Source organism: Pleurodeles waltl, chromosome 9 (assembly GCF_031143425.1).
Source record: "Pleurodeles waltl isolate 20211129_DDA chromosome 9, aPleWal1.hap1.20221129, whole genome shotgun sequence".
NCBI classification, from domain to species: domain Eukaryota; kingdom Metazoa; phylum Chordata; class Amphibia; order Caudata; family Salamandridae; genus Pleurodeles; species Pleurodeles waltl.
Window position 1 is genome coordinate 33,269,756 of NC_090448.1, and position 204,797 is coordinate 33,474,552.

Genomic DNA, 204,797 nt, shown 5'->3' on the forward strand with positions numbered 1-204,797 from the left:
CAGAGTTGAAGTAGTCGTCTTTGCTACTATGTTGCAGTTTTGCAGGCTTCCAGCGCGGTCAGCAGTCGATTCCTTGGCAGAAGGTGAAGAGAGAGATGCAGAGGAACTCGGATGAGCTCTTGCATTCGTTATCTTAGGAATCCCAAGAGACAGAGACCCTAAATAGCCAGAAAAGAGGGTTTGGCTACCTAGGAGAGAGGATAGGCTAGCAACACCTGGAGGAGCCTATCAGAAGGAGTCTCTGACGTCACCTGATGGCACTGGCCACTCAGAGCAGTTCAGTGTGCCAGCAGCACCTCTGTTTCCAAGATGGCAGAGGTCTGGAGCACACTGGAGGAGCTCTGGGCACCTCCCAGGGGAGGTACAGGTCAGGGGAGTGGTCACTCCCCTTTCCTTTGTCCAGTTTCGCGCCAGAGCAGGGCTAAGGGGTCCCTGAACCGGTGTAGACTGGCTTATGCAGAAATGGGCACCATGTGTGCCCATGAAAGCATTTCCAGAGGCTGGGGGAGGCTACTCCTCCCCTGCCTTCACACCATTTTCCAAAGGGAGAGGGTGTAACACCCTCTGTCAGAGGAAGTCCTTTGTTCTGCCATCCTGGGCCAGGCCTGGCTGGACCCCAGGAGGGCAGAAGCCTGTCTGAGGGGTTGGCAGCAGCAGCAGCTGCAGTGAAACCCTGGGAAAGGCAGTTTGGCAGTACCAGGGTCTGTGCTACAGACCACTGGGATCATGGGATTGTGCCAACTATGCCAGGATGGCATAGAGGGGGCAATTCCATGATCATAGACATGTTACATGGCCATATTCGGAGTTACCATTGTGAAGCTACATATAGGTAGTGACCTATATGTAGTGCACACGTGTAATGGTGTCCCCGCACTCACAAAGTCCGGGGAATTGGCCCTGAACAATGTGGGGGCACCTTGGCTAGTGCCAGGGTGCCCTCACACTAAGTAACTTTGCACCTAACCTTTACCAGGTAAAGGTTAGACATATAGGTGACTTATAAGTTACTTAAGTGCAGTGTAAAATGGCTGTGAAATAACGTGGACGTTATTTCACTCAGGCTGCAGTGGCAGGCCTGTGTAAGAATTGTCAGAGCTCCCTATGGGTGGCAAAAGAAATGCTGCAGCCCATAGGGATCTCCTGGAACCCCAATACCCTGGGTACCTCAGTACCATATACTAGGGAATTATAAGGGTGTTCCAGTAAGCCAATGTAAATTGGTAAAAATGGTCACTAGCCTGTTAGTGACAATTTGAAAGAAATGAGAGAGCATAACCACTGAGGTTCTGGTTAGCAGAGCCTCAGTGAGACAGTTAGTCACTACACAGGTAACGCATTCAGGCACACTTATGAGCACTGGGGCCCTGGCTGACAGGGTCCCAGTGACACATACAACTAAAACAACATATATACAGTGAAAAATGGGGGTAACATGCCAGGCAAGATGGTACTTTCCTACACAAAGCCCCTCTTAATTCCACTTCCTGTGGTTGGGGTTCCATCTGAGAGGGTTGGGATATATAGTGTTGGCCCCTTAGACTCTCCAACAGCCTCTTGGAACAGGTTAATTCTGGTGGCAGTGGACCATGCCACCAGGTACCCAGAGGCCATGCTTCTTAGGACCACTACAGCTCCTGCAGTGGCAAAAGCCCCCCTGGGTATCTTTTCAAGGGTGGGTTTCCCAAAAGAGGTGGTATCAGACAGGGGTGCAAACTTCATGTATGCTTACCTAAAAGCCATGTTGAAGGAGTGTGGTGTTACTTACAAGTTTACCACTCCTTACCACCCCCAAACCAATGGCTTAGTTGAGAGGTTTAATAAAACTCTCAAGGGTGTGATAATGGGACTCTCTTAGAAACTCAGAAGGAGGTGGGATTTCCTGTTATCATGCCTCCTCTGTGCTTATAGGGAGGTCCCTCAGAAGGGTGTGGGCTACAGCCCATTTGAACTTCTGTTTGGGCACCCTGTTAGGGCTCCCCTTGCTCATGTTAAAGAAGGCTGGGAGCAACGTCTTAAGCCTCCCAAACAAGACACTGTGGATTATGGCTTGGCTTCAGATCAAGGATGGCTGAGTACATGAAGAGGACTACTAAACTGGCCAGCCAAGAGTTCAAGAAACAACGGCATGACCAGAAAGCTGTCCTAACTGTCTACCAGCCAAGACAGAAAGTGTGTGTCCTGGAGCCTGTGGCCCCCAGGGCACTCCAGGACAAGTGGAGTGGTCCCCACACCATTGTGGGGCAAAAAGGGGAGGTCACCTGCCTGGTAGACCTTGGCACTCCGAGAAGCCCCTCCAGGATGCTTTATGTGAACCGCCTTAAACCCTATTATGACAGGTCAGACGTGACTGCTCGTGGCCACTGATGAGGGAGAGGAAGAGGAAAGTGACCCTCTCCCTGACTTCTTCTCCCACAGTGTCACTGATGGCTCAGTTGATGGGGTAGTACTTGTTGACTGCCTCTCTGAATCCCAAAAGGAGGACTGTAGAAACCTCCTTGGGCAATTCTCAGAACTGTTCTCCCTAATACCTGGACAGACAATACCATTGACACAGGGAAAAGTTTGCCTGTTAAAAGCAAAGTTTACAGGCAACCTGACCATGTGAGGGAGTGCATCAAATCTGAAGTTCAGAAGATGCTAGACCTAGGAGTCATTGAGCTCTCAGATAGCCCTTGGGCTAGCCCTGTACTGCTTGTCCCAAAACCTCATTCCCAAGATGGCAAAAAAGAAATGAGGTTTTGTGTAGACTACAGCTGTCTTAACACTGTTACCAAAACAGATGCTCATCCTATCCCCAGGCAGGGCAGTTGAGCTTATAGATACACTGGCATCTGCCAAGTATCTAAGCACCTTTGACTTGACTGCTGGCTATTGGCAGATCAAGCTATCAGAGGATGCAAAACCTAAAACAGCATTTTCCACCCCTAGTGGGCATTATCACTTTACTGTGGTGCCCTTTGGGTTGAAAAACGCACCTGCCACATTCCATAGGCTGGTGAAGAAAGTCCTCCAGGGATTAGAAAGCTTCAGTGCAGCATATCTTGATGATATAGCTGTCTTTAGCTTCACCTAGGAGGAACATCTGATCCACCTAGCGAATGTTCTGGAGGCAGTGCAAACGGCAGGCCTCATTATCAAGGCCTTTAAGTGCCAGATAGGGCAGGGGAGGGTGGTATGTGTGGGCCACCTGGTAGGTGGAGGCCAGATTCAGCCACTACAGGGGAAAGTTCAGACTATTCTGGATGGACTGTCCCTATTACCCAGACCCAGGTGGGAGCCTTTTAAGGCCTCACTGAGTACTACAAGAGGTTCATTAAGAACTATGGCTCCATTGTAGCCCCTCTCAATGACCTCACTTCCAAAAGGATGCCTAAGAAAGGTTTGTGTACAACTAGCTGCCAGAAAGCCTTTGATGATCTCAAACAGGCCATATGCTCTGCACCTATCTTAAGAAGTACTGACTACTCCAAGCAATCCATAGTGCAGACAGATGCTTCTGAGGTAGGGATTGGGGCAGTACTATCACTGCTAAATACAGAGGGCCAAGGTCAACCTGTAGCTTTTATAAGCAGGAGGTTGACACTAGGCAAAAGCGTTGGTCAGCCATAGATAGGGAGGCCTATGCTGTGGACTGGGCTCTGAACCTGAGGCCATACTTGTTTGGCACTCACTTCCTTGTTCAGATAGACCACAAGCCCCTTCTATGGTTAAAACAAATGAAGGGTGAAAAACCCCAAACTGTTGAGGTGGTCCATCTTCCTACAGGGAATGGACAATACAGTGGAAAATAGACCTGGGAGTAACCACTCCAATGCAATATATTTCCACTTAGACAGTGAAGACTCATCCCGACAAGGTTAGCCTAATTGTCCTTTGTTTGGGGTGAGGTTATGTAGGAAAGTACCCTCTTTTTGGCATGGTTACCCCCACTTTTTGCCTGCTGTCAGTATGTTTTGACTGTGTTCACTAATCATCCTTTATTCGCACCCCCATAACCTACAAAGAGTTGATCATCCACACGGAAATATTTTGTACGATTGAGGCGAATGCCAATGCTCTTTTTGGATCCAGACGGTGGAGTCTTTCCTCTTCATGAGAATGATGTGGGGGCGCGTAAAAAGTAGGCAAGTGATGGATTGGCCTACATGAAAGGGCGTGGCCACTTTAGGGAGGAAAGAGGCCCTGGTATGAAGCACCACTCTGTCAGACAGAAAAGGTGGCTTCAAAGCAAGAGCTTGTGGCTCACTCATTCTGTGGGCAGAGGTGATGGCAATAAGGAAAGCAGTTTTCAATGTGAGGCGCTGCAAAGGAAAATTATGCACTGGCTCAAAAGGGGCACAAATAAGGTATGTAAGTACAGGTTCAAATCACACTGGGGCATTATGAACAGCGTAGGTGGAAACATGTGGGTGAGTCCCTAAAGAAACCTTCCAACAATGGGAGATTTGAACAAGCAGGGTTGATCTGGCTGTCTGAGAAAGGCAGAGATGGCAGACAGCTAACCTTTAAGGGTGCCCAAAGCAGAGCCATGCTGGGCAAGAGAAAGGATGTACAGTAGAACCTCAGACAGAGGTGCAGAAAGGGGATCAACAGACTTGTCTGTACAGCATGCCAAAAATGTATTCCAACCACAAGCGTATACTGTTTTGGTGGCGGTGCGCCTGGCTGCCAAGATAACTTTGCAGACTTTGGGCGGAAGGTTGAAAGTTGTCAACTGCTGCCACTCAATTTCCATGCAAGGAAGCGGAGACTGGAGAGGTTCGGGTGGAGAACCGTTCCCTGCTGCTGTGACAGAAGATCCTCCCGAAGGGGCAGTCTGATCGGACGATTGATGGCCATGCTCAGAGGCTTGGAATACCATACTGTTCTTGCCCAATCCGGAGCCACAAGGATTACTTGAATCTGGTTGTTCTGGATCTTCTTCAGAACTCTGGGCATAAGTGGTAGTGGCGGGAAGGCATTAAGGAGGCCTGAGTTCCACTCAAGACATAAAGTGTCACAAGTGAGTGTGGCCTTGCAAACTCTAACACACAAAGCAGCTGACATTGCGCGTGCTCTGCAGAGGTGAACAGATCTAACCAAGGCTTTCCTCACTGCTGAAAGAGACCTTGTGCAACCTCCACATGGAGATGCTATTTGTGATCGACCATGCATTGACGGCTGAGTTTGTCTGCTCTTGCCTTCAGAAAGCCTGCCAGATGTTGAACCACCAGGGATATGCCCCGACATGCCAGCCATGCCCAATGACGAAGAGCCTCTTGACAAAGGGTCCATGACCCCACTCCGCCCTGCTTGTTGCAGTACCACATGGTAGTGGTGTTGTTGGTGAACACCTGCACCACTTTCCCTTGGAGAGAGCAAAGAAATGCTTTCAATGCAAACCTGATCACCTGGAGCTCAAAAAAGTGATGTGGAGCCCGGACTCTGCCAAAGACCAGAAGCCTCTGATCTCCGCCTCCCCCATGTGGCCATCCCATCCCAGGAGTGACGCATCTGTCACTACTGTGAGATGTGATTGGGGATGGGAGAGGGATCTGCCTCTGACTCAATCGTGTTTCGAAAGCCACCACTGCAGATCTTGTGCAGTTCTATCCAAGACCTGGACAACGACAGAGAGATTCCCCTGATGCTGCACCCTCTGGAACTTCATGTCTCACTGCAGAGCCCAGGAGCGTCTGAGAGGGAGTCAGGTGTGGCCGGCACGTTTATAGTGTATCCCAGTGAGTGCAGAAGGTTCGCTGTAGTCTGAAGGTGGGAGACAACCGCCTGGGGCGAGCTCGCCTTCAAAAGCTAGTCGTCAAGGAAGGGGAAGACTGAACCCCCTTGCCTGCGCAGATGAGCTGTGACCACCGCCATCAATTTGGTGAACACCGAAAGGGTGCTGGTAAGGCCAAATGGGAGCACAGTAATCTGAAAGTGCTTGTGACCTACCATGAACCGCAAGTAACGTCTGTGGGCAGGCAGGACAGGAATGTGGAAGGAAGCGTCCTGCAAGTCCAATGCTACCATCAAGTTTCCAGGGTCCAGGGCAGATAGGAACTGAGCCAGAGTAAGCATGTTGCACTTCTCCTTTCTGGGGAAGAGATTGAGGGACCCGAGGTCTAGGATAGGGCGAAGGCCCTTGTCCTTTTTGGGCATCAGAATAACAACTGCTGCCTACATCTTGCCCTTGGCCAAAAGAGCTGTAACTTTCTCACAGAGAAGTGCCAAGTGATCCTCCGTCATCCGGTCGTAAGATGGTGGCATGGCCGGAGGGGTAGTCTCAAAGGGGAGAGAGTAGCCTCTTCAGACTATTTGCGAAACCCACCTGTCCATCCTGATGGATTCCCAGTGGGGCAGGAGATGGCAAATCCTGCCTCCAACTGGTCTGGGATGGAGCTAAGGACTAGGAAGGTTTGGAGGCTGCAGCCGGGGCGGTGGTGGACTGGGCGGACTGCTGGCTCCCTGATCCATAAGTGCATTGGATCCCGTGGCCAGGCAGAGGCTGGGGAGCATGCATGGCTCAGTGGCTGATAGAAAAGGACACAGTTGGGTGCCCCTTCCGTAGCCATGAAAGGGGCAAAAGGTGGACTGAAGGTGGTAAGTAGTGGCTGCAAGGCCAAGGGACCGAGCTGTTGCCTAGGACTCCTTAAAGTGCTTGAGCGCAGAGTCCACTTTGTCTCCGAAAAGATGGGTGCCATCGAAGGGCATGTTCATGAGTGATTGCTAGAGATCCCCCCAAAAGACAGGCATCCTAAACCAGGCGTGGCGCTTCCCAGTGAGTCTGTCGTGTCTAGCCCACAATGTATTGTGAACTTAGCTGCATCTCTCCCATCAGCAACAGCTTGGGAGAGAATGGCCCGGGCTTTCTTCGGGACCTGCGACAGCACCTGCATAAAAGTATCCCATAAGTTATGGGAATAGCGGCCCAAAAGGCATGCAGTGTTCACAGACTGCAATGCCACACTGGAGGAAGAGAACAATTTCTTCCCCATTTCATCCAGTCACTTTGAGTCCCTATTCCAGGGTGCAGATGGGAATGCGCCCGATGAAGAAGAAGTCTGGATAACAAGACTCTCAGATGTAGAGTGTTGGATCAGGAATTCATGGTCGTTAAACACAGGCCGATGGCGGCAGGCAATTGTCTTATTCACAGGAGCTCCTATGCTGGGTCTGGACCAGGTACCCAGATGGACATCAGTGAGGGCTTTGTTTAATGGTAAAAGGGTTCCAAGGTGGAAGCCCCGGGCTGAAGCACCTTAGTCAAGAGGTTAGTCCTGACTGCCACAGAAGGTAGCTCAAGGCAGGGGACCTCAGCAGCCCTTCTCACAACCATGGTCCCTCTGTAGCCACGGTAGGAGGAAGAAAGTATGCCAGCATCGGGAGAGATATCTAGACAACGAGCTTCGCCCAATTCCTGTGCCCAGTTCTCTGGGTCTTCCATTTGGAATACTAAAGGGTCCAGAGACCCCTCCACACTTTCCCCGAACCCATACCCATAAGAATAAGGGTCAGGATCCAACCTGGGGAATGTAGGTCCCATGGGAGATAGAACTGGCATCGAGTGGCATTAGACCGGCTCCAGGTCGGATTCGGGTAGAACTATGGGGTCAACGTCAATTGTGGGTCCGACTGACATCTGAAGCGTTGACGTCTTTGCTGGCGCCAGGGAAGATCGTGTTGCCACAACAGTCATTGGCTGGGATCTGATAATGGATCCTGAGGGGCCATCAGGAGCCGGGCACTGAAAAATCAGCGAGAACAACACCATTCAAGTTGATTTTGCTCACTCTCAAGTAGAAAATCTACTGGAGAAGCAGCCCTCGGACTGCAACTGTGCACGCTTGCGACACTCCGTGTTAGAAAATCTTGCTGGATGTCCTCCTAGCCTCTGAACCTACAGGGCCGGAAGGAGTCGCAGAGGGTTGGTCTGCCCAAAAATGAGGCACATGGCCTCATAAAACCCCTTGAGTTGGGCAGGGGTGGCTCCGGCTCCCAGAAACTCGGGGAGGTGCAAAACCGACGCAGAAGCAGGCTCCGAGGGCGGAGGCCTAGAGTGTCAGCCCTTTTCCCGCATCATATCGTCCGAGTAACAGGGTGAACATTTGTTCTTCTTTGACTTCTTCTTCTTGTGACCTGTAGGAAAGTATTCTCTTTCTTGGCATGGTTACCCCATTTGTCTGCCTGTTGTCAGTGTGTTTGACTGTGTTCACTGGGATCCTGCTAACCAGGACCCCAGTGATTATGTTCTCTCCCTTCTAACTTGGTAACTTGTACTATTTTCACACCACATTTGGCATACTGGTGCCCCCATGTAGGTCCCTAGTATATGGTACCCAGGGCATTGGGGTACCAGGGGATCCCCATGGGCTGCAGCATGTATTATGCCACCCGTGGGGAGCCAATGCATAGTGTTCTGCAGGCCTTCCATTGCAGTCTGCGTGAAAGGGTGCATGCACCCTTTTCACTATAGGTCACTGCACCAAGTCATTGTAAGTCACCCCTACGGCAGGCCCTCCTAGCCCTGAGGGCAGGGTGCAAGTAACTGTGTGTAAGGGCACCCTTGCACTAGCAGAGGTGCCCCAACAAACTCCAGTTCCATTTTCCTGGACTTCGTGAGTGCGGGTATGCTATTTTATGCGTGCACTAGAAATACGTCACTTCCTATATCCAGCTACATAATGGTAACTCCGAACCTAGGCATGTTTGCTATCAAACATGTCGGAATCACATCCCAATACTGTTGCCAGTACTGGAAGTATGGTTCCATGCACTCTGGGGGCTCCTTAAAGGACCCCAGCATTGCTCCTACCAGCCTTCTGGGTTTTTCTGGGCAGCCCAAGCTGCTGCCACCCCCTAGACAGGTTTCTGCCCTCCTGCTGCTTGAACAGCTCAAGCCCAAGAAGGCAGAACAAAGAATTTCCTTGGGGGGTAACACCTATTTCCAAAGGTAGAGGGTGTTACATGGCTTGGGAGGGGTAGCCTCCCCAAGCCACTGGTATGCTTTGAAAGGCACATTTGGTGCCCTTCATGCATAAACCAGTCTACACCGGTTCAGGAACCCCCAGTCCCTACTCTGGTGCGAAACTGTACAATGGAAAGCGGAGTAACCACTCCCCTGTCCATCACCACCCCAGAGGTGATGCCCAGAGCTCCTCCAGAGGGTCGCTTGGTTCTGCCATCTTGAATCCAAGGTTTGCAGGGACCTCTGGGAGCATTTGAGTGGCCAGGTCAGGCAGGTGATAGGTGGTCTCCTAGCTAGGTAACCAAACCCCCTTTCAGGACTATTTAGGGTCTCTCTCTTGGGTGGGTCCTCAGATTCGGCTTGCAAGATTCCAGCAGGACTCCTCTGCATCCTCTACTTCAACTTCTAGCCACCGGAACCGCGACTGGGCCCTTCAGGAACCGACAATCTGTATCCACGACGAGGACTCTACTTGCAACATTGTTTCCACAGCTCCTTCCAGCTTCTGCAACATTACCCCGGCTGTGCATCTTCTGAGGGCGGCAAGTCTTCAGTCTGCATGAGAAGGAAGAAGGAATCTCCCTTGGAGTGAAGGAGTCACTCCTCTGCATCCGCAGGCTCCAACTGCAACGACGACCAGCTGCGTGGATCTCCTCTCATCCTGAGCTACGTGGATCCTGCTTCATGGGTGGTGATCCAAATAGTTCTCTTAGTCCTCTCTGCCAGCTGTCCGACTTTGGTGGAGGTAAGCCCTTGCCTTCCCACACAGGAAAGTACCCCCGTGCACCACGTCTCTTGCAGCTACCAAGGCTTGTTTGCATCTCCTCCAAGGAATCTTCTTCTGTGGGGATTGGCTCTTCTACAGACTCTCTGCCTTGCTGAGTGTCCCCCTTAAACTCACCCCGTGGGTTGAGTCCTCCTGGACGTTGCTGGTCCCGGCAGCTCCACTTTTGCTTCACAGAGACTTCTGCCTTTGCCAAGGCTTGTTGGTGGCTTTTCCATGCCACTGACCAACTGCAATTTTCCATCCGGCGGGGGATGTCGACTGCATCCTCAAGGAACTCTTCACCTGCTACTGGGCTACATTCCTGTTCGACTATGTCTCACCGTCGACCAACTCCTACATCCACAGCTGGGTGGGTAGTAGCTCCTACTCCTCCTGGACTCTTCTGTGACTTCTGGACGTGGTCCCTTTCTTCCAAAGGTCTTCCTCTTCAGGAATCCACCACTGGTGTCTTGCAGTCTTGTCTGGGTGTTGCATTTTCTTCCTTTTGGGTGGTTTGTGAAAATCTAGTACTTTTCTCCTTTCCTTCTAGTCGCTAGGGGGCACTGTGGCACTTGCCTTTGGGGTTTCCTAGTACCCCACCTCCCCTCTACACATTCCGCTTTCCCTATGTGGGAGTCCTGTGTTCACATTCCAATTTTTAGTATTTGGTTTGGGCTCCCCAAGGGTCACTATTGTCTATTTGTATTTGCACTGTTTTCTATCATTTTCTATGCCTATTTCTGATAACTAGTGTACATACTTAGTGTGTTTACTTACCTCCTATTGGAGGGTTGCATATCTAGTGTTTGGTACTCAGTTACTGTAATAAGGACCCTTTATTTTCTTAACACTGAGTGTTTTCTTCCATGTGCGTAAGTGCTGTGTAACTACATTGGTATTGCATGAGCTTTGCATTTCTCCTAGATAAGCCTTGGCTTCTCATCCACAGCTACCCCTAGGAGAGCCTGGCTTCTAGACACTGCCTACACTTCAGTAAGAGGGGATGCCTGGACCTGGTATAAGGTGTAAGCACCATAGGTGCCCACCACACACCAGGCTTGGTGGTGCAGCTGTGGGATAAGCACTTGCAATTGTCTTACCACTCTGTCACACGGCTTGAAACCGGTCTTAAGTGACATCTTTGACACACCAAAAAAGTGTCAAAAACTCGACAAAACAGTTGAAGTCAGTCAAAATACGACTGAGGGTAGCTCTCGCCGGATCTTCGCGAAGGCTGGAGCAGAAAGAAAAGAACTCATGTCAGCACGCCAGGGTGATGCCTATATATGACTGCAACATCATCATGACAAACACAGTGGCCATGATGCAAACAGCGTTGACTGACGCCACCTGGCGGCGAACAACGGTACTGCTCAAAAAAAAATCTCCTGATCGGTCTGACACCTGGGTGAAACTTTAAGGTAAGGAATCTGCAACTAGAAGTCTCTATCAGGCAGTCAATCAGGAATGTGAAACACCCTTAGGCGAGATAGGGCTGCAGACACTGGCTCATTCCAGTAAAAGGATATGCAAGTCTGTCTACCCTACTCGACCCCCTTTGTGTACCTTGGATGGGCCTCTCAACCACCACCACCTCTTCTTGTACCACACGGCTGAATTAAGAGAAAGAACCGCCCTTCTCTCAACCTCACCTGCTTCTTATGCCAAATGGTGGTCCTTCCTACCCTATCTGTTTGCCTTGGAGGGACTTCCCACCACACCACCAGCTGAACTACGAGAAAGCCACCCTTCTCTCGATCTCACCTGCTTCTTATGCACAATCTTGCGTCCTTCCTACCCACTCTACTGTGCCTTGGCAGGCCCCCCACCTCTTGTTACTCCAAGTGGCTGAACTAAGAGAAAGCAGCACTTTTTTCAGCCTCACCTGCTTCTTATGGAAAATCCTGGCCCTTCAAAGGCACACTTGAGAGGGTAGGAAGGACCACCACCACAACCTCTTGTTAAACAACCGATTGAACTCGGAGAAAGACAACCTTCTCTCAACCGCATCTGTGTCTTATGTTATAGAAAACGTATAAAGCATGCGTACACCAAACAAGGTTTCATGGCACTTATGCACAATCTTGAGTCCTTCCTATCCCCTCTAGTGTGAGCATCATGACACCACTTCCTTGCAAGCTTCACAGAATACATACGGTCCAACACACATTCAAGCCAAGCAAGTTCAGCAGAGGCGACCCACATTACAGACATCAGATCACAGCCACTCTAAATCAACCCAGGAATCAAAAACACTTTTAAGATCTTTTATTATGATGAACAACCGTGTTTGTGTGAACATTCAAATGATAAATATAAAACCATAAATATGAATAAGTTACTCAGTGCAAATCAATGCAAACGTGTATGTAAACAAATAACATAAACATAAACGAGGCAATGACAATATGTGCATGCATTGTTTGCCCCAAAGGTTCCACCACAGGCACAGTGCTGGAGAACCCCCTAGAAGTCTCATTTCTACAGGATCTGATACACACGGGTTCGGAGGCAGAAAACAGTCAGATATGCCTTTTTCAGCCTTCATTTCACCATTCAGTAATAACAGGTCACATGCATTTAAAAGTGTTAGACACCGATTACAGGGCACAACTCAAGAGCGAGGCTACTGAACTGTTTGTGTGTTGTTCTGCTGGTAAGGTGGCTTTGGGAGTCAATAATGCCCTGACCCGGAGAGCACGGAAACCCATGGATCTATGTCACTGATATTTCTGGTGAGGGACTGCTTGCCACACACACCTTCTAATACGTGACACTGACCAGCCCTAAACTTTTCAATATGTATGCTAGCCCAAAAGGGATGTACATGGTCTCTCATGAGGTTGTTCATTAGCGGAAGGGCCCACGACAATGCACACTCCAGGCTGTGGCACCCAGCTGATACCACCTCCCTACCAAATCCAACCTGAACGGGGGGCCGGTTAAATGGGGCTATCAGGAGTGGAATGCCTGGCTTGACCTCCTTCATGGCGACAACGGGGTGCACCTCCGTAAAGCACCAATCACACTAGGCTTTTTCAGGTCCTACTTTTTGTTCATCTAGATTGAAGCCAGGCTGTAAATATAAGACTATCGAGGCCCATCGGAGTTGTAGGCAATTTAAATGCATGATGCTCAAGCAGCAGAAAAAGGATGGGTGTAACTGCAGACCAGCACACTAACAAGGTATCTACAGAGCTCTGGTACCACAGCTCTATCCTAGAATGTATGAGTGTTAGACATCTCTTGATTCTGTCTTATTACCTCTTCATTGCATACTTTGCCCTCAGTGAAAAAACATAGAGAGCCAAAGGATTTCACGTTTGTAAAATGGAAAGTTACATATCTGTAAACTCAATTCATAACAGGATCTTCACTGAATTAAAAACAAAGGATATCTCTGCTTCTTCAGGCCTTGAATTCCACATAGAGGTGAAGATAGTCTATGTTTATGAAGTCAGTGGAGATTCCAAGATTGGCAACTGACCTCCTATGTGATCCCACCAAATTGAATTTATAATCAGTGGTAGTTAAATCATCCATAGAAATCAAAGAAGAGAAAAGTCTGCAGGAAGGTCAGGAGAACATAGGGTCAGAGGATCCCAATTTATCTGACCAAAAGAAAGAAAACAATATTGCTTGCCATGTGACCGGACTTCTATGATTTTTCTTTGAAGGCCGTGTGACACACCTGCTCCCAAAGGAGGACATCATAGGCTGCATTACCAAACTCATTTTAAATATGCGTCTTTCTAATGGATATGTGAACAAAGTAGAGGGAAAAGCCCAAGTGTTGCTGTAGAGATTGGGCTTAAATGTGTATGTTGCACGTAGATCGCTACTGGACCATAATGCAGTCCTTGTACAGGGGACAAATAGGCAACTACATCTCCTTCAATAAAATAATGTTTTACACACACAGTGTATGTTACGTATATGCACTGTTATTGATAAATAAGCGATATGAATGAACTCCTAAAGTGGTAAACAAACAAGAGGTTTTATGCCTAAAATAAAAACCTATCTTTAAATTAGGCAACAGAATGTGGGATCTAAGGTTTTCTGTCACACAGGCGCTCTTTACTAAAATAAATACAGTACAAAAAAGTTTTAAAAAAAGCAGATTCATTAACTTTGGAATTATTACAGTACGGTCCAGTGGCGCTCTACTGATTATCCAACCATTTGACACAGATTGAGAATGTTTTTATTATGAATATGAAACTATTTATCCCGTATACATATTTTGTGATAATATAACTAACTGGACAGCTAATGAACATCCTCTCTGCCTGTGGTGGCCTGTAGGTGAGGGCGTGAGGTCCAGTCCACCTTTCCAGTGCATGAGTATCTGTATGACAAGGTTGGAAAGGACAGCCTCTCATTGACAAGGGTGGACAATGAGCGGAAGCAGTGGGATCTTCCAGCTGATGACTGGGGGGGGGGGGGGGGGGGAGGGGTGTCACTGATAGAGCCAGTCCTATAGTGCCCAGGGCTGATTGTCAATCAGTGAAGCCTCACAGCACCCTTTCTTAACTCGTCACAGAGTGCCGTGGGATCAGCAAGTCTCTCCAACCCATGACAAGGTTGGAAAGGACAATCATCATTGACAAGGGTGGACAATGAGAGGAAGCAGTGGGATCTTCCTGCTGATGACTGGGGGGGGTTGGGGGGGGGGGGGGTCACTGATAGAGTCAGTCCTATAGTGCCCAGGGCTGACTGTCAATCAGCGAAGCCTCACAGCACCCTTTCTTGGCTCGTCACAGAGTGCCGTGGGATCAGCAAGTCTCTCCAACCCATGACAAGGTTGGAAAGGACAATCATCATTGACAAGGGTGGACAATGAGAGGAAGCAGTGGGATCTTCCTGGTTCTGCTGCCTAAGGTTGCCTGAAGCCTCCAGCTCCCTGCTGGGCCATGGTGCACCTCCCACCACAGGCAGGTCCTGCATATTTCCACCCTGGCCCTCCGGGTAAGTACTGAATGTTTGGGTGCGTGTATACGTATGAATGTATGTGAATTTGTGCATGGGTGGGTGTAAGTGTGTCCATGTACGTTTCTGAATGGGTGGGTGTGAGCATGTGGGTGACCTGGAGAATGGATGGGTGTAGTATATGGCCCTGCGTGTGCTTTTGGATGGGTGGAAAAGAGTATGTGTGCCCGTGACACACCCTCCACAATAGAACAACCGCCACTGCTGTCTGGTGATCGAGCCCCATTAACTGAAGCGATAACATATTACATGTAGTTGGAACAAGTCATGTACACCACGTATTTCAAACTGCTTGATAAGAACAAGTCAATCAGGGAAAGCCTACATAGGTTTTCATAAGTCAAGTGATAAAATATTGCCTCCGAATTGTTAAAGATGTATTCATCACAAATCTACATTTCTTTGGTGTGTATACATCTACGGACTTAACATTTACAGACAGAACCCTAAGCACAAATGAACTTTACTGCAAGACAATGAGTATGCCTTTAAGTATCCGAGTACATAAACATGAATACTCTTTATAAAATCTTTAAACAACTCAACAGTGCACTACAGAAGCATCCTTTGGACTCCCAAGCAGTGAAACCAGGGTTGCTTCTCCCTGGAAACACCCTGATATGCTTTTGGTGATGTCTCCTTTCAAAAGCTATACAATAAATACATACAAGCTCTAGACACATATATGCAATGTCTATAATTTACAAAAACAAGTCAGATTTTCTTTGCAAATATATTTTTTCTAGTATTGCACAAAGGTGTCTGTCCAAACAGTAAACAGGAACCTTTCAGAAAAGTACTTCAGCCCTGAGAATAATTTACAGACTTGCATACATTTTTTTTTTTTTTTACACATATTTAGTTTCTTGTGGTTGTTTCCTATTACTCGGACCACGCTGCCTCATCTGCTATTGCCACATATTTGGATTTTACTTCCCTTTAAGATCATTATATAATTTATTTTTCATTTGTTTTCTTTGTATGAGGGTTTCTACTTTGAACACTCTCTTCCAAAATGACTACTTGTAGCAAAAACACGTCAAAACATTTTCAAAAGTTAAAAATGGTTTGGGGGATACTGCCTGCAACGGGATACAAATGAGAATGGGCAAAATTTAAATTTTGCTTGCAAAGGTTTGTGAAGGCTCCAAACTTCGCCTGTGGGCAAAAAGAGTTCGATTTTTTTTTTGTAAGATAATTCTCTAACTAAAAAGGTTTTTTGCTGAGATTTTATTTTGAAAATCTTGTTTTTAATGAATTTGTTTGCACCTTTTTCTTTAACTTTCAGAATCTTTGCAAAGTTTTGAAAACAATTTCATGCAGATCTAAAACTTTGCAGTTTCAAATACCCCGGAATAGAAATTCCAGGGAACTTACAAACTCCTCTTCGATTCAGTAGTAAGTCACACCATATTGTCTTATTGGACAGCTGAGGGCCTTGCAACTTCAACTGCATATTGGTTTTGTGTACTTTGCAGCGCAGGTTAATAATTATTTGCAATTTGTTGCCTTAGTCGAAGATCACAGATTCTGACTCCGACACCCAATAGCACACAGGAAGAGAGATGATCTTATTTCTTGTATGGCCCAAATAATTGTTGCTAAAATGTTGATTTTGTCCATTACACTTGCTAAGAATCTGTTCCTGATATGTGAAAACTGCTGTTTCCTGGGGAAATAAAGCCTGATATGTACTGACATTTATTGTCATTTAACAGTCCAACTAAATGAACATGAACATTTCTGACCACCGTTCTTCTCTAGCAAAGCTTCTCTGATGACTGAGTTGGAAGAGCAAACACAGGACCAGAATGTTGGGGAATTGAAATACACCTCGGAATCAGTCTGGAGACACCTAACTCAATTAACACAGAGCAACAACATAGTTGACATGAAACGTATTGCACAAATGTGTTTCAGTTTACATTTATATGGTACAAGCGCTAAGGTTTTGGTCAAGAGACTAACTTCGAGCCAAGCCCTAAGGTCTGGCTCTCCTAAGGATCCTCTCCTCTGCCTTCTGGACTCTGATGTTCTCCTGCACCTGGTGAGATTCCCCAACTGCTCCCTACAGGTGGGCTTGATTCCCCAGCCCTGGACTCATTCTACAGTCCTTCCTCTGGTGAAGAAACCCAACCTGGACTCTTCCAACTAGCCCAAATACAGGCCTATATTCTTGCTCCCTACTTTGTAAAAAAAATAAATAGAAAAACATGTTTGTAATCAACTCTCTGTTTTTGTTGCATCCCAATGTTTCTTTACATGACTCTCAGTCTGGATTCAGAGCTCGACACAGTACTGAATCCACCCTCCTCGGGGTCACAGAGCACCTCAGGCAGCTCCTGGATAAGGGCGAGACAGCAGCACTCATTTTATTTGATCTCCTTGCTGCCTTCGACACTGTGTTCCATGACACACTTCTGATGAGACTGGCACAACTGAGGCTCCAGGGAACAGCCCTCTCTTGGCTGTCTCTTTTTTTTTTTTTTTTTTTTTTTTTTTAAGGGCTGCATCTTCCAGGTCAATTCTGGCAGCGTTTCCTCAACGTGTCATACTTTGACCTTTGGGTTTCCTCAAGGCTCAGCGTTAAGTCTGGTACTTTCTAACATCTATGTTCGCCTTCTAGCCGACCTAGTTGAATGCTGTGGTCTTACTATATTCTTGTATGCAGATGACACTCAAACCATCTTCTCTCTGTCATCCGCCCAGGATCACAATTCAGCATCTTTGAACTCCCATCTGGTGCAAGTTGCCTCATAGATGAAAAACAACTCACTGAAGCTTAATGGAGACGAGAGAGAGGTGCTGGTGCTTGGTAAGAATCCTTCTCTGTGGGGACTTCAACACTGGCCAAAGGCCTTAGATGCTCTCCCTGCTCCAGGCCTTAAAGTGAAGAACCTGGGCTTCTTAGTGGACTCCAAGCTGTCCATGAAGTCTCAGGTGATAAAGGTCTCTGCTAACTGCCTCTCGACCCTAAAATGGCTACAGACGTTTATCTAGACTTCCTTTTCTGTCTAAAGAACTGTCATCCATGCACTTATCCTGTCCAGACTGGATTATTGGAATGTTTTGTACTTGGGGGTTGACAAAGCCTCCTTGAGACGTCTACAGGTGATGTAGAATACAGACCGCCAGGCTGATTTATAAATTGCCAAAACATGAATCAGCTACTCCTTTGCGTGAGCTTCACTGGCTAAAGGTGGAGAAACGCGTCCATTTCAAGTCTCTGTGTTACATCTTCAAAACAAGGGCAGGGGCTGCCCCCCATCAGATAACAGACTTGATAAAACCTCATTAACAGGCCTGCTCACTGTATCCCTGTGCTCTGTTCCTAGAATTAAACAGGCTCGCATGGGAGGCCGGTCCTTTGCGTATCTCGGCCACAAGCTCTGGAATGCCTTAACGAACACCTGAGATTCTGCCCTTCATTAATCACCTTTCAAAGACAAGTGAAGTCTTGGTTGTTCTGAATGAGGGTGCCTTGGCGGACCCCGATCTGGTACTAAAAGTGAAAGGACAACCTGTGTGGGTAGCTTTCACACTATATAAGCTCTTAACCTCAGATAATGTACCATAGGGTTCTACACATTTGTGAATTAAGGAGCTGATGCTGACCCAATATAATATGTGCAGCTTTCTTTGGTTTCTCCAATAAAGGAAGCAGAATGGCGTCCCAATGGCTAGGGCTCAGAGCAATGAGTGCTATTGTTAGGTTGGTTGTGGAACGATTTGTCTGGACAACACAAAGGAGCAGATTCTATTTTCAAGCTCTGGGAATTTGGCTTAAGTATTTTACAGATCACTCAAACCTATAAGTTTAAATATGACTGGCTGTGGTATCTAATATTTCTCTCTGCTTTTACAGTGAGTCAGGCAGCAGAGTTCTAAATGTTGGATACCATGTACATACGTTGTAATTGAGACCTTTGTATAAGAAGTTGTAGTACACTAGTTTTGCTTCTTTTATTGGTGAAATAAATCTTTCTGAGAAGTTCGGTCGACATGTTGCTGGGTGACGCCAACTATATATTATTATTCTACCATCAGTCACAGATGGAGGTGACAGTCAAGGGTACTCCTTCCTCGACGAATAGGAAAAGACTTACCGACGAGTCTCGTTACATTTTATATACCACTTATTTCCATTCTACGCTTGGATTAAACAGTTCTGAGCACTTTGTTTGCACTACACTCAACCAGCTGTTCTAATCTACTGCTTGCAAATGAAAAAATACTATTCAGCAGTTTCAGAGCTATGCCTAAGCCTCACTTAAAAATTAAACCACTGTGGCAGGAGTGTTGCTCATTGAGCAACAGCTTAGGTAGGAGGTGCTGGTACACCCTCCATATCTGGATGCAGCTGACACCATTAGGAAAGAGAATGTAAGTAGGCATATTTGTCAGCATAGTAATTTCTACTGCCAATGACTTGAAGCCATGATAAAAACATGCAGTGAAGCCTCTGTACATTGAACCAGTGTTGAAAGTCTTAAACGTTAAACTCTCGTACACCGGAAATCGCAGACTAGTATCAGGGCAGGCACATCCCTACTTTGAGAGCTTAACACCATATTGCACCAGGGGCCAACTAGGACCATCTCACTCTGTCTGGTTAAAAATCTGGCTTGTTAATTTCTGGCTAAACATTTGCTTGTGTGGGGGCTCACATCACTGGAGCATTGAGGCTGCATCCAGTTATAGGCTTCCAAGAGTTCTTCTCAAAAGTACAAAATATCAACTCCAGGAATCTAGACTGAATGTAAGGGGTTAAACCTCATCTCTGTGTGCTGAACTTTAATAAAGTCAACCTGATGTATTATAAGCCTTATGCGCCTGTACACATTTCTGAACAGCTATAATCATGGAAGGATGTGGAACTGGAAGGGTTCTGTCCAGATAATGTGGAAATGGCAGCTTCAGATAAACAAACAACCACACTTTGCTCTGCATAGGTCTCTAGAAATGAGAAGTACAAACTTGCACTGATGCACTTTGTGCGTGAACCAATGGGGATGTGTAAACATTTAGTATCTGCAGAGCACTACAGTGATCTGGCTGTGGAGTCGTAAACAGTGTCTCATGTACCAGGACTAATGGAATGAACTTCTTTGAGTACCACCCATTGCAGGTCAGTTTGCACAAATCCAAAAGAAGGAGATCTTGTTACATGCGTTCCTCTGGACTAATGCCCTTTTTATTTGCTAGTCTCTATCCCTTCTTAACCTCTGTGTTGCTGCTGCATGAAAGTAGTCTTTGGGTCAGGATTATATTTCCCCGCTGACGGCGTAATCGCACAATGACGCAGTCACTTCTGTGATGACATAAGGAGCGTACGAGTGTCAAACTGTGCTTAGCAATCTGTGAGCATGTAAAGTCAACAGCTGATTGAACGCAGCGAACAATCCCCAAAACACCGTGAGAAGCTTAAGAGAACGTGTGTAGCACAAATACTGATGTTTTTGAGAGAGGTGCTCAGCAGGGTAGAGACACTTTAAACAGTCTACGAGTACTCCTGTAACTCATTTACTTCACCTACCGTGAGCTCCTGTGCTGCAGAGCTACAAGACGTCTTACAATCATGGTCGGTGTATGGGGTACCAAGCAGGCAGTGACATAACGGGCATTGACCGATCACTATACTCAAAGTGCCACCTCAGAGGAGCGTCACGCTCTGAGGACTATAAATCCAAGTGCACGTCTTTGTAGGATTTGTCTAAGGTCCACTCTGACTGGGCGTCAGCATCCTCTTTGCCATAGAGCGCCATCTCTTGTTGGAAACGAATCTGGCGCACCTTGTTGGGGTCCACATTGATCCAGTTGTTCGCAATCCACTTTACGCCTTGTGTGACCAGGCACCCACCATGCAGGGAATATTCATCCAGTTCTCCAACCCAACCTGGAATATTAACACACAAATAAGTTACTCTGCTGCAAGTGTGAGAACATTTTACAAGAGTAAGCTCTTCCTTCATTTCTTCCAACTTAGAACCCAAGCTGGTGAAGTTGTGCAAGGCAATATTTCAGCAGTGTGGGTAACTGCAGGACTGATGTAATTAAATGTAAATGTAGCATGTTGGTTGTCAGCAGAGGGCGCGTCTGGACTCTGAGAATACCTGTGCACCCACTATACTTACTGCTTGTAGGCATAAGATCCTTCTGAAGCAGCCTTGTGAACCTTCTGTAGGCACTTCATTCAACCCCTTCAGGAGGTCCAGAGAGCCTTCCATCAAATAGGCCTTATTACATCCTGCCCATTCATTTAAGCACAAGTATCAAGGTTAGTGAGCGCAAGGAATCAAATCTTTTTCCACAACAAACACCCGAAGTCAGGAAAAGGCTTCCACTTCCCCTTCTTGAACTGGATTACACTGTAGCGTCTCCAAGTTCTGAAGATGTGGCTCTTCATTTAGCAAATACTCACCTAGAATTTACAAGTGCTACGTTTTGCCATTGTAATGTTGCAACCAAGTCCCCAACACCAAATAACTTCAAGCTTCTTATGTTCTAAAGTTCAAGGCACTGATGAATCGGTATCAAGTCTTTCCCTTGTGACATACAAGGAATGTCCCATTTAGGAGTCCTACACCTGCACCATAAGTGCTCCTTGTGTTTATATAGCGAATACTTCGCTACTGTCTTTCTGACCACAAACCCCCAAATTATGCAACAACCGCCCTAATGCGAGTATACTCTTCCCTATGTGGAACGGCATCCCATACACACCCAGCAACTGCCCAAGGTATGTGCAAGCTCAATAACTAAGGTACACATCATATGATAACATACCATGCCATACCAAAATATTGTGCTCAAATGTGAGCTACAATGATGGCCACATATACATATTATTCTCTCAAAGTGTTTTCAAAGTAAATAAATAACTTATTTGAAAAAACTAGCATGTTTTGTTATATTCTGGCTTAATGTTCAAGTTGATAAAATGTCAGTGACAAGGAAAAAAGTCTAGACCGTCTACATTGATGATATTGTCACACTAATGCCTTTGACTTCTCTACACATCAGACTTATTGTTAATATGACTGCGGCGTAAATAATGTGTTAACATATTTAAAGATTAATGTGAGATTTTAAAAAATTGTTAAGAATGAAGAAAGAAATCTTGGATCTGAATTCGCGGCCCAACTATGCTTGAAATCTATGCCACTACCTCATCAATGAGCAAATCATATTTCAAACAACCTTTCACCAACAGCATTTAAATAGTTTTACAACACAGCAATTATATTCAGAGAAAACAATCCTATGTCAAGACTAAGGAGGTCATTACTACACCGGCGGTCGGGGTTAATATGGTGGTAAGTACTGCCAACAGGCTGGCGGTACTTACCGCCATATTATGACATTGCCGCCAATGTACCACTCCGACCACTACGGCAGTAACAGCCGCCGGGCTGGAGGTATCCATCTCCAGCCCGGCGGCCGTCATTGTTCCACCTGCGGGATTATGACCCCGCCTACGGCCATGGTTTTCGTGGCTTCTTAACGCCACGAAAACCATGGCGGTAGGAACACTGATAGGGGTCTCCCTCCCCCCTCTCCAGTTAGCCCCCCCTACCTTTCCAAAGCCACCCCCACACCTCATACATTCACGCCCCCCTTCACACACACACACACCCATTCCCACATGCATCCACGCATGCATACATCCATTCACACACACATCCGCACACACTTTCAAACATACACGCAGACATGCATTCACATAACACAACATGCATGCACTCACACCTCCATACATGCACACATGCATTCAACACACAACACACACCCGCATCCACGCACACACAAACATTCACACCCCCCCCACAACATCCCCCACCCCCTACCCTGTCGGAGACCCGACTTACCTGTGTTCAGGGGGTCGTCCGGCAGGAGACGGGATGGGGTGCTGCTGCCACCAGCAGCGCCCGCCAGCAGAACACCGCCAGGCCGTATTATTGGTCATAATACGGCAGTCTACTGGCGTGGCGCTGCTGGTGGCAGCCCCGCCACCTTACCGCCATCCGCCAGCATGGCCACAGACGGATTTCCGCCATTCTTCTGGCGGAAATCCAGCTGTGGTCATCATACGGCGGGCGGCTGGTAGCCATAGCGATGGTCTTTTGCTAGTGGTCGCCACACCGGTAGGCGGTTTTTACCCCTATTGTCATAATGGGGGCCTAAATGCCCACCTCATTACAGATCTGTCATGTAAGACGCACAGGCAGATAGATAACTTTTGGAGACATCATTACAAATGACTGTTTTGCTCTCTTGTCTGATAGAAAAGTTAACTTTTCTTGGAAAATCCAACTTATGACCTATGTTTAGATTGTGTGTATTGAGATATTCTGCAACTACCGCTGGAAAAAAAAACTGACACATTTTGACAAAGGAAAAATCATATAAAAAGAGCCTGTTTAAGGAATGTGACTATTGTAGAAAAATCAGTGTGTTCTCAGATGACTCTTCTAATAAATGCATTTTTTGCCATATCTCTGGCCATACGCCAAGCACTACAGGATTTGCAGAACAGTATCAACCAGTCCTCTTCAGATCTTTCTCAGGTCCAGGAGTGTTCTGAAGTGGGTGCCTGAAGGTGCCACATTTATGCCTGCACATGCTAGTGGTTGGAAATGACTCCTAGGCACTGCCTAACCATGAGGCAGAGGTTCCTATGCCACCCCCATCCACTTTGGGCATTTTCAAGATGGCAAATAATCTAACACATTAATCTTAGGCTGTGGGGGCTGGGGGATGTGAGGAGTGTATTATGAGAAACCTAGTGTCTCCCACATCTAACACTAAAATACAGTTTGGGGTAGTCACCGTACCCCGAATAAAAACAGAGACAGACATCTGGTAGAACACAGAAGGTGTTTCCAGCAACCAGACAGTGGATACACAAGAACTGCTTTGGCATCCTGTTTCCTTTCCTTTCAAGTGTGCCCCCAGTGTTATATGTAAAAACCCAGCAGACCCATCAAGCAGGACTTGACATTTGTGCAGGATTTGATACTAATGTCAAAAAGGATGCTCACAGCTCTACCTTGCATATTCCGTCAGGTTCAAAGGAGTCGCCTCTGCCCAATCAGGTCAGCCTATTGTTTTCTCCTGGGAAGCACTTCACACCTTTTTTACACTTATTCAAATGCTAATTACTGGATGGCAGAAGTGGAAAAACAAATGTAAATTTAGCCTTTGGAATTTCAGGTAGGGACAAGGTAACTTTCTAAAAGTTACTTATCTTTAATATTTATTAAAAATCCAACTTTGCTACTGAATTGGATTTTTAAGAACTATTATCATAATTGTTTAATTATTTTACTAGCTAGTCAAAATCACAACATACTATCAGCATTTTCATCTGTACTCTAGTTTTCTACATAGGACAACAAGGCCTGCCACAGTGGAAAATAGCTTTTGGGTGCTAGTCACCATAAGGAGATGTTAACAGTATTATTTTTTTACGTAAGCTACTTTTAAATAGTATGCACCATGCCTTTTGAACTGCAATGCCTAAATAGGGGTGGTTTATTAATATTTAAAAGGGAGGGTTTTGACTTGTCAAAAAGGGTTTATTTTGACAGGTCAAACTTCAGATTTTACACTGCTTCAGTTGGGCTACAATGGTAGGCCCAAAGTAATGTTCTATACTAACACTGCAGTGGATGGCACAACAGGTGCTGCAGTCCACCAGTGCCATTTAAATTACAGTTCCCGAGTAGATTTGCATACTATGGACTTATAATTAGGAATATGCCAATTCGACCAGGTTCAAAGGGGGAGGACAGGCATTTTACCACTGGTAGCAGGGTTAAAGTGCACAGAGGTATAACACCAGTAAAAATGTGCAGTCACACTTGTTTGAATGAACAGCTACAGCTGTTTCCAGACAGATCGAAAAAGAAGCAAGGCTGGCTTTTGTGTATGGCAGTGCACAGTACAATTGTGACATAGGCTGTGCTATGGATGCGCATCCGAAGGCATTACCTTTTCCATTCGACAGGTAGTTGTACCAGAAGACAGCCGTTCCCTGCCGTGGTTTCACCCTTAGGTTCCCTTTATCACAATGCTTCCTTGTATCGCGCAGATCAACATCATTCTGGATCAAGGACTGAAACAACAAGAAAATTACACTGAAGCTTTAAGTAAACAAACTGAATCAATTGGCACACACATTATTATATCAACATAAAAACAACATTTTATAGATATCATTGCTAGACTCCTGGAAATGTGAAGGGTTATTGCTTAATCACCGGTTGTGCTCAGTCCATTCTTCTTGTACAACTAAAAAACAAGTTCCCTATCTTTGGTAACTCATTTCCTCATAAATACTAAACTTCTCAAAGGAAGCAGGATATACGTCTGATTTAAAGTGTGGCGGATGGGTAGTCCGTTGCAAACGTGACAGATATCCTGTCCACCTTATTACAAGTGCATTACAATATAATGCACTTGTAATATTATGTTCGATGGCATGTGTAGCTGCAGATATACATTCTGTGCACAGTCCGCCGTCTGGTGTTGGGCTCGGAGTGTTACAAGTTGTTTTTCTTCGAAGAAGTCTTTTCGAGTCACGAGACCGAGGGACTCCTCCCCTTTCGGTTCCATTGCGCATGGGCGTCGACTCCATCTTAGATTGTTTTTTTTCCGCCATCGGGTTCGGACGTGTTCCTTTTCGCTCCGTGTTTCGGGTCGGAAAGTTAGTTAGAATCTCGGAAAAAATCGTCGGTATTGTTTCGTTCGGTATCGGGTTAGTTAGCACACATCGACACCGAATGTTGAAGAGCTCCGGTGGCCCTTCGGGGTAATTTCGATCCCCCGTCGGGGCCTGGTCGGCCCGACCGCGTGCGACTTCAAGACTGATGGAACGGACCCCGTTCCGATTCTGTCCTAAATGCCATAATAAATATCCTTATACGGATCAACATTTGGTCTGTAACTTGTGCCTGTCCCCCGAGCACAAGGAGAATACGTGCGAGGCCTGTCGCGTGTTTCGGTCGAGGAAAACGCTCAGAGACCGAAGAGCCAGGAGATTGCAGATGGCGTCCACGCCGACAGGACAACGGTTCGAGGAGGAAGAAGAAGAAACTTTCTCCATCCAAGAGTCGGATTCCGAAGAACTCGACGCCGAAGAAACGTCAACCATGAGTAAGACGTCGAAACAAAAAGCTCACGAAAAGACTGACAAAGCCCAGGGGACACCACCGCCAACAGGCCATGGCTTAACCCAAAAAGTAGGTGACCGTCCATCGGCACCGAAAAAGGGCGGGCTGCTGCCGAAGTCATCGGACTCCGGTCGAGATACAGGCACGCAGCACTCTCGGGCCCGAGAGAGTGGCGCAGACAACATTCGGCACCGAGACAGCGGCACCGAGATTGGTCGGCACCGAGAGGGCACGACGCAGAAAAGAAAAAAGATTTTGTCGGAGCCGAAAAAATCAGTAGAAAAGGTTTCGGTGCCGAAACAACCGGCATCCGAACCGAGAAGCAGTTCCTACTCAGAGGAACAAGGACTGTCCTCTCAAATGAAAAAACACAGATTTGAAGAGGAATTACAAACAATAGAGCCAGATCACACGCAAAAGAGGCTCTTTATTCAAAAAGATACTGGGAGGATCAGCACTCTTCCCCCAATCAAACTCAAAAAGAAACTTGCCTTCCAACAAGGAGACAAGCAACCACAAGCAAAGGTGGTGTAAAAAGTAACTCCACCACCTTCTCCACCACCATCAACTCATGCGTCACCGGCGCAAACTCCACCATTAACACACTCGCCAGCTCATACCACAATGAGCCAGGATGATCCAGATGCATGGGACCTCTACGACGCCCCAGTGTCAGACAATAGCCCAGAGTCGTACCCAACTAAACCGTCACCACCTGAGGACAGTACCTCATATGCACAGGTGGTCGCTAGGGCAGCCGAATTCCATAATGTATCACTACATTCGGAGCCTATTGAGGATGACTTCCTCTTTAACACCCTGTCCTCCACCCATAGCCATTATCAAAGCCTTCCCATGCTCCCGGGAATGCTAAGGCACTCAAAACAAATATTTCAGGAGCCAGTTAAAGGCAGACCTATAACTCCAAGGGTGGAGAAAAAATATAAGGCGCCACCCACAGACCCTATAATTATTACGACACAACTGACACCGGACTCAGTAGTTGTGGGGGCAGCTCGTAAGAGAGCCAACTCGCATACATCAGGCGACGCACCACCTCCGGACAAGGAGAGCCGCAAATTTGATGCAGCGGGAAAAAGAGTTGCAGCACAAGCAGCAAATCAGTGGCGTATCGCCAACTCGCAAGCACTCTTGGCGAGATACGACAGGGCTCATTGGGATGAAATGCAACATCTCATCGAACACATACCCAAAGAGCTCCAAAAAAGAGCGCAACAGGTGGTGGAAGAGGGACAAAGTATCTCGAACAATCAGATACGGTCTTCCATGGACGCAGCGGATACAGCTGCACGGACAATAAACACTGCAGTCACAATTAGGAGACACGCACATCTGGGTTCAAACCTGAAATACAACAGGCTGTGCTCAATATGCCGTTTAATGAACAGCAATTGTTTGGGCCAGAGGTGGACACTGCCATTGAAAAACTAAAAAAGAACACCGATACAGCCAAAGCCATGGGCGCACTGGACTCCCCGCAGAGCAGAGGCACATTTCGGAAAACACCTTTTAGGGGAGGGTTTCGAGGTAAACCCACAGAAACCAACACCTCACAAACAAGACCACCTACCTACCAGGGACAATATCAAAGGGGAGGTTTTCGGGGACAATACAGAGGAGGCCAATTCCCAAGAAATCGGGGAAAATTTCAAGGTCCCAAAACCCCTCAAAATAAACAGTGACTCACAAGTCACACAACCCCTTCACACAACACCAGTGGGGGGAAGACTAAGCCAGTTCTACAAATCTTGGGAGGAAATAACAACAGACACTTGGGTCTTAGCAATTATCCAGCATGGTTATTGCATAGAATTTCTCCAATTCCCTCCAAACGTCCCACCGAAAACACACAATATGTCAAAACAGCATATAGATCTTCTAGGACTAGAAGTTCAAGCATTACTGCAAAAGGACGCAATAGAATTAGTACCAAGTCCACAGAAAAACACAGGAGTTTACTCACTGTACTTTCTAATACCAAAAAAGGACAAAAATCTGAGACCAATACTAGATCTCAGAACACTAAATACCTACATCAAATCAGACCACTTTCACATGGTCACATTACAAGACGTGATCCCACTGCTCAAACAACAAGACTACATGACAACATTAGACCTAAAAGATGCGTATTTCCATATACCGATACATCCTTCACACAGGAAATACCTAAGGTTCGTATTCAAAGGAATACATTACCAATTCAAAGTGTTGCCATTCGGAATAACAACCGCGCCAAGAGTCTTTACAAAATGCCTAGCAGTAGTAGCTGCACATATCAGAAGGCAGCAAATACACGTGTTCCCTTACTTAGACGACTGGTTAATCAAAACCAACACGCTAACAAAGTGTTCACATCACACAAAGTATGTCATACAGACCCTTCACAAGCTAGGTTTCTCCATCAACTATGCAAAGTCACACCTTTTGCCGTGCCAAACACAGCAATACTTAGGAGCGACAATCAACACAACAGAAGGGATAGCCACTCCAAGTCCACAAAGGGTTCAAACATTTCACAAGGTAATACAGGCCATGTATCCAACACAAAAGATACAAGCAAAAATGGTATTAAAACTCCTAGGCATGATGTCTTCATGCATAGCCATAGTCCCAAACGCAAGGTTACACATGCAGCCCTTACAACAGTGCCTAGCATCACAATGGTCACAGGCACAGGGTCAACTTCTAGATCTGGTGTTGATAGACCGCCAAACATACATCTCGCTTCTATGGTGGAACAGTACAAACTTAAACAAAGGGCGGCCTTTCCAAGACCCAGTGCCACAATACGTCATAACAACCGATGCTTCCATGACAGGGTAGGGAGCACACCTCAATCAACACAGCATCCAAGGACAATGGGACATACATCAAAGACAGTTTCACATAAATCACCTAGAACTGTTAGCAGTATTTCTAGCGCTGAAGGCATTTCAGCCCATGATAACCCACAAATACATTCTTGTCAAAACAGACAACATGACAACAATGTATTACTTAAACAAACAGGGGGGGACACACTCAACACAGTTGTGTCTCCTAACACAAAAAATATGGCATTGGGCGATTCACAACCACATTCGCCTAATAGCACAATTTATTCCAGGGATCCAAAACCAGCTAGCAGACAATCTCTCTCGAGATCACCAACAAATCCATGAATGGGAAATTCACCCCCAAATACTGAACACTTACTTTCAAATTTGGGGAACACCCCAAGTAGACCTATTTGCAACAGAAGAAAACTCAAAATGCCAAAACTTCGCATCCAGGTACCCACACCAGCGATCCCAAGGCAATGCTCTATGGATGAACTGGTCAGGGATATTTGCGTACGCTTTTCCCCCTCTCCCTCTCCTTCCATATCTAGTAAACAGATTGAGTCAAAACAAACTCAAACTCATACTAATAGCATCAACATGGGCAAGACAACCTTGGTACACAACACTACTAGACCTTTCAGTAGTACCTCATGTCAAGCTACCCAACAGACCAGATCTGTTAACACAACACAAACAACAGATCAGGCATCCAAACCCAGCATCGCTGAATCTAGCAACTTGTCTCCTGAAATCCTAGAATTCGGACACTTAGACCTCACAAAAGAGTGTATGGAGGTCATAAAACAAGCTAGAAAACCTTCCACTAGACACTGCTATGCAAATAAATGGAAAAGATTTGTTTGTTACTGCAATGATAATCAAATTCAACAATTGCACGCATCTCCAAAAAATGTAGTAGGATATTTACTACATTTGCAAAAATCAAATCTAGCTTTCTCTTCCATAAAGATACATCTCACCGCAATATCTGCTTACCTGCAGACTACTCATTCAACTTCCCTATTTAGAATACCTGTCATTAAAGCGTTTATGGAAGGCCTAAAGAGAATTATACCACCAAGGACACCACCTGTTCCTTCATGGAACCTCAACATTGTCTTAACAAGGCTCATGGGTCCACCTTTCGAACCCATGCATTCCTGTGAAATGCAATACTTAACGTGGAAAGTTGCATTTCTCATTGCCATCACATCTCTAAGAAGAGTGAGTGAGATTCAGGCATTTACCATACAAGAACCATTTATTCAAATACACAAGAATAAGGTAGTTCTAAGAACAAATCCAAAATTCTTACCAAAGGTTATCTCACCGTTCCACTTGAATCAAACAGTAGAATTACCAGTGTTCTTCCCACAGCCAGATTCGGTAGCTGAAAGAGCACTACATACATTAGACATCAAGAGAGCACTAATGTACTACATTGACAGAACAAAACAAATTAGGAAGACAAAACAACTATTTATTGCCTTTCAAAAACCTCATACAGGGAATCCAATTTCAAAACAAGGCATTGCTAGGTGGATAGTTAAGTGTATTCAAACCTGCTATCTTAAGGCAAAAAGAGAGCTGCCTATTACACCAAAGGCACACTCAACCAGAAAGAAAGGAGCTACCATGGCCTTTCTAGGGAATATTCCAATGAATGAAATATGTAAGGCAGCAACCTGGTCTACGCCTCATACATTTACCAAGCACTACTGTGTAGATGTGTTCACTGCACAACAAGCCACAGTAGGGCAGGCTGTACTGAGAACATTATTTCAAACTACTTCAACTCCTACAGGCTGAACCACCGCTTTTGGGGAGATAACTGCTTACTAGTCTATGCACAGCATGTGTATCTGCAGCTACACATGCCATAGAACGGAAAATGTCACTTACCCAGTGTACATCTGTTCGTGGCATGAGTCACTGCAGATTCACATGCGCCCACCCGCCTCCCCGGGAGCCTGTAGCCGTTTAGAAGTAGATCTTAAACAATTGTACATTTGTAAATATATTACTTTAAACCTTTATTATGTACATAAGTATTCATTCCATTGCATGGGCGCACTATTACTAATATACACAACTCCTACCTCACCCTCTGCGGGGAAAACAATCTAAGTTGGAGTCGACGCCCATGCGCAATGGAACCGAAAGGGGAGGAGTCCCTCGGTCTCGTGACTCGAAAAGACTTCTTCGAAGAAAAACAACTTGTAACACTCCGAGCCCAACACCAGACGGCGGACTGTGCACAGCATGTGAATCTGCAGCGACTCATGCCACGAACAGATGTACACTGGGTAAGTGACATTTTCTATATATATATGTATATAGATAGATAGATAGATAGATAGATAGATAGATAGATAGATAGATAGATAGATAGATAGATAGATAGATAGATAGATATGGGATCTGTAATGGATTACCTGTTCACAAAACTGTAAATCAAGCTCCAAGTCAGAATTTTGCTTCAACAATTCATCCTTTCAGTGCTTAGTGGTGCAGCTGCAGTGCCAGCCCTTCACCAGATAGACACCATCCATAGAAATTAGGTTTTGGGTTCTTAAAGGCACTGGCTATGCCGCTGGTGCCTATTCCAACTGATCATCCTGACATCACATAAGCTGTGCTACCAGTCTCCTTTATTTTCTTGTTTAATTCTCCTGTTTCTCTGATTTTCTTTCAAATCAGTTTAAAAGAAATCTGAATGGATCATTCCTACAATGATCAGAAAAGCATTACTAAAGAATTAACACCCCCTAAGAAGAGGGTGTGAGAAATCTGGCAATAAATTTGTATTTAACCGCTTATGTGCCTCGGACGTAACGGTTACGTCCTGCGGCACAGTGCTCGTGTGCCCAGGACATAACCATTACGTCCTGGGCGTCTTCCCTTCCACCCCCCAAAGGCAGGGATGGAAGGGGAAGCCCTTCCACCCAGACAACCCCCACGACCCCCTCAACCCCGTGACGTCAGCACGCAATCGCGCGCTGACCTCAAAGAGGCTGCCTCCCATCGCACTGGAAGCTCAGCTTCCAGCACAATCGGAAGAGAAATGCATCCATGTGATGGGGGCCCTGAGAGGCTTCAAAAGGAAGGAAAGGGATTTCCTTCCCTTTGAAATGCCCACTAGACACCAGGAATTATTTTGTAAAAGGAAACTGGCATGAGTGGAGCAACCTCTTGGGAAAGGGTCGCTACCCAGGGGGTCATTTTTTTTCAAGGCCTTTTCTGCACCCCCCGGGGGGGTGGGGGGGGTATTTATTTTAGCCCATAACTGCCCTCCACCGGGGGCAGATCGTCGGCCTATTGCTGTGAGGCCAATCTGCCCCGGGGGGGGGGGGGGGCAGAAACCTCTAGGCGCCAGGGTTAATTTTTTTGGGGGGGTTTGTTTTTTTAGAGATGGGGAGCAACCCGTTAGGCAGGGGTTGCTCCCCTGGGGGGAAGATTGTACCCCCTTGGGGCAGAAACCACTAGGCACAGGGGATTTTTATCTGCGCCAATTTCACGCAAGGGGAGCGACCCCTTAGGCAAGGGTTGCTCCCCGGGGGGGGGGCATTTTTTTTCAAGGCCTTTTCTGCCCCTAGGGGGTGCAGAAACCTCTAGGCGCCAGGGATCATTTATTTGTTTTTTTAGAGGTGGGGGGGAGGGGGGGGCAGAAACCTCTAGGCGCCAGGGTTCATTTTTTGGGGGGGGTTTGTTTTTTTAGAGATGGGGAGCAACCCGTTAGGCAGGGGTTGCTCCCCTGGGGGGAAGATTGTACCCCCTTGGGGCAGAAACCACTAGGCACAGGGGATTTTTATCTGCACCAATTTCACGCAAGGGGAGCGACCCCTTAGGCAAGGGTTGCTCCGGGGGGGGGGGGGCATTTTTTTTCAAGGCCTTTTCTGCCCCTAGGGGGTGCAGAAACCTCTAGGCGCCAGGGATCATTTATTTGTTTTTTTAGAGGTGGGGAGCGACCCCTTAGGCAAGGGTCGCTCCCCTAGGGGGAAAATTATATTTAGGCCATTTCTGCCCCCCCTTGGGGGCAGATTGGCCTATTTTTATGAGGCCAATCTGCCCCCAAGGGGGGCAGAAACCACTAGACAACAGAGAGTTTTTTTTTTTTACGAGAATTTCAGGCAAGGGTCACTCCGGGGGGGGGGGGGAATTTATTTTTGGCCATCTCTGCCTCCCCGGGGCAGATCGGCCTATTGTTGTTAGGCCGATCTGCAACCTCTAGGCGCCAGGGATAATTTTTCAGTTTTGTTTTTTTGTTTTTTTTAGAGATGGGGAGCTACCCCTTAGGCAAGGGTCGCTCCCCTGGGGGCAAATTGTATTTAGACCATTTTTGTTAGGTCAATCTGCCCCCAAGGGGGGCAGGTACCTCTAGGAGCCAGGGATAATTTTTTTTGTTTTTGTTTTTTTAGAGATGGGGAGCGACCCCTTAGGCAAGGGTCGCTCTCCTGAGGGGCAAACTGTATTTAGACCATTTCTGCCCCCCTTGGGAACAGATCAGCCAATTTTTTTGTTAGGCCAATCTGCCCCCAAGGGTGGCAGAAACCACTTAGGCACCAGGGATTGGTGTGTGTGTATGCATGTGTTTTCTTTAGGGGGGCAGCCCCTTGGGTAAGGGTCGCTCCCCATGGGGGACATTACTGTTGGCCAGATCTGCCCCCTTGGGGGCAGATGGGCCTATTTTTGGAAGGCCCATCTGCCCCAAAGGGGGGGCAGAAAGCCCACCAGAGACCAGGGAAGTTTTTTTTCCAAAATAAGAGGGTGGGGGTATGGCCATTCCCCCACCCCAAATAAATGGGGCCAAAGCTGTTCTCCCCACCAGTGGGCAGATGGGGCAATTACCCCTCATCCACACCCCAGGGGGGCAGAAAGTCTACTAGATGCCAGGGAATTTATAAAAACAAAAAATATTGGGGTGGTGGCTACCAATCAGAATGGACCTGGTTATGCCCCACCCCAACTGAAGGAAGTAACAGTCTTTAAGCTCTCCCCACACTCTAAAACATCTTATCCCACAGCAAGCAAGAAGACTTTTGATTATTTTGGGTTTTGGTTTTACATTTGGCCCACGAGAGCTTGGCTAACTCTCAAAATCGTCCCACTTGGAATGGTGAGGGCTACACTTTATGGACTATGGGACACTGCCATGTAGAAAAATCCACAAGACCTAGACACATCTGAAAACTAAACATCTGGGTGATTCCAGGGTTGTGTGTTTCACATGCACCCCGCACCATTTTCGTACCCACAATGCCCTGCAAACCTCCAACTTGGCTGGAAATCACACATTTTTCCCACGTTTTTGTGATGGAACCTTCCAAACTCTGCAGGAATCCACAAAATTCCTACCAACCAGCATTGTCTCATCTATACCGATAAAAATTCTGCTGCACTTGTCAGCCTAAAAATGTTTTTTTGCAAACTGCCCTTTTGGACCCCCTTTGGTTCCCCCTCAATATTGACATGTTTTTGGCTCTTCCCTTTCACAAGCACTTGGCCCACCTACACAAATGAGGTATTATTATTTTTACCGGGAGACTGAGGGGAACGTTGAGTGGTATGAAATTTGTCCCAGTGTGGTAATCCCACACTGAAATGTTGGAAAAATTAGATTTTTTAGCTAAATTTGAGGTTTGCTGAGGATTCTGGGTAAGAAAACATTGGGGGATTCACGCAAGTCACACCTCCCTGGACTCCCTCGGGTGTCTAGTTTTCAGAAATGTCTGGGTTTGGTAGGTTTCCCTAGATGGCTGCTGAGCCCAGGACCAAAAACGCAGGTGCCCCCCGCAAAAACAGGTGGTTTTGTTTTGATAATCCATAGGTAGGCACTTTGTTAAAAAAACACCTTTGTTTTCTTTGTGAAACTGTGATGTGTCCACGTTGTGTTTTGGGGCATTTCCTTTCGCAAGCGCTAGGCCTACCCACACAAGTAAGGTACCATTTTTATCGGGAGACTTAGGGCAACGCTGGGTGGAAGGAAATTTGTGGCTCCTCTCAGATTCCAGAACTTTTTGTCACCGAAATGAGAGGAAAATGTGTTTTTTTGGCCAAAATTTGAGGTTTACAAACGATTCTGGGTAACAGAACCTGGTCAGAGCCCCACAAGTCACCCCATCTTGGATTCCCCTAGGTGTCTAGTTTTCAAAACTGTGCAGGTTTGCTAGGTTTCCCTAGGTGCCGGCTGAGCTACACACCAAAATCCACAGCTAGGCACTTTGTAAAAAACAGCTCTGTTTTCTTTGTGAAAATGTGATGTGTCCACGTTGTGTTTTGGGGCATTTCCTTTCGCGGGCGCTAGGCCTACCCACGCAAGTGAGGTACCATTTTTACCGGAAGACATAGGGGAACACAGAATAGCAAAACAAGTGTTATTGCCCCTTGTCTTTTTCCACATTTTTTCCTTCCAAATGTAAGACAGTGTGTAAAAAAGACGTCTATTTGAGAAATGCCCTGTAATTCACATGCTAGTATGGGCACCCTAAAATCCAGAGATGTGCAAATAACCACTGCTTCTCAACACCTTATCTTGTGGCCATTTTGGAAATACAAAGGTTTCCTTGATACCTATTTTTCACTTTTTATATTTCAGCAAATGAATTGCTGTATACCTGGTATAGAATGAAAACCCATTGCAAGGTGCAGCTCATTTATTGGCTCTGGGTACCTAGGGTTCTTGATGAACCTACACGCCCTATATATCCCTGCAACCAGAAGAGTCCAGCAGACGTAACAGAATATGGCTTTCAAAAATCTGACATCACATGAAAAAGTTACAAAGTAAAATGTGGAGAAAAATAGCTGTTTTTTTCACCTCAATTTCAATGTTTTTATTTCAGCTGTTATTTTCTGTAGGAAACACTTGTAGGATCTACACAAATGACCCCTTGCTGAATTCAGAATTTTGTCTACTTTTCAGAAATGTTCTCTGGGATCCAGCATTGGTTTCTCACCCATTTCTGCCACTAACTGGAAGGAGGCTGAAAGCACAAACAAATAGTAAAAATGGGGTATGTCCCAGTAAAATGTCAAAATTGTGTTGCAAAATTGGGTTTTCTAATTCAAGTCTGCCTGTTCCTGAAAGCTGGGAAGATGGTGATCTTACCACCGCAAACCCTTTGTTGATGCCATTTTCAGGGAAAAAAACACGAGCCGCCTTCTGGAGCCCTTTTTTCCCATTTTTATTTTTAAAAACGAAATTTTCGCTGTATTTTGGCTAATTTATTGGTCTCCTTCAGGGGAACCCACAAAGCCTGGGTACCTCTAGAATCCCTTGGATGTTGGAAAAAAAGGACGCAAATTTGGCGTGGGTAGGTTACGTGAACAAAAAACTTATGAGGGCCTAAGCAAGAACTGCCCCAAATAGCCAAAAAAAGGATCGGCACAGGAGGGGAAAAGGCCTGGCAGCGAAAGGGGTTAAAAGAAAATACAGTCTAGAAGATTTAACACACTATCAGGAGAGAAGAGGCTGTAGAGTGATGAAGAAAGTGGGAAGATTTGTTTCGATTACTATGTTATCAAGGGTAAGCAACTTGTCACTCAGATGGATTCTCCTTTCTGAAGATTCCTTGTCTTGAAGAGCGCCATAGCGGTTTTATACAAGGAGGATCTGAGATATGCAGAGGTAATACCTCCGAACACACGGATTGTCCTCATCAATTCTGCCTACTGTTTGCTTTGGAATAAAAACTGCAGCGTTTAGTTAAGGTTGTTATGATGCCCAAATCGCATCTTGACAACTTCTGAAGGCTCTATTGATGCTAATTCACAGCACAATTTATTGCAGAGAATGGCCCAATGAGACATTGTTTCCAAGTGTGAGGATTCCGGTTTAGAGACGCGCAGTCAGGATTTGTGAGTGTACCCAGTGGGTCGCAGTGCGAGGGCTTCACAATTGTGTCAACTGACGTTCTCCTTCTTGCCTTCAGGCGGCATTGACGCACACGGCTCGCTGGGGCTTATTGGAGACACGGTCAATGTGTGTAGCGCTAAGATGATCGTTTACCCAAGGTGGGATCCACATTGCACAATAGAAAAAAGATGTGTTTTCTTTAAGTGGGTTTTTATTTAACTCCATGGTGGCAACTATCTTGGATTGGGGGACTTGGTGTTTTTCAAATATCTCTGCAAGTTGTTCTTCCTTGTACTCTTCTTTCTGCTGGGCATTCTGGCAACAGAATATATAAGACTGCTAGTTTCTTGTCTGGCAGCACTGCGAGTTGGCGGGTTTGTACTGCTGGTCACTTAGTGCACCCAGCCTTCTTTCATGGGCACATTTTTTGTGTTTTGCCTCGGTTTCCTCTTCCTACCCCCTTTTTCCAGGCCTGCTCTAATTCTGCATAGGGTGCGTTATACAGAATATCCTTTGTGTGCAATACTAGGAGCCTAGATATGGAAGTTGTATTACAACTTATATACTTTTCTACCTTTAGTACCCCTGAAGTATTTCCCTCATTGCAGGGATGGTGCCTCTTGTCCCGTGTGCCACTGGTGGAAGGCACAGTTAGTGCTGTATGGCCACAGCAACAGCTGTATGGCCACAGCAACAGCAGAATGTGAGCTAAACTCAAATGCTTCAAAAATAAACTGTAGCGAATCTGGGAGCACAAGCATCCTGCAGCAAACTATTCTAAGGACATTTTAAAGACCACCTTTAATATGAATGGGTGGCAAACAGGGTAACTGTTGAATGTCATTTTGCAAACATTTGCTTCAGAATGTCTTAATAGAGTTGCTCCTCCTGAATGCATGTCTTCATTCTTCTGAGAGTGTGTGTTCTCATAGTGTTCATTCCTGACAGATGACCTGCTAAAACTCCAACTCCAATTGATCATGGAAGCTCACAACCGTAGCTTGGGGTCTTTGCTGGATAAACTCCTTGAACAGACGTAAGCTTTTTGGTTCACATAATAATATGGTATGTCTTGAACTCACCAGTCATTATTAAATAAAAAAACACTTTTAATGCTAGGTGTACGACTCTTAGCTAAAAGGGGCTCTTTTTTTTAATGGCCTGAAAGATTACTTATAAATGTACACCCCCCCCCCCAGTTGTGCATGCCACAATATCAGAGAAACAACTGTTTCCTAGGGCTATTCTGGGAGGAACTGTTCTCAATGTAACATGTAGTTCAAGTTCCAAAACCTAAAGGTTTTGTGCAAATAACCAATGCTTGCACTGCACTGTGATGTGAGAGTCTACTGCAGCATCATAATTCGAAATCTAGCCCCAGGATTAGAATATGTAAGAAGCAATGAAACCTATTCTTCTGAGGAGAGGGAGAGCCTTTGGGTGGACTTCTGGTTGGAAAACCTGACATCAACTCTCTCTACTATGTGATTTACGTTCTCTTTCATTGGACAACTTTAAAACTGCTATGTCCCTACCTTCCGCTGTGAAACTGATTTTACTTTCTGAAACAACCAAGATTTCTTTAGATTGTGGAGGACTCTCAACTCAAGCAGCAGGAAGAACATACAGTAAAGATGTTCCTCATCTTCCTTAGGCCTGATTTAGATCTTGACGATCCCATTATATCCTCTGTTGATTGTAATACGGCGGACAGGACATCCGTCACATTTGTGACAGAGTATTCCATCTGGCAAGACCTAAACCAGGCCCTTTGCTGTGCCAAGCCTGTTGTCAAGTTATACATTTGCCTTCTGTGTAGGTGTACTGGGGTCGTTGCCATCACATTTGTAAACACTAGTGGGGTTTTACTGGCATAGGACTGTTACTGCTAGAAGATTTGAGGCTCAGCAACTGAACAACAGATGAGGTCCTCTAAAAACTATTAGAAACAATGTCAAACATACAAAAGATGTTTACTTAAATGCACCGTGATACAGATTTAAATGAAGAACAGATATAAAATAATGTAAAGTGGGCGACTCCAAATACCAAAATGCAATGGGGGTCTCACTGGGGACAAACATTTGAATACTATAAATGATGAAGCTGCTCTTTTTCAGCGTAACTTCACCTCTTCAAAGTTTCGTCACAAGGCTGACCACAGCCCAAAGACCAAGACTGCAAACTGAAAGGGTTGGTCCTCTACCACATATGAGAAGTAGCTTCTGTGACACTTCTGAAAAGGAATGTTAAAGTAAACATACTGACCATCTACAGATATCATCTAGCTTTAATTATGTAGGGCTTGTAGGATCTGGTTAAGCATGAGCATACTGAATTTACACAAAAATGAGTTCTGGAAACATAAGACCAATGTTGGATAAAAGTGATTTTCCTTCGTTGGATACTAGGAAGAATCATGAAGACAGTGGAATAACAAGGGCCGCTACGCAAGCAGAACACAACTATAATCAGGCGGGCAGTGGATGCTTCACACCCCCTTGGCCCTTTCATCTGAAAGTATCAAACTGCTCACTTGCAGGTACCCAGGAGCCAAACAAATAAGCTCAGTGATGGAAGGCTAGGGTGGAGTATCCTGATGAAATGGCCAGACTTGCAAGGAGTTGGAGGAAAGGCATATAGAAATGTCCTTGACTGAGCAAAGAAAAAGGCATTCCTGTGTACCAAGGCTCTTGGAAACACAATGTCAATCATTAAAGCCCATACTATTTCATCTCTGCATCAAGAGGGTTGACAGTAGACAGTCACCGTTTTGAGTATGCTTCTCAACTTCATCCACTTCCCTAGATTTTGGGGTATTTATATGGGCAACCTCTGGATTCAAAAATGGGGATTTCTAACACCCCGGACTGATCCATGGTCTACAGCCCTTTCTTCAATACTGGGTGGTTTGCTCTATCGCCAGTGTTTGGCAACGTCACATTTGGCCAGTATAGGCCGATGTGTATTAATGGCAGTTAGCTGTTAGTGTCCATGTCACTGGTTATATGCAGTAGCTCAAGGTTCGGGTCACTGGCAAAGGTCAGGCCCATCACCCCCCACTGATATGCTACAAATTCACTCCTAATATAGTTGAAGACAAGTATTAAAACTGGATAATTTTGAATGGGGTTGCAATTGCAACCTACCTTGGGCCCATCCTGGATTCCTGCTAATCCTCATCCTCGAATGAACCCATGTCTTCCTGCCATGCCTCTTGTAGACCGTTGGATGTATCCGAGATGTGAATCACTAGGGATTGTAAAAGTATGAGATCTTGCTTCTGACCAGGTCTTCCATTAATAATTTCCCCTCCAATAGAGTAAATTTGGGTGGATCTGTAAGCATCCAAACATGAAGAAGCAGTGTGCCACAGCTGCAAATATCTATACTAAATTGACTCTCTTGGATGTCGTAAATCTCCTGAAGATCTCCAAAGGAACATATCCGTGCCAACCATCACATCCCCCAGTTTAAACACACCTATCTCATCACATCCCTTGAAGCCCTGCAATGTGTGTGTCTGGCTGATATGTGAACTCACTTAGAGTGAAAGTTTCCATGTGAGTAGACACTGCCAGCCGATATCACATAGGATGTCTTGCCATATCTTCCACACAGTAGTTGTTACAGGAGGTAAACCCAAATTTAATGTCCCACCATATAAATAACGCAGTGGATGCGCCCCCTTCCAGCCCACCTCCCCCCCACCAACCCACCACGTGGCCAGCTCTCCCTGGCATACGCCTGATCAGGATCACACTGTTTAGCCATTTATTGATATAAAGAGCTGAGCTACCCAGTATCATGACCTCACATCTGTGGCCCCAAACCACCAACAAACTGAGATTTATAACCCCCATTCATGGCTATTCTGACGGTTTTGCCCTCCTAGAGATAACCTTGGACCATGGTCGTCAATCAGGAGCGGTATACATGTTTTATTTCGTATGGATAGTTCTCTATAGATAGGGAAGCATTTGCTTAAGTATCAACATCCTGACTTCCTATATCTTGACAAATGTTTTTTGTGCAGTTTTTAGAGCCAGAATTGGCAAAAACGCCTGTTATGGCCTATTCTAAATTACAAGAAACTAGTAGATGCATCTGTTCCTCTAGTAATTTGGAAAGACTCAACAACTCTTGCCTTAATCAAAATGTTCACCTCCTCCACCAGTTGAACCAGGAGAAAAAAATAGGTATCTGTGGTAAAATGGGTAATGGGGAATCTGAAAATTTGACCTGAGCATTTTGACTAAAATCTAGCATCCATCTGCCTTGTGATATCCTCTACCAAGCAGAAAATGAATGGAATACCCTCCCCTAACCCCAACAAACTGTGGACGACAGTGGGGATGGATAGCAGTCAATGTTTTGATGTAGGGTAAGCTTTTGCAGCAGCAGCTGAAGGCTGTTGGTTTCCTCTGCCACTAGATGCCTCTTGCCATTGTTGAGCCCACTGTATCTGACCTCTGCGATACCCACTGAAATGAACTCCAGGAAAGCCACTTCTCTTCTCCATGCCCAGGGTCATCAACATTTCAAGTTTCCATCTGCATCTTTTGTATCTCACTATCATTTCTGGACCCAAAGTTGTAAGAACCTGAGAAAGGTATATCCAGAATTTGTTGTGTGCAAGATCTGCCTTATTTAGAGTCCATTACAGTAATCAAATGTCAGTTCGTCAGCTTCGTTATTTGCTGCACTAATGAGGTTACCTTAGATGATCAATCCTTCCTTAACATGATCCTGGGAGTCTTCCATTTTGTCTGGCATACTGTCCTCCCCAATGTAGCCTTTCCTCTTCTTTCTCCAGTGAGGTCAAGGAACAGGCTCCTGGAGCATTGCTCCTCTTATTCTTCTGTGCAATGATGACGACCACCAGAAATCCCAGCGCCGGCTTTGTGGGGATATTAGCATCTGAATCTACATCCTCATGTTCTCTTCGTTCCCTTCTCTTGAATGGATGCACTGAGAATAGAGTAAAAGATGTGGGCTACAGTAGACCAGGGACCGATAAAACAACTGGCCTTGGTTTGCTGTTCGGTTTAAAGCTTCTAAAAAATTATGGATGTCTGTACTATTGAAGTGACAGTCTCACTGTTTATCAGTAATATCCATGATATGACAGACTTTCAGATTTGAGGTGAAAACACACCCCAACCTAAAGCCAGTCTGTATGTGGGGATGTACAATGCCTTGTAGGACCACTTCATTACAGGGAAAATCCTCTGGGCTACTATTCCAGATGGCGATATTCTTAGCTGGGTTTTCCCCCTCTGGGGTGCTTCTTTGCTGGTGTTGTACACCAAGGACCATTCTTCTTAGGGCAGTCATTTCATGGACAACCTACCCTTTGATGTCTGCTTTTGGTCCCGTAGTGCTGCTGCCTTGGGGAGTCACCTGTTCTGATCTGTGGATATGCTTCTTTGGGAAGGGTCTCCTGTCTCTTTGAGCTGTTGGGGAGCAGGCAGCTGAGGCTGAATTGTTGGCTCAGTAGCCAGAGTGGCCTGTATCCCAGACGGTGACAGTGCTACCTCTGGTGTGATGTCTTCGGGTGGCAGAGTGGCTACGATCTCATTCTCTGAAGCTGGTGTGGGGTAAGCTCCTCAGGTAAGGGCTGCGGTGACTAAAGAGCAGGTGATGAGTTACTGATCCTCTTCAGTAGATTTTGGCTCATCATCATCAGGAAGAGGCCCTCAATCTTGAGACTAAGGAGGGTGACACACTGAAAGGCAACAAGTTACTCAACACTGAGAAGGAACTCAGTGGTGAAGGCTGTCTTGAAGTCTAACCAGAATACTCAAACCCTCTTAAATGGCTGACTTGGACCTCTACAGGGCAGATGGGAACAAAATGAGCTTACCTGCCTCTTCTGACAAAAAGGACGCAACAAGTGCAATGGGGGCTAGGACTATGCGCTTTGAAAGCTCCCCTGGCGTGTCTGATGCAAACACCCTCTCTGTCTCTTGGCCTCCTAAATGACATCTCTTGTCAGTTTTCACAACACCATATAGTGTAAAACTCTGGAAGCAGGCCAATCACACCACGTGGTCTTTATTTTTTCATACTGTCGCACCACAGAAAGGGCATCTGGTAGAGGGAGTCGAATCGGTGGTTGAATGAATATATAAGGAGAGAATCACCTTGACAGAAAGCAATACAACTTCCCGACCTCGAAAGAAATGGCTTTTGAAGCTCATGGAAACAGCCACAACTGAAGTGCTCTGCACACTAACCCTGAGAGCCCATATTATTTAACGCTAACAACAGTTACCCTCTATCAAGTTTATCATCAATAAATTCATGCTTTACTTGTGCATAGATATAAGCAAAGGACATCCAAAATGGAACCCACAAGCCTTTATTACTCTGCCTCACCTATACGCACGTACGATATACTACAATAGTTACGTATACAAACATATACAACATACACTTGGACTGGATTAGGTGACAGAACAGGATGTAAATCTGATTGAGCATTGGTCAAACACCCTCAGCTAGTGCCAAATAATTCATTCTTAGTAAGTGAGTGAAAAACCTTCTATTTACAGAATAGTGAGAGAAGATCTTTAAGTAAGACCTTTTTTTCTGCACCAGCTGCCCTTGTGCAGCATACAGACCCAATACCAAGTTTGGGATGCTCCAGACCATGCTTAAAAGGGCTGTCCTAGGCTTGGAACACAACATGCTAGGGCTTTTAATGTTAAATTACGTTTACACTCAATCACGTTTAAGCTGTCTTCCACCTATATGGAGCACTATGCATAATGATGTCTCTTTGTACAGTTTACATTTTCAGTTTGCTTGCTAACTCAGAAAGCCTTCTCCCACTATACTCCTAATGCTTGCATGAACAATTGACCTTGACTTACTACCACTTGATTCCTCTCCTTTCTGTCTTCATAGCGACCCTCTGCTTACCTTCCAGATGAAATACCTTCCGCTTGACGGGGAAGTCTGTTAAATTAAAATTATGGATGCAGCAGTTTGGGGGGGCAGCGAAGCAGGCGGTGCCAATCCCACGACACCCAGGCGGACAATCAATCTCAGGCGCCTCCTGACACGTTGGACCCGGACCTACTCCTCCACCCCGCTCGACAGAGTAGGCTCCAGCTGACAAGGTGGCAAAGTATGTTGCAGGGCTGTTGCAGAAGCTGCTCGATAAGGTAGTCCGTAACTGCCTACGAGCGGATTGTCCTCAGCCCTCCTTCCCTGAGGAAGTAGCTATGACTCCAGATATGGACGAGCACACGGCAACCTTTTTTGGGAACATTCACGCGCGACCCCAATAAGGGTATCGACCAGTCCTTGCAGGCCTGCCAGGACAAACTCTTGGATGTCGCGGGGCCCCTCATTCACATTTTGGACATGGCGGATGACGCAAAAGCCTCCGGTTCACTCATCTACCCTGATGTCTTGTCTGGCTGGACCCAGAGAGCCCTGATATTCTTAGGCAACACCAATTGCGCTCTCCCAACTGAGACACACAATCATTGCTCATTAAAGTCGACCCCAAGCTAGGAGGTCTCGCTACCTCAGAGGTGGGTACTCTAGCCCAAGGGGGTCTCTTCAGTGATCCCTTCGTTCAGGAACTGAGACTGGTTGAGAAGTTTCTCAGGCCTAAGGTGTCCGCCTCATGGTATACCTCAACGACATCCTTCTGATGGGCCAGTGCCTTCGGCTTTTAGAGTTTCATCTGAGGCTGGCGATCTCGCTTCTAGAGTCGCTAGGATTCCTGATCAATGGGCAAAAGTATATTCTTACCCTGATGCAATCTCTGGTGTTCCTGGGGTTTACAGTGGACTCAGTACGGGCCACTCTGAGCCTTACCTCGAGGAAGATCACCAAGATCAGGCACTAGCAGCGCAGGATAGTGGCTAAACCATCCACTTTCCCTCAGGCAGATCGCCAAGATTGTTGGCCTGCTGGCCTCCTCCATTCAGGCCATTTTCCCCGGTCCACTAGACTACTGGGCGCTACAACGCCTCAAGGCAGTCCACCTCAGGCAGGGTCTCAAGTATTCTCAGAAGGTCCCTCTATCACAGGAGGCGATGATAGAGATCCAATGGTGGCTCGCCCACATAGAGGCCTGGAACGTCCAGACGATTTTCGGGTCCTCCCCAGATCTCATTATGGAGTCCAACGCCAGTGGCTTGGGTGGAGGGGGAGCGACCTGTTGGTCCTTTACCACCGGAGGACTATGATCGTCACAAGAAAGGACTATGCCTATCAGTTGCCTGGAACTCCTGGCAGGCTCCTTCTCAGTCAAATGTCACACCAAGGACTGGGCAAAATGTTGCAACCTCTTGAAAATGGACAACGTGGCGGTGGTCTGGTACATAAACCATTTGGGGGGGCACGCATTACAAAGCTCTATCCGACCGTGCATGATCCTTCTGGCAGTATTGTCTGGAGAAACAGATCTCCGTGACAGCGTAACATCTGCCCAAGCAATCCAATCAGGTGGCCGATTGGCACTCAATGCATCTGAGAGACATGAGCCTATGGCAATTAAATCCAGGTGTCTTCCCCACAATACTAAACCATTTGGGCCTCTTCTCGATGGACCCCTTCGTGTGCCAGCTGGATCATCAACTCCCCAGATATGTCAGCTGGAGACCGGATGCTTTTCTGCAGGACTGGCGACTGGAACAGGGGTATGTGTTTCCTCCATTTGCGATGATCATGCGCCTGTCGGCGCAGGTAAGGAGACTGCAGGTGGACCTAGCGCTAGTGATGCCTATTTGGAATTTGCAAGCTTGGTATCCAGTTCTTCTGTAACTTTCTTGGGATTTTCCAAACCCCTTACCCCTGCAGCCAGATCTCTTTTGGGATCCCCACTGGAATCTGCATCCTCTGGTGCTGACGAGGATGCTGTCTCTTGTGTCATGAAGGCTTACCGGAGATGGTGGAAAGTCCCGGGAATTTCAAACCAAGCTGCCTCCATCCTCTCGAAGGCCTAGCAGCCAGCACAGTTAAGAGGTCCCAGTCATCATGGTCCCGTCATAGCAGACACCTGGATCCGGTGGGGTCCGATGTGGTCCACATCTTGAATTTTTTGGCATCCTTGGCAGAGGAAGGCCTGGCCTACCGGTCCACAAATACATTTAGATCGGCAATATCGGCAGGCCATGTGCCTATAGGGGACCACCCGGTTGGGGAACACCCACTGGTACGGAAGATGATGCGAAGCATTCTTCTATCACCCCCACCAGATATTCAGCATTATGGGATGTCAACAAAGTTCTAAACCTATTTTTATCATGGCCAGCTAACAAATACCTGTCCAGGAAAGGATTAAATGCAAAGTTGGCAACATTGCTTTGCCTACTCTCCTGCAGACGGGTCTTGGATGTACGAGCCCTGGATATTACAGGTAGAATATTTACTCCCGATGGAGTTACCTTTCATATTTCTAGACGGACGAAATGCAATTCTTGCATGGTGTCTTACCCTTCTTTTCCAGATTCCCCGAGGTTATGTGTGGTACAATGTATGAAGGCATACGAAGCTATGACAGAAGAGTTCCATCCATATGGAGAACACCAATTATTAGCTGCCCTTCGGAAGCCATTTCGGGCAGTCTCCTCGCCCACCATTGCCAGATGGGTTCGTTGGGCCAAGCAGGCGTCTGGTATTGATACAAAGATTTTTGGCGCACACTCGGTCGGGGGGCAATGGCTTCCAGGGCGTTTTGTTTGGGGGCTCAATTGCAGGACATTCTGAAGGCAGCAGATTAGTCCTCAGACTCCACATTCAAAAGGTTTCATTTCAAACCAGTCCCCAGTATGGCGTCGCTAGTGGTGGGGAAGCTGTAAATCAGCGTAATCCTCGCCTCCGGTCCTGACGCAGAATGAAAAAATTCCTAGCTAACGTAACGGAAAATGTAAATTCTATTAAGGACAAGGAGGTGAGGATTAACCCACCTGTCATGGCATGCTCATGTCCCCTCCCTTAACTGTCTCAGCGTAAAGGTAAACATATTTTGTTTTAAAAAGTGGAGAGCTAATATATAATCATGCCACTAAGAATGTTGTGGTTGGAACGATTAATTGCATTGTGGGGAAGAATTTCAGGATGTACCGTCATTGGTGTGTTTGATTTATCGTAGGTTCTGGCAGTTCCAAACAGGATTGAGGATGGTCGCTGGTTGCCTCTGGTCGCAGGAAGAAAGAGGAGGGACAACAGAAACAGAGCTTTATTGAGGCGAAGGACTGTTATTGGCTGTTGGCATTATAAAATGTTACTGTTTTCTTTTCCAAGTGCTTGTGGGAAATTAATCTTATTGTTGTTTCTGGCTTGGCTGCTGTAATAATAAAGTGAAGAAAGAACATCGTAATCCTCGCCTCTGTGTCCTTAATAGATTTGAAAATTTCTGTTACATTAGCTAGGACATTTTTTATTCTGAAAACTGGTTGATACCTCATTTCATAGATCACAACCCTTTACCTGTAATCTAACCTTACCTAATCTCCACCAGCCTATCTATATCAACAACCATTCACCTGAAACCACATAACCCACACTAATGATCACACCTACCTGGTATTAATATATCACAAAGTAACTGGAGTAAACAGGGGCAATTCTTCTTGAGAGTAATAACCAACAATAATCACTAGATTAACCTTAGGTTCCGTAGTAGCCTGCTATTCGCCGTAAATCACTTCAGTGCCTTGTCAGGGGTAGGAAGCAATATATAAATCCAATTACAATAAACAATGAAGAGTCTCGCACATCAGTGGAACTCCTCAGTGTTCATGAATGTTATTAAAGAGCTCTGATAACGAACCGTGATTAGTGGCGCTTTTTGGCATGTTCTTGCACATGGAAGAAAATGAGTTACTTACATGTAATTGCAGCTCCCCAGTATTGGTATCTTTCATAGATTCACATGCTTGAATCATTCCCTGTCATCAAAGTGGGAGTCCAACAGTTATCATAACATAGCAGTATGTATCATTACCATAAGCCTCAATGGCAATGAACAGTCTCTTTAATAACATATTCATGCCTTTTTATAAAGGACCAAACTTGAACTATGACCAATCAGGTGACAGCACCCCGTAGAATACTCCCCAGAGAGACTGTTTCCCTCAGATGTTTGAGCACAAGTGTAATCATTTGTATATAAGTTATAAGGGAAGTGTCATAGGGGAAGAGGGAGGGTTGCATGTAAATCTATGTAAGATACCAATACTGGATAACTGCACTTACAGGTGAGTAATTCATTTTCTTTTACAGCATTGGATCTTTCATAGATTCACATGCTTGAAGCAGAATAGCAAGCAGTTTCTAGAAGTATGCTTTGAAGCCATATAAAGATAATTTGCGGATGGCAGGTAATAATTAGAAATGCAATATAATGACACTGTCAAGCCAAAACCTACCAGAAGAACGAGTTACTTACCTTCGGTAACGACTTTTCTGGTGGATACATTAGCTACCTGTGGATTCCTCACCTCATGAATACTCCCATGGCGCCAGCATTCTACGGAAATCTTCTTACTAGTCTCTGCACGTCGACGAGGACGTCACTGTCTCGCACGCGACGCCGTCTGACGTCATACAGGCAATAAGAGGTCCTCGACGACGTGCGGACGTCAGTACCAATCATTTTTTACGTGCATGAGAACAACCAGGCAATGCAATGAAAGAACAAAGCAACATCCATTATATTGTAAAAATACACCACATTGTATGAATAACTGTAAATCTTTTTATGTACATATATATATATATATATATATATATATATATATATATAAAACTCTCTCTTTTAAAATATATACACACACCAAGTATATACATAAAGATATATACACATATACCTATATATATATAAATATATTATATATATACATCTATTGCACCCTCAAAGACCAAGAGGAGCACACTCAAGGATTACTTGGCAAGACCATAAAGGCAACGGGGAGGCGGGTGGGACCGTGAGGAATCCACAGGTAGCTAATGTATCCACCAGAAAAGTCGTTACCGAAGGTAAGTAACTCGTTCTTCTGATGGATACAACTACCTGTGGATTCCTCACCTCATGAATAGAGTCCCAAAGCAGTACCACGCCCGGCGGTGGGTGCCTAAATGGTCAAACCAAGAAATCCTGCAGCACTGACCGTGCAAAATGGCCGTCCCTTCTAACCTCAGAATCTAAACAGTAATGTTTTGCAAAAGTGTGAAGGGACGACCAAGTTGCGGCCTTGCAGATGTCGACCACAGGAACACCTCTGGCTAAGGCCGAAGTGGCCGACTTAGCTCTGGTGGAATGAGCTCTAATGCCCTCAGGAGGATCCTTCTTTGCCAAAGAGTAACATATTTTAATGCAAAGAACAACCCACCTGGATAGTGTTCTCTTGTGGACTGCCTTTCCTCTCCTCTTGCCCACGTATCCAATAAACAGCTGATCCTCCAGCCTGAAATCCTTTGTTCTATCGATAAAGAAGCTCAACGCTCTCTTTGGGTCCAGACGGTGCAGTCTTTCTTCCTCTTTGGAAGGATGAGGCGGAGGATAGAACGTGGACAAAGTAATGGCCTGAGCCAAATGGAAGGGTGAAACAACCTTCGGGAGGAAAGCAGCCTTGGTCCTCAACACCACCTTATCCCCATAAAAAGTTGTATAAGGGGGTTTTACTGATAAGGCCTGCAACTCACTCACTCTCCTTGCTGATGTTATAGCTATCAGGAAGACTGTTTTTAAAACCAAATACCTCAAGGGGCAAGAATGCATAGGTTCAAAAGGGGACCCCATAAGGAAAGTCAGGACTAAGGACAAATCCCATTGCGGCATAACGAATGGCTTTGGAGGATATTGATTTAGAAGACCTTTCAAGAATCTGATAACAATAGGGGATTTAAATAAAGATGGTTGGTCTGGAAGACATATGAAGGCTGACAAGGCCGATAAATAACCTTTAATGGTAGCCACTGCACAACCTTTCTGCGCCAGAGATAGAGCAAAAGACAAAACGTCCGATAGATGAGCATGTAAAGGATCAATCTGCCTCTCTCCACACCACGCAACAAATTTAGACCACCTATTAGCGTAGATAGATTTAGTGGAGTGTCGCCTGGCCGCTAATATAACATCCACTACCTCAGGCGGGAGAGAGAAGGAACTCAGGTTGCCCCGTTCAATCTCCAGGCATGTAGGTGCAGACTCTGGAGGTTGGGGTGTAGAACCTGCCCCTGCGACTGTGAGAGGAGGTCTGCCCTGAAAGGGAGACGGAGCGGCGGGCACGTTGAGAGTTGGAAAAGGTCGGAGTACCACACCCTCCTTGGCCAATCCGGAGCTATTAAGATTACTAGAGCCCGGTCTTGGCGAATCTTCCTCAATACTCGAGGAATCAAGGGTATGGGAGGAAACGCGTAAAGCAACTGGCCGCACCAGGTCATTTGAAACGCGTCCCCCAACGCTTCCTGCATCGGATACTGAAGGCTGCAGAACAACGGACAATGCGCGTTCTCTCGAGTGGCGAACAGATCTACCCGAGGAAACCCCCACTTCTGGAAGATTAAACGGACTTGATCTGGATGGAGACGCCACTCGTGGTCTGCCGAGAAGTGGCGACTGAGACTGTCCGCACGCACGTTCAAGACTCCGGCCAGATGGTTTGCTATCAAGCAAATCCGATGGTCCTTTGCCCAGGACCATAGTCGAAGAGCTTCTCTGCAGAGAAGGTACGACCCCACTCCTCCCTGCTTGTTTATGTACCACATCGTGGTAGTATTGTCCGTTAGGACCTGTACCGACTGACCACGAAGGGAAGGGAGGAAGGCCTTGAGAGCCAGACGTACAGCCCGTAACTCTAACAGATTGATGTGAAAAATCTGTTCCTCTGGAGACCAAAGACCTTTGATCTCCAGATCCCCCAGATGAGCTCCCCACCCTAGAGTGGAAGCATCCGTTATGACTGTGGCCACTGGTGGCGACTGCTGGAACGGCTTTCCTTGTGAAAGATTGTTGCTTGCAATCCACCACTTCAAATCCACAGCAGCATCTCTGGAGATCTTGACAGTACCCTCTAGATCCCCTCTGTGTTGAGACCACTGCCTTCGGAGGCACCACTGAAGAGCCCTCATGTGCCAGCGAGCATGCGTGACCAACAGAATGCAGGAGGCAAAAAGACCGAGCAGACGAAGGACCTTGAGGACTGGAACTACCGCTCCATTTCGAAACATTGGAACCAAATCCTGAATATCTTGAATCCGCTGAGGCGGAGGAAAGGCCCGACCCAATGTTGTATCCAGTACTGCCCCTATGAACAGGAGGCGCTGAGAGGGCTCCAGGTGAGATTTGGGCTCGTTCACCGAAAAGCCCAGGTCGAACAACAACTGGGTTGTTGACTGCAGATGACGCAACACAAGCTCCGGGGACTTGGCTTTGATCAACCAATCGTCCAAGTAAGGGAATACTGCTATCCCCTTCCTTCTGAGCTCTGCCGCAACCACCGACATCACCTTCGTGAAGACTCGAGGTGCTGAAGTAAGACCAAACGGAAGGACCGCAAACTGGTAGTGTTGCGATCCCACCACAAACCGGAGATACTTCCTGTGTGACTTGAGTATCGGGATATGAAAGTAAGCATCCTGCAAGTCGACAGACACCATCCAGTCTTCCATGTTCAACGCCAAAAGCACCTGTGCAAGGGTCAGCATCTTGAACTTTTCCTGCTTGAGGAACCAATTCAAGATCCTCAGGTCCAGAATTGGTCTCAAACGACCATCCTTCTTGGGAATCAGGAAATACCTTGAGTAAACTCCTTGACCCCTTTCCTGCTCCGGGACCAACTCCACCGCGCCCTTTAAAAGGAGGACTTCTACCTCCTGTTCTAGCAACAGGAGGTGTTCTTGTGAACAATACGAAGGGCGGGGCGGGATGAGGGGCGGAAACTCCCGAAAGGGAAGGGTGTAGCCTTTTCCCACAACACTGAGAACCCAAGTGTCCGACGTAACAGTCTCCCATTTGGTGAGAAAATGCTGTAATCTTCCCCCTACAGGAGAGGAGTGAGTGGGAAATGGTGGAAGCCTAAGGCTGCTTCCCCTGCTGCACCCCGCCAGAGGATGAGGAAGAGGCAGAGTGCTGCTGAGAGGCTCCCCTGGTGCGGACCCTACCCCTCCCCCTAAAAGATCTATAGGGGTGGGAAGAGGCAGGTTGCTGATATCTTCCCCGAAAGGAAGAGGAGGAAGAGCCACGCCCAAATCCACGAAACCTCCTGAAGAATCTGGAAGAGGCCGTGGAAGAAGGAGCTTGGAGTCCCAACGACTTAGCCGTGGCCCTGCTCTCCTTAAAACGTTCCAAGGCCGAATCAGCCTTAGCCCCAAACAGTTTGTCCCCATCAAACGGGAGATCCAACAATGTGGACTGTACATCTGCCGAAAAGCCCGAGTTACGGAGCCAGGCCTGTCTCCTTTCCACCACAGTTGTGCCCATTGCTCTGGCTACCGAGTCGGTGGTATCCAGTCCCGTCTGGATAATTTGGGTCGCAGCAGCCTGGGCATCAGAGACAAGATCCAAAAGACCCTGGGGAAGCTCTGTAAACGAAGAGGAGATGTCATCCATCAGAGCATGAATATACCTCCCCAGGATACAGGTCGCATTAGTGGCCTTTAACGCCAGACTGCAGGACGAAAAAATCTTCTTCGACTGCGCCTCTAGCTTTTTTGAGTCTCTGTCCCCAGGCACCGTCGGGAAAGAACCAGGCGCTGACTTGGACGAACAGGAGGCCTGCACTACCAAGCTCTCCGGCGTAGGGTGCCTAGATAGGAAACCAGGATCAGTTGGAGCCGTCCGATACCTCCTGGCCACGGCTCTGTGAACTGCTGGGGAAGATGCCGGCCTCTTCCACACCTCTAAAACCGGATCCAGCAGAGCGTCATTAAAAGGTAACAGAGGCTCCGCCGCGGCTGAGGCCGAATGCAACACCTCCGTCAAAAGATTTTGTTTTGCCTCCACCACCGGCAAAGGCAGGTCCAAAAAACTAGCTGCCTTCCGTACCACTGTATGAAAGGAAGCAGCTTCCTCAGTATATTCCCCCGGGGACGAAAGGTCCCACTCAGGGGAAGTGTCCAGCCCACTGGCCGACTCCAGTCCACGCAGCCCATCACCCGAGTCCTCTAGCTCTCCTTCCTCTAGGGCTCGTTGGTACTCCTGCTCTTCTAGTACCCGGAGAGCACGCCTCCTTGAATGCAGTCGTTGCTCAATCCGCGGAGTCGACAATGCCTCCGCCGAAGTCGGAGATCGGCGCCGATCTTCCGAAGCCACCGACGCCGCATCCGGCGCCACGGGTAACTTCGGCGCCGACTGAAGAGCAGCTGAAACAGATGGACCCACCGGAGTCACAGGCCGAAATCTCGACGTCGACGGGATGGAAATCCCTGGGGCCAATCCCTCCGAAGCCACCGGAGCGGCCACCGGCGCCGACACTGGCGCCGAGCCCACGTTCCCAAACGGGAGAAAGGGCATAAAGGGTGCCGGCCGAAGAGGCGCAGGATCACCCAAAGAAAAGGCCAAAGGCCCAGCCGGAGCACCCCCTGGAGCCATCTGTTGGAAGATGGCATACATCGCATTCAAGAATGCGGAACTATCGGCTCCAGGGGTGGGAAAAGCCGGATACTGGGGTGCCTGTCTCGGAGGCGACCCCGACTCCGGCCTCGGCGTCTGCGCCGGAGAAAACACTTGAGGCTCCAATACCTCAATCACCGACGCCTGTCCAGGCGAAGTTGGTGACGCCGGAGAGGGCAACGGCGTCGAAGGATGCGGCGTCACCGTGGGGCTGACCTCCCATGTCTTTCGGCGCCGATCCGGAGACCTGGAACGAGCCTCCCTTGAATGACGCCGAGATTCTCTACGGCGCCGGGAGTCTCGATGACGCCGATGTTTTGGAGAAGACTTCTTGTGATGCTTCTCCTTTGACTTGGCCATAAACAGCTTCGCCTCACGTTCTTTAAGGGCCTTCGGATTCATGTGCTGACATGAATCACAAGTCGAGACGTCGTGGTCGGAGCTCAAACACCAAAGGCAATCGGAATGAGGATCCGTCACCGACATCTTGCCTCCACACTCACGACAAGGCTTAAATCCAGACTTTCTCTGCGACATTATTTCCACAGAGAAAGAGTACGCAGCAAGATATACACTGTAACCGCAAGAGTAACAGTTGCTCCCTCGAAGATAACCGTTTCGAATGCACGGAAAAAAGGGAACTGACGTCCGCACGTCGTCGAGGACCTCTTATTGCCTGTATGACGTCAGACGGCGTCGCGTGCGAGACAGTGACGTCCTCGTCGACGTGCAGAGACTAGTAAGAAGATTTCCGTAGAATGCTGGCGCCATGGGAGTATTCATGAGGTGAGGAATCCACAGGTAGTTGTATCCATCAGAAATACAATGACAGTCATACCAATAATAGTATGTAACAAATAAACAGAGCTAATTAGCAGTATACAAAAGTCCCTATAAATAGAGGCTCACCTTATTGGAACAAATGTTGCAGCACCGCCTGTCCTACAGCTGCATTTTCCCGGAGTGGCGATTGCAGGCAGTAATGCTGTATGAATGTGTGGGTATCCTTCCACGTTGCAGCCTGGCAAATCTTCTCCAAAGGTATATCTGCAAACAGAGCTGCTGAGGTGGATACTGCCCTTCTTGAGTGTGCTCTGGTTTTAGGTGGTTTACCCACCTTTGAATGACAAAACTCGATTGCAGTGAAAATCCATCTTGTGACTGTGGCTTTAATAACTGTAGATGCCTGATGTGCATGACTATATGATACGAAAAGTTGATCAGATTTGTATGCAAATAGAATTTAAGGCATCTTTTTATGTCTGGAGAGTGAAGCGATTGCTCCACTGAAGTGACTGGATTGGGGAAGAAAGTGCAAAGAATGATTGGTTCATTTGGATGGAACTGAGTTGGCACTTTGGGAATTAATCGAGGATTCGTTCTTAAGAGAATGTAGTCTTTGGTGAACTGCATGAATGGTTCCTGTGTAGTGAAAGCTTGTATCACGCTGCCTCTTCTAGCAGAGGTGAGCGCTAATAACAACGCTACTTTCCAAGTGAGACATTTTAAGTCTTCTTTGTGAATAGGTTCAAATGGTGGTTTCAACAGCTGTGAGAGTACTTTATTGAGTCACCATTCCAGAGGTGGAGCTCTGACCAGGGTGGAAAACTCTGAATAATCCTTTTGGGTGGAAAACTATGAATAATCCTTTTGTGAATTTTTTAATTATTCTTTCAGAGCAAAGGGAATGAGAATGAGGTGACCATCTATATCTTGATATTGATATTGCTGCAAGGTGGACCTTGACCGAAGCATGCATCAATCCAGATTTAGCTAGAGCTAGGACCTATGGCAGTATCTGCTCAGGTGATGCTTGAAAAGGATGCATTTTAGATTGGTGACACCACACACAGAATCTCTTCCATTTGAATCTATACATTTTGTTGGTGGATTCAGCTCTTGCCTTAGACAGAATAAGCATACAGGGGAATCCCTAGGGGCTTTATATTTCTTGTCTACCCGGGGTGGCATTTCTGCCATTCAAGCCGGGTTCTTCATAATTTCGATCCCCTCTTCCCAGGTGTAGTCGAGTATGGGGATGGCTCTCACAGATTTCCTTGCCTGCTCCTTAAAGTTATAAAGGAAACAGTCAGCCTATTTGACCAAAGTTTGAAGGTGAAATTTGGTGGCTGCTCTATCTATCAAGTTGTGAAACCCTCCCTATGTCTTCTGGTGGCGAATCTGATGTATGTGAAGGTGTGGGAATAAGATATTCAATCCACTCATTTTCTGGAGGAAGATTTTCCTCAATTTCTCCTTCTACTCTTTCCTCGTCAGACGAAGAGGGGTCCTCTCTTGGTGGTGCTGCTATCGTTGGACGTGACGTAATTCTTGGAGTTAGTGGGGGAGGAATAGGTGGAGGCGTAGATGGTGCAATAGGCTGAGGAGGTGGCACCTGATGTTGTGTCAGGAAATCTTCTCTTATAGTCTTGCAGCATAGCTTGTAAGTCTTGTACTAAGAAGATCAGTAATTGTATCTCTCCTTGCTTTTTTATAATGATATTGATGTTCACAATCTCTCCTTTGCGGAGGAGCGTAATATTGATGATAGTATTGGTCATCAACCTCGTAGATGTCATTTCCAACATCCTGACATTTACCCAGGAGCTCAGGTGGACTATGTGTAGTTCCAAATGGTCCTTCTTTAATAGACTCCTCAAAATCCGATAGATGTGAAGGAGGAGCAGGAAAGACCTTACCTGGATGAGTAATGGATGGTGTAATTGTCTTTATGGCCACTTTTATTATCATTGTTGATGGTTCCATCAATGATGTCGTCGACAATGTCGTTAACGTGATTTCAGGCAGCGTCAGGTATTCTGATGGTTTTGCTTTCGACAGTGCCTTTTTTGGTGCTGTCGTCATAGGTGGTGCAGTCAACGGAGTTGTTGACGAAGCTATTGTCGATAGTAGCGTTGACGGTGGTGAAATCCTTGTTGACGGTATGGGCATGTCGATGTAAGTCGCCATCGAAGTTCCTGCCAATAATGGCCTCGTCGATGAGACGGTTACAACGGTCATCGGTGTCATCGTCACCGAGAGTGCTGTTGACGGTGAAGTCGACAATGGTTTAACAGTTTTAGACATGGAAGTTTTTCCAATTTTTTGAGATGGAGTCGTAGGTTGAGAAGAGACCTCCTCTGAGGAGATACGGTGCTATTTCTCCTTTATCAGAGGGTCTTTATGATGGGATCTGAAGGCCTTCTTACCTTCCTCAGATGGTATTCTGGAGGACCTCGCCCTCTTCCTTGACCTCCCTGAATTGTTGCTATCTTCTTCAGAAGTGGTTGTCTTTTGACTCTTGGACTACTGTAGCCACAGACGTAGCATGCCTTCTTTGTCTTTTAGGGTCTTTGTAGAAAAGGTTATACATATTTTATAGTCCTTCACCTGGTGACTGGGGTAGAGACAGTAAAGGTATTCTTTATGTGGGTTTTCCACATGTAGACATTTTCTGCCTCAGGACTTGCAGGCTCTAAATAAACCTTTTTAGAGGTTTCAGACATTCAGATGAGATAGTAATCCAAAGGAGTGAACAATAACTGAGCAGAGCTCAGGGAGACTCCCTTCACACGACGTGCAGGGAAAAAGCATCTCTGAGGAGTGTTCTACAGGGTGCTGTCACCTGACTGGTCATACTTCAAGTTTGATCCTTTTTTTAAAAAGACATGGATATGTTATTAAAGAGACTGGTCATTGCTATTGAGGCCTATGGTAATGTTATATACTGCTATGTTACGATACCGTGGGACTCCCACTTCGACGACGGGAAATGATTCAAGCATGTGACTCTATGAAAGATCCAATACTGGACAAGAGCTGTTTTCAACCCCAGCTGAAAAAGAGCTACAGTTGTAACAATAGATGACTGGATGGCCAGGACTCAAGGTAGGGAATACTGTTGGAGGCGGTCACCTAGAGGAGAGTACACCCAGCAAGAACTAGGTTCACTGTATAGTAAAGTATTAATTAGAAAGAGTCTAAGCCTACAGCAAAGGGCAATGCACCAAGAAGTGCAGAGAAGAGACTGAAGGAGAAGCAAGCCAGTACACACTTAGTTTTCCTAAATACATAAGAAGGTGTTTTACCTCCTCTCTGTAGCAGGGCTGAATGTCACTTGAATTTAAAAAAGGGGAGCTGAGGATGCACAAGTAATATTTCACTTCTTAGATTAATACTGATACACAAATACAAAATGTTTGGTTATGTTCTCTCTTTATCAAAATCCAGGATTCAAATATTAATGATCATTGTAAAGAAATGGCTCCCTGTTGCAGTTACCCCCCACTTTTTGCCTGATACTGATGCTGACTTGACTGAGAAGTGTGCTGGGACCCTGCTAACCAGGCCCCAGCACCAGTGTTCTTTCACCTAAAATGTACCATTGTTTCCACAATTGTCACAACCCTGGCACCTAGGTAAGTCCCTTGTAACTGGTACCAAGGGCCCTGATGCCAGGGAAGGTCTCTAAGGGCTGCAGCATGTCTTATGCCACCCTAGGGACCCCTTTTAAAATAGCTATTTGTGAATAACTTGAAAAGTATACATGCAATTGAAATGATTCAAAGTTCCTAATGTACTTACCTGCAATACCTTTCAAACAAGATATTACATGTTACATTTGAACCTGTGGTTCTTAAAATAAACTAAGAAAATATATTTTTCTATACAAAACCTATTGGCTGGATTTGTCTCTGAGTGTGTGTACCTCATTTATTGTCTATGTGTATGTACAACAAATGCTTAACACTACTCCTTGGATAAGCCTACTGCTCGACCACACTACCACAAAATAGAGCATTAGTATTATCTATTTTTACCACTATTTTACCTCTAAGGGGAACCCTTGGACTCTGTGCATGCTATTCCTTACTTTGAAATAGCACATACAGAGCCAACTTCTTACAATCATCATGAATTGTGTATCAAGGCGAGTGCACTTGTTCTAACAGTACCTTTTTAGAGTCAGATCAGAATAGTGACAAATTACAGAGGCCCTATCTCAACAGTTCATAATCTTCATACAATGGTGGGAGTCTGTATGAGTGAGACAAGTAAAGCATAACGAACCATATGAACAACACTTTACATAAGAATGTTATGATAACATCATTTATAAAATAATGTCCTTTTATTCAGGGATTCTTATATGTCCAGTAATAAAGGAAACCCGAGCTGGGAATATGCACCTCATCTACTCATGTCTTCCCCATCAGCTCAGAACTAAAAGACCCCTTGGAAAGCAGGGTCCGGTGAAACCAAATGTCAGAGAAATCCAGTGATGAATGTCTTCTCTACATGTAACAAACGAGCACATTAAGAAACAGTGTAATCCATATAAGAAGTCTTCTTTTTACCATTTCTTCATAGGTTCTGTTATCGGCGATAGGGAAGGTGGTCTCGCCTCCTCCAGTGACGTTATTTAGGTAGAATAGTACAGTCACATATCTAAAAAAACACAGAAACACCACTTGGAGTTAAGGCTGCGGGTCTAAATGAGCCTAGAGCATTTCTCATTTTAAATTAGCTAAAGTATAGGATTTTCTGCATAATGAACCTCTCATAAGCACTGGTGGTCGCATGTTCCTGGCGCACTGCTGGAGATAGGTCCTTTCTATGATGTAATGCCTGCCAAGAAGGTTAGAATTATTCTCCCAAGACTTCTTCCAGTGACGTGGACAAACACTGTGACAGCAATTCCACCCTGCACTGGCAATGTGGAAAAGCTGACACACACAGGTGCTGGAAATGTACCCCGCTAAAACATGGGAACATTTCCAACAACCACAAAATATGTCTCAGCAATGCTGAGTTTTCTTCCAGCACGTATAGTACATCTGTGTACGTCTTCATGTGCCCCCAAAAAAGGGGTACAACAACATATAAACTATGAACTGATTATACGCATCATGTAATTGAGTTGTGATTACAAAAAGAGAAAATTGCCATGGTTTTCTACCAATATTTTGAAAAAAAGTAACTCTATATAGGTTATTTAACTGAGGTGATGCACCAGGCACTATTAAGAAAATAATGAACTATAGAGTAAAAGGTATTGCAGGAGGGGACATAATTCACTTTCTTTGACCTCAGTGAGCCATTTCTCACAAAAGAAGATGAAGGACCTACCGGCACGAGGTCTCGAAGGGAGCCGTCTCATTGGTGACCAGTTTTGTATGACTGCAAGAGGTCTCCGGGAACACTGGGCCGCTGTCCATGTGTGCATGATAGTGGCCTCCTTGGTCGTATCTTACAACCTGCATGGGCTCACTGTTCTCCACAATAGCAGGTGGCAGGCGAGTTAACTTGATGATCCTAGCGAGGAAAGAAAACCCAACAGCTATTACTTCTGTGACTAGTCCTCTTTCTCTTTTCAAACATGTGTCCGTCTGTACCCATTTACCACAATACTCTTGTTTGATTAAACATTAGCACTCTACAGAGATGGCCACTAAGAAGGAAAATAAAAACTCAGAAAGGAAAAATTATATGGAAAACAGAGTTGCAGATGGCTCTCAAAGTGGGTGGAGTAAGGCGGTAGTTGGGTACCTTAGATCTGGCAGGAAGAACTTCCTGTGCCCAAGTATTGCTTATCAAAAAAAGTGTCTATTTCCTTGTATGGCTGAGTGTATAATCTCCTACTGCCGGATGAACCAATCAGGACTGAAGATACCCATACCACTCAGCGCTCTCTGAACTATTCTTTTGGTCAGCAAGATGCACTTCTAATTAGTACAGATACTCAGTGGCGGCTCCTCCTTATGAGCAGAGGAGCGTCACCCCCCACCAGCAGCAACCGCTGCAAACCAGGTTTATTATCCTTTCCTTGTGAAAGCGGTGGGGCCTTGTGGGGTGACCTGGACGAGGGGAGTGCACAGTGCACTCCCCTCAGAGCGCATGTGTGTTTGTCCGGCCGTCTCGGGCTGGCCAAACACACATGCGCAATAGGCTGTCTGCCGGGCTGGAGAGAGCCTGCACAGGCTCCCAGTCTGCCTGGGAGCACCCTGATTGGGTGCTCCCAGCCAATCCTGATGCTGCATTGAGCAACGTCAAGATTGGTGCAGGGCAGGCTGGGAGCCTGTGCCTGGAGCCTGCAGGAGAAGATCAGTGTGATGGTGGCGGGGCGGCGCGGGAAGGTAAGTGTATTTTTTTAATTTTATTAATTCTCCCCGGGTCCCCCCCTGCACCGCCCCACCCCCTTTATAACCTGTGATTGCAGATACCTCTGTGTCCATAGATGGAAAAACCCAGTCCAAGTTACTGTGACTACTTAGGATATATGCTGAAACTGTACTCAATAAAGGCAGTAAATTGTGTACTGGGGCCAGTGGGCGCACACCATGAGTCAGAGGCAGCTCATACTTCCTGTGCCCCAATCTCAAATGGCTCTTAATAGCTATACCCTTCTGCTTAGTTTTGTCCTGGTTACGTTTTGGACAGTTTCTTTGCCTCTGAGCAGTTTCTCTGGCCACTCTCTGCTTACACCTACAGGACTCACAAGTTGATTGTCCAGCTCATTGATTAAAATGTAACATTGTGGATCAATCACGTGAATAAATGGTAACTCAGTTAGTCCTCTTCTCTCTGTAACTCTCTCTATCCGATGGGGACATTCTGTAGACTCTTGAACGAAAATCTAGTATTTTTACCTCTTTTACTAGGTTCTTAATTTTTTTCACTGGGCAGTCTTCTTCCAGGAAGTTGCTATGGCTGCTTAGTATTCGTTTGTTTTACTTGCTTGTAGGTTTATCAGGCTCTCGCATACTGTTGCAACAGGAAGCGAAGCTCTATATGTGTGATACCACACTGGAGAAGGTAAAAAGAGCTCACATTGAAGCAAGGTAGAGCTGACGTCACACTGGGAGCTGCTTTTTAATGAGTTACTGTAGGAAGTTGGCTCTGTATATACTATCTCAAAGTGAGAGATAGTGTGCACAGAGTCCAAGGGTTCCCCTTAGAGGTTGATAGTGGCAAAATTAGATAGTTAGATAATTCTAATGCTCTATTTTGTGGTAGTGTGGTCGAGCAGTAGGCTTATCAGAGGGTAGTGTTAAGCATTTCTTGTACACACACAGGCAATAAATGAGGAACAGACAATCAAAGACTGAACTCCAGGCCAATAGTTTTTATATAGAAAAATAATGTTTCTTAATTTATTTTAGAACCACAAGATTCAAGATTTGAAGTAAATACATAAAATGCAAGGTACTCCACACAGGTAAGTAAGGAACTTTGAATTAGAGCAGTAACATACACAGTACAGGTTTAAATGGCAATAAGCTATTTTAAAAGTGGACACTGTGCAAAAATCAACAGTTCCTGGGGGAGGTTAGTTTGGTTAGGTTTTACAGGTAAGTAAAGCACTTACAAGTTCAGTCTCCTGGGCATAGGCAGCCCACCGTTGGGGGTTCAAGGCAATCCCAAAGTCACCGCACCAGCAACACAGGGCCGGTTAGGTGCAGAGGTCAAAGGAGGGCCCAAAACACATAGGCGCCTATGGAGAACAGAGGTGCTCCGTTCCAGTCTGCTAGCAGGTAAGTACCTGCGTCCTTAGCGAGCAGACTAGGGGGGTTTTGTAGAGCACTGGGGGGGGACACAAACAGGCACACAAAACACACCCTCAGCGGCACAGGGGCGGCCGGGTGTAGTGTGCTTAGTTGGTGTCGGGTTTGCTATAGAATATAATGGAGGGACCCGGGGGTCACTCTAGCGATGCAGGCAAGGCACAGGTGGGCTGCTCAGGCCAGCCACCTACTGGGCAAGGAAGAGGGCTGCCTGCTGGTCACTTCTGTACTGGTGGTTGGTTCCTCTCGATCCCGGGGGCTGCAAGTGCAGTGCTGTTTCCGGGCGTCGGGTCCCTTGTTACTGGACAGTCGCGGTCAGGGGGAGCCTTCGGATCTTCTCTGCAGGGGTCGCTTTGGGGGTGTAGGGAGGTCGGCCAAGGGTACCCACATCGTCATAGTCGCCTGGGAGTCCTCTCTGCGGTGCTTGTTCTCTGGAGCTTGAGCCGGGGGCGTCGGGTGCAGAGTGTGAAGTCTCACGCTTCCGGCGGGAAGAGTGAGTTCTTTAAAAGTTGCTTCTTTGTTGCGAAGATGTTGCTGTTGTTGAACAGTGCCACTGTTCTCAGGAGTTTCTGGGTCCTTCAGTTTCAGGGCAGTCCTCTGAGTCCTCAGAGGTCGCTGGTCCCTGTCGGGTGCCACGCTGTGCAGGTTCTTTGAGTCTGGAGACAGGCCGGTAGGGCTGGGGCCAAGTCAGTTGTTGTCTCCGTCCTCTCTGAGGGGCTTTCAGGTCAGCAGTCCTTCTTCTTGGTGTAGGTTGCAGGAATCTGATTTCCTGGGTTCAGGGTCACCCCTAAATACTAAATGTAGGGGTGTCTTTAGGTCAGGAGGGCAGTAGCCAATGGCTACTGTCCTGGAGGGTGGCTACACCCTCTTTGTGCCTCCTCCCTGAGGGGGAGGGGGGGCACAACCCTAATCCTATTGGGGGAATTCTCCAATCTTCAAGATGGAGGATTTCTAAAGGCAGGGGTCACCTCAGCTCAGGGCACCTTAGGGGCAGTCCTGGCTGGTGGGTGACTCCTCCTTGTTTTCCTTATTATCTCCTCCAGCCTTGCCACCAAAAGTGGGGGTAGTGGCCGGAGGGGTGGGCATCTCCACTAGCTGGGATGCCCTGGGTTGTTGTAACAAAAGGCATGAGCCTTCGAGGCCCACTGCCAGGTATTACAGTTCCTGCAGGGGGAGGTGAGAAGCACGTCCACCCAGTACAGGCTTTGTTCCTGGCCACAGAGTGACAAAGGCACTCATCCCATGCGGCCAGAAACTCGTCTGGTTGTAGCAGGCTGGCAGAAACTTGTCAGCCTAGCACTAGGAGTCGGACTGGTATTCAGGGGGCATCTCTAAGATGCCCTCTGGGTGCATTTTATAATAAATTCCACACCGGCATCAGAATGCATTTATTGTGCTGAGAATTTTGATATCAAACTTCCCAGATTTCAGTGTAGCCTTTGTGGAACTGTGGAGTTCGTATTTGACAAACTCCCAGACCACATACTCCTTATGGCTACCCTGCACTTACAATGTCTAAGGTTTTGCTTAGACACTGTAGGGGCATAGTGCTCATGCACCTATGCCCTCACCTGTGGTATAGTGCACCCTGCCTTAGGGCTGTCAGGCCTGCTAGAGGGGTGACTTACCTATGCCACAGGCAGTGAGAGGTTGGCATGGCACCCTGAGGGGAGTGCCATGTCGACTTAGTCATTTTCTCCCCACCAGCACACACAAGCCGTGAGGCAGTGTGCATGTGCTGAGTGAGGGGTCCCCAGGGTGGCATAAGACATGCTGCAGCCCTTAGAGACCTTCCCTGGCAACAGGGCCCTTGGTACCAGGGGTACCATGTACAAGGGATTTATCAGTGTGCCAGGACTGTACCAATTGTGGGAACAAAGGTACAGTTTAGGGAAAGAACACTGGTGCTGGGGTCTGGTTAGCAGGGTCCCAGCACACTTTCAATCATAACTGGCATCAACAAAAGGCAAAAGGTCAGGGGGTAACCATGCCAAGGAGGCATTTCCTTACAGTTACCAATGACATATTAGTCATATTAGAAAATCATGAGAAATAATTGGATGTCACAGAGGTACACAACAAAAATATTGATGTAACCCTATCTGGAACCCACAAAATAAAATGATGGACAGAGTGTTGAAGCTTATCAAACACTCACCCCTAGTCACAGATCTGGGTTGAATCCATTGTTATTTTGCTCGCCACGTCACCCCAGTTTGGACCCAGCCATGTGCAAATCAGTCTTGCCCCTGCTTCTCATGGGAACAGTCCAGCCCGAACTGCCAAGCCAGGTCATTCCTGGACTGGAAACAAGCATCCTGGGACCAATTTCGGGGTATTAACCCTCATCAGCCAGACTAGCTTGAATCCAGTGGTGCAGTGAGCAAGGGACCCACGTCTGGGCATACCCTAGGCATTTAGGGTGCACATAACACCACCACAAAATAAAATGATGGACGGAATGTTGAAACTTTTCAGACACTCACCCCCAGTCATAAATCTGGGTTTAATCCATTGTTATTTTGCTCGCCACATCACCCCAGTTTGGACCCAGCAGTATGCAAATCTGTTTCAACTCCACTCCCCAATGGAACAGCCCGGCTTGAACTGCCAATCCAGGTACTCCCTGGACCGGAAATATTATTCCCGTCCACAAAATGTATCATACGTCATACAAGTTTTACCCATGTCTGAGCTTCTATCTATGCCATCATTCAAGAGAATCCTTGTCTGCCCAACTTTGCTGTTCCCCAAGAGTGAAGCTGTAAATAGCAGGTCTCAGCATCAGCGAGTCCACTTGTTTCAGTGGAAAAACCTAAACACAAGGACTGTCAATTGCTGGCGAGTTATATTGTCTCCCTGCCTCATGTACTCTTGTGGAGTGTTGTAAGCAGTACCATCAGACATTTGCAGATTCATACTGTAGAAGTAATTTGGTCAAATAGGAAGCAAGGTGATTCTTTTCCTATTTCTCAACATTTTTCAGAATATCATAATCCAAACGAAAGAATGTTAAAGTTTGCTGGTATTTCTATACAGAATGATCCCAAAGAGGAGGAAATCTGGAACTGAGACAATTACAATCCTGAACTATCATCCTGCTACCTCTTATGAAGCTAGACGGACTCAATACAGGTGAACGGTTCCTTTATTATTTAAAGTTATAATTGCGATTGTCATTGTATTACTGATCTATTGCTATAAAATATTTGTTTTTACTTCTATGATGAAACAGTAACAGCTTCTGGAGTGCAGGTCTTGCTATCTATTTTCCTACGTCAATGAATTTAATTATATTTTCTATTTGGTTTCTGAATGGAGCACAAAATTACACCATCTGGGATTTATGTATTGTTTAATGTTAAAGTGATATATACTTTGCACGGTGTCTGTAGCTTACCTATTTGTAACTTATATGCCTTCCATTTGGCATAGGTTAATGATATTCACGATATAAACTGTCACGCCACTTTGCCGTTGACGGTATCCACGATTAATAGATATAATCGTAGGATAATGTATCTTCAGCTGTTTGTACTTTATATGCTTCCCATTTACTATAGGTTGAAGAGTATTGTGATACACACTACTACACCATATTGGCATTGGTGGTACTGAAGAGGGTCGAACATCACTGTACATGGTGTACACCTCTGTGTGTTTCCCTGCACAATTACAGCACATGCAATGAGATCCACTGGTACTCATCAGCTCCCTTTTAATGCAGTTAATTGTAAAGGATGGCACCTGAGCCAAATGACCATGTTTAAAACCGAGGGTCTGCGTGTGTATGGATCACCTTGAGAAAGCCGCAGATGTAGGAGAGACTTGGCAGCCACCACTTTTTCGCACTTTGTGAATATATTGAGCACTTGGTTATTATTGGTGACCAATAAAGGCTACATCTGTACCTTATGAGCGTTGGAGTACTGCACTACAGATATGTTTGAACCTACATGCAACACCACCATGTAAGACAATAATAACTGTATTGGTGAAATACAGACTGGACTATGCTAATGGGATGTTTTTTTTCTGAAAAAAACCCTACAGCATCTGCATAATCCTGTGACCAAACCACTCGGCCTTATACCCTCAACAACACCACGTTTCACCGATGCTCTTGGGACTCTGCAGGCTTCCGGCGCGAAAGTATTCTTCATTCAAGGCACTACACCTCTGAAGTTCAAACCGTACCAGGCTTGTTGCACTCTGCGATCGGCCTCTATTAATTTGGTCAAAACTGTTGTTCCAAAGAAGCAGCATGGAAGGGTGTGTTTACTGGTCAAGGCGCTACACCTTGAATCTTGGACTTTCTACAGATCAGAAAGAATCGGACATTCTAGAAAACAAGCTGAAAACATAACTATTTAAGTGGTAACCTTTGCAGTTTTCTTTGTCTCTGGCTCTAATACTAGCACCCAATATGCTCTTTTCTGAGCCAAGGGGGCTAGATCTATCTGAAAGAAGTTATCAGGTCCTTTTGAAGAAATGATAGTGCCATCCAAGTGCTTTCCCTTACCCCTGTACATTCCCTAAGGCCTTAACCTCTACCTAAACAGAGTGCATCTGAGCTTTGAGCACCTTGGAACACTTCTTTCATAAGAACCTAGACCGCCCTCCCCCTCTCCTTGTGCAAAATGAGACAGAATGTCTCCTGGCTGAGTTAGATACTTGGTAAGATCAACAAATGAGGGCACCTGGGGTCCCCCAGAAAGAGAGAAGCTCTCCACCATCGAGAAAACACTATTCCATAAGAAATTAAGATTTCAGCATTGAGACAATCTTCCACATTAGAAGCAAATCCTTCTGTAGTACTTGGAGCCTGCGGCAGGGTTAGCATAGCAAGAGGACACCTCATTTCAGGGTGGTACCGCACACAGCATCCTTGTACGCGTCCCGGCAGGGGGAGAGCGATCTCACATACATTTGAGACGGGTACTGACGTAACTAGATCTTGGGAAAGTCACCTTACCCCTGTAGATCAGTTAAAGAAAATACCGGTCTCTAAACTTCACTTTAGCATGTACTGTTTCCAACTTGCTCCTCTCTGTTTCACAGCTTGTGTTACAAAGTTGTGGTACAATAGTTGTTTGTGGTTTCTGTCAGTGGCGGTTGGTGAAGTTTGAGAGTGGTGGGGCTGGGCTTGGCCCGGGGTGGGGGGAGGAAGAGGTTCACATTGTGGGGGGTGAGGAGCATGGCAATTTTTGGGATGCTAGTCACCATTTCAGTGTTTTCAATTTGGCACCAACCCATTTTTCTAAGTACAATCCATGTTATTTCCACATTATTGTGGGCTACTTAACACTGATCAGCGGATGGGGGCTAGTGAAGAATCAGCTTTCCTTTGCAATATTACGTGATTACTTTAGTACACCCACTACATGTTATCCTATAGAGTATTATGTGCACTACATTGGTTAGCATGGTTTTAAATCACATATATCATGTTAATTGTACTGTCTGTTTTTACACCAACACTAAGATGGTGTCTGGAAAGAATCTGTCTCCCTGGCCACACAACATGTTTGCACTAATGGATGAATCCATCACTGCCCCCTAAACATGTTAATGGGCAGTTTCAACATATACCGTGTTTGGCATGTTTTTTCGGCCATAACTGTGCGCACACTTGGCACCTTGCCGTGCAGGAGTTTTAATGGGTTTGCATGCCCTTTGGGGACTTCTGGCCCAGCGTTCACTATATCTGCTCTGTGGCTGGTTCAAGGGAGAAGCCAGAAAATTGAAACACCACACACTTCGAACAAAAGCTCTTACTATATGGCACCAAGCAAACAAAGCAAGTCATCACATCCCTTCCCAAAAGAGCGCTCCTGTTTTAATTGTATCCATTCCCCATTTCCTCCTTCCATTCGCCTGCTGATATCCACCATTTCATTCTGTCATTCATTCTTTCATCCATCATTCAGTCTTTCACCATTCTGTCCGAACACCCATACATTTCCTTCTATCCATTCATCTCAATATGTAGCCATCAAACCTATCCATCCATGCACCTATCATTCATCCATCCTTTCACACATCCATCTTTTCAGTCACTCACTCATTCATCCATCCATCCACCCTTTCATCAATCCATCGACCCTACCTTTCACTCATCCATCCGTTATTTCCCTCATCCATCTATCCACCCTTTAATCCATTTATCAATCCACCTTCCCTTTCACTCATCCATCCATACTTTCACTCAGCCATCCTTTCACTCATCCATCCATCATTTTATCTCTCATAATCTTTCCATCCATCCATCCATTATCCACCTATCCATCCACCTTTCACTCACCCAACAATTCACTCTTTAATCCATCTATCTACCCTCCCTTTCACTCAACTATCCATTTTTTCACTCATCCACCCATCCACCCTTTAATCTATGCATCAACCCACTTTCACTCATCAATTCCTTCTTCTACTCATCCATCCTTTCACTCATCTGTGCATTCCTTCGTTCATCCATCTATCCACACTTTCACTCCATCCATCCATACCATCACTCAACCATCCATACCTTCTCTCATCATCCATCCACCCTTTCACTCATCCACCCATCCATACATTTACCCTTTCACCCTCTCTTTCATTCATCCATCCATTTTTTCATGTATTCATCATCCACCATTTTATCCATCCATCCACCCTCTCTTTCACTCATCCATCCTTTCTTTACTCACCAATCCATTCTTTTACTCACCCATCCTACATCCATCCTTTCACTCATATACCCACCCACCCTTTTACTCACCCATCCATCCACCCTTTCATTCATACATCCATACATCCTCCCTTTCACTCACACATCCATACATCTGACTTTTCACCCAACCATCCATACTTTCACTCACTCAAGCATCCATAATTTCTCTCATCATCAATCCACACTTTCACTCATCCATCCTCCTACCCTTTCACCCTCTCTTTCATTCATCCATCCATCATCCATTCTTGAACTTAATCATCCATTCGCCCTTTTACCCATCCATCCATCCTCTCTTTCACTCATCCATCCATTCTTTTACTCATCCATCCTACATCCATCCTTTCACTTTTACCCTCCAACTGTTTACTCACCCATCTATCCACCCTTTCACTCATACATCCATCCACCCACCCTTTCACTCACACATCCATCCATCAGCCATCCATCCATTCACTCACACATACACCCTTTCACATAATTTATGACCCCCAGCTGACATTTTTGTTGCCTCACCTGGTGACATGGAGGGAAGCTTCAAGCCAGGCGAGTCGGGACTGACTAGTTAAAATAAACACACGCACATGCAATGTGCAACACCTTGCTCTTTGCTTCACTGTCCCCACGAGTCTGCTTGCTGGCAGTAAATCTAAGGCATACTGGAGCTCAAAAGGCATCCAGCATAAACTGCAGCGTGGGAAGCAGCACCTCGAGTCTGCGCAGTGTGTCTTCAAAAGTCCAGCTCAAACACTGCGCACACTCGATTTTGTGGCTTCCTGCTTGTAGTCCATACCCCACTCGTCACAGGGTCTGGTACCACCCCACCCTGTGACGAGTTGGAAAAGGGTGTGGTGACAATGGTCTCCTCTCACTGATTGACGTGGAGGCCGAGAGCTGCAGGGCTTGAATCTGAAACGCCCAGAGCTAACTCTACCTCCACGTCATCAGGGGGTGGAGACTGAACCTTGATGCAGTGTCTTTGCCGAGTTGTGACCTCACAGGCCTCAGGGATGTGAGATTGTCCGCCCAGCAAAATTCTCTAGACTTTGTGCCTGCCCAGGAAAGCGTCACTCCACTGTCATCGCTGAAAGGAGTACAGTTCGTAGTGTAGAGCAGCCTCAGAAATATAATTCAACATGTATATACACTGTGTTCACAAATTGTTTTAAGGAAGCAGTTTCAGCTTTGCTTCCATGCATTATTTTTCACCGAGAATGTAAAGGGGGCGGAGCCCCGACGCCCTTGAAGAGAAACCGCCACTGGTTTCTGTCAATCATTCTTTACCAGAACAAGTGTAAAGCAGTGGAGGAACAGAAGGTAGAAGAGTCAGAGCACTGACCAGTCGCGGCTATGGACAAAGGACCGCGACAGGAAGGTGGACATTACTGTTATGGTTGCGTTTGTGCTCGCTAAGCTGGTAAGTAGTTGTACCCTGGGCAGAGAACGCTTCGCAAGTGTGGGTGAGCTGATGGGAAAGTTGTAATAAGTCAACCACAGAGGCCTAAGAACATAGCTAACAAGTTTCCCAGGCTCATACGTGATGTGCTGCCCCAGTCCAGTTTCTTTCTTTGAATTCTGGGACTTGAAGTCTCATTTTGTAATTGGAATAAACAAGACTACAAACTCAAAGAAAAAACCTGGCCTTGGGCCCCACATCATGCATGGGCCTGAGAAACTTGACAGGGTGCAAGATGGGGCAGATGAGAAGGATGGGCCTGGTGCTGTGGGGTGAGAATGTGGGTAGAAGGGGCAGCTTAAATGAGTATTCAGGGGATTGGAGGGGGGGGGGGGCACAGACCTTGACCCCCTCTATGAGTTAGACGAAGACCCTTCTTCGTGGCCACACCTGATGCCTCCCCCCATGTCTGGGATAGAATAAGGCCCGAGGGGCGCTTTATTGGGCCAACAGTTTCCCCTTATGATTTCGCTCCCAGGATTCAGATGGGTCCTTCCTGGAGGGGTCGGGGGGCAGCGGGGTCACTTATCCAAGCGCTCGGACTCGTCTTTCACAGGACAGGGCCACAGGTCAGGGTCTTTCATCTGGGGAACGGGAGGTAACAACGCCCCCGCGGTTCGGGCGGTGTCGGGGAAGATCTAGGGGGCCCCCTCAGCACAGTACACTGTGCCAGGGCGGCAGGCCCCTGACTCGGTCCAGTTACTTTGCAGGGGAGCCCCTTTGAATTTCGGTACCCCACTGCTGGTGAACATTATGCGAGTGAAGTTTCAAAGTTGAACACCATTTGTTTGTAGGCCGTGGCCCTCCCAGCGATAGTTTTGTGTGCCCTCTCAAACCTGCTCTTATCTCGGTACCCAAGGGCCGCCTGCACATGTTTATAGACACACAGACTCCCTGTCTCCCCCCCCCCCCCCGCGTTACATCCGGGCCCACGTGTACCTGTTGTAAACACAATTACTTCTCATTAATTGAAAATAAACAGGGCGGATGGGGCTCTCCCCGCTTCCAATTCGGGTTTGTTTGCATATAATTACCGACAGTGTAATAGCCTACGAGGTGTCACCCCTGTGACCAGCCTTATCTGTCTACCAATTAGTCGCAAATGAGCCGAACAAATGAGGCTTGGGCGCCTTCTGCATGCTTGTGTCTGTAACGAGAGCAGCCTCCCACCCCTGACCAGCTTCAACATGGCTGCCAGCTCCTGAGAGTGAAGGGAGACGGGTGCAGGGGGGGCGTGGGAACCCCTGGACAACAGAAACATGCACGGGGGAAAGGCATCTCTGACTGAAGTTCAGACCTGCTCATGGTGCCTACCGGCTTCAATGACGAGGCCCCCAGCTTCCCAGTCACAGGCCTGGGTAACTCAACCAGGCCAGGTAGTCATGTTTATCCCATCAGCAAATCAGGATTACAAGTCCCAGAATGCAAAGAAAAACACTGCCCGGGTGATTTACTCACGCACGGACCTGGGGAGCTGGAGAATTCCACATACACTGAATATTAGCATGTCCTTAGCAACTGAAAAAAGCTTCATGCCACTTAACCAACATCTCCAAAATAATGTCTGAACTCTTAACACTTCTGTTTGAAGACATCTTTCAACTGCACATTAACAGCAAGAACAGCATGGTCAATGTAAGGAAATGCCTCCCTGGCATGGTTACCCCCTGACTTTTTGCCTTTGCTGATGCTATGTTTTGAATTGAAAGTGTGCTGAGGCCTGCTAACCAGGCCCCAGCACCAGTGTTCTTTACCTAACCTGTACTTTTGATTCCACAATTGGCACACCCTGGCATCCAGGTAAGTCCCTTGTAACTGGTACCCCTGGTACCAAGGGCCCTGATGCCAGGGAAGGTCTCTAAGGGCTGCAGCATATCTTATGCCACCCTGGGGAATTCTCACTCAGCACAGACACACTGCTTGCCAGCTTGTGTGTGCTGGTGAGAACAAAACGAGTAGGTCGACATGGCACTCCCCTCAGGGTGCCATGCCAACCTCACACTGCCTATGCAGTATAGATAAGTCACCCCTCTAGTAGGCCTTACAGCCCTAAGGCAGGGTGCACTATACCATAGGTGAGGGCACCAGTGCATGAGTACTGTGCCCCTACAGTGTCTAAGCCAAACCTTAGACCTTGTAAGTGCAGGGTAGCCATAAGAGTATATGGTCTGGGAGTCTGTCAAACACGGACTCCACAGCACCATAATGGCTACACTGAAAACTGGGAAGTTTGGTATCAAACTTCTCAGCACAATAAATGCACACTGATGCCAGTGTACATTTTATTGTGAAATAAACCCCAGAGGGCACCTTAGAGGTGCCCCCTGAAACCTTAACCGACTATCTGTGTAGGCTGACTGGTTCCAGCAGCCTGCCACAACCGAGACATTTTGCTGGCCCCATGGGGAGAGTGCCTTTGTCACTCTGAGGCCAGTAACAAAGCCTGCACTGGGTGGAGATGCTATCACCTCCCCCAGGCAGGAGCTGTAACACCTGGCGGTGAGCCTCAAAGGCTTACCCCCTTTGTTCCAGCACCGCAGGGCACTCCAGCTAGTGGAGTTGCCCGCCCCCTCCGGCCACGGCCCCACTTTTGGCGGCAAGGCCGGAGGAGATAATGAGAATAACAAGGAGGAGTCACTGGCCAGTCAGGACAGCCCCTAAGGTGTCCTGAGCTGAAGTGACTCTAACTTTTAGAAATCCTCCATCTTGCAGATGGAGGATTCCCCCAATAGGGATAGGAATGTGACCCCCTCCCCTTGGGAGGAGGCACAAAGAGGGTGTACCCACCCTCAGGGCTAGTAGCCATTGGCTACTAACCCCCCAAACCTAAACACGCCCTTAAATTTAGTATTTAAGGGCTTCCCTGAACCTAAGAATTTAGATTCCTGAAACTACAAGAAGAAGAGGACTGCTGAGCTGAAAAACCCCTGCAGAAGAAGAACAGAAGACACCAACTGCTTTGGCCCCAGTCCTACCGGCCTGTCTCCTGCTTTCCAAAGAAACCTGCTCCAGCGACGCTTTCCAAAGGACCAGCGACCTCTGAATCCTCAGAGGACTGCCCTGCTTCAAGAAAGACAAGAAACTCCCGAGGACAGCGGCCCTGCTCCAAAAAGACTACAACTTTGTTTCAAAGGAGCAGATTTAAAGACCCCTGCAACTCCCCGCAAGAAGCGTGAGACTTGCAACACTGCACCCAACGACCCCGACTCGACTGGTGGAGAACCAAAACCTCAGGGAGGACCCTCCGGCGACTCCAAGACCGTGAGTAACCAAAGTTGTCCCCCCTGAGCCCCCACAGCGACGCCTGCAGAGGGAATCCCGAGGCTCCCCCTGACCGCGACTGCCTGAACTCTAATTTCCCGACGGCTGGAAAAGACCCTGCACCCGCAGCCCCCAGCACCTGAAGGATCGGAACTCCAGGGCAGGAGTGACCCCCAGGAGGCCCTCTCCCTTGCCCAGGTGGTGGCTACCCCGAGGAGCCCCCCCCTTGCCTGCCTGCACCGCTGAAGAGACCCCTTGGTCTCTCATTGAAAACCATTGAAAACCCGACGCGTGTTTGCACACTGCACCCGGCCGCCCCCGCGCTGCTGAGGGTGTACTTTTTGTGCTGACTTGTGTCCCCCCCGGTGCCCTACAAAACCCCCCTGGTCTGCCCTCCGAAGACGCGGGTACTTACCTGCTGGCAGACCGGAACCAGGGCACCCCCTTCTCTCCATTGAAGCCTATGCGTTTTGGGCACCACTTTGAACTCTGCACCTGACCGGCCCTGAGCTGCTGGTGTGGTAACTTTGGGGTTGCTCTGAACCCCCAACGGTGGGCTACCTTGGACCCAAACCTGAAACTTGTAAGTGATTTACTTACCTGCTAAAACTAACAATAACTTACCTCCCCCAGGAACTGTGAAAATTGCACTGTGTACACTTTTAAAACAGCTATTTGTGTTTTATGTGAAAAGTATATATGCTACTGTAATTATTCAAAGTTCCTAAAGTACTTACCTGCAATACCTTTCAAATGAGATATTACATGTAGAATTTGAACCTGTGGTTCTTAAAATAAACTAAGAAAAGATATTTTTCTATAACAAAACCTATTGGCCTGGATTTGTCTCTGAGTGTGTGTTCCTCATTTATTGCCTGTGTGTATGTACAACAAATGCTTAACACTACTCCTTGGATAAGCCTACTGCACGACCACACTACCACAAAATAGAGCATTAGTATTATCTCTTTTTGCCACTATCTTACCTCTAAGGGGAACCCTTGGACTCTGTGCATGCTATTCCTTACTTTGAAATAGCACATACAGAGCCAACTTCCTACAGTCAAGAATCACAGTTTTTGGCCTGAAAGGCACACCTGAAGTATGGTGTTTATTCATTTCAGGACCTTAACAAAAACCTGCAGCAATACTTCTTGTATTCATCTCATTAAACACGCACCTTTGCAGAGACCTGTAGCAATCCTACTTGTATTCATCTCACTAAACGTGCACCATAGCAGAGACCTGTAGCAATCCTACTTGTATTCATCTCATTAAACATGCACCATCGCAGAGACCTGTAGCAATGTTACTTGTATTCATCTCATTAAACATGCACCATCGCAGAGACCTGTGGCAATACTACTTTGTGTCAGTCTCATTAAACATGACCCTTGGCAGTGATCTGTAGCATCACTGCTTGATCCTTGTCTCATTACAAATGTACCCATAACAATCACCGGTAGCACTGCTGTTTGGTTTTCACCTCACTAAGGATTTAGCTGTCACTAAAACCTGCTGTACTGCTGCTTGATCTCCATCGCATTAAAAATATACCAGTCACAATGACCAACAGCAATGCGGCTTTGTCTCCATCTCATTAAACATGCACTTGCCAAAAGTTCTGTAGCACCGCTGCTTCCTTTCTGCCTTATTAAACATGCTAATGTTCGGCAGCATTGCTGATTGATCGTCTCATTAAACATGATCAGTAGTAGTGCTGCTTGGTCTCCATCTCATTACACATGTACCTGTCCCAGGAATCTGTGGCAGTGCTGCTTGGTCTCTATCTCATTAAACAAGTACCCAATGCAAAGAACTATAGCACAACACCTTGGTCTCTATCTCATTAAGCATGTACTTATCACAGTCATCTGTAGCACTGCACATTGATATCTCATTAAACATGGACCTGTCGTAAAGATCTATAGCACAACAATTTGATTTCCATATCATTAAACATACCTAAATGTACATTGCAGAGATCTGTTTCACTGCCATTTGGTTTCCATTTTATTAAACGTCCTGTCGCAATGACCTGTGGCCTGGTTTCCATCTCATTACACATGTACCTGCAGCAGAGATTTCTAGCACTATGAACGTATAACGGAGACCTTCATCACTGCACTTTCACTTGGTTTCCATTTCAGTACACCTATGCCTATCACAGAGATCTGTATCACTGCCACGTTTGCTCATCTCATCACACATAAGCCTACTGCTGACATCTCTCCATCTCATTACAGATGTTTTTATTGCTCAGGACTGTAGTACTGACAGTTGGTTAACATCCTGTTACACATATGTATCCACTGCTGAGTTCTGTAGCACTGGGGCGTGCTCTCTAGCTCATCACGCATGCCTATTGCTGATAACTGCAGTACAGCTACTTGGACCGCACATTAGCCTATTTCAGAGACCTGTATCAATGCTGCCTTGAGCCAGTCCTCTAGTTTTACCAGCAGAACTGTGTTCTCGAGGGATCCATTTTGCCTGAAGCTTTATTCATGATGAAGATTATGGGGTAAAACCAACTTCTTTTCTGAAGTTATGAGACAAGAACTACCCCTCTCTTGTTCATTTGGTCCTGGATCCATTCCTGTATAGACCTTACTTCATCTGTAAGGTTCCTGGGTTATAGAGTCAGAATAATTCACAAATCTGGAGTGCCACTTGAGAACTCTGTCCGATATCCTTGATGGACCATTGGTTTTACCCAGTCAGCTATTTCTTTACAGAAGTTAACCCATCTGCTTAGGTGATCCACAATTCTGTCAAAATACATTTTGCAGTCAATTTGATTCTTCCTGAGAATGGCAATAATAACTGCATTTATTAAATGCTCTCCTAACCTTGCCCTGAAGCAGTGGCCAAAACAAACATTCTCCAGAAAAAAGCATGTTAAGAATTCACTCTTAAGGGTGATGTTCATTATCCACACAAACACTCACATGTTGTGCCATCCGGGAACCTAGGTCTGACTGTGATTGCTGCTGGTTTAATCAAATGAAAAGGGATGTCAATTCCACTAGTAGCTTCATGGCTGCAGGTAGGTCTGTGCATTTAGCTTAGTCAGCCATTGCTTTGCAAAGTGGCTTGAAATAATTAAGGACCTGAACAGAAGCTGCCTTTTAGACCAAACAGGAGCCAGAGCCACCAAGCATGAAACAACAAGAAGGGCTCACTGTGGTATTATTCAAAGTAAAATCAAACATAAGAGATTTTTGGTTCATCTCTAAGCAGAATCAACCTAAACATAACATTGAAAAGCCAATAGTTCTAGCCTATGAGAGCTACTGACCTTGATAAGGATTTGCAGCCACGCTGTACAGCCACGCGATTGCTTTGCACCATGGCAAAAAATAGTTTAAAAAAATAAGTGCTATGACACAGTCAATAGTAATGTGCTTTGTTTTTACAAGACAGCACATTTGTACTGTATCGTAGCTCTTTTTTTCTTATTCTTTTTAGCTTGGTGCTCCCCATTCCTTCTCACCTGTCCTCTGCCCCACCGAGTCCTTCCGCCCCACACTCCCTCTCTCTCTGTTACCTCGTCCCTAACCCATTCTCCTGTTTGTTTGGGGAGTGAGGTGGGGGATGAGGCATCACATAGGGAGGGAGGGCGTAAGAGAAGGATACAAGTGGGGTGAGAAGATGAGAGAGGGGATGGGGAGCACACTGACCATGGAGGATGAGTGGGACAGGAGGAGAACGCAGACAACAGAGGGTGGGAGGGAGGGGCTGAGGAAGCACACATGCAACAGATAGTAGGTGAGAGGGGCTATGGAGCGCACACGGACATGTGTGGTCGTTCCAGTTTAGCAGGTTGGTGTACCACTACTGCTGTGTGAACTCTGGAGTGATGACAATCAATCTCATAAGCTTCTTAAGTATTGCTGGGGTCTGTGGGACTGGAGGTAATACAGAGGCAAACTTCTTCAAACAACTGAGTCCCTTCAGCGTGCCTGGTTGATAATACATTTTCAAAAGATGACATGTAGCACATCGTTGTTTAATACCCATTAGCGATTCTTTCCAATCACTCTGCTGAGATAATCCACTTCTGCATTTTGGACATCAGGTAGATAGAGTGCTGTGATGTGCTGATTCTTCTAAATCAGCCACTATCAAAAAGTCTGTGTTTCCAGAGACTGAGCTATGGATGTTGTGCCACTCTATTTGGTGATATAATGCATCGTTGTTGCATTGTCTGTCTGAATAAGCAGGGATGTCATCTTGAAAGAGGAGAGGGCTACATGGACTGTTATCAATTACAACAGGCTTATTTTGTTTTTTCTTTCTTCAACCACATCCCCTGAACTTGAAGACCATCAACGTGGGGTCCCTAACCTGCAAGGGAAGCATCTGTCACTATGGTCGGGGACATGATGTCTGGATGGCAGGGAAGGAATAGTGTCTTACCTGTAACTCCAGTTCTCTCGTAGGGGAATCTCCATTGAAATCATACGCATTGGAATAGTTCCACACACGTGTGGGCACCTCGGAGCACTTCTTTATCAATCTTCTTAAGTGTAGACATTCGCCTTTCTTCAGGAAGGCCTGCGAGAGACTTAAGAAAAAACATAATATGCAGCCTAGGAAACTGGTTACAGTGGTGAAATTCTTCAGATTCTACTCAGAAAAGGGTCCAAACACCCATGTAAAAGAATAATTTGAGGTAAATGTTTTGCAAACAGCTCAAATCTCCTTCACAAAGCCTTTTCTGTAAAAGTCACAGATGAAGAATAAAAAGACAGTGTAGCCTTGTAGAATTTTATTATGGGAGTCTAAAACAGTGACTGTACCTCTAAGGCTGCAGAGACCATCAGTATCCCATCATGCTCAGAAGGTGACAGTTGCCTCAATTCTTTTTGACAATAGTTAGCAGTGATCGGTAAGTCCAATACTTTCCTCAGCTATGTGCACCTGGGAGGTGGGAGGGCTGCTTATGACTTTAATGGAGATTCCCCTACGATAGAACTGGAGTTACAGGTAAGAAACTATTCCTTCTCTTGTAGGGGATCGCTGTTGATAGTCATGAGCATTTGATAGATTAGGAAGCCCATCCCCCATAATTGCAGTGGAAAGAACAGAGGAGAGAAAATCAGACTAGGCAAATTCATTTCTGAGGAGGCTTGTCCAACTTGAGCATCTGCTCTAGCATCGGAGTCCAAACAGTAGTGTTTGGTGAATGTGTGAACAGATCTCCATGTAGCCGCTTTACAAATTTTGGCAATAGGGAAATTTTTCATCAAAGCAGTTGTAGCTGCTTTGTCCCATGTAGAATGGGCATTAGGGGGGTCATTCTGACCCCGGCGGTCTAAGACCGCCGGGGCCAGGGTCGGCGGGAGCACCGCCGACAGGCCGGCGGTGCCCCGCAGGGCATTCTGACCGCGGCGGTTCGGCCGCGGTCAGAAGAGGCAAACCGGCGGTCTCCCGCCGGTTTACCGCTGCCCTTAGAATCCCCCATGGCGGCGCAGCTTGCTGCGCCGCCATGGGGGATTCTGACACCCCCTACCGCCATCCTGTTCCTGGCGGTTCGCCCGCCAGGAACAGGATGGCGGTAGGGGGTGCCGCGGGGCCCCCGTAAGAGGGCCCCGAAAAGTATTTCAGTGTCTGCTAAGCAGACACTGAAATACGCGACGGGTGCAACTGCACCCGTCGCACCCCTGCAACTACGCCGGCTCAATTCTGAGCCGGCGTCCTCGTTGCAGGGGCATTTCCTCTGGGCCGGCGGGCGCTCTTTTGGAGAGCGCCCGCCGGCCCAGAGGAAATGTCTGAATGGCCGCCGCGGTCTTTTGACCGCGGTGCGGTCATTCAGCGGCGGTACCCTGGCGGACGGCCTCCGCCGTCCGCCAGGGTCAGAATGAGGCCCTAGGTCTTGCCAACAAAGGCTTCTTGGCCTTTTGGTAACACAAACGTATGCAGGATACTATCCAGCGGGAGATGGATTGTTTGGAAGTGGCCAAACCTGTCCCGGCGGTGCCATAATTGACAAAAAGTTGGTCGAATCTGAGCAGGTTGCACGTCATGTCCAGATAAAACTTGAAGACTCTCCTTACATCTAGGGAATGAAGAGTTCTCTCTGCTGGATAACAAGGATTCTGAAAGAAGTTTGGCAAAGAAATCTTCTGATTGACACGAAAATCCGAAATAACTTAAGGAAGAAATTTCGGGTGGGTTCTGAAAACTACCTTATTAGAGTGGAAAACTGTATAAGGTGCGTTAGCACATATAGCTTGGATTTTGATAATCCTACGAGCTGATGTGATAGCTACAAGGAAAGCTGCTTTCCAAGACAGATGTTGTAGGGATGCGTTATGAATATGTTCAAAAGGATCTTGCATTAAACCTGAAAGATCCATGTTAAGCTTCCAGGGTGGGGAAGGACCCCTGATGGGAGGGAAGACCTTTTTTATCCCCTTAAAGAAATCTTTAATTAATGGGATTTTGAAGAAAGAGGATTATGAAGGACATTTTTTGTAGGCAGTAAGAGCCGCCAAGTAAACCTTTATGGAAGAGAATTGTAAGCCAGATTTTGCCAAAAAGAGGAGGTAAGGAAGGATGGTTTCTTCCTGGCAAGATGTAGGGTTTAAGTTCTTGGAATAGAACACCAAACGCGAAATCTCTTCCACTTGAAGGCATAAGATGTACGGGTTGAAGGCCGTTTAGCCTCTTCAAGAATGTCCATGCAGTTTTGCGGCAAGTTCAGGTGTCCATACTGCACTGGCTCTGGAGCAATGCTGCCAAACTCAAAGAGCAAAGAATGGGGTGAACCATCTGGCCTCAAAAACTTCGTTAGTAGGTCTGGGCAGCATGGCAGCTTGAGATGTGGATGCTGTAACCAGTGAATGAGGTCCATGAACCACCACTGACATGGCCACTACGGGGCTATCAGGATGAGTCTGGCTCTCGAATGGGACAGCTTGAGGAGGACTGCTGGGATCAGAGGGATTGGATGAAAGGTGTAGAGAAATTCGCCTGACCGGTCGATCCGTAGGGCATTCCCGAGGGTCCCTGGTTGGAAGTACCTCAAGGCGAAGTCTTGGCATTTCTTGTTTTCTGCGGTTGCAAACACGTCGGTGTACGGGAAGCCTCACAGTCTAAAGATGTTTTGCACGTCGTCACTGTGAAGGACCCATACACGTTTTTTTTGCGGGACCCTACTGAGGCCCTCTGCCTGCAAATTGTGCACACCTGGGAGCTGAGTTACTGTGATCCTCAGGTTTCTGGCTATTAGCCATCTCCAAATTGCTTGCGCTTCGTGGGACAAAGATCTGGACCTTGTTCCCCCCTGCTTGGTTGTATTGTCCGTCTGAACAAGCAGAAATTAGGTCTTGAATGACGGGCAAAACGCTTTGAGCATTAGGTGGACTGCCCAGAGCTCGAGGAGGTTGATGTGATATGTCATTTCCCTTTGGAGACCATTGCCTTGAATCTGGAGATGATCCATGTGGGCTCTCACCTCAGTAACAATGCATCTGTTACTATGGTTTGAGAAGGAGCCTGTTGGCAGAAAGGCACCTCGTGAAGAAGTTTAGTCAGAGAGCACCACCATGTGACAGACTGCTTCACATTGGGGGTAGGATGCTCTTGTCTTCACAGTTGCCTGTAGGTTGATCCCACTGGTCCTCAAAACATTCCAGAAGGGGAGCCATGTGAAGGCATGCATTTGGAGTGAGTGAGATACATGAGGCCATGAAGCCGAGAAGGGAGGACACTGACATCACTATGGGAAAAGAGACTTTCATTGAAGAGTGACATATCTGATGGATCAATGAAAATCTCTCCTCCAAAGGAGACACTCTTGACTGCGTGGTGTCAATAGTGGCTCTTAAATACTGCAGAGTCTGAGACTGACTTGCTGTGGTTGATGTGAAGACCCAACAGCTGAAGGACTTTGCAAGTCCAGTTGTACTGCTGCTGGGCTTCTTGTGAAGTTGACGCTTTGATTGGCCAATCATCTAGTTAGGGATAGATGAAGATTTAGTGTCTCCTGAGATGCGCGGCCACCACTGCCATGCACTTGCAGAACGTTCTGGGAGCTGACTTGAGGCCAAAGGAAGGACCTGGTATTGATAATGGTCCTGCCCCCCGGCAAACCTGAAGAAGTTGCAGTGTTTCTTTGCAATGGGTTTATGAAAATACGCGTCTTGGAGGTCTATGGAACAGAGTCACCTCCCTGGCGTAATTGGGGATAGGTCTGATGCAATGCCCACATCTGAAACTTCTCTCTCTGAATCCATTTGTCTGTTGTTTTTAAGTCAAGAATGGGTCTGAACTCATTCTAGTCTTTTTTCTTCAACAGAAAGTATCTGGAGTATATGCCTGGTCCCTGTTGTTAGTGAGGGACGACCTCCACCACATGCTTCTGCAGCAAGATGTTGACTTCTTTCCAAAGCCTGTGCAAATGATAGCTGGATGGTTTTGGAGGTATGGTCGGGGGACTGCTAGTGAATCTGAGACAATACCCATTTTGAACAATAGTCAGCATTGAGGAGTCTTTTGTGTTTTTATGCCACTTTGGCCAACAGTGTGTGATGCTTCCCCTTACCGGAATGGGTAACCGAAGAGGGGGGGGGGGGAGGGAAGATTAATTGTTTGGCACCTGTTGTGGGTTTACCCCCTTGGACGGGTTGTTGGGAAGCTCGATCTTTAGATTGTCTTAGCTGTTGGTGTTGCTGGTAAGGTTGCTGTTGCTGTGGCTGCTGGCGATTCTGGTACCAACGAGGGGTTTGAGCCCTCTGAGGGTAAAACTGGCGTTGGTAAGGCCTGAAGAAATGCCTTTGTTCTTTCGGGGCAGACAGCCTTTATGGTTTCCATTTTCGACTTCACGCAAGCCATCTCGTCGTCCGAGTGGCTGCCAAAGAGGGTAAATCCAGAAAATGGAAAATGTTAAATCCTTTGCTGTGACTCTGATTTCAACGATGTGAGCCGTAGCCAATAATGCAGTCTGAAGCCTATGCCATGACACTACTCATGAGCCTTCAACAAGGAGGAATCTGCTGCTGCACTGATGATTTGGTTCGAAACCATGAGGCCTTCATTTACTATTTCCAGGAAGTACTCTCTCCTGTCCCTGGGACGATTGTCAGCAAACTGCTGGATAGAATTCCAGAGCGCACTATCATATCTACCCAGGAGGGCGATGGCACTGCTATGTTCATGGTGGTTGCAGCCATGTTACAAACCTTGCGACCCACAGAGTCAAATTTCTTGCTTTCCTTATCAGGGGGAACAGAGGAAGCAGGAGTGCTAGCGTGATACTTCTTGGCCGCCAGGGAGTGGATCCGCTCTAAGGAATAGAGGATTTTGTTATTGAGTCCCATATTTCTTCTGTAGCCTAGAAGGAGCTGTATTGGTAGTTGCTGGGGTGAGAAAAAGTTCCATTGTAGGCTCCAACAATCCTGGCACCAATGGAAGTAGGGACTGAGATGATGATCGGTGGTGAAGCATCTCAAATATAACAGATGTGGTAGGTGTAGTGACCGACATCTGTATGTTGTAAGCTTTGCAGCGCACCACAATAAAGCCTTATGGAGGGTGGGGGTGATGTCACCCACCGGCGAGATCCGAGGAGGTGGAGAATCTGTTAATGTTGGTGAGTAACGTCCTGTTGAAGATGATGATGAGAATGATTTGTGTATGGATCGAAGTCTAGATGTTGTCCATGTCCGAAAACTTGGGCTGCGATGGCGAGAGCGCCTAGTAGATGAAGAATGCCTGGAATGATGCCTGTAGTGGTGTGACTGATGGCGCGTTCTGGAGCGTGATCTAGGTTGTGGCGGTGGTGCTGTAGGTGCAGAAGTTGCAGGTGCAGGAGGTGCAGGCTGATGAGACAGTGGAGGAGGAGGTGGATGAGGAGGTGGAGGAGATGGGGGCAGCGAATCCGGCAGTACTATTGGTGATGAAAGGAAGTAGGCCCTTGAGTACTTTCAGTCAGAAGATGGACTTCGGCGTCGACCTCTGGTGATGACTCGAAGGCGTCTGCCGTCAATGACACCTCCATGTCGATCTAATCCTACAAGTCGATGTTAAACCACTCCTAGGTGTCGAAGGATCCAGCCGCCTTGATGTTGATCTCTCAGTGCGCGTCAACGGCGTATGGGATCTGTCTTTTCTCAATGTCAATCTGTGTCATTTCCTCGACATCGACCCAGCCTCAACGGTGAGCAAGTCGGTGCCGTACCTGGTCTCGACGTAGACCACCTCAACGTCGACCGGGAAAGATGGCACTCTCTTTGTGGACCTTCCACATCCCTCAGAGGCAGATGTAAGAGCCCTGATAGAGGGCTGACCCTCTCCTCACTCTGAGGTCTCACCTTGAGACTAGACTTGCTGTCTGCGCCGTTCTTCAGTGCCATGGAGGCACATTTTTTCTCTCTCTCTCTAACAGTACGGCATGAAAACTTCTTGCAGTGTTGGCACTGGTCTAGAAGATGTCTAGAGGGAAGGCAGAGAATACAGACATTGTGAGGGTCTGATTGAGCCTTCTTCCTCCCACAGGCAGGGCACTTGTCAAACAGAGAAGGCATAATAATGGAAAAAATGCCTCAATGTTCTGTCAGAAAAGCCTTAAAATGTGAGGGAATGATGAAAGACATTGAGTGAAGTAGTTTAAACCAAAAGTCACAAGTGAATTTTAAAGAAAAAAACCTAAACATTTGAGTGCTCCAAGATCCTGTCACCGGGTACCGAAAAAAAAACGGAGGCAACTGCCACCTGCTGAGCATGTTGGGATACTGGTGGTCTCTGCAGCCTTAAAGACTCAATCAATGTTTTAGACTCGCATAATAGCAGCCTATGGGGCTACACTGTCTTTTTATCCTTCATCTCTTACTTTTACAGAAAAGGGTTTGTGAGGGAGATTTAAGCTGTTTGTAAAACATTTACCTCAAATTATACTTTTATATGAGTGTTTGGACCCTTTTCAAAGTACAATCTGAAGAGTTTCACCACTGGAGCCTGTTTCCTAGGCTGCATATTATTTTTCTAAGTGTCTTTGCAGGCCTTCCTGAGAAAAGGCGAATGAATACACTTAAGAAGATATATAAAAACATGCTACGGGACTCCAGAATGTGGGCAGAACTATTTATATGTTTATGACTATCACTGGAGATCCCCTACTAGAGAAGGCCCCTTCGAAGGCTGGCTGACTGGCATGACCCAGGGAGAGTTAACTTCTTGCCAGCTGCCAGAGGGCTGGCACCACTGGTTTTCCAGGCAGTGTTCTAATGGTTCCAATGTGAACTGGCTTTTGGTGTAAGAAAGATGCAGGACACCATTAAGCCCAGACGTGATGAAATATGGCAGGCCACTGGGAATTTCATCTTTAGAAGGCTCCAGCACTTCAGGTGAATAGAATATATTCTCTCCTCTCAAGGACACACTGTTGCTGAGTCTTTGGTCATGACCTCCTCTAGGTAATGGATGGTTTGGACTGGATTTGCTGTACACTTGGTATGACTTTCTTTGAGACCCAATTAGCACAGAGTGTTATGTTGTAGTAATGCTGGACTTCCTGTGGTGTTGATGCCTTTATATACCAATCATCTAGGTAGAGAGAGATGCAAATTGTCATCTTTCTGAAATATGCTGCAAGGTTTGTGGTGCTCATTTGGGACCGAAAGGATAGACTCTGTATTGGTAGTGCACATTGCCCACCAACAATCTCAGAAATGTCTAGTATGTTGTATTTTGGGGATGTGAAACAGAAGCATCTAGGGCACAGATCCAAAGACCCTGAGGGAAGTGGGAGCTGGTGACGTAACTACATGCAGAGTCTCTCTCTCTCTTTATCTACTTGTTCTCTGTCCTGAGGTTCAGAATCAGATAATATTCTTGTTTTGGTCCCGGAAAATAACAGAAGTAAACTTCTTTTTGAGTTTGGGACTGCAGGGTATGTTCCACTGTGTTTTTGATCAGAAGGGCGCTGACCTCCAAACAATGCGACTCTCAATGGCATTAAGGTGTCCTCTTTGGAAGGACGATGGATGGTGATGACCAAAGCTTCAGAGAATAGCCATATACACAACATTCTTGACCCATCTAGCTGTTCTTATTTCCTTCCACTCATCCAGATGAAGCTTACCCCTACCAAGAGAAAGTGAAGATTCACTGTTTGGTTGTACCACAGTACTCTCTTAAAATGACTTCCAAGGGTACCCCTTTCCTTTTGTGAATGGGTTATCACCTCCTTGGAGGTGGCAGTAATTATCAATATTTGGAGATCGATACATTAGATACTGATCTGGTATATGGAAGGGATGTCTACAGCATGCCCCTTCCAGATACCAAACTGGTTTCAATCTGGAATCCCATTTTAGGAGTCTGAAAAACTCTTCAGACTCCTAAAATGAATACGTAAATAGGATAAAGCATTTTAAGAGTTGGAAATGCTGAATCCTTGTGTTTGGGACTGTTAAAATGCTTAGTAAATCTAGCCCTTAGTCCCTGAAAAGTCGTGGCTAGCAAGAGGGCGAAAAGGAAGTGTGACAGAAGATCACATTTGAACCTGAAAATCATGGGGGGGGGGGGGGGAAGGGTGGTCAGTAATATTTTATGCCTTTGGTCTTCATTCTAACTTTGTTTTCAGGTTGTTAAACATGTGCCCTTTCAGTAATAGTTTAATTATTGGCGAAAGATTTGTTTTCTTGTTTGATTTTGTATCTTGGAATGGGTCATGGATCAAAATAGCAACTTCTGGAAATAAAAAAAAAAACATTTATTTAAGTGTCTTTTGATGTAGGGTTTCTGTCTGGAGAACTCATTGTAAGATTATGATATTGCTATCAATAAAATGTATCTTCCTACTACTGATTCTGCAAAGCACCTGTACAGGGACCAGCTATAGCTATAGGAGGTCTGTAGAGAACCTCTGCTCTCTTACTGTGGGCTTTTGTATTCTGCATCTTCTACGCTCCATTAGCAGAAACCAGCAAATCCAGGAAAAACGTGCAGTGGTTTGTGTCATGAGAAGACCCTACTCTTTGACTTTCACTCCCTGTAGATAATATGCCCAGCAGATTTGTGGAATTACCTTTGCCGTATAGTCCGAAGAACCTGATGTGCCCCCTCGCCCTGGTAAAGCCAGGTGTGCTGGCTGTTTCGCACCAGCTCGCTCATCTTCACCTCTTGGCCCCCTATATACTTGTGGAAGTCCTTGATGTTCAACTGCTTAAACTCCTCCAAACTCAGCACCCCTTGAGGAGGAAAAGACAAACATACTTGGTACTGCTAGTTAGAGTTACATGTCAACATAAACAAAGCACCCACATCCAGTGCAATACATCAATGACTGCATGCAACATTCAGACAGGAATTATCAAATGTGTTCCTTATTGTTCTTCAAGCCATATTTCTTTCCTAAGGAGCTGATTTACAACTGTACCTCATATGTCAGAGAAAATACTAAATGGAAAAAACTAGCCTGATGGCACCAAGCTAGTGAAACTGCATTCTGGCAAATTTCAGAATGGGAAAACCACTAAATTCTGGAAAATTAGTGATGGGTGAAAAATTCTGCTCTAACGGCGGAGTTCGCAGAGTTTTGCCCACTCTGCGTCCCGCTCGAAGCAGGGAGCACAAAATCTACTTGAACATCAGAAAGAAGCAGCACCTCTGGTGAGCCATGTGGTGCAGTTCGCACTGATTTTACAGCGCGGAAGAAGTTTCCAATGCTACAAACCAGCGTGGGCAGTTCGATCTGCCCAAATTCCACCTGTTCGCGGATTCTCGCTCAGTTTTTATGTAATCCGTGGAATTCCGCAGAGTGAATCTCAGTGAGTTTCACCTAGCCCCAGGAAAAATGGGATGCAATATAACAACAGCACCATAAGGAGACAAGAAAACATCATAAAATACAGTTGAGAAAAAAGGGAAAAAGGAATAATGCGGTGGGTGCAAAAGAGATACAAGGGTATCCGTAGCAGAAGATGTTACAGTGTATATGCAACGATACAATGGTTATAAATATTAGGACTGAGGTGGAGGTAGAACGAATATGGGTAGGAGTGAATGTCTTAGAGTATAGCGAAGGACAGGGATGTTAGGATATAGATAGGGGAAGAAGAACTAAGAGTGGAAATACCATGGTTGAGACAATACTAGAGGTATGGGGGACAGGTAAAGTTCCTAAGGTGTAGGCAGGGCTAGAAGTACTAGTGTATAGGCAGAAGACTGGGGCATAGAAAAAAACAAGCTGTATTAAATAAAAGAAGGCTCTTGGGGTGTAGTATGAGGGATGAATCAAGAATGACACAAACAAGATGAGGGGGTGTTAGCCATTCTGGCATATAAACAAGCAAAAGAGAGGTTAAACGGGGAGAAGAAAGAAGGGGTCAGGAACTCCTTATCCCTATAAAAGGGAAACAAAGTATCTATGTCATCTGCAAAATAGGACTGTACGGAGCTTTTTTAAGATGAATTACATTCGCCAACATGCACTCAACATTCTGGCAATTACTTAATAATAACAAAGGAACACATTTGTTGAGAAAGTTGCTCCAGACCAGATTTTCCCAAAATCACATACAACCCTGATATACAAATATATTAATTATGAATGTACACAGGTTTAACTACTGCTTAATTTGATATTATTGACTCCTGGATGCAATTGCTCTACCCCTTTTGGCCATTAGGGTCGGACTGCCATTCTGGCACTCTGGAATGTTCCCAGTAGGATGCAGATTAGAGGGCTGCTTTCAGAGCAGGATGGGCTGCAATGACCCAACTATGCCACTTTTGTCCAGTTCTGCAGAGTGAGGATAATTTTAATATGTTTATGAGGGCTTGTAGGAAGTTGGCTCTGTATGCACTATTTCAAAGTAAGGAATAGTATGCACAGAGTCCAAGGGTTCCCCTTAGAGGTAAGATAGTGGCAAAAAGAGATAATACTAATGCTCTATTTTGTGGTAGTGTGGTCGAGCAGTAGGCTTATCAAAGGAGTAGTGTTAAGCATTTGTTGTACATACACAAGCAATAAATGAGGAACACACACTCAAAGACAATTCCAGGCCAATAGGTTTTTGTATAGAAAAATATATTTTCTTAGTTTATTTTAAGAACCACAGGTTCAAATTTCACATGTAATACTTCAAATGAAAAGTATTGCAGGTAGGTACTTTAGGAACTTTGAATAATCAAAATAGCATATACAGTCTTCACATAAATCACATATAGCTATTTTAAAACTAGACAGTGCAATTTTCATGGTTCCTGGGGGGAGTAAGAGTTAGTTAGTTTTTGCAGGTAAGTAAACCACCTACGGGGTTCAAGTTTGGGTCCAAGGTAGCCCACCGTTGGGGGTTCAGAGCAACCCCAAAGTTACCACACCAGCAGCTCAGGGCCGGTCAGGTGCAGAGTTCAAAGTGGTGCCCAAAACGCATAGGCTTCAATGGAGAAGGGGGTGCCCCGGTTCCAGTCTGCCAGCAGGTAAGTACCCGTGTCTTCGGAGGGCAGACCAGGGGGGTTTTGTAGGGCACCGGGGGGGACACAAGTTAGCACAGAAAGTACACCCTCAGCAGCACGGGGGCGGCCGGGTGCAGTGTGCAAACACGCGTCGGGTTTCCAATGTAAATCAATGGGAGACCAAGGGGTCTCTTCAGCGATGCAGGCAGGCAAGGGGGGGCTCCTCGGGGTAGCCACCACCTGGGCAAGGGAGAGGGCCTCCTGGGGGTCACTCCTGCACTGGAGTTCCGATCTTTCAGGTCCTGGGGGCTGCGGGTGCAGAGTCTTTACCAGGCGTCGGGATCTGGGAAGCAGGCAGTCTTGGTCAGGGGGAGCCTCGGGATTCCCTCTGCAGGCATCGCTGTGCGGGCTCAGGGGGGGGTCAACTCTGGCTACTCACAGTCTCGTAGTCGCCGGGGAGTCCTCCCTGAAGTGTTGTTTCTCCACAAGTCGAGCCGGGGGCGTCGGGTGCAGAGTAGCAAGTCTCACGCTTCCGGCGGGAAACGCAGTTGTCTTGAAGTTGCTCCTTTGAAACAAAGTTGCAGTCTTGGGTGAACAGAGCCGCTGTCCTCTGGAGTTTCTTGGTCCTTCTAGAGCAGGGCAGTCCTCTGAGGATTCAGAGGTCGCTGGTCCCTGGGGAAAGCGTCGCTGGAGCAGTGTCTTTAGAAGTGGGGAGACAGGCCGGTAGAGCTGGGGCCAAAGCAGTTGGTGTCTCCGTCTTCTCTGCAGGGTTTTTCAGCTTAGCAGTCCTCTTCTTCTTAGGTTGCAGCAATCTGAGTTCCTAGGTTCTGGGGAGCCCCTAAATACTGACTTTAGGGGTGTGTTTAGGTCTCGGGGTTAGTAGCCAATGGCTACTAGCCCTGAGGGTGGCTACACCCTCTTTGTGCCTCCTCCCTGAGGGGAGGGGGGCACATCTCTAATCCTATTGGGGGAATCCTCCATCTGCAAGATGGAGGATTTCTAAAAGTCAGAGTCACCTCAGCTCAGGACACCTTAGGGGCTGTCCTGACTGGCCAGTGACTCCTCCTTGTTTTTCTCATTCTCTCTCCTGGACTTGCCACCAAAAGTGGGGGCTGTGTCCAGGGGGCAGGCATCTCCACTAGCTGGAGTGCCCAGGGGCATTGTAATACGAAGCCTGAGCCTTTGAGGCTCGCTGCTAGGTGTTACAGTTCCTGCAAGGGGAGGTGTGAAGCACCTCCACCCAGAGCAGGCTTTTGTTTCTGTCCTCAGAGACCACAAAGGCCCTCACCACATGGGGTCAGAAACTCATCTCAGCAGCAGGCTGGCACAGACCAGTCAGTCCTGCACTGAACAATTGGGTAAAATACAGGGGGCATCTCTAAGATGCACTCTGTGTGCATTTTTTAATAAATCCAACACTGACATCAGTGTGGGTTTATTATTCTGAGAAGTTTGATACTAAACTTCCCAGTATTCAGTGTAGCCATTATGGAGCTGTGGAGTTCGTTTTTGACAGACTCCCAGGCCATATACTCTTATGGCTACCCTGCACTTACAATGTCAAAGGTTTTGCTTAGACACTGTAGGGGCATAGTGCTCATGCACCTATGCCCTCACCTGTGGTATAGTGCACCCTGCCTTATGGCTGTAAGGCCTACTAGAGGGGTGACTTACCTATGCCACAGGCAGTGGGAGGTTGGCATGGCACCCTGAGGGGAGTGCCATGTCGACTTAGTCATTTTCTCCCCACCAGCACACACAAGCTGGCAAGCAGTGTGTCTGTGCTGAGTGAGGGGTCCCTAGGGTGGCATAAGACATGCTGCAGCCCTTAGAGACCTTCCCTGGCATTAGGGCCCTTAGTACCAGGGGTACCAGTTAGAAGGGACTTACCTGGGTGCCAGGGTTGTGCCAATTGTGGAGACAATGGTACATTTTAGGTGAAAGAACACTGGTGCTGGGGCCTGGTTAGCAGGGTCCCAGCACACTTCTCAGTCAAGTCAGCATCAGTATCAGGCAAAAAGTGGGGCGTAACTGCAACAGGGAGCCATTTCTTTACACAAGCCCCCCCCCACCCCCCCCAGCCCACCGGCCAGGAGACTCAGCCAAAGCTGGGAGAGTCTTCCTAGTCTGTCAGGTGAGGAAGAGTAGAGGAAATAGGCTGGTTTGTTGCAGGGCCTACTCTGCCTTACATCCTCCTGTTCAGGTCATTCCCTCTGGGGAACTGACCCACTTCCACAGTGATAGGACCTAGTCTGAACTGCCTCTTGTCTGTGTCTTTAATGTCTCCACCCATTCCCTCTATTTTGGGGTTAGAGGTATCCACCTCTACTAATCTTATCTTAGCCAGGGTCACCCCTAGCTTACCCAAAGAGGTTACCCAGAGCTGGAGTAACCCCACCATGACCAACAGGGTCAGGGGGCCTAACTTGCTATTTGGCATGGGGTCAGACCACCATGCCAAGGATAGTGCAGCCATAAAGGCTAACACCCAGCAGAGGCCACTGACAGCTGTCAGTGCCCTGAACCACACCTTTAGCTCTTCACCTACAAGGGAAGGGGCTAAGTTACAGGCTTCCTTGGGTTCAGGGTGCCTGTCTGCTGTATTAGAGTGGGGGGTTACCACATCTTGTAGTAAACACCCTTCTTCCACTCTTTCTTCTGTTAGCTGAGGAGACACCCACTCAGGCTTAACAGTTGCCTGACTAGCCAGGACTTCTTGTGGGGCAGGTTGGATGTTACCAGTGCCACTTGTGGAGTTCTCCCCTACTGGAGCAGAATCTCCTTGGCTTGCTGGAACCTTGGCTAAAGGTTGTCCACCCTTCCTACACTGTTTTCTTTTCTTTTTCTTCTGGGGCCTACTTGCAGTTATTGCAGAGGAAGCACCTCCAGAATCCTTGGGAGAGGACTGGGACTGGACCAGTTCCTCTCTTGGGCTCTGACTAACCTCTGGGTAGTAATTTCCAAGGAGACAATCAAGGGGGAGGTCTGTACTGACTACCACCCTTCTCCAGCTAAACGTCCCACCCACTTCTATGGGCACGAAAGCCACAGGCCTATCAGTGACCCTGTCTGGGCTAACTCTTACTCTGGCAGTCTCACCTGGGATGTACTGGTTTGAGAACACCAGCCTGTCATGCACAATAGTGTGACTGGCACAAGTGTCTCTCAGGGCAGTGGCTGGGATTCCATTCACCAGTAGGTGGTGGAAGTGTCTACTTCCCTCTGGAATCTCCAACTCACCTGTTGGGCCCTTTTTCCAGTTGAAGGCTATGAAGACCTCCTCATCTGAGGAGTCATCCCCAATGGCTACACTGGTCACCCCTGGGATTTTGCTAGGGGGTTTGTTTTTGGGACAAGAAGTGTCCTTGGTGTGGTACCCTGTCTGTCTACAGTTTTGGCTCCATGCCTTAGTGGCATCCCAGTTCTTACCCTGGTACCCACCTTTGTTTTGAGTTGTGTCTTGGGGCCCACCCACCTGGTCTGGTTTTTGGGGGCCTACAGAGGACTCTTTTCTTTGTTTCTAGTGTCACCCACTTTCTCCTGGGGAGTCTTTGTAACCCCTTTCTTTTGGTCACCCCCAGTGGAAGTTTTGGTTACCCTAGTCTTGACCCAGTGGTCTGCCTTCTTTCCCAATTCTTGGGGAGAAATTTGACCTAGGTCTACCAGATACTGATGCAACTTTTCATTGAAGCAGTTACTTAAAATGTGTTCTTTCATAAACAAATTATAAAGCCCAACATAGTCATGCACTTCATTTCCAGTTACCCAACCATCCAGTGTTTTCACTGAGCAGTCTACAAAATCAACCCAGGTCTGGCTCGAGGATTTTTGAGCCCCCCTGAACCTAATTCTATACTCCTCAGTGGAGAATCCAAAGCCCTCAATCAGGGTAGCCTTCATGAGGTCATAGGATTCTGCATCTTTTCCAGAGAGTGTGAGGAGTCTATCCCTACACTTTCCAGTGAACATTTCCCAAAGGAGAGCACCCCAGTGAGATCTGTTTACTTTTCTGGTTGCACAAGCCCTCTCAAAAGCTGTGAACCATTTGGTGATGTCATCACCATCTTCATATTTAGTTACAATCCCTTTTGGGATTTTCAACATGTCAGGAGAATCTCTGACCCTATTTATGTTGCTGCCACCATTGATGGGACCAAAACCCATCTCTTGTATTTCCCTTTCTATGGCTAGGAGCTGTCTCTCTAAAGCCAATCTTTTGGCCATCCTGGCTAGCAGGAGGTCCTCTTCATTGAGGCTGTCCTCAATGTTTCCAGAGTTGCTGGACTCTCCTGTGAGAGAAGCAGCATCTCTGGCTATCACTTGTGGAGACAGGGTTTGAGGGACCCTGTTCTCCCTAACTAGGACTGGAGGGGGGAAATTCTCCTCCAAGTCACTAGCTTCATCCTCTGGGAGGTCATCCTTAAGGAGGGGTTGGCTTTGTCAAACTCTGCCAGCAGCTCCTGGAGCTGTGCTTTGGAAGGGCTTATGCCAACTTGTGTTTTCTTTATTTTGCAGAGAGACCTTAGCTCCCTCATTTTAAGATGGAGGTAAGGGGTGATGTCGAGTTCCATCACATTCTCTTCTGCATTAGACATTATGGGGGTCATTTAGACCTTGGCGGACGGCGGAGGCCGTCCGCCAAGGTACCGCCGACAAATGACCGCACCGCGGTCAAAAGACCGCGGCGGCCATTCAAACATTTCCGCTGGGCCGGCGGGCGCTCTCCAAAAGAGCGCCCGCCGCCCAGCGGAAATGCCCCTGCAACGAGGACGCCGGCTCAGAATTGAGCCGGCGTAGTTGCAGGGGTGCAGTTGCACCCGTCGCGTATTTCAGTGTCTGCAAAGCAGACACTGAAATACTTTGTGGGGCCCTCTTACGGGGGCCCCTGCAGTGCCCATGCCATTGGCATGGGCACTGCAGGGGCCCCCAGGGGCCCCGCGGCACCCCCTACCGCCATCCTGTTCATGGCGGGTTTCCCGCCATGAACAGGATAGCAGTAGGGGGTGTCTGAATCCCCATGGCGGCGGAGCGCGCTCCGCCGCCATGGAGGATTCAATGGGGCAGCGGTAAACCGGCGGGAGACCGACGGTTTACCCTTTCTGACCGCGGCTGAACCGCCGCGGTCAGAATGCCCTTGGGAGCACCGCCAGCCTGTTGGCGGTGCTCCTGTGGTCGGTGACCCTGGCGGTCACCGGCCGCCAGGGTCAGAATGACCCCCTATGTTTCTAAAAGTTGGAATACTTTTTAAGAATCTAAAACTATCTCTAGAACTTAATTCAAACTTTCACAAAACTTTTAAACTCTAAAAGAAATGCTAACAGGGACTAACACAAGGCCCTAGCAGGACTTTTCAAAATTTAGAAAAATAGCTCAAACTGCAAAAATCAGTTTCTAATTACAATTTTTGGAATTTAGTCGTGTGATCAGGTATTGGCTGAGTAGTCCAGCAAATGCAAAGTCTTGTACCCCACCGCTGATCCACCAATGTAGGAAGTTGGCTCTGTATGCACTATTTCAAAGTAAGGAATAGTATGCACAGAGTCCAATGGTTCCCCTTAGAGGTAAGATAGTGGCAAAAAGAGATAATACTAATGCTCTATTTTGTGGTAGTGTGGGTGCGCAGTAGGCTTATCAAAGGAGTAGTGTTAAGCATTTGTTGTACATACACAAGCAATAAATGAGGAACACACACTCAAAGACAATTCCAGGCCAATAGGTTTTTGTATAGAAAAATATATTTTCTTAGTTTATTTTAAGAACCACAGGTTCAAATTTCACATGTAATACTTCAAATGAAAGGTATTGCAGGTAGGTACTTTAGGAACTTTGAATAATCAAAATAGCATATACAGTCTTCACATAAATCACATATAGCTATTTTAAAACTAGACACTTAGTGCAATTTTCACGGTTCCTGGGGGGAGTAAGAGTTAGTTAGTTTTTGCAGGTAAGTAAACCACCTACGGGGTTCAAGTTTGGGTCCAAGGTAGCCCACCGTTGGGGGTTCAGAGCAACCCCAAAGTTACCACACCAGCAGCTCAGGGCCGGTCAGGTGCAGAGTTCAAAGTGGTGCCCAAAACGCATAGGCTTCAATGGAAAAGGGGGTGCCCCGGTTCCAGTCTGCCAGCAGGTAAGTACCCGTGTCTTTGGAGGGCAGACCAGGGGGGTTTTGTAGGGCACCAGGGGGGACACAAGTTAGCACAGAAAGTACACCCTCAGCAGCACGGGGGCGGCCGGGTGCAGTGTGCAAACACGCGTCGGGTTTCCAATGTAAATCAATGGGAGACCAAGGGGTCTCTTCAGCGATGCAGGCAGGCAAGGGGGGGCTCCTCGGGGTAGCCACCACCTGGGCAAGGGAGAGGGCCTCCTGGGGGTCACTCCTGCACTGGAGTTCCGATCTTTCAGGTCCTGGGGGCTGCGGGTGCAGAGTCTTTACCAGGCGTCGGGATCTGGGAAGCAGGCAGTCGCGGTCAGGGGGAGCCTCGAGATTCCCTCTGCAGGCGTCGCTGTGGGGGTTCAGGGGGGGGCAACTCTGGCTACTCACAGTCTCGTAGTCGCCGGGGAGTCCTCCCTGAAGTGTTGTTTCTCCACAAGTCGAGCCGGGGGCGTCGGGTGCAGAGTAGCAAGTCTCACGCTTCCGGCGGGAAACGCAGTTGTCTTGAAGTTGCACCTTTGAAACAAAGTTGCAGTCTTGGGTGAACAGAGCCGCTGTCCTCGGGAGTTTCTTGGTCCTTCTAGAGCAGGGCAGTCCTCTGAGGATTCAGAGGTCGCTGGTCCCTGGGGAAAGCGTCGCTGGAGCAGTGTCTTTAGAAGTGGGGAGACAGGCCGGTAGAGCTGGGGCCAAAGCAGTTGGTGTCTCCGTCTTCTCTGCAGGGTTTTTCAGCTTAGCAGTCCTCTTCTTAGGTTGCAGGAATCTGAGTTCCTAGATTCTGGGGAGCCCCTAAATACTGAATTTAGGGGTGTGTTTAGGTCTCGGGGGTTAGTAGCCAGGGGTACCAGTTAGAAGGGACTTACCTGGGTGCCAGGGTTGTGCCAATTGTGGAGACAATGGTACATTTTAGGTGAAAGAACACTGGTGCTGGGGCCTGGTTAGCAGGGTCCCAGCACACTTCTCCGTCAAGTCAGCATCAGTATCAGGCAAAAAGTGGGGGGTAACTGCAACAGGGAGCCATTTCTTTACAGGGCTCATTTTGCTTTCCAGTCTGGCTTGCACAATCATGTTGACCTCACCTCACAAATATAGCTATTCTGCTGACATCTGTCTCCAGTGTCCCATGAGAATACCATGATTAAGAACAACCTTTCAAGTTTTAATAAAATCATTATACACAGCTCCAATAGCTTTTTTATAAAAGTATTATTCACTGGTGAGCTTAGACCATCACCAGGGGTTATGAAAGGAGTGTGTGCTGATTGCCTTTGGAAAACCACCTAATAAGGATAAGGTTTTCGCCTCTATCCAGTTGTGCCAAAGGATCCTACAAGGTGTTAATAACTGGAGGCTCTCAACGGTTCTAAGGTCGACATTCAGACTGATGATCATTCAGCAGATCAAAGCCCTTAAGACGATCTTGTGTTTGTTTCAATGCTGATGTTACTGAGGATCCATAACTAGAAACAGTCAAAAGTCTAGCCAGCCTGAGTCCAAACAGGGCTTTTTTTAGGTGGAAGAGATAAGCATCTTCTTGGGCACACAATGTCTATGATGTTAGGACTGTTGTTGAATATTGTGGTAGCCCTGCTTTCGTTGAGGGCTTCCCAGTAGACTTCTAGTTAGTAGAACTAAGGCACCACAGGTTTTTTAATTATGACAGATTCTCCTCTGCTTAGCCACAGAAGTCGGAGTGGTGGGCAGGAAGGGATCATTGGACATCTTCATTTGTTGTAAGTGGGTTTGTTGTTTTTACCGTCTGTCATCTGTTATGTGTTTGCTTTGCGAAGAAGGTTGAATATGACTGGGGCGGACAAAAACCTTTGGCAATTTTTGTATTTACGATTCTCAACACAAGGAAACCAAACTCCTTATCAAAAGGACATGACTTACACAGTCTTGCTCAATCAGATAATACATTTTCAAATAAAGTATGCCCTACAAATGCACAACTCGAGGGAATGTCCCTACAGTTCACAGTTTTGCAACACTACTCTGCTTTTTCCTTGGATCTTCTTCATCCTTCAACTCTGCCTGCTAATATCCGACACACAAAAATCTAGAGAGAGAGCTAGGTGCCTGAAGCTGATAGCCACTCTTGCTGCCTCCTGGGTCTGGGCACTGATCACAGGTTCGGCCACTATTCAGTAATTTCAAAGGATGGTTGGAGGGTCTTTAACTCTGATATCTCAGGAAAATTAAAGTGATGGTAAGGATCAATACAATCTAGAAACTTCCACTTAATTCCCATAATTCAGTTGAGTGCACGGGTATGAATGCAGTACATATATGGTGCTGGCCTGCTGAGCTCTTGATGATGGACGGAATCCTGTACAATGCAAACATTCACCCCCAGTCACAAAGAACTGGGTTTAATCCATTGTTTTTCTGCCCACGACGCCACCCCGGTTTGGTCCCAGGATGCTTGTTTACAGTCCGGGAAGGACTTGGCCTGGCTGTTCAGGCTGGACTGTTCGCACAGGGAGCAGGGTCATGATTGATTTGCGCACGGCTGGGTCCAAACTGGATTGGCATGGGTAGCAAAACAATGATGGATTTAGGCCCAGATCTCTGTACTGGGGTGAATGTTTGACATTGTTCAGCATTATTTCCATCACTTGTTCTTTTAGCATTAATTATAATTCAGACACCATAAGCGAACAGTGCAAGGTGCAATCTTGAATGCAACTTGCTGGCACTATTGCAGCCTCCTCTAACAAGTGCTCCAAAGCCTCTTGCATCTAGAAGGTGCACACGACTTTCAGAAAGGGTTAACAGAAGCCGAAAACACCCCAGGCTGCCCTAGTCAGGAAAGAACAAAGGTATCCTTTACATTAGGATGCTACACAGGCAACCCTAATGTGCTCAAGCTCATTAAGTCTAACATCTATGTATCAGTCCACAGGGCTAGAAATGTCCTTATTCATCCTTATTTTACTGTTTCTTAAAACAGTTTTCTGGGACAGACTGTCATGGTCACCTGAGACCCTCCGCACTGACCTATGAAGAAATCCCAGAAACGATCAGATAATTATTAATCTGCTCTTTATGACCATTCAATGCAAACAATGTCAGGGGAAGACAATTACCACAGATGCCACCAAGAAAAATCCAAACGTAGATGTTTACAATTCAGTTCCTCCCTTTTGCCATTAACACGCTTTTAGAGTGTTCAGAAAGCACACTGCTGTATTCACTGATTGTCTCAAAAGACTGTGCATCTAAAGAAGATATAATATGGGGTGTTGTTAAACAAAGATTAAAGAAGGAAAGTTTACCAGCTTACAGACGAGGTTCGGCTTTGCACCCTATAAATAATGCATATCTACAGCTGGATCCAAAGGCTTGAGAAAAATCAGTCAGAAATAATAATATTGCTAAAGGAATATCCAAAGCGTCAGGTTTTGCTAAGAAATGTAAGATGATGTATCCATGAACCACCTGGAACACGTAAACATATGCATGGGGGCTTTTTTTGTAGACTCGGACACAGTGCTTAATTTGATCCGGTGGTTGCCAGTGGGAGACACCAGCACTTATTTTTGAGGACCGGCACTTATTTTTCCCATATCAAATATTTACTGAGTGCAAGATAAGGGGAATCATACAGATTGCAAAGGCGAAGGTAAAAAATACATAATAAACAGAAAGCAGGGACCTGCAAGAGTGAGTAAAAAGGGCAGGGAGCACCTGGTAGTGGATTAAAGACTATCAGCCTTGGTATTCCATGCACTGACGTTTAATTGCACTGGCCACCAGCTTCAGGGCAGAGCTTCGGGGACCGGCAATTTTTCTTTTACAAATCAAGCACTGCTCGGACACCAAGGTCTATGCCACGTTCAGTTCAACAGTTTGCTGTATATTACAATAGAAGGCCAGCCTTATTAATGAGCACTCATGATACTGTAGGTGTGACTCACAGGTTGAAAGTAAAGGAGGGGAGAAGAGAACCTGGACAGTGGACATACAAAACCATTGTCAGAGAATCATGTTGCAAATCATCCTTCCTATCTGTGAGCTCAGGATTGTGCATCTCTTGCCTTCACTGTCTTTGTTTAACTTCATGGTAAGCAAGCATTGGCAAAGCAAGTAGATCTTGCCTACGTGTGGTATTGGCTTTGTCAATGTTTATTTACACACACCGTACAGCAGAGCAGATGCTGTGCAAGATGGCTTAAAGTTTAAAAGAAAAAGCGCTAAGACATGGCCAGCAAAAAATGCTTATAACCTGGCCAGTGCTGATTCTGTCACATTATTATGGGCGAGCACAAAGTGCTCCGTCCATTCTGTAATCTCTGTTTGGGCTTCAAACCACGCCCATGCCACATCACGCTTGCCTTTTAAAATCTGCTTGCTTTCATTTGTGAAAGGGATGCATACGTCATGCCTTTTCCGGTGTTTAGCCCACCTAAACAGCACCGGTAAAGTACCAAAAACATACGAGGCTCGATGTTTTCAGCCTGGAGTCTGGACTACTTTATGCGAGACCCGTTGCATTGAAAATGCTTGTCTTTTTTATTGCTGGCGGGAAGCAAGCAGGGCAAGAGAAAAAATGGAGGTTGGGGAGAAAAAAAAAAGTGCTATAACGTGGGCAGCTGTGTCTGTGTCATAGCACATTTTTGTTACGGTAAGTAGGGAAGTTAACATGGACCACAGAGAGAAGGAAGGATCAGAGCAACACAGACCACGGAGGGTGGACTCAAGGCAACACAGACAATAGAAGGAGGGATGGCGAGTGACGACAGGGCAAGCCAACGCAGACAACGGAGGGCCGGAGGGTGGACTCAAGGCAACACAGACAATAGAAGAAGGGATGGCGAGTGACGACGGGGCAAGCCAACACAGACAACGGAGGGCCGGAGGGTGGACTCAGGGCAACACAGACAATAGAAGGAGGGATGGCGAGTGACGACAGGGCAAGCCAACACAGACAATGAATGAAAGAAGAGAGGGTGGAGGCAAGTCAACTCGAACAATGAACTGAGAGAGGAAAAGGGGGGCAAGCAAACAGACAACAAAAGGAGGGAGAGGAGCATATGGACAGGGAGGAATCTGAACAGGGAGTAGTACCAGAGGGATCCCCCTGAAAAGACACACTCTGGTAGAATGTTCAAATCCAAAGAGATAAGTAGAGCCTAAAAGAATGAGCAGTGGAAATAGAAAAAGAATGAGTGTGTTCCAGCCAAGGGACAAACACATGAAGAGGAGGGAAGTCTATGGCAGCAGACCAATAAGAAGCAAGTAAATGAGAGTGATAGTGAAGCCAATGAATGCTGATCAAAGGACGGTCTCTAAGGCCACACATAGAAAACAAAAGGTCTCGAAGAGACAGCAGGTGCGCAGTCTAGGTGGGACCTTAAAAATTAACTAAGACAAGCATCTGATGATGGAACCTTCCCATGCAAAAGCACTCCAGCAACAACACCACCGCACTTGGCATCCAATCAAATATTTACAAAAATGAAACTAAAAAAATGTATTTTGTTACCATATCCTACTCCTTGAACAGCAACCAATTTTCAATACATGATTTTGATGTTTCCTTGGAGAATCATTATTGCAGCTCGATGGGTCTGTGTAACCTCTCCTGCTCTCATGCTCATGAGGATGGCATGTGGATCCGGGGGAGGGAGAAGGCTGATGCTAAGTGAGTGAGATCCAGGAAAGTGATCTGATGAACTAATGTTAAACCAGAACCTTCTACTCTGCCAGCACTTCTACCCATCTCAGCCAACTCCCAGAGGACCACTCTAACCACCTGGCCACCACCTCCATGGCCATGTAGTCCATACGCTCTGGAGCAACCTCAGAACCTTGCTCTCGCCACGTCCAGATCAAAGGACTGGACATCATAAGCCCTACCCTCACCTTGATCCTTAACAACTCAGTCACTACAGCCTCCCACTCAGATGCTTGAAACATGCTACAGCATTCGCCATACTCAAGAAACACTCAGCAGACCGGAAGACGCTAGCCAACTACTGGTCTATCTCCCTGCTACTCTATCTGGCGATGTCATGGAAAAGATGAAAAACAAATACCTAGCCACTCGTCTCAATAACAACCACCTCCTCAACACCACTCAATCCAGATTCAGGCCCAACCACAGTACAGAGATCACCTCATCGCCGCACAGATGGCATCCGTATGATCATGGACAGAAGTGATACCTAGGCCCTCATCCTACCGCACATTTCTCCAGCCTTCGACACTGTCTCCCACCCATCCATATCTAACAACCACACCTCTTGAAGCAACCCCCCAAAGAATCTCGGAACAGTAATCAACAACTAACTCACCATGACCAGCCAAGTGAACGCAGTCTCCGTCTCCTGCTTCCATAAACAAAAGATCTTTAAATGGCTCCTCACCAGCACTAACAGAGCTGTGACTCAAACAGCAGCAAGCTGGACCATGGGAACACACTCTATGCCAGAATCAAGGTTCAAATGACCATAAGACTCTAAAAACCCAGTCCACAAATAAGCACTCTTTAAACTCCTCACTCGCACATACAAAGCCTTACACAATACTGGCCCCCAAAAAGCTCAACAACCATATACACTTCCACAAACCTACCAGACACCTCCGCTCAGCCAGACTCCTACTATCTCACACCACCTGCATACCCAAACCAGATGCAGTGCTTGTGCCTTTCATACCTTGCTCCTAAACCCTGGAACAACCAGCCCCTGCACATCACAGCCTCCTCCTCCTCAGTAATAAATTCTGCAAAAATCTTAAAACGTGTCTTTTCACCTAGCCCCGACCCTGGCTCAGCCTACACAGGTTCTGCTTCAGAATTGTGAGCTATACAAATTCACATGACATAGCTTAGCATGTTACCAGAATTAGACCTGCTCCAGAATGCATAAGAAAGCTGAACATCTGCAGTACTTTGTGGCGGCCAAAGGTGGTCAGAGAAATAATGTGCATCTTCGCTCATCACCAGTCAAAAAGGAAAATGTTACCTAGGAAGACTATTGTGCCAAGAGGGTCTTGATGCAAGCGATCTAACATGAAGAACATAGCCTGCAGGTTCCTATTCAGAAAGATTATGTAAAATCGAGGTGCCGTGCTCCAGTCTCACCTAGGGATATAATCTCACTTCAAGATATTCACGGCTTCCAAGAAGAGCACACAAAAGCAGGCAACTTGTCTGACTAGCATGGTGGTGCAGGCAATCATGTTGTTCATTTAAGGCTGAAACACATTCCCTAGTAAGAGGGTGAATATTTTTTTCACATGAATAAACTTAAAAAAGAAACAGTGTCTGGGCAATAAGTAGTTACTCATAAAGCACTGAATAGAATCCACTGTGGAACGGGACACTTGGAGGTGGAACTGCCTTTAGAGAGACCGGTGTTATTCAGTTATTCCTCCATTAGATGTCAGTGACTGGAGCTCTGGGGTTCATCATTTACGAAAGGCTAATGCAGCCCCATTTGTATACTCAGCAGCGTTGGCAAGAGGTACAGCAGTAGAATATATTTTTAAACAAGGGGCTTACACCGACCATTTGTCTGATGTACGATCCACCAAAATTGATTGTCTAATATATAAATCCCATGTTAGGAGTCAGTAAAGTTTTACTAACTCCTAAAATGGGACTGCAACTCAATACTGAGTCGTTACTTAGAAGGGGCATGTGTTGAGTATCCCTTGTACCTACTGAATTGGTATTCAGTGAATCAGTTGTTTTGCACCTGTAATTTTGGTCACAAACCATTGAAAACGTACTGACTCCCAAGTCTGGATGGATAGATTTTCAGAAGAGGGAAGGAGTACCCTTTGGATCATTTCTCTTTTGAGAATTTTTGACACAGTTTCAGAGGGAGAAGGTATTAGCCCACAGCTCCCAGTGACACTTTTCAAAATAAGGAAAACGTTTTTCTTCCTTGCAGGCCACACTTTCAGTGGTTATGTCCAACTGTAGTGTGTCATGATTTATGACCTGCTTCATGAATATTAATGAGGTAGGTCAGATTGGACCCACTCCAAGTCAAAAGTTTAGTAACTGACCTATTAGTACATAGGTCACTTGCAAAATCCCACTCTGGACACAAAAATACTGGTCACAAACTGCAACCGAATTATTCAACCACAGTAACAGTACATGTTGCCCTATGTCTTTTACCCTGTCACACACTTCAGCATGTGTACCTTGGGACCTGTGTCAGAGGGTGTATCACGTGCGAAACTCGCCTCCTCCTCCCAAACCACTACCCCAGGCATCCTTTCTAATTCTCAATGTGCACGGAGTATGTCTCTCCTTACCCAGAATTAGTCCCACCGCATGGATCACTTTCATCCATTCAGGCGTTTGTGGACAGGTAGTAAATACCAAGGAAATGACAGGCGGTGAAGGCTTGGCCTACTCACTGTGTAACCAAGATCAACCAAGTAGATCGATGAGCAATCAGCGCTGAGGACAGAAAAATGGTGATGGAAGCAAACAAGCCCTGTTTGGAGAGCAGCACACATGGCTAACACTACAGCATCCGGACACTGCTGCTCAAAGACAAAACTAATGCAGCGCCACACCTGAAAACAACCTCACACTGACAGCACACCAGCATCACACAGGTGGGAAAGCACTGTGGGCCTGATTCACAACACACTAGTGGAAATCTACTCTCTTAGGTGCACTCCTATGACTGGAGTAAATGCACGCATTTTTCAGAAACAACACCACTTCCCATGGCTGTTACTGAGACGCAGCGACTGGCTTGATTTCCGCACCCGTACTCCGGGGCTGCATTTTTAATTTCCGCATGAACAAATATGCCTGTTTTCTACTCCTGCACAATCTCTTCCACTGTAGACCACTTCCCTCCCAGCCCCATCACCCCAGATGTTGGAGGTGCACCCACACATCCCAACGTGGGTAGGACATAAGCCCAGCCCCAGTCGAGGCTGGAATGGGCTGTAAAAAGCTTCGACAATAGCCACCAGTGTGTGCATCTGTTATTTCCACAACAGAACATCAAGTCTCTCCCCTAGGAGGGGAGATTTACTCACACGTTAGGTGCTTGTCGGTAAATCTTTTCATAACCATACATCCACATTTTGTGAATTCCAAATGTCAACTTACACCCATAAAAATGACCATATGTTCACTTAAGTTCAGCCTAGGGTTGCAAAAATGCTTGGAGAATTGGTCCTTCTGATGACAACCTCGGTGTGGTGTTCAAGACGATAGGACTGAGGCACAGAAATGAACACAGAATGAGAGGCAGCGTAAAGTGCTGTGGGTTTAGAGCAGGTCCTGGTTCCACAGAGCTGGGATGCCCCATGTCATCGGCCCAGTGGCCTGTACCTCCACAATGAGAAGCGGAGCTTGGCATGAGGTAATGTTGACATGAAGCGCTACTGTGGAAGGCGTTGATGAACCATGAGTTTGGTCCACTTGTTTTCATTTTGAATCACATGATGATTTGGCATCACAGCTTGGAGTGGACAACCTCAGCGTCACGAAGAGGGCTCGGTGGACCGAGGTCACACTAGGGAAGCTTTTCTACACACCACAAATACCAATACAACAATGTGCCTAGGTCATCAGGCCTACATTTACGCATAAATCCCTTCGTTCCCACGCTACATCCAGGTCCTAACACTGCCCGCTGCACTGCCAGAGAACAATGGTGATGACGCAGAAGACCAGCAGCGAAGCTAGATGGGCAGCAAAGAGGGGGCAGCAGGGGTTCAACTGAAGCTTCTCATGCGCTGTTCCCTGTTTCCAGTCAACAGGATGAGAGAACGGGCACCATGTCACTCCTGGGTGTGCATTACACCCACAGTCTTGACTGAGTGCTCCATAATTGGATCAGCGGATGGTTGGTCGCTCAGTCATCAGAAGACAAGAGCCTTAACGTAAAGCCTCAGAGAGAACGATGCGGCCCTACAAACATACCTCGCGTGGACTAAGGGAATGCAGAAGGTTCACAACACGGATTGTACTGAATACTGTCCCCCCCCCTCTCCTTAAACCTATGGCACAACTTTGAGCAAAAAGAGGAGGAAGTGCTAACTAAATGTCAAATTTCCTTGCATAGGAGCAGTAGATACAGCTATGGGCTATAACATCAGCTCTGAACCTGCATTCCCTGGATCCTGTGGGGGGATCCCATGGAGCCATATGACCTCTAACCATTATTTTCTGTCAATAATCTTAAGTATTTAAGTTAAATTAAATAACTGAATAAAAGGAAGCTACCTACAAGGACAACAGTTTTATCAACTAATAATAATACATACGTGAAGTCTAGTGAAGACTAGCCTCTACAATGCACTCTATATCTTTATTAACAGAATCAATAAAGATATTTAAAAAATTGTAAGTATTTTTAAAATGTTTTTAGTCAGAAGCCGATTGCTAGCTCAGGAGAGAACACGTGTGAAGGCACACGCACTTTTTTCACATGAAAACACTCTCCGACCTGAACTAGCAATCAGCTTCTGACTGAAAACTATTTTGAATTCCTTGTGATTTTTCTGAAAATCATGCTGCACCGCACACACAGATGGTCACTGTCCGTAGCAGCGAGTCATCTATGAACGTATACCGAGATACACTGCCAAAACATCTGCAGCCTGCCTGGTCTCCCACCAACTGACTTACATGGGCAGGAGCTAAGACTCCAGACACCTGCGCTTCTTATATCAGAAAGGAGACAAGTGGGCACCTTTCAGAAGAGCTGAAATACTTTCACAGGCAGAGTACCACTTCCCGGTAGGCAGCAAGTACTCCAGCATAATGAGCACCTGATCTTCTAGCTTTTACACAGTCACAGTCTTTGTCAACGTTTGGTCCCAAGATCCTGCATGGCCTCCAGCTTTGTCCATACCAAGCTCAACTGCTTCCCTGTGGCTGCTTGAGGCCACATTCAGTCCATTTCCTACTTCTGACCCTGATTTCACATGATTATTCAATGATTTGTGAATATGACCTGGGACTTGTACCAGTGTGAAGTTACTCTCACCTTTCAACATGTAGTTGCAGAGGAAGGTAGAAGTACTGAGTTCATATAGTGTATTCTTGTTTGGGTGTTTGTTGTGTATTATTGTTGAAGTACAAACTGGACAAATGGCTTGAGGGTTCCAGCTGCGATTCAGTGGGATCAAAAGGTTAAGAACCTCTCGGCTATAAGAACCCCTTGTGTACTGTATGGTTTTTACTGTGCACCACTGTGTAGGTTCAGTGTGTGGAATGTGTACATTGAAAGTACACATTGGTGGATCACGATACTGCCACTGTCTCCTTAACACAAGTGAGATAAAGGAAGATCGCAGACCAAGGTTAATAATATTTACAAAGGAAACAATTATTTCTAAAGAGAAAGAGTCATTTGTTCATAAAGGCTCAACTGCTGGCGGGACAAAGTAGCATGAAAAGCCGCTATCACCAACATGCTGCTATGGATGTGAGCCTCAGCTTTTATGGAGAGACGCTCCACCTAGAAGTAGCAGTAATTAATCTCTACCAGTTAGCTATCAAACATAACAAAAAGGATGGGCCCGGTTGTTCCTGATCTTCTTCAGAACTTGGACGGGAAAGGTAACGGAAAGGGGGGATACAGTAGTCTTATGCTGTGCTCTAGGGGGGGATGCGTCTCTGAGAGAAAGCCTTCTTGGGGACTCCAATGAGCAAAAGTGTTGACAACATGCATTCTCAGCAGAAGCAAAGAGATCAAGCCAGGGCTCTCCCCACCTCCGGTTGTAGCTACCAATCATGATCTGCTAGACGTCGCTGGCTGAGTTTGTCTGGCCTGGCATTTAGTAGTCTTATCAGGTGGTGTACAATCAGGAATGTACTTTTGAAGATTCACTCATTGTCCAGAGGCGCAGGTCCTCCTGGCACAGAGCCCGACCCATCCTCCTTGTTGCAACACCACATGGTGGTGTTGTTGTCTGTGAGGACCTGAACCAGCCTCCCCTTGATGGACACCTGGAAGGCTTTCAGCACCAAGGGAATGACCCACAACTGTAGTAGATTTATGTGGAGGTGGGTATCTGTTGGAGATCAGAGTCATCTGACCTCTACCTCTCCCAGATAACCTCACCAACACAGCAGTGATGCATATGTCACCTTTGTCAACTCTGAGTGGAGCACGGAAGAGAGGTCTGCCACTGGTCCAATCGCGGTCAAGCAGCCACTACTACAGATCTTTTGCAGTCTCCTCAAAACATGAATGGAGTCGGACAGTTTCTCTTGGTGTTGGGCTCCTTGAGATCACATTCCACTGCAGAGCCCATATTTGCCATCTAGCATAGTCAAAAAGCAGGATGCAGGAGCCCAAGAAGCCCTAAAGCCATCCTCACTGAGACTCGGGAGTGAGCTGAAACATTGGAATAATACCCCTACTGTGCTGGACTCTTTATTCTGGAGGGAAGGTCCAAAAGTACACTGTATCTAGGAGGACTCCCATGAAAGCGAGCTTCCCCAAAGGAGTCAGGAGTTACTTTGGCATGTAGATTGTGAACTCCACCAATAGAGGTTTGCTATCATCTGAAGGCGGTCCATGACTGACTGTAGAGAATCCACCCTCAACAGCCAGTCATCAGGTTAGGGAAAGACTGGTATGTAACCTATGAAAGCATGCTGCGACCACTGGCATGACCATTGTGAACATCCAAGGGGCATTGGTGAGGGTGAAAGGGAGCATGGCAAACTGAAATTGCTTGTAGCTCACCTTGAATCGTAGGCAGGGCCAGTGGGCCAGCAGGATGGGTAAATGGAAATAGGTGCCGTGCTAGGGTCACACTCAGGGCCAAACAACTAGTGGAGCACCAGGTGCCCACTCCTAGGTAAAGGCACTGTCTTATCAGAGTCAGAGTGCATGTGGGGGCTATGGGTGTAAGGGCTGAGCTCGAGAGTGGCTTCGGCCGGGATCGAGACAGATTCGCTTCAGAGGTGGACAGAACTGTGGGACTGACATCCTCCTCCGACATGGTAGCGTCACTGCTGGATGTGATGTGGCAGGCATGAACTAGCATGAAGCGTGCTGATAGATGTGGAGTCGGCTCCAGAGTCAATGCTGAACCACAGCAGATTCAGGAGGCACGGAAGGAACAAGGTAGACCCACCACACATAACTGGACTGGAGGCCTCTGTGGATCCAAAGGCATGTCAAAGGGGCTTGATAGGGTGCTGAAGATGCAGAGCATGCCTCCTTAAATGCCTCAAACAGTTAAGGAGTCGCCAAAAGACCCAGAAATTGGGGACACAATGGAATAGTTGCGGAACCGGACCTGAAGGGAGATTGCAAGGAACTTTGACAGCCCCACAACTCCTCAAACAGAAAGTGGAAAGGCTGGGACGAGGCCCATTTGGACTTCTTGTGTTTCGTTTTGGATTTTGACTTATCCGAAGACTTGGACCGCTAAGATGACCTGTTGAGGGAACTGGTCTGTGTCTTTGACTTCAAACAGGAATAGCATTTAAGTGACTTCCTGGGGTGCTCAGTGACGTACAACTTGGTTTGAAGTTCCCAGATTGTCTTTGGGTGTTTCAGGGCACACTCTTCACATAACTTGGAGTTGTGACCCAACTACCTACACCAAACACACACATTTTGGGAATCTGTCACAGATATCTGTTTGCAACAGTTCCTGCAAGTCTTAAACCCTGTAGTTTTGGGATATGTCCTGACTCCTTGTACACTGGAAATAAATGTGAGAAAAAAACTTGTCAACTAATGAGAAAAAGTAGAAGCTAGCTCTGGATCTGTGAATGAAGTTGCAAAAAGAAAGGAACAGACATCAGGGTGCTTGGGTGGTGCCTATACGTGGCTTCAGTTGTCGCATCAAGGGCAGAACAGAGTCAATGTGGAGCCACACAAAGTCACTCACTGGTGCACTGCGGCTATGCTGAAAAATCTTCTGGATCTAGTCTGGCACCTGGGAATATTCTAAAGGTGAGGAGTGTGCATCAAGTAAGTATTCATCAGAAAAAGATCTTGTCACTAGTGTTTCTAAGACCATCCCTGCTGAATCCCCACACAGGAGCCCCTTTGTTAGTTGTTGCCCAGCACACATTTCCTGAGATTACCTGAATCATTCAGAACAAAACTACTCTAAACGGGAATCAAACTCCCCCTCACCACCCACTGCTTTAATAATATGCACAAGGGAGCACTTTAAACATTATTTTGACATCCAATCAGTGGTGCCCAAATAGGATCTCACTGCCTCATGTACAGGTATCCAGGTTCCAACAACAGCCCATTCATCAACAAATGAGGTCCTCTTGCTCATCTGTGGCTCCTAATCCAGCCCATGAAATAGCAGAGAAAGAATCAACACCAAACAGCGAATATAAATAAACCATTACTGTCCAGAGGGCACCGTACGCTCATGACTGCAGCACTTAAGACAGCATGCTAACCAAGCCTCATGGGCCAGGGAAGGACCAAGAAAGCGCAATTAATCTAAGTCACAATGAGACATACATTTTTTCCAAGACCCCTAACTTAATTCCCTAATTGTGTGGTTGTAGCCACAAGAAACATAAGATAAACTGTACTGTGAGGTAAGTGGCCCTCGAAGGACCCCGCCTATCATATTTTTACACCAGCTGAATCATTCTTTAGGCCCAGAATATAAAGATCTCAAACACCGAGAAGAGTTTCATGGGCCCAGATGATAAAATCAGGCTACTGATATAAAAAATGTTGTACAAGACAATAGGTCATACCTTTCTATGGATGCACCTGAGTGAAGCGATTCCCAATATCTGCAATAGAAGACGTCCGTTTGATACCTATAGGTCTATTCGTCTCTGAGGGACCATTAGCTCCTCATTTTGTGTCAAAAACAGTTTGTACCCTATCTCTGGAGTACAAAGGCAGCTGCTCTATTGTTCTAATGTGTAATAAATGTGATATTATTTTTGACAGATATTTCCTCTGAGTGCACAAGTCCTCTATTGACAGTGATGTCTCATTAATGCTGCTCAGGCGCTTGGTCTTGACTACAGGACCACAGCTGGCACTTGAGAGCCATGGATGCTACGGAGACCTGTCTGACCTCCTTGATTGCTGGACCGCAGCGGGCACTTGAGAGCCATGGATGCTACGGAGATCTGTCTGACCTTGACTGCTGGATCACAGCGGGCACTTGAAAGCCATGGATGCTACGGAGACCTGTCTGACCTCCTTGACTGCTGGACCGCAGCGGGCACTTGAGAGCCATGGCTGCTACGGAGACCTGTCTGACCTCCTTGACTGCTGGACCGCAGCGGGCACTTGAAAGCCATGGATGCTACGGAGACCTGTCTGACCTCCTTGACTGCTGGACCGCAGCGGGCACTTGAGAGCCATGGCTGCTACGGAGACCTGACTGACCTCCTTGACTGCTGGACCGCAGCTGGCACTCGCGAGCCATGCGTGCTACGGAGACCTGTCTGACCTCCTTGATTGCTGGACCGCAGCGGGCACTTGAGAGCCATGGATGCTACGGAGATCTGTCTGACCTTGACTGCTGGATCACAGCGGGCACTTGGAAGCCATGGATGCTACGGAGACCTGTCTGACCTCCTTGACTGCTGGACCGCAGCGGGCACTTGAGAGCCATGGCTGCTACAGAGACCTGTCTGACCTCCTTGACTGCTGGACCGCAGCGGGCACTTGAGAGCCATGGATGCTACGGAGACCTGTCTGACCTCCTTGACTGCTGGACCGCAGCGGGCACTTGAGAGCCATGGCTGCTACGGAGACCTGTCTGACCTCCTTGACTGCTGGACCGCAGCGGGCACTTGAGAGCCATGGCTGCTACGGAGACCTGTCTGACCTCCTTGACTGCTGGACCGCAGCTGGCACTTGAGAGCCATGGATGCTACGGAGACCTGTCTGACCTCCTTGACTGCTGGACCGCAGAGGGCACTTGAGTCATGGATGTTACGGAGACCTGTCTGACCTCCTTGACTGCTGGACCGCAGCTGGCACTAGAGAGCCATGGATGCTACGGAGACCTGTCTCACCTCCTTGATTGCTGGACCGCAGCGGGCACTCGCGAGCCATGGATGCTACTGTGACCTGTCTGACCTCCTTGACTGCTGGACTTCAGCTGGCACTAGAGAGCCATGGATGCTATGGAGACCTGTCTGACCTCCTTGATTGCTGGACCGCAGCGGGCACTCGCGAGCCATGGATGCTACGGTGACCTGTCTAACCTCCTTGACTGCTGGACCGCAGCTGGCACTCAAGAGCCATGGCTGCTACCGAGACCTGTCTGACCTCCTTGACTGTTGGACCGCAGCTGGCACTAGAGAGCCATGGATGATACAGAGACCTATCTGACCTCCTTGACTGTTGGACCGCAGCTGGCACTAGAGAGCCATGGATGCTACGGAGACCTGTCTGACCTCCTTGACTGTTGGACCGCAGCTGGCACTAGAGAGCCATGGATGCTACGGAGACCTGTCTGACCTCCTTGACTGTTGGACCGCAGCGGGCACTTGAGAGCCATGGATGCTACGGAGACCTGTCTGACCTCCTTGACTGCTGGACCGCAGCGGGCACTTGAGAGCCATGGATGCTACGGAGACCTGTCTGACCTCCTTGACTGCTGGACTGCAGCGGGCACTAGAGAGCCTTGGCTGCTATGGAGACCTGTCTGACCTCCTTGACTGCTGGATCGCAGCTGGCACATGAGAGTCATGGATGCTACGGAGACCTGTCTGACCTCCTTGACTGCAGGACCGCAGCAGGCACTTGAGAGCCAGGGATGCTACGGAGACCTGTCTGACCTCCTTGACTGCTGGACCGCAGCGGGCACTTGAGAGCCAGGGATGCTACGGAGACCTGTCTGACCTCCTTGACAGCTGGACCGCAGCGGGCACTTGAGAGCCAGGGATGCTACGGAGACCTGTCTGACCTCCTTGACTGCTGGATCGCAGCAGGCACTTGAGAGTCATGAATGCTACAGAGACCTTTCTGACCTCTACAGTCTTTCACTGTGTCTATGTTAATGGCACCCAACAGGATCCAGAAAACACGCCTGACACACCTGGTGAAAACCTTTCTGAATCAGTTTTCTTGGACTTTATCTTGTGTTCCGTCTCTATCAATGCAAGTTAGAATATGTGCCGTAACATGACATGTGCGGGAAACAAAAGGTTCTACTTCCCTTGGCATTCCCACCCCGCTACAACTGAAGAGGGACCTTATCTCCCCGGCCTGACCTGGGAGGTAGTGAAGTAAGACAAGGGACAGTGCCTCCTTGTCACAATGAGATGTTAGGTGACTCTTGGGATGCTCTACATGGGCCAGATCCTGCTTGCTAACAGGAATGTGCCTAACTGAAGTTTGGCTCCAAATCCTTGGTGCCCAGAAGAACCCCAGACACATCTCAATACTCCATGTACACTCTGCAAGAAAAAGCCTCTTTGTCAGGGCCGGCCTTGGGCATTGGGGAGCTGAATCCATGCCCAGGACGCCAATCTTCAGAGGGGAGCACCAAAGTGCCTGCATTAAGGTCACACTCTGAGTAGTCTCCCCTGGACCTGGCTGTAGTGACTCTGCTTAAAATGTTTTGATCGTTTTTCTTATGCATGTCAAAGGTGTCAGTGTTTCACACACCCTTAACCCTCTTCCTCCCATGTCCTTAAACTGCTGCCCTAGGCCATCGGTCAAGCAGCACCCTTCTCTGCATTCCACCAGCGTGAAGCAGCTGAGCTGTGGGGAGCAGAGATGTGTGTTCAGAGGCCAGTCTCTGTTCTGACATAATCAGAGAACAACTGGCCTCTGAACACAAAGGGGATCCTGGTACCGCGGTTTATGCACCTGCAGCAGCGAGAGCACCAACACAGCACCAAATGTGGTTCCCGGTGACGCTGCCAATGGCCGACACTGCTACAGTTAACACCTTTTCAGCAGCTGCTACACGTGGGTTAGTATGGACTTTTTCCCCATGGGAACTCACATAAATTCTCACAATTTCATCCTTGTACTCCCACCATGAGCTAAGCCTCATTGTACACAATGCTCCCCTTTCCATCAGAGACTCACCACCTCCCACAAAGATATCTAGAAGTGCCTCCTTGAAAGGCTTCACGTACACAGAACAGGAAAGACTTGAATGATGCCTACTCCCTGATCTGCCTCCCGATGTGGGGAGCCCATATATACTTCTTGACTCGTATTGCGCTGTGGATATGGCCATAAGCTAGTATACAGTCGCTCCACCATCACTGGCTGAAGGACAACAAGCCAAACGTTGGCATATACATTGGCCATGCTCTTTTCCACAGGATTCCTCCATTCACATCTGAAATTTACTCCTTAAATTTGAAGGCAACACTAGGGCAACCTGACCTTTCTCACAGTTTCTTTAAAACGTCCTAGCCTACTGTCGCGATGCATATCCCTCGATCACGGATACTGTACGTTACTGTCTCTCGGGGACGTTATCTTCCAGTGCTACCTATATGCTCACTGTAACTACATTTTGCTTTTCCAGGATCACTCTCAGACTACCACTTTCGGACAACGTCCATGCCTCTGGCCCTCGCATGATTTCTGTTCTAAAGTCAATAAATGTTTACACAATCACTTCAATCCATTCCTTTCTATACCATATTTCTACAGCCTTGAAGAAGTCCTTTTAGAAGAAACATGTGCCGGCTGCATTAAGTGTTCGTTTGGCTGAAACACCGCTAAAACTACCTGTGTTACATCATTATCCTAATCCTAATATGCAAACACAGAATAGGCATAAAAAGCTCTTGGGATTACCGCATCATGAGACTGTATTGTTTTAGTTCATGTGACTGAAGTTAATACCAAACATTGTACTTCTGCATGTAATCCATTTTTTGTGAATATCTAAGAGTGAGGACGCTGTACATTTCCACCGTTTGGTGTGCTCCAGACAAACCTTTTGATGCGCTCGTCTGGTAGCGGCGTGTGGTCTGACGGAGCACCCTATCCGACATTGCCGTCATATGCTGTTTATATGGCTGTAAATGTAGCCACTTTAATTTGTGATGTGTGGTTGGATCCTTCCACTGCTACAACTCTAACAGTTGAGTTCTCTGTCACATCACAGCTGTTTTTCTGCTGCTGGTCCCTGCCTCCTGCCTCTTTCATTGTTCATCTGGAGAACCTCCAGGCTGATAAAAACACACAGACATAGAGCTCTGGCTGAGGATGCCTAGCTAGCTTTTCAGAGTGGACACGTTAATAATCCTTCAGCAACAGTTCAGATAACTCTTGAACACCTTTGAAATTGTTTTTCCTGTATTTCTTGAATCAGCTGTTTTCACAGTGAAAAATACCAGTGTCCGCTGAGTTTTTCAGTTGTTGCCTGTCTTGGCCTCAAAATACCATCAATGTCACCAAATGTATCAGTGTAGATAAAATGATACCACTGCTCACAGACTGGGGGTCTCCTCTGAAAACATCTTTATGGACTTCGGCTCCATGAGCAGGACCCATCCTAAAGGGGACTCTGAATGAAAGAGACTTGATATTGAGCGCTTCTGGGGTGGGTTGATTTTCCCTGGGACTCTGCAGTGTAAAATGCCCCCCATGGAAAGTATGGGGAGGCACGCGAGTTCTTTATTGATGCACAAATCCTTAGCGCTTGCCCGGACTACGCAGACTTCCCTGGTGCTGAGGTAGGTTTACACTAACTCTTGATGAGATATAGACAGGTACAACCATCTGCACTGGCCAGTCTCATCAATGTAGTTCTTGTGCTTACCAAGCTGTGCAAATATCGATGCACAAGACTGTACCGGCCCACGTGCAATATATGTACTCCTGCCCCTGATGCCCTCACACCCCAGACTATCATCCTAACATATTCTGCAACCCATGTCTGGTGCACCAGCATCACATACTAGATCATAGAAAGAAGGGCGTTCCTCACCATCGCCATCAGGGTCAGCCTTAACCGCAGCGTACATCTCGCGGATATTTTCAGGGGTCATCCATCTGCCATTCCCCAAGCGGGTGTGGGTCAAAACCTGAAATGACAGATAAGGCCTTGAAAATGCTGTTACTGTTCTAAGCAATACAAGTCACCTATAATCTACTTGTAAGTAAGCAATAGTGGGGTCTTGTGTTCGAGTTAAACCTGAGTTCAAAAAGACCCAAGAGGCTTCGAAGCACTCGTTATTCATATTTAAGGCAGTTGGAGACAGGGTCTGCCAGGATCACACAGCATTTCAGTAATTTTATGAGGTCACACTGTCTAATCATGGAGGGGGGATAGAAACCATTCACTCTTTTTCATGGAGCTTTTGTTGTCTTCACCGTTGTGCAGTATACCATATAATTACTTTGAAATGAAAAATATTTTCACATAAAAAATGTAACCCATCCTCCCAAAGCGACGTACGCTGTTTGAATGCTGATGATTTTAACAAGCTAACGCCAATGTTTTGCAACAATCAATTTGTTTTCTACATCGGGGTATAATTGTTTTATATTAAAAATCAAATGATACCCAACAATACCTCCAGTGCTTACTGTCAGTGAGTTGGGCGATCTGAAGTTGATAGTTAGCGAGTCTTCGAAAACACCAGCTACTGCTAGGCTCGGTTTTATGGAATATTCACTTGAAATATTCCACTCTTTACTCTTAATTGTGGCTTAATTTCGAATGAAAACCTTCTTTCATCTCCCATAATTGCAGGTTTTAATTTTTTTCCTAGGGTGGCCTCCATTTCGCCACCTGAATGACGCTTTAACAAAAAGTGTTATTTGAGGGCGGAGGAAAGTAAAATATGTATGTCCGCTAAAGCAGCAAAAGTACATAGTTAAAGGCCTCTTTGCCTTTCACATTTTACCAACCGTTCAGACACCTGCAGGTCTGTCCCCAGCTGACACGGATAATCACACGGCTGGAGCGCCTGGAAGCCCTCCAATTCCTTTTAGCTCTGTTTTTTATGGGCGAGCACAAAGCGCTCCGTCCATTCTGTAATCTCTCTTTGGGCTTCCAACCACGCCCATGTCACGTCAGTCACTTTCATTGGTTCGTGGGCTTGCCTTTTAAAATCTGCTTGCTTTCATTTGTGAAAGGCATGCATGCGTCATGCCTTTTCCCGTGTTTAGCCCACCTACACAGTACCGGTAAACTACTAGAAAAATACGAGGCTCGATGTTTTCAGCCTGGGGTCCGGACTACTTTATCTGTTTATTCTCCACGCAGCGGAATCGCGCTGCATTTTACATAGTGCAATCGCGCTGCGTTTTTTTTTTCCTTTACAACGCTAATAGCTCTAACTCGAACAAATGCGAGACCCGTTGCATTGAAAATGCTTGTTTAAAGGTTGCAGGCACTTGAAGAGGGTCAGTTAATGCCCAGGTTCTGGGGCAGTATCATTAAACATATCTGTGACCTTGAACACAGACCAGAGTGCAGAAGGACATTTCTTTCAATTAGGCCCTCCTGTGGGGTCAGATTGCGAACTCAGAAGAAGTCCAGGAAATGTAGACGTCTGTAGTGAGAGGTAAATCCCTGAAGGCCCTGAAAGGTCTCTCTAACCCATTCAAGCACACTAGTGAAGTTTGGGATGAGCCAGGAGGGATAGGGGAGGGAGGAGTCTAGGAAGGGTTATTTTGGAGATTACAGAAATAAATTAAAATGTTACGACTAACTGGTCAGACCAGGCTGCAATGTGCAGCGCAGGCACATGAGACAGACCCACCCCCGCGCGCGTTCCGCAAGCTTGAATATTAGAGACTGATTGAATGAGGCCCCTGTTCGGTAAAATAACTTCTAGTCGCTACAAAGAATGCCATTCACAGCAAAAGTTCCCAGCCCGCGAACCCAGCACAGCCTGGGGGGTCCTATCTCTGATGTATGCAGTAAGTGGCAGGCAGTGCTCTCAATGGAAACACAGAAGTGTTGGTACTCCGTACCGGACAGCACCTGCCCATTTAAAGCACTGGTGGCAGGGTGGTTTACAGAGCCTCAGACTCGAGCAACGCAAAACTCGGTCAGTTCCAACACTGAGAGAGGTGGGGGTTACTCACACCACAGTCTGACCACAGAGGGCGAGTATAAACCCGCGGGTGAATGAGATCAGATGTGGTGTGAATGCCCCCACGCCCCCTCCCCGGGTGAAACACAGTTCCACCCGAAGGCAGTGATTGGGAGGTAACGTGATTTTCGGTGAAACAACAATCCAGGCCCCGGTTAATCAGCGTAATCCGTAAATCTGGGCCAGTGAGTGAATTAAAGATGTCGGCGGCCCCGCCCCCTGGGACACGGCAAGCATCCATGACATGAAATCTGAGCTTCATGTGCTGCGAAGCTGGCGCTTCAAGGGGTGCCAAGCAAGGCACGTACAGGGCACAGCACCCGTGCCCACGGCCCCAGTGCGAGAGGGCAAAGCGGGCCCAGTGCCACCCGACTAGGGAGGAAATGACAGCCTTGTGCCCCTGCACCTGCTGCACTAATCCCACCGCGCCCCTGACCTGGGTGTGTTGTGGGGGGCCAGGGAGGTGCCTGTGGCTGCAGAAGCGAGTTTTCGGGGACCACCCAGCTATCTCCAGTAGGTTTACGTAAAACCACACAACTGTCATCCAAGCATCTGGAGACAGGACTCTTAGATACTGGTTCGTTTCTAGTGCAACAAATAACTACAGGGGCATCATTACATAAACCACTACCTGCAAAGCGCGTCGACGCAAGATAGTAAGCGCTACACATATACAAATACAATACAACGCAATACCTTCCTTTGCGGATCTGGATGGCAGTAATGCACAGATGTGAGGGGAGGGGGTTACAGAAAGTAATCCCTTTTGCCTGGGTGGGTGGGTGGGGGAAAGGTGTTCCCGCCGGCCCTCTCATTGCCTCCCTTAATGGGGACGCTCGGGGCAGGGTGGGCTAGCGCAGTGTCGCCCCGCAGAGGGGGCTTTGAGGACCCCCTGTCCAAGGGTGGGCGGAGTCTTTGGAAGACCCGCCGTTAATGAGGGCCCAGTTCTTTAAATACCAGGATACGTGAGGTCCAGTCTGGATGGCTCAGCGAGTCAAGCGCCTGCTGCTGAGATTTATTTCTGACAAGGGCGGCTCAGCAGTTCGTCCTTCCGAAGTCGATACACGGCTTTCATTTATGAGTGGGAAATAATAGCACATACAATGCACTAGGTGAAGCACTTTAAATCAAAGTGTCCTATAAATAACAGTTTTTTATTAAATGCACCTGCCAAGTGGATAACCCCCCCCCCCAAGAGTTCCACACCTCCTTCAGCTGCAGCTGTCCGTCCTGGTTGTGGTCCAGCAGGTTGAAGATGTCCGCCTGGCTAATCTCGATTTTCTCCATGGCTTCCTCGTACTCGTCGGTGGGAAGAATTTGACTTTTCTGCAGTCCCTTCAGCTGGGCTAAGTGAATTAACAGCTTGCATTCCTCGTCGCTCAGGAAGTTCGGAATCTCTGCAGGAAAAAAAAAAAAAACGATAATTTTCCATTGATGTTCTCATCAAATGTTATCTGTTTTGCCACCTTTTGATTTCTCGTTACCCCTGCTTTTGGATTCTATGTGGATGACACTGATGTTCGACACTGGGTTCCATGCCACTCAGGCCTCTGAGAAATGGCTTCTTACTCGCTGCTTTCTAACATCTATTTATTTCTTAACAAGTCCCAGGGCCCCCCTCCCTTACCTACGCAGCGAAGATGGGAAAGGGAATGTGAGTGAACCCTTTCCACTAAATATGATGAGATATTTTACACAGAGCCCAAGCCTCTGCCCACAGTGCCTCTGGCAAAGAAATGCTCCTTAAAATCGCACACTATTGGCATTATACCCCGGCCAGAACCGTGCAATGGGAGAGGGGCAGCGACAATACTTGCTGCCCGCACTGTAGCCAAGTTGGCACTCTCAGACACCTCCGATGGCACCGCCCTAAGCTAAGTACCTTCTAGGCAGAAGTCTTAACAGCGGTAGATGGCACATACGACTCTGACATCTCTAGGTTTCCCCGGTAGATCTTGTTGGACCTTCCGAACCCCTCGACATACCCTCTGAACTCCGCAAAGGGACGCACCATCACTTCATTATTGGAAGCACCCAGACAACTTTTGCTTTCCCGGTGGGGCACAGACAAAATCCCAAAGAGACTCAATTGGCTTCATAAATTGCAGGAGCTACTGGGTATGGAGAAGTTGACAGCGGTTGTGACTGCGGCGTTACCACAGTCCAGGAAGGCATGGGGGCCTTGCATGCGCTGTCTGACTAATTCCAGGAACTAACCTGCCCAAAATACCTGCACATTCCCTTCCTGACACACCCTGGCCAAGCACCCATTGGACCCAGTATATGGCAAGACACTTCTCGTCCTTTTCACCTCTCCCCTCCTCACTTTGCAACTTGTACTAGTGTCCTCGACAGTCGACTTCCTGTACCCACCCTTTGACCCCCCAACTTTTAGGTTCCTCTTCTTCCCTTTCTCTTGGATGTCCCCCTTGTTACTTTGTTTATTCTTTTCCCACCAGCCAGTGGATGTAGGTGGGACAACTGTTGTACTCTTTGCTTAAACTTAATAAACAGATTTAAACCATAAATGACACTGATATCACTGGAATACTATATTTTGATAACATAACCTCTGCCTACATTATAAGGATTTTGCAAGAGACCGAGAAGTTCTGTGGCATTGAAGGCTGGGTGCTTTATAAGGTCATGGCGGACAGAGGCGACTTAAAATACCCTTCTAATGTAGGCCAAAGATATTTTATTCCATATAGTATATGGTCACACCATCACACTTCCCACAAACCATTTATATCCTTGGTGTCTTGCTATTGGATATGAAAGAGATAATACATTTGCAGACGTGAAGAATGAAAGTACAAATCTGTACTGTGAAACTAAATACACCAGTAAACTGCAGTTTGTTGGAAAATATTTTAGAATCACTTTAGTATAAGCCAGATTATAAAATGTTCAGGGGTGTGAAATTTAACAAAATATCTACTTGTCCATGGGACAGGCTGCATCTTAAATCTACTTGTCCTGTAAAAAAAATATCTACTTGTCCCTTTGGTGCCACGTAGTGCAGTGGCAATTTATGCAGCAATCTCATTATGTAAGCATTCTGATAATATCCTCTCTGATTATGCCAGGGCTAATACTATAGTAGGGCTTGAATACTATTAATTTCAAGCCCTACTACAGCAATTTCCTTATTCTGCTACCTTCCTGCAGATCTACATACTGGGGCTAGATGAAGCAGTAAGCAATAGTTCCCGGGCTGGAATGCTTTTGAGCCTGTTCAAACCTACTAACTTGCAAGTTTTAAGGATTTTTACCAGTTCTTCTCTAATCTCTTCCCATGCTGAGAAAGGTTGGATATGTATTCCTGACAAGGGCAGAAGAAGAAGTTCTTCCAGGGTTGGGAAGAAAGTGGTTGGAGGGAAAGTGAACATGTAAATGCTCAAAAGATTTTTGCATGTGAAAACCTACACACACATTTTTGCATGTGCTAAAATAAAGTACACACATATTTTCTAGTCTATTTTTGTACGATTTCCTGGTCTTTTTCTGTAAATTCTTTTGAAGTCATGAAAACCACTAATTGAAAGACATATACCATGGCTGCACTTTTGTGACTTTCTTTAAGAATTGGGCTACTAATTAGGTCTGGTGTTAACCAAGACATTTTCTATCTATCTATCTATCTATCTATCTATCTATCGGCTGGCTTTACTGTGAGTGATAGCATTCTGCTCTTCCACAAGGAGCATATTGGCACAGAAAGTAGTTTTGTTCTGTGCCAGGAACTGCTGTGGCAATGTGTGCTTTTTGAGACCAAAAGCTTTTTTTTTGCTTTTTTTCCGTTGTTTGTTAAAATGGTGATGGCGTGGAAGCTCCCACGCCAATAAAGTGTTACAAAAGCCATGTCAAAACAAGACATGCACTGACAAAACCAAAAGACTGACAACCAATTTCAGACTGGTTGGCTTTGCCAGTGGTCGTTTATTTTCATGTTTCCCATAATCTTGTTGAAAATAGTTACAGTGATTTTCCATTATGAATATATTTTGGAAATACTAGCGTGCAACAACACATTTTACTAAAAGATGCTTCAAAGAAATAGAACCTACAATTTCACAGTAATTTAGCAAAACTTTTTTTCCTACTTTCCTTCTGAACATTTTATTTAGAAAGCAAAGAATCATAAGTCTTGCTTAGAAGCTTCTGCAAACATCTGAATCTAATCCGGGAACATTCTGGGGGCATTATACGTAACTTCATAATAAAACTTTGAAACGTGTGTACACGTTTTTTACTGGAACCACTGTTAGTAGTGCAGTGTGACCTAACAATGTTCATTTAAAGCGCTCACCCTAATAATTAAGGCTTTGCATTAATGAACCATAAATATGAGTTCGAACAGCTTTAACATATGGACACAAATACTACCACAACGCAGACAGTTCCCATCCCTGTAAACTGGCAGCCAAAGGATTTGTGCTGCAGGGGGTTGGTCCCACTTGTCCCAAGGGCATAATAAACAAGAAAACCTGTCCTGGGCAAACAAACAAACATGTCCTGGGCGTTGGTCTATAGGAATTCCACACCCCTGAATGTTGTAGGTCAGAATGTGTAGAAACATTCCTGTAATATCTTAGGGTGTGCAAAAATACTGATAAGAAGAAAGGCCAGCTCTCCTTTCTGTGTTTAAAGTGCAGCTGTAATTGTGCTCCGTGTCCACCTCTCTTCTTAACTGTTGACTCTGGCAGGAGGCTTATAATCATTTGTAATAATTTATTACAGTTACTCTGGTATATAATTTCCTAATTACAAGTGACTAGAGATTTCCCAACTGGACTGTGATAAGGAAATTATACAGGAACTGTCGAGTCCCGTCTATAATTATTTTTTAATCTCATTGCAAAAAAGTCCAACACCATTACCCCATTGTAAAAGAATCCCCACTATACACAAAGCACGGTTATCTGTTCAACTGTTTCTCAAACGACAAACTAAAAGCAAGAGGCGGTGGAAGGAATACAAGAAGCAAAGCCCGCCTTCACCTAGAAATCCCACAGACCAGAAACATCCACAAGCACTGGCAAAGCCAATAGGTCTCGACAATGCAAGAGCTACCTGGCTTTGCCAATGTGTTTTAGCCAAGATGTTCACCAGCGTGGCTGCTGTTCACCACTGCTAAAGCTTAGTGGCATAGAGGAGAGTGGTGTAGAGTGTCGTAGAGTGGAATGCCAAAGAGTGGAGTAGAACGTTGTAGAATGGAGTGGCAGAGAGTGTCATATATTGGACCGGAATACTGTGGAGTCGTGTATAGTGGCATCCACTGGAGTGTCATAGAGAAGAGTGGACTGGTGTAGAGTGCATTGGCGTAGAGTGTTGCAGAGTATATTGGGGTAGAGTGCAGAGGCACTGAATTCAGTGGCATACAATGCAGTGTTGTAGAATGCAGTGATGCAGAGTAGAGTATAGTAGAGTGCAGAGGCATAGAGTGGTGCAGAGTGGAGTGGCACAGAGCAGAGTGGCGCAGAGTAGTGTGGAGGAGAGCAGAGTGGCGCAGAGTAGAGTGATGCACAGGGCAGTGGCACAGAGTAGAGTCAGGTGGCCTAGAGTGCAGTGGCCTAGAGTGCAGAATAAAGTTGTGTGGCATAAAGTGCAGTGGCATAGAGGGGTACAGAGTACAGGAGCAAAGAGTGGTGCAGAGTTGAGTATAGTGTCAGAGTGCAGTGGCATAGAGTTCAGTGGTGTAGAGTGGAGTAGTGCAGAGTAGAGTGTCAGAGTGCAGTGGTATACAGTGGAACAGAGATCAGTGGAGTAGACTCCAGTGATGCAGAGTAGAGTGCAGTGACAAAGTGCAACTGCATAGAGTGCATTGGCGTAGACTGCAGTGGTTAAGAGTAGAGTGGAATAGAGTGAAGTGGTGCAGAGTAGAGTTTAGTGTCAGAGTGCAGTGGCGTACATTTCAGCAGCGTAGAGCAGTGCAGAGTGCAGTGTTGCAGAGTAGAGTGTCAAGAGTGCAGTGGTGTACAGTGGAGTAGAGCGCAGTGGCATACTGTACAGTGATGCAGAGTAGAGTGCAGCGACAAAGTGCAACTACGTAGACTGCAGTGGTTAAGAGTAGAGTGGAACAGAGTGAAGTGGTGCAGAGTGGAGTAGAGTGGCGTAGAGGAGATTTTTTTTGAGTAGAGTGAAATGGCATGGAGTGGTGCAGGACAGACTGCAGTTGCATAGAGTGGCATAGAGTATAACAGCACAGAGTAAAGCGGTGTATAGTGCAGTGGCATAAAGTAGATTAGAGTGGTGTACAGTGGATTGGCATAGAGTGCAGGGGCACAGAGTTGAGTGTTACAGAGTAAAGTGCATTGGTATAGAGTGGATTGGCATAGGGTGCAGTGTTGCTTAGTGGCGCGTACAGTACAGTGGCGTAGTGCAGAGTAGATTGGTGTAGCTTAGAATGGAGTGGTGTAGAGTGGCAAATAGTGCAATGGCATTGAGTAGAGTAGTAAAGGGTAGAGTACATACGCTATGGCATGAGTGGCATAGAGTGTAGTGGCAAAGAGTGGGGTGGTGCAGTGACATGGAATGATGTAAAGTGGAGTTGTGCACAGTAGAGTGGAGTGGCGTAAAGTGTAGTAGTCACGGTGTGGAAGCACACTGCCATTACAGACAATACATTTTCAATTGAAATAACCATTAGATTTGCACAGAAATACAGTTTTTACTGATAAAACTAAACAGTGCACAGATGAAAATGAATGGAAATTCCATCCCCTAGTGTAATGATTCATTTTGCTCATATTATAGTATCTGTTTCCAATACAGCAGAAATTACAAAATTGCTTCATTTGTGCATTCATAATTCTGATATAGTCTGAAACGTACACAGTTCATTTAAATGTTTTGTGCTAGAAAAAAAAAAAACTCTTTCCTACCCCCAGTATCTAGGAAGCGTTTCACATAAATCCTCTCAACTTTGAAGTCAGAGAAAGAAAAGTAAACAAGCACTCTTGGAAGACAGGGCCTGATAGTTGACTTTGGTCTTTGAATGCACAGCAAATGTGATGAGATAAGAACAAGATTTAAAGGCCTGTTAACAGAAAGTGAGCTTGTGGAAAATACAAAAAACACAGTTTAAGCAACAGGAGGGACGAGCTGTACCTGGAGAGTCTAAAGCAAATAAAGCCAGGAAATGGAAAGCCAGAAAGTGTGAGTTACAAACCACAAAACCAATGGGAATCAATAAGCGGAATGCATTCCTGGGTCAACTTTCTGAAAGTCCCCAAGATGCCTTTAGTAAACCAGACAGCTATGCTGTATGGTAGGCAGTGATCTAAAATACTCAGCCAGTCTGTCTCTTGTCAGGTCCGGAGAGAGGGAATCTTTTATATGAAACCATCCAACTGAATTCTAATCTGCTACCCTTCAAAAAATACCTCAAGACTCAAATCCTTTTCAGAGACAAATTGGCAGATCAGTTTACTCCAATGCTCAAGTGATCTCCCTGTGTTTCTATCTCTGCTGGTATGTTACTTCTTGCTCTTGTTGCTTGTCACACACAACCAGGTCTGTCTGAAAATTCTTATTTACTAAGAATAAGTTATCACCGCTCAAACTAAACAATACAAGGAGCCGACTTACAGGTTCAGAACAGCATCCCTTGCTTGTGTGCCTGTCTAATAGTTTCAGAATAGCATCCCTTGCTTGTGTTCCTGTCTGAACAGGTTCAGAGCAGCATCTCTTGCTTGTGTTCCTGTCTGAACAGGTTCAGAGCAGCATCCCTTGCTTGTGCTCCTGTCTGAACAGGTTCAGAACAGCATCCCTTGTTTGTGCGCCGGTCTAATAGTTTCAGAATAGCATCTCTTGCTTGTGTTCCTGTCTGAACAAGTTCAGAGTAGCATCCCTTGCTTGTGCTCCTGTCTGAACAGGTTCAGAGCAGCATCCCTTTCTTGTGGTTCAGAGCAGCATCCCTTGCTTGTGTTCCTGTCTGAACAAGTTCAGAGTAGCATCCCTTGCTTGTGCTCCTGTCTGAACAGGTTCAGAACAGCGTCCCTTGCTTGTGTTCTTGTCTAAAGAGCATCCCTTGCTTGTGTTCCTGTCTGAACAGCATCCCTCGCTTGTGTTCCTCTCTGAACAGGTTCAGAACAGTATCTCTTGCTTGTGATCCTGTCTAAACAGCATCCATTGCTTGTGTTCCTGTCTGAACAGCATCCCTTGCTCATGTTCCTGTCTGAACAGCATCCCTTGCTCGTATTCCTGTCTGAACAGCATCCCTTGCTCGTATTCCTGTCTGAACAGCATCCCTTGCTCGTATTCCTGTCTGAACAGCATCCCTTGCTCGTATTCCTGTCTGAACAGCATCCCTTGCTCGTATTCCTGTCTGAACAGCATCCCTTGCTTGTGTTCCCGACGGAATAGGTTCAGAACAGCATCCCTTGCTTGTGTTCCCAATTAACAGCATCCCTTGCTTGTGCTCCTGTCTGAACAGCATCCCTTGCTTGTGGTGCTGTCTGAACAGCATTCCTTCCCAGTGTTCCTGTCTCATCAGCATCCCTTGCTCGTGTTCCTATCTCAACAGCATTCCTTGCTCGTGTTCCTGTCTCAACAGCATCCCTTGCTCGTGTTCCTGTCTCAACAGCATCCCTGGCCTGTGTTCCCGACGGAACAGGTTCAGAACAGCATCCCTTGCTTGTGTTCCCACGTAACAGCATCCCTTGCTTGTGTCCCCATCTCAACAGCAACTCTTGCTTGTGTTCCTGTCTGAACAGCAGCCCTTGCTTGTGTGTCTGTCTGAACAGCGTCTCTTGCTTGTGCTCCCATCTCAACAACATCCCTCGCTTGTGTTCCTCTCTGAACAGGTTCAGAACAGTATCTCTTGCTTGTGATCCTGTCTGAACAGCATCTCTTGCTCATGTTCCTGTCTGAACAGCATCCCTTGCTCGTATTCCTGTCTGAACAGCATCCCTTGCTTGTGTTCCCGACGGAACAGGTTCAGAACAGCATCCCTTGCTTGTGTTCCCAATTAACAGCATCCCTTGCTTGTGCTCCTGTCTGAACAGCATCCCTTGCTTGTGCTTCTGTCTTAACAGCATCCATTGCTTGTGCTCCTGTCTGAACAGCATTCCTTCCCAGTGTTCCTGTCTCAACAGCATCCCTTGCTCGTGTTCCTGTCTCAACAGCATCCCTTGCTCGTGTTCCTGTCTCAACAGCATCCCTTGCTCGTGTTCCTGTCTCAACAGCATCCCTTGCTCGTGTTCCTGTCTCAACAGCATCCCTGGCTTGTGTTCCCGACGGAACAGGTTCAGAACAGCATCCCTTGCTTGTGTTCCCACGTAACAGCATCCCTTGCTTGTGTCCACGTCTCAAGAGTATTTCTTGCTTGTGTTCCTGTCTGAACAGCATCCCTTGCTTGTGTCCCCATCTCAACAGCAACTCTTGCTTGTGTTCCTGTCTGAACAGCAGCCCTTGCTTGTGTGTCTGTCTGAACAGCGTCTCCTGCTTGTGCTCCCATCTCAACAACATCCCTCGGTTGTGTTCCTATCTGAACAGCATCCTTTATTTGTGTTCCTGTCTGAACAGCGTCCCTTGCTTGTGCTCCTGTCTTAACAGCATCCATTGCTTGTGCTCCTGTCTGAACAGCATTCCTTCCCAGTGTTCCTGTCTCAACAGCATCCCTTGCTCGTGTTCCTGTCTCAACAGCATCCCTTGCTCGTGTTCCTGTCTCAACAGCATCCCTTGCTCGTGTTCCTGTCTCAACAGCATCCCTGGCTTGTGTTCCCGACGGAACAGGTTCAGAACAGCATCCCTTGCTTGTGTTCCCACGTAACAGCATCCCTTGCTTGTGTCCACGTCTCAAAGAGTATTTCTTGCTTGTGTTCCTGTCTGAACAGCATCCCTTGCTTGTGTCCCCATCTCAACAGCAACTCTTGCTTGTGTTCCTGTCTGAACAGCAGCCCTTGCTTGTGTGTCTGTCTGAACAGCGTCTCCTGCTTGTGCTCCCATCTCAACAACATCCCTCGGTTGTGTTCCTATCTGAACAGCATCCTTTATTTGTGTTCCTGTCTGAACAGCGTCCCTTGCTTGTGCTCCCGTCTCAACAACATCCCCCGGTTGTGTTCCTGTCTGAACAGCATCCTTTGTTTGTGTTCCTGTCTGAACAGCAACCCTTGCCTGTGTTCCTGTCTGAACAGCAACCCTTGCCTGTATTCCCGTATGACCATATTCAGAACAGCATCTGTTGCTTGTATTCTCATCTCAATAGCATCCCTTGCTTGTGTTCCTGTCTAAACAGCATCCCTTGCTTGTGTTCCTGTCTAAACAGCATCCTTTGCTTGTGTTCCTGTATGAACAGCTTCTCTTGCTGATGTGCCTGTCTGAACAGCATCCCTTGCTTGTGTCCCCATTTCAACAGCATTCCTTGCTTGTCTTCCTGTCTGAACAGCATTCCTTGCTTGTGTGCCTGTCTGAACAGCATCCCTTGCTTGTGTTCATGTCTGGACAGGTCAGAATAGCATCCCTTGCTTTTGTTCCTGTCTGAAGGGGACCCGGTCTGGCAGTCCGGGCTCAACTGTTCGTACTGGGGCAGGACCAAGACATATCTGCATATGGTAGTTGTCTGCCTAAAGTTGCACAGTGGGCAAAAACCGATGGGCTGGAATGCAGCCCCCAGAGATTGAATTTAAGAAAATATCTACTTGTCCACGAGACAGGTTGCTTCATAAGTCTACTTGTCTTGTAAAAGAATTTACTTGCTTTCCTTTAAGGAAAGCAGGATGCATTAAAAAACAATGTAGGAAGTTGGCTCTGTATGTGCTATTTCAAAGTAAGGAATAGCATGCACAGAGTCCAAGGGTTCCCCTTAGAGGTAAGATAGTGGCAAAAAGAGATAATACTAATGCTCTATTTTGTGGTAGTGTGGTCGAGCAGTAGGCTTATCCAAGGAGTAGTGTTAAGCATTTGTTGTACATACACATAGACAATAAATGAGGTACACACACTCAGAGACAAATCCAGCCAATAGGTTTTTGTATAGAAAAATATATTTTCTTAGTTTATTTTAAGAACCACAGGTTCAAATTCTACATGTAATATCTCATTCGAAAGGTATTGCAGGTAAGTACTTTAGGAACTTTAAATCATAAAAATTGCATGTATACTTTACAAGTTATTGACAAATAGCTGTTTTAAAAGTGGACACTTAGTGCAATTTTCACAGTTCCTGGGGGAGGTAAGTTTTTGTTAGTTTTACCAGGTAAGTAAGACACTTACAGGGTTCAGTTCTTGGTCCAAGGTAGCCCACCGTTGGGGGTTCAGAGCAACCCCAAAGTCACCACACCAGCAGCTCAGGGCCGGTCAGGTGCAGAGTTCAAAGTGGTGCCCAAAACACATAGGCTAGAATGGAGAGAAGGGGGTGCCCCGGTTCCGGTCTGCTTGCAGGTAAGTACCCGCGTCTTCGGAGGGCAGACCAGGGGGGTTTTGTAGGGCACCGGGGGGGACACAAGCCCACACAGAAATTTCACCCTCAGCGGCGCGGGGGCGGCCGGGTGCAGTGTAGAAACAAGCGTCGGGTTCGCAATGTTAGTCTATGAGAGATCTCGGGATCTCTTCAGCGCTGCAGGCAGGCAAGGGGGGGATTCCTCGGGGAAACCTCCACTTGGGCAAGGGAGAGGGACTCCTGGGGGTCACTTCTCCAGTGAAAGTCCGGTCCTTCAGGTCCTGGGGGCTGCGGGTGCAGGGTCTCTCCCAGGCGTCGGGACTTTAGGTTCAAAGAGTCGCGGTCAGGGGAAGCCTCGGGATTCCCTCTGCAGGCGGCGCTGTGGGGGCTCAGGGGGGACAGGTTTTGGTACTCACAGTATCAGAGTAGTCCTGGGGTCCCTCCTGAGGTGTTGGATCGCCACCAGTCGAGTCGGGGTCGCCGGGTGCAGTGTTGCAAGTCTCACGCTTCTTGCGGGGAGCTTGCAGGGTTCTTTAAAGCTGCTGGAAACAAAGTTGCAGCTTTTCTTGGAGCAGGTCCGCTGTCCTCGGGAGTTTCTTGTCTTTTCGAAGCAGGGGCAGTCCTCCGAGGATGTCGAGGTCGCTGGTCCCTTTGGAAGGCGTCGCTGGAGCAGGATCTTTGGAAGGCAGGAGACAGGCCGGTGAGTTTCTGGAGCCAAGGCAGTTGTCGTCTTCTGGTCTTCCGCTGCAGGGGTTTTCAGCTGGGCAGTCCTTCTTCTTGTAGTTGCAGGAATCTAATTTTCTAGGGTTCAGGGTAGCCCTTAAATACTAAATTTAAGGGCGTGTTTAGGTCTGGGGGGTTAGTAGCCAATGGCTACTAGCCCTGAGGGTGGGTACACCCTCTTTGTGCCTCCTCCCAAGGGGAGGGGGTCACAATCCTAACCCTATTGGGGGAATCCTCCATCTGCAAGATGGAAGATTTCTAAAAGTTAGAGTCACCTCAGCTCAGGACACCTTAGGGGCTGTCCTGACTGGCCAGTGACTCCTCCTTGTTTTTCTCATTATTTTCTCCGGCCTTGCCGCCAAAAGTGGGGCCTGGCCGGAGGGGGCGGGCAACTCCACTAGCTGGAGTGTCCTGCTGGGTTGGCACAAAGGAGGTGAGCCTTTGAGGCTCACCGCCAGGTGTGACAATTCCTGCCTGGGGGAGGTGTTAGCATCTCCACCCAGTGCAGGCTTTGTTACTGGCCTCAGAGTGACAAAGGCACTCTCCCCATGGGGCCAGCAACATGTCTCGGTTTGTGGCAGGCTGCTAAAACTAGTCAGCCTACACAGATAGTCGGTTAAGTTTCAGGGGGCACCTCTAAGGTGCCCTCTGGGGTGTATTTTACAATAAAATGTACACTGGCATCAGTGTGCATTTATTGTGCTGAGAAGTTTGATACCAAACTTCCCAGTTTTCAGGGTAGCCATTATGGTGCTGTGGAGTTCGTGTTTGACAGACTCCCAGACCATATACTCTTATGGCTACCCTGCACTTACAATGTCTAAGGTTTTGTTTAGACACTGTAGGGGTACCCTGCTCATGCACTGGTACCCTCACCTATGGTATAGTGCACCCTGCCTTAGGGCTGTAAGGCCTGCTAGAGGGGTGCCTTACCTATACTGCATAGGCAGTGAGAGGCTGGCATGGCACCCTGAGGGGAGTGCCATGTCGACTTACTCGTTTTGTCCTCACCAGCACACACAAGCTGGCAAGCAGGGTGTCTGTGCTGAGTGAGAGGTCTCCAGGGTGGCATAAGACATGCTGCAGCCCTTAGAGACCTTCCTTGGCATCAGGGCCCTTGGTACTAGAAGTACCAGTTACAAGGGACTTATCTGGATGCCAGGGTCTGCCAATTGTGGATACAAAAGTACAGGTTAGGGAAAGAACACTGGTGCTGGGGCCTGGTTAGCAGGCCTCAGCACACTTTCAATTGTAAACATAGCATCAGCAAAGGCAAAAAGTCAGGGGGCAACCATGCCAAGGAGGCATTTCCTTACACAACCCCCCCCCAAACGAAAGAGGATGAGACTAACCTTTCCCAAGAGAGTCTTCATTTTCTAAGTGGAAGAACCTGGAAAGGCCATCTGCATTGGCATGGGCAGTCCCAGGTCTGTGTTCCACTATAAAGTCCATTCCCTGTAGGGAGATGGACCACCTCAACAGTTTAGGATTTTCACCTTTCATTTGCATCAGCCATTTGAGAGGTCTGTGGTCAGTTTGAACTAGGAAGTGAGTCCCAAAGAGGTATGGTCTCAGCTTCTTCAGGGACCAAACCACAGCAAAGGCTTCCCTCTCAATGGCACTCCAACGCTGCTCCCTGGGGAGTAACCTCCTGCTAATGAAAGCAACAGGCTGGTCAAGGCCATCATCATTTGTTTGGGACAAAACTGCCCCTATCCCATGTTCAGAGGCATCAGTCTGCACAATGAACTGCTTAGAATAATCTGGAGCTTTTAGAACTGGTGCTGAGCACATTGCTTGTTTCAGGGTGTCAAAGGCCTGTTGGCATTCCACAGTCCAGTTCACTTTCTTGGGCATTTTCTTGGAGGTGAGTTCAGTGAGGGCTGTCACAATGGATCCATATCCCTTCACAAACCTCCTGTAATACCCAGTCAAGCCAAGGAATGCCCTGACTTGAGTCTGGGTTTTTGGAGCTACCCAGTCCAGAATACAGGGAGTGCAGAATTATTAGGCAAATGAGTATTTTGACCACATCATCCTCTTTATGCATGTTGTCTTACTCCAAGCTGTATAGGCTCGAAAGCCTACTACCAATTAAGCATATTAGGTGATGTGCATCTCTGTAATGAGAAGGGGTGTGGTCTAATGACATCAACACCCTATATCAGGTGTGCATAATTATTAGGCAACTTCCTTTCCTTTGGCAAAATGGGTCAAAAGAAGGACTTGACAGGCTCAGAAAAGTCAAAAATAGGGAGATATCTTGCAGAGGGATGCAGCACTCTTAAAATTGCAAAGCTTCTGAAGCGTGATCATCGAACAATCAAGCGTTTCATTCAAAATAGTCAACAGGGTCGCAAGAAGCGTGTGGAAAAACCAAGGCGCAAAATAACTGCCCATGAACTGAGAAAAGTCAAGCGTGCAGCTGCCACGATGCCACTTGCCACCAGTTTGGCCATATTTCAGAGCTGCAACATCACTGGAGTGCCCAAAAGCACAAGGTGTGCAATACTCAGAGACATGGCCAAGGTAAGAAAGGCTGAAAGACGACCACCACTGAACAAGACACACAAGCTGAAACGTCAAGACTGGGCCAAGAAATATCTCAAGACTGATTTTTCTAAGGTTTTATGGACTGATGAAATGAGAGTGAGTCTTGATGGGCCAGATGGATGGGCCCGTGGCTGGATTGGTAAAGGGCAGAGAGCTCCAGTCCGACTCAGACGCCAGCAAGGTGGAGGTGGAGTACTGGTTTGGGCTGGTATCATCAAAGATGAGCTTGTGGGGCCTTTTCGGGTTGAGGATGGAGTCAAGCTCAACTCCCAGTCCTACTGCCAGTTCCTGGAAGACACCTTCTTCAAGCAGTGGTACAGGAAGAAGTCTGCATCCTTCAAGAAAAACATGATTTTCATGCAGGACAATGCTCCATCACACGCGTCCAAGTACTCCACAGCGTGGCTGGCAAGAAAGGGTATAAAAGAAGGAAATCTAATGACATGGCCTCCTTGTTCACCTGATCTGAACCCCATTGAGAACCTGTGGTCCATCATCAAATGTGAGATTTACAAGGAGGGAAAACAGTACACCTCTCTGAACAGTGTCTGGGAGGCTGTGGTTGCTGCTGCACGCAATGTTGATGGTGAACAGATCAAAACACTGACAGAATCCATGGATGGCAGGCTTTTGAGTGTCCTTGCAAAGAAAGGTGGCTATATTGGTCACTGATTTGTTTTTGTTTTGTTTTTGAATGTCAGACATGTATATTTGTGAATGTTGAGATGTTATATTGGTTTCACTGGTAATAATAAATAATTGAAATGGGTATATATTTTTTTTTGTTAAGTTGCCTAATAATTATGCACAGTGATAGTCACCTGCACACACAGATATCCCCCTAACATAGCTAAAACTAAAAACAAACTAAAAACTACTTCCAAAAATATTCAGCTTTGATATTAATGAGTTTTTTGGGTTCATTGAGAACATGGTTGTTGTTCAATAATAAAATTAATCCTCAAAAATACAACTTGCCTAATAATTCTGCACTCCCTGTAGTCTGGATCTTGGGTTGGAGTGGCTGAACTTGGCCTCCACCTACAAGGTGTCCCAAGTAAACCACAGTTCCCTGCCCTATCTGGCATTTGGATGCCTTGATAGAGAGGCCTGCAGATTGCAGAGCCTTCAAAACCTTCCTCAGGTGGACCAGGTGATCCTGCCAGGTGGAGCTAAAGACAGCAATATCATCAAGATAAGCTGTGCTAAAGGACTCCAAGCCAGCAAGGACTTGATTCACCAACCTTTGGAAGGTGGCAGGGGCATTCTTTAAACCAAAGGGCATAACAGTAAACTGATAATGCCCATCAGGTGTGGAGAATGCTGTCTTTTCTTTTGCTCCAGGTGCCATTTTTATTTGCCAGTACCCTGCTGTCAAGTCAAAGGTACTTAAGAATTTGGCAGCACCTAATTTGTCTATGAGCTCATCAGCTCTTGGAATTGGATGAGCATCTGTCTTGGTGACAGAATTGAGCCCTCTGTAGTCCACACAAAACCTCATCTCTTTCTTTCCATCTTTGGTGTGAGGTTTGGGGACTAAGACCACTGGGCTAGCCCAGGGGCTGTCAGAGCGCTCAATTACTCCCAATTCCAGCATCTTGTGGACTTCCACCTTGATGCTTTCCTCAACATGGTCAGACTGTCTAAAGATTTTGTTTTTGACAGGCATGCTGTCTCCTGTGTCCACATCATGGGTACACAGGTGGGTCTGACCAGGGGTTAAGGAGAAGAGTTCAGGAAACTGTTGTAGGACTCTCCTACAATCAGCTTGCTGTTGGCCAGAGAGGGTGTCTGAGTAGATCACTCCATCTACTGTGCCATCTTTTGGGTCTGATGACAGAAGATCAGGGAGAGGTTCACTCTCTGCCTCCTGATCCTCATCGGTTACCATCAACAGATTCACATCAGCCCTGTCATGGAAGAGCTTAAGGCGGTTCACATGGATCACCCGCTTGGGGCTCCTGCTTGTGCCCAGGTCCACCAGGTAGGTGACCTGACTCTTCCTTTCTAGCACTGGGTAAGGGCCACTCCATTTGTCCTGGAGTGCCCTGGGAGCCACAGGCTCCAGAACCCAGACTTTCTGCCCTGGTTGGAACTCAACCAGTGCAGCCTTTTGGTCATACCAAAACTTCTGGAGCTGTTGGCTGGCCTCAAGGTTTTTGGTTGCCTTTTCCATGTACTCTGCCATTCTAGAGCGAAGGCCAAGTACATAGTCCACTATGTCTTGTTTTGGCTCATGGAGAGGTCTCTCCCAGCCTTCTTTAACAAGAGCAAGTGGTCCCCTTACAGGATGACCAAACAGAAGTTCAAAGGGTGAGAATCCTACTCCCTTCTGTGGCACCTCTCTGTAAGCGAAAAGCAGACATGGCAAGAGGACACCCCATCTCCTTTTGAGTTTTTCTGGGAGCCCCATGATCATGCCTTTTAATGTCTTGTTGAATCTCTCAACCAAGCCATTAGTTTGTGGATGGTATGGTGTAGTGAATTTATAAGTCACTCCACACTCATTCCACATGTGCTTTAGGTATGCTGACATGAAGTTGGTACCTCTGTCAGACACCACCTCCTTAGGGAAACCCACTCTGGTAAAGATACCAATGAGGGCCTTGGCTACTGCAGGGGCAGTAGTCGACCTAAGGGGAATAGCTTCAGGATACCTGGTAGCATGATCCACTACTACCAGGATATACATATTTCCTGAGGCTGTGGGAGGTTCCAGTGGACCAACTATGTCCACACCCACTCTTTCAAAGGGGACCCCCACCACTGGAAGTGGAATGAGGGGGGCCTTTGGATGCCCACCTGTCTTACCACTGGCTTGACAGGTGGGGCAGGAGAGGCAAAACTCCTTAACCATGTTGGACATATTGGGCCAGTAGAAGTGGTTGACTAACCTCTCCCACGTCTTGGTTTGTCCCAAATGTCCAGCAAGGGGAATGTCATGGGCCAATGTTAGGATGAACTTCCTGAACAGCTGAGGCACTACCACTCTCCTAGTGGCACCAGGTTTGGGGTCTCTGGCCTCAGTGTACAGGAGTCCATCTTCCCAATAGACCCTATGCGTTCCATTTTTCTTGCCTTTGGACTCTTCAGCAGCTTGCTGCCTAAGGCCTTCAAGAGAGGGACAGGTTTCTTGTCCCTTACACAGCTCCTCCCTTGAGGGTCCCCCTGGGCCTAAGAGCTCAACCTGATAAGGTTCAAGCTCCAAAGGCTCAGTTCCCTCAGAGGGCAGAACTTCTTCCTGAGAAGAGAGGTTCCCTTTCTTTTGCTGTGTTGCAGTTGGTTTCCCAACTGACTTTCCTGTTCTCTTGGTAGGCTGGGCCATTTTTCCAGACTCCAGCTCTACTTTTTCACCCTGTGCCTTGCACTGTGCTCTTGTTTTCACACATACCAGTTCAGGGATACCCAGCATTGCTGCATGGGTTTTTAGTTCTACCTCAGCCCATGCTGAGGACTCCAGGTCATTTCCAAGCAGACAGTCCACTGGGATATTTGAGGAGACCACCACCTGTTTCAGGCCATTGACCCCTCCCCATTCTAAAGTAACCATTGCCATGGGATGTACTTTCTTCTGGTTGTCAGCGTTGGTGACTGTGTAAGTGTTTCCAGTCAGGTATTGGCCAGGGGAAACCAGTTTCTCTGTCACCATGGTGACACTGGCACCTGTATCCCTCAGGCCCTCTATTCTAGTCCCATTAATTAAGAGTTGCTGTCTGTATTTTTGCATGTTAGGCGGCCAGACAGCTAGTGTGGCTAAATCCACCCCACCCTCAGAAACTAGAGTAGCTTCAGTGTAGACCCTGATTTGCTCTGGGCACACTGTTGATCCCACTTGGAGACTAGCCATACCAGTGTTACCTGGATGGGAGTTTGGAGTGGAACCTTTCTTGGGACAGGCCTTGTCTCCAGTTTGGTGTCCATGCTGTTTACAGCTATGACACCAGGCCTTTTTGGGATCAAAGTTTTTACCCTTGTACCCATTGTTTTGTGAAGAGGCTCTGGGCCCACCCTCCTGTGCAGGTTTTTGGGGGCCTGTAGAAGACTCTTTACTATTTTTAGTTTTGGTTGTCTCATCACCCTTCCCCTGGGGAGTCTTTGTGACCCCTTTCTTTTGGTCACCCCCTGTTGAAGTCTTGGACACCCTTGTCTTGACCCAATGGTCCGCCTTCTTTCCCAATTCTTGGGGAGAAATTGGTCCTAGGTCTACCAGATGCTGATGCAGTTTATCATTGAAACAATTACTTAACAGGTGTTCTTTCACAAATAAATTGTACAGCCCATCATAATTACTTACACCACTGCCTTGAATCCAACCATCTAGTGTTTTCACTGAGTAGTCAACAAAGTCAACCCAGGTCTGGCTCGAGGATTTTTGAGCCCCCCTGAACCTAATCCTGTACTCCTCAGTGGAGAATCCAAAGCCCTCAATCAGGGTACCCTTCATGAGGTCATAAGATTCTGCATCTTTTCCAGAGAGTGTGAGGAGTCTATCCCTACACTTTCCAGTGAACATTTCCCAAAGGAGAGCACCCCAGTGAGATCTGTTCACTTTTCTGGTTACACAAGCCCTCTCAAAAGCTGTGAACCACTTGGTGATGTCATCACCATCTTCAAATTTTGTCACAATCCCTTTGGGGATTTTTAACATGTCAGGAGAATCTCTGACCCTATTTATATTGCTGCCACCATTGATGGGTCCTAGGCCCATCTCTTGTCTTTCCCTTTCTATGGCTAGGAGCTGTCTCTCTAAAGCCAATCTTTTGGCCATCCTGGCTAACAGGAGGTCATCTTCACTGAGAGCATCCTCAGTGATTTCAGAAATGTGGGACCCTCCTGTGAGGGACTCACTATTTCTGACTAACACAGTTGGAGACAGGACTTGAGGGGTCCTGTTCTCCCTATTTAGGACTGGAGGAGGGACATTGGCCTCCAAGTCACTAATTTCTTCCTCTGTGAGGTCATCATCAGAGGGGTTGGCTTTTTCAAACTCTGCCAACAGCTCCTGGAGCTGAATTTTGGTAGGTCTGGAGCCAATGGTTATTTTTTTGATATTACAGAGAGACCTTAGCTCCCTCATCTTAAGATGGAGGTAAGGTGTGGTGTCGAGTTCCACCACATTCATCTCTGTATCAGACATTATTTTGCTAAGAGTTGGAAGACTTTTTAAAGAATCTAAAACTGTTTCTAGAATCTAATTTCAAACTTTTAACAAACTTTTAAACTCTAAAAGACAATGCTAAACAGGGACTTAACACACAAGGCCCTAGCAGGACTTTTAAGAATTTAGAAAAATTTCAAATTGCAAAAATCAATTTCTAATGACAATTTTGGAATTTGTCGTGTGATCAGGTATTGGCTGAGTAGTCCAGCAAATGCAAAGTCTTGTACCCCACCGCTGATCCACCAATGTAGGAAGTTGGCTCTGTATGTGCTATTTCAAAGTAAGGAATAGCATGCACAGAGTCCAAGGGTTCCCCTTAGAGGTAAGATAGTGGCAAAAAGAGATAATACTAATGCTCTATTTTGTGGTAGTGTGGTCGAGCAGTAGGCTTATCCAAGGAGTAGTGTTAAGCATTTGTTGTACATACACATAGACAATAAATGAGGTACACACACTCAGAGACAAATCCAGCCAATAGGTTTTTGTATAGAAAAATATCTTTTCTTAGTTTATTTTAAGAACCACAGGTTCAAATTCTACATGTAATATCTCATTCGAAAGGTATTGCAGGTAAGTACTTTAGGAACTTTAAATCATAAAAATTGCATGTATACTTTACAAGTTATTGACAAATAGCTGTTTTAAAAGTGGACACAGTGCAATTTTCACAGTTCCTGGGGGAGGTAAGTTTTTGTTAGTTTTACCAGGTAAGTAAGACACTTACAGGGTTCAGTTCTTGGTCCAAGGTAGCCCACCGTTGGGGGTTCAGAGCAACCCCAAAGTCACCACACCAGCAGCTCAGGGCCGGTCAGGTGCAGAGTTCAAAGTGGTGCCCAAAACACATAGGCTAGAATGGAGAGAAGGGGGTGCCCCGGTTCCGGTCTGCTTGCAGGTAAGTACCCGCGTCTTCGGAGGGCAGACCAGGGGGGTTTTGTAGGGCACCGGGGGGGACACAAGCCCACACAGAAATTTCACCCTCAGCGGCGCGGGGGCGGCCGGGTGCAGTGTAGAAACAAGCGTCGGGTTCGCAATGTTAGTCTATGAGAGATCTCGGGATCTCTTCAGCGCTGCAGGCAGGCAAGGGGGGGATTCCTCGGGGAAACCTCCACTTGGGCAAGGGAGAGGGACTCCTGGGGGTCACTTCTCCAGTGAAAGTCCGGTCCTTCAGGTCCTGGGGGCTGCGGGTGCAGGGTCTCTCCCAGGCGTCGGGACTTTAGGTTCAAAGAGTCGCGGTCAGGGGAAGCCTCGGGATTCCCTCTGCAGGCGGCGCTGTGGGGGCTCAGGGGGGACAGGTTTTGGTACTCACAGTATCAGAGTAGTCCTGGGGTCCCTCCTGAGGTGTTGGATCGCCACCAGTCGAGTCGGGGTCGCCGGGTGCAGTGTTGCAAGTCTCACGCTTCTTGCGGGGAGCTTGCAGGGTTCTTTAAAGCTGCTGGAAACAAAGTTGCAGCTTTTCTTGGAGCAGGTCCGCTGTCCTCAGGAGTTTCTTGTCTTTTCGAAGCAGGGGCAGTCCTCCGAGGATGTCGAGGTCGCTGGTCCCTTTGGAAGGCGTCGCTGGAGCAGGATCTTTGGAAGATGGAGACAGGCCGGTGAGTTTCTGGAGCCAAGGCAGTTGTCGTCTTCTGGTCTTCTGCTGCAGGGGTTTTCAGCTGGGCAGTCCTTCTTCTTGTAGTTGCAGGAATCTAATTTTCTAGGGTTCAGGGTAGCCCTTAAATACTAAATTTAAGGGCGTGTTTAGGTCTGGGGGGTTAGTAGCCAATGGCTGGAGTGTCCTGCTGGGTTGGCACAAAGGAGGTGAGCCTTTGAGGCTCACCGCCAGGTGTGACAATTCCTGCCTGGGGGAGGTGTTAGCATCTCCACCCAGTGCAGGCTTTGTTACTGGCCTCAGAGTGACAAAGGCACTCTCCCCATGGGGCCAGCAACATGTCTCGGTTTGTGGCAGGCTGCTAAAACTAGTCAGCCTACACAGATAGTCGGTTAAGTTTCAGGGGGCACCTCTAAGGTGCCCTCTGGGGTGTATTTTACAATAAAATGTACACTGGCATCAGTGTGCATTTATTGTGCTGAGAAGTTTGATACCAAACTTCCCAGTTTTCAGGGTAGCCATTATGGTGCTGTGGAGTTCGTGTTTGACAGACTCCCAGACCATATACTCTTATGGCTACCCTGCACTTACAATGTCTAAGGTTTTGTTTAGACACTGTAGGGGTACCCTGCTCATGCACTGGTACCCTCACCTATGGTATAGTGCACCCTGCCTTAGGGCTGTAAGGCCTGCTAGAGGGGTGCCTTACCTATACTGCATAGGCAGTGAGAGGCTGGCATGGCACCCTGAGGGGAGTGCCATGTCGACTTACTCGTTTTGTCCTCACCAGCACACACAAGCTGGCAAGCAGGGTGTCTGTGCTGAGTGAGAGGTCTCCAGGGTGGCATAAGACATGCTGCAGCCCTTAGAGACCTTCCTTGGCATCAGGGCCCTTGGTACTAGAAGTACCAGTTACAAGGGACTTATCTGGATGCCAGGGTCTGCCAATTGTGGATACAAAAGTACAGGTTAGGGAAAGAACACTGGTGCTGGGGCCTGGTTAGCAGGCCTCAGCACACTTTCAATTGTAAACATAGCATCAGCAAAGGCAAAAAGTCAGGGGGCAACCATGCCAAGGAGGCATTTCCTTACAAACAACAACACTGCTATATTCAAAAGCAGTCACAGACATAGTGGGCTGCTGACCCCAGCAGGCCACCATCCCTGTGAGGGCAGCCATTCCCAATGGGGTCGCAAATTGCGACCTACCGCATGAATATTTATAAGGTAGATCATTTGCGACCCCATTGTGAATCACAAACAGTGTCACTGACGCTGTTGTACATCAGGTTTTGCGACTCACAAATTGCGAGTTGCTAAGACTCGCAATTTGCAAGGCGCAAAATCTGATTTTTGTACATGTGGCCCTTGGTCTCCTTTCTTGCCATTTTACACTTGTACCCAATTTCTTTCCCTAAGACTGCTTCAGTCAGTAATGCAATGGGCCCTTCATTAATCTCAATTCGCTATACCTCCCTGGGCTAGGGTGTGGACAATTTGAGGGCATGAGCACAATGCATTGTATGTTCTACAAAATGAATAAAGATCTATCACAAAAAGGTAGACTCAGTTCATGGCCTGTTTCAGTTGCCTGAAGAAAGGGTGAGGGCATTTCGTGAGCCTATTGCCTCCTGCCTACAAGTTAAGAAGATCTCCTTCCATCAGCTACAGGTTTTGGCAGTACAGTTTACTTTGCTCTATGAACTGTCCCCAGTGGTAGGCCTTTTCTTGTTCCATCATGCAAGCAACGTCAGGCCTCAAGGTTAAGCATTTCATGACTTGCTTTTCAGCAGAAGTCAAGCTGATTTAAAGATTTGGTTTGAGTTCCACCAGCATTCAGGTGATTCTGTAATTTTGAAGACATCAACGACAAGAAAGAAACTAGGTTTGTTCATCGACTCAGCAAGGAGCATGAGCTTTGGTTCCGTATTCAGTGGTCAAAGGCGCATGCAGAGATGGCCTGTTCTACGGTTCAAATCTGGCCTGGTGAGAATGTCACTTTCATGGAGTTGTTACCATTCGTTGTAGCACTTCAAGCCTGGTCAGACCAGTTATGAACAGAAACATTGCTTTTTGGTCAGACAGTATGTCTGTGGTGGAAGCAGTATGCAACCAGAGGGTCACCTGCCCAATGGTCATGTGACTCCTCAGGAAGTCAGCGCTGATCTGTTTGAAAGGGAACAAAACACTGAGAGCAAGACATTTATCCGGTGTAAGAAATAATGTAGCTGATACTTTGTCTTGGTCTACGATGCAAAAATGTTGTGCCTTCTACCCGGATGGCCCTGAGAAGTTGAATAATACCACAGCGACGAAAACTCAGTGTCCCGTTCTCTCAGAGTTAAAAGTGCTTTTTCTAGCACCTAAAACAAATAGGGCCTATATGTCTGCTTTCCATAACTATGTCTGGTTTCCGCATCAAGCGAGCCATGGTGGGATGGGAAAGAGACTCTGGTTTCAAGCATGACCAGCACAAGGCTTTAGACATTACTAAAAGAACAGTTTTAGTAAGGAAGCTTCAAGACATATCTGCATCCACATTTAAACTCCTTGTAAAGGAGGACACTTGCTGCCCTTCTACGGGAATTTCCTCGTCAGCCAACTGACTGCACATGCTCAAGCAAGGGGGACCTGCAGCAGACGATGTACAGGTGACAGATGAGTAGATCATAATCTAGCGACAGACATCAAAAACTGATCAGAAGGGCCGCCATCCATCTATGAAGGACTCCTGGCCGCCTCGAGTACCTTGCATCATAAACAGGTTACACAACATTTAATTCACGAAAACAGGGCTGCATTGTCCAACTGTACAAGGCCGCCCTCTCTGACCTGGATTGGGATACTGGTACAGTTTAACCTCACTGTTTTAGGATTGGGGCAGCCACATCTGCAGCAGGCTCAGGTCTGGGGCCGCGGCAGGTTTATACGATTGGCAGTGGAAACTCAGTTCTTAAGAGCGATATTGGCGCCCCACTTATGACTGTCTTGTCCAAGTCTGTGGTGTGACATTTTCATATTTTCCTCTTTGGTTTTGGTCTAGTCATCGAAGTCATATAGGCGTTCGTCTTCCATGTGGGCAGCTGCATTTGTGGAGGCATTTGGGGCACGTTGGGCAGCACACGGCATGGACAGTGGTCTTCTGGACTTTGGCAATCTCTGTTTGTCCGGCCTGTGGGGCAAGATTAAAGTTGGCCTACACCACGATCTTCTCACCAGACTTGGTCATCTTGCACACTGGGGGTAACAACAAAGCCGCACTGTGGCGGAAGACAATGAGTGAATTATTTTCTTTGAGGGGCTGATTCGGATTTTTAGACCACTACGCAGGTCACCACTGCCTGGTCTCCGATAAACCCGTCAACAGTGTGAGGAGAAGATGGGAAAGCCAGGGTGATGCACTCTTCCACTCACAAAATGGACCAGGAGATTTCCAGACTGGCTGGAAGGAAAGGAAAACTGTTTAGCATACCTCGCAGACTGATAAGAGAGAGGCAAGTGTCCCATGTGGATGGTGTCCATCTTTTAGTGCAGGCTTTTGTAGTTTTCTTTGACACCTTATTCTCCATTTCAAGGTTCTCCTGTAGTATGGGGGCGCAGATGTTTGTGGAAGGGCACCCCCCAGTGGCTCGGTTGTCATTGTTAGAACCTCATTCCCCACCAAGGGATTCTTTTCATCACAGAAAAATCTCAATAATCATGCCAAGAAGTGTAGACTGTAATTATCCGTTTCATGGCCAATGGTTGAGGTTGGGTGGTAGTCTGCTGCGCGAGCCCTGGTACCACGAACACGGGGCGCCAGGTTAGGAACCACAGTTCATGGGCAAGAAACCCTGAGCACCGGACATCAGTCCACAGATCATGGGGCAGGAACCCTGAGCGCCGGCCATACGTCCACAGTCCACGGGGCAGGAACCCTGAGCACTGGCTATCAGTCTACGGGGCAGGAACCCTGAGCACTGGCTATCTGTCTACAGAGGAGGAACCCTCAGCACTGGCTATCAGTCTACAGGGCGGGAACCCTGAGCACTGGCTATCAGTCTAGGGTGCAGGAACCCTGAGCACTGGCCATCAGTCCACGATGCAGGAACCCTGAGCACTGCCCACCAGTCCACGATGCAAGAACCCTGAGCACTGCCCACCAGTCCACGATGCAGGAACCCTGGGCACTGCCCATCAGTCCACGATGCAGGAACCCTGGGCACTGCCCACCAGTCCACGATGCAGGAACCCTGGGCATTGCCCACCAGTCCACGATGCAGGAACCCTGGGCACTGCCCACCAGTCCACGATGCAGGAACCCTGGGCACTGCCCACCAGTCCACAGGGCGGGAACCGTGAGCACTGCGAACCAGTCCACAGGGCGGGAACCGTGAGCACTGCCCACCAGTCCACAGGGCGGGAACCATGAGCACTGCCCACCAGTCCACAGGGCGGGAACCGTGAGCACTGTCCATCAGTCCAGAGTTTATGGGGCAGAAACCCTGAGCACTGGCCATCAGTCCACAGGGCAGGAACGTTCAGCCCTGGCCATCAGTTCACGATGCAGGAACCCTGAGTACTGGCCATCAGTCCACAGGGCAGGAACATTCAGCCCTGGCCATCAGTCCACGATGCAGGAAGTACTGGCCATCAGTCCAAAGGGCAGGAACACTGAAGCAGTGGTCATCAGTCCACCGGGCAGGAGCCCGGAGCAGTGGCCATCAGTCCACGGGGCAGGCACCCTGAGCAGTGGTCATCAGTCCAAGGAGAGAAACCCATGCACTGGCCATCAGTCCACGATGCATGAACCCTGAGCCCCGGGCATCAGTCCACGGGGCAGGGACCCTGGTCACTAGTCATCTGTCCACTAGCCAGGAAGGAAGAGTCTGGGGTGCAAGGGAGGACACCTAGTGGTTTGTGAACATTCCTGAATGGGTAGAGAGGGCTCCCTGACTTAAGAATGTCTCGGAAAGGGGGCACCGTGGCTCAAACGTCTAACTTGCTATATGGTCTTATATTTTTTTCTATAAATGTTATGGTACACAAATGATACGCCTCGAAGTATTCGATGTTGAATGTGCAACAAATGCAGCCTTATGTTTCCAAATACACCGATTGGCTCCTTTGGCTGTGCGTGGGGGGAGGGAGGGTCACTGCTACGCACCCCGGTCCCCTATTAACACACGCACACTCTCTCTGCCCTGCCCCATGAGCTCTTACCCAGACGATGAATAACCCCAGGCCCTGAGTGGAGCTCGGAGCGGTGGGGGCATCGGTGTCCCTAGAGAATCAATACCTCATCTAATGGGATGCTTTAGCACTCGTCTGCCTAGCAAACAAACAAACAAACACACAGGGCACCATACAGGAATGACCAACCCTGCGATGAAGCTGCCGATGCACTGAGTAAACAGCAGGCCCAAGGCGCTGCTAATGAGCTGACCCTGTAAAAACACAGAACATGAGGTGGGGGGAGGGGTGGGGACAAGACCCCGACCAGGCCGCACAATGGGCACCCTCCTTACCTAGCTGTTCTTGTGGAAGGAAATACCACCGAGGGGACGCGCGCGTCATCTTGCGCGATAATGGCTCTCTCTGGAGGGAAGATCTAATCACCGCCCCCTCATTACCACACCTGCTGGGCCAAGCATGCCCCCCACACTGACACAGTCAGCCGGGCATTGTCCCAGGGCCTAATGAGAGGGGATTAGCCCGGGACCCTCGCCCTATAAAAGCCACCTCTCCTCGGGGCACGGGCACTCTTGGGTTCAAGTGAGGAGACGGGCATCTCCAAGTCCGTGGCTCTCATCCCTCGGGACGGGCACTCTTGGGTTCAAGTGAGGAGACTGGACCTCTCCAGCTCTGTGACTCTCATCCCTCGGGACGCAGGATGTGCGAGGCCAGACGCAGGTGCCCGGGGTGGCTGCCAGGCCTGCTGCTGTGGCTCTCTCTGGGGGCCTCCCGCTGCCTCTACCTGGACATGCCTAGCGCCTCGTCCAGGTGCACGCCCATCCCCCGGAACATGGCGCTGTGCTACGACATCGGGTACCCCGAGATGAGAATCCCCAACCTGCTGGAGCACGAGACCGTGGGGGAGGCGATCCAGCAGTCTGCCAGCTGGCTGCCCCTGCTGGCCAGGGAGTGCCACCCGGATGCCAGGATCTTCCTCTGCTCGCTCTTTGCGCCCATCTGCCTGGACAGGTTAGTTTCGGCTGCTGCTCGCGCTGCGCTCTGGGGGCGGCAGAGAGAGGCCCCCAAAGACCTGGCATAACACATGATCTGCTGATAACAGGATCCATAGAGGCCAGTTATCCGTAAGGGCACCGAACAGGATCAGAATTTATTTGGACGTAACTGTCGTGAATATTAACGTGGGATCAGACGTGTTAAGGCATGGGGGGGGGGGGGGAGGGGTTCAGACAGAACCAACTCTGTTCTGCAGAGTCTGGCCCTGATCTTAAGCAAATTGTTAAAATATTGCTCTTAATCGTTTCTTTAATTTATTTTCGATGTGAGTGATGTGTGAGAGTCTAATTACAGACATTTTGCAGAGAAACATTGTGTTTATGTTTCATGTAGCATCCATAAAAAAATATTTTAGATCAAAATGGAACCTCACAAATGAAAAACAGGAAAGTGTCACAGAGATTATTTGCATTAATATTAGTGAACTGCTGCTGTGTTACAATATTGATAACACACCTCACTATCCCTGAATACTAGATGTAAACCCGTTTAGAATTTGACAGTGTCCTGTGCGCTGTCAGTGACCTGGCCGAGGAGGGCAGGAAAAAGCTGAAACTGGATCATAAATTCAAAACTGTTCCAAACAGGGGCCCCTAAAAATACCCAGAGTCCCCAAACTCCTTAAGCTGTCCCTGGTGGAAGCCTGGGGGGCTGGTAGTTTCCTCTCACTAGAACAACTGTGGCAGGCTCCTCCAGATGTGTAATATTGCACAAGTGGTTAATGGCGGCCAGGGAGAGAACTGAGAACCCAGAACTGTCTTTTGAGCAACAAAGTCACAATTACTTCGAAAAGATGGACTTCGGTCCATTGGGGTACTGGCTGGTGTCATTCTACCGCCCCCTGTCCACACCTCATCAGACAAGGACTGGCCTTTTCAGCGCGCTGCAAAATTTGGAAAACAATGGGACCGAGACCCGTGGATCAAAGTGAATGTCCACGGTAAGGTTTACGGGTACTAGTGGCCACAACTTAGCCACCAGTCCACACGCCTCCCTGTCAGGCTAAATTAGCTAACTAGCTCGCACCACGTGGCCTCCTGCAGCCAGCCGCACGTGGCCTCCTGCAGCCAGCCGGACGTGGCCTCCTGCAGCCAGCCGCACGTGCCCACCTGCAGCCAGCCGCACGTGCCCACCTGCAGCCAGCCGGACGTGCCCACCTGCAGCCAGCCGGACGTGCCCACCTGCAGCCAGCCGGACGTGCCCACCTGCAGCCAGCCGGACGTGGCCTCCTGCAGCGAGCCGGACGTGGCATCCTGCAGCCAGCCGCACGTGCCCACCTGCAGCCAGCCGCACGTGGCCTCCTGCAGCCAGCCGGACGTGGCCTCCTGCAGCCAGCCGCACGTGCCCACCTGCAGCCAGCCGCACGTGGCCTCCTGCAGCCAGCCGCACGTGGCCTCCTGCAGCCAGCCGCACGTGGCCTCCTGCAGCCAGCCGCACGTGGCCTCCTGCAGCCAGCCGCACGTGCCCACCTGCAGCCAGCCGGACGTGCCCACCTGCAGCCAGCCGGACGTGGCCTCCTGCAGCCAGCCGCACGTGGCCTCCTGCAGCCAGCCGGACGTGGCCACCTGCAGCCAGCCGGACGTGCCCACCTGCAGCCAGCCGGACGTGCCCACCTGCAGCCAGCCGGACGTGGCCTCCTGCAGCCAGCCGGACGTGCCCACCTGCAGCCAGCCGGACGTGCCCACCTGCAGCCAGCCGGACGTGCCCACCTGCAGCCAGCCGGACGTGCCCACCTGCAGCCAGCCGGACGTGGCCTCCTGGTACAAGTGTCCCCAAGTGGCACGCTGTGTCCAACTGTGCCCAGCGGCTTCCACCAGTGTCCCTCCGCGGACATTTTCCCTTCGTTTTCTGACTAGTTGGAGTAACTGGGCCACATCGGGACACGTTTGCACCGCTGCATGAAAAACAAGAAAAGCGGTTCTTCCCCGTTCTCCTTCTAGGCTGCCAGGGAACAAAGGAATCCGCTTTTACAAATCCATATAAGAAATACTTTGCCTCCAGGTCAAAACGCGCAGATGCCTCTGTGCTGCATAAACTGCACGAAAAGCAGCAAACTCACTCACATTCAGTCAGACTCACTCTTCACCTTTCAAAGTTGGAGCCACATTTGTTTGTTTGTTCTCCAAGCATCAACAAAGCGCGGAAGCAGCGTGCCCAACTCTGCGCCGGTAAAATTTAAGGGCGGATTTGGAGCAGGGCCCGGTTGCCCCATTCGCTCTCACACAAAGGCCAAAAACAGTGCAAACCAGCCCCGTGGTGCGCGTGCCCCATCAGCGCAGACTAGGTTTGCGCCATTCCACCTTAGGGGGTCCCTGTTGCGAGGCATCAATGCATCATCGGGCGTCGGCGCGAGCGCCCTGTGCCACTGCCCGTGGCTCCTGTCCTCAGACCTCCGGCCCACACAAGCATCCCAGCACCCTCTGCCCATCTCTGTGCCACTGCCCGTGACTCCTGCCCATCTCTGTGCCTCTGCCCGTGGCTCCTGTCCTCAGACCACCGGCCCACACAAGCATCCCAGCACCCTCTGCCCATCTCTGTGCCACCGCCCACCCTCTGCCCATCTCTGTGCCACTGCCCGTGACTCCTGTCCTCAGACCTCCGGCCCACACAAGCATCCCAGCACCCTCTGTCCATGTCTGTGCCACCGCCCACCCTCTGCCCATCTCTGTGCCACTGGCCGCGACTCCTGTCCTCAGACCTCCGGCCCACACAAGCTTCCCAGCATCCTCTGCCCATCTCTGTGCCACTGCCCGTGGCTCCTGTCCTCAGACCTCCGGCCCACACAAGCTTCCCAGCACCCTCTGTCCATCTCTGTGCCACTGCCCGTGGCTCCTGTCCTCAGACCACCGGCCCACACAAGCATCCCAGCACCCTCGCCCATCTCTGTGCCACCGCCCACCCTCTGCCCATCTCTGTGCCACTGGCCGCGACTCCTGTCCTTAGACCTCCGGCCCACACAAGCTTCCCAGCATCCTCTGTCCATCTCTGTGCCACCGCCCACCCTCTGCGCCACTGCCCGTGACTCCTGTCCTCAGACCTCCGGCCCACACAAGCATCCCAGCACCCTCTGCCCATCTCTGTGCCACTGCCCGTAACTCCTGTCCTCAGACCACCGGCCCACACAAGCATCCCAGCACCCTCTGCCCATCTCTGTGCCACTGCCCGTGGCTCCTGTCTTACGACCTCCGGCCCACACAAGCATTCCAGCACCCTCTGCCCATCTCTGTGCCACTGCCCGTGACTCCTGCCCATCTCTGTGCCACTGCCCGTGACTCCTGTCCTCAGACCACCGGCCCACACAAGCATCCCAGCACCCTCTGCCCATCTCTGTGCCACCGCCCACCCTCTGCCCATCTCTGTGCCACTGCCCGTGACTCCTGTCCTCAGACCACCGGCCCACACAAGCATCCCAGCACCCTCTGTCCATCTCTGTGCCACTGCCCACCCTCTGCCCATCTCTGTGCCACTGCCCGTGGCTCCTGTCCTCAGACCTCCGGCCCACACAAGTATCCCGGCAGCCTCTGCCCATCTCTGTGCCACTGCCCGTGGCTCCTGTCCTCAGACCTCCGGCCCACACAAGCATCCCAGCACCCTCTGTCCATCTCTGTGCCACCGCCCACCCTCTGCCCATCTCTGTGCCACTGCCCGTGACTCCTGCCCATCTCTGTGCCACTGCCCGTGACTCCTGTCCTCAGACCACCGGCCCACACAAGCATCCCAGCACCCTCTGCCCATCTCTGTGCCACTGCCCGTGGCTCCTGTCCTCAGACCTCAGGCCCACACAAGCTTCCCAGCACCCTCTGTCTATCTCTGTGCCACTGCCCGTGGCTCCTGTCCTCAGACCTCCGGCCCACACAAGCATCCCAGCACCCTCTGTCCATCTCTGTGCCACCGCCCACCCTCTGCCCATCTCTGTGCCACTGGCCGCGACTCCTGTCCTCAGACCTCCGGCCCACACAAGCTTCCCAGCATCCTCTGTCCATCTCTGTGCCACCGCCCACCCTCTGCCCATCTCTGTGCCACTGCCCGTGACTCCTGTCTTCAGACCTCCGGCCCACACAAGCTTCCCAGCACCCTCTGTCCATCTCTGTGCCACTGCCCGTGGCTCCTGTCCTCAGACCTCAGGCCCACACAAGCATCCCAGCACCCTCTGCCCATCTCTGTGCCACCGCCCACCCTCTGCCCATCTCTGTGCCACTGCCCGGGACTCCTGTCCTCAGACCTCCGGCCCACACAAGCATCCCAGCATCGTCTCCCCATCTCTGTGCCACTGCCCGCGACTCCTGTCCTCAGACCTCCGGCCCACACAAGCATCCCAGCACCCTCTGTCCATCTCTGTGCCACTGCCCGTGACTCCTGTCCATCTCTGTGCCACTGCCCGCGACTCCTGTCCTCAGACCTCCGGCCCACACAAGCATCCCAGCACCCTCTGCCCATCTCTGTGCCACTGCCCGTGACTCCTGCCCATCTCTGTGCCACTGCCCGTGACTCCTGTCCTCAGACCACCGGCCCACACAAGCATCCCAGCACCCTCTGCCCATCTCTGTGCCACTGCCCGTGACTCCTGTCCTCAGACCTCCTGCCCACACAAGCATCCCAGCACCCTCTGTCCATCTCTGTGCCACCGCCCACCCTCTGCCCATCTCTGTGCCACTGGCCGCGACTCCGGTCCTCAGACCTCCGGCCCACACAAGCTTCCCAGCATCCTCTGCCCATCTCTGTGCCACTGCCCGTGGCTCCTGTCCTCAGACCTCCGGCCCACACAAGCTTCCCAGCACCCTCTGCCCATCTCTGTGCCACTGCCCGTGACTCCTGTCCTCAGACCACCGGCCCACACAAGCATCCCAGCACCCTCTGCCCATCTCTGTGCCACTGCCCGTGGCTCCTGTCTTACGACCTCCGGCCCACACAAGCATTCCAGCACCCTCAGCCCATCTCTGTGCCACTGCCCGTGACTCCTGCCCATCTCTGTGCCACTGCCCGTGACTCCTGTCCTCAGACCACCGGCCCACACAAGCATCCCAGCACCCTCTGTCCATCTCTGTGCCACCGCCCACCCTCTGCCCATCTCTGTGCCACTGCCCGTGACTCCTGTCCTCAGGCCACCGGCCCACACAAGCATCCCAGCACCCTCTGTCCATCTCTGTGCCACTGCCCACCCTCTGCCCATCTCTGTGCCACTGCCCGTGGCTCCTGTCCTCAGACCTCCGGCCCACACAAGTATCCCGGCAGCCTCAGCCCATCTCTGTGCCACTGCCCGTGGCTCCTGTCCTCAGGCCTCCGGCCCACACAAGCATCCCAGCACCCTCTGTCCATCTCTGTGCCACCGCCCACCCTCTGCCCATCTCTGTGCCACTGCCCGTGTCTCCTGTCCTCAGACCTCCGGCCCACACAAGCATCCCAGCACCCTCTGCCCATCTCTGTGCCACTGCCCGTGACTCCTGCCCATCTCTGTGCCACTGCCCGTGACTCCTGTCCTCAGACCACCGGCCCACACAAGCATCCCAGCACCCTCTGCCCATCTCTGTGCCACTGCCCGTGGCTCCTGTCCTCAGACCTCAGGCCCACACAAGCTTCCCAGCACCCTCTGTCCATCTCTGTGCCACTGCCCGTGGCTCCTGTCCTCAGACCTCCGGCCCACACAAGCATCCCAGCACCCTCTGTCCATCTCTGTGCCACCGCCCACCCTCTGCCCATCTCTGTGCCACTGGCCGCGACTCCTGTCCTCAGACCTCCGGCCCACACAAGCTTCCCAGCATCCTCTGTCCATCTCTGTGCCACTGCCCGTGGCTCCTGTCCTCAGACCTCAGGCCCACACAAGCATCCCAGCACCCTCTGCCCATCTCTGTGCCACCGCCCATCCTCTGCCCATCTCTGTGCCACTATCCGGGACTCCTGTCCTCAGACCTCCGGCCCACACAAGCATCCCAGCATCGTCTCCCCATCTCTGTGCCACTGCCCGCGACTCCTGTCCTCAGACCTCCGGCCCACACAAGCATCCCAGCACCCTCTGTCCATCTCTGTGCCACTGCCCGTGACTCCTGTCCATCTCTGTGCCACTGCCCGCGACTCCTGTCCTCAGACCTCCGGCCCACACAAGCATCCCAGCACCCTCTGCCCATCTCTGTGCCACTGCCCGTGACTCCTGTCCTCAGACCTCCGCCCCACACAAGCATCCCAGCACCCTCTGCCCATCTCTGTGCCACTGCCCGTGACTCCTGTCCATCTCTGTGCCACTGCCCGTGGCTTCTTCACAAAGCGGGCCAGGGAGATCGACTCCGGTCCTCAGACCTCCGGCCCACACAAGCATCCTCTGCCCATCTCTGTGCCTCTACCATTTTATATATGTACTTTGCCTGACGTGTGAATTATTTTTGTAAAACACGCAGTAGACGAGGGGCAGACTGGGTGAGCAGGGGACTACAAAGCAAGATTGTCTGCCAGCAGGGAAGTACCAGCTCAGATTCCATGCCCATTCAGTTCTAGGACCTTCAGCTGAGACTGCCAAGAGCTGGAGTTTTCTAGGCAAGCGATGGAACAAGGGGAGGCCGAGGGCCAGGGTTAAGAACACTGGAAGGGCCAGTGACAAGTAACATCTTACCTGCCACACCTCAGCACAGAGTATTAATGTACATACATTTTTTTTTTCTCACGGCGTAACCCGGAAGTTTAAAAGGTTTAGTCGATGTGTAAAGTCACAGAAATTAATTCATTGGTAATTTCAAATACAACCGAGTAACAAGCCTCAGGGGGCTGACAGCGCCTCACCGAGGCAGGGAGCAGGAATCACAAGTGATTTTAAACACCGCACCACCTCCCCGCCTACTGTGCAGTGACATCACCCGGGGGACCACCGGCAGGGATGTGGCCGTACTCCCTGCAGCGAGTACATACAGAAGGAGACTCTAAAATGTAAGGTTTGTAGGTCACGTGCACTAGGAAATGTATCTCAAACTCATGGCACCATTTCAAAGATTTTAATGCATCACCTGGCGCTCACGACCTACTACTGAGAGAGGCGCAGCTCCCCGGGGGTGGGGGGTCGTTCTCGGGCCAGCAGCCACCCTCTGGACACACTCTTCTGTGGGTAGCCTGGGCCTGCGACCTCGAGGTGGCTAAAGTTACTGCCTGGTGTCTGCACTGTCCCTAGTCCAAGACTCTTCTGTGCATAGCCTGGGCCTGCGACCTCGAGGCGGCTAAAGTTACTGCCTGGTGTCTGCACTGTCCCTAGTCAAAGACTCTTCTGTGCATAGCCTGGGCCTAAAACCTCGAGGCGGCTAAAGTTACTGCCTGGTGTCTGCACTGTCCCTAGTCAAAGACTCTTCTGTGGGTTGCCTGGGCCTACAACCTCGAGGCGGCTAAAGTTACTGCCTGGTGTCTCCACCAGGCCTAGTCCAAGGCTCTTCTCTGGGTAGCCTGGGCCTACGACCTCGAGGCGGCTAAAGTTACTGCCTGGTGTCTGCACTGTCCCTAGTCCGAGACTCTTCTGTGGGTAGCCTGGGCCTAAAACCTCGAGGCGGCTAAAGTTACTGCCTGGTGTCTGCACTGTCCCTAGTCCGAGACTCTTCTGTGGGTAGCCTGGGCCTAAAACCTCGAGGCGGCTAAAGTTACTGCCTGGTGTCTGCACTGTCCCTAGTCCGAGACTCTTCTCTGGGTAGACTGGGCCTGCGACCTCGAGGCAGCTAAAGTTACTGCCTGGTGTCTGCACTGTCCCTAGTCCAAGACTCTTCTGTGCATAGCCTGGGCCTGCGACCTCGAGGCGGCTAAAGTTACTGCCTGGTGTCTGCACTGTTCCTAGTCCAAGACTCTTCTGTGCATAGCCTGGGCCTAAAACCTCGAGGCGGCTAAAGTTACTGCCTGGTATCTCCACAGGGCCTAGTCCAAGAGTCTTTTGTGGGAAGCCTGGGCCTGCGACCTCGAGGCGGCTAAAGTTACTGCCTGGTGTCTGCACTGTCCCTAGTCCAAGACTCTTCTCTGGGTAGCCTGGGCCTACATCCTCTAGGCTGCTAAAGTTACTGCCTGGTGTCTCCACCGGGCCTACTCCAAGACTCTTCTCTGGGTAGCCTGGGCCTACGACCTCGAGGCAGCTAAAGTTACTGCCTGGTGTCTGCACCGTCCCTAGTCCAAGGCTCTTCTGTGCATAGCCTGGGCCTGCGACCTCGAGGCGGCTAAAGTTACTGCCTGGTGTCTGCACTGTCCCTAGTCCAAGACTCTTCTGTGCATAGCCTGGGCCTGCGACCTCGAGGCGGCTAAAGTTACTGCCTGGTGTCTCCACCAGGCCTAGTCCAAGACTCTTCTGTGGGTTGCCTGGGCCTAAAACCTCGAGGCGGCTAAAGTTACTGCCTGGTGTCTCCACCGGGCCTAGTACAAGACTCTTCTGTGGCTAGCCTGGGTCTACTATCTGAAGGCGGCTAAAGTTACTGCCTGGTGACTTCACTGCCCCTAGTCCAAGACTCTTCTGTGGGTAGCCTGCGACCTTGAGGAGGCTAAAGCTACTGTCTGATGTCTCCACTGCCCCTAGTTCAAGATCTTCTGTGGGTAGCCTGGGCCTATGACCTCACGCAGCTAAAGTTACTGCCTGGTGTCTCCACCAGGTCTATACCAAGACTCTTGTGGGAAGCCTGGCCCTACGTCCTTGAGTCGGATGAAGTGGATGTAATGGTGACTTCGCTACTCCGAGTCCAAGACTCTCTCTTGTTGGAAGGCTGTCCCAGGACCTCTAGTCAGATGCAGTAACAGTGATGGTGCCTCATGCTACTCCGAGTCCAAGACTCTCTCTTGTTGGAAGGCTGTCCCAGGACCTCTAGTCAGATGCAGTAACATTGATGGTGCCTCATGCTACTCCTAGTCCAAGACTCTGACCTTTAAGAAGGCTTCCCCTGGGCTCACTGGTAGCATAAAGTAACCCTTAGTAACTCTGCTGCACGTAGTCCAAGACACACTCTCTTGGGGAGTACGTGTCCTCCAGACCAGAAGTCAGACGAAGTTATCATTGCAGTGACAACTCGTCCTCACAGCCGTTCCCAAGATCCGGAAGAGCACAGCAGGAGGAAGATCCTTCCCGTACCTCACAACCCAGACATGGAACACGCTACGCTACACCTCAAACTCAGACAGAGCGCATCACTGAAGCAGTTCAGAAAGGACCTCAAGACCTGGCTCTTCGACTAAGCAGCACACCCGCGAACAGCGCCTTGAGACCCTACGGGTGATTAGACGTGCTTTAGAAGTCACTGATTGATTGATGGATTGATTTGACTAGTCCAATACTCTCCTGCCTGGAGTACTCTAGCATGTACTCCACTAGGCCATCACCTTGCACTAATCTTCCTTGGGCTACACAATTACCCCACGTTTCACTAAGTCACGTGCTAGTCAATGCTGGACGCCAATCATCCGGACCCAAGGGATGTTCCCCACTCAAGTCAACAAACCTACCCTACCTCTTTAAGAGGACTAATTACTTAAACATTTAATTTTAAACTATATTATATTCTTATGTAATCAGAATGTCTACTGTTCTCAAAAATCATCTTTAACATTTGAAATCAATGAGGATCTCTTAACAGAAGATGACAGAGAAGCCTGACTGGCTGAGTGTTTCTTTTGGTACTAGGTTGATACTTCCATGCCGCAGCCTGTGTGAGGCGGTGAGGAACAGTTGTGCCCCGATCATGGCCTGCTATGGTTACCCGTGGCCAGAGATCCTGAACTGCGACAAATTTCCCATCGACCACGGATTGTGCATCTCATCCATATCAGATGAGGCCAGTGCAAGCCGCAGAAGTAAGTCACTTTTCTTTTCATCGTATGCACCCATTTTTGAATGAAAATATTTTCGGAGTATTTGATGAGTTTATTTTATATCTGCCAAAGACTGAGCTTTGAGTAGTATGCACAGCTTACCAAAGTGTCATCAGCTTCATCTACGGCTTGGTTAGACATACTCTGGCTTTGTCCATCTTCTTCTTCAGAAAAGGATGTAACCACCCAAAAATGTGTAACTCCAAGTATCATGCCCCTCAAACTAGGCAAGGACGACCAGCGCCTTCTCCCTCACCCCAACCCTACCACCCCTCCAATTCAACCAACTGGCTACAGAACTCACTGTGGGTATTTATTTATCAAAAATAATTCAATAACTAAGTCACCTGCAGATTTGTGATCAAAGTCACTAAATAAGATGTTTGTGGAAATAATTGGGAGCCATTTTGGATTGCTACACTGTCCAATCCAATAATCAAGGTTTGTGAACAGGGAAAAATAAACACAAATATCAAAGCTGGTATGCCTGTTCTCCGGCTCTGAACTCGGCTCAGAACTCTTACTACAAGAGACTGCCAGTAGCTCTCTGATGCTCAGCACAAGTGCAAGGGGCATGGCGCAAAGAGGAGGAAGGTGCAGGGCAATTAACAGTCCATGCTGTTTCCTGTATCAAATAACTACAGAAAGTAGCACAAAACCCGAGGAGGCAGCGGCAAACAGCAAGACACAAGCCTGCTGCCCACAGGGGAAGCATCCAGATGAGGTTGGGGGGATGGCAGGCTCTCTACACATCCCTCAAGCCACCGGGCACAGCCGAAATGATGCTGGGGTCTCCATCGCTGCAGCTGAAGGGCAGAAGTGACATACATTAAGCAGGGACTCCCCAGGAATAGGGAAAGGAAAAGGAGTACACAAATCTCATCTCTGGCTCGTCGCCTGCCCCAACCCCAGGAGTCCTGCTGTTTCCAGGTTCAGGGCTCACCGTCTTTCGTGCACCACCCACCCAGCCCTTAATTTAACTCGTGGGTGTTGTGTGCATGGTTAAGATGCCCTTGGTTTGGGGCCATTTTGCTAGATATCCGCCATTTTAGCCACAGGCAGGGAAGGACTTTGGTAGGTACCATCCCTTGGTTGGTTTTGAACATTGGAATTGGGTGGACTAATCAGGAGTTATGCCTTCTTCCAGAGCCGGCTGCTCACAATTCCATGATGGTGAAGGCACCTGTGTACAAGACACTCAGAGCATCCAAAAAATGTCAATGCCCCAACAACCCCCAAAAAAGCCTATCACCCCAAACATCACAGTGAGACTGATGGCGTGTACCAGGCTTTTGTTTGTAAATGGACCAAAATAACATGTTCAAACACAAACAAGCATGTGCAATGCAATGGGTCTTGCGTTTGCTCGCAGTTGGCATAAGCGAGCTGATTTAAAGCGCCACGGCCGCCATGAGCATGAGAGCAAAGGAGAGGCACAAAAGGAAAAAGAAGTTTGCTCGCAGTCAAACGTAACAGAAAATGTGCAATTATCCATGTAACAGGGTCGATGGCCAAGGAGGTAACACAATTGCCCCAAGGAGGGACAAACGTAAAGCATTTACCAATGATAAAGGATTTTTGAAAGGCAAACCCATGAACAAGTGATAGTGATGGGCGGGCGTGGTTAAAAGCCCACAGACAGTTTACAACATGTCAGAGCGACTGCTCGCTCGACCAACAAACATGATTACTTGTATCACATATAGTTAAAATGTAACCCTTCCCTGCCATGACATTACCACCTGTCGGTGTAAAAATATGGCTTTTTTCTCAAAACAGGGCAGAATGTCTGCAGCTGTTAAAAGGAAGAGCGGACATTTTTCATTGGTCATCAGTCAATGGGAACTGCTGCTCATTAATGAGCGGCATTCAAGAGTTGTTAATCGTTCACGTTCAAAGTTCTAGCCAGGCCCATTAAATATCTTAAATAAAAGACCCCTCTCCGTATGAAGTCACAAATATGCATTTAACAACCAATCTGAGCTTTATTAACCTCTCCCAAACAACTTCTCAACATGCCATACCACAGAAAAGTAACCTCTCTTGGGAGCCTGGACAGACCATCTGTCTCGCCCTAAGAGGAACTTAAGACCCTAACCAACTGTACTCTTTTTCGTGCCTCAAGAGAGTCTTATTTTATACTCACAGCTCGCTCAGACATGAGTTTGAGTCTGCCGCTCCCAAACCCCGGTGCTCTTGATGTTGCCTCAAGAGAGTCCTATTTTATACTCACAGCTCGCTCAGACATGAGTTTGAGTCTGCCGTTCCCAAACCCCGGTGCTCTTGTTCGTGCCTCAAGAGAGTCCTGTTTTATACTCACAGCTCGCTCAGACATGAGTTTGAGTCTGCCGTTCCCAAACCCCGGTGCTCTTGTTCGTGCCTCAAGAGAGTCCTGTTTTATACTCACAGCTCGCTCAGACATGAGTTTGAGTCTGCCGTTCCCAAACCCCGGTGCTCTTGTTCGTGCCTCAAGAGAGTCCTGTTTTATACTCACAGCTCGCTCAGACATGAGTTTGAGTCTGCTGTTCCCAAACCCCGGTGCTCTTGTTCGTGCCTCAAGAGAGTCCTATTTTATACTCACAGCTCGCTCAGACATGAGTTTGAGTCTGCCGCTCCCAAACCCCTGTGCTCTTGTTCGTACCTCAAGAGTCTTATTTTATATCCACAGCCCGCCCAGACATGAGTTTGAGTCTGCCGCTCCCAAACCCCTGTGCTCTTGTTCGTACCTCAAAAGAGTCCTATTTTATACTCACAGCTCGCTCACACATGAGTTTGAGGCTGCCGCTCCCAAACCCCGGTGCTCTTGTTCGTACCTCAAGAGAGTCCTATTTTATACTCACAGCTCGCTCAGACATGAGTTTGAGTCTGCCGCTCCCAAACCCCTGTGCTCTTGTTCGTACCTCAAGAGAGTCCTATTTTATATCCAAAGCTCGCTCAGACATGAGTTTGCCGCTCCCAAACCCCGGTGCTCTTGATGATGCCTCAAGAGAGTCCTATTTTATACTCACAGCTCGCTCAGACATGAGTTTGAGTCTGCCGTTCCCAAACCCCGGTGCTCTTGTTCGTGCCTCAAGAGAGTCCTGTTTTATACTCACAGCTCGCTCAGACATGTGTTTGAGTCTGCCGTTCCCAAACCCCGGTGCTCTTGTTCGTGCCTCAAGAGAGTCCTGTTTTATACTCACAGCTCGCTCAGACATGAGTTTGAGTCTGCCGTTCCCAAACCCCGGTGCTCTTGTTCGTGCCTCAAGAGAGTCCTGTTTTATACTCACAGCTCGCTCAGACATGAGTTTGAGTCTGCCGCTCCCAAACCCCTGTGCTCTTGTTCGTACCTCAAGAGTCTTATTTTATATCCACAGCCCGCCCAGACATGAGTTTGAGTCTGCCGCTCCCAAACCCCTGTGCTCTTGTTCGTACCTCAAAAGAGTCCTATTTTATACTCACAGCTCGCTCACACATGAGTTTGAGGCTGCCGCTCCCAAACCCCGGTGCTCTTGTTCGTACCTCAAGAGAGTCCTATTTTATACTCACAGCTCGCTCAGACATGAGTTTGAGTCTGCCGCTCCCAAACCCCTGTGCTCTTGTTCGTACCTCAAGAGAGTCCTATTTTATATCCAAAGCTCGCTCAGACATGAGTTTGAGTCTGCTGCTCCCAAACCCCGGTGCTCTTGATGATGCCTCAAGAGAGTCCTATTTTATACTCACAGCTCGCTCAGACATGAGTTTGAGTCTGCTGCTCCCAAACCACGGTGCTCTTGATGTTGCCTCAAGAGAGTCCTATTTTATACTCACAGCTCGCTCAGACATGAGTTTGAGTCTGCTGCTCCCAAACCCCGGTGCTCTTGATGTTGCCTCAAGAGAGTCCTATTTTATACTCACAGCTCGCTCAGACATGAGTTTGAGTCTGCTGCTCCCAAACCCCGGTACTCATGATGTTGCCTCAAGAGAGTCCTATTTTATACTCACAGCTTGCTCAGAAATGAGTTTGAGTCTGCTGCTCCCAAACCCCTGTGCTCTTGTTCGTGCCTCAAGAGAGTCCTATTTTATACTCACAACTCGCTCAGGCATGAGTTTGAGTCTGCCGCTCCCAAACCCCTGTGCTCTTGTTCGTGCCTCAAGAGAGTCCTATTTTATACTCACAGCTCGCAAACCCCTGTGCTCTTGTTCGTACCTCAAGAGAGTCCTATTTTATACTCACAGCTCGCTCAGACATGAGTTTGAGTCTGCCGCTCCCAAACCCCTGTGCTCTTGTTCGTACCTCAAGAGAGTCCTATTTTATATCCAAAGCTCGCTCAGACATGAGTTTGCCGCTCCCAAACCCCGGTGCTCTTGATGATGCCTCAAGAGAGTCCTATTTTATACTCACAGCTCGCTCAGACATGAGTTTGAGTCTGCTGCTCCCAAACCCCGGTACTCATGATGTTGCCTCAAGAGAGTCCTATTTTATACTCACAGCTTGCTCAGAAATGAGTTTGAGTCTGCTGCTCCCAAACCCCTGTGCTCTTGTTCGTGCCTCAAGAGAGTCCTATTTTATACTCACAACTCGCTCAGGCATGAGTTTGAGTCTGCCGCTCCCAAACCCCTGTGCTCTTGTTCGTGCCTCAAGAGAGTCCTATTTTATACTCACAGCTCGCAAACCCCTGTGCTCTTGTTCGTACCTCAAGAGAGTCCTATTTTATATCCAAAGCTCGCTCAGACATGAGTTTGAGTCTGCTGCTCCCAAACCCCGGTGCTCTGGATGTTGCCTCAAGAGAGTCCTATTTTATACTCACAGCTCGCTCAGACATGAGTTTGAGTCTGCCGCTCCCAAACCCCGGTGCTCTTGTTCGTACCTCAAGAGAGTCTTATTTTATATCCAAACCTCGCTCAGACATGAGTTTGAGTCTGCCGCTCCCAAACCCCGGTGCTCTTGTTCGTACCTCAAGAGAGTCTTATTTTATATCCAAACCTCGCTCAGACATGAGTTTGAGTCTGCCGCTCCCAAACCCCGGTGCTCTTGATGTTGCCTCAAGAGAGTCCTATTTTATACTCACAGCTCGCTCAGACATGAGTTTGAGTCTGCCGCTCCCAAACCCCTGTGCTCTTGTTCGTGCCTCAAGAGAGTCCTATTTTATATCCACAGCCCGCTCCAACATGAGTTTGAGTCTGCCGCTCCCAAACCCCGGTGCTCTTGTTCGTGCCTCAAGAGAGTCCTATTTTATACTCACAGCCCGCTCAGACAAGAGTTTGAGCCTGCCGCTCCCAAACCTCTGTGCTCTTGTTCGTGCATCAAGAGAGTCCTATTTTATATCCACAGCTCGCTCAGACATGAGTTTGAGTCTGCCGCTCCCAAACCCCTGTGCTCTTGTTCGTGCTTCAAGAGAGTCCTATTTTATACTCACAGCTCGCAAACCCCGGTGCTCCTGTTCGTGCCTCAAGAGAGTCCTATTTTATACTCACTGCTAGCTCAGACATGACTTTAAGCTCGCTCAGACATGACTTTAAGCCTGCTGCTCCCAAACCCTGGTGCTCTTGTTCGTGCATCAAGAGAGTCCTATTTTATACTCACAACTCGCTCAGACATGAGTTTGAGTCTGCCGCTCCCAGGCCCCTGTGCTCTTGATGTTGCCTCAAGAGAGTCCTATTTTATACTCACAGCTCGCTCAGACATGAGTTTGAGTCTGCTGCTCCCAAACCACGGTGCTCTTGATGTTGCCTCAAGAGAGTCCTATTTTATATTCACAGCTCGCTCAGACATGAGTTTGAGTCTGCCGCTCCCAAACCCCTGTGCTCTTGATTTTGCCTCAAGAGAGTCCTATTTTATACTCACAGCTCGCTCAGATATGAGTTTGAGTCTGCTGCTCCCAATATTTTGTAAAATAACCAATATCTTTGACGACTTTCAAACCAGAGAGAGAGAGCATGTGTGCTTTTGTCTGTGAGAATGTAAATATTTCTGCTGAAATCCGACTGACATCTCAGAACACCCGACTAAAAGCACCTGTACCCAACTATTAGGGTAAATATATTAGGGTGGTGTAACACCCCAAAGAAACCCAAAGAAACCCCTGAAGCTACACCCCTGTTTGAGATACTGAGGAAGACATACCCTCCTTAGAATATGACAACTAAGAGAGATTGCAAACCACCTTGTTAACCCGCTAATTTCTCCTATTTCACTTATGATCCAGGAGACATGCAAGCAGCTCACTGGTGCTAGACTGGTGAATCATAGAAGGGAGGTCTTCTTTCTTGAGTGCTTAGAAATAAAAACAAAATTGGGGCAGTTTGTATTTTTGTGGTCTACTTTAACTTTGCCCTTTGTTGTAGCAGTGCCGCGAGCGAGCTGCAGGGACTGTGAGCTTGAAGAATCGAGTTCGACCAAAGAGATCCTGGACACCTTCTGCGCCAATGACTTCTGTAAGTATGTCTTTTATGTCTATCACCGCTAGTCCCAGGAGGGATAGCACTGTGTGTCTGTCTGAGAGGCGCAGTAGACGAGGCGAGCGTGCTTCTAAGGCATTTGTCACTACAATTTAAATATAACATCCAACGTTTCGAAATAGATTAGAAAAAATATTTCTTCCGAATAAAGTGCACCCATGAAAAGACTGCAGAAGCATCGTAAGGCGAGCAGAAACTGTGTGGAAGCCCTGAGGGCAAGGGGAGGTCTAGTGGGGAGACAGAGCCTTGCTGGTTTGATTATCCTGCTGATCGATGGGTGGAGAGAGGTATAAAGGGGTAGGCTTGTCTGAGCCAGCTGATACGAGCAATATATGAGGGAGTACGTCGCTTGGAAAGAGGTCTCCTATCCCTCAATTTCACGTGTCCTGCCCTTTAACTCTGGCTCCCCATTGTAGGGAGAGGGGTTATGAACACTGGAGCAGCACGGGTCAGCTTCTGTCGATTACTTACAGGACACTTTGGAATTTTTAGCATTGTATTTGATGCTAAGTATGTTGGAAATATTCTTCTCTGTTAACCGCTTATATTTTTGCATCCACGCAACAGAATTGCCAATGATCTTCTAGCTCTGTCAGTTGAAATGATGTAAACATTTACTTTGATTCTCAGCAGTCTGACATCTTTCTGAGATCCCAGGGGTGACACTTCAGCTCTTTGTAGGCCATGGCCTCACTTCCTATGTCAAGCACATGGCAGAAGGACGCCCCTTCCTGGTCACAGGAGGTGGGCGTGCATAGGTGTTGAAGAGCTCCAAGAGCTAGGCCAACAGGGCCGCTCCCACAGACTTCTACCTGCTCTAGGCCTGGTGTAGTTCTTCCAGTGCTGTTATTTCCCTTGCGATACCTCTAGGAGAGTTATTCTTATTCTAGACAACAGACTACCTGCAGCAGAACACAAAGATTGAACAGGACTTGGTGAGCTGCTCACACGAAACACTAAACATCTATAAGTTGTTATGTCCTGGAGTAGCGCCCATCTTGGCGGTTGGGTCAGGACTCCTCTCCTGATGTGCTGGGTGCCAGCCGAAAGAACAAATCAACCAGTGCATCAGGGTCAGCAGCCTGGTAGTACACCACAGACCCCCCTTGGCTGTAAGCCAGGTGACCATCGGCACCTAGAAGATCACCGATTAACACAACGGTATAAGACAGGCCATCTTTCGACAGACACACAAAAATGTTGCATCCGCTTGTCGTTTCTGGTGATCGCAGTCGTGTTTGTGCTAAAGCTCCCTCTTCAGTCCCACTTGTGATGAGCCTCAGTATTTCACTTGCTCTAGTCATACATGTTGCAGGGATAATAAGGAAAGAGTAGAAAAAGCAGACTCGAACAAATAATACATTAATCCATCATTCCCTCAGTCTAATCCGGCCCGGAGAACAACTGGGAACAACGTGGTGCCCTAAATTCCAGCCCAAAAGGTGATAAATCTTATGTTGGCCACCACTGGCCCCAGAGACGCAGTAAACTGGATCTAACTGGGTTTGTGGGTCAGAGAGACGGTGCATTATTTAGGTTTTGGTGCAAGCTAGCTGTCCAGGCACGGTTTGCCTCTTTACAGTTCCAGATCGGTTGAGCTTTGAAAGTTGGGATTCCGTGTAAATTTTGAGGGCAAGATTGATGTGGATGAGTGGGGAAGAGCGTCAGCCCTGGTGTGACCGCATCCATTCCAAGCTCAGACAGTGCTGCGCTTGCAGAGTGCTGCAACGAGGTCAGTTCCAAGCTCTGCCAGTGTCGTTGGAACCATTTTTAGAGTGGGGTGCAGCCATCAATGATACATTACTAAGACACAGGGACTGTGAAAAATGCAAGCCTCACCCAAGGGCAGCAAATGAGCCACGTCCGTTAGTCAGGGAGTGGCAAGGGTGTGGTACGTAGCCAGGGATGCATTCTGGAGCAAACTGCTGCAAATATATTACTAAAGCATGGTGTGGTAGTGCACTGTCATTTACAGACAGCACATTTCCATTGAAATGGCTACTAAATTTGCACAGACATTCAGTTTTACTGCTAAAACTAGAGGACATTACTAAGAAACAGGGACTGTGAAAAATGCTAGCCTCACCCAAGGGCAGCAAATGAGCCACGTCCGTTAGTCAGGGAGTGGCAAGGGTGTGGTACGTAGCCAGGGATGCATTCTGGAGCACACTGCGGCACAGTGTGGTAGTGCACTGTCATTTACACACAGCACATTTCCATTGAAATGGCTACTAAATTTGCACAGACATTCAGTTTTACTGCTAAAACTACAGGACACACAACTGATTATGTGTGGGGATTCAGCGAATATTTTTCATTTGCACACCACTCAGTAAAGAGTCTTGATTTGTTGTGATCGTATTAAAATCTTTGTTTCCATCACACTTCAAAATTACAAAAAATACTGTGCTTCATTTGTGCTTTCCTAACTGCTGATAAAGCATTAAATATCTGTAGCGTTCATTTACTGGTATTTATTTATATTTTGCTGTGTGTTTAGGAAAATTACACATCCTATATCCTTTCCTTTCTCCTTCTCAGTAAACCAGCAAGATAGCCACATAGTTCACTTTATAAACAAGCATTTACAATGCAACGGGTCTCGCGTTTGCTCATGTTAGAGCTGATCGCGTTGTAAAGTCCTAACCCGACTTTTCACCTATCGGGCAAAAGTGCCTTTATGTACATAACCCGAAAAAGTGAAATTAACTATGTAAAGCGCTCGACTTCTGCCAAGCGAGATCGCGCTCGTAAATTAGAGAAAAAGAAGTCCACGAGCCCGATGGAAAACAGCGAGCCTCGCATGTTTTCTGTACTTGGTCGCTGCGCTCGATGAGGGCTAGCTACCGGAAAAGGCATGACGTATGCGTGCCTTCGACTAATGAAAGCAAGCAGATTTTATTAGGCAAGCCCACGAACCAATAAAAAACACGGACGTGAAGTTGACAGGGCTCCGAGCCCTTTTCTAAATATTAAAGAGTCTCGCTGCGATATGCATGCGCGAGCGCATGCAATGCAGGCTCAACCCTAAAAACCATCTCTTTGCAGTCAGAGAAAGAAAAGCAAACTGCATTCTCCATGCTAAAAGACTAAGCAGTAATTTGTCAGAACACACAGCGTGACATTTGACCTCAGTCTTTAAACCACAGCAATTGTGATGCGCTAAAATCAAAATGCAATTGCATCCTTATTGCTCATTTATCTTCTAAACTCTATCATGGTACTTCTGGGGGTGGTGCTGCACCACCACCATCGCCCCTAAGTGCCTATGCCAGCACACCCGAGCTGTACAAATCTTGTGCTCTACCATTAAGCACTCGCAGGCCCATAAAAATGAATGAGGCACTTTTCACGTACGCCTCTCGTTACACATAGCGACGCATGCAAGAGGTAGCATGTGCTTTTTAAAAGTACTTGCACTTCAAGCCCTGTCTCTAAACGGAGCAGGCGCACAATGTCAACAACCACTGGCAAAACCACCAGGTGTGAATTTGGCTTGCAGACCAATTGGCTGTGTCAATGCCCGTTTTGTCACAGCTTTTGTAAAAAATTATTACAGGGATGTAGGTCGCCAAGTCTTCAAAAATATAAAAATAAAATTAGCAAAAAATAATTTTTTCATCTCAAAAAGCTAACCTTGCCATAGTAATCCTCGGCACTCAAGAGAACCCCTTTGCGTGTAGATGTGCTCCTAGAAATATCCATTTATATACATATTTTTATTGAATCCTAGAAATATACATTTACATACATATTATATATATACACACACACACACACACACACACCACACACACACATTTCGGCAACTCCTTGCCTTTGTCAACCTCAACAAAGGCAAGAGGCAAGGAGTTGCCGGAACGCGTTCTGCTGTATGATTGGTCCGCGTATTGAGGATTGCACTTTGTTGCATGCTGCCTTTACGGAGTGCCTGTTCCTTCTTGGGATAGAGGAAGGGAGAAGAGATTATTGACGCAGTGTCTTGTCAGGCACCGTTGGCAATCAGGAAGTGGGAAGGCAGCGTCAGTGGAGATGTGGATGTGGATATGGATATATATATATATGTATGAAAAGCTAAATTGTTTCAGCTACTGCCAGCCTCAACAAGAGCTTTGGAACAGTTCTCAGAGGTAGCTCTACTGGATTGGATTGATTTGCTGCATCTATATAGCACTTACTACCCGTAAGGGTGGGCGCTAAGTGCTGGCTGCATGGGTAGCACACAGTCAGTGAAGTGACCGCGCCTTGAGACCCTCACGGGTGAGTAGTGCGCTTTACAAATTCCTGATTGATTGATTGATTGAAAGCAGCTGCGGCGGTCTGCTTTCACTTCACAAGCGGCTGCTACCTGCTTCGGCATGTCTTAACCAATGTTTTACGCCCAGGTATTTGGGGAGGGGGCACAGAATATTGATAAATACTCTAACGAGGTGCAGGGGATCTCATGAACCTGTCTCAGAGTCTTGTTTGCAAGATGCAAAGAGTCTCTGAGTGTACAAGATGCAGGTGTGAAACACACGACAATATATAACCTTGCGTTTGCACAGACAGCGGCACTGCGCAGTACAACCCTTGTACATGTAAGGGCACCTCGTACACATGGCTGGAGATGTTCTAACACACACCACAGCAGGATGAGTCTCACATAGCAGTCATAACTGATGTTGTGTGAGCAAGGTCATAATTATGTTTTTCCTTCCTGTTTTTTAAGTAACAATACTCAAAGAAGTCTGCCAGAACTTTTGGAATTTTTAGCAATTTAAATAAATCCGGCCAAACCGTTTTCAACTTTGTGTGCTTTAAAAAAGCCCCAGAAGATTATCTTGGGGCTTTATGAACACCCCTCGCGCCACTGTGACCTTCTGTGCTTTAAAACATGCAGGCCGTAACTTTGTAAAGTTTTTGTGGTGTAGGAAATACACCTAGAACGTCTGAGGCAGCACCCATGGTATACCTTAAAGGCGGTGAAAACAAATGGAATTGTAGTGGGCTTGCACAATTTTACTGCAGTTGACGGTCTTTCTTTGTTAAAAATAAAAATAAAAAAAATAAAAAATGTGATGAAAACTGCTGTGTGCGACTTCAACAGTGTATCTTCAAAAGCAACGCGCACATTGCGTACCACGTCGCTCAGGGAGGTTGCCCTTTAGTGCTAAGCTTCGGTTTAGTATTTACAAAGCAGGGGTTCGTACCCAGGTGAAAGGAGACCCATGTCCAGGGCCTCTTCTGCTATGCCCATCCCCTTCTTAAAAACATTCAGTGGGCATCGCAGCCAAGAAGCACCCTAGACTGTGGCAGAAGCACGAGAGGATGTGGTATGAACTGGTTTTCGGTGGTGTGGGGTGGTATGGGGTGTTGAGGAGAGGTGTGGGGCGATGAGGTGCACTGTGGTGTGGAGTGGTGTAGGGTGGTGGTGTGAGGCGGTATGGTGTGTAGCTGTGGCATGTGATGCAACCCAATTTATACATCAACTAGCTTTTGCACCTCACCTAGCTTTAATGGGCATGATGCAGGGAATATTTTAATGTAACTAAAGCATCGTGTGGTAGCGCATTGTCATTTAAAGGCAGTGTATTTATTTTCCACTGAAATTGGTACTAAATTTACACAGGCATACAGTTTTACTGATAAAACTATATTTACACAACTGATAATGTGTGAAAGTTGGGTTTCAGTGAATATTTATCATCTGTGCATCACCAAGTAAAATGCCTTGATTTGTTCTGATCCCATTCAAATATTTGCTTCCATCACACTTCAGAATTACAAAAAAATGCTTAATTTTTGTTTCCCTAACATCTGAATGTGTTCTGTTCATTTACAGTTATTTACATTTTATTGTGGGTTAAGGAAAAATGCCATCCTACAGCCTTTTCTTTCGTACTCCCTGTACCCCATCAAGACTGACACATAATTAACTTTACTTTTCTTTCTATGATTGCAAGGTGAAGAAGTTTGTAAACCCCAATCCCCATGTTAAAAAAAAGTAAGCAGCAATTTGTCAGAAGACAGAGCCTGACATTTCACCTCGGTCTTTGAAGCATAGCAAATGTGACAAGATCAATACAGAATTTAAAAGCATCTTTATTCATTGCTTGGACTTTCACGACCCCCCAAAAATCAGCTCACGGCCCACCAAAAATCTGCTCACAACAACCAGTTGGTTATGACATACAGTTTGGGAAACACCAGACTAGAACATTTGAGTAGAGCACCTGAACACGTTGCTCACAAGAGATGTTCTAGGGGACATTTGGGACCACATGTACGAAACTCTGAAACAGCAAGTTCCTAATTGCGATTTCCTGCAGATCGCAATTAGGAAATCACTATTTTAAATGTATGAGACTCTTTTGAGTTCAATTGCGATTCCCAGTGGGTTGCAAATATCCGTACCTCATGAATAATAATGAGGTAAGTCTCGGTTTGCGACCCATTGGGCATTGCTAAAATCAGAGGGATGGTGGCCTGCTGGAGTCAGAAGAGCACCATGTAAAAGACTGATTTTAAATCAATCTTTTTTTTTTTTAAATGCAGCCCATTATCCCTAAGAAAAGGAAGTAAAGGGTTAACATTAAAGGGTGGCATAGATTTTTCACTGATGGCCCCAAGGAGGGCAGAGTACACAGGCAGAAGATCCTGAGTGCTGGATGACATTTTACCTGGCAAAAAGAGTCATGATTTTGACAAAACTGTTACCAGAGTCCGCAGAAGAGTAAAGAGCTTCAGAGCATCACAAACGCATGAACTGTGGAATATACAACTCTATGTGAGGGCTTAGCACACTGACAAGTCTTCTTTTACACACAGGTGAAAACCACCAAGCAGTTTAGGTTAAGGTGAAAGGCATAGGAGCGTGGGTAAAGCTGCAGGAAGGTGGTGGATCATAAATGACTTGGTTTGGAGAAAATCTATCCTATAGATATGTCTGTATGACTTGTGTTATATCCATTCCCCACCACGCCTTCTGACCTAAGAATTGGGCAATCCTGGTCTTTTGATTGGTTACCTAAGGGTTTTTACAGAGATGCATTCAATGTATAGTTTTACTGAGTAAATAGAATTAATGTGACCTCAACTGCAACCGAAGTATTTAAACGCTAGACTCTTTACTGTGCACAGATAGCGAATGCAAATAGTGACGATGAAGCTTAAATATTGGTCGCTATTTCCCAAACCAGATTCTTCAACCTTTCTGCGCTGCATTTTTTAAAATTTGCTAATTATAAATATTACATTTATGATATCTGACTTTTCCAGCAATAAAGATCAAGATCTTGAAGAAGAATCTGACGTTGCCCACGCTGTTTGACTTCGACATGGACTCCAGGCTGGAGGTCCTGAAGCACGGACCCCTGATCAAGACTGAGATCCTTCCCAAGCTCCAGCAGTGGCTGGACCTGGATGCAACCTGCGTCCACAACATCATGCGGGGCACGCACGCCGGCGTATACATCATCAGCGGGCAGGTGCAAGACAACAGGATCGTTGTCAACAAGGCCTTCTCGTGGCAGAAGAAAAACAAGAACCTGCAGTCGGCAGTGAGAAAATGGAAGACGCACAGGTGCAGATCTTAGCGTTCTGCAGTCGAGGCATGTGCAACAGGACGCGCAGCAGGATGGAGGACAGCGAGACTCACACAGTTGACATCCTGGTGGAGACTTCCTGGCTCGCCCAACGCAACAGCGAGTCTATTGTTGGCAACACAGGATCCATATTGTGAACCTCTCCAACTTGACAATATCGTATTTTAGAAACAGAAGCGAAATATTCAGACAGAAAAAGATTTATAATGCACTTAAGAAAATTAGGACCTTTTATTGTACGTTTCTCAACTAAGTGCCCAGCATGCAAAAAAAACAAAAAGACACCAGCCTGCTGTGCCACAAACACTGTTACGTTATCTGTGAATTTACACAGATTCGCAATCATTGGGAAATTACGTGCATCCAGTTATTGGGAAGGATTATGTTAAAGATTTATCCCAAAAAAGGAATGTTTCTTACAACTCCAAAAGCATAATTCTCCTTGTTTAAAAGAACATATTGCCACCTTCTCAAAGATGCTTTTTTGCTATAGAATAATACCTATATGCATAGTAGTTGTAGGGCACGTTTATGGCCATTTACTCGAAATCAGCATTGTATATCAGAATGCTTCTTAGAGAAGGAGCCAGTGAATAGAGGGTTAAGCAAAAATTAGGTTATTGTAAATAAATAGGAACTTGTTACCTCTATGAATTAAACAACTTAAACAAATGTGCCAGTGAAGATGAAGCATTTGGCTAGTTGAGGCAATGTGCTCGGTTTCACTATCAGCCACACACACCGAGGCAGCCAGGAAGCCCTTTCAAGGCTTTCAAACCAAGAAATGCTTTTCCCATTAAGTGCTCTCGAGTCTGACAGGCACTTGGTGCCAGGGGCTGCTGCCAGGTTTGGCAAATGTCCTGTTTACACGAAGACCTGCAGACCATTAAACACTCACAATCTGACGGTATAAAAGCACTGGCCAGCAGACAGCATGGAGTCGTGAACAAGGGCTCACCCTGCACCCTCCCATCATGTCCAGTCGAAGCAGGGCGCCCGCTAGTCCAATGCCCTGATCCCCAATGTCTGCACTGATAAAGCCGATTGTAAGTCTGTTATCCTTCGCTAAGGGGGGGGTGAAAGCGGGAGGCCTTCGGGGCTGTAATCAGTGATCCTCTGTATTAAACTCCAACTTGCAGAAGAAAAATGAGGCTCTCTGGGGTGGAATCACCCCTTATGCAATGGACACCATGGCGTCCTGTGGGGTTTTTAAATCGGATTATATTTCAGAGCTGTTACAGGTTCCTAACTACTGTTTTATGGTCATTCTTTGACCCTGCAGACAATGCCCTCCTTTCTACCGGCGTCTCTTTGGATATTTGCACCACGTTCAAACTATTATTTTTATGGCCATATGAGCACCACCGCCATCACAGCAACAGCAGGCTTTACTTACATTCGTAATAATTTGGGGGACCCATCATGAAAGAATTTCCAAAAAAGTCTATCTGTTTTATTTAAGGATAGGGATCTGAGAGTCTGTCAAATGATTAACTTAAGAGAGTAAAGACTGACTTTGCTGACTTTATACTATGAAATTAAAAAAATACGGGTCCAAGAGGGAGTCATGATGGGGTAAAGTTTCTTACCTGCAGTTGTAGTTCTCAGTCACCAGAACCTTCACCACTGATTACCACTACAATAGTTCCGGGGGGCTGCCATCTTAGGACAAGCATCCTAAAACTGTTGTCTATGTTGTACCATATACACATTCTACATTTCATAAATGAAAACACATTTTCCAAGGATGCGTTATAGAGCACACCTGGCTGCAGCCCACCCTATATAGAAATTAACTGTTGTGTTTGCTCATGTGGCATGTTTCTCTTTTTCATGACATGAAAAAAAGATATTATTTGTAACATTTCTAAGAAGTTTGATATTTCGATGCAAAGAACTGCATGTACCTCAAAGAGTGAAGAGAAGTACATACACATAGGAGACGTATATATTCATATATGCATATGTAGATAGATAGGTAGATAGTTAGATAGATAGATAAATAACCTATCCTCCTTAACAGGAGTCCAGAATGAGTTAGTTAGGCAGCTTTTTAAAAGCAGCTATAGCCACGCTATGCTTTTTGTGACTTCATTGGCCTGTTTGAATCTGTGCCATATCCGATTTCAGTTTCAGGAGGCTGACCCACTTTTAGGTCTTAGGCACATCAACCTTTGTGCTTTACTTCCTATAAGCTTCTGGCTCTAATTTTACATATCTGACTTAATTTTGTAGTCTCAAGTGTATCCTTGGGCCACATGATGATCAGATGCTGGAAAATATCTATTTTATTTAGTCTTACGAGGACAATACTGACAAGGTGAATGTGCGGGGCCGCAGCGGCATGGGTGGGGTGTTGCAATCCACCCGCTCTCTCTCCAGGCTGGTGCCATCTGACCCAGGCAGCATCTCTCCTTTGACTCATCCCAAACCTAATTTTACTACTATGATCTCCTAATTAACACTTTCTAAGTTCTTCCCTCTTCTACGCCCCCATTATCCTATTCAATCTAACTAACAGACTCACATATCCTCCGCTCGATTTAACTCATATTTTCCTATACTAGTACCATTCTCCTATTTCCCTATACTAATCCACCACTAATCCTTTTGGGTATCGTGCTACTCACCGAAAAACACTTTGATGCCTACCTGGGTAGTAAGCGCTATATGAATACAGTTACAATACAATACATAAGCCAAGGCGTGTGCTCCGTGGTGTGTGAAAAGCTGCCAAGTAAGGTTGCTAATGAAGTTAAACTAGTGGTTACACGCGGTCTCAACCATGGTTAATTGTATCACAATAATGGCCCAGAACAGTGATACCGAGGGACACAAAGAATATATCAGGACACAACGGTTTCATGTGCGCAGAGCACATCTGAGGTTCATAAGGGAGGGAAGACAGGGTCTCTGTGGAAAGGGCTGAAGTGTTCTGAACATGTGCTCTCTGTAACATATCTATGAAACTTGAGTGCAAAGAGCCCTTGCTTTGTGTGACTCCTTCAGCCAGACCTCACATTTTAGCCAAGGCCTCTTGATTCTGGGACTTGCATTACCATTATAATTACTGCACTCCTAGCCCCACCATGTTTGCAGGTGGGCCAACTATTGTGTACCGCCACCTGCTCCAGACAGATGCAGACATCCAAAGGCCTCAGCATGTTCGGAGGTGGACAGGGTGTTCTGCATAGCTACATCCCCAGCAGACAGATGTTCGAAGGCGGACCAAGTGCTCTGTACCTCCACCCGCTGCAGACATTCACAGGCCTCAGCATGTTCGGAGGTGGCCAAGTGTTCTGTAGCTCCGCCCGCTGCAGATAGATGCAACCATCCACAGGCCTCAGCATGTTAGGAGGCGGAGCAAGCGTCGGCATAGCTCCGCCCCCTGCAGACAGATGCAGTTATTCACAAGCTTCAGCATTGACAGAAGCGAGCCAAGAGTTGTGCATAGCTCCGCCCCCTGCAGACAGATGCAGCCATCCATCCACCTCAACATGTTTGGAGGTGGACCAAGTGTTCTGCATAGCTCCTCCCCCTGCAGACAAATGCAGCATCCAAAGGCCTCAGCATGTTCGGAGGTGGACATGGTGTTCTGCATACCTACACCCCCCGCAGACAGATGTTCGAAGGTGGACGAAGTGCTCTGTACCTCCACCCGCTGCAGACATTCACAGGCCTCAGCATGTTCGGAGGTGGCCAAGTGTTCTTCATAGCTCCGCCCCCTACAGACAGATGCTGCCATCTACAGGCCTCATCACGGTCGAAGGCGGACCATGTGTTCTGCATAGCTCCGCCCCCTGCAGACAGATGCAGCATCCAGAGGCCTCAGCATGTTCGGAGGCGGACCAAGTGTTCTGCAAAGCTCCACCTGCTGCAGACAGATCAGATCAATCCATCCACAGATCTCGGGAAAAGAAATGCCAATGTTTAAATATCTCAAAGCATTAGGATTAAGAGGCAACACTTGGGAGATGATCAGGTATGCTGCGCGGTTAGGAAACAGATGCTAAAGACAGGTCTTACTGCAGCCAGGGTTCATTTGGAATATTTGAGACTCTGGAAAATATGGAAAATGTACCTATGTTTGATTGTGATAATTTGCTAAAAATATTAACTATAGAAAGGAGGCAATGAAAATCGTATTTTGGGTACCCCATTCGATCATTTTCATCTCATGGTCTGGATAAATCTCTCATTCTGCCTCGTTCCAAACCACTTTAAAAAAAAGGGTATTATCGTTTATAACCATTGGAACACATTACAACATACGGTTATATGTCTCTGTTCCATGAGTGGAGAGAATAATGTTTACATTACACCAACGGGAGGCACACGCGCAGCACATAATAAAAGTGAACCACAGCAAGTTATCTTAGCGGTGTCATCTCGTGTATGGGCAACATGTCCAGCTACTAGGGATCCATGAAGTCTTTCTGTGATGATCTGGCTGCATCTTTTGGCAACAAGATCTGTAACATCTCTTCTGAATTCTCGAACACCCAGGGACTTGTGCAGCTGAAGCCTATCTCTAATCTCTCTGGGAGGCTAATCGGACTATTCTCTCCTCCCTCTCTTCGTTACACATATCCCCAAGTTAAGGAGTTTATTCCGAATCTTCCTGAAGCAACAGACACCGTCATTTTGTCTTCCTTCTCCTTGTTCTCCATTTCTCAAGTAAAGGCATTTCTCCTGAATATTAAGGCCCTCATTATGAAAATGGCGGTCCAGACCACCATGCCAGCGGCGGAAATTACCGCCACCGGCATGGCGGTCTGGACCTCCATATTCTGAACAAGGGAGGACTGCCACAGGCGGCCCTCCGCAGCCGACAGGCAGCCTGACGATGGCGGAATACTTTATCTGACAGGGCAGCACTGCAAGCAGCGCTGCCCAGAGGATAAAGAACCCTTGTTCCTCGGGAAAGGCTGGTAGAAGGGGTGCTCCGGGCACCCCCTGGGGTGCCCCGTCGCGCAGGTCACTGCCCAATTTATGGGCAGTAATCTGCCCAACGGTTGCTGCTGCACCCGCCACACAGAGGCATTGACGATGGCTCAATGTGGAGCCGTCGGCAATGTCCAGGCCCTGCATTCTGCTGGGCCGGCCGGCGGAAACACTGTTTCTGCCAGCCGGCCCAGCAGAATGTATATTATTCAGCCGGCAGGGTCTCGAGGGGGCTGGCGGTCTATGATAAGACCGCCAGCATGAACACGGCAGGGTTTCCCACTGTGTTCATAATGACCTCCTAAGTCTGGATTCCCTTTGGATCCTTGTCCACCAAAAATGATACTTCTGGTCTAGGAGGAGGTGGCCTCTCAGCTTTGGCCGTTACTCAATGCTGCAATTACATCTGGTTGCTTTCTGAAAGCCTGGAAGAAGCAATGGTAATTTCTTTGATTAAAAAGTCTAATGTAGGTGGCAAAGATTTTAAAAACTACCATCCATATTACTTTTGCATCTTCCTCCTAAAGTTTTAGAAAAACGCATGAATCAGAAGCTGATAGCAGTGATTGATCCCCATGATCTATTGGGCCCTTCTCAAACTGGCTATAGAAGTGGACATGGTACCGAATCCGCGTTTGTGGCAGCGGCGGATAATATCAGACCAACGGTAGATGCAGGGAGGCTGAGGTTCTTATTAGGTTAGATCTGACTTCTCCCCTTGATACAGTGTCCCCTCTACTTCTGATATGTCCTCTCACTCAGTTTGGGATCAAGGGTAAAGCCCTTAGTCTTCTTAGTTCCCTTATATCTTAAAGGACTCAGGCCCTGATTACGAGTCCGGCGGTCCTAGGACCGCCAGACTCGCGGTTGCAGTCAGACCGCCGCCAAGCGGCAGTCCGACAGCCACATTATGACCGAGGCGAAAGTGGCACAGTCATACCCCCAGCGCCGCCACTTTTTCACCGACCAAAGGCCTGGCGGTGCCGGCAGTGCTGGTGGTCTTAATCTGCCAGGTTAGCGCTAAAAGCAGCGTTGCCCTGGGGATTACGACTCCTGTGTCTGCCAGCTTTTGCATGGTGGTTCCACCCCCATGCAAAGGCTGGCAGAGACGGGGTGCCGGGGGCCCCATGGGGGCCCCTTCACTTGGCATGGGCAGTGCAGAGACCCCCATGGACAGCCCCATCACGCTTTTCCGCAATGGGTGCTGTTGCACCCGATGCACTGCAACATTGCTGCCGGCTCGATTACGAGCCGCGTCAATGTTGTGGGTAGTTCCCCGCTGGGCCAGTGGGTGGAAACACAGTTTCCGCCCGCTGGCCCAGTGGGAAGCTCAAAATAGGGCCAGCAAGCGGAAGACTGTTGTGGTGGTCTTCCAACCTAACGAGTTTGGCCGCCTGCCAAACTCGCAATGAGGCCCTCAGTCTGTGGGATGCAGACAGTTTACCTGCAACCCTTATTTTTTGCCCTGTGGTGTAGGTGTGCCATAGGTCTCGTCTCTTAGCCCTACCTTATTCAACTTGTATGTTTCATCTGTAGCCAAGTTCATTCAGTCCTTCGGCTTTAGCAAATTAACCTATGCAGATGATACCCAGATCACTGAAAAGGTGACAGATGATATTCTCTCAGTGGGACAGATGTTCAAGAACTGTGTGATAGCTTTCAGTAACTCGATGAAGGAGAATGTTCTAAAACTCAATGCTGACAAAATGGGGCTACTTCTCTTTGGATGCCACCACAATATTTGGTCTAACTTTTGGTGGCCTCTGCTTTAGGTTCTCCTCTTGTTGCAACCAAGTCTGGGGATGATGTTTGATGAAAATTGATACGCAGGTTATTCGCACGGTCTCTTCCTGTATCAACATCACTTGTTCCCTAAAGAAAATGTTTTCCTTCATCCCGGAGGCAGCACGGAAAACTATCACTGTTGCACTAATCTCTTCTAGGTTGGACTAAATTGCAAACAGTACAAAATACTACTGCTTGTCTTATTCTTAACATCCCCTCATATCACTCAGTATATGAGGTCCAAAAAAAAAAAAAAAAAAGATTGCATTGGTACCCAATAAGGCAGGGAATTTCTTTCAAGGCTTTTTGCATTGCACACCATGCTTTGCACAGTCAAGAACTTCAATTCCTTAGGTCTAGGTTTCAGAGGTACTGCCTACTAGGCCATTCCGTTCAGAACAAAGCAGGCGGTTGATAGTACCCAGATTTCAGAGGGCAGGATGGGGTGGCAGGTCCTTTGCTTATGCCACTGCCAAACTTTGGAACTCACTTCCACAGAGTATTTCAGAACTAAATAACTATCTTTCTTTTAGGAAAAGTCTGAAATCGTGTCTTTTTCCCGATAAGACTTCCTCTAGGTTTTCTTGATATCTATGTTCTTTGGACTCCTCAGCGGGGTGGGTTATGGGTCTTTCAGCGCCTTGACCCCTCAGGGTATTTATGAGCTAAAAATTGTGTTTAATTTCATATAATGATCAGGTCCACTTGAGGGCAACAACTTGGCACGTGTCATCTGAGGCTTCTTGGTTGATATATGTCCTGTATGGCTATCAAATGTCTCTCAGTCTGGAGGTCAAACGTTGTGGCTCAATGAAAATGTCTGATTTTACATTAAATGTTGCTACATTCCTGAGCCAAATTGTTATTGTTGGTACTGGATCTTTCAGCGAATGCAATACGATTTCCCTCTTAATCAACAGTAGCATCAGCTAGGTCAGTCATGCACCCCCTTGGATATTTTTTCAACCAACTTCAATAGGGTGGCATCTGGGGATCTCGCAAGAGGCACCCCGCAAACAACCATGCTCCCCCCAACCACTGTGATTATATATAATGCCTCTTTCCAAAATGTTATTTTGTGGGCAACCTCAGGCCTGGAGCCTGAAATCAGCCGGTGCAGTGTGGCACCAAGTGAGTTTGTGTGGTCGGTTAGGTTCCAGCAGGGCAGATGTGCATATAATTCACATCCTATGGAACAGCTCAGCACAGAAGTAGAGCACAGCCAATGACTCTCCACCACAATGTCCAACCACTTGCTCGCCTCGAAGGATCCGCTGTTCATCAACCCAACATGTAGACAATCGACACGAATAGAGAGGTAATCATTAAAGTGATTTAAACCACACATCGGACTTCTATGTCTGTAATCCATCAAAGAAAGTCACTGAACTTTGTAGTATAAACATGTATTCTCTTTATTCACTTTGTTCGCAATAAAACCAGCCAATAAAAACGTATTTAAAAACATACGAGGGCTCAACCTCAACAATACCAAGTACTGTATTATAATGTACCTGGCAGAAAGAAACATTACACTACGTGTACGGTGACCCCAAAATATAGCATTGTTTTTCTTAACCAGTCAAATTCCCATTAAAAGTATTTATTCATATTTCATGACATCTGGACTTGAACCCAACTAAACCTCCTCAATTTAAACCTGACATAAAGCAAAACCTTTCAATACACCATTTCCCATATTATTACTCTGACTGAGTAATAACCATTACCATGAAAAGCACCTGTGATGTAAGAAAATGTTTACCTCTCAATTGGACTCAGCTGGACTTTACTCATGTAAAATGTACTCTTCAAACCAAAATCATCACCACTACAGCACCCGTGGTTTAAAAAACATTTACCTCTCAAATTATTTATTGCCTATAATCATAACATATCCTTTAGTATGCTTGAAAACATTTCCTGGCCAAAGGCCTTAACATCCAAGGCGCTTATTATGCGGTAGTCACTGAGCAGGTAACTGAATAGTCAAATCATGAGAACCTCTGCGTGGTGGTCTCTGCCGTGTACAGCAACCATTGGAACCATCTGGCAACAACTCCTGACCAACAATGTGAGCCCCTTCAGCTCTGCCATGCACATGGGAACAAAGTGAAGGCCAATGAAGCCAACTCAAACACGTCCATGAAGTCACTAGCGGAGTCTGATAAAGCCTCTACTGAAAGAGCTTCAACATAACCTACTGCAGCAGCTGGGCACCACCAAAAAGAATCTCCTGAAGTGACAAGTATTGCACAGTATGACAGCACAACAGCTCTGGCCCTATAACTGCTGCAGTATCCTAAAGACAGGTGTAATTGTTTAAATTAAACACACCACTTGTTCCATGTGCAAAATTCCTTCTTGAACCGCTGAGAGTGAAGAAAGACTTGATGGGGACCATCAGTTACTCCCCAGGTGATTGCATTCAACAAAGTCTTTCCAGAAGGCCTGACTGGGTGGGCTCTGTTCCCTCTAGCTGCAGTACATGGTTAAGACCATCTTTGGATCTTCTTCATCTTTAGACTTCATCTTAGCACTTGACTGAGCGGCCTTGAGTTTGTTTAGCTCTTTACAAACAACAATGAAGAGATGAGGAGGATCAGAGAAACCCACCATTTCCAAGGTTGTCATGATACACCCTCCTCCAATGCTTGTTTTTAACTCATCTCCTTGATGTGCTGCTGCGCTACAAGTGATGGGAAGTGCAGGCTCTACAAAAGCTCTTAACAAAAATGTCCTCAATGAAAAGCTGTGTTCCTTGATTATCAATATTCCACCCACCACAATGGAATCTGTACTTTTTAGAGGTTAGTTACAAACTATGCACTCAATTGGGTTCCACAACCCAGGACACATACCAATGATCAAATGTTCTACACAGAACAGCTGAAACTAAACAAAATGGGTTACTTTGCTTATTAGTGTGTTCAAGTGTGCAAAACTGAGCTCTTCGCACCCACGAGCCAAGCCAGGTGACTGAAGATGCATTTTGAGGCTTCCGTCCAAATGAGCAGCGACAGGATGGCCCAAAAATAACCAGGAGAGCCCCTCTGCCTCCTCAAGAGCTCCATATCAGCAGGGCTTCTATGGGAGTGATGCAGGGAAGACGCGAGCTGCTATTTCTGGGGCTCCAGAAGACATCCTTCCAAGGGCATCTATCACACACAGGTGCCGCTGAGCAGTGGCATCAGCCTTCCAGGCTCTCACCAAGAATTCACTTAAAATCCACTCTGCCCACAGAGCCTCTTGTTCCCTCTCAGAGACAGAATACCAAGCATGTTCTCGGGTTTTAGGTCCTAGAAAGACTGGGACCAGAACCTGAAGACAAACTTGCAAAATCAATACGGTTTTAAACATGGAAGCATTTGTGAAGAGATAGTCTTTGTGTATGTACGTTTTTAAGGTTGTGTTTCAAAAGCAAAAATAAAGTTTTCGCAGATCTATTTTTTTTTTAAAGGTGTTGATAAAAATACCAGCTGTTCTGTTAAAACACTGGTCAGGAGGCAACCACTGGCGCTGTGCACTTGGGAAACCACATTTATAGTCCATGATCCAGCTGCCCTAGAAACCATAAAGATCTGTATTTTTCTCAGCTGTCTGGCTGCGAAGACATATTGGGGGCATGATGAAAGCTTCCCTTAAGAATGCATCCTGCCCCACTGCTTTGTTTGTACAGTAATAAGTGCCGGATCCCAAAGTTTGGTTCTGAAGCCCACGGCTGGCTGCCGAACACCAAGGCTGCATAGTTTTGGCTCCACCCCTTACCTCCTGAATTCACCACCAGACATTCCCTACCCTTTATCTCCCTCCTGCATGTTCCCGTTTTCTCCCTTTGACACTGTTTTTCCGTGTTTTTCCTACCCCTCTTTTCTTCCTTATCTGTTTTTAGGTCAAGCACGCAAGCACTCTGGCCTATTGTAATCTATCTGTGGGCTTTTAACCGTGCCCTCCGCATAGCCATCACTTGTTGGTGAGCTTGCCTTTCAAAAATCCTTTATCATCATTGGTAAAAACGTTTGTCCCTCCTTTGGGCAGTTTTGTTACTGTCTAGGACATCGACCATGTTACATGGATAATTGCACATTTGCCGATACGTTTGACTGTGAGCAAACAATTTTCCTTTGTGTCTCTCCTTCGCGCTCATGCTCATGTCGGCTGTGGCGCTTTGAATCGGCTCGCTTATGTCAACTGTCTTACATTTTATGTGGCAAGAAAAGCCCAGCTAGGAATTTACAATGCTAATAGCTCTAACTTGAGCAAATGCGAGATGCATTGCATTGCAAATGCTTGTTCTTTCTCTTGTTCTGGATCAAAGGCTGTTGAGCAAAAATAAATGCTGGTCCCCAAAAATGTGTGCCGATGGGACCCATTGCAACCACCAGCTCAAATTAAACACTGTTACGCCCACTGCTTACTACTAACTCTGTGTTCTGTAACTCACAGTTGTTTGCTTTCTATTCACTGGTTCTATTAGGTTTAGCCCATCCAGCATGTCTAGAGCCCTCCCATGGAGCATAGCCCCATTACTCTCTCACCCATGGGCTTTTGGGCCAGGTGATATATTTGGTGCTATGTGAATAAAAGTACGAATGGAAATAACTCCATCCCACAGAGGACTAGAAATTGCTTTAAGGAAGGTAAACTAACATGGGCTATTTGAATTACTAGCACTTGAAATTTACCAAAAGAGAAATGTGTGACAGATCCTGGCCACAGCCAAAGAGCACCTTGAAGGTAGAGCATAAGGAGGAAGGTCGAATGGACAATCTTACACATAATCAGTCTGCACTCACATGCTGGCAGGCAGCTACACTTCTAGGAAATAATTTAAATGCAAACCATTTTAAAGGAAGTTCCTTATTTTCCACAGTACACAATGCATCAAACAGACAAAATAGTGTATAGAAGAAAATTTGACCAAAGTCACATCAATTTAACCCTTAAACAATATCCAAAAACAACACCTTAGCTATGCAGTCAAGAGGATGGCAAACATTTGCAGCAGCTCGAGTGTGAAAGGAGACATACAAAGACACCACGCAAGCAGTTGCCAGACTTATGTAGCCCTGAGTCTAGACATTTGGTGCCACCACTTGTGGTCAGAAAGAAGACACAGCCACCCACATAAGGCCTTCAACGGCTGTTGCTACCATACCCCAGACGGTGATGGTCCAAAGTCCACATTTGTTGTGAATCACAGAGTTCTGACACATCTCTGAAAGCTTGAGTGAAAAATAACAAATTGGTCCCAGAAGTGTGTAACAGCAGGATGAGATAAATTGAAGTTAGAAACAGAAGTCTAACTGACATACTGTGGGATACTCTGTTTTATGTATCATGTTCTGGAAAGAAGAGAAGAGAAATTCGATTTTCTTGTTGAGCTTGATAAGCATACAGACATTGGATTACAAGAAACAAATTAAGGGTTTATCTGTCCGGAATGTTCAGTATCTTTAACTGAGGACTTCAGACTGTAAGGCACGTGAGAGAGAGAGTACATATATAAAAGAGAGAGAGAGAGAGAGAGAGAGAGAGAGAGAGAGAGAGTGAGAGTTTGTGTTTTTGTTTGTTTTTTAAACATTTTTCATCAGATCAAACTCTCATTGACAACACCGAACTGGACCACCATCTGAATCTCCTGTGTTCACCCCCCTGACTTCCTGAGGAACCAATACGGAATAGTCTCATCTTACACCCCTAAAAAATGATCACCCTACAATAGAGAATCTATGATCAACAAGTCACCAGCCTGCGTCAAATGAAAGGAGGGATAAAACCGTGCTGCTAAGCTCCGCTCTAAAACACGAGGGTTATAAGTTTGGGTTCTGGCACCTTTCTCAAATCTCTATACCATAGCACACCTGCACATTCATTTCAGGCTTCTTTCACTGAGTCATATGCCAGCTGTGATTTGAACTCTGCGTACCACAAAGACTCAGTAAGTTATAGGTTCAAACGGTGCATGCGTTCAGCATGGTGCCAATACATTGTTCTGTATCACCCAGGCTTCCTGGGCACCCAACAGGTGAAGCGAGCAGCTTGAAACTTTACTCCACTCTGGATCTGTACATGGCATATCTTTTTCTGTCCTAACACCTGACCTAGACCCGGACTCTGTCCACCCAACTGAAGACCACCCTCCCATCTACACGCAAGGTTTGCAGACAACCTTCTTATACTACTGTTGCCCGATCAAAACCATTGCAGGCTGGAGGCCGGTTCAGAATTGGATGGTAAATGTACATCTGCTGAGATATGGAGGAAGAGGTAAATCCCCTGGTGGTGGTTCTCAAATACTGAGGAACTTACTGCTGGAAATACATTCACCTTAGGGAGAGAGTGGCAGAGATAATCCGGCCGGCACAAGCTCCTGAGGCTGACATTACTCAAATGGAGATTCTACCACAGAGCTGGCAAATTCACACGTACCATCCAACACTCAATCAGCCCAGTGGTCCAGTAGGCACATTCAAGATTAGTGTTACTGTACTCTCAGTTGTGTCACCACTGTTCCATCCCTGTTCTTGTATCTGTATCACTCATACAACCCTCTGCCTTGCAGAGGTACCAGGTGGGGCTCTAGGCTGTATCAGTCCTCTAGACTAGGTTACTGTACTCTCAGTTGTATCATCCCTGTTCTTGTATTTGTGTCAATGCCACACCTGTGGTATCACTCCTACAACCCTCTGCCATCCAGAGGTACCAGGTGGGGCTCTAGCCTGTGTCAGTCCTCTAGACTAGGTTACTGTACTCTCAGTTGTATCATCACTGTTCCATCCCTGTTCTTGTATTTGTGTCAATGCCACGCCTGTGGTATCACTCCTACAACCCTCTGCCTTGCAGAGATACCAGGTGGGGCTCTAGGCTGTATCAGTCCTCTAGACTAGCTTACTGTACTCTCAGTTGTGTCATCACTGTTCTTGTATTTGTGTCAATGCCACACCTGTGGTATCACTTGTACAACCCTCTGCCATCCAGAGGTACCAGGTGGGGCTCTAGCCTGTGTCAGTCCTCTAGACTAGCTTACTGTACTCTCAGTTGTATCATCACTGTTCCATCCCTGTTCTTCTATTTGTGTCAATGCCACGCCTGTGGTATCACTCATACAACCCTCTGCCTTGCAGAGATACCAGGTGGGGCTCTAGGCTGTATCAGTCCTCTAGACTAGCTTACTGTACTCTCAGTTGTGTCATCACTGTTCTTGTATTTGTGTCAATGCCACACCTGTGGTATCACTTGTACAACCCTCTGCCATCCAGAGGTACCAGGTGGGGCTCTAGCCTGTGTCAGTCCTCTAGACTAGGTTACTGTACTCTCAGTTGTATCATCACTGTTCCATCCCTGTTCTTGTATTTGTGTCAATGCCACGCCTGTGGTATCACTCATACAACCCTCTGCCATCCAGAGGTACCAGGTGGGGCTCTAGGCTGTATCAGTCCTCTAGACTAGCTTACTGTACTCTCAGTTGTATCATCCCTGTTCTTGTATTTGTGTCAATGCCACACCTGTGGTATCACTCCTACAACCCTCTGCCATCCAGAGGTACCAGGTGGGGCTCTAGGCTGTATCAGTCCTCTAGACTAGCTTACTGTACTCTCAGTTGTATCATCCCTGTTCTTGTATTTGTGTCAATGCCACACCTGTGGTATCACTCCTACAACCCTCTGCCATCCAGAGGTACCAGGTGGGGCTCTAGCCTGTGTCAGTCCTCTAGACTAGCTTACTGTACTCTCAGTTGTATCATCACTGTTCCATCCCTGTTCTTGTATTTGTGTCAATGCCACACCTGTGGTATCACTCATACAACCCTCTGCCTTGCAGAGATACCAGGTGGGGCTCTAGCCTGTGTCAGTCCTCTAGACTAGGTTACTGTACTCTCAGTTGTATCATCACTGTTCCATCACTGTTCTTGTATTTGTGTCAATGCCACACCTGTGGTATCACTCATACAACCCTCTGCCTTGCAGAGATACCAGGTGGGGCTCTAGCCTGTGTCAGTCCTCTAGACTAGGTTACTGTACTCTCAGTTGTATCATCACTGTTCCATCACTGTTCTTGTATTTGTGTCAATGCCACGCCTGTGGTATCACTCATACAACCCTCTGCCTTGCAGAGATACCAGGTGGGCCTCTAGCCTGTGTCAGTCCTCTAGACTAGGTTACTGTACTCTCAGTTGTATCATCACTGTTCCATCCCTGTTCTTGTATTTGTGTCAATGCCACACCTGTGGCATCACTTGTACAACCCTTTGCCATCCAGAGGTACCAGGTGGGGCTCTAGCCTGTGTCAGTCCTCTAGACTAGCTTACTGTACTCTCAGTTGTATCATCACTGTTCCATCCCTGTTCTTGTATTTGTGTCAATGCCACACCTGTGGTATCACTCCTACAACCCTCTGCCATCCAGAGGTACCAGGTGGGGCTCTAGCCTGTGTCAGTCCTCTAGACTAGGTTACTGTACTCTCAGTTGTGTCATCTGTAGTCCCACCTCTTGGACAACCCCCACTCCATCTGAACCCATCACTTCTCCACTTCACGAAGGGACTGAAGTCTTACCTCTGGGACAATCTCACACCCCACCTGGACCCACCACTCCTCCACTTCAGGAAGGGACTGAAGTCCTACCTCTGGGACAATCCCACACCCCACCTCGACCCACCACTCCTCCACTTCAGGAAGGGACTGAAGTCCTACCTCTGGGACAATCCCACACCCCACCTGGACCCACCACTCCTCCACTTCAGGAAGGGACTGAAGTCCTACCTCTGGGACAATCCCACACCCCACCTGGACCCACCACTCCTCCACTTCAGGAAGGGACTGAAGTCCTACCTCTGGGACAATCCCACACCCCACCTGGACCCACCACTCCTCCACTTCAGGAAGGGACTGAAGTCCTACCTCTGGGACAATCCCACACCCCACCTGGACCCACCACTCCTCCACTTCAGGAAGGGACTGAAGTCCTACCTCTGGGACAATCCCACACCCCACCTGGACCCACCACTCCTCCACTTCAGGAAGGGACTGAAGTCCTACCTCTGGGACAATCTCACACCCCACCTGGACCCACCACTCCTCCACTTCAGGAAGGGACTGAAGTCCTACCTCTGGGACAATCTCACACCCCACCTGGACCCACCACTCCTCCACTTCAGGAAGGGACTGAAGTCCTACCTCTGGGACAATCTCACACCCCACCTGGACCCACCACTCCTCCACTTCAGGAAGGGAATGGAGCCCCACCACTTGGCCAACCCCACACCCCTCGGAGTGCATCCTGATAAAGACCTGCACCCTCACCTGCTATCTACGGCGCTCCTGGGTTCATGATACACAAATACCTACCCACAGAGGCCTGTCAATCATTAGATCGCTACATGCACTATCACAGCGGGTCACCGGGGGTCTCACACAAGGCAGGTCCGCCTACACTCGTTCATTTCTTACCGAACAGCAGCGGCTTCAGGCTCAAGGTCTCAATCTCGTGAATCCTGTGCTGACCCAGTTCCAGCTTCTGCTTGTAGCCGACCTAGAGAGGGAAATAAGGGCAGAAAAATCATTAGCACTACGGGAAGGCTCTCCACAACATCTGCCGCGAGCATATGTCCCTGCGAGTCTTGTGATGAAGGACCCCCACGCACACACGGTACACAAAAGGCGTAGGAACCGGCAGATGGCCCTTTAACTCAGGCAGCGGAGCACGAGGCTCCCATCAGTGAGAGCCTCGAGCTTAAACACTGCCTTATAACTGATGAGAGACGACTCCCATCAGTGAGAGCCTCGAGCTCAAACACTGCCGTGGTACTGAACACAGACGAGAGCCTCGAACTCAAACACCGCCGTGGTTCTGATGACAGGCGACTCCCATCAGTGAGAGCCTCGAGCTCAAACACTGCCGTGGTACTGATGACAGGCGAGGGCCAGTGCAAGTGGGTGTGAGCCACACTGAAGTCAGGCCGGAAACGAGGGGCGAACTACCCACCAGCCATGTGACATGATCAGCATGATATAATTAGGGCTCCCGGTTTTATGGTATTCATGTTTTTTTACATTTCCGTCTGTATTTAGCCATATTTATTTTTTGCTAATTTTATTCTCTATTTATCCGTATTTATTTTAGGTTTTGTGAAAAATGAAGCTGAAACCAGTATATTTCGGTATTTATTTAAGATAGTGGCCTGACAGTCACGACTGACAGTATTTAGAACTGCTCAGAAAAGATCCTGATTTTCGTTTTTATCCATATTTCAAAATAAATACAGAGAAAATAAATGATTTCCTGTATACACTGATCTGTAAAAAAAAAATCAGTACGAACTGAAAACAGGGAGCCTTAGTTATAATATAAGGTGTAGCGGCACGATCATCCCTTGGGGCATCTTGACGCTGAATAAAACAGGCTAATTGTTACCCAACTCCATGGGACTCGTTTTTATCGACTTCGGAAGGATGAAGGGCAGGGGGGTCACGCTGGAATTTAAACCTCTGACCAGGAGGTCAAAGAGAGATCTCTGATCTGGTCAGAAGATAACTCAGAGAGGCTAGCATGGCAAATACTTGAGCTGCAGCCAGGAGGTCAGAAGGGAAGCACTGACCCACTTCTCACAATAGCAGTGTCTGCCTGGCCTGGCAGGGTGGGGAGGTGGCGATCTTAGCAATGCTGCTGAGGCCCCAAGGCTTGAAGCACAAATGTAAAAGTGCATCTACTCAGTATCCCAGGGGCTGTGTTTGCTATTGAGAAGTTCTGGTACTCCCCCATTAAATGTATTGCAGCAGCACAAGTACTAAGTGCAGGCCCTCAGTACCGGACAGCACCTGCCCACATAAAGCTGTTGGGCCAGGGAGCTGCAAATCATCAATATAACTCAGTGACTTCAGGGCTCACTGCGGCCTGAATCTGGCACGGGCCACCTCAGCCCTTCATCCTTCCGTTGTAAATAAACTGTGGATCTTTTCATTTTGTATCAGTAACTGTGACTCTGGGCGCTACACCAACATACATCACGGTGAGGGGCAGTCCTCTGCCAGAACATCAGAGGAGGGCGTGTCCACAGAGGAGTCCGGGCACGTTCAGGCCAGAATAAGCCATAGGTGGGGCGCACAGAAGAGGACATCCATGGAGGGCTTAAAGTGGGCCGGGTCCTGCCGGTGCTCAGCACTAGCAGTTCTAAAAAAGCAGGTGCTGAACGGGGTCCCTATCGGGCCCTCCATTACTGCCCTTACCCTCAGGATGGAAAAAAAAACAGTCTTAACTCCGCCGCAGCATCACCCTTCACTGCCTTTGATGTAACTTCAAAGAGACTCGTTATGGGTATTTCACAGTCTCATCATTTCAGAACTGAAGCATTTTTAGTACTTTATAGAACAAAACCATTGTTGCATTGCTGCTTCTTTATCTTGTGCCACCAACAACCATTGACAAAGCCAATAGTCCTCTGCTTTGTCCTCCCCGCCCCCTAGTTACTTCATCCCACTTACAGCCCTGCATCCGTGGCAGACGTCACATTACAAAGGACCGTGCAGAGACACCCACAACAACACAAGTGAAAGACCAGGAAAGGGGTGTGTGTGAAGCGTTCAACCCGCTGAGATGCTCTCTCGGGAAACCGCTCAGCTTCTGCTATAACAAAATGAAACAGAAACAAGGAGGTGAGCACATCAGCGCTACGCCTCTAGGCGCTATCTGGAGAGAGTGTGGGTGTACCTGTGTGTTAAACAGACCTCTGTGTCATCTCACTGCCCGCGAGTGGTGCACTCAGAACCCCGAGATGGAACACGTCTCTCCTCAGGGACTGACAGACGTCTGAGTGCCGAACTGAGGCCTGTCACTGCTCTGATAGCGCCTTCAGGGTGATGAAGGCGCCTCGGCAGCTGGCTTGCCCTCACCCTAATGGACGGTGCTGGGGTTGGTGAGAAGTCTGGCGGGAATGGGGGGCGTTGATAACAGTTCAGACAGCCGGGGGAGCTGATTGCACTGCCTGGATCTGCTGCTAATGGTTGGGGGGGGGGGGAACTCACCGTCACCCATTAGACGCAGACCCAGGCAGTGCAATCACTCCCCGACAGTGACAGTCCCATAAACGAGAGCTCCGCTCCCAGTACTGTCACACTGTCAGTGACCCCCCCTGAACGTGACTGTCCATCCGGGAGCAGAGCAGTCAGTGACCTGAAGTGACTGCCCATCCAGGAGCAGAGCAGACAGTGACCTGAAGTGACTGCCCATCCGGGAGCAGAGCAGACAGTCACCTGAAGTGACTGCCCATCCGGGAGCAGAGCAGACAGTCACCTGAAGTGACTGCCCATCCAGGAGCAGTGCAGACAGTGACCTGAAGTGACTGCCCATCCAGGAACACTACAGACAGTGACCTGAAGTGACTGCCCATTCAGGAGCAGAGCAGACAGTGACCTGAAGTGACTGCCCATCCAGGAGCAGTGCAGACAGTGACCTGAAGTGACTGCCCATCCAGGAGCAGTGCAGACAGTGACAGTCCCGTAAACGAGAGCTCCACTGACAGTACTGTAACATACTGTCAGTGACCGCTCTGAAAGTGACTGCCCATCCAGGAGCAGTGCAGACAGTGACAGTCTCATAAACGAGAGCCCCGCTCACATTACAGTGACCGCTCTGAAAGTGACTGCCCATCCAGGAGCAGTACAGAGAGTGACAGTCTCATAAACGAGAGCCCCGCTCACATTTCAGTGACCGCTCTGAAAGTGACTGTCCATCCGGGAGCAGTGCAGACAGGGACAGCGCAGTAAGAGACGGTTCCCTGCAATGGCTGCCCCATTCATGGCACAGCTGAAAGTAACAATCAAGAGACAGTCACAGTCTCAGCTGGAGTCTTCTTAATGGCAGTCGTAACTGTGACAGTCCTATTAGTGAATGTCCCAACAGCGACGGTCCCGTTAATTACATCCTCAAGACTTGCAGTCACGAAGCCTAAGAGAGACAGCCCTGACAGTGACAGTTCTACTAATGACAGTACCAAGAGTGACAATCTCGTGACTGGCAGACCTGTCAGTGACCGTCATTACTCACGGTCCTGTCAATAACTCCAAAAATGAAAACACCTTTAGTGACAGTCCAGCCAGTTAAAGTGGTATTACTGGCTTTAGAAAGTGAGGGTCCTGTCGGCGACTGTCTCAAAAGTGACTATCTGTGCTGCAGTGCCATCAGAGACAACCCGATCAATGACAGTCCACGGTGTGACAGTTCTACTAGGAGCCTGTGCGACCCCCATCCTGTTCACCACTGACAGCCCTGCGAGAGACAGTCCCTGGCTGAGATCCCTCTTAATGGAAGTCCCCAAAATCCCATCAGACACAGTCAACCCACGACAGTCTTATTTTAATGGGAACCCTGGCAGTGACCGAGCCGTTAATCACCCCTCACCCTCCCTCCCAAATCACTAACGAGCACATATGTGACCCTCCTGGCAGTTACTTAGTGAGACTCACACAAACACTGCCCGGACAGTGACAACCATGGCAGTCACTGTTTCACACGAGGACTGTCTCGTTACCTAGTGTCAGGTTTACTAGTCAAGAGACCAATCACAGACAGACCTGGCAGTGACAGTCCTGTTACTAAGAGTCCCGGCAGTCACAGTCACATTAGTAACAGTCTCATGTGTAATTCTCAACAGCTATATTAGAGACGGAAATGCCTGTGACAGTCCTGTTGGTAAGAGACATCGCAGTCACGGCCCCGTTAATGACAGTTTCATGTGTAATACTCAAGAGACCTAGACAGACCTGGCAGTGACAGTCCTGTTAGTAAGAGACATCGCAGTCACGGCCCCGTTAATGGCAGTTTCATGTATAATACTCAAGAGACCTAGACAGACCTATTAGAGTGCCCGCAGTCTCAGTCCCTTTAATGTAAGTCTTGTGTATGATACTCAATCGATCTATTAGAAACAGACCTGACTGTGACAGTCCTGTTAATAAAAGTCCCAGCAGTCACAGTCTTGTTATTGTAAGTCTCGTTTGTAATACTCAACAGACCTATAAGAGAAGGACCTGCCTGTGACAGTCTTGTTAGTAAGGGACAGTCCCGTTAATGAGAGTCTTGTGTATAATACTCGAGAGACCTATTAGAGACGGACCTGGCTGCGACAGTCCTGATAATAGGAGTCCCAGCAGTCACGGTCTCGTTAAGGACAGTATCGTTTGTAATACTCAACAGTCTATTAGAGACGGACCTGGCTGTGACAGTCCTGTTTGTAAGAGAAGCCACAGTCCCGTTAATGACGGTCTCATGTGTAATAGTCAACAGACATACTAGAGGCCGACGTGACTGTGACAGTCCTGTAAGAGTCCCCGCAGTCACAGTCCCGTTAATGACGGTCTCATGTGTAATAGTCAACAGACCTACTAGAGACCGACGTGACTCTGACAGTCCTGTAAGAGTCCCCGCAGTCACAGTCCCGTTAATGACGGTCTCGTGTAATAGTCAACAGACCTACTAGAGGCAGACCTGACTGTGACAGTCCTGTAAAAGTCCCCGCAGTTACAGTCCTTTAATGACGGTCTCATGTGTAATAGTCAACATAACTACCTACTAGAGACCGACGTGACTGTGACAGTCCTGTAAGAGTCCCCGGAGTCACAGTCCCGTTAATGTCGGTCTCATGTGTAATAGTCAACAGACCTACTAGAGGCAGACCTGACTGTGACAGTCCTGTAAAAGTCCCCGCAGTTACAGTCCGTTAATGACGGTCTCATGTGTAATAGTCAACCGACCTACCAGACAGACGTGACTGTGACAGTCCCTGCAGTCACAGTTCCTTTAATGACAGCCTTGTGTAATACTCAACAGACCCATAAGCAACAACACTATCAGTGTTTAGTGACAGTCCCTACGGTGACTGTAACAGTAACGATGTCCGCCACTGACAGCCCTGTTAGGAAGAGACCTGGTAGAGACTATCCAAAGACTGACAGTCACAACAAAGACAGTGGCAACACTGATACTGATTACAGCTCCATCACTGACAGTCACTGTTCCTATTGGAAAAGCCCCCCCCCGCCCCCAAAATGGGGGAGGCGCAGTCCCTTAGGGGTCGGGGACGCCGGGGGCCGGACTCTCCGCACTAGTTGTGCGCAGGATGGCCAGTTACTTCCGCCTGCACACCTCACGAGGTGTGTTGGCGGAAGTAACACCTGGGGAGGCACATTGGGCAAACGTTGTGGCCATTCCGGTTTGGGCCGCTGCGTGCCAGTGGAGGGCTTATAAGCGCACCCCCTCCCCCCCCCCCCCCAGAGGGCTCAGCCTTCTTCTTTGCGGCGCGGCAGCCTGGACGGACGGAGTCATTTGTTGACCCACCCTCTCCCTAGTATTAGGCGGAAGAAGAGGTACTAAAGTAACCTGAAGTAACAGAGGGGTCCCCAAGGGTAGGGCCCCAGTAGAACAACAGAGATAGGATCCTGAAGTCCTGGACCAACCTGCGGATGTACACATCAGATTGGGGGTAGGGAGCCCAGATCACTGGGGTGGTCACAGGGCTCATGCCCTGGGCCACCCTGTCACACCCCTTGGCTGATTGGTGTTTGGAGAGGGGGTGGAACCCTGAGCATGTGGGCAAGGAACAGGGGAAGCAGGGGTACCGCCCCCCCACAAGGGATACAGGTGACATCCAGTTCCTGTGTGGTCCAAAGGAGGTTCAGGACAGGAAGGGATCCTGTCAAAAATGATTTATGGTTACAGATGTAAATTGTACAAATTCATTTGATATTAATTTTTGGATTTGCAGTGATAAGTTTCTTGGAGTGATTTTTATAAAAAATGATTAATGTTTTGATTTTAACGAAAGTAAAGAAAATAAATACTTCTTCCAACGAAACGAGGTGGCGGTCTGTGTATGACCGGTGTTGGGGCAAGGGCCTGCAGGCGGCTTCCGAGTCCTATAAATAATGCCAGCCTTGCTGGTGGCACACCGCAGAACCCCGACTATAGTGACAGGCAGGAGAAGCACTGACAGTCTCTACAGTGACTGTTGCATCAACGAGACCCCCTCAGCAGCATCACATTAATGATAGCCCATATTTATGATAATGAAGAGTTAATGCTGGCTCATTAATGAGACCCCTGATAACCCCAGAGGTGACAGCCAAGACCCAGGTACCCAGCCCGCGACAGTCCCCGCTCACCTCTCTAGGTGACAGCCCGTTACTCACGATAGAGACAGCCCCCCACATTAACCATAGGCACCCCGATGCCCTCCCCTCTTCCCTCCACCCACCTTGATGCCCCCCCACCCGTCTGCCCTCCCCAAGCCCTACTCCCTCACCCCGCCTTGATGCCCTCCCCCTCACCTTCATGCCCTACCCCCTTTGCCCCCCTCATCACCCCGCTGCCCTCCCCACTCTCAGACCCCCCCTTTGCCCCACTCCTCACCTTGATGCCCTCCCCCCTACCCTCCCCCCTACCCTCCCCATTCTCACCCGCTGCCCTCTCCCCAGCCCCCCCCCTTAGCTTGATACCCCCACCCCTCTGCTTTCCCCAGCCCTTACCTTAATGCCCTCCCCCACTCTCACCCCGCTGCCCCCATGCCCTCCCCCTGGTGCCCTCCCGGTTTGCCCCCCTCATGACGCCGCTGCCCTCCCCCTCACATTTCAGCCCCCCCCCTTGCCCCCCTCCTCACCTTGATGCCCTCCAGGCGGGGCAGGCTGCTGAGGCCGCCGTGCGCCCCCTCGGGCCGGCTCTGCCCCGGGGCCCCCGCCCCCTCGGCCGGGGCCCCCCGCGCCCCCGGCTCGCCCCCGTTGCTGTAGTGCACGTAGAGCAGCAGCGCGATGACGTTGATGATATAGAGGTGCACGAAGACCATGACCACCACGAAGTACGACCGCGAGCAGACGCTGCTCTTCTGCAGGCCGGGCCGGCCCGGGGGCAGCTCCTGGGGCCCGCGGGGGCCCTCGCCGGCCTCCCCCGGGAGCTCCATCCTCCCTCAGGGCCCGGCTCCCTCCGGCCGCTGCGCCTGTTGCCCCGGGAGACCGGACCGCCGCTGACGGCGGGGAGGAGCGTGGCGGTAGAAAGAGGACTGGAGCCGCGGGGGCCGACGGGAGCTGGTGGGCCTGACAACTCCCCGGGGAGGCGGCCATCTTCAAACAGGGCGGACGCGGGGCGACCCCACGGCGCGCCTCAGACGCCTGCCCCTTACATTTATACCTTGGCTCTTCTTTAAAAAATATTAAAATAATATTCCGATTGAAGATTTGATTGGCTGTGGTATTGTACTTTAAAAAAAAAAAATCTTTTGAATACTTTCTTCTTAAACTAACAATTATTTATTTTCAAAATTCAAGTAATGACGTGAGGTTTCTTCTGTACTTCACAATTCTAGTCTGTGTAGGCAGATGGCCTGAGGTGCGCATTCATTTAATGGACATCTAGCTAATCAAAGATGGCCGTCTCGTCTCCATCATCCCTACATAGACGTGCCGTAGTACTTTATGTGTATGACTGACGGCCTCCTTCGCTGGTCACTAGGTGTTTACCTGTCACTCCTTGTTTACATCGTGTCTCGTGGAACGCGTTTGTTTTTGTCACGTGACTCATCTGTCATTCTCAGAGCCTGCTACTCTTTTTTTATAGATTTGCCAATTAAACATAGTAATAACATGTAGGTGCTAATTTATTAATATTACTGTTATTCTTATTATATAATAATAATAATTATTATTATTACATGTTTAAATAACATTGTATGATGATACACACATTCCTATTTATTGATTAATCATTTTGAAAACTTTAAAATCGTCATAACTTTCAGAACAATTTATTACTTAGTAGTTGAATTCACATCATTTAATTTACTGTTTTTTACAGTACTTCTTATAAGGTGGTGGTGTTCATTATTTTACTCATGCTCTCTAAATGTACTAAATAATTTGGAAGTTAACATTTTCTTTGCCTCATAACATTGCTAATAAAACATTTTAAATTGCACATATCTAATAAACCTATGCATATACAAGTGTATCAATAACATTATATAGTTCTTCCATCATCAATGGTGCTCCTATTGGGCTGAAATGACTGAAGTAAATCAAGCAACAGTTTAAGTGTGTGATCTCTTACTTTGACTTCCTTTGCCATTTCTGTGCGTTTATCCACATAACACAAATATAATTCACTGTAGACAGCAATAGAAGTCTGTCTGCAGCCTCTACCAGAATAGGGGATTTCAGCATCTCTGACCAGTGACTCTTAGACATTTCAACTGGATTGCAGTGTTCGCAATCTTTTCTTCAAGAATGTGATGGAAGGGAGTAAATAGTCTAGCAATTGTAAATTGAAATAAAAATGACAAAAGGATATAGAATACTTCACTTTTTGGTACTGTTGTGTACAAAAGCATTAAAAGAAACACTGTACATAGCAAATGAACAATACATTTCCAAACAGGTTTGTGTGAAACAGCGGCGTGGGTGATGGTTTGAAGGGAGGTGAGTTAATTCAACGTCAAGACAGTATGTGCATGCATTAAGATACATATATACATAATATAATTTAGCAGCTTTGCAAATGATTCCATATGGTGTTGGCGTGTAGAGTATCTGGCACGCTGGGTGATAGGGAAGTGTACTGCCTGCATTCTTGTGGTTGAAGAGTGGAGATCCAGACATTGACGTGAGGATGATGCAGATGGGGCTACTTTCAGACATTCCATGAAGGCTTTGTTAGCCAGGGGCTCCTGATTAGTTCTTCCCACGTAGCACCATTTGGTAGATTGTAGGGATGAAGGGTGTAACTGCACTTTTTGTTCCACAAGATGAGGAAGTTTCTAGGTCAGGTCTGCCCTTTTGTCTGTCTCTGATTGATACTTCTGAGATGCTGATGACAGACAGATGAAGGAACATCAAACTTCATTGTACCAGTGTTGTGGGTCCTCCAGTTTGGAAACATCCCCAGTTCTGCCTGCAGTGAGAAGAATCACTTTACATGCGAAGTGTGTCTGCATATTAGACGACAAAGGACACTTGCAAGAGAAACCAGCTCAAATTATAGACAATCCAAACATTTCTTGGCAATGTGAAAACATCTTCTTTAACAAAATAGGGACAGCTACTACATGCAGTACTGTATCTGGACCTGGAGTGTGTGTGCTTGCAGTGTCTGTTCATCTCTGGGTTATACATACACCTCACTTCAGTTGTGTAGTACAACTTGTACATATGTTTGCACACCCTAGATCCTGCTGTAAACTCTGCAAATTTTTCTTCCCCAGTATCTGTACCTGGATTGAACAGATATATTTGCCTATGTGCTTTAAAGACATCTTACCTACAGAGTACTTCATGACAACCTTGTGCATACATTTGTAGACAGTGACATCTTCTGCCATCTGTGCACACTTGCGCCAACCGTGCATAAACTGTTCACATGCTTTGTATCTGCGCTTATACTGTGCTCACCCTCTCAACCCCTGCATCCATGGTATTGCATCCAGATATATAACACAAATACTGTCTCACACCTAAAACCAGCTAGGATTATTGACTTGGTCCATATATGCTAGCCGTTTAAGATAAATGAGTATTCACAATGATTTTGTTGTACATGATATTGAAAATGTTTCAATTCTGAAATAGTTAGACTGTGAATTAAACATTACTGAGGCCTGTGTAAGGGGTGGTGGCCTTCACAGTGTCTCAATTACTCCTGTTATGTTCACTCTATGTTAGACATGTACATTCCTTTTCTCTCCAGATTTTATCCACCTGGATATATTACACCTCATCTCCTTCCTCTTTAGCACCCTCATTTCACTCTCTCACAAATTAATTTCCTCACATCTCCTTAACCTCACCCCCTTTAGCACACGATGTACCCACTCACCCATGAGCACAGCACTTTCTTTTCCTTTTGCCTTGTCAATATTTTGATAACTATGTACCTCCCCCACACATATTTTCCACAGCACTTGGAATATGGGACCACTGCTCTGTGCACCCAGCTGAGAGGCCAAAGACTGGATGACTATGTATTCTGAACACATTTTTGACCCACTGACAGGCATTGTAACAAATTCTCACTGACTTCAGCCTCCTCCCCTGAGCTCACAATTGTGATCAGTTACAAACACCGCAAAGTATGCTACATGCACAAAATACAGAAACACAACATTGTGTAGATCGTTAACAGTATTAAGAAATGCAAGATTAAGTGAAATATGCGACATTTAAACAGGAACTAAATTGCTGACATGGATTACCTTAACTTTTGTTACATTCGGCATTCACAAACCAATCAGTGTTTTTGTCAGTAAAGTGAGGTACATGAATATAGGGCCCAATAGGGATCTGTTTTTGTGCCTATTTTTAATTACTACTGGGTCTTAGACCCAGAGGCCCCAGACCACTAAAAGCCCTGGTTGTGGCTCTGGGTATGTGGGGCACACACATGCACAATCCCCATGCATTGTTAAAAAAACACACATATTTAGAGTTGTTTTTCTTTTTTCATCACAGACACATTTCCTGTACACTTTTTGACTTATAAGATGTGGTTCTCTGAACTTGATAGTAAGTATCCTCATGCTCCTTACCATGAGCTACAGTCATGGTCTTCGGTGTTTCATGTTTTAAAGACAATTTCTCATCATTATATAGGCTAAGAACACCAGCCCTTTCCCCAAGGAGCCCTCCAATGGGTAGAGGTCGAAATGGGTCAACAGTTTCAGGACACCAGACTTGAATTCCGTCAACATTCTAATTAGACCTCACTGGATGGGATAAAGCAGTGGTTCCCAACCTGTGATCCAGGGACCCCTGCAGGATTCCCGAAACCTCCTCAGGGGGTCCCCGACTGCTTAGAAAAATAAATAATATTAACAGATTAATAAAGGGTATATAAGTACAGTGGCTAAATGTACAACTAATTTTGCAACGTACTGTAAATGTCAAGGAATTAAAAATTGGAGGAAAAAAATTAAATTTGTATCCTCAGATTGATTTGTGGGAGTGCAGGTGCATCAAACAGAGCGTAGTATGGACGATGTGCGGATTCAATTGAATTTACAAAAGCTCCAACCTTCCTGTTAACATTTTTTTTTATATTTGCTTGCGAATTGAATAAAATGTGTTATCATTTGTGAATGTGTTTTAGGAATGTTTGTTTCTGTATTTTTTGTGTATTGTTTTGCGTTTCAAATTATCAACAATGTTTAGGCATGGCTCCCTGTCTTCCAGTAATGACTCAGTGAGGGGGTCCCCGGATTCCAATAATGATTCAATGGGGGTCCCCAGGTTCCCGTAATGATAAAGTGGGGGTCCACAGAAGTCAAAAGGTTGGGAACCACTGGGATAAAGGATTGAATATCTGTTCCCCTCCTTTGGTTATTTATAGCGGTGTCATAAAGTTTTTGTAACTAAGGCATAGCGCATGTATATGGAATTTGAAGGATTGGTGTCTCCTTTAAATGTGTTATCATTTATTGATTATTGTGCGTACACATGTATGTTTTCTGACATAAAAAATATCCTTTGACTGATGCTTATAATTCATAATGTATGGATATTAACACATGGAAAATATTGTTTTAAGTCGGTGTTCATATTTTGCTTTTTCACTTTTTATATGGTCTTGACATTCTGTACGATTGTATGCTGTACGTTTATGGTTTTTATGAATTAATAAACAAAATCTAAATCTTGCATGGAAAATATTGTACTTCTAAGTAAGTTGTGAGGACTGACTGAGGTTTGCGGTTAGCCTTAGTACCTTCTGAAATACATATTTTTAAGATAGCAGGTCAGGCTCTATGTTGATTTTTTGCTGTTATTAGTTTCAGGTAACTTTGCCTATACTGGCCATGTTTCATTGATTTTGGGTTTGTTTCAGTGGGCTTTGAACCTTCTCCTAAAGTCTGCCTTAATTATGGTGATTGGCAGGTTCTTGGTTAGATCCGACCGGCCTATGTAAATTGAGCTAAAAGACATTCTAATACAAGGCACATGTAACCACACAATTGTAAACAGAAAAAACACAGGCTTGTACAAATGTAGTTTATAACAACAACCTATACAAACCTTACAGTGGGCACCGATCACACTTTTTGTGAAAAGCACATGCTTGTGAAGGTCCAGTGACCTGTTTTTTTTATCTGTTTTTATTATTGCACAACAACAAGTAAAACTAGGTAAATAGCATATATTACATAGCGGTAAGAGCACTGAATACTGTCATTACAGTAACCTAATTTGAGGGGCATACATTGGTACAAGAGTACGTCACATGGCGTTTCCGTTACATCAATGCTTGTAGGGATGGGGTAGGATGATCGAGTCGTCATTGGGCCACGCGGGAGGCACAGGGTATAGTAAACATCAGTCATGAGGTACAGGAACTGATGTAGACTTCTATTCTCCCCCACTTATCGAGTCGCAGCAGTATAGGATGCCAGTAGGCCAAATATGTCATCCTGCGGCAGTGGTGATCCTATTATCGCAAGGCATGCCCTTCAAGGTGGGCGCATGTCATTCTTGGCTTCAATGTTTACAATGTAAGTGTCCCAGTTTTCACCCCCCACCCTTGCCATTCCCCTAGCATGCACGGAGTGCAGCACACGCGAGGCCGCGCGTGCCCATTGTAGCAGTGTGGCCAGCCATCTGTCACTCTCTGGGGCCATGAGTTCTTTCCACTGCATCACAACCTGCCGTTTGAAGAGAACGAACACCAGATCAATAAATCTATCTAGGTATTTGTCCCCTTTGGCTTTCGGTCTAAGACCAAGGAGCCAGGATTTGGGGGTGCGGTCGGTGCATGACCTGTGAGGTCCACTTTGATGGTCGTAATTTCCACCCACGTCTGCTGCACTGAGGACATTCCCAGACCATGTGGTAGAACCCAGCCTCTGCAAGCTTGTATCTAGGGCATTCGGGTGCGGGGTATATGCACGTGATACATTGGGGGGAAAGGTATGCCTGATGTGAGGAAATAAATTGTGTAAATCGGAATCTGGGATTCTGAGACACCTCTTTTATGTGTTAGAGAACTCCATCCAAGCCTTTTCTCAGTGGTTGAGGAAGTGCGTCCTTCCCCGTCAGCCGGACAACTGGTCATCAGTGCCACATATAGTGTCAAGATGGCACGTCCCTCCATGTGTGAGGAGTGCGTGTAGGATGGGCGATTGAGACGGTTCCGCCTTTCCAGCACTTTATGTAGTTCTCACTGTGTGCTGAAAGGCTAGGTTAAAAGGTGTCCTATGGTCATGGTGTACATGTCCATTATGTCCACAAAGGGCATGAGAGTACCTTCATGGAGGAGATCCCCTAGGTTGACAATCGCTGCCGTTTTCCACAGTGTCAGGTCGTGTTGGTGGGCCAGCCTGCACATATCCGGCAATTGATCTAAGGTGATTGACGGTGAGTAGGGGATGACAGAACCTCGTCCATGTGCAAACCAAGGCCAGCATGCCCTCGCCGTCATCATCAGGCTCAGTTCCTGCTGAGGTGGGCAAGTATGGTCCATTAGTCAAGGGTAGATACTCAATTTGCCAAGCCTAGCACAGAAAGCCACCTGGTCAGCGCACAAATTAGCGGCCAGCCAGCACAGCAGCCACTGTAGTTATGCTGCTGCATTTGTGCCGGTGCATAATGTAATAAAAAATCAAGGGCACCCATGCCTCCCTCTAGAATTGGGTACTTTCTATGGCTGGAGCCACACTTTAGTGACCCATTTCCCATATCAAAGCTAGTAGAAGACGATTAAGTTCCCAGAAAAAACCTTTAAGGAGCACTATAGGTGGTGCAGCAAAGAAATACAGCAGTCTAGGAAGCACCAGCATCTTCGCTATTGCCACCTGCCCTAGTGGAGACAGGGGTAGCGAGCACGAGAAGGGGAGGGATCCCTGTACTGATTGTACTGATCGATCTACATTGCCTTCTTTGAGGGCCTGATCAGTGTGGTATATCTGGACACCTAGATATTTAAACATGTTATTTCACCATTTGAGTAGGTATTCCAGAGAGGCGTCTCTGAGGAGGTCTGGGGTCAGAGTGAGAGGGAACAAGCAATATTTGGGGCAGTTAGCCCTGAAGCTCAATACGGTCCAGAAGTCATCCAGTAAGTGCATCAAGTTTGGTAGAGAGGCCCAACATTGCACAGGTAAACTAGTGCATCATCTGCGTAAAGGGAAATGAAATGCTGGATGTTGAGTTCCTGAATCCCCCATTCCCACACCTGCATTCACAGGTGACAGGCAAAGGGCTTCATGGAGATCGCTAAGAGCAAGGGTGATAGTGGGCATCCTTGCCTAATGCCTCTCGAGATTGGGAAGCTGTCTGATATCAAGCAACCTGTTTGCAGTCTAGCTGTTCAGATTTGAGTTCAAAGTACAAATCCATCCCATAAACCCTGCCCCAAACCCCATATGTTGCAGTGTTGTCAGTAAAAAAAAGTCACACTTCAGGGTGTGAAAGGCTTTTTCAATGTCAAGAGATACCATAAACCTATCATACATCTCTGGAGGGCTATCATGTATAATCCATAAAAGCCGGTGTATATTGACAAAGATACTATGATCTGGTATAAACCCAGATTGATCATCATGGACCCGTGCACCGATCAATGGGAACAGCCTGTTTGCGAGTACCTTTCTTAGGATCTTGCAGTCAAGGTTCAGTTTGGGGTATGACCGTACATCTAATGTATCATGCCCCAGTTTAGGAGGGCTTTGAATGACACAAACAAGTCTGGAGAGTGGGCTATAAGGTGTAGGAAGCTGGCCTGGTGTGTGGTAGGTACCTAAGGTACTTACAACTTATACCAGGTCCAGTTATCCCTTATTAGTGTAATGTAGGCAGTGTCTAGAAGCCAGGGTCTCTAGAGTCAGCTTTGGATGAGCAGCCAAGGCTTATCTAGGAGACATGCAAAGCTCATGCAATACCACTGTAGTCACACAGCATTTACACACATGAAAGAAAACACTGTGTTACAAAAATAAAGGTACTTTATTTTAGTGACACAATTACCAAAAAGTACTAGAGAGGCAACCCTCCAAAAGGAGGTAAGCAACATACTAGATATGTACACTAGTAATCAGAAATAGGCATAGAAAACAGTGCAAATAGCAATAGACAATAGTGACCCGAGGAGGAGCCCAAACCATATACTAAAAATATGGAATGTGAATGCGGGACCCCCACCTAGGTGAGTGGAATGTGTAGAAGAGAGCTGGGGGAACTAGGAAACCCCAATGGCAAGTACCACAGTGCCCCCCAGCGACCAGGAAGAAAGGAGTAAGTTACTGGATTTTCCCCAAACCACCAAAAGGACTAAAAAGAAGATACTGCAACACTCAGACAAGAATAAAAAAAAAACAGCAGTGGATTCCTGAAGAGGAAGAACTGTGGAAGAAGGGGACCAACTCCAGAAATTACGGAAGTGTCCGGTCGGGGCAGGAGCCAGTACCAGGAGTTGGTCGATGGTAGGACCAAGACGGTCAGCAATGCAGCCCTTGTGCCGGAGAAGACTTCCTCAAGGATGCAGCCGACGTCCCATGCTGGATGGAAGGTTGCAGTCGGTTAGTGATGTGGCAAAACCACCAACAAGCCTTGGCAAAGGCAGCAGTTGCGATGAAGCAAAGGTGCAGCTGCCAGGGACCAGCAAGGTCAAAGAGGACTCAACCCATGGGGAGAGTCCTGGGGAGACCCTCAGCAAGGCAGAGAGTCCACAGAAGAAAGGCAGCTCCCACATGAGACCCACTAGAAGAGGTACCAGGAGTCGCAGAGGAGCCCACACAGCACAACTGGAAAAGGGTACCACACCACAGGAGAAGCATGCAGAGGGCTGTGCATCGCAGGAAGGAGTGCTAGGGGTTGGGGCTACATGGAGCCTGAAGATCCCTTGGAGGAGATGCCAACAAGCCTTGGTAGGTGCAAGAGACGCAGTGCACGGGAGTGCTGTCCTGCGTGGGAAGGCAAAGGCTTACCTCCACCAAAGATGGATACATGGAAGAGAAGAACAACAGACCACTCCAGACCACAACCCATGAAGCAGGATCCATGCAGCTCAGGATGAGAGAAGATCCATCCACCCGGTAGTCGTTGCAGTTGGTGCCTGCGGATGCAGGGGAGTGACTCCTTCACTCAGAGGGAGATGTCTTCTTCCTTCGCATGCAGGCTGACAACTTGCTGTCCTCAGAGAATGCACAGCTGGGGGAAATGTTGCAGAAGCTGGAATAAGCTGTGGAAACAATGTTGCAAGCAGAGTCTTCATTGTGGATGCAGATTGTTGGTTCCTGGAGGGTCCAATTGCCGTTCTAGTCGCTAGAAGTCAAAGTAGGGGTTGCAGAGGAGTCCTGCTGGAATCTTGCAGGCCGAATCTGAGGACCCATCCAAGAGAGAGACCCTAAATAGCCCTGAAAGGGGGATTGGTCACCTAGCCAGGTGACCACCTATCAGGAGGGGGCTCTGATGTCACCTGCCTGACCTGGCCACTCAGATGCTCCCAGAGGCGTCTGCCCACCTTGGATTCAAGATGGCAGAATCAAGGGACCCTCTGGAGGAGCTCTAGGCACCACCCCCGGGGTGGTGATGGACAGGGGAGTGGTCTCTCCCCTTCCCATTGTCCAGTTTCGGGCCAGAGCAGGGCCTGGATGTCCCTGAACTGATGCAGACTGCTTTATGCAAGGAGGGCGCTTCAAAGCATACCAGTGGCTTAGGGATGCTACCCCGCCCAAGCCATGTAACACCAATTTCCAAAGGAAGAGGGTTTAACACCGCTCTCCCAAAGGAAAACCTTTGTTCTGCCTTCCTGGGCTTGAGCTGCTTTCTGGGCTTGAGCTGATCAAGCAGCAGGAGGGCAGAACCCTGTCTGAGGGGTGGCAGCAGCTTGGACTGCCCGAAAAACACCATAAGGCTGGTAGGAGCAATGCTGGGGGTCCTCTAAGGAGCCCCCAGAGTGCATGGAATCATACTCCCAATACTGGCAACAGTATTGAGGTATGATTCTGACATGATTGATACCAAACATGCCTAGGTTTGGAGGTACCATTATGTAGCTGGACATAGGTCCTATGTCCAGTACAAACGTAAAATGGCATCCCCGCACTCACAAGGTCCATGAAAATGGAGCTGGAGTTCATGGGGGCACATGCAGGGGTGCCCTCACACACAGGTACTTGCACCCTGCCTTATGGGCTATGAGGGCTTACTACAGGAGTGACTTACAGTGAACTGGTGCAGTGACCTGTAGTGATAAGTGTGCATGCATCCTTTCACGCAGGCTGCAACGGCAGGTCTGCAGATACACTTTGCATGGGCTCCCCATGGATGGAATAATACATGCTGCAGCCCATGAGGAACCCCAGGTGCCCCAATGCCCTAGGTACCATATATTAGGTACTTACAAGGGGGCACCAGTATGCCAAATGTGGGGTTTGTGTGGTCCAAGCAACCAAATTTAAAAGGAGAGAGCACAGTCACTGGGGTCCTGGTTAGCAGAATCCCAGTGAACACAGTCAAACACACTGACAACAGGCAAAACGTGGGAGTACCCATGCTAAAAAGAGGCTACATTCCTACATAATGGATCTCATAAGGATCTGAGATTCCAGGGAGCAACGTTCAGGAACATTCCCCAAGGAACAGTGGTGGTGCTTCAGGGCATGGCACAACTGCAAGTGTTGGATAATTGACTATTGGTAAGGGCAGGTAAATACCTACACTTAGCAATAGGCCACTAAATTCCACTTAGGTCCAGTTAGGTCTCAATAGATTAAACCCAGCTCAACCCTTGGTACTTTGGCAACGAGCGACAAAGCTTCATTTAGGAGACATGTGTAAAGCATTTAAATATCACAAAACAGTAAATAAGTAAAACCCAAAACACAATAAAAATCCAACACCAATTTATAAAAATAGATTATATTTTTATCTTTACAATGACACCAAAACGATTAAAATCATATAAGGGGAACCAAAGATAATAATTTTTAAAGAATTAATGCTTTTTAGCCCTTAGAAATTAATAGTGCCAATCTGGTCATCTGGTCGCACCTTGACCAGGGCAAAGTCAAAGTTTGAGGCCGACCGCAATGGAACCCTGCTCGGCTACAGCTCGTGGGAGGCCTCGGTCAAAAGTTTACCTTCGGACTTAGTCGTTTTCTTGAAGATTTTCTTCTGTGGGACCAAGTTGTCAGTCCAATCCGACCTCCTGGAACTCTTCCTCAAAAACAGTTACGGGAGCCCTCGTGGGGATTTTTACCTTCGGACTTAGTCTGAATCTTGATCCGACATCCCTTGAGCAGTCTTCAGATACACTGCCTAGGAGGTCCCGGTGAACTTTCTACGTTTCTGACTTAGTCACTTTTTCAGAGATTTTCTTCACCGGGATGAACCTGTAAGTCAGGCCTGGTCTCAGTTGAGGCAAGCCGGCTAGACTTGCTGCGGCGGGTCGGTCCCTTTATGGAGCTTTTTTCCAAAAGTTCTCCAAACTTCTGGATCGCATTCCAGATGTTCTTTTAAGGTTCTTTTGAGGTTCACAGCTCACCCCAAGGTTCCAGAAGCTCTGAGATGCTCAGTGAGGGTGCAGACTACAACTCCCAGAATGCACCTGGCACAAACTCCAAAATGGCCACTGGACAGTGGTCAGCTGGTCAGTTTCTTCAGGAGTTGGTACAGGGTACTCTGGTTAGCAATTTTTCACCTGTAGCAAACAGGGAGTCCCTCTGTGAACCAGTTGAAGCCAGGCAAAGTCCTTCCTGTTGTGAAGCCCAAGTGTGCAGCTGGTGCAGTCCTCCAGAGTGCAGTGTCCAGGTGCCGGTCAGGGGTCCAGCAGGGCAGTCCATCTTCTCCTGTAGTTCTTCCTTGTTGGAATCTGGGAGGGATCTGATGTGTGGGTGCAGGTCTGCCAGTTTTATCCTTGCTCCTGGGTGAAAAACAGAGGGGTCCTGGTTGTCCAATCAGGTGCAGGGTCCTTCCACCAGTGATGACCACTTCCGTGGAAGTATGGCAAAAATCAATACCTGGGAACAACATTCCTCAAAAATCCATCAAGGCCGAGACTGATTTTTGGAGGTTACATCTGGCTGAGCCCACCCACTGGTATGGCTAAAAATCTTAAACACACCCTTCTCCTGCTCTTTCCTAATCTAATCAAGAGGGCACCTAATTGTGTGGGGTTGCAGGATGTGAGGGAGGTGCTGGGCTTCTCCAAATGTCCTTCCCTGCCTTTGAAGACCAGTTTGGCAGCCCTCCCCCTTCCTGTTTTCCATCTGCTGAGGAAAGTTCTCCTCCCCAGGCACATCTCTTTGTGTTCAGCCCAGGCTACTTCACACCTCATCAGGCTGCCAGAGGCTAGCCAATCAGAGCAAAGCACTACAGGGCTGAAGTTGGCAAGTTTTTAGTTAGAGTTTAAAACTCTTTACCTGAATAAGTTACATTAAATCCAACAATTGTAAGTTGTGGGATTTATTATAGCAATTAATTTTATACCAAACTTGAGGTATCTGTCACTTAAAGGGACTTTATACATTAAAATAAAGTATCCCCATTCTAGCCTATGGAGGCCATTCACTACAATGAGGGAAAACAAATGTGGCTGTTTTACCTCACCAGGGCTTATAAAACTATTTTATAAGGTCCCTGCTTATAGTTACATGGCACCCAACCCTAGGGGCACATAGTGCTCACCTTAGGGGTGACTTAAATGTAAAAAATAAGGTAGTTTAAGACTTTAGAAGTACTTTTAATTCCAAAGTCGAATTTGCATGTAACTTTAATTTAAAAGCAGCCAGCAAGGCAGACTTGTCTTTAAAATGACACTGGACACCTCAGCAGTGCACCTACGGGTGCACTATCTATGCTGGGGTCCCTAAACCTACATGCCCTACCACCTACTAGGGACGTATAGGTAGGTTGACATAGCCAATTATAATTAGGCTAATTTGCATACTT

At 47.6% G+C, this 204,797-nt stretch overlaps 2 protein-coding genes across 3 annotated transcripts; one reads left to right on the plus strand and one right to left on the minus strand.

The window, feature by feature from the left end:
• Positions 1 to 11,972: 11,972 nt before the first annotated feature.
• On the minus strand, positions 11,973 to 191,946 carry P4HTM (prolyl 4-hydroxylase, transmembrane). Its single transcript, XM_069206205.1, has 9 exons — positions 191,537 to 191,946; positions 184,338 to 184,419; positions 117,918 to 118,108; positions 114,593 to 114,689; positions 86,198 to 86,360; positions 59,292 to 59,477; positions 58,520 to 58,610; positions 24,699 to 24,822; positions 11,973 to 20,601 (listed from the first exon to the last, which is right to left on the minus strand). The coding sequence occupies exons 1-9, from the start codon at positions 191,831 to 191,833 to the stop codon at positions 20,384 to 20,386; spliced, it is 1,449 nt and encodes a 482-aa protein (XP_069062306.1). The 5' UTR covers positions 191,834 to 191,946; the 3' UTR covers positions 11,973 to 20,383.
• LOC138258894 (secreted frizzled-related protein 5-like) lies at positions 143,836 to 172,893 on the plus strand. 2 transcript variants are annotated; one of them, XM_069206206.1, is made up of 4 exons: positions 143,836 to 144,302; positions 153,964 to 154,133; positions 160,458 to 160,547; positions 167,832 to 172,893. In XM_069206206.1, exons 1-4 carry the CDS (start codon positions 143,992 to 143,994, stop codon positions 168,146 to 168,148), a joined length of 888 nt encoding a protein of 295 aa, XP_069062307.1. In that variant the 5' UTR covers positions 143,836 to 143,991; the 3' UTR covers positions 168,149 to 172,893. The 2 variants fall into 2 exon arrangements, with proteins under 2 accessions (XP_069062307.1, XP_069062308.1); XM_069206207.1 differs by having other exon boundaries at positions 143,837 to 144,302; positions 160,461 to 160,547.
• Positions 191,947 to 204,797: the final 12,851 nt, after the last annotated feature.

Excerpts from the sequence above, each read along its gene's own strand:
- LOC138258894 (XM_069206206.1), top strand. The coding sequence starts at position 143,992 with ATGTGCGAGGCCAGACGCAGGTGCCCGGGGTGGCTGCCAGGCCTGCTG. Across the intron at positions 144,303-153,963 it reads GCGCCCATCTGCCTGGACAG|GTTGATACTTCCATGCCGCA; the intron begins GTTAGTTTCGGC and ends TTTTGGTACTAG. Across the intron at positions 160,548-167,831 it reads CTTCTGCGCCAATGACTTCT|CAATAAAGATCAAGATCTTG; the intron begins GTAAGTATGTCT and ends TGACTTTTCCAG.
- P4HTM (XM_069206205.1), bottom strand. The coding sequence starts at position 191,833 with ATGGAGCTCCCGGGGGAGGCCGGCGAGGGCCCCCGCGGGCCCCAGGAG. Across the intron at positions 184,420-191,536 it reads CCCGCCTGGAGGGCATCAAG|GTCGGCTACAAGCAGAAGCT; the intron begins GTGAGGAGGGGG and ends TTCCCTCTCTAG. Across the intron at positions 20,602-24,698 it reads CTACCTGTCGAATGGAAAAG|GTTGGGTTGGAGAACTGGAT; the intron begins GTAATGCCTTCG and ends TTAATATTCCAG.